Consider the following 252,641-nt stretch of genomic DNA (forward strand, 5'->3'; position numbering starts at 1 on the left):
AATCTTCTCTCACAAAGTGGAGGATACGGGCCCTGAGGGTAAAATTGTCTGGATACATCCCGAAATTCCAGCAGATACAAGACCCAAAACCTTGTAAACCCACCATTTTTAGCGAAGAGACGCACCGTTTAACGGGAAGGCGAAATTCGCCTCACAGAAAACAGACAGTAACCAGCCAAAATTTTGGCTGGATACTTTCGTGAATTGCTCCTCTGGATTGTTAGGTGTGAGTTATTTGAGTTTCCTGGAACTAAAATTCAACATATTTTCCCATTGCGTTTTATGATTCCAGCTAGCTAAGCCATGTATTTTTGAGAGATTTCCTGCTATATGGGGAGGGATTATGTTCAGTGAACAAAACACATGCTCACGAAAAAGGTCATAATCCTGTGAAATCCAACGGTCATTTCTTAGTGCTCTAATACTCACCCCAAATTTGATCCTGTGTGAGGTGTTTGGTGGGTGAGGTAATTGAGTATTTTGAATTTAAACACCTTAACTATTGGATACCTTAAAATATGCATGACCTGTCGTCATTGGATTACCCTTGTTTGCCATCTCATTCATTCATCCCCATCTCCGCGTGGTTCCACTTCCGTATATATGGCTTTTGTATACAATTGGATTTTATGTTCCTGACGCGGAGGCGTCTCATGTGGTTGACAGGGTATTGTCGACTGATATGGGAGGTCAGGATTATAGATGAAATAGGCTGGGGAATTTTGTGGAATATAACACCATTTGGTGGTCATTTTTCTCTTCATTAAAACCCCTTCTCACAACAATATGACTCTCTCATCTCTCTCGCGCGCCAGAAAAACTTTTCAGTCCAGGGGATAATTTCCGTGTTACTGTCCTGTTTCGTAGCCATCGCACTTCCTTCTCATTCTTCTGTTTTACACGTGCACGTGATGGATTTTTAAATCCCCTCATTTGACCCATACATTTTCTCTATATAAGAGTGAAATCCCCCCAACCTGATAGGTATCCCATAGTGCTTTAATCTCCTACACCCGCAAACATAGGAACTTGGACACCTTTTCATATTTATTCCACCCCAAAATGTGTACTCTTAGAATTTCGTGGGCGGGAAATGATGAGAAAAGTGGAAGGTGGTACTTTTCTCCTTTGTTACACGCAATTTTGCTCAGCATCCGCCTTATTATTTATTGAATCAGAAGAGATGAGAGAGTGAAGAAAAGTAAAGGAATCTAATCTACGAAGACAATAAAACCAACCTCCCCAAAGTACCACAGAGAGCGAATGAAGAAAATTATACACATAAGGAAATGCAATGCAAAATATATTTCAAAGTGAAAATCACCAACACAATGGGAATAAAAATAATATACGACAATTGTGGGTGGGTAAAATGGGGGTTAAAGAAAAAGGGGGGTAAATGGGGTCTCATAAATGTGAAGGATGCGAAAGGACCATAGAATGGAGAAAATGCCACAAGAATCCCCACATTTATGGATGGAAAGTGTTGGAAAAGAAGTCAACAGAGGTTGCATACTAATGCTGTTCTGTGTCACTTCCTATTCTATTTTTTGTCATTCTGTTTTTTCTCTCACCTTTTGGGCTTTCTAACAAAAGAGAGAGAGTAAGATGTTTTGAAAATTTTTTAATATAAAATTTTTATAAGTCTTTAAGCTTGAATTTAAGCCGTTAAATGATTAGGAAATCTATTTTGTTGAGACTTTTTTTTAAATATTGTTTTCTAACATTACAGTACGACTCCAGCAATGTAAACGTAACCCATAAAAAATTTAAACTCCTTTAAAAAAAAGTTTGAAAATCCAGGATAAATGCCAAAACTTTTAAATTAATTTTGCTGAAAATTGACAAATCTTTTAACGAGTGAATTAGTAACTATAAAGCGAATAATAACTTAGAGAATTGAAAAATAAGAATCTAACGTATTGACCAATTGGAATTATACTTTAATATTAGATTACCATAAACAAAGATTACAGAAAATTACTTAGAAACACAGATATAATATTTTAATTTCTAATATAATTGATTTTACTTGATTTAATAAATTTATTATAGCCAAACAATGAGAGATTTCGGCATCCAGTTTTCGATGACTCCTTCTAAAGTCGATATTAACTTCTATTTGTCATTCCTTTCACCTTAAGGGGTTAAGTGGGTCACACAAACTAACGCATTTTGGAATATCCCCAAATTTTTTTTTTTTTTTTTTTTTAATAACTCAGCCTCTCTATGGCATCGATCGATCTCAAATTTTAGTATGTTATAGCTGGGCCTACCTAAGAGCTTTTTAACAGTACCAAACTTAAGGTACCACCGAGCTAGTAGAAGGGGTCAAATATTCAATTTTCAGATGGCCATCATGTCTCCGGTTCTATTTATCGGAATATGAAAAAAATTGGTGTTTTGGAAAGCTCTCGTGGAGTACTATAACTCTGGTGTCACAACAATTTCATCCGATTTAACCGAAGGTCCGATTAATCGAAAAATCGATTTTCGTTTAATCGATCTCGAATATTTCGAAAACTAGATGATGCTTTTTCTTTAAATTTTAATATGTTTGTAGCTGAATTCGAGACTTTTCCAACGATGGACCGCACTCCTCCCTCGATATTCCCTGACCCGAGCTATAATCGAAAATGTCTTTACCGGACTGCATTTTCGGTGTTTATGAAGCGAATTCGATGAAATTTTATTATTGTATCTGATATCAAGATCTTTCTAATGATGGGTCCCATCTGTCTCTATATGAACCCACTGTACCCCGACCCTTACTATACCTAAATGGACCGGACTCTATCTCTAATGTTTATTAACGGATTTTAATGAACTTTTTTTTCTTTCGGGCCTTCCCCACTCAGACTATTTAAAAGAGAAAATGACCAGTGATAAGCCCAAATAAGCTTATGGTAGTTGAAATTCTTTACAGATGACCTCGAAATGCGTCTAACTCGGGGTGCTTGCAACTCGGAATACGTGAAAATTCGATTGTGAGTTGAATTTCTTTACCACCAAAATTCAATTCACAATCAAATTCACACATTCCGAGTTGCAAACACTCCGAGTTGCACGCATTAGGGGAAACTGGGGCACCACCAAACACGGGGTAGCACCAAACACTAATTTTATTTCTTAACTACTTGGACTATCTCAACCATTTCTTCAATAGACAGGCATCCCTATAGTCCTATAGATCTTGTCCTTAGATGTCGAATATGTGATTAAAAATCGCAGTGTTTGGTGCTACCCCGTGTTTGGTGGTGCCTCAGTTTCCCCTACGAGGTCACCTGTAAAGAATCTCAGCTACCATAAGTTTATTTGGGCTTATGACTGGTTTTTTAATTTTTTTTTTCAAAAACGGTTCTAAGGATTCTTTTAATTGTCGGACATGTTTTTGAGAGTTCAGATGGACACTCATTTCCGATTTTCTATTTATTTCTTATTTACTGCTTCTGCGCGAAAACTCTGGAAAGTAAAGTTAATTGATAAACGTTAATTTACATTTCACAAATATTGCAATTTATTTTTCGTTTAAAAACACTTAAATGAAGTCAAGAAAAATATTAAAAGTTAACGTTTAGAGGAGAGACACGTGAAGAATCTGGCTTGATAATGTTTATTGCTTTAAAAAGATAATGTTCAGGCAATAAATATTATGTTAAATTTTTATTGCCTTACGTCTTCTACGGTTCTACGTAAATCCAATGTTGATATTTTGTATTTGTATTTTATTATTACCATTCACGATTACTCATATTGAACCCATTATAAATTCTCGGATATCGCCGTCTTAGCTTATATAGATATTCTTGATTTATAATTCATAATTGTGACAGTGATACCGAAAAAAAGAAAATTAATACAACTCATAAAAATACCATCTTAAAATATTATTACTTTATTCATAGGAGTATTACAAAAAATTAGATGAAGAGGCTTTTCCCTTTTTATTACACTAATAAAAAATCATTTGTGGTGAACTTTTGATAAAAAGAAAATGAATGAGATGAACCAGATATTATTGTATAATTTTCATGATATTAATTTTGTCCGTTTAACATAATAGAGGAGGGTAGGACAGTTCCAGGCAGCAGGAGTTTTTTTTTATTTCTAAGTGCCAAACGATTACGCAGCATTTTGAAGTTAATTAAAAATGTAGCTAATAATATCTCTTGGATAGTAACAAATTAAAAATATATATTATTAATTTATTATCCCAAAATTTTATATATTCGATATTTAAATTAATAATTATTATAATACTGAGTATTAACGCGAAAAAATGCGGTTCTCATTAATTTTTCGTGCTAAAATATATTTATGCATTAGATGATTTTAACAAATTTTATTAATTTTAGTACTGGCTAAATTTCTTTTTATTATTCAAAATAATAATTATAAAATAACTGGAGAAATTAATAGCCTACTTGTCATTTTTTTGAAATCTGACCCATATTAAAAATAATGTTTTACGAATACATTATATTCTTTTAAAAATATACTTCTTTTATTTTCAAAAAACATAAAACTCTTCACTTATGGCCTACATACTGAGGAAATCTATTTCTATATTGAAAAGTTCTCCGACACAAGCGTAGAGAATTTGCTTTAATATGGACATATAGGGGAAAGTACTCTCCCTTCGAACGTTCATGCCTTCAAATAATGTGAATTTTCTTTTATTTTTACTCAAAGACTTACAAATTTCTATTAAATATTAGTTAGCTTATTATGAATTATTTATAATTTATGTGATAATTTATGAAAGTCTTTTAGGAAAAATAAAAGAAAATTCACATTATTTGAAGGCATAAACGTTCGAAGGGAGAGTACTTTCCCCTATTTTTCTTGTGTATAGAGGCTATTAGTTTTGTAAATTATCACCGTAAGTCTTCATTATTTCACTATTCCCATTATTTTTGTCCTATCTGAGAAAACATCAAAGAATTTTAATTTTATAAAATATTTACCTCTATTTTTTTGAAAATTCCAAAGGGTTTTATAAATAAATTTGCTTCAAATGAAACTGTGTCACCTGGAAAGGCAATCATCAAACATTTACAAGTTCTAATAAAACCAACGAACTGTAACTTAAAGTAAGTGTCTCCTAAGGGTATGAACCAGAAAAACAGTAAAATGCATCTTGACTTTCAATTACTTTCAATTTGAAGCGAAACATTTTTAGTCTGTATCTGATAATTATAGAGAAATTTAAAAGTTTAATGTAGAACTATTTTTCAAGTGGAAAATTATCCCAAATTATTTCTACTATAGAGATGAATTATGGGAAAAGTTTTTCAACGTTAAAGCACAACCAAAATTCTATATACATATATACTGAATTATATTTACTTTACGTGCAAAATATACTATACATATTTATACGTTATATACGTATATATAGGTATAAAATAAAATTAAAATAATATTTCAAAAATTTGAATAATGAAATTTCAAAACCGTTCTAAAATTGTTTATGAAAGTTCCCAATCATCTCACCTTCGGGCACATGCAGACATTTGCTAATTATGCAAGCAAGACTCTCCAAACATGGAACACGTTTCAATGTTACAACATTCATTGGCTGTTTCTCTCCTTTAGAAAATTAATTTCAGCTAACAATCAAATCCTGTAGATTGAGACGTAAATATACAGCGCATGCAATAACAATCGTCTATGTCTATGAAACATACATATCATCATTCAAATAGCTTCTGGCTCTTGTATTCCAAAAGCCAAACCTATATTTTGCTCTTATCAAACTATTCGAGGACCCCATCAAAATATGCTGTGTTTAACAGGACATGGCTAAATTAGAGTAATTTCTGTATGACTGTTACATGCAAGCGATTGATTGAAATTTCAAAACACGTATTTGTTCACTCGTCATTTGGAAATTATTATAGGATGACCTTATATAATTTCAAATGTGTAACTTGATATGGACTTTTAAAGTAAAAATAAAGAAAAGCTTTGTGGGACACCAACGGGATACTTTAACCTTCGTGATCCATTTTAATCCCTAGAATTTAGTTTAGGTTTCGTGTTTTTCATCAGAACTTTATTAATATAGATAAATGATGAGTATACTTTTGAGCTAAAGGATCTTATATCAAGAGTTTGAACATTTCCCAAAGCTGGAACACTTTACCACCTCTTTTTTATTTATTATTTTTGCTTTTTTATTGTATATGATTCTACTACTTCACTATAGATTCAGATCGGTTTATTAACCCTTTAAGGACGACTGGGTCACCCGCGAGCCATAGAGAAAATAATTTTTCCTGACTACCTAAAGTTATATCTTTCTAATGTTCGTACCTAATCACAAAGTAGAAAGATGTAGGAATCTAGGATATTTTTTGCAAATCTCCAGCTATTTGCTATATAAAAAATATTTAAGCTCAAAAATGACGAATTTTCAAATTTTCACATTGGTGCTTGAATTTTAATATTTTTAATATTTCTAATTTTTTTTAAGCAAAAACTTCTTGGGACTAGAAATTTTAATAACTATATACATAATATTTCTCAACAAAGTAAAAATTATAGTTTATTGGTATTTTCAGGAAAGCTTCATAATTTTCATGGGTCATATATGACCCAAAATCATCCATAAAGGTAAAAAAATACCGATGGATTTTCCATGTTTTGAGGTCAGAATGTTTCATGTTTTTGTTTATGTGTGCGCAAAATAGTCAATTATTCGTGTAATATTGTGTGATAATATCATTTAGCTGAGATTTCCCAGTGAAATACTGACTGAAGCAGGTAATATTTTGATAATTTATAAAATACTTCTACGTAAATGTTGTAAATTCATAACTTTTTACTCTTGTAGATCACTTCAAAAATAGAAAAAAAATTCAAGATCAATGACCACGAAATCAACCACATAATGCCCAGACGACAATTTTATCCTGAACGAAAGCGACAAAATATACTTGGAACAAGACGTGGATGAAGTGGACTTTGAAGTCTTCATTGAAAACGCATCAACTCCGAAAGAACTCCCAGATCCACAGCAATGTGCAACTGTACGTCTTAAATTCCTAGAGACAAATAACATTGCACCTACCCATTACCATCAAACATGTTTCGAAGAAAACTGAGGTGCACATGGTGCTATCAAGAAAAGAGGATTATAAGACCAATTGTATTTGTGAGGCATGCGACATTTATCTCTGTGTTACCAGTACTCGAAATTGTTTCGATTAATATCATAAAAATAAAAAATGAAGTAAACATTAATACATTTTTATGATAAAAATTATTGTTTTTGTGTATCACTCTTCAAAATTCTTTGAGACCAAAAATTGAATGAGATATTTTTTTAAAATTATTTTTTGATCTTTTAATTTTTACTCGTACTCTAAATAACTCTTTTTATTATTCAAGTTATGCCTCCTACAAAAATAACAGAGCAAACGAGTAAACTAGTCGTCTGGAAAATTTTGTGTTTTTTTACCTTTATGGACGATTGGGTCATATATGACCCATAGTTTTGCAGGATTTTTAGGGATAGGAAAATTTCTTTCTAACCTTAAATCTGTTATTTAGGCTAAAATATCGAGGGAAAATTATTTCATTGAATTTCGCTCAGCGGAAAGCTTCTCGTCCTTAAAGGGTTAATCCCTAGAATTTAGTTTAGGTTTCGCGTTTTTCATCAGAACTTTATTAATATAGGTAAATGATGAGTATACTTTTGTGCTAAAGGATCTTATATCAAGAGTTTGAACATTTCCCAAAGCAAAACTTTACCACCTCTTTTTTATTTTTGGTTTTTTTTTATTATATATGAATCTACTACTTCAATAGATTCAGATCGGTTTATTAATCATATGAAAATTCTCTCCCGATTGCATAACAATGATAAATAGTAATATTTCAATTTCAAGTAAAGAATCAATCAATGGTATATTATATTCAATGCAATAACGATTCACAATTGAATACAACTTAATCTGAATCGATTAAGATTTTGGTTCGAGATACATACATCTGGGCATTGTCGTAGCAAAATAGAAGTATTTTTTTAATACTTTTTTGTATAGTATTAGAGTATTAAAAAATCTTTAAAATTATGGTCTTCTTTTGGTTTTCCAGATTTTCAGTTTTGTTTTGTTTCTTGCAAACCACCCTTAGATAATAGAGATAAGTGAAAATTGTTACTTTCCACATTTAATATTTTTTATGTTTGTTATTTAGTATTTTCCCCTATTTTTTCGAGTTATGTATGTGATGAGCAGACAAAGATATATGGTAGATGGAATTTTTCAACAACCATCCGCCTACATCGCGAATTTTACCAGTCTTAAATGAATACGTGTGATAACCCTGTGAAGTGAAATAATTTAGCGGGGAAATCTTTTTTTTTATTGTGCCACGAGACGAGAACTCTGTGTGTGTCAGTGAACTCATAAAAGAAAAGTGCGAAAAAGTCGTCTTCTCTATTATGAGTCTATGTGGAGTTCTTCTTTTGCAACCACGTTCTTTATTATTTATTTAATTTAACTGGCAATTCATAGTGGCATAAATTTCAGCTAGAGTAGAATTTGGGATATGGTAAAATTTTGTAGGGAGTTTTCCCATGAGGTATAGTATGGAGATTAGGGTGAGGGTTTACAATTTAATGGTGAATGGATCCACTTGAAGAATTGATATAGTGAAACAATCTGACCTCTGAACCCCTTTTTCCTGCACTCATCTCCAGACTTTTGGTATAATAAGGAAGATTTTGCCGTGAGGGTTTCAGATTAAAAGACATCATACCCAGGCCCAGTTTTAGAAAGGGATGTTTTTGGGAGGTAAATACAGAAAGGATGGTTGTTGGTGTTAACAATGAATTTTCCCTTAGCTTGAATGTCTAACACATCTCAAAATTGGGAGGGGACCAAAAATCATTAAATGAAAAGAGGAAAATTAAATAGATGGAATTTTGGTCTTTTCACATGGAAACCATGAAATCCAGGAAAGTTCTTCCTATGTTGGTGTATAATTAATGTGATTTTCCATGAAATACCATCCTAAAACTACAAACTACCGTGCCATATTGGACACCTGGTGAAGGTGATGACTATTTTCCTGGTATATAGGGCAGAGGTGTGATCCTAGAAAATATCATCAAATAATTACTCCAGCGAAACTTTTCTCATTGCTTTGCTATACACAGCACCAAATATAGCTTAGGGTGTAAGATTGAATGTTTTCTACTGAAATTTTTGTGCTGTACCATCTAACTTCTTTTTTCCAACTTTTGGATGTGCGGTAGAATGTGTGAAATGGCTTTTTGCTCTTTTCTATTTTATAATTTTTTTTCTCTACCAGCAATATACCATCTAAATTGAAAAGTGAAAAGTCATATCATTCAAGTGTCACCCTTAGAGTGGTGGAATGTGTGGTCTCTCCAAGATACTCTCTGGGAAAAGTATTGCAAGTTTTTCTTTGGTCGCTCATAGCATGGGAGAGGGGAGTTGAGAAAAAAAATTGCAAATAAATACCGAGCTAAATCCACCAGGAGATATAGATTATTCCACGGCGATTGTGGGAAGAAGTTGCCGGAAGTGCGGTGGTTATGGGCATCCATGAGACGGGGACCAAAAAAAAAAAAAAAAACGACACAAGAAAAGGACGCAAAAAAGGCGCAAAAAGAAAGCCAATGCCAGCGTAAAGATTATGAAACAGTGATAAAAATAAGTTTTCCTTATTGATGATGATGGCTCGGCGGGAGCCAAATAGAAGGATGGGGTTCTGACTGACATATGGGAGGGAGTTTGTAGTCAAGATGAAGGAAGAAAAAAGAGTCATTTATCGTCCAGGGACAGCATCAAGAAATATTTTGCCAGTAAAGTGGACGGCTCAGCGTGCGAAGTCGAAGGGAAGTCTAGGCCTGGGTATAGGTAGGATGGGTGTAAAAAAAATACTTATAGGGAGTGCGGTGAGATGTGAAATGAGAAGACAGGCAGAAAGGCGGAAAAATATCAGGGAGAAAAAACATTGCCTCCCGTATCTATCAAAACAGGAAGTTTTGGGGGTAGGTCGGGAAAATCCAAGTCAAATTGGCCACGCGATTAAAAGAGCAATATGTTGAGTATCCTTAGTTCGATACATAAGTTTAGATGAAGGAAAAAAATAGCAAAAAGTCATTGGTGTATAATAGGATAATAGTTCCTCTTTCCACAGGATATTCCAGGAATTTTTCATACTTTACGAAATTTCATTTTCTCAGCCATTGAATGCAGTATTCAGTGAAGATTATATTTAATATATATTTTAATTACACATAGCAAGAGGTTTCAATTTGAGAAGTCTTGAAAACAATTTCATGACCCTTGAGGCTGCAAATGATACTTAGCTCCATTTTTGAACACATCCACTGTACTTAATGAATTTGTCAACTTTAAAATTAATCTTTTAAAATTCTCTCGTAAATCACGGCCTTCATCAACAATTCCGAGATATTTTGTTGCCTTTCATTCTGGCTGATGTATATATGATTTTCTTTTAAAAAGAGTTTTCTGGATTTTTTTATAGACGAGGTGGGGCGGTTAACGAAGGGGTAGTTTCTCAATTTTTCTAAAGTTTTTTTTAAAAATATATTTGAATATTTGAAAGGAATGGAGTAAAATATTTACCGTAGATTCGGGTAACTTTGTTCTCTGTAGGTGACTTTGACCCCGTCTTGTTCGTCATAAGCTTTTCTTTAAATCTAATATTTAAGAACGGTTCTGATCTATCAGACGTGGTAGATCGGATCAGGAGGAGGTCAAAGTCACCCACAGGGGACAAAGTCACTCACACTTTCGGTATATCACTAAAGTGGTACCAAAGCCCTAATGCCTTCTTTTATTCCTCCAATTGAAACTGCTGTCAAAATGAAGCTGTTGCGATGTATGAAGGTTTTTCCTGAGTTAAAAATTAAGTGGTATTCTTAGTTTTTCTTACCGGGTTTAACTTGATTTTTCGTTACATGAATTCAAAAACAGAGTATCATGGAACATACAATATTATTATTTTTGAATGTTTTATCTGAGTAATGACCAGCGCACAATAACTTTTGTTTGTAAATATGTTTTCAAAATTTCTAGTGAGAATAAGCGAGATGACTAGATCTAGATCTCACTCACTCTCATTGAAATCTCAAAAACATGTTTACAAAACAAAAGTTATTGTGCGTCGGGCATAATTTATAGAACAAACAACGCTATTATCGCTAAATTAAACCGAGGACTTGCTTTCAAAAACTAATGCACAAGGGGGCTTCATAGTACACCGCATGTATCTTGCTCAACTTCTTCTTCTCAAATGAATTCCAGAGGCTACAAGTAGTATATTGTAAGATATTTCTGTTGTTCCCTATAAATTCTATATACCCCTGCGCCGGGAAAGGATATGTATCACACCTCAATTAAATTGCTTAACAGGTGGAACGACTGTACCTTAGTCACAGAACCAATATACGACTTACAAATTAAACAATTATAGCTGAAAATTTAACTGTACGAATTTTCTTATCACTAAATATTTACTACTGAATTTATGGAAACGGTGCATTTTGTTTCGAAAGCATTGCATTTTATGAATCACTTTGAATGTTTGAGTGAAATATCGGACGCTGCAACTAAAAAATATGAATTTCACTTCGATTATTCAATAAAAAAATTATTTGTTCAATTTAGAACATATTAACACAAAATCTGTTCAATTGTGAGTCTAATTCAAATTAAAATGGTTTTATTGAAATTTCAGCACGAAAAAGGTTTTTCGAAAATAGTGATAGATCACCTCGTACTGTTAACATCTGCATAACAATGTTACAAATGATTTTCATTGGATGTTTTTAAATATATTCATTAAAGGTTTTCTCAGTTTGTTTTTACAGTGATTGTTTTTTCAATGCTTTTTATATACAATAAGCAGTTTTTCCCATTATTTGGTATACTTTTGGTATGGTTGCTATAGGGGAAATCGCCGAAATTTATTGGATAATGCGAAATATGTATATAGGGTAGAGTGAGTACTTTTTACCACTTTAAACTTTATTAGACTCGTAAATTTTGAAATTCTTGTCAGATTACAATGATATATTGTATAAAATTAGACATCTTGATTACCTCCAAAGCTTATTCGAAAATTAAAAAAAAATGTAGGAACCGTTTTTGATATAAACCAAAAACATGTTTTTGGAGGGGATGGAAGGGAAAAAGAAAAAAAGACAGTCCATGATAGTGTTGATTTATGGGGGGGGGGGGTCATCAAAGACCGTAAGTCGATATCTCTTACCATCTGGCCTCTATAGCCTTGTTGCAAGTTGAAAAATGTGGATTATATAACCATATCCTCTCTTTGAGTTCGAGTAGTAAAAAAAGAGTAGTAAAAACCATTTTCCCAGTTATATGTATTTGTTTTAGTACTTTTTGGAATTTATTTTAAAGTTACAGTAGAGTCTCTTAAATCTGAATCTCTCAAATTCGAACGATATTTGGATTCAAAATGCTAATTTGGAGTTATTTTAAGAAATTCGTATTCTGGGTGAATCAAAATCATATTTATGTGCTTCTTCCTGAATGTTTATATACATTATGATCGTATAAAATGAAAACGAAGTATGTTACCACTAAGACTTGCGAGAAAGTACGGAAATTTAATTAAAAGTACAATTTAATCTCACTTAAATCTCGTTGGTTTTGAAAAAATCGTTCGAATTTGGGAGGTGAGAAATGTCAAAAATACCCCCCGAGCGTTCGAATTTAGGAGACTCTACTGTAATTCTTATTAATCACGAAATGCAGTAGTAACAGTAATTAAATTAGAGCATATAATATAATATCTGTAGCATAAATATGTATATGTAGAGTAGGTACGCTTAATCATAATAAATGTGTTAAAAGTATTTACTTCATTTTAGGTGGAAAAAAGGGATTACGGCAAAAGGGGCTCACTCCACCCTAAGTTTTTCTTTTTTCCAAGTGGATTACATTTCTCGAGAAAAATTGGACATTCTATATCAGTTGTTCACCAGTTACATCGGTATTTTTTTATTTTTCCAACATCTCACAAATTTTTAATTTTATCATCCGCAATACCCAAAGAAGGAGACAAAGCATAGTCTCTACAAAGGATATGTATATGCTGTGGAAAAAGCTTGCGGAAGAGTTTGCAGAAGGAAATTCAGAAGGAAGAGTTTCCAAAAATTTCAAGTAACTTCGTGTCTGGTATTTCATATAAAGTGTCTGAACTGAGTTAATTAAGATATATTTCATAGAAAATAAAAATGATAAGCTATACTTTAGAAAATTTCCAATTCAGACAAAACTCCTTAAAACAAGGGCAACAAATATTTCAATTTGTTGTGAAATTATGGTGCTTTAAAGTCAAAACATTAGGCTCTAGGTGTGTTATATGTATGCAACGGATGCAACCTGTCTGAAATTCTTCCTTGTTTCTCTATGCCTGGCTGATAAAATTCGGTTTTTGGGTTAGACGAAATTTGCTCTTGAAAATCTGTGATGCTCCAAATATATGAATGTAGGGTCGGATGAATGTCTGTTCGACAGGGAACCCCTTTTGACGCTTTTGTCAAAATATTGAAAATTATTGAATGTATCTAGTAAAATATAAGTAATATAACGTTTTTTCTGTAATATACCTTTTACTATAAACAGATATGTTCAAATTTCATATCCCAAATGGTACAGAGTAGGGTGTCAATAGGTGCTGACACGAGTTCTTAAAGTGTCAATAGACGTTACTTTCACCCTATGTGCAAAGTACGTTTTCTTTAAGTTTCTCCTTTCTCTAACTTTATTCAAAATTTTGAGTTTTTTAATAGCTAATAATTTTTTTTTTTTATATTTCTAGGATTTCAAATTTTTGGTAAAATAAATAGATATCGATAAGAATATATCATGGAATTGAAGGGTATATGTAACATTTCAGAAGAAAAATCTCATGAGATCATTTTTCAGAAAGTTGGGATACAAAATGTGAAGGTATTACTCATATATATCGATTTCAGAGGGAAATACCATTTAGTTGATAAAATACAAAGAGTTAGATGTATTTATTGTGTTGTGTCCTTTTTTTTTGTTCTATCCACTTTGAGTAAATAACTTTGGTCGATTGATGAAAGCTTTCTGCCATCAACCGCACATTTCCATATAGAGAAGCTCTGATTTTTCATCGTATTAGATAGTGGAAGAAAGCGTTTCATTTCTATTTTACCCATTGATTTCTAGGAAGATACAAGCAAACGAGAAAAATGTGGGATAGACATATATGTATATATCTGGGGAGAGTATTATGGAGTTTGAACATGGGATTCAGATTCAACTGCGGTGGCTTTATGTGTGGTTTTGATTTTCTGTGCGTGAGTGAAGCATGAATAAATTCCCTTTCTGATCTTTCCCATGCCACATTTCTCTGTTTTTCTGGTGGAAAGTCGTTGTCTGGGTAGTTGGTGATCTTTTTTTTATTCTCTTCACTAAAGTGAATTACATAAACATCAAGTTGGAGAGCTTACAAAAGTATTTCTTAACGTACAAGGAAATGGAACATCTTTTCATGTGTATTCTATTTAGACAAAAGGGGGAAAACCTTTCGTTTTTTTTTTCTAACTCACCTCACCCTTTAGCCACGTGAATGGAATGAGGGTTATGGGCTGAGATGGACTAAGATCTCCTTCAATGTATATTATCAGTACCCTCGGGACTTCTTTTGTGAGTTGAACACTGAACCGCCATCAATTTTTCCAACCCGCGCCTGTTCACATTTTTGCCATGCTATTTGTGCCCTTGTGTCGATAGGCTTGATGGGATGAAAACACAAAGCTCCTCAACTCCTGCCTCAACATGAACAATCCCACCCATCAATAATACTGAGCAACCTACTCATACACGTATTTTCCTTCTACCGTAATTTATCTTTAAATCTCTATTTTTTATATAAATTATATATTACATTTTTACCTCTTGTTTCTTTTTTTTCTGGGGATTTCCTGTTTTCATTCTCATATTTCCTTCTCATTTTGCACTCATTTAGATCTCTTTAGATTTTAGAATCTTTTTTCTTTGGACTAATGAGAGAAATCACCCTTAATTCTCATATTTTTCCTTCCATTTCATTTTGAATTTTTAAAAAGATGTGAAACAATTATCTTCAATTATTTTAAATTGGTCCAACGAAAGGAGAAATAATGTTGTATTATTATTTGCACAATGCTGAACACTTTGTTATGTTAGAATTTTCTTGCCTGCCCCCAGAAGGGATAATGCAAGAAGGTGGTTCCGGACTCAATTTACTCAGCAGGATATCTATACAGCAAAAATACTAATAGCAAACAATTAAAATAATGTCTAAAACATTAAGTATTTTACATTTGTATATATAACAAAAGTAATTTGTCCTGTCATTCATTGTCCTGCCGTTCTCGCAATTTCTAAACGGATGTCTTTCGCGGAGGGACGTACTTCCTGTTTAAATTATTACGAAATTTTCGTGGGGATGAGAATGAAATTCACCTGTCAGGAGAAAGATGAGCCAATTTGTGATGGTACATGGTACAATGGGAAAACTGAATGAAAGAGAATGCAAACTGAGGGTGAGAACTGAGATAAATTTTGTCATTGTCAAAGGAGAAGGTGAAAATTTTTACTACCTGGGATATCACAAGAAGACCCATCAAATATGTCTACGATTATCTTGCTATATTTACTCAATGCTTCTTTCCTAACTATTCTGCTTTGCAATAGTTGAGAAGAATATTAAGTATAAAACTACATTTAACTTTTCTTACTATGATTTTATTTATTTTTTTTAATTTTAACTCGGAATATTATATTGCTTTTTAGATATGGTATTATAAAAGTTTTTTTTTTTTATCAAAATACGGCACAGAATAAGCGTTATTAAAAAACTTTAAAAACATCTATTCAGCAAATGGAATTAAATAGAAGAAATAGGGGATCTCTACCAATCGTTAGATTGCTTGAAAGTATCGATAAACACTTATTGAAATTTCGGACACTACTTCTAACATGAACAAAATTATAAAGTAATTTTTTTTAATGTAATTGAAGAAAACCGACTGTAGTTAATATGAGTTGGAAAAATTCGGTATAGCAGCCAAAAATAAAAACCATCTACGTGGATGGTGAATAATATGTGTTTTCTTGACCAGGGTACCACTTGTGTCGCTCTGTGAGTTAATTTCTTCCGTTTAAAGTTAAAATTGTTTGTCACTTCAAATTTTCTCATCAACGTTTCGTTCTAATTTCTTTGTACAGAGCCTGAGGAAGTGATCAAATAAATCACGAAACATCGCTAGGATGCGTAAAAATTATTGCTATACCGAATTTTTCCAACTCGATTTTTTGAATATTTAGTAAATGGTGTTTTTATTGTGAATATTTCTTCTTTTCACATATTTATTTAACATAAAACACATTCAATTTTTATTTGAATTTGAATTAATTTTTCATTCAAAATGTGGAAAATATTTAATTTGTATTAAAAAAAAGACGCTTCAAAATCAGAACATTGCATTGGTGCTTTATTTGAAATTTGTCCGAATTTTGGTACAGTTCCCTTAATACGATAGTATTATTATTGTGTGAGTTTCTAATTTCAACTAATTTCAATTGCGTACCAATTCGGTTTGGAGATGAAATTGGGGAGTTAGGGTAAGTGCTCATAATTTTGGACAGTTTCTAAATTTGGACACTTTGAGGGTAAAATTGGACACTAAAAATAAATTGATTAAAATGATGGATTTTTATTCCAATATTTGATGAAAAATGAATTCTATCTAAATATTTGTTCTTTTTGGAAGATTTTGACACTAAATACGTTAAATTTTGAATATGATTTGAGTTGAAATTGCTTTGTTGAAAATTCAGTGTGAGCAATTGCCTACGAGAAATGTGACAGAACTTCGTGGCTTACTTCAGTCTTATTTAGTTTTGGTGAAGTACTAACAAAGTTTGTTCGCTGTTTTTGAGTGATATTATTGAATATTCATTGAATATTGTGTTGATTCACGTTACTGATGATTTGTACATTTGACCTGAAGTGAGATTTGCCTTGTGAATTATATTTTTCGTGTGAAAAATGGGAAATTTTTTAAGACATTCACCAGTGAGGTGATGATTCTTATTTTGGACAGGTGTTTTTCTCACGAAATTTCGTGAAGTTTTAGCTTTTGTGATGACTAGGTTGGACAAATGCCTGGAGAAACAAAGGAGCATCATCTTTACGAAAGAGATGTAGCGAGAAATGCCTTGAAAGGCTCCCGGAAAGGTCAGGGAATGAGCGAATCTGCACGTACTTGGAGTATCGAAGTCAACTCACTTTAATGAATGATATGGAAAGTTTCCGGGCTTTTGTGACATACCACGTTTCCCTTACGTGAACAGGAAGAGAACTTGGTAAGATTGGTTCATGAAATAAAGAACAATGGGCATCCTGTTGAGGCGGATTAGCTGTCCAAATTTACAGCCAAGTTGTCCAAATTAATAACCAAGTTGTCCAAAATAAGAGTCAAATTCACCTCTACATATTAATTCATTTTTAAACGTATTAAAACTAATTTTAGTAAAAACAAAGACAATAAACCCTTACCAAGTTTCTAAGCAACCCTTTTGAAAAGAGAGTAACAAAAAAAAACTCAATTAGTATTGAAAATATCGCACTTCAAACGTGGAAAATCGATGCTTATAAGCAGACTGTCCAGAATTATGAGCCCTTACCCTAAATGGTGTTTTTCTTGTGAATATTTCTTCTTTTCATAAATTTATTAACATAAAATACATTCAATTTTGATTTTAATTCAATTTTTTCAATTCAATTCAATTCAATATATAATATTTCTCCTCAATTAATGCCTGGTTGCGGCTGCCGCCGACTTACCACTACCGATCTCATCAGGAATTTGAATTAATGTTTCATTCAAAATGTGGAAAATATTTAATTTATACATATAAAAAATATGACGCTTCAAAATCAGAACATTGGTTCTTTATTTGAAATTTGTCTGAATTTTCGTACAGTTCCCTTATACGATAATATTATTATTGCGTGAGTACAAACTAATTTCAATTGCATACCAATTCGGTTTGGAGATGAAATTGGGGAGTTATAGGTTTTTTTTTCTAATCTGTAATAAATGCAATTTTCACATAAATAAAGAACAGAATCACATTGATAGCCAAAGTATTTACTGGAATTACGTTGTTTATCTTTCCAGAAGAAAACATATTTCTTTTTCAAGTGTATCCTTAGTGGTCAAAATAGTGATTTGTTGGCAATCGTCCCGAACAGCAACCTACTAAGTTAAAGTACCCTCTAGTCGGCCGGTTTTTCAACTCGGCCACTTGAATTATTTAACCAATTTATTGACGTTTTATAGTCAACTTCTGTGAAATTTTCACTGATTTACGTTATATATAATATAATACACCTTATAATGTTAAATCGGTAAGACCATATTATAACAAATCTATGTAAATTGAATAAATAGTCGCACTGGCCGAGTTGAGAAACCGGTCGACGACAGGGTACTTTACCTTACTCCAAATGAAATTGCCTAGGAAATGCATTCCAAAGCGAATATACTTTTCTGAAATTCTATCAAAGAATTTAAGAAGATTTAATACGCAGAATCTTATCAACTTATCAATTACGAATTTAGCAAACTTACGAAACTTCGTAAGTTTACTAAAAACAATAAGGATTTGGCGATTATGTTAAAGCGGACCTAAGACTAAAATTTAATTAAAAATTTAAGTTATCACTACATACTTATAATCCCACATAATTTACCTGAAATACTTGAAATTATAGTTCTCTGTTGACATTCAAGTCGATTTTGCGATTTTAAAGACGACTAATAAAATCCTTTTCAGGCTTCATTTTCAACTTTGTTATACTATCTCTTATTTATTTATAATTTATTTATAATATAAAAACTGTATGTTGTTAAAAAAAATCACGGCGTCATCTTGCAATAAATCATATAAATAAGTGAGCATGAATGATAAACGAAGAGCATTGAGTAAAAATCTTTAGTGTAATACTTGTGGTCAAAATATTGCTTTTCGTTATTCTCTTTATTACACTTTTTATTCATAAAATTTACGCTCTGTTTCTCTGAAAAGCCTTGTGAGGAAGTGCAACTTTCAGAGAAGGATGCTTCTCTGGTCATGTACGTACATTGAACCAATCATTGATTTTTATTTACAGCAAAAACTGAAGAGAAAATCGCAGTTTTTTGCTTATATTTAATTGAAATAAAAAGGCTAAATAAATAGCTAAAAATGCGACTTTAATTTACATCCTTTTGAATAATTATATATCCATGGGTCGCTACGAATGTTGATAATTTCCATTTTTCATTGAGAACTACTAAATCTACACAGAGAAATTTATGTCCATATTTGACATTATTTAAAGAAATTTTGACAGTTTTCTTTACGCAAACTTCAGTTTTATATGTCAAATGTTGACAATTTTTACTGCTCTAACTTCACAGAGAAAGCAGTATTACAATTACTTGATTTTGAGTTATATATTTCGACTCCTTACCCCCTAAGGATTCGTATTTTGGTAGAATTTTGGAAATCTGATGTTTCAAGTTTTCGTATGCGTCTGTCTGTTTATCCATCCAACCGTCCCCAGCTTTAGAAGACAAACGATTAGAGATAGCCACTTGATGTCATGTATGTGTGTGAAGTAATGACATGGAGTACCAGTCGGGTTGCATGTACTGTTAGAGGACTGAATAAAAGCTCCTCCCTAAAAATACTCGTCTTATTATTACACTTTGGACCTTCGGGGGCCAACCCCCTTAAGTTGGTACAATGCAATGGTGCATTTCATGTCCCTCATTTTCCCCCCACTTCTCCTTTCCTCCCAAAGCTAAGCTTTTTGGAATGCTTGAAAACGCATTGTGCGGTATTTTTTTTATTTTTGCATATGTTTTAGAGGTTGTCCAGACGGATATTTCGTCTTTTATGAAAATACCGTTGAATAATACCTGAAATTGATTTTTCAAGGTCAAAGTTAATAAGCTTCTAGAGAATGCAGTTCTCAAATGAATAGGATCATGTTTGGGCTCGTTGGAAATGTCTTGGAATTTCTGATAAGTCTAAATTGATTCTAACCAGTTCCGACTCGGTAATTAAAAGATTCATAATCGATAAGTAATTTTTATCAGAAAATCAAATATATTACTCTTAAGGTATTTCAGGCAATGTTTTGAGTGATTCAATCTATTTAATATATTGGTTCTAAACCGGTAAATGGTAAATGATGCGAAAGTATAACAAATATCACATAGTGTAAAAATAAGAAACTATTTTGGGACTTATTTCCTTGTACAAACTCATTTTCTTGTACAATAACGAGTTCCATGAAATACTCAGTTAAACCCGTTAAAAGATAAATTTCCTGATGAGTACTTTAGAAGTTACACAAGAAATGAACTAACTGTTTTATTGGAGAGTTTATTAATGTTTTGCCAAATGTGTATTAAAATATTCAAATTTCTAAATAGAAATTGACTAATTTTGTGGTACAAATGGGCTGTTGAATGGATAATGGCTAATCAATTCTATTTAAAATTTTAATGAATTTAATTTACAACATCCAATAAAATATCCAATAAATACATAATTGTACATTTAAAATAAAATATAAAAATAATAATAAAATATGAAATACAAAATATAATAAAATTTCTTAAAATAAAAGATGAATTAAAAAAAATTATAAAGGGAAACTATGCTTAATTTGAAACAGGTTGTGGCGTGTAAGCATCATTATGAGACTGAAGCGTCATATTCTAATACAAATTTATTTTTTTTAGCTGAGATACTTTACAATCTCAGCTTTTTGTTACTTCATTTTCAGGAGTGTTGTTTGAACCTTAAAGGGTAGTTTAGTTTTTTGTCTAAAATAATCCTTAATACATTTAAAAATGAATGAAAGTACAGACATTGTGTGTAATATCGGACACTTCTTCATGTTTCATGCCATTCAGGAACTCTTTCAAAGCTTTTCTTATCATCTCGTTCGTTGAGCTTACGCTTTCTGTGTTTTAGGCATAGTACAAACCTTAGAAAGAAAAATGAAAAAGAAAATAAATTGGATGAACTACTGGAAATTTCCCGGACTTTCCGGTATGATAACCAGAAAAACATAATAGTATCCCGAATTGCAAACTGTCCCGAATTTGGTACAGTCTCCCTGTGTGTATTCCTTATGATGGAAAAACTTTATTGAATTTTTCCATTGAGTGTTACTGAAGTCCATTTTATTGATATTTGCCTTGTCTCTTTCTCTTTACTGGTATGACAGAAGTTAGAAATGCGAGAATATGAGTGTCAAGAAAATTGTGGTTCTTACCATTTCAATATGTCACATTATACTATGAGAAGTGTGAAGTGAAATTCAATAAAAACGGTGAATTTGAATCTGAGTGCGCTTTTTCAGTATGTCTTATGATCGTATTACTATACTCATCTTGAGTATGTCAATGATATAAGACTTGAGGGATTCTGTTATCTATAAAAAAAGAGAACAACACAGTAAAGTTTGAGATTGAGGTTTGCAGAAACATAAAAAAGGTGACAAATATCAAGAAAGTCAATTTTCTTTATCCCTCCATATACCATGAAGACACTTTAATTCACAGCAATTAAGTTGTAAGTGAAAAACACTGGAGGGTGTTTTTCTTCCACAAATTGATTTTTCTCTTGTCAGTTTTTGCACCTTTTGCGGTCTCCAGACACTTATTGTGCTCTTGCGAAGAAAAAGAATTACATGTGAAGTTGTTTATTTTTGCCATCACTTAAATCTTTCTTCCGTTAGTTGTATTTTTAGCTGGGTATTATATATATCTTGTAGCTTTTGACCTTTCTTGGCAAATTACTTAACTTTCCAGCAGAAATAGTCATTTGTGTTTGTTTTCATGTGGGCTTAATGAGAACTGAGACGAGCTTTTAAAATTTATTATTAATTGAACATTAAGTTTGCTTGTATGGTGCTTTTTTGGCCTGACCTGCTAGGTCTGTTGTAGCCTCAATGATCATCTTTATTTATTCACGGCTCTCATTGAATACCGATATGTTTGAAAGAGAAACCTAAGACATTTAGGCTATATCATATATTCAGTATTCAAAAAGTTAGCATAAATCATTTGATATATTTTTTTTATTCTAATGTTTTTTTCAATGAGGATATATTGGATATTCTGTGAATAGACAGTGGCAGAGCTGTTAGGATTTATCTTAGAATTTTGGGAGGGTTTACCTAGGAATTCCGGTGAAGAGAGCGCCTATGACGCTCTACAGTCACTGGGGGACAAAATTCTAATAATTAGAGCGCCTTCTTAAAGGCAGCTCTTTCTTAAAAGAACTTGGGAGGATTTCTGCATGAGAAGACTTAGTGAAAAGACAAAGATTTTGCCTTACTTACTTGTCCTTTCCACTACTGCATCACTCTTGTGAGCTTCTATGCACTAGCCGTAGCTAGATTCCATGGAAAAGACGCGACTGATTTATTTTCCCACAAATCAATTATTTATATTACAATACTTTCTTAATTCTAAAGAGGTGGGAGAAAGTACAAATTTTGATGCACGCCTACTGCAACTTGGGGGAAATGTGACAAATTATAATGAGCAAGCAAATTTCTTCCCCTACTTTGCAAGTACATTGTACGTTCTTCCACAATTGCCCTATATTCTTCCAAATATAAACAATGAGAAGTTAGTATGATTTATTAACTTTTTAGAAAGAAATAATAAAAAGAAAAGGATTAAATATATTATAAAAAATTATTCATGTTCACAGTCGTGAACATTCTGAGTACATCTAATCAGAAACAGGAGTAATATAATAGTAATAAATTATTGAACAATAATTACTTATAATAAAAAAATAATTTAGTCTAATCTTAATCAAACGAACTCCCAGAGAGGGAGCATTATAATTACTTGATAATGATTCTTTTTTTTTTTGCTTATTAGAGGTCGACTCGCTTAACAATTGCCGAATATATACCGTATGTGCTATAACTGTATATGTATAGGTTCCGGTCAAAATCCCGAAAACCAAAATCTCGAATGGGCCATATTTATACGGGCTTCAGACCTAAGGCTTAGCTATCTGGCTTAACTCCTGTAATTCCTTATCAGGCACGATTTTTGAGGAAATTATTGTTTAGAATTGTATATTAAGGGCAAATGATTCAATAGATTTTGAAAAATCAATAAAATTGCTTGTTATTTAGATTTTTGAGACCTTCGGGAACTGGGCTAAACCTCCAGTCTGAAGCCGGCATTACGAAAGCCAAAATATCGAAAGCCAAAATCCCGAATTCTTAAAAGTGTCATAGCTACTCCCATGATTCCATCCGCGATTGTTGGAGGCATAGGGAAATTTTCCGTATCTTGGGAAATTATTCTACACATTATCCCTCAATGTAATTTAATCCCTTTCAGGATTTTGAATATACGAGATTTTGGCTTTCGGGATTCTGGCTTTCGGGATTTTAAGTGCCTGCGTAAAAAATGACATGCCAACACTAATACAGATTAATTTACATAATCTTTTACCTAAACTTATATACTATTGGCGTGGTATAACACTAAAGTCAAAAAGAAATCGATTATTGCGGTTCTTGTAAGTTGAATTTATTTTATAAATTTGGCAAAAAGTTTTTTATTTAATAAATTTTCTATCACAAAACAGCAAAATCTCAAAATCGACCAAAATCGAGACACGCCTAATATGTGATATATATTACGACACCTCACCCCAAAGTAGTAAATGGGATTACAAGATTTTGAAAATCTAAAATTTTGCGAATAATTGTAGAAGTCAGTTGTTTTATGAAAATTATAACGGTCATAATTTAAAATTCGCGAGTCGTTTCCTCTCACTAGAAAGGGATCACAAAGACGGTGTTCATATAGAAAGATGACAGTCTGAGGGCAAATTATTGAAATCATACTCGCACCCGTCAGCTTTTTAGAGGCCGAGAGAAATCCACTCGTACACCCGGCAGATTCAAATTCTTTTGTAATTAATTCTTTATAATAATATAAAGTACCTTCTGCACGTACTCAAGAATATGCGGGGTGTGCGAGTGGATTTATCTCGGCCACTAAAGAACTGACGTGTGAGTACGATTTCAATAATTTGCCCTATGATTTGGTTCCGGCAACTGAGAGCGCGAGTCTCCGTGTTCTGGACCATTGAGAGTGGATAATTAGTTGTCCCAGGGCCCAGGGCAACAAAATAACGTCACGCTATATTTATCCGTCTGACCAACTAATCTGTTCCGCTGTCATCAAGCTATCGATAGCTATTGATAGAGATATCGATTTCTGGTTTTCGATGACAATCCAGCCCTCTAATAAAGATTATCCCGGGATGTTTTTAATGTTCCCCCTACTCCCTTCTTTCCTTCCTAAACTGAGCTTTTGTATTCTGAAAACGGTTTTGGTCAAGATTCTTGTATTTTTTTATTTAAAGTCTTTTTGAACTATTCAGACCAATGTTCCGTTCATTACGGAAAAATTCAACAGTTTTAAATTTTAAATTTCAATATGAAAGAATGTCTTAATAAATTTTTACTTTTAATTTTTATATAGATAGATAGATATATAGTTTATTCATCACAATGCTTTAGTAGTATAATTAATGAAGATGCAAGAATGTGTACGGTTCTTTGCGGCCACCGCCGTCTTAGTGTTCATGACCAACCTCCAGAGTGAAAACGGTGGAAAACTCTTTCACAGGTGTAGTGTGTAATAATATTAGTGTAATTAGTCTATGCGCAAAATTGTATGAGATATTGACTTCTGGTGATTGAAGACCCCACCCCCTTCCATCCGAAATAAATAATTTCCTTTGTACAAATAATTCTAAATTAATTTAGAAATATAGGAGAAGATGGAGCTATATTAAGTTGGGTAAAATCGAAAACGAATTTTTCGTATATTTCCTAAAGTAGCTGAACAACCGTATTTAAATTTGATCCACAATTGTTTTTTATATCAAAATTACATTACATTAAAGTACAGCTTCTTGAAAAAATATGCAAAAATAGCGTTAGCAGTGTAATGCTACCTCTCCCAAGCTAAATCACAAATTCGATTTTATCTTAAAGTTAAGACGTTTTACTTCAGTTTTTGTATTATTAAATATTTCCCTCAATATCAAAATATATTTGATATTGTGATCAATTTTTTTTGCAACTTCTAAAATCAACTCAAATCCTTTGAGGAGAAATATTTAAATAAGCAAGGAGGAAGTGGGGTACTTTTGAAGTGAGGCATGTTTAAAACAGAGTTTTTATCTTTTACTTTTAAATGGAAATGAAATTTGGCTTCACAATTTATTTGTAAAGCTAAATTATATCTCAGGTTCAGTTTAATTTAAATATAGGAGAAAACACTCGTGTTTTAAAGGTACCCTATTTCCTAGGTGTCCCACTTCTCCCTATATAAGAAAAGACAATGATAAATAAATAATTAAGATTTGCGGAAGAGTATGTGAAATGTCTTGAAAAGAAACTCACGTCAATCTTCTTACCTGTTTCGTGTAATTCGTATGTATAATTCCTGTTTTTGTCACTTTTATAATTCATATAGCATAAAGTTGTATATTTTTACTTACATTGTGTCACACTCTATACTCACATTCAGATTTTTGTAATGGCAAAAATATTCTTTTACTTTAAGCAAATGTATCCTGAATTAGAAGAACATAATAATAGAAAAAAAACTTAGGATAGGACTTTAAGACTATGAATTTTTAAAACTTTTTTTTAAGAATAAAATTGAGTATTTTAGAAAAGTGATTAAAGAGGGTGAAAAGAGAAAGGAAATATTACATAGATCGTTGATGTTTTTCATTTTCCCTTTAAAATAAATCACACATTGTCCGATTTGTGCTGGCGATAAAACACGTTTTGTATTGCAGAAGGGAATATATATAATGTGAGGATTTTGCGAAGGAGCTAGAAAGGTATTGAGTAAGATACTGATGTGAAAAGTTGCTGGAAAAGAGTACAGGAAAAAAAATGTTTTCACCCAAATGATCACTTTCGCTATTTCACCAACTTCCATTTTATTCCACATATGAGAGGTACAACAATGAAAAACACTCCAAGTTTGGCGGCAATTTATCAAAAAAAAAGAAAAAATAAAATAAAATAAAGGAAAAAAGAAAGAAAAAGGAGCTGTGCAATTTCTCTTAACCACACCCCATAGGAAAAAATATCGTTTTACGCATTCCAACACAGAAATATTGTTAGATGTTGTTTCTGACACCTTCAATATTGAATTTCTCTCATAAGTAATTTATTCACAATAATTTTGCTTTTGTCTCCATATTCTCCATGGAGTATCTATCATTTGGGTCCCATAGGTAAAATAATATAAAAAAAAGCAACGAGTATAGGTCAAAAAGTTTAAATTTAAAGGTTTATTCGTGATTTGATTTTCACATATGTATGTATTTGTTTTCCTCTGTCGTCCTCCTTTTCACAGCAATATTTCTTTCACATCTGTCATTTAAAACTTAAAATCATACAATATATCTTGTTGCATTTTATTTGTAATTTATTTTATATAAATACTTGATTTTATTACAAACAATAAATTTAATTTTTTTTTGTTATAAATATAAATTTAACATCGTATATTAGGAAACATTTGTCAGCGTAATTTTCATCTTTTGAATTTCCTATCAATTGAAATTTAACTAAACAATGATGATGATTTTCATTATTTTCCATTTTGAGTGACGATCTCATTAATCTAATTATGTAGTAATAATGGTAAATCCCATTGTAATCTGATAGACCTTTCCAGTTTATATACAAATCGCTGTATGAATTCCATCACACCTTTCATCGCATTTATTTCTCATTTACTTCTTCAAAATTATCTACATATATTTAATGTAAATTTATGTAATTTAAATACACTCTGGGATCGATGATAATTTGGCACAATTATAATCATTACATATAGTTTTAATTATTCTCCTATCTTGAAAAAATTCACCCTAAATTTGATATCCTAAAAATTATATTTATAATAGTAATTTTGATTATTATTTATTTTATTTACATTTACAATCAATTTTTACTATTTTTTTATACACTCACTTGCCTCCATACTCTGTAGTAAAATTTCTCTCACTGCCAAGATAAATTAGAAATAATTTTCTTTTTTTCTTTCTCGTCTTATATATTTATAACTTATTGGTCTGCTTTTCCTCTCAAACTCTTAAGTTACATTTTATATAAACACATTCTTTCTATGTACATTTAAATTGAAATTGTTTTAATTTTGTTATCTATTTCTAGTACATGCATCTTCTAGTTTCTCCAACACTAAACTCTTTCCACAGTTTTATCTCTATTCCAAAGAGAGTTTTGTTTATACACCCTGTGTAACACACTCATTATGTTCTAATTTGCGCTGAGAGAATACAAAATGAGCAAATGTTGAACAGTATTTTTCAAATGAAAAAAACATCCAAGTAGAATAAACTTTAAACCAAGTATTTTTTTTTGTGTTTAAGTACAAAAATAAGGATGATCTAATTGAAAAGTTACATTTTCGTTGTGACTAATTGCAGTTGATTTCATCTGTATTATATTATATTATCATTTGTGAATTTTGCGACTGAGAAAATCTTGTTCTATAAGATTGAATTAATGTGTCTATGAAAATTAATTACAAGAAAGGAAGCGTGGTGTCTGACAAATTTTCTGTCATTAAAAACTTTATTTCGCGTTTGTCAAAGCTATACGCTTCAAAATCATACAATTGTGTAACCAGAGATTCACCCTTTCTGTAACATCTCCCAGGCCATTATCTTATCCCCACATGTATGTAATAAGATGAATGAACATTACACGGACCATGAAACGTGTCTTCATTAATTTTCAAGATCCAATCCTTGTCTATAGAGAGACTTTAACATGGGGATTTTGCATTTAGAATATTAGGTGAATTATTATGATTTACTGTGTGAATTTCTTATCATTACCCTTAAGTCTTCTTCAAGAATTTAGAACGTTTGTTATAAATTTTCATACAGGACATTTTCTACCATTGTTATCGAGTAATAGCTGACAGATATTTTCTCGACGACCTAAGACATAAATTGTCTCTCATTTTCAGACATAAGTACATTACCATCCACTGTCTGGTAATTTTATACTTTTTTGCATAATAATTTCACGACTGCGAATAATGGTCCAAAACAAATCAAGGTGATTCGAGCAAATAAAAATTTGCATACCTCCTCAAATTATTAGAAAAGCTAAAATTCTAACAAAACAAATAGAAATTTTACATTGGAAATCAAATTGTAAATTTTTTAGCATAGGAGAGACTGGGACAAAAAGTTAGAAATCGAAAATTCTACAGTCCATTGTCTTCCAACACAAAAAAGACAGAGGCTTCAGATTTTTTCCATAGCCTTCGTGAATCTCCTTTAAATATTCAAAATTTTAAGAAATCCTACGAAAGGATAGAAAAGAGAAGTATTGAAATTTTGAGCCCTTTTTTTAGCATATATTTTCTTTACAGAAAATATCAACATTGACCAACTTAATTAAAACACATTTCTCGTTAAGTAAGAGAAACATGGTCTTTGACAAAGTTATACAGAACTACATTTTTTTATCAAAATATATGTCAATTAGATTTTTTTTTAATTTACGAGAACAAAATGCGGCAACTTACCTAATCAGTTTAGAGAATTTCCACAAAATTATCTTTTAGAAAATGATTCAAAAATCACGTTTTTTTCGTGATAAAGCAAATGTTCTCGGTAAAATTGTAGAGCAGTAGGGTCGTAGGCACGTCTGTTCGACAGGGAACCCCTATTGACACTTTTGCCAAAATATTGAAAATTATTTAATGTATCTAGTATAATATAAGTAATATAACGTTTTTTCTGTAATATACCTTTTACTATAAATAGAGATGTTCAAATTTCATGTCCCAAATGGTACAGAGTAGGGTGTCAATAGGTGCTGATACGAGTTCTTAAAGTGTCAATAGACGTTCCTTTCACCCTAAATCTCCTATAGAAAATCTAATCTTACGGTAGTCAGAAATGAGAAAAAAGTATCTGTTTCCTGGTCTTTTGCTTTAGCCTCTCGTAAATGTACCGCGATTACTCGTTTTTCAAAATCGTTAACAGTCACCGAGGGGTAACTCATTTCGGGGAACTCGAGCCAATCTGGCTGGGGAACCCATACATTTTTTTCAGGAAACCCGGGGAACCCATACATTTTTTTGGGAACCCGAGCCAATATGATTGACTATGAATTACCCCTTGACAATCACTCTCAAAAATCAAACTTTTTGTCAGTCAATTTAAATGAAATCCGAAGAACTTGAAACACCAGAAAATCTTTTCTGAATATAATTATACTTTGGTTAATATCAGGTGGATATTTCGAAAATAAAACAAAATTAATTATAAGTTCACAAATTGAGAATATTTACTATAATGTTCATGAAAACGATACAAATTTTAAGAGAAAAACATTTCAGGTTGGTAAAAAATTGAAGTGGTTCATAACTTCTTAATTTTCCTTTTGTCAATAATAATTTCAATACTTACAAATTTTAATTTTAACTGACCATTATTGGGGGATCTCATGGCACAATAGGCAAGACGGGCAAGACCGTTGGCTCTTGGGCGGATAGATTCCCGACTCAACTCACAGTTGTGAGTTCGAGTCCCGCCCAGTGCAAAGATTTGAATGTCTAGAAAAAGATATTATCACTGTGATATGACGTAATAAAATGTACCGCCTCTGCCTAATAATTCTGGGAGCACGGAAGAAGTACCCAAACTGCGGGAAGGCGCTCCTGAGCGCTCTACAATGGACTTAGCAGATTCTTCCATCACGGGATACAACATACAAATACAATAGGATAATTTTGAATGGAATCTAATTTTGATTTTTAAGATCTCTTCACTCCTAGATAGGCAAAGAGAACAAGCTTATGTCATGGACACACTAACGCCTTAAATCGAAAGACAACTTAACATAGTTATAATCAAAATAATGATTAGACTAAATTCCGATCAGTTTTCTAATATCTATAGCGTTTCTCGGCTCAAGCTGAGAGACAGTTTAGATAGAAACTGATGAAAATGTATTTTTATTACTATTTTGATGCTAATTACGTTAAGACGTCTCTCGGCTTAAGTCATAAAGTGTGTCCAGAATATTGGACTTCTTCGTTGTCTTTTTTTTCGTCTATTTATAGCAGCGATTAAATCTCAAAATTCAAAATAAGATTTTGTTCAGAATTACCCCATTATTCCCTATTTGTTCCATTTATAATTTTATGAATTTTACACATTTGACTTCTGACATTGTTGAATTCGGATTAACCAACTCATGCAGTAAAATGTATTGGAACTGATGGCATAAATAAATTGAAACATCATCTCTGATTGATTTTATATAAAAAAAATAAATAAATATTTAAAATTAGAGAAATGAGAGCTTATTCTTTGAAATTTAATGGTCTTTGAAATTGTCAGAAAGCTTCCAGCGAATTTGGTTTCATAAAAAAACCATACTAACTATGAGCATAAAGCTCAATTTACAAAAAAATATATATATTGGGAAATACATATCTATACCAACTAAAATTAATCAATATTCACACCAAAGTAGGGTTACATGAGATATTTCACACACATGGAGATTGTGTGGTAGCTCCCATAATCAAATAATATTCATTCATCATATATTTATAGCAGTACCCTGCTACCAAATTATTTCTTCCGGCCGTCGTATCCGGCCGTACGAAAAATTTTACCCGAGATTTTCCCAGCACTCACTGCAAGGGCTTTTAATAGAGTAATTGTGGGTGAGAGAGAGTGAACAACGTATTCTCGTCACAAATTGCTGATTTTATTGCTCGAACTCGAAGAGAGAACTATATAGGTATAGTCTACAATAAATTTCGCTACACTAACCTATAGTTTACTTGAGTCTCGTACAGAATCCAAACGGTTATCGAGTTGCAATCTTCGGAAATACCATATAAAAACATTTAAGCTTGATTTTCCCTTTGTTAACCATCTAATTTTTCCGGAAAATGTTTTTTGAGTTATTTTCAAAATGATTGCAACTAACATGTACTTTCGGTTCTGACGTCTTTGAATTTATACTTGGGGTTGATCCAGATGAATATTTCTTCTAAATATTGTACATAAATAAATTGAAATCAATTGTTATGAAAAGTAAATGCGTTTTTTTTTACTTAATTGCCATAAATCAACATTAACTGAGTTTTGTGCAGCGTAATGCAAAAATCTGTTCTCTTGTTAATATTTTTATTATCAATTCCGGTAAGCGTCGGGGGATGGGGCAGCTAAGAAAAAGATGATTCTTCCCAGAGCTTTCGGCTCAGACCATGCCTCAATGGTGAAATCTGTTCTCTTCTTGCTTTGTCATAGGTCTCTTTGGTTCACAGGGCATTGGATCTGTGGCACTGAACTTGTTTTTTTTTAACTATTTTCGCAATTTTCTTATTAATTTTGATTTGACCACTGAGGTAGGCTTGGAGTCTGAGCCGAGAGCTTTGGGAAGAATAATTCTTTTCTTAGCTGCCCCATCCGCCGACGCTTACCGTAATTGATAATAATTGAATCAACTTTCGGAAAATTCCAATATTTTAGGGTAATCTTATGAATGTTAAAGAAAAAAGGTTTGGCAAATTTAAGATTGTGAAAAATCCTCAGAACAAATTTTTTGAAGTAAAACCGGATTAGGAAAGTTCATAGAATTCTCTTTCCAGTATAATATTTTAAAAATTGAATAATCCTCAAACGACAATGAAATTGCAGCTGTGCGGTATAACAGAAGGCATATCTATCAACTAATTTGGTCTAGATTATCTTAATTAAAAAAAATGTCCTTAAAATCTCAACAAGTGTCGTCGATTAATAAACAACATGTAGGGGAGACTGGGGTAAAACTTGTCAAAACGCATATTTAATTCTATCACGAGCTCTAAGGAAACTTATACGTTTTATAATGAGCATATTCTTATAGGAAATTTAATGCTCTACAACATTGCAGAAGACTATTTTCCTCTATCTCGAAAGAAATGTGATTTTCGAATTTTTCTAAAAATCGATTTTGTGGGGATTCTCAAAATTGCTGGGGCAAATTTTGTTGGTCTTTGGATAATTTGGAACGTTTTACTCTCGCAAACGTAAAAATATCAGATAGACATATTTTTATAGGAAATTTATTCCTCTACAACTTTGTCGAAGATAATTTTTCTCTATCTTAACGAGAAATGTGCTTAAATTGAGCTATTCAGTATTGATATTTTCTATAAGCCAAATATTCCAATTTTTTTTTTTTACATAATCCTTCCTCGAATCCCTTGAAACTTTGTAAGTTTAAGAAGGTTCATGAAGGCTATCTATAATAAAAATTTCAAGCCTCAGTCTCTTTTATTTTAGAAAATAGTGAATATTGAAATATTCGTTTTGCCAAATTTTGCCCCAGTCTCCCCTAACTGATTCATTCTTCAAGAACTTAAATTTATCATTCCTAGTTTTTTTGGAAAATGTTTGAAATGATTTATTTACTATCCAAAAATTATGTAAGGTAAAGTGCCCTCAAGTCGACCGGTACACTCTTAGAAAAAATTAGTTCGTACAAGCTCATATGCAGTTATTAGAACTATAAAATATAGTAAATATAGACCCAACTATATATTTAGTTTGGGTAACTAAATGAAATAGTTGACCACAGTTAGTTAAAGTATCCTTTTCATTTAGTTATCACAACTAAATCAAAATAGTAATGGGTACTATAACAGATTAGTTCCAATTACTAAATAAATGGGGTTGATACCCATCTTATTGGCTGTAATAACTATATCATATTAGTTGTGGTTACTATATAGCATTCATTGTGATGCATATTTCTTATTAGTTGCTTAAAATTCGAAAGAGCTTCAACGCATTACTAAAATAAAAACCACCCTTTACTATTGGAAAAGTAGTCATAACTTTATGAAAATATAGGCCCATCTATTTACATTGGTTGTGAGAACTAAAAGGAATTAGTGACCAATATTAGTTGGGATAATGATTTCATTTAATTAACACAAGCAAATATAATTGTATGAAAGCATTATGAAATAATTGCCGCAACTTATCCACGTAAATATTGACTTATATTCTCACTACTAATAAATTTATTATGAGTATAATGTTTTAAGAATATAAGAACTATTTTAAATAGATTTTATAATAATCGCCCGAACAACTAATTTTCATCAGTAATCACGTCTAAACTTTTCTAAGAGTGTAGAGTTATTTATTCAATTTATTTATATTTGTTCTAATATTTGGTGTATGATCTAACATTAATATATCAATTATTCAATAAATAAATATGAATCAGTGACAATTTTATAGAAATTCACCATTAAACTTTGAAATATTGTCGAGGAACCGGTCGACTCGAGGGCACTTTACCTTAGGAGACAAATTCGACGATTGCTTGAATTCACATCTTGGCGAGAGAGAGAATTCGAGTATTCGGCGAATTTCTTTTACCATTTCCGATCCAACGTACGACTTCCCTGCCACGGCAAATACAAACACATGAACGCACATAAAAATTGCGGAAAATTGCCAGCAATTCAGTGGTGATTGCTTATGCCTATCGATATTGCAATGTGTAGTAGAAAAATGCTTTTTTTTTTGGAAGTTCGCGGGTGGAAAAGGGAAAGAATACAAAATACAAAAAATATACGTGAGGGTGAGGAAAATTGACTACAGGAGTGGAATATTAAAATTACTGTGTGAAATTGAAGTGAAAGCTGTGGATTTGTGTTTTTGCTAAAAAAAAGTCTATAAATCAATTATATGGATAATTTTAAGTGAGCCAGATTTCTAGTCAACTTTTGTGTGGAAAAGTTTCCAAATTTACTTCTATATTTCTTTTGGCAAAAAATAAGGATAAAAGATGTTGAGTTCTGCCCCTGTAACATTTAATGAGCAATGTATACAATACGAAGTTGAGATTTACTGTGTATTTTTTTTTGGGTTTAATGAGCCAATGCCCAATGATGATTATTTCGCGTGAGATTTTTTTCCATTTAACTAAATGCAAACCCTTGAAAATTCAGTGGATTCTTCAGAACATGGAATACTGGTGAGCGGAAACCCAAGGGGTCGGAAGTCAATTGAATATTCGCAAAGTTCTCTCTTTTTCATTTCGATTCATCTATTCTTCACAGAATCTTTTTCTATTCTCAAATCCTCATTTACTCCAATGAAAGGTGGTGGGATGAAGAAATCTGAGGGTGGATATGGAACGAAAGGAGAGGTAAAAATGAAATGAAGAAAATATAATTGAATATTATTACGATGTCATTATTTTTGGTGTTGGAAAAAAAGGTGATAAATGAAAAGAGCATGATTTTGGTGAAAGTGAGTTTATAATACAATGTTAATATTATTGGGAAAAAAGATTCACGGATTTTGATAAGGGTGCTCTATTGGGGGCGGTTGACTATATATTATATATATTATGTAGTCTCTCTCCTGTGTAGGACATCGCTGGCTATTTGTAAGTGAAAGTCGTAGCAGAAAATCTCGTTTTGGCTATCGTTCAATTAATCTGATGAAACACCCAAGTCAGTAAGCATTCAACATAATAAACTCACATTCACCTTCTCCATGACCAAATATTGACTTCCAGGATCTCCCTGTCCCGGTGTGACACTTTTTTTTTCCTTCAGAAAATGATGATTTATAGATTTTTGAATGAATTTTCGGTTGGTTGGATTTGTAAATGTGCGAATGATGATGGTGAGAATAAATTGTGTGGTTGTACGCTAAGATTCGTGGGATCCATTAAAAAGTTTCAATAATAATTCAACTCACGTGGTATGGGGCAGCGTCTTCTAATTAATTTCCACCATCAAGTCCACCCATAGGATTTCTCACCCATGGAGAATGCAAGAAAGAAGACACCACCAACCCAACGACAGCAGCGTAATTAGATTTAACTTGGTGTTGGGTGCTTACGTTGGGATGCCTGGGTGTGAAGGAAAGCTATGTCGCCTCTGGGGTTTGGAGATGAATCTAAGAATTGGTGTGGCTTTTTAGTAATATTTTCGATTTGACTCCGAGACTATCGTAATTTATGGTGTTGGATATTCTGCACTTTTCACCACATCTCATGGGTCTATCCTTTCAGGAATACCCCACCGGTGGCGCCTTTCCGAGTACACCCTCGTTCCTATTTTCACCAAACGGAGAAACCAAATTTGTGCAGAAATCATGGGGTGTCCCAGAAGGGTAAAAGTAGTGGCACTTGTGGGAATGTCAACAGTAATTTATAAGAAGATTACAGTACTTTATGAGCAAAATATCACTCGATTTGACAGAATGATGGAAAATTTTTCACTTTGCTACCCTTCAAATCCATCCATTTAATTTTATTTAATATCACGCCATTACTCGTGGAACTTTTTTATCATTTATAGAGATCTTTGAAATTGAAATAAGTCATTTGAGTATAAATACGATTCTAATAATTAAATTTTAGAACTGGCTTCAAAACAGTTCATACTAGTATAATAAAAAAAGAGAAGTTATTAAAAGAATACAAAATAGTTAATAAAAAACATTAATTTCTGATCAGATAGGGAAATTCAATTCACACTGCTAACTGTTTCTAAATTTATAGACTGATTCATCTCTTTTTTCCAGTTTTATATTGATCAATTTTTAACAGAAAAAGTTAAATGAAATTAATACTGATCATTGAGATACCGTTTTTATTTGATAGGAAATTGTTTTTTTTTTAAATCAATTCAGTTCAATTTATTCAGGAGATATTTGAATTTTGCGAGGGAAATACAAACATTGAGAGAAAAAATTGTTGGATTTCCATTTAAGACAAACATGTAAATGCTACGTTTCTGAAGAAACGGATGTGGGATGATGATAAAAGTATATTTTCCTTAAACTGTCTTCAGACTAGAGGTTTAGCCCAGTTCCAGAAGGCCTGCAAATACTAAATAGCAGACAGTTTTATTGCTTTTTGAGAGCCTAATAGGTTACTTATACTTAATAATCCAATCCTAAGTTAATTTTTTCCAAAAAATCGTGATTGATAAGAAATTAGAGCAGTTAGACCATATGGCTAAGTCTTAGATCTGAAGCCCATATTACTGTAAGTATACTTGCAAGACCGAGGGGCCTTTGAAAATTGCAAATCAATATTTCTAACGGTTTTGCTTATATACTTAGAACAAACGGCAGAAAAACAGATAGAGTTGTGTCATTTTACTACAAACTTTGGATTAAAAAAATTGTGATAAGGTCAGAACGGAAAATATGTTGTGGATATAGATAAATTTTTAGAAAAATGTGGCAAAAGGAAAATGAAAAATTTTCATGAGGCCCCAGAAGATCAGATTGATTAATTTTACAGAAAATTTGCAATCGAACAACATTGTTGAATTTCATTTTCTCTTCTCAAAAGGAAATATACTCTTCGAACCTATTTTAAAAAGTTGAGTTTGTAAAATGCTGGAGCACATATTGATAAGCTTTAAATTTCATTTTTTTTATTTTCCATATTTATTGTTAGAACCCTTTAAAATAATGAACTCGTAAGAAGGTTCAGGAAGGTTATTTACGAAATATTTGGATATTCAATCTGTTTTAGCCTTGAAGAACTAAAATTTTTATATTCTTCACCTGCTTAATTTTGCTTAAGATTTTTCTATTGAAATTACATAATTTATTTTAGATTGTACGAAGAGGGAAGGTATCCCAACCTAAAATAAAATTAATGAACAATTCTTACTCTTTAGATTATGATATGATTTAAAATAAGCGATAATCAAATAGAATATGAAAATTGTTGTCAAAAGTGGATAAAAGAGTTAGGCAAAGGTAGAGTGTGAATACTGGAAATACTACCCATTAGGAAAATACTTGGAGTAATATTATGAATTATAAATACTTATATCATTTTTACAGACTAATTAATAAGGGTTGACAAAAAGTCCCAAACTTTGCGAAATGCTCGAACTCGACTTATTCGCTATACCTCAAAAGTACTTTCGCATCATTTACTGTTTATCGGTTTTCAACCGATTCATAAATTACTCAAAATATACCCAAAAATGCACATTAAGGGTAGGGGAGACTGGGGCAAAAAGTCACAAATTGAAAATTTGAAAATTCAATATCTTCCAAGATAAAAGAGATAGCGGCTTAAAATTTTTTCCATAGATGGCCTCCATAGACTTTCTTCAAAGTCGTAAGTTTCTTAGAATTCGAACAAGGATTACAAAAAATTAAAAAAAATATTGAAATTTTTAGCCCTATTTTTAAAATGTTTTCCTTACAGCAGATATCAATTTTGACCTACTTATTTTCCAAAATTGATGCACTGGTAAATATTTCCTAAATGATTTGGACTCTTTGAATACGAAACCACTATCTATTTTAGAATTTTACAAAGATTCTTTTCTCCAGATATCCTTTTATTAAAAATGACCACTTGGGGTAAAAACCCAAATAAGCTTTTGGTAACTGAGATTCTGAAAAACTTCAGTATGAGGAAAAATCCTTATACTTATATCTTTTATGTAAAATGAAGCACGTGTTGTAAAGTAGCTTTTTCATTCGTCTCGCGAGAAATATCTCAACCATGTTATTTGCTCTAATTCACAACTACTGCACGAAATTAATTTTCTCATCACAAACAAGAGCCAAGAAACAATTTGACTCTTTCACCTCGTTACACCCACCACCTATTCCAAGGTAAGAAATGTTTCGCAACCACACTACATCACGACTGACGATAAGAATATGAAGAAAATGTATTACAGTTCCTTTGTAACATATTAACAGCACTAGCTTAATCCGCAGCATCAGTGTTGAATACTACACGGAATAGTCCTTCATAGGGAGTGAAATGGGGATGAGTAAAAATTCTGCCATTCAGAAAATTGTGTGATTAATTTGAATTTCATGAGCTGTTTCAGCTTCTTGAGCATTCACGCACCATAAACATGGAAAAATATGAAACAGTTAATTGATGGTATTTTGCAGTTGGGAATCTGATAAAAGTTGCAAAGAGTTTTTATGATTGCTGACTTTTCACTATATAAAAAACCCTCAAAGATCATGGCTAAATTTACCAGGGCACTGTACGGGAATGGGAAATATTGTGTTAAGAAATTGATGGTAAATAAGATGTGCATTATCTGGAATGGTAAACGGGGGATATATATCGTGAAAAATTTAATGCAAGAAATTGGGAAGATTTCTATTGTGGCTATTGTATACCTTTAGTCTTTGGACGGGTGGTTACTGTGTAGTTTATCTGGTGTGATGGTATACAAAACATCATGATGGCAAAGACTGAATTTCATTTCCGTACAAAACAACATTTACATGCTGTGGTGACATCGCTTAATGTTGCTCTGAATTTCTTCTCTTGGATATATACCCGAAAACTCTCACACTTTGAGTTTAGCATAACTTTCCATCCCCAACCCCCAGACACAACGCATTGCCAACAGCCAGCAGTTGTTCTAGCGGCAGTACATATAAAAAGCCACCCTGAGATAAAACAGAATTGTGATTAAAAGGGATCCTCCCCAACATACACATCACCTACACATTAAACACACCAACACAATCCAAATACACGTACCACTGGGCACATGAGGGGCTGCAATAATATGCGATAATAATACGCCATGTTACTCGGCAAATTTACACACAATTCCCAACTTTAATATTTCAATGGACACTCGTGGTGCTGTCTCTATGAGAATCTATTATAAATTAAGCTATGTAGCGTGTACAAATGCACATACACACATATTGCTCAATGAGAGGGAAAAAGCTTTTAAATTTTAATACACATCCCCCCGTAGTGTCATCATCCAAAAATTGATGGTCATGACAACCAACGGGACCCTCATAACCCACAAAGGCCAGAGAAGAACTTTGTACATTGCAAAATATTCAAAATTGGAAATTTTCTCACTTTAGACTCGTAAATTGAAATGACAAATTTCTATGAGTTGAAATTTCATCAATAAATTGCCATGTTGACCATCAAAAGCTCAGGAATAAATCATCAATCTCGCAGTGACGTGCCATTTGTGAAATTCATTTCGCGTGGAAAAGCAAAAAAAAATATACATTCAAAACATTTCTGATAGGAATTGGTATAAACCTCCGTTATTTGCAATACCAAAAAGGGAAACGTCTTGGAGAGGGTGCTACATTTTCGGTAAAATAAAAATTCAAATTAATAAAAAATTATGATAAAATTAATTTTTTTTGCAATTTCAAATCTGAACCTATATTTTTTGGTTTTACAATAATTAGGTAAATAAAGACAATAAGGCTACAAATCAAAAATGTGAAAAATGTTTTTTAGAAGTCTGATTAATCACTTGCGGCATATTTTTTGGATATTTTGCAGCGTCTTATTCTTGTTCATATTCTCGTTTTTCTTATCATATTCTTGTTTTTATTAAGATCAAATTACACATAGGGTGGAGTCATGGCTAATGTACGTTAATCAGTTATAAATTGTTTTCAAACTTTAGACTATAAGTTTAATCCAGTTCCCGAGTAACGCTAATCATGAAACAATGGGAAATTACAAGAATATTTCGACCTCTTATTCATTAAATGCCCTTAAAAGTATTCTTATGTGAAACTTTTTCTTTAAAAATTTAGAACAGTTAATCCATAAACTAAACTTTTAGTGTGAAGAGATAGATCGTATAGATTAGAGATAGATCGTATAGAAATCCTGAATTTTGGCTCAACCTTAAACGACGAGACAGTTATTGCTGACCGAAAATCACCAATAAAAATTAAACCGATTAACAAAACTTATAAAACGTCTTACATCAGGGGTATGACGTTTCCTATGTTTCGCATATGTTTCTAGCGTGCCGAAAATACTGTTGAGTTTATTATCTGTTTTCTGACATTGTAGAATGAATTAGAAAATAATACAAATACAAAGTAAAAGCAAATTTAATATAGAATAGGCAACCGAAAACCTCAAATTCGCAACCTCCGTAGTTTTGGAGATATCTCGTGAAATGTGTAGGAAAACAAGGAAAAATTTACACTAAAACCGGTCGCATTTTTCAGAGCTAATGTCACCCCCATTTCTTACATCTAACCTTCGAAAAGCAAACAGAGTCTGATTTAGTGTATTTTTTGCCTCTATGAACGATAGGGACAAAAATAGCCCAAAAATTTAAGTAATGTTTTTGACGATACCAATGACTGATAATTTTCACTCTAACGAAAAATACTATATTTGAATATTGTAGTTTCCTTTTCCAAAACGGTTTTACTTTAAATAAAACTGGAAGTATAAAAAATAATTAAAATTAATTTTCAATATGAAAATTTAAGAATTCGTAATTTTTTAGCTTAATTATCATATAGCAAATTAGGTGGAGACTTGCAAAAAATATCTTAGATTCCTCCAATCTTCTACATTGCAATTACGTATAAACTTAAGAAAAAAATAACTTTATAGGTATAGTCAGAAAAAAATTATTTTCTTTATGGGACACCGGTGTTCCAATCGTCATTAAAGGGTTAAAGTAAAATATTAAATATTAGTAATAATTTGGTAATTTTAGAAATCTATTTTGGGTAATTATTGAAGATTTCTACGAGCTGTTCATAAGTGTATAATGTCCTGATGTTCTATACAAATTTTCTACTGGTTGTTATAAGATTTGACCATTATTTTGCTGTGTGATGTAAGACCTATGTGCTGAAATTAGCATTTGATTAACATAAATGTTTACACACAGAACATGCCATTTGCTTATGCTACCAGACTTGTATAGCATATCCCAGATATTACCACCTTCTAATATATTGTATAATGGTGATTGTTAGTCATAAGTATACTCATGTGACTTTGATATTTGAATATTTCTGCATTGTACAAATACGTATTACTATAATTTATAGCATCATCCATATATTATACGAATGCAGTAATGACTTCAATTTATATTTACATTCAATAACATCATTACTTTAATGATCATTGATTTAATCAAAATGCAATAAATTCATCTCAAACAAATGCCTGTGGATGGAGACGCCAGGTGGTTGATGTATAATTTTAATATTGGATTGAAGGCACATGCACATCTTTTCCAGTGCTTCAGTCAGACACTGGCTAAAATTTATTCAAAGTCAATAATGGCAAATTTAAATTATTTTGCTCATAAATTATATAATTGTTGTGCTCTTTCCTATTAAAACCATGATAAAATGCAATTCCCATATAAGCCATTTACATTTTCCAGCTGAGAAAATTAATACTCTCGGATTGTGCTCCGATATCTCATTAATTGTGGTTTGTATTTATTATTTGCAATATAAAACAGGGATGACCGAAATGAAAAATACTCCGCAAAATGCTCGAATTCATAAGTTTGGTTGTAATATGTCGAAAATTGTTTTTTTTGTATGAATAAAGTTATTTTTATTACCGGTTCCATTCATGATGTCACTAGTCAAGTTTTCGAGCTTTATGTTTAAGCGGTTTACATTCAATTAAAAACAAATCCATTATTCTTTGCAAAGTTTTTCTGCGGTATTTTTGATGCCATATAATTTAATATCTAATAAAAGAATCAATTACTAATTTTATTAGTACTGTTTAATAATAATTGTCTGGAATCCATTAGAAGCGGGTTGAAATTGTCTCGTATTTAATGACTTTTCAAAGAATTTCAATTGTTTAAGATTCTTTGGGCTTAAAAAGTCAGTATAAAGAATCAGTCAAGACAAGACTGAATTTCCCCTATCACTAGGCAGAGACGTATTTTTTTAAAAAAGGTGTTTTTTACAAAAATGGCTTCTAATAATTTTTAGCTTAGCGATTGTGCTAGGGTTTTGTACACAAAACTTTTAGGGTGATAGAATCTAACCGGAGATATAGAACGGCAAAAATGACATCGCTTGTTTCATGCCCTATTTGCGATATGTAACAAACGGTTTAAAGCCCTTTCGGGAGAAGTGGGGCACCTTTGAATTGGGGTACCTTTCAAATAAGGGTTTTTTTTCCTATTTTTATGGATTTAGAGCTTACAATAATATAACAGACTACTTGTGAAAATAAATAAGGTAAGGTAAGGTAAGGCTCAGATTCATTTAAAAATGGGAAAAATTCCCGAGTTTAAAGGTGCCTCATTTCCTCCTTCCTCGGAATTGGATTTATATTCGTTCTTATTTTTTTAAAATTATTATGTTTTCCATAACATGATGTACTCGATTTTGAATAATGTGTTTAAGTTCTTTTTGTAACACCTCTCTGAATTTCTTTTTGGAAAAATTAAAAACAAAATCAAAATTGCCAAATTTAAAGACTTTGATTTTTTTTACTATTGAACAGTAAAATTCAGCACTACTTTACAGTAGAATTAAACCTTTTATGTGGAAGTTTCTTTATAATATTTAAAATTTTATTTTTTCATAATTTTTATTACAAAGTAGAGATTCTAATCTTCAGTGAAATGTGGTACTATATAGAACTGATCAATAGTACAAATATCAAAGTTATTGAAATAGGAATTTTTATTATATTCCCAAAAAAAAAGAAAAAAATAGCAAAACCTCCCAGCTTTGCGGAGCGCTTGAACTCACGAGGAAGAGCTCTCCGTGTATTATCTTTCCACATGTTTTTTGAGTGTATACCGGTTTACTAACGATTAATTGGTACAAAAATTAAAAAAAAAAACATTCCGAAATAAAAGAAATGCTTAAGATAAGTATTTTCATGTTAGAATGTTTAAGGATGAGTAACAAGCATATGGACAAATAAAAAAGTAAATCCAAAAAATGTACATTATTTACGGGTACATTGCCTATTCATTACCGATTAAATCTGATGAAGCTGAATTGGAAATTTCAAGATTTTTCAAATAAATTCAAATTCTAGCAAATCGGTTGAAAAATAAGCCCAGCAATAAAGTGGTTAACTTTGACCTTTAAAAATTCGATAACGATAATTTTTCTCGATCATAATTTTCTAAGGACGAAATATTCACCTTGACTACCTCCAAATCATATTCGAAAATGAAAAAAGATATAGAAGCCGTTTTCGAAATAAACCCAAAAAAACATTAGCGGCGAAGGATGAGAATAGGGGAAAGAGAAAAAAGACTGTCGTATATAATTATATAATATTTTTTTTTAGTTTTAGTTTTTTTTTTATTGGAATTTTGTGTATTCAAAGAAAAGTTCAAACATGTTTTTTACATGACTGACATATACAACCTGAGAAAGAGCTTTTCCACCGTTTTGCTCTGGAGGTTGGTCACCAACGCTAAGACGGCGATGGACGCTGAAAACTACACGGGATCTTAGTTAAACGAAACTGTACTTCAAAAGCATTGTTGATGAATAAATTTATCTTTTATCTTAAAGAAAAATCTAAATATTAACCTAGGGCGAGAGGGAAGTGGCATCGTCTAAGACCGGAAGTCTATATCTCTCACTGTTTAGCCTTTAGCCATTTCACAAGTTGAAGAAAAAGTGGATTATGTAACTGCTATCACTTATTTGGCAGACGTTCGAAAGTGTTATTGTTTTTTTTTAATATTTGGAAAAAAAAGTGATGAAACTCTGAAATATATTCTAAAATAGAGCACACCTCATTACATCTATCTTTAGCCATTTACGATTTTTGAAACAATATAATCAGACGTACGAACGAATATCGTGTCGGAATATTACGGAAACCTTAAAATTTACCATATGATAATAATGCCCTGGAGGGATATGAAAATTTGTAGATATTGATAAATTGAAGTGTATTGCATAAGTAAATTTCTCTACCAACAGAGTTCGAGCAATAAAATTAATCTTCAACTGCGTTTAATCACAACTTTGGGGCAAAATTACTAAAAGCGTTGAAAATAGTGTTTTGTTCCAAATATTAATTGAAAGATAGGGAGAATTGGGAAAAACAAATGGATCTTTTTGTAGTTATCTCAGCTTCAGTCTTAATTGATTAATTCTTGATGGTTTTCCGGGATACACATTTTCGTCTCTAATTTACTTTGGAATGTCACTTAAACACCATGTAATTGAAATTTATACACACTGCCACACTGGTGAGAGAATGAGAATGATACAAGAAATACATCTGAATTTAATATACAGAATCCCTGGATTTCTCAATCTCTCAAACTCCTTCACTGTTGGGGGTCATGTGTGAATTTCTGGCCAGAGAACTTGTGAGTGGTGATGAAGGACATGCTTTAGAAGAAGTTATTCCAGTATTGGATTAAGTTCGTTCACTATAAGTTCAAACATGGTGTTTTTCCTCTGCGTTATCCCTGGATCCCTCCTCAAGTCCATTTGTTTGAAAGCATATGTGAATAGGATTCTTCACTGAAGGAATGACCATTTCCTGCATATGTATATGGGATAATTGTGTGATTCCAAGATATAACCTTGGATATATGGGAAAGATGTCTGTACTTTTTCAGCCATTCCTTCATATTATGTGACGAAACCGATGCAAATTGTTCATTCGTTAAAATTTGATTGCATTTGAATTATGTATTTCCTCCCGTGTTACATCTGTATGCTTTTGGTGTAGCCTACACTTGGTGACCATGTGGGAGAAAATGGAGTGGATATCAAATGGTTTGGAAGATCGTAAATTTATGGCATACGCATAAAGAGTGGGAATACTTGTCCTGTATATATCAATCGTCTGAATAAATTTCTCACATGAAATTCCCATGCATCGTCCATTTCCATGAACTCCGGTGAAAACATCACGTGCACTTGTCTTATTAATCGCACCCCATCATTTATGTTTCACTTTCACCACTTTATCACCTCACTATTTTGCCGTGAGTGAAAAATTTCAATTCGCTAAATGTACCACGTGGAATGTTATTAAAAATTTGCACAATATATTTTATTTAAATTTAATTCTCCTCTGCTTATCACTTGTGCTGAATCTTATAGATGTATCAGAGTGTTGCCATGGAAAGGTGGATATGTGGGTGAAGTGACTAAGCTGGAAAAATATTCCACAAACAAGATTCAATGTGGCAGAGTGTCTCGGTGGTTTTCTCAATTGACTGCATAAATATTTTTCACCAAAAAATATTTCTTCTCTATATGCGTGACTCAGCGAATGGTTGAGAAAGAACGCGAATCATCATTTTTCCTCCCCAGGATGCATTTCTTCTGCAAAGTCAGGAAGAAAGAGTCACATAGAGAGAGAGAGAGAGAGAGAGAGAGAGAGAGAGAAGAGCATCCTCTTTGCAGAAAATATGCTATTTTTGCAATTATTCATCTCATGGTCGAGATTTCTATGTATATAGTTGGTATTATATGTAAGTGCATGAAGCATGGGAATGATGTGGAAGTCTATTCGGATACTGTTGAGGCCACACATCTTCAAACCTTTATGACATCCCCTGGGTACTGCATCGGTTCGTCTCATCCACCCTCTCGTCACATGAACACATCACCCATAATGGGACCCTTTCGTGGAGTTGTTGGAACACCATGAGGACACTTGGATTCATCCTCAAACGTGACCATCTTCTCTCGCGGTTTCACCAGCAAACTTGCAGGAGGTGGTGGCAAGAGTGTATTAGTGGGTTGTAGGTGGGACACTGGTGATCTTTTGGGCGGAGGCAAAGCCAGGTCACCTACTCCACTTAAATTAAATTCACTTATGCTACGTGGCACAAAGTATTCCATGTGATTCTCCATTACACCCGTTGATCGGCGTGCAGGTGTATTACGCTGGAAGGAGTTACTTGAGCGCCTCGGAAGGGAGCTATAGCTGTTGGCTAGTAGATCATGTTGTCGTTGTCAGGATTTTGGGGTCATTGCCACTGTTACAAGGGCCACTTCTTCATTAATTGGCGATGGCAGTTGATCCTGCACACCAAATTTTCGCAACCATGCTATCAGCTCACTCTGGATGAGACTGAAGCACATGGCCACCACTGCCATACCCACAAGAATATACCCGGACGCAATATACTGCGCCAAGTGGCTTTGTGGAGATAGATCTCCAAAGCCAATTGTGCTGAGGGACGCGAAGCAGAAGTAGAGGCTCTCGAGGACACCCCATTGCTGAATCTTATGGAATAGTACAGCACCCAGACTGATGTAGCAAATGAGTATCATGATGCACACTGATATTGGCACTGTTGGTGATGAATGTGAGGTGCTGTGGTGATGATTGTGACTCTTGAAAGTGTTACCATTGTGAAATGTATGCGGTCGTTTTTCTGTATCTAGGGACGGAAGTCCCTTTCCACCAGTTCCACTTGTACTGCTGCTAGCGCTATTTGTCCCCGAACTACTTGCTGAGGTAGATGGGGAGCGAAATCGACGGAAGATACATCGCATCACACTCGATAGGCCCTCACCCATGGCTGAGAGGTAGAGTAGCATTAGTGGGATGCCGAACAGGGCGTAAATTAAGGCAGCTATCCGGCCCCATTGACTACGTGGTGAGACACCTCCATATCCTGCAATTAAGAGACGGGAAGACACGTTAAAAGGACATAATTTTCATTTTTAGACATAAATTCACCCCTCACCGAACGTGCATAAAGAACATTAGCATTAGAAAAAAATATCTTATTCTACCCTTATATTGGCCTAACATTTTTTTCCAAGACATAAATCTTCAGCCTTGTTTAATAATTACGCACCGTATTAAATTGGAAAAGTCTCATTGTTCCCATCGCCAATATCCCTAGCTGTTTTTTCTTTTCATTCGTTTCCCTTTTGCTTTACCGTCAATTCGACAAATTACACAGACTATGTAAATAAACCTGGATATTTATATTTTAGTATTACCTAAATATAAGAAAAAATGGAGATACCTTCCACCGGGTAATTTAATTCTTGGCTCAGTCATACCTTAAAATAATCTTTTAAAGAGAAAGACGATTTTCAAGTGTTCACTCATATTTTTTCCCCAACTATATACTTTATCATTTAAGTTTTTTGGGGAAAAGAACATTTTCTCAAGATTATGATGTGCAACATTTTACAGCGAGATTGTGAAAATCTCATGAGAGGATTCCAAGAGAGCTATGCTATAAGTAAAACACCGTCCAAGTGAGAAATGCACCTTGGCAAAAACTAGGTTACTTCACTATTAACATTAAATCACTAGTATAGGTATGTTGCCAACGAACAACCCATTCTAGTAGCTTTCTAAATCATGGGGGTACGGCGGGCACGGGGTATGTAATTAGTGTGGAATTTTCTTCTTTTGGTGGATTAGAGTGGAATTTTGTAATATTCTCTTCTCAACACTTCCTCTTATTTAAAAAAAAAAACAGTGCTATCTATATAAACATAAAACATAAAATTGAAGAAGTTTCACCTGACTAGAGGGTCAAGATCCTATACATGGATATAGCCTTTCTAACAGACGCGCTAAATACTTGAAACACGGCATAAATAGGGAAAGTGTACTAAAAGAAATTTAATTACACTCTGAGAGCATCCCACAGAGAATTTATGAGTCTGGGATGCGGTTTATCTTGTGCTGTACCATTTACCTTTTAAATACATCATCTCATGTGTGCAAAATGCTAAAATTGCACTACGGTTCACTGATGTGAAAAAATAACTTTAAGATTTTTCAGCATTTAAATTTTGTTTTGAAGAAAAATTTGCAGTAGTAATTGAAAATAAATGATATATTTATATGAAAAATAATTAATTTCACATTTATTTTTAAAAATATTTAAATAAAATTCTTTTTTTCACATTAGGGGAGACTGGGGCAAAAAGTCACACATCGAAAAATTCAAAATTCAATATCTTCCAAGGTAAAAAAGATAGCGGCTCAATTTTTTTTCTATAGATAGCCTCCATAGACCTTCTTCAATGTCGTAAGTTTCTTATTGTTAGAAATCGAACAAGGAATTTAGATAATAAAAAAATATCGAAATTTTTAGCCCTATTTTTGAAATATTTTCCTTGCAGAAGATATCAATTTTGCCCTACTTATTTTCCAAAATGGATGCACTAGTGAATATTTTCTAAATAATTTGGATTTTTTGAATACGAATCCGCTATCTATTTTAGAATTTCACAAAAGTTCTTTTCTCCAGAAATCCTTTCATTAAAAATGGCCACTTGGGGTAAAAAGTAACAAAAGGTATAGAGCAAAAAGTAACAAAAAGCAAAGCAATTTCTGATGTATCACGGCGAAAAGAAACGTCATTACCATGTCTCGCCGCTTGTTCTTTGCATTGGTCAAACGATTTGCAGTCTTTTGTCTGTTTTTTCTAAATTAGCTTGAAAAGCATTTTTCTCGTTTTCCCACTTTTCTCGCAGAGAAAATGGTGTTTTACAATGGTGTAGTTGAATAAATTTTCTATGAAAATATGTCCTCTAGGTATTTTTTCAAATTTACGGAAGCCCGTAATAAAGCGAATCAAAATATTATAATACTCCATGTCTGATACTATTTGCCCCAGAATTTTTGAGAATGGTCACAAAATTATCTTTTAGAAATCGGCCCGATAAACGTATTTCTTTACAAAATAGAGGAATATTACTTTCACAAAGTTGTAAAACGGTAAATTTCCTATAAAACTGCGCTAATTAGAAATTTTTGAAGCGCTCGAGTAGCTTGTAAAGAAAATAAAATATCCGTTTTGTGACTTTTTGCCCCAGTCTCCCCTACTGTTTCCTCTTCTATAACATTAAAAATGTAGATATGTTTATTGTATTCATTTTAACTGATTTGAAGAGTTTCTGACAAAATTTCTCAAAATTTATAATTATAATTGAAAACTCTGTATAAATTGTAGATGATTGCAATTAAGAAATATTTAAATACACAAAAACTTTGTAAAGGGAACCATAATTATTACCTATCCAAAACTTTATAGAAGAATTTTTAGTTTGCATTAATAAATTTGACTGTAAGGTGTAATGTTATCTTTAATAAGTTACTAGATATTAATACATTACTTTCATAAACGTAAGAGGAAAATTTTAGACAATGACAATTGATTGTTTAAATATAAATTAATTTCATAATTGCAAATATTATGGCAATACAATTTGTTAATTTGATTTTGCACCACAGATATTGATATTCAAGTTGAATGTATTTATGCCAATTAAAATTTAATCATTCGTATTTAATGAGGCAATTTATTAATTAACATGAAAGGTAATTATTTATTTATTTGAATTATTTCATAATTTAGGTAAAGTCAGAAAAACCAAAAAAATAGTAATATTATTTTATTGCATATCTTGTGCGTAATAGAAAGAAAAACTTCGATATTATGATGATGCTGAAAGGTATGTAATTTCCTTGATACATATAATGTTCTATTAATTTGACATGAAACGCATGAAAGTCTAGACACAATTTATTACTAGGGACTTAGAGGAGTCTAGACTTTGACCAAAATATACCTATTTTTGGAATATTGGTATTCTATTTCAGTTTCGTGCCTAAAAATACAAGGTTGTGTGAAGATAACTTTAGCCGGTCAAACCTGCAAGAGATGCTGCGAGATTTATATATTATGGAAAATATTGGAAATTTATTATACCATAAATAATATAATAAACCTATTGATCTTGTGACATGTTGACTATTTTCCCTAATAGCATGTGGAGTTAAGAGTGAAAACGTGGCAAAGGAGGAAACCAAAAGATGAGAAAAAATGGTAAAAAATAAGGATTTTGCTTCAAACAATTTCAACCACATCATGCCGTATCACTGATCTCTCTTCATCTTTCTTGACTTTCCTTGTGGCCTAAAAGCCATATGACTCCCAGTCCCAGGCTCCTGTACGCAATTATGACATGTCATGTACGGTGAGTGCAAAAAACGAAAATTCATTCTATAAATAAATAATCAGTTTTCACAGAACATAACACCAATATTCAGCTTTTGTTTCATAAGAACAGATTCAACACGCCATTCTATGCTCATCCCACTCATTCATATATGTAGGTTGTTTAGATACGGAAAACAAGAATACCTTACATTCCACAAGTGAACTTTATTGAAGGCTAGAATCAAATTAAACAAAGCAGAAGATCTCTTTAGTTTGGGAATGGGTAATATATTGCGACATCATCCAATTTTAATATACATTTTCATTCAATGTATATTCTAGTACATCGTGGTTCCACCCATCATCTATACTTTACTCTGTCATTGTTATTGAATCACTTGAGATCAAAATTTAATTCTTCTGTTTTTCTTGGAGGATTGAAATGGGATAAAAGACTTTTCTACTCAGGCAAGGATTGAAGGATCACACCATTAAATTTATCACACGAAATTGATTGCGTTGTATGTTTCTTATTGTATATTCATTTAGAGGAAAGTGTGTTACCTTCAGGTGCCTCAAACTTCGAACAACTCATTTTTTTCTATATGATTTTTAATGAATTTGATACCTTAATATCTAGTCATTTTTTTTAATATTTAGTAAATTTGTTTTCTTGAAAGAACCATGGATTTACTTCATTAAGAACATAGAAAAAAATTGAGTTGTCCCAAGCTTGAGTCGTCCAAGGTACCGCGCTTTCCCCTACACATCGCAAAATTTTTCTTTGTGTGTAAACATCAACATTTGTAATAAAATCATGAAATATTTCATGAATTACACTTGATGTAGTAATATTCATTTTTTTTTTGCCAGAGAAGAGGGCTCCATTCCATACTATTATAAGATGGCTTTATAGTACCTAAAACTCTTAAGAGATGTGTTTTAAAACATTGTGCTTTTAAGCTTTTCAATTTTGAGATAAAAAAAGCTTAAAAGTAATAGTTTAAAATTTATCTCATATAATTGGAATCTAGCCTAAAACTTTCCAGAAATAAATGTATTAATTTGTTTTTCTTCTGCTTTCTTTTCCGTTTTGCCTGCCAGACTCATTTAGGTCCATAAAGCCAAATTTCAACACTAAAATAACCTTAAAAATCTTTTTAGAATATAAGAAATTTTCGTTAAAATGGAGCATTTTAACATGAATAACTTGGACATGTTCACGTAAATCGCGTCATAATGCTCCATTTTGAAGAAAATTTCTCACAATTTTTAAGGATTCTTTAGAAAAAATTGAGATTTATGTTTCAGATGATATTATTGTGAGGCTGCTTAATTTTAGATTAATCAGACAAATCAGTTTTTAAAAGTCAATTCAAAGATTTTAAGCATAAAGACTCATCTCAGAATAGAGGATATTAATTTCTAAAAATATGTTGATCATCAGGTTATAATAACGAAATTTTCAAGTGTTTTTGAGCATAAATTACATAAACGAAATAGAATAGCCTTGAATGCAACAGTTGAGATATTATATTCGTGCTTGAAGCATTTTATGATATAATAAAAATCCTAACATTACTTGTAATGTTGTAGTTTTATTGAAATAACAATATTTATCCATACAAGAAGTTTACCAAAAGTAATGAAAAGTCAAAATTCAATAGCCAAATGCTCAAAATAGTTTTCTTTTTGCTAAAAGAAAAAAAATTAAAGAAAGAGATTCTTCGAGATGGATAATATTACTTTCTAACAAAATATTTTTATGCAAGTGAAAAATTTTTAATAAATTGCATTGTGCATTGTTGTATTTTGGGGATTTAATAAAAGTACATATAATAGTTGTGAGAAGGAAAAAACGCAGCAATTTTTATTATCATGGAAAACTGAGCAATTTTCAGATTTCGTATTAGTTTCGATGTATAACCTATACTTCTTACATCCACCAAGAATTCCTAAAATTCACTGTATTCTGTATTTTAGAAAATCAAGAAAATCAAGTCAAATTCTCACTTTCCAAAAATATTTTGATCTACTTTATCCTAAAGCTCTTCATACATAATTATTTATCAACCTATTAAAATTCCGGTTTGTGTTCTAATTCAAATGATTAAGACCACCCAGTTTTGTGAATACATTGAATATTTAAGCTTAGTGGTTACGAATTAATTATCTCGTTTATTGTTAATGGTGATATGCTGTGTAATTGACAGGGTGGGCTAAAGTATCAATATAGGTAGCTCGTCAACACATAGAAATTTATAATCACTCTATATAAAATGTATCTATTAAAATCTTAAGACGATTCATATTAATCGTCACTAATATGTGTTATAAAAATAAAAAAAATGTATATCTAATCTTTAATAACAGGAGTAGAAAAAACTTTTATTATTTGACGATAAAAATCTGTATTGGATAGCCACGAAAATTGCTTTCTAAATACCACAAATATGATTATACTCATTAAAATTAAAGGAATCACATTTATTTTAATAAGAAACTGTATTTGTGCTATTTAAATAAATTTAACCCGCATTGTTGACTAAGGTTTGTATTAAAGCAGTTGGACACTTCTGGGATGATCGAATATACCAAGTTTAAAATCAAACAGAAGCTAAAGCCATTTAACGTTGTGGCACATTTTGCTCAGAAACTCATTCAACCAGAAAATATCTGGAAAAGAATTTCAATTCAGATGGTCTTGATGACCCTAAAGATTACTAGCATGATTTACGAAAGAAGAGAAGGGCTTTGCGAAGGTTTGGATTTTGACGATAAATAATCTATCATATTAACGTTCTATATTGAGAAACAAATAAAAACAAAGACTAGTCGAAAAATGCTTTTTTTTAACTCTGTTTTATTCATATTTTTAATTTTCTTATGTATTATTATTTCTGAAACGGATGCGGTATTGTGTTTTTTGCAATGTAGTAATCTCATTAGTGGGCATTCTTGAAACAGCATCAAATTCTAAGCCCATGAAGCCGTTTTCGGAATGTAATATTTTGAAGTTTAATATTTTGAATTTTTTATTAATTTTTAATGTTGACCCACCAAATACATTTTAGTGGTTTAGCATTTTTATGTCTAAATTATATACCTATATTTATTACCCTACGAATATGAGCTTGATCAGATTGTTGTTAACTGAATTATAATAGGGTTGAAGGAACACCTCTTCGACAGGGAACCCCTATTGACATTTTTGTCAAAATGTTGAAATCTATTTAATGCATTCAATAAAACCGAAGTTATGTAACGTTTTTTTCATTAATCTGCGTTCTTCGATAAGAATAAGTGTTCGAATTTCGTATTTCAAATGGAACAGAGTAGGATGTCAATAAGTTCTGACACGAGTTCTTAAAGTGTCAAGAGGTGTTCCTTTCACCCTAATCGGTAGTAGTATCAAGCAGTTATGAAAGAATGAAAACCAATGCTTCGTTGTTTTAATCGATTGAATCAAGGTTATAATTTAAAAATATTTTAAAATTCGTTCAACTACCTCATTGATTTTCTCCAAAAATTTTTCTGAAAAAGCGGAATTTATCAATCTTTTGATTCTATTAAATTTTGAAAATTCCACCTTTCAGGGACCACTCTTCTCAACACATTTTTGCGTTTTAGGTATTTTATAAAAAAATATATATTATATTACACACGGTCCTTTATTCGTTTAATTTATAAGTCAACTGAAGCACTGTTAACATGACCTTCATGAAGATTAGTTACGATTTTGCTTTCAATTTTGAGTGCATTAGAGAGATTGTTTATGTGGTTAATTCCTCCATATAAGAAATTAGAGGAAAAAGCCCATGCTTTCAACGGTCCCAAGCTTTATAATGACTAAATTTTTCCTATGTTTTTCAATAAATATGACTCATCGCACCTATGTTTTAAAAACTAGAGGACAGTGTCCTGTTTTTAAAATATATTGCGAAGTCACATTTATTCAGAAACATAGGAAAAATTTAGTCATTGTAAAGCTTGGGACCGTGCAAAGCATTGACACTTTCCCCTACCTTTGAATAATTCCTAATACCGGGTATTTAAGGTCAGGTTGAAAAGCCTCTGGATAGTATACTTCTTGATTATGCAAGATTGCGTTTCGGTACGTTGAAGAAATGAACTTGGTATTTCTGAAAAGCTTGAACCAGTTCCAATCTATTAAAAACTGATAATGGATCGGTTATGAATCTACTGAATCTATAATTTTTTTTTATCCAAAATGCAATTGTATCTTTTCTAATTTGTTTTGGCAGATTTTTTTGAGATATTTATAAATCGATTCAAATCGGTTGTAAACCAGTAAATTAAAAATAAGTTGGGCAATAAGAAAAACTTTGCAAATGCTCAAAATCATAAAATTAATATAATAATAATTTCGGTCAATTGGATGGACTTTTAAAGAAGTCAATTAATATAGATAAATGATGGAAAATAGTATTCTGGTATACAATCTAAGTCACAAGTTCCAGCATTTTGCAAAGTTGGAATGCTTTGCCATTCCTTATCTATTTATTAAAAATTTCACAGCAAAATGGACAACAGTGATGTAAAATCATACTGTATTAGTCCATAAATATCAATTTTAATACAACATATCATCTGAAAAGTTCAATAAGGGTGGCTGCTCTCAAAGAAGGATAAGTTGACATGATCTTACTCACATCCTAGTGCTACGTGCAGAATACACGCAAGCTAAATTTGCTGTCGTAAAATATTTATCAAACCTTTCCGTGTTCAACAGTTTTATAGTCATTTTGTGGGTAACACTGGCATGTTTCAAGGGTGGTTGCCTCTATACATCTGTACGATATAGATGCGGTTGCAAGATCTGTGGAGCATTTTTTCTGTTGTCTCTCTTTTCTTTCCAAAAACCCTTAGTTTGTGGATTGTGTTTTTTTGTCACGTGTCGACATAACAATTTTTCTTCTCCTGTTGTTGGGTTGCTGTTTTCTTTTTAATAGGTTACACGTTGCTGAATATAAAGCATCATCGTTCTTTTCGTATTCATGAAAATTTAGCAGCAACCAACACTAACCATTTATAAAGAATTTATAAGTAGAATTTGTACAAGTAATACTATTTGTACATTTTGCTCTTATTCACTTGCTATATTATAGTCTTGGCGTGTATAAAATTTCCATTTCTCTCAGGGTGGTTTAGGAATTCTTTTTTTTTTCTCTCTAGCATCATTCTGAATTTCGTATGTGACTTAAGGGATATAAAAATCTTCCTTGGGTTTTTATTCTTCACCAGGTAAAAATTTCATCTTCTACGACTGACGGAAGTAGGAAAGAAATTTCTCCTTGCATCTCTAATGCAATATTATTTTCTATTTTGCATGAGAGTGACTATGAATTGTGCTGAGAGAGATACCACCAGGGTATACATTGTGGAGAGAGTTGTAGGGAATTCTGTATAAGCTCTTGGACGGCAGAAACACGTGTGCAAGGTCGCTGGGGAAATTATTCTTGTTTTTGGTGTGAAAATGTGGAAAACACTATTATAAAATACAAAGCCCCAAAAGCTTATGCATACTGTTTCACATGTTAAACAGTGATCTATAAAAATGTTATAACGCACTTACAATTTTTATATTCTTGGCCATTTTCCACACATTTTCTCACCGTTCTTTAACACACCACCTGCATATAGAAAATTTCTCTTTTATTGCTTTTTGCTTATGTTTTTTAATGCGAAATATGAGAATACACCGAATGCAAATTCTCAGCAGTAGTCAATAAAAATGACTTTAGTCTTTTACACATTGCGAGAAATTTTCGTCAAAAATTTCTTTATTAAAGAAAATTGACTGTACTTGCTGTCGTGGAAAATGTTAAAATTCCGTCAAAGAGAAAAATTTTTGTGAAAATTGCTTTCCATAGGTTAAGGTGTTTAGGAGAATGAAAATTCAAAATTTAAAATTTTAAAATTCTTCAGACCTTTGTATTAATTTACATAATGGCCAAAGAGAGACGAAAATACTGGTTCTTTTAATAATATGTTGTGGAAAAGCCTTATTGGAAGACTTCTAAAGGGCAACGGACTACGGAAATCTGATATGTATATCAGAAAGTATAAGATATTATAAAAAAAATAAATAATAAATAATGCTGGTAGCGCTGGTACAACATTCAATGAAGGAACTATGCCTTCCCGCAAGGGGATTTCTAGACATGCATTATTATTTTTTTTCTTATACGGGATGAGGTTGTTAGTGCCATGTCCGTGGAATAAAGTGCAGTGAAGCTCACTGGATGCAATCCAAACACTTTTAACGCCAGAAAAATTCCTGATGGCCTAAAGGGAATTCGTACCCGGAGCACTTGCATCATAGAGTGAGTGCTCTACCATTTGACCCATTGAGTTCCCTGTGACAGATATTACATTTTCAAATTATCCGCAGTTTAAATCAATTAATAAATATTTTAATTTATTTTTAAATAACTAAAAATGATTAAAAGAAAATGAATAATCACTTTTAAAGATTTCATACAACATTCCTGTGAAAATTTTAACAAAGAATTTTAGTTTCTTTTAAAAATATTGTATTTCGAAATTATGATATAGATGCTTATAGTATGAAACCCGTCCGAAATATTGCCTAGTGTCTCCTAACCTCTAATTTTACATCATAATAAGGTAAGTGAAGCATAACTGTGTTATCACACTTGCACATTAAAATTTTAATATGATTCACATTAATTGTCGCCGGTGAGAGTCCAAATGTGTAATTTGTGTGTTTGAATCATTTTATATTCAAAATTTGATCTATTTGTTGATAAAAAGGTAGACTTGGCCCGCAAAATTTGATATAAATTGATTTATAGCATTAATGCGAGAAATTAATGCGATTTTCTCTTTAATTTTTTTAATGTGAAAAATATTTAAATTTAGGTATATATTTAAATTTTGGGTAAATATTTTAAATTATTAAATTTATTAAATATTAGCCGTACTCACTATGGCGCTGCTATCTTGTAATATCGTTATTTCGTTATCTCGTTATGTTCTCGTAATGTAATTTATAAATGAAAAATTATAACAAGATAACAGATTACGGAGATTACGAGATAACAACGCCATAGTGAGTACGGCTATTAAATAAAATTTATAAAATTTATAAATTTATAAAATATTAAATTTATTAAGGTAAATATCTTAGGTAAATATTTTAATTTTAGGTAAATTTAAACTTATTTTTGCAGGCCAAGTCCACTTCTTTATCAATAAATAGAAAAACCCCAAATATTAAGTGACTCAAAGACACAAATAACATATTTGGACGCTCACAAGCGACAATTAATATGATTCACATTAAAATTTTAATGTGCAAGTGTGATAACGCCGTAATATCGACTATGGAAGTTGAATCGTCATCCTAGTACAAAATGGTATTATTTTAAAATTTTTCATCGCTTTACTAATGGTTTTGTTCGAAATTCCCAGAAATTCCTTACATTTTTAACAAATTCATAGCGAAAAGTTTTAAGGAATCAAGGATCCCTCTATTATCTACGAATTCATATAATTCCCCTAATTAATCTAATTAAAAATATCTGATTTTTTACAACTACACCGTGCTTACTATTGCCATACTTCCCCATATATAAATTTAAATATTTTGTAAGATATTCAAAATATTGGTATGAAGAATATAGTTCGTAGCCTTAAAAATATAATTTGAATATGATTTTGTTGTTAAAAATCAATAAAAGTTTGTTTTCGTAATATCTGACTGACATGAAAAATTTTACATCAATCATTAGAAGGAACGCACAGTTAAATTTTGTTTTATTATTTTAGTAAGATTGACTGGGAGAAAGAATATCCTCAATCATCTCACGTTTACTCTTATGTCCTGGACACACTTACGACTAAAGTCCCGAGACGACTAAGCTGGTTCATAGCCAAGTCAGTTCCTGACATACTACAAACGAGGTTTAACATTTTCTGGCACTCACAAAACATAACTTTCGTGGGTTTTATGCAAATATTTCTACTGAAATGCACTAGTAATCCTTTGAAAATTAAACATCTTGTAAATTTATTTGACAATTCACGTATAACAACAAGAATTATTCACTAGAATCGCCAAAATTGGATTAAGTCTCGAGTTAGCTTCCACCTCACAAATAATTGTAATTAACAATAATTATTGGACGTGTACTGAGACATGATATTACAAATAATTTCATTTTCAGAGGAGTGTTAGTGCATTTCAGTAGAAATATCTGCATAAAAACCCAGGAATGTTATGTTTTGTGGATACCAGTGAGTACTAAGCCTCATTTGTAGTGTGTCAGGAACTGACTTGGCTATGAACTAGCTAAGTCGTCTCTAGACTTTAGTCGTAAGTGTGTCTAGGGCATTACAGACAGTTGCGAAAACGTATTTAAAAGCATATTTAAAAGAAAAATTATTTTATGCTTGGCATTACACATATTGCTGACATCCTCATTATTTAATGATGATATGTTATCCCTAAATAATAGTTTTTATGCAATATTTCATCTTACACATACCGCATAGAGACTAATAGTTCCGAAACTTATTTTTTGGAATAAAAAAAAAATGGCTTCCTTTCATAAATAGTGAATATAAAAGAAGTAGTATGATAATTTACGGATATATGAGTGGGAATTGTGCAAGAAAGTCCTCATTTGTCATGTCATCAAGGATAAATTCAACAATAATTTCCTTGGTATATTTTGGCAGCTACAAATTTTCTAATTTGCATATTTTCCAACTGTGCCAATATTTGCACATTTGCATAGACATGGATGAAAACTCTAGTGATCCTTACACCACCCTTTTCTGTGTTATAAAGGGAAAATGTAACTGCAGATGGATATTATTTTTTTTTTTTTGTGGCAGATGACAATCTTTACGCCATTCCCAATTGAGATAGGGTTAGAAGGTGAAGAGTTGAAGAGAAAATATGGCCAGAAAAAAAATCAATTCAGTCATACAATAAAGGCGCATATGATGTAATATTTATAGCATGTTGGGTATATTTTTTTTAAAAGAAAAATCTACTACGGATAAAAAAAACTGTAGACATATATTGAAGTGGTAAATTATGATTTATTATTTATGGATAGATATTTAGCGAGATAAAAGAAAAGGAAAATGCTCTATGAGAGTGCGTTCAAAAAGGGAAGTGTGTGAAAAATAGGCTGAAAAGAATCAAGGGAGTAATATGGTGAGAAGGGCAAAAAAGCTCAACCCTCATCTTACGATAATAGTGAGTATTCTTGAGCTTTAAAAGGAGAGTGTTCAATTTGAATTGGTCCTATTATAAATTCGGAATTTTCATCGTCTAGCAATAGCTTTTGGAGAATTCCTCTACCCATATACTATATATAGTATATAGTATAATATTATATATGAAATATGGATGTGTGGGTATACAGCTTTTTGGTGCTTTTTCAACAAAAATAAATTCCAGAAAGATAACTCGCTTTTCTGTATTTTATCGCAGAGCCATCCATACTACCATATTTGAATGTTATTTTAAAGTATCTCCTGCATGAAGTATAAGTTCTGTTTATCTGACAAAACGGACTTACCGAGTGGGCGCAGGATACTGAGTATAGGGTACAGAAAAAGTCAGTGAAGGGAGTGTGGGTAAGAGGAAGAGCAAAGGGATACTTTTTTCCGGAAAATGGTATACCAATCCAAATGCACATCTCACGATAATATGATAAAATATTGTAAATGGGAAGGTTCAAAAAATTATTCAACTGTAAAACGGGCTTATTCGAATAAGGGGTGGTAGAGTTGGATGATTCAGATGTGGTGAACCATGCGAAAAAAAGATGGTTGGTAGTTGACAGAATTGGTGATATCGCTGAAGTAGAGGCAGATGAAAATTGTCGTATGATGGAATAAAATTGCATAATAATGATATAAGAAAATGGTAAGGATTTTCTCGGTCTTTACGAAAAAAAAACTCTATTTCCTTCCATTCACTCAATTCACTAAATTATTCACACTAAAGTACACAGTCTCATGAATTCACATCTTATGTTATCATATAAATGTACATTTATATTTGTTTTTTTTTTTCCTGGCTTTGATTCGAATTCAACTTCTTCATCATCCATGCAATATACTGTTTGATGTTGAATTGATGTGGCGCGCCGATATAAAAATACAACAAATCAAATAAATAAAAATGTTGAGAAAATCGAATTTTGATATTGATACGTTTCAATATATCTGTTTATTCTTTGGAATTTTTTTTTGGCCTCAGCAATAACGACGATATTACAATGTTTGGAAAGAGGGCAAAAGATTGCCACACTGCAAAATCCCATAAACCAAATGATAAGGGTTGTCTGTCTTGTATGTCAAGTGTGTAAAAACCCATTTTGATCGGTTGGGCCTCGTTAAGATATCCACTCTCTGTAAATTCACAATCTATTCATACCGCACCCCTTTTCCAGCACTCATTGTGGCCCTTCAAGCATAATATCGCTGAAAAGACACACACACACCAGGCGCCCCCATCGAGTGCGAACGAGGCTAAAATGCGACACTCATTAAAAGTCACACATCCAGGGAAAATATTCTGTAATCTCCATTTGTTGATTTATTGTACGTGAGTCAGCCTAAATAATTACTCATATATCTGTTTACATTCGAATAGGCAATTAGCAGTAATTTTACTACATTATTCATGACATTTAACTCACTCTCATCGTTATGTGTTTTATGTATTGTTTTGAGTGTTTTATAGGCCTGTCGATTGTAGAGTCAACTACACAGAATACCCAATGGTGCAACTTTATTTCTACAACGAAATCTCTTCAAGGAGTTTCCATCAACAAATCATTCCCGTTTTGGGTCACTGTTCACAAGAAGTGACGGGATGTTTTCGCCCCATAACCCCCTTGGCCCTAATAAAGCAATTGCGAGTGGTGCAGAAGACACCAGACAAAAAAATGGTGAGAAGAAAAAAGAATCTTCTCTACAATAAAACACTCTAGTGGAGAACAATAGGGAAGAATATAAATTTATTTGAAAAGTTTTAGTCGAAAAATAAAGTTGAATTTGCTTACCAGGAGAGTCTCTGTGAAAGAATTAGTGAGACTAAAACTTGCATTATGAAGCTTATTTAAAAAAAAAGCTCGTACTACTACACTATAAATGTTTTTTTTAGTACTGGGAGTATAGAGAGTATATAATATATGAGATCTTTTTTTTTACATTTTTGGTTTATTTGCAAGAATGAATAAATAAATTGTAGGTGAAATTCTTAAAGTGAGCAAACTCGGATTGCATGCAAATTCGATTTGGAACTGAAGTTAGGAGTTGCTATGCACTGATGTTGAATAAAATTTCTGAAATAAATGTAAATTTTGTGTTCAGACCAAAATATCTGGGTTTTTGATGAACTTACAGAAAGAAATATAGGTCAGAATACTCTCTATAATTTTGGCCAGTACGACTGTTCGAGAGTCGATAGTCAATTTATTTCTTTTTCAACTCGTTTATTGACCTGAGCGCCGCTTTCGTCCATGTGACGAACTTCAAGAATGTAAGAGAATTGTGATATTTTGTGAAACCTTTATTTTAAATCTAATTTTAAGTAACATATGGTCGAGTTAAAGGGTTCATATAATTTCTTGTATGCTTTCACAGCGTTGTTATTGGAAAAAGACAGTTTTCGACTATAATATAAGAAAAACAGGAGAGATGGCATAGCCTGAGCAAAGAAAAATATGGGGGAAGTAAATGTCCTCTACAATTATATGCCGAAGTAATTATTCAAGTAATCAAACTGATTCACTAATGTGTTGGTTTTACGAAATTCAAATATTCCACAAAGATGGTCAAGAAAGTTTTTTTGTAAGCGGCAAAATGTATTTTGACAAAGTTTGACTGAAATCAGAGAACGTGAGATTTTATGCTGATATTTCTTATCAATCTCAAGTAAATTATCCCGCAAACTATTGTCTATCCCTAATCACTTCTCTATATTTCTGGTAGCATACGAATTCCGGAGTCAAAGAAGAACTGTTCTTTAGATTCAAATCAAGAGTCTACATATTTTTTGGTTTCTTAATGCTGATCATTCAGATTATGGGGATCTCAGTGGTGCAATAGGCAAGACCGTCATGAGTCATCGATCGGAATAAATGGTAATCATATTGATAGGGAATCCCGAAATCGTAGGGAAATGGGATCTCTCAAGGAAAACACATCAACTTTTCCCAAAGCTTTTGGCTCAGGCTGCAAGCCTTCATCCGTGGTCAAGTCTAGCATAGTGACAATAGAAGTAGAATAGTGACAACTGATGAAGGCTCGGAGTCTGAGTAGAAAGCTTTGGGAAAAGTTGATGATTTTTCCTTAAAATATCCCATTTTCCGAAAATTTCAAGTATATAATATTGACAGGGAAGGTAGAGGGTATAAAGAAGTATCCAAAAAGCGAATAAAACGTTTTTTGTAAAAAACCGAGTTGTTCGACTTATATTCGGAGTCGTCGATATTATAAACGAAATGTACGTCTACATCATAGAATTTCAACATACTTCATCAAGGTCTGATCACAGGTTACCGGCCCTTTTTAATGGTTTGCCGAGCTCTTATTATAGTCTTTCTTGATTCATGTTTTGAATATAACAATACTATTGAAACTGTGATATTTCAATACTGTGTACACCGGGCAGGGTTTCATTAAGGGCAGAATCACATTGACAGTAAAATGCTCATCGTTACCGTCAAAGCCTCACCGTATTTCGTTAATTTACGCATTTTCATTGCAATTCTTACGCAAATTTTCAATTACCGTGTTACCTTACATCATACTCGATGGCACTAGGTGAAAATAATATAAGAAAATTGAATAAATAAAACGAAAATGCGATAAACGGTGAGCAAAGAAAACTGTACGAAAAACTGTAGCAAAAAAATCCTACAGTTTTTTTTGCTCACCGTTTATCGCATTATTGTTTTATTTATTAAATTTTATTATATTATTTTCACCTAGTGCCACCGAGTATGAGATAAGGTAATACGGTAATGGAAAATTTGTGTAAGAATTGCAATGAAAATGCGTAAATTAACGAAATACGGTGAGGTTTTGACGGTGACGGTGAGCATTTTATTGTCAATGTGATTCTTCCCTAAGTTGGAACACTGAGAAAAAACGGGGGTGCGATTAACTTTTTTTCCTCATAACTTTAACACTTTTTAGGTGTAAAAATATATCAATTTTTTTAATGTTAATTTTACACCTTTTTAAGGGTAAAATTAACATGCAAAATGGTAATTTTAACCCTTAATACACCTAGAAAGCATAATATATTTACACCGATTTCGGATCAATACTGCAGGGTAAATTAAACATTTCCGGAATGTTATTTTAACTTTTTGGACTTCTCTCAGTAAAAGATTCCAGTTAGGGTTAGTTGAGGATTAGGTTCTCTTAAGGAAACTAGCTATTACATCTTTTACAATCCAGTCAGATTTTTCAAAGTGGCTCCAGTCTAGACTAACGTTTTAAATCGGATTGACTGTGTTTGTCCACTTTCTTATAGATACGAAGACACAGCCCCAGAAGGTAATACTGCAGCAAATAGTAACGTTTATAATAACCAGAATTTTCAAAAATGCATATCGTTCACACAAACAGGAAGAAGTTGCTTCTCAACTCCCAGTCCCTCGGAAACGGAAACGATTGCTGATCCATAAAAAAATTCTTGTCCGCTTAGTAGTTTTCCCTTAGGTTCTTAATGATCCATAAAAAAAATATTTCTTACATGCCAAATGCCAATACTTCGTTCGTTTTTGATACTGAATCTTTTACCATTAACTGATGTTATCTCTTCTGAAAAGTTACCAGTAAATATAGAATACTATCTCTGGTTAGAAATGTTTAGCTTTTACTACTATAAATCAAATTTGAAAGTGATGAAGGACTGTAATCAGATTTTACAACATTATTTCAAATTACAATTCATATCACGTCAGTGAGTTCCTCAGTGCACTGTCTGTCTAAATCTCTATATCCTTCACTGAAAATTTTCTCACAACTTTTCACTCCAAGTATGACTGTTGGTGGCAGAGTGGAACCACAGAGGAGACATCCAAAATAAACCTCACAATCATCATGTGAGGGTTGGTGTTACAGTGGCAATAACACATCGTGAAATTAGTCGTCATGAGATACAGCATTCAATTATAATAAACCCTTATGCGCTACTTATAAATAGTTCGGGATAGATGCATTTGAATAGCATTAATAACAAAATGAAATGTTGGAGGAGTCAGGGTTATATGAGTGGAAGAACAAGGAAGATCATGGCAACGTGTACCATCATGTAATGTCCTTCAGAGTATATGTATGTAACAGCAAATATGTAACATGTATAAATTTAGAGCAATAGAGCACAAAGTGTATTTGAATTTAGTATTGTGGCTAAAGTTAGATGAGCACAAAGAGAAAATTGTATTATGGTTTGTGGTTTGAGGTGGGTTAGGAAATGTTGAAAGTTCGCGGTTCCAAAGCGGTAGGATTGGGTACAATATTGAATATATAGCACATATACTACCACTTGGTGCATGTATAGGCATTTGAAAATGATGGCTTTCAGTAAATTGTGGCATCTCAATTATGCATTATCTAAACATCTAAAGGCAAAATACATGAGGCTAAAATATTAATAGAAATTCACCCCAATAATGCATTTAGGCAATATTGGACAATTGCTACATAGGAAAAGGTTATGTTTAATGTGCATTTTGTTGGAATATCCTATACAAAAATTACTACATACAATGATAATTGCATGTTAAAATTGTATACAAAATTGATTGCAGTAGTTATTTTCAAAATTGGACGTAAAAGCACATTCAAATGATATAACACATATGACGGTCATCAGTGGGTGTATATATAGTGAAACTTTTTACTGTAATGTTGCAGAGAGGTGGAAAATTGGCAAATATATTTCGTTTTGTAATCAGTCACTCCTGTCAACATCCTGTACAATCGAATTAATATCAAATATATCTATACATATACCTCAAATTATAGACTCCCTAAACAAAACCCTTTATTTTGTCCAGAAACTAATTCTGTTCATAATAAAATAATTAAGTTTACCTTAGTAGGAAACATCTTCGCATCCGTATCAATTTTCCATAGTTGATAAACCCACAGGAGTATACATGACCACAATAGCGCAAAACCCCATAAACTTTCGCATGAGAAAATCCCCTTTATGTTTTCTAATGCAAATTCTTGCTAGGTGGAGAATTTAATTGAAACTTTATTATATACGTGGTGTATATTTGAGTTTTTGTCGCTTTCAATAATTTGGTGAATAATACACTTTTTTGCTTCTGTTTTTTTTATAGTTCGAATTGTATCGAGAGAGCTAATTCCTGTAATCCTTGGTATTTGCTAACCCCACAATTTGTTTTGTGTATTTTAGTAAGAAACAACAAAACTTTGTAAATAGATTAACAAATGTAGGTGGAGACAGGGCACCTTTGAATTGGGGCAGTTTTGAACTTGAGTTTTTCCCCCATTTTTAAATGAAATTAAGCCATATCATTATGTAACTTTAGTTTCTCAATTGGTTTATTGAGCTAAATTATATCATAAGGTCCAGTTTTACTTAAAAATAGGAGAAAAAACCCATTTGCAAAACTGCCCAATTCAAAGGTGCTCTCCCAAGAAACAATTTTTTCTTTATATAGTCTTGTAGAATTCCCCAAGTAAGGCATTATAGAACCAAAAATCTTTTTATTTGCTTATAAAGTTCTTGATTCCATCACTGAGTTTACTATAAGTAAAGTGGCGCACTCTTAAGGATCTTAAGAGCTTGTACAGGAATTTCAACAGAAATTTCTCACTTTAAGTCTTTTAAAAGTGCACTAAAAGACTTGTCTAATACTTGGTTTTATAAGGCAGCTATGTTGCTTCTTGGGCTACTCCCCCCTAAAGTTGTGGAGTTTGAAGAAACTAGCGCTACAGCGATCAATACGTGAAGCACAACAACTTGTTAATGAATTTAAGAAGAAGAAGAAGTCACGCGAAGAATCTTAAAATCTAAGTGAATAAAAAATTATAATCCATACAAATGGTGAAATCATTCAAGGTCAATAATTGTTTTATATTTTGTTCTGTGGAAATTACTTTTCGTAGAAAATCAAGAAAGAGTAGGAGAATAAACGTATTTACGGGGAAGTGGATAATTTAGTCATTGAGCCGGATTCTAACCTCATTTCTATTTCGACGACTCAGAATATAAGTCGAACAATTCGATTTTTCACAAAAATCGTTTTATTCTGTAAAGGCCTGATGGGGCTCACTGAAATAATATAACTTATTAAGGGAAATGTGAAACTGAAGGTGCCACCCATCTTTCAACTTCCTCGGAGTGAACCGTCCACGGCGACTGATGCTCACTCACTGAAGTGCAGGGTCAGCTGACATGAACAAAAGTCCCAGCAATCTTCAGCACCCGCCTAGGGATGATGGGTTGGGTGTGTCATAGGAATGAAGGATTGGGATTGGTGGGTTTGGCCGTCGACTGGATTAACAATTGTCGAATGGGCCATATGCTCTACAATTCGCTTTTTGGATAATTCTTTATAGGGTGACGACATTATATTTGTGGCCTCTGTCTTTACTTATATAGCCTTCCCTCATAAAAAACTTTGCAATGTCGGAAAATGATTTCAAAAAGCCTCAAAATTAAAAATATTTGATCTGTTATGATAACAAGTCACATTTTGTTCAGTTTTCGCTATCATTTTCTGACAAAAATAACGACATGGCCATAAGTAAAGACAGGCCACAAGTTATGCCACCACCCTATACTCTCTACTTTCCCTGTGAATATATTACTTGAAAGATAATTATTTTCAAAATTATAGAGATTTTAAATCTCAAAAATCCTATACTCTGCATGTAAAATCTCAGCTTCACGTCGCTCTCCTGTAAAATTTGCTTACTGCGAGTTATTCGTTTTTTATTCTGAGTGATCCATTTTTTAATCAGAAAAATCTGAGTTCGAAAAAAGAAACTTCTTAATTGTAGGTTTCACAGTTTATGGAGCAATTCAAGAACCGTGCATTGGCAAACGGTTACAGATTATGAATAAACAATGAACATTAAGTAAATCTAAACTATGATTTTTTTTTTAATCTAAGCTTATGTAGGATCACCGAGGATCAGAAGTGAATATTTCTTACCGTTTGAGCTCTATACGACGAATTATAAAAGACTTGTATATTTTTCTCCCTTTGAGTTTGAGCAATAAAATAAAAAAATGGTAAAATGTGAAGGGTTTTCTGAAACATAATGCACTTAAGGTAAAGTACCCTTTATTCGACCGGTAGATTTATTTATTCAATTTAATTATATTTGCTATAATATTTTGTGTATGATCTAACATTAATAGGTCAATTATTCTTTAAATAATACGAATCAGTGACAAATTCGTAGAAATTGATGAAATTCACCATCAAATATTCAAAAATTGACCCACCGGTCGAATAGAGGAACCCGGTCGAGTAAGGGTACTTTACCTTATTACTAAATATTTTAAAATATCTAAAATCGACTTTAATCCAGATAAATAATTCAGCACTTCATCTGGTACTTACAAACTTTTGTCTCTGAACTGAAATACTGTGGAGCAAGATTTAACTTTGTAATGTATGATTTTTAAAAATTAGTTTTTTTTTATATAACATGGATTTTCAAAAATATATTTCGTTGTTGTCTAACTTCATAAAAAAAGAACAGTGATAACCTCTAATGAGCTTATAGTATCTGAGATTTTCCACGGGCGACCTCGGAGTGCTAATAAATTTAGGCGCTTGCAACTCGCAATGCATGTAAATTTAATTGTGATTTGAATTTTAATTTGGGTTTAATCTGAAGAGGTCAGATTCCACATCTAACGCCAGAAGCTGAGATTGTAAAGCATTTCAGCCAAAATATACGAAGTAAGTAAACGAACAGCGCGATGCAACTCGTGTATTAGTTAATAACAACACTGAGAAAAAAACGGGTTAAAAAGACTAAAAACAGCACTTTTTCAAAATTTATATTTTCAAAAAAATAAATACAGGTACTTAATTAAAATTTTTAGAGACACATAAAAGTAAACCATATGAAATATATTTTCTGAATTCAAATATTTTCTGTTAGGAGATAAATAATACCAGTCTTTAAACAAAGGATTTTGTGTTACCTTGATCACAACTCATTTTACAGAAGAAAACGTGTCGTAAAATACGTCATAAATGGTGATTTTTTTAAAAAAAACTTTGCTCAAACGTTAGTTTAAACCGTTTAACTCAACTGCTAACACGAATATTTGGTTTTTGATTTTAAATGAATCTACCTTGAGTAATCTTGTCCACCAAAAAGTAAATGTTTCAGAGAGCACTCCGAAAATTATTTCCAACGACTTTGTTGTACTTTTTACGCCTAAGATCTCAAATTTAAATATTTTTGTTGAAAAGATCTAAAGAAAATATCCAGTATTTTAGTCCTTTTGACTCACGTAACCCACTCCTTGAATTCAATAAAAAAAACATAATGTGTTTGAATAATAAAATTAACGTATAGTAATTTATACTGTAGGGGAGACTGGGGCAAAAAGTCACAAATTGAAAATATGAAAATTCAATATCTTCCAAGATAAAAGAGATAGCGGCTTAATTTTTTTTCATAAATAGCCTCTATAGATCTTCCTCAGAGTCGTAAGTTTCTTAGAATTCGAACAAGGATTTCAGAAAATAAAAAATATTGAAATTTTTAGCCCTATTTTTAACATGTTTTCCTTACAGCAGATATCAATTTTGACCTACTTATTTTCCAAAATTGATGCACTTTTAAATATTCAGAAATGATTTGGACTCTTTGAATACGAAACCACTATCTATTTTGGAATTTTACAAAGATACTTTTCTCCAGAAATCCTTTTATTAAAAATGACCACTTGGGGTAAAAAGTAACAAAAGGTATGGAGCAAAAAGTAACAAAAACCGAAGCAATTTCTGATGTCTCACGGCGAGATGAAACGTAATTTCCATGTTTCACCGCTTTTTTTTACATTGGTCAAATGGTTAGCAGTTTCTTATGTGTTTTTTTTTAGGGGGGCCTCAGTGGATCAGTGGATAGAGCAGTGGCTCTGTGACTGTGAGGTCGAGGGTTCGAGACTGGGCAGCTGCAGATTTTTCAGCTGCTGTAATGGTCTCGAATTCGTCCAGTGAATGAATGGAAAAGTAAATGCCAATACATTGACAATGAACCGCCTAAAAGAGAGGTTGGTATAGGAAATAAGTTTCGACATGCAGAGTTCAGTCGAATACAAATACTCATTCACTGCCCAGATCCACAAACCAAGGTTGGTTTACCGTGATATAAAGCGGTACTGTGTGTATCAGAACGCACACAGAGCACTGTGATATGGAGCAGGTTTACTCGCCTTGGGGGTTAAGATAGAACAGGAGAATGGGGAGTGCATAATGGGCCCAAATAAGTGGCCTGGGTGCAGCGGTTCCGCAAGGAATATAACCGACCCATAGACAAATCTTAATCTTCTTATGTGTTTTTTTCTAAAATAATTTGAAAAGCACTTTTCTCGTTCAGATAGAGAAAACTGTAAATTAAAGAGGTGTAGATGAATAAATTTTCTATAAAAATATGTCACCTAGCTATTTTTTTTTTAATTTACGAAAGCTCGTAATAAAGCAAATCAAATTGTGATAATATCCCATACCTGGTAGTATTTTCCCCAGCATTTTTGAGAATGGTCACAAAATTACCTTTTAGAAAACAGCTCGATAAATGTATTTCCTTACACAATAGAGGAAAATGACTTTCACAAAGTTGTAGAGCGGTAAATTTCCTATAAATCTGCGCTAATTAGAAATTTTTGAAGCACTCGAGTAGTTGTAAAAAAATAAAATATCCGTTTTTTGACTTTTTGCCCCAGTCGCCCCTACCAATTAGCATTATTTACAAATGAAAAACCCTTCCAGTTTTCCAGTAGATCATATTCGCGCAATGGCAGAATCACAGAATCACACCTTTGTAATCTTATTATCATATCTTCATAATCTTATCTTATAAGATATGAATATGATGTAGCATTGAACTCTATATAAAATCTTTGCCAAATGTCTCTGCTCTTCCCTACATTTTATGATACCCACAATGGCTGTCTCATCTTTTACAACTATAGTCTATAACAATATTAAATTGATTGATTTAGTACGATTAGGGTATAAAATTTGAAAGTGTCGTCATCTTTTATCCACTGTTAATCCTCTTATGCTGCATGACTGTCATCGATAAACTGGTAAATGACGATGAAGTGCGAAAATTCCTGCTGATACTTTAATCAAAGTCATTGGGGACAACGATTAATAATATTTGTAATATAATATATGAGAATGACGCAGTTCAAGTAAAATTTCAATCGTCTCAATCCATCAAAATCAATATCTCTCTATCGGGCACATCATCCTCAATCTGATGGAATATATACTTCTTAGGAGGTTTTTGGGATAAAACTTTCTCGAGAACTTTCTGAATCTAACACACAAAATCACTCATACCCATTTCACTTGAATACATTTTATAAAAATTTATACTTGAAGAGTGAAATTTTAAAAGCTTCAATAAATCAATTCTGAAAGCTCAACACGCACACCTTTTCATCTTTATTCACTTATCTCTGTTTCACGTTCGACATTTTGCGATTATGTTCCTCTTTCGTTTCACTACCTATTCCTTTTCCTGTGTTGTGTATTCTCTTTCGCTTGAATTGTGAAATAAATATGAGATGAGAAATTGTTGCTGAAATTTCGCTTTGTGGATCCGAGTAGAGTTCCTGAGATGCCAGTAAAATCGTTACAATTGAACATGAGACATTTTCAGTTTTTATCTACAACTTTCAGAGGAAAAATAGAAACAGGGAAACCGCGAAAACAAAACGTGGTTTATTGGTGTTCACTTTGTGAATTTTGCGCAACTTTATTCTTCCATCTTCCTCTTGTAAGAATTTTGCCATTTTTACAGATCGACTCTCTGAGTTATAGAAAACATATCGGAAGTACTATGTGTTGCAAGAGACTTATATCACTTATATTGTCACATTTGTAGAACTTTTCTGCCGTACTTTTCAATACTTCAATTCAATTTTCTTTGACAGCTACAGAACCCTTCACGTTCTCTGTCAAACTAGGTGGCTTAAAAGAAGTTCTTTGTGTCCATTTTACAAATTTATGATTTCATATATTTCGAATTGAAAACATATCAGTCTGAACTATGATTAATTGCATAATCTACGAGAGTCATCCAAACTGAAAACTTGCTGAAAATTTATCACCCTATCGTCCATTCTTGATCGGCCCAGATGTGCTCTAAGGTTGTAGTTTGTACGAGGTTTAATATTTAATGACTCAACATTAACATGTGATGCTCTTCTTAACTTGCATATTTTACTCTTATAATTTTGAATTTGTGCCAACACTAAATAAATTATAAAGCACAAATTTTGGTTACGAAATTGGACGATCCAGCCTTATACTTTCATAAATTTCACCAAAAATGAACCTCAAGGGTTTGAAAACTTTATTTCAAATGGAAAATGTTTCACTTTCAAACATCGTTTCAAATTTATTTTTTATTTAGAATATTTGATCTGGAGCCTACATCGGGGCTTGTGGTTTTGTCAAAAACTTTCCACAACTTGACCTCAAGTACATGATGTTTAATTTATATAGTTTACCAGTCTGTATTATCCTGTACATATTCATTGTTTATTCAAGGTACGCAATCGGTTAAACGGTAAATTAGTCGATCTATGGAGGAAATATTCTGAGTTATCTCTTTTAGGTCATCGGAAATTATCTGGGTTTAGAAGTTTTTCAATGTCATACAGTGAGCTTCACTGCAATTCATTTCACAGGATTAGGAAATGAGAGCCCTAATTTCGTTTCGTTCCCTTTTGAAAAACAGTTCACATGAATCAAATTTTAGGGCAGTCAATGTCGATTTAGGAAGGCGAATACGAAATATTCTCTTCGTAGATCTTTTTGAATTTGATATCTCAAAATACACGAAGAAATAATATGTCCATATTTTAGCTGAGATTCTTTACAATCTCAGCTTTTGTGCTCACAGGTGCAATCCGACGTCTTCAGATTGGACCCAAAATTTTGGATTTATACGTTTACGATTTAATCGATTTTCGTGGACGTCCTGTCCCTCCCGTCCGTCCCGACCGGAGTAGAAACGCTTCTGGGAGAGAACACGGAAAACGGTTTACGGCTAGCGCACTTACTCGACGCCATTCCGAGTTGCAAGTACCCGAGTTGCACGCATTTCGAGGTTACCTGTAAAGAATTTCAGCTACCAAGCTTATCATTGTTTTTTTATTATGGCTGAATTAAAATGCATGGTTTGAGATATAGCAGAGTACCAAAGATGGCATCTCGCACTTCATTTTTTATTACCGATTTATGACAAAAATTTTAAAGGGTCTTGGGAATAGGTTGAAGTTTCGGGTCCCGGTCAAAATTCCGAAAGCCAAAATCCCGAAAGCCAAAATCCCGAACGCCAAAATCCCGAAAGCCAAAATCCCGAATAGGCCAAAATCCCGAAAGCCAAAATCCCGAATTCTTAAAAGTATCATAGCTACTCCCACGATTGCACCCGTGCTTGCTGGAGGCAAAGGGAAATCTTCTGTGCCTTGGGAAATTATTCTAAACATTTTCCTCCATACAATTTCATTCCTATCACGATTTTAAAAATTCGGGATTTTGGCTTTCGGGATTTTGGCCTTTTCGGGATTTTGGCGTTCGGGATTTTGGCTTTCGGGATTTTAACTTTCGGGATTTTGGCTGCTACCGGAAGTTTCTTATTGCCTTTTCTTTATTATCAAGATAATTTTATTCTATTTAAGATGATGAACTGGATTTTTAAACTGAAGAGAAGTGGCTGACTCTGTCCGTCGAGGGAGGACCCTTGTTGTTTGTAAACTTTTGTTTATTAACTAAAACTTAAGGATGGTCTTCACTGATCGGATATGGTAGATCGGATCGGTGAAGGCCTTCCTTAAGTTCAAGACTAAAAGAAAAGCTTACGAGAAGCTGGGGGCTAGTTTGTCCCAGAGGGTAAAGTTATACGCAACTACGGTATCAAGTCTATTTTGCTTTTTTTTGGAAAAAACAAAAAAAAAAACGTCTGAACATTGATAAACCTTTAAGAATGTTTCGTAATTCTTTCGATTTTCATTTTTTTGTTGTTGAAGTACACGGACATCTACACTAGCAATCAAAATAAAAAATTAAAAGAACATCATGATGTTAGTTTCCACTGGATTCAATAAAGTATTGCAAATGACATACACCTAATCTGAATACTACTCATGTTGTAGCAAAAATTCAAAAGCAAATAGAGCAGTAGGGGAAAGTGACCATGCTTGATACGATCCAAGCTTGATAATAACTATTTTTTTCCTATATTAATCAAAAGTTATGACTCATCGCAATATATATATCAATAGCTGGTGCTAAGCCTCACATTTCCTAAAAAAATTAGGATCCTAGCTCTTTTTTCCTAGTTTCAGGAAGCAAAAATCAAAAATAGGCCCAAAACTGTAATTTCGATACATGATATTTCATAAGTATTTCTTAATTAATGCCGCTGTTCAGGAAAACTACTATCATAGGCACATAGAGGGTTCATCAGTGCTAATATATATGTAAAAATATTTTTAATTGGTGGACACTGTTTTTGTGGGTGGTGACAAATTCATAAATTCTACTTGTGTCCATCCTATATTCTAAGAAGGGTCCATGAATGATAATTTTAATGTGGCAACTATATCATTAGATGTGATTATTTCATAATTACACATATTGTAATCCGCCAATTTTATCGACAATTGACATAATCTTCAACCCTGTTGCCTGAATTTTAAGGTTGCAGAATGACATTTTCATGGACTCAAAGTGAATAAATAGTTTTCGCTAGCGCCCTAATGTCATAAAAACATGGCTTAGAAAAATTATATAAAAGTGATTTGAAAACAAATAACCAGTCATATAAACGATTTAAACAGATAGATTAGAGTTCCGTCTAAATATTGATGTGCAATTTTTTGTATCCGGTGAATTTTTTGCAGTGAAAATGGGCCTCCGAATTGTCGAATCAATTATTATACAGGAAGGCCCCGGACCCGACTTGTATAAAAGTCGCTACTGAATTTCCATTTTCTTCTTGAAGAAAATCTAAGGATTTCCAGGAACTATTTGAGGTTGGATTATGAACCTAATAAGTGAGACATTTTTTTGTCATAGTGCAAGAATCGCTTCGGTTTGTGTGTTAATCAGAAAATAATCACAAACCTTGGACATCATTTTACAGTATCAAGCATGGTCACTTTCCCCTATATAGTTATAATTTTGTATATTTCTTATTCACTACCATTTCAAGAGTTAGGTACGTTTTATTTCTTTGGCAGATTTCTGTTAAACTATTTGATGTCTATCTCAAATGCAATATTTGTTCTAAATAACAAACAAGTTTTGATTGGCCATTCATTAAAGTGGATAGGGAAGTGCGGGGTTACTTTGGCCAAAGAATCCTTTAGCAGAGTTGAAAGACATAGTACTAGATACATAAAAGTAATTAAAGGTGTTACTGGATTAGTTTGGTAGAGTTTCGCAGAATTCATATAAGCGTTTCTAAGTTGTAGCTTATTTAATTAAATTTTTGTGAGTAGGCAGTTTGTTTTTAACGAAATTGTTTTTTCGTGAGGAATATTATTATATTTTTAAATAATAGTTGCTATTCCCGTTTTTTCTTTCATAAAAGATGAACTCTAGTATTTTGTGTAGAGCGTATGTAATACATTTTTCCACAAAATGTTCAGATGCTAATATCTTATGACTTCCCAACTAGAGAAATTTATGTTGATTTTGAAGCAAATCCGCTGCACTTGTATAAAAAACTCTTCAAGATGGACATTAATTTCTCTGATATGTAGAGGCCATTACGGAAGTTAACGTTCTAAATAGCTCTGCATTGTCATTTTTTTTTAATTTTTTAAGCACTAAAGTTAATGTTCAAATTATTGCCCAAGATAGCTCCACTGTTCCCGACATTCAGAATTTATTTTATTCTGTGTATTTAACCCGATATGGTAAGGTGCAACTGAAAACTACGCAACACTTGAGACTAATGGATAATTTTCACCAACTTGACCAGAATACTAATGATGTATACGAATTGCAATAAACTAATTTAATTTCTTATCTTTCTCATTAACTGTGTATCACACACGTAGATATCGATTATCACTATAGAACCACTGGAACGATGTGAGGTAATACAAAATTAGTTTAAATGTCATTAGTTTGATTGAAACAGGGCATGTGGCATACTAAATAATCTATTTAAAATATTTTTCACATAATCTGTGCTGGTAATCTTATACAATAGATGCATTAATACCTCCAACATAGATAATTAGGATTAGAGTTAGACAACAATCAACCACTATAAATATATTCAATAGAACTGGTATAAATTTACACATTTACGAGATTAAGTACAAGCCCAATAAATACATATTTATAATTAATTGTTTTTAGAAATTAACAGACAGAATAATCTCAAAATATGTCATTAGAGTATTCTCCCACGCACATATTATGCTATCACTTTATATCCGGAATTTTTCATGGTGGCAGTAAAAGCTTATGTATTCTACTTCATCTAAAAATAAGGACTTCATTGGGTTATTTGCCATTTAGTAGTTATAGTCAGCAATAGATGCAATTAACCCAGATTCTCTATAATCATGAACGCTAGCATCTTCATTGGATGCACAGACAGCGAATTCTAAATAGAATCATTAGCCCATTGAAATTTGCCAAATGAACTCTTGATGTTCTTCATTCGCCTTTGAGAGTTTTGCAATGAATAGCACTTTTCAATTTTCCTCCTATCTATACAGGCACTTCAACTGTATGCCTTTACTTTGAATTCACAGTTTTCTATCACTTTAAAATATTTTTATACAATGAAAGAATTTCTTTTACTTTTAGCTTTATGTTCTCCATAAATACCCTTAAGGAAATAAAAAGAAAATATGTTCAAACTTTATGAAATTTTCTCACTATAATTGTGTTTTGAAAATAAATTTTACTTTAAATCTTCTAGACAAATATAATTTTTAGTATTGGAAATATATGGAGCAAATCATCGTTCTGAAGAGTTCCCAAATTTTGCAAATTTTTTATTGCATAATTTTCTATGGGATTTGGATTTTTGGTTAATGAAATATTTCATTTAGGTCGATGAAAGATTCTATTTGTGATTTCTGGTTGAATATTCCGTAGTGGCCTCTACACACTAAAAAAATTTATGTCCATATTGAAGTAAATTCCTTACGCTTGTGTAGGAAAAATTCTTCAATATTGACATAAATTTCTCTAGTGTGTAGAGGTCATAAGTAAATAATGAAAAAATCGTCCAGAAATCGCCTTGCACCACAACAGAGTTTCCAAAATAATTTTTAGCTTCTAAATGTTTGCTTTTACCAAAAATACTCATTATTTACATTCTTTAATTTTTTGGGATTTAAAAATTTGAAATTTGATTGTATTTAATCATTTTTACCAAATTTTATAAATTTTTATCAATTATTATGAAGATAATGAATATAATCATTAACATTATGAATAATCTCAAAAATCTACTTGAAATAGCGCTAAGAAAATATTAAAGATTATAAATATAAAACAGAATTATAATTAAATATAACTATTAAGAAAATAAAAAATAGATAAAATAAATTCATGATTAGCTTATAATTGAAATCAAATATGTAATCCTAATGAAGACTTTATTAATTTATATACAGTTCCATGTGGTTTACATTTATTTCAGATAGTTACACCTTTAAAATAAAACCATTACTATAGTCATAGTCTCAATTGGTTATAAAATTACCTTTTTCGACATAGTAGAGCTAGAGATTGTAAGATAAAAGAAGTATATATCGGCCATGCATCTTGTTTCGGCCAGCTTGCAGAAGATATCGACCACCAAGATAAAATGAATATTTAAAAATTACTAAGTACGTTTTTCCAATTATCTAATGCAGAATATATTGCTTTTGTTCATATGTAATCTTCTGCATTAAGTTTTCGTCGAATTTTCAAGGAAATATAATTATTCATCTAATTTATTAAATCACTGTACCGGAGTCTTAATCAAAAATCAGCCATTTTTCAAATTCTTATTATTTTATACTAGAATTTCACTGACACAAAATAAGGAATTATACCTTATTTCAATGATTTACGAATCTGTCTGAATCAAAAAAATACTACTCAATTATTCTACTTTTAGTATCAGAACACTTTTTAATTGTCTCACTACACAAAATCAGAATTAATTTGTTAATTGAAAAGAAGTACGTTTTGTTCCAAGAACAGATTTCATCGGCCATTTTTCATCGCATTTCGATGTCATTTTCGAGAGCAGTAGAGGTTATGAAGGTTATGAAAAAGAATTTTCCCAATGTGAATTTTGCATTTTATCAATGTTAAACATCTTGAAGTATGTCTTGGAAACTGCAATCTTCAGGGGAAGGATTGAAAAATGTGCTGGATGCCATGACGGCGTGAATCCTCTCGAAAACGTCTACAAAATAGAGTGCCCAAAATGACCCTGAATGACAAACTTTCCGGAAGACAAATAAAAGGAAAATCACTGGTAAGCCTGTACTAAGTAGGAAAAAGAATAATTTAAGCTCGTAGAGTATCGTGAATCAAGCCGAAACTGGATTTCTTGTCCTTAAGTCCGAGCTCCAGGATTCGATCATTGGATGAAAAATGAGAAGATGCAGAATCCTTCACCAACAATCTCCCTGGAAAGCGGTAAAAAGTGATTCTGATGGTTGGACAATCGTGGGTTTTTAAAAGGAGTGGATGATAAGAAAGTGTTTCTTCGAGTATATCCATAATTGATAACAAAAATCTTTAAATTTGTATTACTTTTAAAGGCACTTATTTATTGGCCGATACCTGCTCTACTCTCGGCCGATATCTTATTCGTCTGAATTCATATGGCCGATGCAATACGCACAGTGCATGGTTGCAATTTTACCAATTTTTTTTACTAATTTCTCTAAATATTAAGAAATTAAATCAAATGTAGAGATATTAGATAGGGGAAACTGGGGCACCACCAAACACGGGGTACCACAAAACATTAATTTTTATTTCTAAACTACCTGGACTATCTCGATTATTCCTTCAGTGGACAAGCATCCCTATAGTGCCTATAAATTCCTATCGGTCTCATCCTCTGATATCCAATATCCGATTAAAAAATCGCAGTGTTTGGTGGTACCTCGTGTTTGGTGGTGCCCCAGTTTCTCCTAAATGGAATACTACAGTTCCAATTGGCATATTTAAAAATGCCAAAAACTGTTTTATAGTTTTTATTTTAAGCAAATTATGGAGTACTTTTTCTTAACTGGCCGATACATACTTCCCTTACCTTACCTCTTAATCTTCAAAACCCATTAGAAAAGATAATTCAACCGATAATGAACTGATTCATAGCCTATAAGTAATTTTATCCAAATTATTTAATGCATGCCAATAGGTTATGACATAAGTTCTTAAAATACCAATTAATGTTCCTTTTACCGTATAGATTTTGAAATATAATTTCTTAAAAAAGATTCTAAAAACCATTATGGGTGTGAAGTGTAATAGTTTATAAAACAACAATAGAAAGTGTTGATTAGGAGTAAACTCCAATGATAAGGATAGACAACGGCTTGTAATTCATAGACATTTCGTGCGTGTGTGATAACGAATGTACATCTATAGCATTATCATTCTATAATTCCGTTGGTAAATATTTGAATAAATCTTTAATGTTATATGTGCAGATGCATACATTATTGCGATTTAGGTTTAACATTTTGGGATTGCAGAGTTTTGTGTTGTTTGTTTATTATACAAATATTGAATGAATTAACTGCAAATTATAAGCGCTGTATGCAGGTTTTTCTTCGTCACAATAAACAATGGATGAATTTCAGCTGTAAATATATTTCCGTTCAATCAGTTTGACGCAAAAAGTTAATTTGAATAAAATATTTTATATTGCAAAATAAAAATTAACTTTTACTTTCCCTCCATTCGTTCATATCTGCTTTAAAAATATTACTTAGGGGAAGTGCTTATAATTTTGGACAGTCTGCTTATAAGCATCGAAGTTCCAAGTTTGAAGTGCGATATTTTCTATACTAATTGACATTTCTTGTTACTCTCTTTTCAGAAGGGTTGTTTAGAATCTTAGCAAGCTATTTATCGTTTTATTTTTATTAAAATTAGTTTTAATACGTTTAAAAATGAATTGATAAGTAGAGGTGACCTTGGCTCTTATTTTGGACAACTTGTTTATTAATTTGGCCAACTTGGCTGTAAATTTGGACAGCTAATCCGCCTCAATAGGATGCCCATTGTTCTTCATTTCATGAACCAATCTTACCAAGTCCTCTTCCTGTTCATGTAAGGGAAACGTAGAATGACACAGAAGCCCGGAAACTTTCCATATCATTCATTAAAGTGAGTTGACTTCGATACTCCAAGTACGTGCGGATTCGCTCATTCCCTGACCTTTCCGGGAGCCTTTCAAGGCATTTCTCGCTACATCTCTTTCGTAGAGATGATGCTCCTTTGTTTCTCCAGGCATTTGTCCAACCTAGTCATCACAAAAGCTAAAACTTCACAAAATTTCGTGAGAAAAACACCTGTCCAAAATAAGAATCATCACCTCACTGGTGAATGTCTTAAAAAATTTCCCATTTTTCACACGAAAAATATAATTCACAAGGCAAATCTCACTTCAGGTCAAATGTACAAATCATCAGTAACGTGAATCAACACAATATTCAATGAATATTCAATAATATCACTCAAAAACAGCGAACAAACTTTGTTAGTACTTCACCAAAACTAAATAAGACTGAAGTAAGCCACGAAGTTCTGTCATATTTCTCGTAAGCAATTGCTCACACTGAATTTTCAACAAAGCAATTTCAACTCAAATCATATTCAAAATTTAACGTATTTAGTGTCTAAATCTTCCAAAAAGAACAAATATTTAGATAGAATTCATTGTTCATCAAATATTGGAATAAAAATCCATCATTTTAATCAATTTATTTTTAGTGTCCAATTTTACCCTCAAAGTGTCCAAATTTAGAAACTGGCCAAAATTATGAGCACTTACCCTATTCAATGAATTTTATTTTAATTTTGTGGATAAGGAAAAATATTTCGTGAAAACGAAAACTTTGCAATATTACTTAGAAATGTTAGTACAATGATACGTACTTTGAGTTTGACATCTAACTTACCCATATTTCTACATTGGAACAATTAATATGAAATTAATTTTTAGAGCCGTAGTATTGAATTTATAAATTCAAGCATTCTGCGCAATGTTTTTCACTTGGTTAATCCTCTTCGTTTAGAACAAATACATTACTAGTTTGAAACTTGTCGTCGTATTCTCTAGTTAAAAACTTTTAATAAGATGGAATATTGAACCGTATGTGTTACATTTTGATGAATCCCCCCTCACCTTTCCATCAAGATTAACACAGACTACACGTTAATATGCATATTTGGCTATGTGCGATACTATGGATGTTGAATGGAAATGAGCCTTTGTTAGTGCAGATTTGTTAACAGAAGTGACATTTCGTCGGAGTTAAAGTCGCCTCGTTCAACGAAGAGGAAGAACATTTGCGGAATTAGTTGTTCTGAACACCAGCCAAACCACATTTGAGAGATAGTTACAGGGCCCTAGTGCTTTTCGTTGTTTTATGTAATCCTGTCCTACTCGCACGCGTGGGAGCCTTCTATACTTGGTAGTATGGTTTGCCTAACTCAGAAAGGATGACTAATTTCCATAATTACAACTGAGAGAATTATTACAACTGAACATTCTCATCATGAGCACTATGTCTCGAGCTTTAGTACTAAGAAATTTATACAGTTTGTATACCATAAACTTTCAGATTTGGTTAATTGTGTGCAAAATAATCTAAACTAATTATTAGTTTGATGAACTCGAATTACCCGTTGCGCAGTAAAATTTGTCGTTTTTTTTTCTCTTTTCAACTGAAAATTCAAGACGAAAACTTGAATAACTTGTTGGGTGTATTCTAGAGCTATGTATTTACCCATATACTACGCAAAAGCTCTATATCTTTGTGTACATTCTCGCAGTAGAAAAGTTATGGAAAACTTTTCGTCTTCAAATCGATAGACTATGCAAATAAAGTGGATTTGTTACAAAGTCGGAATGGGACAAATATCTCAAATAAATGCCGACTTTTTCGCATACCAAATGCGATTAACTTATTAAGGAAGTAAAAAGAATTTGTAACTTATGCGGAAGAAGTAATAAAATGATTAACTCTTCCTTAATTCTTATCCTTTTAACTTTTACAGTTGAAATTATACGGTGTGATCTTGTGTAAATGTACCTGAGTCGAATAAATAAATAATAACTTTTCCGCTCAATCTATTAGTAATTTTTGAGCTTGTTGTGACGCATTTTGTGCATCACAACTCGGTTTTCAAATATTCATGATCGTGCTGGTTCTTTCATGAAATATCAAGAAGAGACATGATAGATCATGTCTAGCGCCGCGAGAGTTTTCTATCCAATTATCCTTACGAAATTTATAGCCCAGAGACAAAGTAACATCTTAATTAAGCCAATAGGCAGGTGTTCGTAAGATCACGATGGGCGAGATATGAGTGACCAAAAAGGGGATGCATTTGTTGGCTTAAGCAAACAAAGGCATCCTCTATTCCTGGAAAACTCGTAAAGTGGGTGATCTATGGTGACAAGCTTTTAAGATTACTTTCTCTTCGAGACGGTCGTAAAATAAGAGCTCGCGCCAAGAAAGATATAAAATCCTGAAAAGAGATAGGGACAAAGATAACAAAGATCGAAAAGGTGTGTGGTCCTCGGTCATCTCAATTAAGCATCCCCTTTCTTAAGGATATAGAAAGTGTTGGAGAAAACTCTAGAGATAGCGAAAGTGGATAGTTGGATATTTTTATAGGCACTTAACGATCGTCTCCAGACGATCGTTATCTAGAGGTTCGTCCTGAATCACTAATTGGACACCTTCCCACGGGAAATAATGTCGAATAGAATTAGGGTGCGAGTGGAGGATTTTAGTATAAAAAGAGTAGCTAGATTCAAGAGGTTGGGTCAGTCACTGTGTAAACGTGGCCCATGTCATTGGGCAGTGTATTCTTCCTTAAATAAAACAGCTCTAAAAAAAGTGAGTTGTGTTTCACTACTGGATCCGGAGACAACAAGGTGAACCCCCCTCCAGTTGGGGTCACCACATTTGGTGTTTTCGCCCGGGAACGAGAATTAATCCTGGAAGAATCAACGCAGCAATTCAGCAGAGGATCCAGAAGATTGACCAGCCATTGTCTCAAGCCGATCACCATCACCAGGAAAACAACCTGAGGTCGGAATTCGCTGGCAGATAGATGTTCAATGAATCTCGAATCCTGGAGCTACGAAACCGGGAGGTTGTGTGTGAGAACACGTCAATTGAGAGAAAAAAACGAGAAATCGTGCCAAGAAACTCCAGAGGAAGAGAGACCGTCGGTACTTCACTCCCCTATTGTCAAAAGGGAGCCAAAAGGAAAATACTCTCCAACATTCCCCGCTGAGGACATAAAAAAGAATGTTTCACACTCTAATCAAACCTTACATTACGAAAATTGATACAGCAGACAACGATAATCATCGATCTGAATCATCTTCGCCGGAAGAAGAAGATATCCTAAACGCACTCCAAAGTTCTGGGGAAGAAACTGAGAGAGATCAACAACATACTCCACGGAAGATAAGTTCTATTCTACACCCACAAGATTTCATAATGAAGATGGAGAACGAAATGGTAACTACCCCTCGAAAACCCCACTTGATCAGCTTGGACCAGAGAGTAGCCTCACTTCCCGAATTGACTTGTAAGTCCATCAAATTATTTTTTACCGTCGCAGATTTAATTTACAATTTATATAAAATTAAGAATGATCCTGAATTAGATGAATATTTTACTTCACTCCTTTTGAGCAAAATAAGTGTTGAAATTTTTGAAAGGATCTGTAACTCTGATGCATTGTCAAATTATAAAAATTTTAAACAATATGTAATGAGTGAAGTGCATAAAAATATTATTGGTGTGGACGAAGCTAGGGAAAATCTTTATACTTGTCAAAAAGAGACAAAAGAGAGTTTTAAAGAATTTGGAAAAAGAATTCAGGAATGTCTTGATTTAGCAACAAAAGCGTATGAATCTGAGTTTGGGCAATATCTTATCCCCGAAAATATTAAGCAATCACTGATTACTATAGCAATTGAATCATTTACCCGTGCGATACCAGACCCAGAAATAAGAGTATTAATTCGCGCCGAAAAACATGAAAATTTGGAAAACGTAATGATTTTAACTGAAAATCGTCTCAGAAGAGCGGGTTATGTGGTAAATGGTTCCGAAATAAATAATATTCCCTATCAAAGATTTTTCACACATAATACAGAAAATATTGCAAAAAACGAATTAAATGACTTTAATGCCATTTTTAATCTAAATAATACTTATTATGCTCGAAATTTCTCGTCAAATCTGTTTAGGAATCCTAATCAATATAATTTTTATCCAAATGTTATAAGCGGCAACCAGAACAATCAGAATTATTCAATCTTTTCCCCAAAACGTTCTTGTAACAATCAATAATATCCCCTATCAAACTCTAACAAAATGACTCGAAAAAACACTCAGAGAAATTTCTTTCAACAATCATTTAATCTTAATGACAATAACTCTGCCATAAAAATAGGAGATGCCTATATGAATTATGAAAACCCGTGCGGGAAAACCTGGTTGTGGACAAATTCACCAGTAATTTTTGAAGACGATTATTTCCATTCATCACTAAATCAAATTAATAAAAATATTCCTTTAAATATGTGCACATGTCAGCTGGGAACATATTATTAATATTAAAGAGTAAAAGAACGACTCAAAAACTTAAAAAAAAAACATTAATAAAAAAAACATTCATAAAATTAATGAAAAATGCGAAAACGGCATCAGTTTTATCAATTTTTATTACACGGATACATAAAACGAATTAGCTCCAAATTTATTAAATTCTATGAATCTCATTTGTCGATCCGTAATAAAAACAAATTCTCTAAATAAAAGTACAAGAACATTTCCACTAAAAAAAAAAAAGATTATTTAATGCGTGTTAGTGCTGTTAATGATCATTTTATAGAAATGAGCATATTTTACTAATTGGATACTATTTATATTATGATAGTAAAACGGGACGTTGTACTTTATTTCAACTAATAGCAATTGTATCCGTGTACGACCAACAATTTCTCTAAAAAAAAAAGGTAAATAAATCAATACTTAAATAAATAAAATAAAATAAAATAAAAATCCGTTAAATTAATTCAAACTCTTGAAACTCTTAAGAGAATCTTTTCAAATATTTTTAGGAAATGAAAAAAAAAGCAAACACATAAAAGTGTATTCGTAAAATATCACAAAAATAAATATTTACAAAAAAAAAGATTAGTGGTAAATTGAAAATAATTGTTTCTAATATTCAGAAACATATCCTAATGAATTGAATACTTTTACAAATACATTTGATAAGAACCTTTTAGAGGAACAAAACTAACTAAGAAGCAATTAAATTCATATTTGATAAAAATAAAATGAAAAATATTTTAAATCAATCAAAAATTTTAATTAAACGACAAACTCCTTCAAATTAATAAAATCTTATAAAAATGTAGTACATGGGTAATGGATAACCTGAAGGAAATTTAGTTTAATTTTGAAAATACTTCCTTTCTACTAAAACCGTTTGATAATCACACACACATTCTTAAACAAAGACAGAAAGAAGTCTCCATCACCTACAAAAAAAAATTAATTTGAAAAACAATTTTGAAATTCGTAAACGGTAATTTCGATGCAAAGAAAATAATACTATATGGATAAAACTCCTAATGATTTAATTAAAAATTCTGAACGAAGGAATCAGTTAAGGAATTCTAAAAGATAATTTATGAAATCTTATAACAAAACAAATTTTCTGAGAATGTCTTTCGCTAAGGACATAATTATATTAACTTTTTTATACAATTCAATCTCTAAAATTTATTGTTCTTCCAAACTATTTGCGTATTTAAGTTTATTATAAACTAGTGCGCATACACTGCCATTTTAATTTGGAACAGTGTGTAATACACACTGCGTAAGATGCGCAGAATAATCCATTAGCGACCAAACTACATATTCATTTCTTATCATTTTCTTTCCTCTATTGCTTTCGCTCTACCGGAAAATAAAATTATTTAGTTCAATCTAAAGTCAATATCGCTATTAAATGATTAACGTCAAAGGATTTAAAAAAATATATATTCAATAAAAAAAAAATAGTTTTATTCTCATCTTTATTCAAAAAGGATTCTGATATTATTATTCGCAGGGTTATCTAAAACCAAATAAATGGAAATACGCAAAATATTGAAAACGATTTTAAATTTAAAACGAATTATTATTTCAGAAAGATTTAATAACTGATCCATCTAAAACTCAATTTTTAAATAACTATCCAATTCAACAAATAGATCAAATACCAATGGTATATTTCGAGAAAATCTCCCACCACTTCAACTATCAGATTGAAAATTCAAGGATATATTTAATGTACCTCGTTCATTAAAAGATTTTAGAAACAAGAACGACAAATATATTAAATTGGTAAAAAGAAAATAAAATTGGAAAATTTATAGTATAATTTAATTACTTCGTATTTTTGGTAACAAAATATTATCAACTTATAACATTTCACATACTACTTAATACACTTTTATTTCCTATACATTAAATTTAAAACTTAATTATTTTTCAAAAAATAACAAATTATCAAAAATTGAAATTATGAGAAGAAATTTCCTGGCAAGTAATAGTAGAGGAATTTTCAAGAAGAAATTAAAAAAAAAATGCAAAATTACGAAATGAATTGAGGCTATAAATCTAAAGAAAACTTGAGGAAATCTTGAAATTACTTGATAAGAATGTCAAAAGACTTTACTGTCAAAATTCGAAGTCGAATATTCCTGCTGAGTACATTCTCCTTGACGATGCGAACTGATAACAGTCAGTTTCAATCGGCATGATAATGTAAAAAACCGCCATTTGACGATTAAGTCAGTGTGAGAAATGGCGTGTTAAAAGGCCCCGTCATTTGACATTTAGTCAGTGTGGAAGTGACGGGATAATATAGAGGGCACCGCCATTTGACTTTTAGTCAGTGTGTGAGGTGGCGAGATAGTATAGTATCGTGTTGCCCGAGGGCTACTATGGAGGTCAAAGGACATTCAGGCCCTCATTTTATATATATGTAATAGATATTTATGAACATAAATATATGCACATATATGCCTAAAAAAAAACTAAGGAGGACAAAACGTGATATATGACACTTTAAGTCTCGTATTGCGTTTTTCCAGAGTTTTCTGTGAGAATAAAAATACCTCACAGACAACAGACAACAAAATGAAAGTGGGAAATTGACAGATGATGACAGGAAACATTCATAATTTTTATAATGAAATTCTGAATTAGAAAATAAGAATTCACAGGACGCTCAATGAATCAAGTAATAGGGCTTCTAGCTCTATAATGAAAGTGTCCGAATTCGGATGTCGATTACGTCACCAAGAATTCTCTGGCGTTACAGGTATTCGAATTAAGCGGTCTTCAGACTAGAGGTTTAGAAAAATTCCCAAAGGTCTCAAGACCTAAATAACGAACAATTGTATTGGTGTTTGAAAACCTAATAGGTCGCTTATCTTTATTAGTCCAATCCTCAGTTACATTTTTCCAAAAAGTCGTGAGTAATAAGAAATTAAACAGTTAAGCCATATATCTAAGCCTTAGGTCTGAAGCTCGTATTACATTCAGTCAACTCTACTGTACTTGATTCTATAGGGTATGGGATTGGCAACCCCATATAAGAAAAGAACATTATTGCTTATTTTCAAAATGCTTTTGCGCAAAAGTCTGCACAGTAGAATCAGAAACAGATTACAACGATAATCGTTAGTTTGTTTTTTCTTTACCACGATTGTTCTTGTAGAGTTACTCGAATATGTATTTCAGTAAAATGCGTAATCTGAAAATTACACAGTTTTCGGTCAAAATGGGTACAAATTACACAGTTTTCAGTCAAATGTGTTCAAATTACGTAAATGTGTTTCAGTACACATGATTACATATTTAATGAAAAAATTTGCAATGAAAGTCATGGTAAAAAGGGTGAACATTTTTTACTGTGTATGGTTCCTTTATGGAATATTGCGTTAGCATTGTTATTATTATTATTTGTTTTTTTTCATTAAGAATCCACTACATACTTAAAGAAGACATTACTAAAAGGTGAAATCACATTGCTCTAACTCAGATACAATACGCACAAGACAAGTAAGAAAAGAAAATAATAACTACACTACGAAAACCTCGAAACTGAAAATGAATTACCATAGAAAAAAATAAAATAAATCAAATATATATTTTAAAATATTTTAAAAGACATAAATAAAAACAATAATTATATTATCTAAAAAAAAAAGTTTTACATAAAAAATAATTACAATAAAACGATGTATACTTTAATAGTATATTTTTAAGAATGAGGATCATTCTTCCATAAGGGGGAAGGAGGTCCTCTGGGACCCTAACATATTATAATGAAAACTTAATACAATTATTAATATCAGCATCATGAAAATCATTACGATAAAAACAATATTGATCTTTACAACCTTATTCAAAAAACTATTTGATTAAAATTATATCCAACAGAGATATATTTTAGATTTAAAAATTCAGTTAGCAGTTAATCACACACCGAGGCTCTTTAGAGTAGTCCTCTTAGTTTTGTCCAACAATCTCAACACCAGCCTTATAGAATTTAATAATTCAATAGTAAATTCAAAAAAATATAAAGACAGGTTAAATATAATCATCCAAATTAGCTTAAGAATAAATTCATGTAAAGCATATACCCAACCTCTAATGTTCACGCAGTCTATCAATATTTCTTGCAAAAGTTGATTAATATTTGCATTTTCAAAAATAAATAATGTAACTTGAAATATATCTTAACATAGAAACAGAATTAAAAAAAAGGATATTCCAGAAAAAAAAACAAATAATACAAAAAAATTGTAAGCTAGTCTTCTTTTCAAAAAACATTGTTAGTATTAAGAATATTACATTACCATTATGTAATCGACATTATTTCCTATCACCCCCATAAGCTTCCTTTTTCTCAGGGGAAAGGAATGTTGTGACGCATTTTGTGCATCACAACTCGGTTTTCAAATATTCATGATCGTGCTGGTTCTTTCATGAAATATCAAGAAGAGACATGATAGATCATGTCTAGCGCCGCGAGAGTTTTCTATCCAATTATCCTTACGAAATTTATAGCCCAGAGACAAAGTAACATCTTAATTAAGCCAATAGGCAGGTGTTCGTAAGATCACGATGGGCGAGATATGAGTGACCAAAAAGGGGATGCATTTGTTGGCTTAAGCAAACAAAGGCATCCTCTATTCCTGGAAAACTCGTAAAGTGGGTGATCTATGGTGACAAGCTTTTAAGATTACTTTCTCTTCGAGACGGTCGTAAAATAAGAGCTCGCGCCAAGAAAGATATAAAATCCTGAAAAGAGATAGGGACAAAGATAACAAAGATCGAAAAGGTGTGTGGTCCTCGGTCATCTCAATTAAGCATCCCCTTTCTTAAGGATATAGAAAGTGTTGGAGAAAACTCTAGAGATAGCGAAAGTGGATAGTTGGATATTTTTATAGGCACTTAACGATCGTCTCCAGACGATCGTTATCTAGAGGTTCGTCCTGAATCACTAATTGGACACCTTCCCACGGGAAATAATGTCGAATAGAATTAGGGTGCGAGTGGAGGATTTTAGTATAAAAAGAGTAGCTAGATTCAAGAGGTTGGTTCAGTCACTGTGTAAACGTAGCCCATGCCATTGGGCAGTGTAATAATCTTCCTTAATAAAAGTGTTTCAACTCAAAAAAATAGTGTATTGAGGAAACATCATCATCTGGATCCGGAGGCAACAAGGTGGCCTCAGTTGGGGTCACCACAAGCTGACCAAATCACGACTGCAGAGAATATGTTCATAAAAAAAAACATCGTAGTTATAAAGAAACTAGTTACATGTTTCAGCTTATATTCTAGAGCTGTGATTCTTTCACTGGTATTCGGGTTGCAAGCTAATTAGAACAAAGTGATTATTTTAATCTTGCGAATTATTTTATTGGTCTACATACACCCAATATTAAAGACGTATTCAGCATAGTTTCGCAGATGTAGAGATAACACCAAAAAATTATTATAAGTACAATTTCGAAGGAGAAAACCTATATGAAATGAACTGAAATTTCCATTGAAATCCAGAGCACCTGTCAACTCAGAAAAAAACTCGTGGTTGAATCAAAATAAATAAGATAAAACCAATATGGTTGTGACATTTTTAGAGGTGGGTATTATATAGTTTCATTCTGGTTTTAAAAAGGATTTTGCGCTTCGTTTACAAAAAAAAAGAAAAACTAAAAATGATAAGCAGAAGTTAATCGTACATCTTGTGAGTTACGGATTTATAGTTTATTGAAAATAGTTAATAAGATTTTTTTTAATATAATTGATTTTTTATGGGGAAAACGATGTTGTCTGTTCGGGGTATGTCATGGCGGGACTTGACCTCATACGCGTGGCCCGGTACGTCGTGGACGACACTGAGTCTCGGAAGAATACATACGCTTTTGTTATCTATTTACTTATTTACTTATTTTATTTTATTTATTTATTTATTTATATTTATTTATTTAGTCGAACTTTGCATGTATTTTGTTCACGTTGTTTACTGGTAAATGCACAAGGATGGAAATGTCCCGGTCCTAGATAAGCTCAACGAGCTTGGGACCTGGGGGTGGAGGTGGGAATAAAAAAAAAAAACGATGTTGTCTGTATAACAGTACGTATGAAATTATTCCAATTCAAGGCAATTTCAGGCAAAGTAGGGGTCATTTCCGAGAGGAAAAAGCCGACCAGAATGAATTTGAAAATTTGAATTGTTTATATTAAGTACGTCTAAGCTCTTCTTTAAACACGGAAGTATATAATTGTTTGAGCAATTTAAAACCCCAAAAAATAAGATTATGACATTAATATTTAATTTATTTAGATATGGTAATTTCTTATTCAAATGAAGGGCTTTTCAACTGTTAAAATCGATTTGAAATATAAAGTGATTTATTATATGAATATAAAATTTGTATTTTTAATTGGATAATTTAAATATTTTAAGATCTGAAATTCTAAAAATGCTTATGAAAACACACATTTTTCTTCTTATATCATTTTTAAAAATTATTTACTATCTTTAGTATTATTATTTGAAGACACTGAAAAACTATATTTTTGATTTTCTTGAAAAAGATCTCGTAGCACTTTTTCTGTATATTTTGAATTCTTTCAAACAAAAAAAAATTATTTAACACAGAAAACTTTTCTGTGAACTTGCTTGAAACTCCCCTTCAATTACTTTCAGAACCTAAAAAATACTCCCTCCGTTCCGAAATAAGTCGTACGTTTGGGAAAAATTCTTGTTCCGAAATAAGTCGTACGTTTGGGAAAAATTGGGATTAAGGGAAAGTTTGCTGGTAAATGTTTTGTGTATCAACAATTATCTCTTGTAAAGAACTATTGCTAATGTCCAGTACTAAAATTGGGGTCCAGTCTTGATGGTATGTTGAGGAACGAATGTCTTAAAAATGTCTTATTTTTGGCGTTTTATTTTCAATCTAAAATAGGTGCAGAATGGTGAGAGATACAGACTTGGGACCTTCGGGGGACCCCCCCATAAGTTGACCTCGGGACCATTAATATGTCCTTTATTTTGCCCCCACCCCTCCCCTTCCCCTCCAAAATCATGTTATTAGGATTGCTCGAAAACACATCGTGCGATTTCTATTTTTCAATTTTGGATATGTTTTAGAGAAACTTATAAATGGTTCCAGGGTCAACTTATGGGGGGGTCTGCTGAAGGTCCCGAGTCCCTATTTCTCACCATTTTGCATCCAGATATTCGAAAACATAAAAAAGGATGTTCTTTTTATTGCTTATTCTGTAAAATTTGAGATATAAAAAATGTCATATCGGTAATAACTGTTGAGTTCTACTTGTGCATACTAAAAATTAAGAACAAATTCTAGCCTGTAATGTTAATCACAGTCCATCTTGCAGTGATTAACTATCTACCGGAGCTCTTTGAAAAAAACGCGAAAAATGGACAACTTCAACATATCGTTTCCTCAACTTACCATCGTGAAAGGATCCCCATATTATCCTTGAACATGGAGGACAGTTCATACATAAGATATTTGCAAATAACAAAAACATTCTCTGAAGCCATTCCTTAATCCCTAATTTTTCGCCAAACGTACGACTTATTTCGGAACGGAGGGAGTATATCATATCTCAGCTAACGAAACAACAACATAACAAAAGCTACATTAAGGGGTTACGTTGATCACAAAGAATTAAAAAAACAGCATATTTTCCCTAAATTCTATTTTTCAACTTAATAAAAAAGTAATTAATTCAAGCTCTTAAGTATTAAAGTACATTTGAACTATGACTTTCTAAATTTTTGTTTAAAAACGTCAAAAAGAATCAGCTGTTACACTGAGAAAAAAAAATGGGTTGTGATTAACTTTTTTTCCTCGTAACTTTGACACTTTTTAGGTATAAAAATATATCAACATTTTTTTAATATTAATTTTACATCTTTTTAAGTGTAAAATTAACATGAAAAAGGGTAACTTTAACCCATAACACACCTAAAAAACATAATATTTACACCGATTTCGGATCAATAATGCAAGGTAAAATTAACATTTCCGGAATGTTATTTTAACTTTTTCGGATTTCTCTCAGTGTATGATCTAGTTTTTGAAGACTTTTCTGAAAAAGTAGTTGAACTCGAATTTGAAAGAACGATTTTGTTCTCGTTTAACAACAAGTTTAAGTCATCTGCTAAAAAAAATACTTTATTGTTTTTTGGTTTAAATGAACGTACTCTGACTGATATTGTCTATCCGAAGATTAGGGTGGAATCACCAGTTCTCGCCAGTGCCCCACATCTCGCCACTTACATTGAAATCGCTATTTTTCGCAATTTATGAAATAAATGAGTCGCAATTTTTTTGTATTGTTTCTGCTTCTACGCATAGAATCGAAAAATAATAATTATTCATTTTGGATTCACGATTTTGATCACTTTTTAGAGCAATATTTTAAGCAAGTGCATCGAATCCAACATCTCTTACCAAAGGTACTAAGTGTCGTCAAATTTTCATCAGGCCAAAAATACCTATTTGGGTAAATAATTTGTCTACTGAATATTTAATTGCACGTGTGGAATACATAAAATTTGTATTTAGTCAATTAATGTTTAATTTTATATTATTTTTGTATAAAAATGAGGCATGGCGAGAAGTGGTAATATTCTGGAATTGATTTTACCACCTGTCGCCATATCTTTTCAATAGGCGACGCTAATTTCACTTCGTACATTCTCAGTTGTCAAATCTGCATTGTTTACTTTCTGCAAAAGCCCCATAATTTGATTTCTCAAATAAAAGTGAAGAAAAATCATTTAAAGAGAGTAATAATAAAGTGATCACAAGGAAAGAGAAATGGTGAATGTATTCTTTTCATAGCATTGCCTAAAATAACCGAGTGTGGTTCTTTTCAAGTGGGTGGCGAGAAGTGGTTACAAATTTTACAAAACTGGCGAAAAGTGGTAAAAAGTGGCGACGAAATGGTTATTTTTGCATTATTAATAAAAATCAGTTTTTTAAGTAGTCCAGCGTTATGTTCTAGGATTATTGTTTTCACGTATCTAGAGCCAATACATCTAAGTAACTTTGTGTCAAATTTGACTTATCTTATAACAAGGATTCAAAAGTTATGATTAAATCAATTTAATTTTTTCCTAAACATGGCGATAGCCGGTTATTCCACCCTAGGTCCCTGCCGCTGAGTTTTTAATTTTGTAAATGATAATATTAGAGAATATAGTTTAATATAGTTTATATGCACATGAATTTAAATAATCTTTTTTGTTGATAGAACTAGAAAAATAAAATATGATTTTTTCCGTCTTCGTAGTAGCAATTTTGTATTTAATCAGGAAAACATTTTTAAATTATTCTAAGTAGAAAATTTAACTTTTCTATCACGAATACAGCTCGACGAAATTTTAGGTTTAAACACGTTTTAATACAGGTTTCAAGTTGATCAAAATCTTTCTTAAAAAGTTATACAGAAATTTTCCAAATAATACATAAACGTATACCATGATAAAACGATTTAATAATAGAGTTAGTCAAAAATTCGCAAGATAAAATCATTCTCCGTAAGTACGAGCTTGAGGGGCAAAGGTTAACAATAAACTACATTATTACTGTAACTACATGTTTAGGTATACATAATTGTAAAAGGATCACAGCTATAAACAGATTGAAATACGTTGTACGTCAACAAAAAATCTCGTAATATAAAATACACAATGTTGTTCTTATTCTTCAACAAGTTTCAACATCCAGGTTGTTCTTTGTCTTTTGTGGTTGTCATCCATTTACCTGATTGTGTTTTTCATTTTTTACATTCACTCTATTTATCTTCTCTACACAACAGTCCTGTGATACCACCAACTGTTTGCATTATTTGGCGCTTCTTTTATAATATGATGTATATCAACAGTGACAGAAGCAGAAGAAAAACAAAAGTCTTTTGTATATAATAAGTTAAGGGCGGTAAAAAAATATATATGCAAGACTGAAAATTACGGGCTTACGCCACTACCCCCAGTGTCAATTTGTAAACAAGTTGGAGTGAGAAAAAACACAAGACGCCATAATATGGAAAAGACAACAAACAACAGGAGCTTATTAAACCCAAAATTTTCAAGAAAATGTTGACCTTATTTCACTATGCACATTCAGTTATAACCAAGGTGAATTGTGGTAAGTTCGTAATCTAATGATTTCATTTAATCTTACCAACAGTTGTGATTAAGGCCAGGGAATATCTGTTGAAGAGAAGGAAGTGGCAATTGATTCGAGTTTGTGCTTGTTGAATATTTGATGGTCTACTTACAAGAAGCCGGAAGCATAATCCCATCTATATGCTTTGATTACGGGCTGTAGTCCAGGCTGCTGCAACTTTGAAGATTGTACAGCTCTCAGCAACGTATCCTGTAAGATATATGAGCATAACCGATCAAAATACTACTGCATAATCTCAAATCGAATCTCGGGATATCCCTGGTGATTGGAATTATGTATTATTAACGTGTACTTTATACTAACAAAGTCGAAGAATCTAATTTAAATGGTTTCGGAGGTGCTCAATAAACACCAACAGTCCTGAACAGTATATATACAAACTTTATAGCAATATATCATCACAAATAAATCGTTTAATCGACTAAAGTTAGGCATGTAAAAAAAGTTCGAGAAACATTCAGATTCTTTTGTCGCAAATAAAACACTTAATTCGAATACTTTTCTAACTTTCAGAGCTTTTGTACTATGCTTTCTCAATAGATTTTTTTGTGTGTTCATCATCGCGTGAAATGGAGAAAATGAAACGCTAGTGGTAGTTATTCATTGTGAATTTCGCTTTATCACTACTAGAAATTGATTTTCTATTGTTTATGTCCATATAGGAAGGAAAACGGAGACGCAGTCGACCAAATTCCGCATTGCTTCAGGACCACTTCCATAAAGTTTCTTTCACATATGAACAGATACATAGCATTACGCAGCTTTGTGCATACTTATTTATTAAAGTTCAAATTACTTATTACAAATCAATAAAATTCAAAAATTTATTGTTACTTTTTTTTTTAATAATCTCAAATCCAAAAGTAATACACATGAAATAAACTGAGAGTGAAATTGAAAAAAGATACTAAGTTTAAGATCTGTTTATTACTTTCTCTATAATATAAGTTGATTAATACAGAAAATTAGATATTTAGCTACTAGGGGAGACTGGGGCAAAATTTGTCAAAACAAAAATTTCAATATTCACTATTTTCTAAAATAAAAGAGACTGAGGCTTGAAATTTTTATTATAGATAGCCTTTATGAACCTTCTTAAACTTACAAAGTTTCAATGGATTCGAGGAAGGATTATGTAAAAAAAAAAATAATGAAATTTTGAGCCTTATTTTTGGAATATTTGGCTTACAGAAAATATCAATACTTATTAGCTCAATTTAAGCAGATAAAATAGAGAAAAATTATCTTCGACAAAGTTGTTAGAGGAATAAATTTCCTATAAAAATATGTCTATTTGATATTTTTAACGTTTGCGAGAGTAAAACGTCACAAATTATCCGAAGACTGACAAAATTTTCCCAAGTAATTTTGAGAATCTCCACAAAATCGACTTTTAGAAAATGATTCGAAAATCACATTTCTTTCGAGATAGAGGAAAATAGTCTTCTGCAATGTTGTGGAGCAGTAAATTTTCTTATAAGAATTTTCTCATTATAAAACGTTTAAGTTTCCTCACAACTCGTGAAAGAATTAAATATGCGTTTTGACAAGTTTTGCCCCAGTCTCCCCTACTGCCACCATAGAGATTCTTGTAAAATCTTCTGATTTTCAACAAAATATCTTCTTAGAACCGCATCCACCGAGTTATTATCCAAGATTCTTCCAAAAGTATTGTCAAAATCTGTTTCTTTTTTTATTAGAATTTCTCAATAGATAGCGCAGGAAAACACATAATTTTCTTATTCACTTTTAAATTTTTTTTGCTAATTTTGTGGAACTGTTAATTACGATTTTTATATCCTTTATTGCCCTTTGTTTTCTGAAGAAAACAGTCAGATAGGACTATAGAGACCATTCCCAAATTAAAAATCGGTATTTCTTATTGAACAGCAAAACGAGTTTGACAATAGTTTTGCAAGATTTTACAAGAATATCTATGATATCAGAGTATTAAAAACTTGTTGCTTTCTTATGTAGGTCAACAAGATTTTTATGTGCAATTTTTTTCAGAATGCTTTAAAAAAGATATCTCGATTTTATCACGCCTTTTCGTTGAAATTCATGAAATTTTATTTATTTTTTTTTACTGATTTTCATTTTCCTGGTATATATACTCTCTTTACTTTGACTTTAAATGAATAACAAAAATGTAATATTGAAATTGTTTCCACAGACCATGTCCATACCGTAAATAAAGGGGAGGTAGAAATAAATGGGCGCAATTGTAATCTATGTGACTTATATGCATTATGAATGCATTTTGTGCTCAAGGATGGGAGTATATAATGGAAAACAATGTTTCACCATATTGGTTTTCCTCTATCTTTTATTCCAGGCAATGACATTTTCGACATCTAAATAATTTTGTTGTTAAAAGTGATACATCAGAGAGGTCACATCACATTGGCAATTTGTTCATGAAACAAACAAAATTTATGTTGACAAAGCGAAAACTCAATGAGTATGTCAAAATATCATAAATCAAGATCAAACGTAAAACTTCAAGTGGTATACCAGACTCTCTCATTTTAACTAAAGTAGAGCAGTTTGATTATTGTACGCTAAATATTAAAATTTATCTATGATATTGGTTGTAGTGGTTGTAGGATTCCAGCGGAATTTGGTTATTCAGACAATGGCAGTAGTATTACGGCTTGCTCGAATACACCCACCTAACTACTCCCAACTAAGTTATTTGAGATTTTTCTCTTTCTACTGTTTTTAATCGTATATACGAGTTTCTCGCTTACACAGAAAAAAATATTTTGTAAAAATGTTCGTAAATGTTTGTGAATTCCTATGGGGAACTTACAAAATGCTCGTAAATCGTATAATCCACAAACAAGTTCGTAAAAGCTTGTATTTTTTTCACAAATATTGTTCGCAAATTCAGCACTTGACGAGCATTTTTTGTACTTTTACAAACATTTGTTCGTAAACACACAAAAAATGTTCGTAAAATTTTGTCATTTGTTCGTAAATGTTTGAAAAATATTCGTCATGAAAACAAAAATTTACGAACAAATGACAAAATTTTACGAACATTTTTTGTGTGTTTACGAACATTTACGAACAAATGTTTGTAAAAGTACAAAAAATGCTCGTCAACTGATTATGTTACGATCAATGTTTGTGAAAAAAGTACAAACTTTTACGAACTTGTTTGTGGGTTATACGATTCACAAGCATTTCGTAACTCCCCCATAGGAATTCACAAACATTTACGAACATTTTTACAAAATATTTGTTTCTGTGTAGTCAAATAGTCTGAAAACCATCCCAGTTCCATATAATACAAATTAATTTCCAAAGTCAGTTCAATTCCCGGATTATTATCGATTATCGATTATAAATTAAATTTTAAGAATTCTAAACAAATGATCATATCTTAAGAAAATCTTAGAACACAAAACTAGTTCCTAAATAAAATACCAATTGTAGATACCAAAAAAAAACAATAAAAGCCAAAAAATAAGGACTAAAAGGCTTGAATTATTTAAAAATAATAATAAATCAAGTTAAAGATTTTTAATGACATTAAAACCAGATAATTTGTATGACATTTTGCCCCTTTTGCCCCATATGTCCGATTGAGGGAGAGTCTACTGCACATCCAAAACATATCCAAAAACAAAAGAAATCGCAGTAGTCATTTTCTAAATAAACCAAAAGAACATGGTTTTAGAAATAAAAATCATAATAATGCCCCTTGCGGCGACCTATGGGGGGATCTGCATAGATCGAAAGTTCGTATCTCTTATCGCTTCGCCTCTAGATGGATAAAAAGTTTATGGAGTTTATTAAAAAAAAAATGGTTTTACGAATACTCAACCGATTCATTACTGATTGCAACCGATGAAATCGGATTGGAAATTTCAAGACCTTTCCAAAAAAACCCGAATTTAACCAAATCAATTAAAAAATAGAGCCTCTAAACACAAATTCAAAATAGCGATTTTTTTAGGTCATAGGTTATTTGGACAAAATGATCGCCTGTATCACCTCCAAACCTTTCCAAAAATAAAAGAAATCTAAGGAGCCGTTTTCGAAATAAACCAAAAAATATGGTGTTGGAGGGTTTGGGGAGGGGTGAGGGGGGGGGAAGAAAGAAACGTCTAGAGATATCGTTTTTTCATGCGGGGTCACCGAAGACCAGAAGTTGATATCTCTTAGCGTTTAAGCTCTAACATAGTGACAAATTGAGAAGAAAATCGATAATATAACTGCTCTCTATTTGAGTTCGAGCAGTAAAATAATTTCATTATACGACCAATAGTGGTGGTAGGTATTTTATAATCTGTTTAAGCCTATAATATAAACTATTTTGTTGTATAAAATAACATCAAAAATACGATTGTGTTCCATATCCAAACAGATGATAAGTGCAGAATAGAGCACTTTGTGCAACTGACATGAAAGGACAATATAATAGCTATATAGTTTGAGTTATATATATTCAGGATATATACACAAATTTTCTTCTTGTCCAAGCTACTAAACGTGCACACCTCACGACATTGAAGAAATCTATCGTCTTCTCAATTTTTCCTATTCACGTACTTTGTTCTCTTAAATCTCTGTAGACGAAGTAAGCTTTTGTCATTTCTGGAAAAGTTTTGTTGTCGCTTAAAAGCAAAACTTTTATTTATGATTTTGCCATGTCCTCTTTTTCATTTTTTTTTACTAACTCTTCATTCTGCCTTTTGTTCGCTATTATTTTCAACACAAGAAGCTACACTGACTGTCATATACAAAACCTACCAATGCCAAAAACTACTCAAAACTTTATAGAGCTTTCAGACTTTATGAAGAAGGTAGACAGAAGATGTGACCACATTTGAGGATTACCTGAAAATGCTGAACTTCTTGAGCAGCTAGTCGTGTCCAATTTTCTTTATACAAAATGTTTAAGTCTTCCGTAATCGACCACAATCGATCCACAGTCCTGCAAGAACATGAAAATTTGCTGTAATTATTATATATAATAACTCTCAATTGAGAATATGCTTTGAAATGTTTATAAATTTTGTAGCCGAAAATTTATTTATTCAATAAAATATTTTTCAAAAATTCTTAATGATTTTTTTAAATACCGTCGTTGCGGGTGACTTTGCACGTTTTTCGCTATTTTTCAACTTTGCTCTCTAAAAGTGGATAGTTAAAGTGAAGGGAGGGGGGTTTTTGAGTAAAATTATTTGTATTCAGTTGTTAATGAATGGATTTTGTGCCACTAGCATTAATTTTATAAAATTTTACTATGTTTAAAAAAATCAAGAAAAAAGGCTTGCACAGGGGATAAGGTGCGGGTGACTTTGCACTTTTTAATAAATACTAAAAAATCAACAATTTCTGATAATAAACGACAATGAAGATCTTTACATCTAAGGGTAATATGCACGAGATCTACAAGATGACATGATCACCATCTTGATTTGACGTTTCTGTCCGCCATTTTGAATAACTGTCAAAACCTAAAACTGGTCCGATTGAGTTGAAATTTTAGTATGTTGTAGCTGATGTCAAGACCTTTTCAGAACGTATCTATGTCCCAGTCTACGTCAAGTATTTACCTAGATACAGAGGCTCAAATTTTAAAATTTTGAAATCATCATATTTTGGCAATCTTTATTTACTAATCCTTAATTTTAAATTCTAAATGAAATGCCTCAGTAACCATTAAAAATGGTTGAGGCTTTTATTTTATATATTTATTTACTCTTACATAATTAAAAAAATAAATGAAAAGTGCATTTATTAATTTTTTTATTTTTTCATTTTTGCAAAAACAGTTTTTCAGATCTTCAAATAATATGCTGTTATAAAGAAAAACATTACTTTTCTTTTTGTTTGTTATTTAGATCTCATCGCCTAACGATAGTACTGTCTTTTTTGTGATGATTTCGATAAAAGAAGCTCTCCGTTGTTCTGTATTCATAAAAATGCCAAAATTTTGAACTTGGAGCTCCTGTATCCAGGCAAGCGCTTGACCTAGGTCAGATGTTATATATGTTCTGAAAAGGTTTTGATATCAGCTAGAACATACTAAAATTTCAGCTCAATCGGACCAGTTTTAGGTTTTAACAGTTATTCAAAATGGCGGACAGAAACGTCAAACCAAGATGGCGACCACACCATCTTGTAGATCTCGGTCACTTTATCTTAAATTATCAAAAAAATTGGATAATTTTTAGCCAAATACTTTTATAATAAAGCTTTAGAAATACCATTACATGCAATTTTATAACATAAATCATGCGTTCATAGAAAGATAATAGGGAAAAAAATATTTTAATAAAAATAATCAATAAAATCGAAGTGGATTATTCTAGCCAGATAAATTTAGAATAGATTTGGGCAATTTACTACTCTGAAATCGATTTTGAAATTGCACCTTCAGATAACTTTTTCACGGAGCCGTTTTTTGACAAAATACCTATATTAGCATTTCATTGACTAATACTGAAACCACAAGAATCCTTTTGAGGATCATTGTACCTTACTTGGTACTTAACATATCCCTATATACTTTGACATGGTAGACCGGATCGTCGAAGACTATCAATAAGTGCTAGAATTGTTCAAAGTCTCACGAACAGCAGAGTGCAAAGTCACCCCCCCCGAGTGCAAAGTCACCCGCAACGACGGTAATGAAAATGACTAGGGGAAACTGGGGCACCACCAAACACGGGGTACCAACAAACAGTAATTTTTATTTATAAACTACTTGGACTATCTCGCCCATTCCTTCAGTGGGCAAACATCCCTATAATATCTATAAATTCCTATCGGTCTTATCCTCTGATATCCAATATCCGATTAAAAAATCGCAGTGTTTGGTGGTACCCCGTGTTTGGTGGTGCCCCAGTTTCCCCTATATAATTTAAATAGAATAACATTTCATCAACTCTGGTGCGAATTAGGGTTTCTTTACTTTATTGAGCTTTTCATTAATAAAAATATGAACAAAATGCTTAATCGATAGTTTAGAAAAGAATATTTCACTCAAAATAAAATTACCATATATTTGAGTGATGTAATATAACAAATCACGCATTTTTACACGTAATTTTTAATAAATATAACGTGATCTTTCGACCTCAAAATTATATGCACAATCGAGTACAACCTTTGTCCCTGGACAAAATGGTCACAAACTTGGACAATTACCCTGTATTATTTTTTCTAGCTTTATTAAGATGGACTTTCCTGTTTTTATATACACCGGAAGAGAAATTATCGCACTGTAAGGGAAAGGGGGCACCTTTGAAATAGGGCAGCTTTAAAATTGAGCCTTATCATTGTATAATTTTGCTTCGTAATTGATTTGTTAAGCTAAGTTATGTCATAATAAGTTCCAGTTTCATAACACATTGGCCCAATTTCAATGCTGTCCCAATACAAAGGTTCCCAACTTCCCTCTAATTGTTTCTGTCATAGATATCGACACACATCTATATGCTTTCAATATATATATACATGCAATAAATAAAATCATTTATTACTAACAATAAATAGAAACCAAACTACTACTGTCTTATTTATCCTTTGACTTGAATGCAACCCGCCCATAAAGCAAAATGTGTACCAAATTGGTCTCATTTCATCACCTTGTACGATATTTGGTTGTGAAAAGGATATTGCTTCTGAGGAACAATGATGTAAGTATAGATAGTAAGCAAATACAACAATAAAGACGATTTGACCTAAGGGCAATAGTAATTAAATTGGGTTCAATTGGATCTCAATGTGTCGACTGCAAACAATGAAATTGTTTTCCTGTGTGATATGGATAAAGTTTTACAAGAAATAATTCAAGACCACTCATACAACTATTGTTGAGTCTATGCGTGAGTATTTGCAAAAAGAGATCCTCATCAAGTGCCATTTGCCCATTTCATAATTTATTGATAACGGTCTGTGTGGGAACCATTCAATTTCCTCGTATACTTTCTTTATGTGTCCTATATACTGATGCGATGTTTGAAGGTAAGCAAAAAACTAAACACTCATTGGTTTTCTTGGATTCTCTGAGATTCAAAACAAACACAATTTTAGGAAAGCTTTGTTGACTAGGCCACAATATGAGTTAGTAACCAAACTTGTGACATTATGTCTCATTTATTTCTATTCTTCGGCAGTAATGTACTGGAATATACATTGTATTCTATAATGTATTTTAAGGGGTCAACTTCTTTTGTGCCACCGCCCTCATTAATATAGGTTACTCAATCACTATAATATATACCAACCTTTAAAATACATAAAGTATCAAAAGTTTTTTAAATTGAATAGTGAATCGTATGAAACAATTTCTTTTTAATTTATTGATTTAAAAATTAAAGGTCAGAGGATGCAAAAAATAACACAAAAAACATCTATTTTCTTTGTCATAGTTAGAGTAAAAAAAATACCGAGCCATTTATTGTGCATCAATAACATATTTTATTCTTTCAAATTAAACTTATGCCGCTTTTTTAATTAAGAAATATTTAAGATTCTAGAAAAAAATGCGCATAAATATCTGTAATACGAAATTGTCCAAAATTTTTGATAAAGCCTAGGGGTAACTAGTACAGCAGTAATCATGCGGCAATTGTAAACTCTGATTTTTATGTCTACACTAATTGGATATATGTCGACCATTTGTTTAGTGAACAAGGTTCTTTATAATTGAAGAAAATGCAGTGTTTATTAACTGCTCTATGTATACTACTGCCCAAGTTTTTTCTACATCATTGTTTTTCACTTGTATAGCAGCAAAAAATTGCACAAAAGTTGTAATATAGGCCTTTAGATATGCTTATGAGTTGAAATTTTACACAATACGAGTACAAACCGATATGCTTGCAACTCAAAGCGCATTCAAAAATGATTGAGAGTTGAATTTTTAGAAAAAAAAAATGCTGAATCAGAATATTTTTAATTGATAAAATTAATTAAATAAATTCGACGTGACTTTATACCTCAAAATTCAACTCACAATCGAATTTCCATGTATTCGATTTAAAAGAGCTCAGAAATTGTAAATGTAAACACTCCAATGTTGCCTGGGGAGAATTTAATTCATCAGTTGACGTTATTGCTAGTTTTTGTATATGAAAAATACAGTGCGTACCATTATCATAAGGTCACTTTACAGAACTCAAATTTTTTTTTCTGCTTTCGTTTTATTTAATTTTTTTTTTCTACAAAATACTTTGAATTGAATTATTTTACGTTTGAACATATTTGCGAGCTTTCCTGGAAATACCAATAAACTATAATTTTTACTTTGTTGAGAAATATTATGTATAGTTATTATAGTTTTTATTCCCAATTTTATGCATTTTATTTTCAATAAATTATTGTGAATAAACGAATTAGGATAGAAAATTTAAACCAAAAAGATATGAAAGAATATTAAATTCTCTAACTTTTAGGCATAATTATTTGACATATAAAATGCTCTATTAAAGTGGGAAAATTACTAGAAGATGGAAAAAACACAGAAAAATGCACCATTTTAGGTGCCCTTTTTCAAAAAATCTTTAAAAAATATACTTCATTGTCATCGTAGATGCCTGATATGTTCACAAGAGTTATAGAGGATGAAATTACGCGTCAGTTTAGCTTTATGTGACTAACACCGGATAATTAGAACCGGAGATATGAATTTTTAAATTTTAGAAAACAACAAAAAACTAAAAATGCTTTACCAAAAAAATCTAGAGGTGACCCGGACAAACGGATTGCAGATTTGAGGTCATTAAGTGACCCTCTAACAAGTTTTGGCACTCTCGTCAAAGACACCCACAACGTGTCGCACAGTGATATTAGTGCAAAAAAACTCATTTCCAATTTCAAGAAAAGTACCGATTTAAAGTTATCTGACTAAAATAAATTTATTTTTTTACTGAAAGATATGTCATTCTACTTTGTATATTTTATTTAAAAAATTTGAAAAAACTAAAAATATGAATTTTAGAGGCAAAAAGAATTTCAAAAAAATTTTATATTTTCTCACCTAGCGCCTAAACTAAAAGAGATAATGAAGAATGGATAGTTTTTCGACTTTATTGGATCATAATTATCCTAGAAAACATTGTTTTAGAATTTTTTTCGCATATTAAAGAAAATACCGTTAGAGGGTTAATAGAAAAATGGGAGAGCCGTTGCAATGTCAAAAAATACAATAATCAGGTGTAAAATAATTCAATTTAAAGTATTTTGCAGAAAAAAAATAAAACAAAAACAGAAAAAAAATTTTGAGTTCTGCAAAGAGACCTTATGGTAATGGTACGCACTGTATTCTTTTCACTAAATTAACAGACACTAATGAATCTTTTAAAATAATTTTTATAGTGTTGATTGAATTATTAATTTACAAGTTGGGGTCCATAAAACTCGTAAAACAAAAGTTTTTTATATGAATATTTTTAAAGTTTAGCAAAGTTCATTGCAATCTAATGTGCTGAATAAGCATATGGCTTAAGCCGAAAAATAACATAACGTAATAATAAATCAAAATAGTTGAGATTGTTAAGAATCTCCCTAATAAAGATTAGATTACTTCACATTAGTTTTCCACTAAGCTGTCACTCGGCTTAAATCAATTGTAAGTCAGCCTAGTCTAAATCATGAGCTTTATACGGTTTTCAGACTTATAAGGTATATCCCAGTTCCTGAGAATCTCTCGAAATTCTCAAAATTCTCAAAATAAAAAGAAGAATCAATGGCTTCCCTGACTTCTTAATCTCCAAAATTAATCATCTGCTATTAACGTCCATAATATATAATCTTAAGTCAATTTTTTTCAAAACTTTACGTAGGATAACACATTAGAAAAGTTAAGCCACATGTCTAAACTTGGTAGCAGCCAAAATTCCAAACGCCAAAATCCCTAAAGCCGAAATACCGAATTGTCAAAATACTGAAAGGGACGAAATTATAAAAATCCGGGATATATATGATGAAAAATAATTTTAAACAAAAACTAAGTTCAGATTCTTTTTATTTGAAGATCACTTCCTTAAAGTTTAATGAATTTCTACAACTTTAGAAGGTTATTTTACGTAGTATTAATATTTGAATTGAATTTGAATTTATTTTCATTTCAGCAATCTAATCAGATTTATGTCAATTTTATTAGGTGAGATTCTTAACAATCTCACCTACTATAATCCTATTTTAACCTACTGACCTAACTTCTTATAAGCACCATCATTTCTGTCCTTCCTAAGATTTTTATTTATTTTTTGTTTCCAATTAGATTTCATTAAAAAATAATAATTATTATTATTTAGAACGATGTAGAATGAAACAGGTGACGTGAAATCTCCGATATTATTAAACATTAAAACAGAGATCCCCAATCAGTGGCGCAATAGGCAAGACCACTGGTCTTGGGCGGACGAGATCTCTGACTCGACTCTCAAGTAGTGAGTTCAAGTTCCGCCCAGTGCAAACAATTGATTGTCAGAAAAAGAAATTTTCACTGTGATGAAACGTAATATAATGCACCGCCTCTGCCCACAAAAACTCTGGGAGAATGGAAGAAGCATCCACACAACGGGGAAGGCGCTCCTGGGCGGTCTACACATGGACTTAGCGGATTCTTCGACCACAGAATGCAACAGCAATACAACATGATTACATTATAACAAAGTATTCCGATACGATTAATAATAATTAAAACATTTGAATAATCGTTGTCTATGTTATTCGTTTTCTTTTCTGCTAAACGTACAACTAAAAAAATTATTAGTTCCGCGTATAATAGAATCTTCAAAATAGTACCATGACCTTCCCTCAAACCATCATTATCTGAACCATCCAAAGGATATGGAAGATGTAGATCAATCTATTTGTGTTTATTTATATACGAATTGGATGCGGGATGAATTTCAATTTTGGAAAGAGCCTCCATAGAAAGCAGATTCTGAAGCTTAATGCTTTCCCAAACAACATACTATAATCTACATCGTACAATAGTTTGTTGAATATTGCAGTGGGGTATGTATATGTATGGGTATTCTCATGCAATGTACAATGGGGTAACTATGAGTAGCAGTTAAGGGAAGAAGAGACCACGGCACCAGAAAACACCACTAACACCCTTTTATGGAGGTTGCCAAGAGGGCGACGGATGGTGAAGAATACAATCAGGGAAAACACAATAGTTTCATTATTGCGCTAGATGGTAAGTGCGGCGTGTGTGTATTACAGCAAAAACAGGAGAAGTTGATCAGTGAAATGGTTATATACCTCGCTTTTCTCATAAAGTTAACTTTTCTTTCTCCTCCTACCTCCTTTTATACGAATTTGTATACACATAACGATGATGATAGCTCGGCTTTTTTTGATCTCTTCCTCCAAGGCTTTTTCTTTCCTATTGTCCCACAGATATATAGTATTTACTTAAATGTGAAAAACCGAGCTCTTTCTATATTGGTGAAATGATGGGAAAACATGAGAGCAGTGGATTCACTACTCTTCTATACTTATCAAGATTTAAAACTAACTAGGGGAAACTGGGGCACCACCAAACACGGGGTAGCACCAAACACTAATTTTTATTTCTTAACTACTTGGACTGTCTCAACCATTTGTTCAGTAGACAAGCGTCCCTATAGAGCCTATAAATTGCTATAGGTCTTGTCCTTAGAAGTCGAATATCTGATTAAAAAATCGAAGTGTTTGGTGCTACCCCGTGTTTGGTGGTGCCCCAGTTTCCCCTATCTAATATCTCTACATTTGATTTGATTTCTTAATATTTAGAGAAATTAGTAAAAAAAATTGGTAAAATTGCAACCATGCACTGTGCGTATTGCATCGGCCATATGAATAGGGGAAACTGGGCCCCTACTAAAATTTTATGCCTAGAATACACATTCTTATTTTCTTTCAATTTTAAACAAAAATATATATTTTTTCAAAATTTTTTTGACGCCATTCTACACTAACGTATCATATCTTTTAGGTCAGTTTTGTTTCGTCCACCAATTTATCGGTTTAGATCTAAAGAAATTTATTTTTATATACAGACAAATGTATAAGAATTATTTATTTGATACTACTTTTTTACGTATATTTAACTCAACAAATAAAACACAACATTAATTAATTTCGGTGTATATTTAAAAATTTATTTTTTAATTGCAAATCATATTTTACCCATTAAGAGGTAGAAAAACCTTTTATATTCGTTTAGCAAATGAGTTTTGAATAAATGTTCAGCTGAGTAAAACCACAACGATCTCCCTGTCTTGATTGATAATCTCTATTCGGCAGATACTCTACTAAAGTACAAATTTAGCTTTCCAGTTTAACCCAATAAGATTTTATTAGCATTTTATAAGTGGAGATATTTATGAATTGATAGTTTTATAGCTTATGTGGTAATATGGAATTCACCAATTTTAACGAGCGAGGGTTGGAGTGGCTGGTTTTATATTTCATTTCCCTATGTACTATCCTTTAAATACATTTATGCCAACAGCAGAACGACGACGTAATGTTCAAAAATATGGAAATTATCTTGCAAATCTTGGTGTTAAATAAGAAGCGTGCTATTTTGTGTTGCATCAATTTTTATTGCAGAGAAATAGCATTTTGCCCCCATTGTGTTAAAGGGTGAAATATCTTGTAGAAAAGTTATATTATTTTATCAAATTTGATGACCATAATTTGATACTTGGCAAACGTTTTACTCAAGTTTAATGCTAGAAAGTAATGTATTAAACTAACTACATAACTTGTGTGCCAAAGAAAATTAAGTTTTTCGTTTTAATGGTGCGCCAATGTAAGTTACTATAGGAACATTTTCAAAAATATAAAGAATTTCTTTGAATATCATATCGTGTGTATAATTTTTTTTTCACTATAATCCGTATATACACTGACACTATTTGCCGCAAGTGAGCAAAATGTGGAAAATATCATCCATGTTTGTCATTTACCATCTTTATTCTGTGACGACGAAGCAACTGTGCTGTGAGTCGTTTTTAGGACTGAGAGCTTTGAGGTAGCTAAAAAGCGTCACAGTTGAAAATTTTGAATATTAAATTGGGGTTATGTTTAATTTGAATTTGTAGCACGAAAGAGCTTATTTCTCTATCCCTCGAGAAAAATTACACTTCATCAACCTTAATAAATTGGAGTGCTGTAGCTTGTTTGTAAAATACATTCAGCTGTAACTTGGTAAGGAAAAAACTTTCACAAAATGTATGAATGTATTTTCAAGGTATGTTAAAGTCATTTGAGGAAGCTCAACAAGCATATCACAGTTAAAATGAGAGAAAAGCTTTTTAGAGATCTGACAGAAATTATTTTGAGCACGTTGAAGGGGAAGAATATCGTAGTTATATATTCGTGGACTAGTAAATTCTCATGTTTAACAGTGTGGAGAATATTAAGCCAATAACCGTTTGTTTTAGTTATACACAAGGATCATCATGCTGAGTGTGTTTTGAAGATGAAACGTGAAGCCACGGAGGAAAAGGAAAGGCTTGTGGTCGAGGTGGTTTCCTGCCACCTTTAGCCAGTATAGCTTCTTTAACTTAAGCTGTCTACACATTATGAGCATTTTTTAAAAAAATTCTTTAAAAAATTTTTTAAAAAATTTTTTAAAAAAAAACTGTTTTTTAAAAATTTTTTTAAAAAAAAATGCCTCCACACTAGACTTAATTTTTGTAAAAAATTTCTGACAGATTACTCTCAGCATTTCGCTTGGGATTATTTTTCATGAAAATTTGTCATTTGAGTGGTGGAAAAAGTGTGAAAAGTGTTTGTTGGAATTCCCTGGGATAGTTGTTAGTGAATGTTCGTGGAAAATTTTCCAAAATTGCAAAAGTGCAGTGTTTTTCTACAGAAGTTGTTCCCAGTGGAATCAATATTCCGGAGTGTGTGAACATAACCTCAAAATGTTGTTTTTCCCTAAAAATTTTGTGTGACTATCGCAGTTATTTATGAACAGAAATTGTTTTTCTTTGCGATAATCTGGAAACCAAAACATGCTCATCAGAAGAACCGCAGAAATTACTCGGAAGGACAAATTTGTTACCAGGAACAATGGGTAGAGTGGAGAAGAAGGTGTGCAGCTCAAAATATCTTATAGATTCCATTGATCAGCAGCTCTTTCTGGAAAAGCTTCAGGACTTCAGGAAAACTTGTGGATACGTTTGGATGAACAGGAGTATTTGTAACCAAGAACATTGACGTAAGTACTATGAATATGCTAAAAAAAAACTCGCTGATTTTATTGCAAAGCTATTCCTGCAAAAAATTCAGGACTACAATTGGAAGAGCATGATAGTGGATGAGGGGAAGGACTTTGAGGAATAATTAGAAAGTGCTTCACCAAAATTCCTGCAAAAATTGATCCAGTGCAACTCTACAAATTTGATTCCGGATACTGGATGACACTGATTTGATTCCGGACACTGGTGATAATTATGATAAATTTTATGAAAAATAAATTCTCATATCTTGCTTTCCAATCCGAAATCTTTTATTGGTTATCCGGTGTACATTAAAGCCTTCTCCCTCTATCCACTACTGTCCAAGCAGGAGTCCCATGGAGGAAGCAAAAGTTTGTAGCCATCTCATCCTTGTGCTTCCGGATGGGAACACTTCCATCGTGGTTGAAAAGGAGGAATGATGGGAGGTGGTTCTGGGGCTTCAAGTGATGGGCTGTGGTAACTACGGATGACTCTTGTATGTACTAGGATCTCCTCAGTGGCTCTGAATAGGTCTATTGTCTTGATTGATTTACCAGGTTCATGTTCCAAAATTCTTCAATTTCCTTCTTTCCATTCATGTTTTAATTTGGTGCACGAGGTTACTGTACCATAACAATCTTAAAAAATACACAGACATCACAACTTTCGGCAACTTCAAAAGAAAAATCAGCGAAAATGTTCCTCCACAACTGGCTTTGATTCCACTGGGAACAACTTCTGTAGAAAAACACTGCACTTTCGCAATTTTGGAAAATTTTCCACGAACATTCACTAACAACTATCCCAGGGAATTCCAACAAATACTTTTCACACTTTTTCCACCACTCAAATGACAAATTTTCATGAAAAATGTCTCGAGTTGCTGTGATTTTTTAAAAAATTCTTTAAAAGCTGTTTTGTAAAAAATTGTCCCAGTGTGTAGAGGCATTTTTTTTAAAGAATTTTTTTAAAGAAAAAACCTTGATTTTTTAAAAAAAATGGGTCGTTTTTTTACAAAATCGCCTACACACTATACAAATTTCTGTAAAAAATCCAGTTTTTTTTAAAAAAATTTCACTAGTCTGGAGGCGATTATTTTAAAGAACTTTTTTTAATGTCATTTTTTACAGAATTTTTTGATAATGTGTAGACAGCTTTAAGGCTAAAGCAAGGCACCATCATCAACATTTCTACGCTTATACACTCACTAAATATTTACACTCTGTCTCATCCGGCCATTGAAATTTCTATACTCTTCTCACTTTAGTCACAATAGTTCTTATATACTTATATAGAGGAACAACACATTTTCCCCATCATAACTTTAAATGATGCTTCAAGTTCTCGCCATTTGCACTGTAGACTCCTATATAGAGGATATCCACACAGAACCCTACAATAAAATTAATTTTACATGCTTGTTTTTTACCAATCATATTATTTCAAGCCTATTCATATCATATTTTAAGTTAAATTCACACATTCTCATCAACAGAAATTTTACAAATTTTAAGCTTCGAATTTCTAAATGTCTAAAATTCAGTGAGGGTATCATAAACATTTTGTTATAATTGAAATTCATTATCATTCGGAAAACAAAGTAGGGCTATCACGGATTTAACATCTTAGTTGATTTTTGGTTTTACTATCGTGATTGACATTATTAAATTATTATTATTTGCGCAAGCACGGAAGACTTTTAAGGAATTTTCTGCAACATTATTTTAAAATCAACTTAATCTAGAGCTTCCTTTAAAAAACTTGAACCTTTCTCACCCCTTGACGCAAGGTACAGAGCTTACAAAAATAAAATTTAAATTTAAATACCACTATTTTAAAAAATCATATGAAATTTCTCGTGAAATGTTACAACTATTCTACACATTATAAATTCATACGATTTTGGCTAGGACGCTCAATTCCCAGTAACTTCTTATATTAGATAAAAAGTTCCCGAAGAATATATATTATATTAGAAATTAGTCCGCGAAGTCTAATAATCGATAACTTTTACCATTTGGTTGCAAGCCTTAGCACAGTAGTATTGAAATGTAGAAATATCCGTACGACATTTTTCTTAAATCTTATAATTCTAATTCTAATTGTAACACCTGTCTCAAAACCAAAATTTGATATCGATCAATATCATAGGGTTAAATTACTGAGAATACAAAATTTGGGGGTATTTTAAAATGGTGGAAGGGGAGGAGTTGGGTGTGAATTTAACCTTCACCGAAAACCGGTGGTCGATATCTCCGTTCTCTTTCCAGAAATTGTTATACGACAGATGTACAAGACATAACGGGATGGCCATCCACGAAAATCGATATTTAGCACATATGATATTTTTGTGATCTATTAGAGTTAAAATGTCTAAATCCAAAACTTAAGCTCGATTTGACGAGATCGTATTTCACCTCGGACCACAAAAACTGAAATTGTAAAGAATCTCAGCTAAACCATATTTCATAAAATGAGGAGTACAGATAATATGTAGGGGAATGTTGGCATGGTTCGAACAGAGTGAACCTTCAAACGCAAATTTTCTCTTTGTTTGTAAAGAGCTAGTTCGTCATTTCTTAGCCATAAGATAGATAATTATTAAGCTCATTAAACGAGATGATAAATGGTAGGTCAGCCCTTTGCAAACAAAGAGAAAATTCACATCGTTTGAAGGTTCACTCTGTGCGAACCATGCCTACATTCCCCTAGACAAAATTAAAGCCATTACAATGAAAAACTACGAAAACTACTATTTTTATATTTCAAATATGGCCAGCCGGGTGGTGAGTACAATCTGACAAAGCCTTTTGTACTCCCAAGAAAATTGGATTTTACTCACATAATTTTTTGTGTGAGCCAACTTTTGGCAAAATTTTTAGGTTTAAGGGACCCACAGCACCTACTTTCAATTGAAAGGCGCCTTTTGCGTGGGTTTCCTTGGCCTGAATTCACGATCACAGTCTTTTGGCGGACGCGGACTTGCTGACAGCCATGATGACAGGCGAAATCAATCTCTCCGGACCGAGCAACTTGCCCAGGGAACAAGGAGAGTCTATGACGTCTAATGAACAATTGACAAAGCGCCCCAGAGGGAGCCCCACTAGAAAGGAAAACCAACCTACGAAGCAGACGAAATTGGACAATTACTTCACCACTGGAGTAAGCACACATAATATGTTTTCAGTGTTAAATGTTGAAGAGCCCCCAGAAGTAAACAATGGGGAAAATGACACATCGGCTGTTCCACAGCCGAGACATGAACCTGCCCCGCCACCCATTGTGGTATATGGTGTGGAACAAATTACCCAGCTGACAAGGATGCTTGACTCTGCTACCACTGACGGGTACCAATTAAAAATATTGCGAGACAACCAAATTAGAATAAAACCTACAACTGTAGAAGGCTATAGAAATATCCTAAAAATACTAAGAGAAAAAAATTTCGAACTTCACTCCTACCAATATAAGGCTGCCAAATCTTTTAGAGTTGTTCTCAAAAACCTTCATTATAGTGCTGATCTCAAAGATGTAAAGGAGGAGCTTGCTTCAAAGGGTCATGAAGTGATCAACATTTGGAATATCAAACACCGGTCAACAAAACGACCCACGTCAATGTTCTATGTAGACCTAGCGCCGAAAGAAAATAACAAAGACATTTATTATATCAGAAGCCTATTACATTGTCTCGTTCAATTTGAGGCACCTCATGTTAAAAAAGAAATCGTTCAGTGCAAAAATTGCCAATATTTTGGTCACACGAAATCTTACTGCAACCGGAAACCCAAATGCGTGAAATGCGCTGGTAACCATCTCACAGAAGCCTGTCTTAAAGTGAGAAACGATGGTGCCGCAAAGTGTTCCAACTGCAATGGCGATCATCCAGCTAGTTATAGAGGTTGTGTTGTACACAAAGAGCTTCAAAAGAAAATGTACCCGGCGCTAAGAAACCGAATAACAACTAGAGCTGAAAATTTTAGTCCCAGGGATATCACTCCTCAAAGCGAGTCATTTCAAGGGCAATCACAACCTGGAAATAATGGTTTAACCTATGCTCAAGCTATACGACAGGGATCTCAATCCCAGCAACATCAGCTGCAAAAATCAGACGATATTGTGGAGCTGAAAGCTATGATGAAGGATCTCATGGCACAAATGACCAACATAATTTCCATTGTGACAGCCCTCGTCGCCAAAATGAAATAATGATGTCTGAGATTTTAAGAATCATCACATGGAACGCCAACGGCCTGTGCCAACATGCACAGGAATTAAAAACCTTCCTACAACTCCAAAATGTCGATATACTCCTCGTCTCAGAGACACATTTCACTGATAGATCCTTTTTTAGAATCCCAAACTATAAAGTTTACCATACTAAACATCCCAGTGGAAAAGCACACGGAGGTTCTGCAGTACTTATAAAAGAAAATATTAAGCACCATGAATTGCAGGCGTTTGCTACAGATTACATTCAAGCAACCAGCATCCAGGTCGACGACATGATTGCTCCAATATGTATCACCGCTTTATACTGTCCACCTAGACATAATATTTCACAAAAAATGTTCCAACACTTTTTTCTGTCTTTGGGTGACCGCTTTATAGCTGGAGGAGATTTCAATGCCAAACATACCGCATGGGCATCCAGACTTATTACACCAAAAGGGCGAGAGTTGCACCGAGCCTTGGAGAGTTTAAATCTGAAGCATATTTCCTCAGGACAACCGACATATTGGCCGACTGATCACTGTAAGACGCCAGATCTTATCGACTTTTTCGTAGTCAGAGGTTTTGACAGTAGAAGATGTCAAGTTGAGGCGATGTGCGATCTGTCCTCGGACCACTCGCCAGTATTACTCTCTGTCCATTCAAGGATAGTTAAAACTAATAAGCCAGTTACCCTATGTAATGGAAGAACAAATTGGATGCAATTTAGAGAAGAGCTAGAAGAGAGTTTATCGGCTGGAGTATCACTGAAAACAGAAATGGAAGTAGAAGAGGCAACGAAAAATCTGATTCAAAAAATTCAAAATGCAGCTTGGAAATCTACCCCCAAACCTAAGGAAACGCCTGATAGCAAAGAATTTATCCCCAAAAATATTAAAACCAAGATCACTGAAAAAAGACGCCTTAGGAAGAGATTCCAAATAACTAAATCCCCTGAAGACAAGAAAAAGCTTAATAAAGCGACGAAGGAATTAAAGGACCTCTTGAAACAAGTAAATAATTCCAACTTCGAGGATTACATTAAGCAATTATCACCAAATCGCGCTTCCGACTATAGTTTGTGGAAAGCTACAAAATCTTTAAAAAGACCAACCACTCAAAATCCTCCTATACAGAGAGAGGATGGATCTTGGAGTAGGAGTGATGAAGACAAGGCCAACCTATTTGCAGATCACTTGGTGAAGACTTTTCAACCATGGACATCTCCAGAATTTACGGATGTACTGAATGACACACCTGGTCATCGAGATGAGTCTTTCGAAAATAAACATATAGAAAATTTCACTGTAAGGGAAATCAAGGACACAATCCTTAAAATGCATCCAAAAAAGGCACCAGGGTTTGACTTGATCAATGCAAAAGTCTTGCGAGAGTTACCATCTAATGCTATTAAGCTGATTAGAGATATTTTCAATGCCTTCTTAAGGCTGGAATATATTCCCTTACACTTTAAAATAGGGAAAATTATTATGTTCCCCAAACCAGGGAAAAAACCTGAAGAAGTAGCCTCCTACAGACCTATCTGCCTATTACCCATTCTAGCAAGAATTTTCGAAAAACTCTTGTTAACCAGGATCAAACCCTTCGTGGAAGAACAGAATCTCATACCTAACTTTCAATTTGGATTTCGTAGTGGACACGCGACAATAGAGCAAGTACACAGGGTCGTTAAGCGGATCAGTGATGATCTGGAATCACAGAGGTTCTGCACGTCGGCGTTCCTTGATGTCAGGCAAGCCTTTGACAAGGTATGGCACAAAGGACTTATTTACAAAATACAGTCCACATTTCCAAAGCAAATAGCCAATCTTCTCCAATCTTATTTGTCGGAGAGATCATTCTACGTATCGCATCGTGATGCAGTAACGGGCCTTCATCCAGTAGCTGCAGGAGTGCCTCAGGGCAGTGTGCTGGCTCCATTGCTTTTTGCCATTTATACAGCAGACATGCCGGTGACCAATGGAGTACACGTTGCCACTTACGCGGACGACACGGTTATCCTAGCCTCTGACGTCAACCCCTCAAATGCGTCGAAGAAACTTCAGAATTCGTTGTCTGCTCTGGAACACTGGTTGAAGAAGTGGAGAATCAGCGTGAACGAGACAAAATCAGTCCAGGTTACCTTCACTTTGAAACGAGATATTTGTCCTCCAGTCACAATCAACAACCAAGAGATTCCCGTGAAAGATGATGTGAAATACCTTGGGCTCCATTTGGACAAGCGCCTTACTTGGAGGAAACATTTATGGACCAAACGCTGTCAGTTAAGCTTAAAATTACGAAAAATGTATTGGTTGCTAGGTCGCAAATCCATTTTATCTGTGGAAAACAAACTACTGTTATATAAGTGTATGATTAGGCCAATCTGGACTTACGGTATAGAGCTTTGGGGAACCGCGTCAATGTCGAACATAAAAATTATCGAAAGATTTGAGAACAAAGTATTAAGACAGATTATTAATGCACCATGGTACATACCAAATGATATTATCAGAAATGACTTAGGTTTTCCCACTATTAAAGACGTAATATATAATCATAGGCGCAAATATGCAGTTAGGTTAATTAACCATCCAAACAAGTTGGCTAGAGACCTTTTGAAGGGTTTCGGCTCTTCCAGACTTAAGCGCATGCGTGCGCCATTACTTTAACTTTTGTATTGTTTGTCTGTAAAGTCCTTATTTAATTTAGTTTAAATGTCGCTCTCAGACTGTGATTCCATGCCAAATAGGCGTATTTTAGAAGAACTTGTCAGTGGACTTGATTCTTACTTTTAAAGCCAAAGCAACCAATTTTAATTAAAAACCTGTTAAAAAAAAATTGCTGAATGTTAATATTAAGACAGATTGCAATAAACGGTTGGTCCAAAAAAAAAAAAAAAATATTTCAAATGTTTCTGTAGTTATATTCATTTTCTATATTTTTATTTTTTTATTTTATTGAAATTGAAATACGTAACCACTGTCCAGTATAGACAAGTATGAAAATGATAGCCAAAGCTCAAATAGGCTCAATGTTTATTAAATTTTAAGTAATTTAGAAAACACGCATGCTAATATAGGTTAAAGCTGTAAAATCCAGCAAGATTTTTAAAAATATTATGACCTTATTTCTAATTTCTAATATACCTTCAAACATCACTCGTATAACTGTTGAAAGTTTCAATTGTCCACACACATCTTTAATCTTAGCCCCTTTTACTCAATTTATTCGCAACAGAGTTAAAAGAGAAATTTCTGATAACATTATTTCTTCAGGACTGTTTCAATTTGTGTCCCAAGATTGTCTTGAATTCCAAGTTATATTTGAGAAAGTTTCTAACATGCTCAAATATCATATTATCTAAACTTTGTATGAATATTCTGTGGAATTGCATGGGAATTAGAGCATGACAAAGAAACTAACCTGGAGCGAATTTCTGAATTCACTAAATCAGTTCTAGGATATGGTTTCGATGCTGCAACAGCTGTTTCTTCTGAATTTCCAGAATCATATGTTTCCAATGTTACAAATAAAACTGAACCAAATGTTGTATACGCCAAGACGAGAATTAAAGCACCTGAAAGATAAATTCGTCAATTAATTTTTGTTCAAACAAACAAAGAACATTATTTTGGAATATTTGTTGTTTATTTTCGAATTGCAGAGTTATAAAAAATCAGTTGAAAGGCAGAGGGGGAAAACTTGAATAATAAGTTTGAGTGAACTGTTCGAATTACATCTATTTTTTCTTCGGTTATCTAACCAAGTCATACCGTATCATTATGTAATATTGTTTGAAATTAATTTCATTTCTGTGTAAATATTATTTATGACACTGAGGCTTTTGTTAACATAAATAAAAATTTTATCAAAACCTATAGCTAAGTAGAATTTAAACGTTTTATTTCCCATCTTCTATTGAACATTTCTTTTTATAAATAATAGATATTACACTGTCCCAATTCTTTTTAATTCAGAATAACAATTACATGCTTCTACAGCAGAGCTAGCAGAGCAATAAATTTTAAAAATGTTATTAAATTCGAAAAATTTGCTTGAGGGCAGTTCGTGAATAATTTAAGTACGGTAATAATCCAGATTTTTTCTAAAGCGTTATAATATTCAGTTCATTCTTATTCTCTGTAATACCATCAATAACATAAAAGGATTCAGGATATTGAAGACAATGTTAACATTTACACACACTCACTTTATGTTTTCTTAGCTTTCAAATTATATTAGTTTTCTAATCATCTAATTAAAATAATTTAAACATTCAGATAAAAATTTAAGGCTGTAAAATATATATCTCAAAATATCCCCATTTTGCCCCATAGTTTGTTGGATATTTGGAGTAATGTATTAAAGTTAAATGATTAAAAAAAGTGTCAAGTATTCCATATAGGGGAAAGTACTCTCCCTTCGAACGTTCATGCCTTCGAATAATGTGAATTTCTTTTGTTTTTCGTAAGAAATTTACACTAAACTATTACGGAATTATCAACAATTGATGATAAGCCAACTAATATTTAATAGAAATGTGTAAGTCTCTTAGGAAAACCTAAAGAAAATTCATATTATTCGAAGGCATGAACGTTCGAAGGGAGAGTACTTTTCCCTACTAATAAAATATACTAAAACATTTTTATCACTAATGCAACGTTCTCGGTAAATTCATGTTATTATTTAGCGTTATTATGTCAAAATTTAATTATATTGTGGTTAAATATCAAGCAATTATATCGAAAAAACGAATGCAAGAGAGAGAGTGTATTAATTGATGAATAACAATTACAACAAAATTTCCATCAATGCCAGGAAATTTAAAACTAATTAAATTTTGCTCGTATGTGTCTATACTGTGGAAAATGTAATGGAGCATTGAAAAGGATGGTCTGCAAGTTTAAATTAATTGTGGTATTGTCTCTTAACTCACCGATAGCCGCCAACATTGGCGATCGTCTCTTGGAGGATCTGCCGCAGAGGCCTGACTTTTCGTTTGACTTCTGCTGCTTTGGTGATGGAAAACACAGCGATGGACTCCGTGGACTTGGTGGTGAGCCAACGAACGCTGGAGGTGGTCTATTATTCATTTTCCCTTTATCTGTAACAATAAAGTATAAGGCAAAAGTTTAACAATTAAACCTCCAACTTTTTTCCCTTATCCACCCTTTTGAGGTGGCAGTTGGGAGAAAACTATGTACGACAAAAATCAAGAGATTGGTACACTATACTAGATTCTTTTTTGTATTTTCTTATCCCTCCAGAATGTTTATATTAGAGGAAAGTTGTGATGTGGATCAGATGGTGATGTATAAAAATATTGTACTTATAGTGAGAAGATGGGAACTTTTCAGCTTCTTCTCAACAATATTGTTTATTTATTTACTTTCTTTCATATATCGAGAAAAAAAATACGTTGAGCAGAGATGAGAACGAGGACACTAAGGGTGGTTTGGTTATAGAGAAAAAAAAGAAGGTGAATAAATGGGTAGAACGTGAGGAAAATCTCTACGAATGCTACAAACTCGTGATCTTTTGTTGACCACATTTTCTTTCCTTTCGTACAAAATGTAACCCTGACATTTTTTGTGTTTACCAAATTGAAATCTCTTTCAACTTGATATTTGAATAAAATACAGAATACTAAAATTTATTAGACTTAACCACGATAGTATACTAACTCTGAAGAATTATTGGGATAGCTTCTCAAATAACATTGATTGACCTGACACCTTTTCACCACAACGCACTTCTATATTGACACTTTGAGATCATTGTGAAGAGGAACGCAACACCCGATAAATTCCAAATGATCTGAAAATGATGTCACATACTGCCATTAAGCTGACCAGAGAATGGGAAAACTAAAAAAATCCAGTGATAAGCTTCTAAAGCTATGGCTCAAGTGTGATTTCTGTTGTTATACCATCTCTAGCGTAGGGGAAAATGGGGTAATGTCACACACAGTTATATTCAAACACAATGATTATTTTTTTCATTTTTTGTTTTTTGAAAGTATCGAGGACTATAATACTGCTCTCTCTCTGTGTATTGCATAATATTGCAATAGTTTTTTTTTACTGAGAAACACACACCCATTAGTTATCATCATCACAGAAAAAAATATTTAGTAAAATTGTTCGTAAATATTTGCGAATTCCTACGGTGGACTTACGAAATGTTCGTAAAGCCTATAACCCAGAAACAAGTTCGTAAGGTTTTGTAATTTTCACAGAACATTGTTCGTAACACGATAACTCGACGGGAATTTTTACAAACATTTGTACGTAAATGTTCGTAAACACTCAAAAAAAATTCTAAAATTTTGTCATTTGTTCCTATTTTTTTGCGAGACAAACAAAAATGTTCAAAAAAAATATTTGTAAATGAACAAAAATGCTCGCTAAGTGTTCATGTTACAAACAAAATTTGTGAAAAGGTACAAAATTTTAGGAATTTTTTAGTTAGTTATTATTATTAATCGTGTCGAGGCTTAAATTTAATTTGTGTTGCCCAAAAACGGACTACGGCAATGGCAAGCGGACTTGGCAGCGTCAAATCCACTGTTCCGCATGAGGCAGGGGACAACGGGCAAACACACAAGTGGGGGTGGGGTGGTTGGATCACCCCATAGTTTTCACTTCCTTTTTGGTTAAGGCAAGGCATTTGCGTGTTCTTTCGACACTCAATTAAGCCTCGTGGTGAAAAGGATCAGTCAGTCTCCGAGGACTGTACAGGAGCCCCGATTTTGTTCCGATGAAAGCCCCAAATTCGCGTGGAGATTACTTCCTTTCTCCCTTTAGTCGGTTCACTGAGAGAAATCCGAAAAAGTTAAAATAACATTCCGCAAATGTTAATTTTACCCTGCCGTATTGATCCGAAATCGGTGTAAATATTATGCTTTTTAGGTGTATTAGAAGTTAAAGTTACCCTTTTTCATGTTATTTTTACCCTTAAAAAGGTGTAAAATTAACATTAAAAAATGTTGATATATTTTTACACTTAAAAAGTGTTAAAGTTATGAGAAAAAAAGTTAATCGCACCCCCGTTTTTTTCTCAGTGTTATACGCTATACGAGATTTTCGCAAATCTCTAGTAGGAATTAATAAACATTTACAAAAATTTTTTAAATAAACATTAACAAACAAATGCACAACACGATTTTCAAGTATGAAAAGGGGTGTATAGATCTCTCTCAGGAAGTGTGCAGATTTTTACGAGATATTTAATGACTAAAAACGCGCGGTGACACAATTACTGATACAAATAAAAAAGTTCATTTTGATATTTTCGTGATTTTTTGAGTAATTGAAATAAGATTAATCATCTTAAAAAGCTCTTTTGACACTTATGAAAGTTCAACAGTGCCTCTCAAAATTTTCTTAAAGAATGTGTAAATTTATTTGATTTTTTTTACAAAAAAAATCGAAAGTGATGAAATAATCTCTGATGGTTCTTTTATTTTACGAATGAGTTTTGTTATACCCAAAAGTAAAGCATAAGCTATGCTATGTGCAAAACTTTCCTAAAATTTACTGTGTTCTTGAAAAATCAAGTCAAATTTGTGCATTTCAAAATTGTGCGGTTTTATTTCAATTTCCCGGAAAGCAGTTTTCAGGCAAAAATATGTATGCAAAAATAATTTTTTTTGACAAAAAAAAACGCATAATAAATCTTTGTAATGTTCAACATTTTAGAGCATATTTTAATTTTGACCACAATGTGCAAAATTATAGAAAATAATAAAATGTAATTCATGTAAAACCAAAATTGCGATGATAATCAAATTTTGAATACAAATTTTATATATCGCATATGTAATTATTTTTAATTAGTTAATTGTATAAAATTAGGATTTGACTGAAAACAAGAGGACCACTTTATTGCTCGTCACTTTATTTTAATTTATTCATAGATGATAAATAAATTTTAAATCAATTTAGAGTAGAGTAAGATGATTACGCTTCCCATGTTTAACTCTACATCTATAATTAAACTATTCATAGTAGATACTTAATAAATTTAGAGCAAAATTAAAAGCTCCCATGTATTAGCATGGTATTGCTGAGAGTGTTGTTGGGTGGTTAATTTCGTTTGTAAAAGGCCAGAAAGGGTGTTGTCATAATGCTACGGTTAATATTTCAGAAATAAGCTCAAACATTTCACATTTCATATTTCACGGGTATTAAATTTTCTTTGTGTAAATGACTTTTGGTTCAAACTCACCAAGGCAGTAGAGTAAGTCATTTGTTTTATGTATTCATTCATACACCCTATGATGAAATACTCTATGATGAAGTACTGCTTAATCTCTGTTGAATATTTACAAGTACACAACTCACTCATAATAGACTTCAATCTCATACATGGCTCCTTATTCGACAATATAACAATTTAGTTGGGAAATTCTGCAGTGGCTCGAGTTTGTATATATATACATATATATATTATTTATAGATTAGAAACATAATAGAGCTACGTATAGTGTCACACGCTGTTAAATATCAATCAACAAATGAGATCTACAGTCAATAATATGCTTATTTCAGCCCAATACAAGATTTCTGCATGAGAAATGCATAGTATTAGTATAATAAGTGAAATTTTCCATAGCCTTTCTCCATTTCTCTAAGTATCGAAATTGACGAAATTTGAGCCTGATATAAAGACAGAAAATTTCGTAATGACCACTATATTGATATTTTTGGGATTTCATAGAGTACCTATTTTAAACAATTAATGGAGGAAATGAAACAAATACCATTGAACACAGAATGATGACAAATGGAAGTTATCAGATTGGAAAAAAATTGCTAAAATTACTGTGGGTGCAAATAATTTATTTTGTGTCACTGGGTTATCCTGGATATTGATTTACATGTATTTGATACGATCTCATTTTTATTAAAATAAAATAACAATTGGAAAATCCATAACCACTCAGTGATTGTAAAACACATAAGTTTTTTTTATTCAATAACCATAATTGTTTTTTTGTATTTAATTTATTAAAATTTTGTTTTAACTTACGCCATTTTTTATATAAATAACACTATGCAATAATAACTTGTGTTTCTGTTCTTATTCTATTTTTTCTATTACTTTGGTCTATTGTTTTGGGAAAATTTCGTACTTAGGGAGAAGGGGGCATTTTTGAATTGGTGTACTTTTGAAAATGCGTTTTTTTCTCATATTTAAAAAAAATAAGATTTATCATAATGAAATTTAACTTCACAATGGGTTTGTAGAGCTAAATTAACACAGTGAGGTCCACTTCCATTCAAAAATAGGAGAAAAAGCTCATTTTTAAAGATACCCCAATTCAAAGGTGCCCCACTTCCTCCTAAGCGAATATAGCTCCGATTTAATAAGTCATAAAGGTAAATTGGATGACTTTTTTTTAACTGATCGATTTTATGTATATAACCGTTCAAATTCATTAAACCGACACGAAAAGCGCTGCTGTCTGCAATCCAGCTAGGGTAAGGGCTCATAATTTTGACCAGTCTGCTTGTATGCATCAATTTTCCAAGTTTGAAATGGGATATTTTCAATGCCAATTTACTTTATTTGTTACGTTCTTTTCAAAAGGGTTGTTTAGAAACTTGGCAAGCTATTTATCGTCCTATTTTTACTAATATTAGTTTTAATACGTTTAAAAATGAATTGATATGTAGAGGTGAATTTAGCTCTTATTTTGGACAACTTGATTATTAATTTGGACAACTTGGTTGTAAATTTGGACAGGTAATCCGCCTCAACAGGATGCCCATTGTTCTTCATTTCATGAACCAATCTTACCAAGTCCTCTTCCTGCTCATGTAAGGGAAACGTAGAATGTCACAAGAAGCCCGGAAACTTTCTATATCATTCATTTAAGTGAGTTAACTTCGATACTCCAAGTACGTGCGGATTCGCTCATTCCCTGACCTTTCCGGAAGCCTTTCAAGGCTTTTCTCGCTACATCTCTTTCTTAGAGATCATGCTCCTTTGTTTCTTCAGGTATTTGTATAAACTTATCATCACAAAAGCTAAAACGTGTAAAAAGCGTGTAAAAAATTTCCATTTTTCACACGAAAAATCTAATTCACAAGACAAATCTCACTTCAGGTCAAATGTACAAATCACCACTAACGTGAATCAACACAATATTCAATAGTATCACTCAAAAAAAGCGAAGAAATATTGTTAGTACTTGACCACAGCTAAATAAGACTGAAGTAAACACGAAGTTCTGTCATATTACTCGTAAGCAATTGCTCACACTGAATTTTCAACAAAGCAATTTTAACTCAAATCATATTCAAAATTTAATGTATTTAGTGTTATAATCTTCCAAAAAGAACAAATATTTAGATAGAATTCATTATTCATCAAATATTGGAATAAAAATCCAACATTTTAATCAATTTATTTTTGGTGTCCAATTTTATCCTCAAAGTGTCCAAAATAAGAAACTGGACAAAATTATGAGCCTTTCCCCTAATACATTTTTTTTTAATTCTGACTTATTTTTTCGAAAAAAAGTTTCTTTCTCCTTTTTGAGAACTAAGTTTCTAGTTTTACTTTTTTCATATTTTAAGGGGTGTCACATTCTCTAAGGGACCCAAACAGCAATTGACTATGCGACTACTCTCTAAATTTCACTCCGCATCTCTGTGCTTTTGCGTTATGTTCCACAAGTTTTGTAAGATTAAGTGAGGCAAATTTATAATTTGTGTTCAACGACATTGCATACAACAAATGCTTATACAACCAGTGAAGAAGCATTTCCGCCGTTTGGCTTTGGAGGCTGGTCACCAACATGGCGGCGGACGCACGGTATAGGGGATTATGCCAAGTTGATTAAAATTATTATTATTATGAAATACGTCAGAAAATGTACAAAATAGCGTTTTTAGCAATTTTAATCAAAGATATCTTGGATTAAAACTTGTGTCTAAAAATCTGTTATGTTGGTTAGACAGAGAATTTTATTAGCTATATTTTGTCCATTTACATACTATTTCTTATTGCATTGTTTTTCAACTCTGATATGAAAGTGATAGTGAAAATTATTTTCATAAATTTTAGGTACCAAGACTTTTCTAAGGCTATTATTTAATACTTGAAGTCTTTAACCTGCAATATTAAATCAACTTTAGGAAATACCAATTCACCTAGTTTTAAATATTAATTTTATTAATTTAGTGACAGTTTTGACTTCTCAGAAGTTTTCAATTGAGTACTGTTTATAGAATATGGGAAAAATATTATTAATCAAACAATTGAAAAACCTTTCCTTAATTGTTTTCACGAGTTAAGTTGAATAAGTAAAAAAAAATATACTTTATATCTAATTCAGCATTTTTTTAACTGAAAAAAAAATAAATGATAAAAAACTTCATAAGAGATGGATTGTATCCCGTATATATACGTAAATCGGCTTAAGCAGTGGACTGTTATTTCGTTTTATTCACGAATATGATTTTTTCCTCCGTGTTTCAACTTTAATATTTTTTCGCCATACATCATACTGAGAGATAAAGTGAAAAATAGAATAATAGGGCGAATACGAATATTTCAATTTGTTTCCTCTGGATGAGCTGAACAGAGCGAGAGAAAGGAAACTAAAATAAGCACAGAAAAAAAAACATAAAACACCAGAGTCGCAGAATAAATAAACAGGAAGTTATAATTTACTACACTAAGGATATTATTTAATAAATATATAATATTTATTGCTGTAATGAAAGAAGTTGCCTGAATTTTAGTTTTAATTCTCGGGTTGATTCTCATAAATTTAAAGATGATGCTCCAAGTTTTTCATGTTACAAAATTTATTATTTTAATTCATGGAGAAAATTTATTCCATTATTTATTTTTCCTAGAGAGGGAAATTTGTTACATCCCGTCCCAACGCGATTATGTTTTTTCGTCGTAAAGAAATGCAAGACGAGGGAATTTAAGTTAAATCTGTTTAAATCCGTATAATATTAGCTCTATAAGTCATTATTAACACTTGATGAAAAGTAGGTCTCTTTTATGCTGTACTTTGATGGCAAAGGTATTATATAACTCACTGTACTATATGTATACAGAATAATTTTGCCAAAGTGCAAATCCCAGCTAAGATTCTTCACCATGAAATTCCATAGCTTTACAATGAGCTTTACTTTGAACCAATTCAAATCATAATGAACTTTTAATAGTAAGAGAAATCAATATTCAGCTCGTCGGGAAACTTGGGCAACAGTAAACATTGGGTAATTGTAAACACTGCAATTTTTCAAATAGATATTAGACTTCAAAGGACGAGACACATGAATTCATGAAGCCTATGCAACTATAGGGATCCTTGTTCACTAAAGAAAAGGTTGACATAAGTTCAAGTTGTACACACAAAATTCAGTGTTTTCAACTACCCCGTGTTTAATATTGCCCCAATTAAGTAAGTAATACTGTAGAAAATTGCGGTGTAGATGATAGATGTGTTATCAGAGAGGGAAACACCGTTCGGATGAGGCATCACTGTTTGTGGAGTTTTCAACCCAAGATCAAAAACTACATCTTCTTAAGAGCTTTCGACGCTAAAAAAAAGCTCTGAAAAAAAAGTATCGAAAGCTCTGAAGAAAAGGTAGTTTTTGATCTTGGGTTGAAAACTTCACAAACAGTGTTACCGCATCCGGATGGAGTTTCCCTCTCCGGTAGCATATCTAAGAAAGTAATATTTGATATAAACGATAGCATACTTTCGTTAGGGGAGAGTCTACATGTTTGAGACGCGATGGATTATTATTTGAATATTTAAATAAATGTGACAAAAACCAGAGGCATGACATTTTCTATGTTTCCCATATGTTTCTAGAGCGCCGAAAAAATGTTTGAATTCATTATTAGTTTTCTGTCATTGTAGAATGTATTAGCAAAAAATACTAATACAAAATAAAAGCCAACTTACTATTGAATAAGCAACCGAAAACCCCAAATTGGCAACCTACGTAGTTTTGGAGATATCTCGTGAAATGTGTACAAAAACAGGAAAAATTTACACTATAACTGGTCGCATTTTTCAGAGCTAATGTCACCCCCTGGATAAAAACACTAATTGAGGTTCTTTAATAATGTCTGTGTCTGTACTGTACTTGTGAGTATAATAAGCGCTATACAAAATTTCTAGATAATTTTGTTTTTAAATTTTGAAAATAATACCTAAAATCATAACACAAAAAACTGTCTGAAACATACCTGCTTTCCCCTATATCAAAAAACTCTTACTTAGAAAGCTTCCCAAACACAGGTAGAGTATTCAAGTACCGTAGAGTCTCTCAAATCTGAATCTCTCAAATTCGAACGACTGACGTTTGGATTCAAAAAGTCAATTGTGGGGTTATTTTATAAAATTCGTATTCTGTATGAATGAAAATCATATTAATGTGCTTCTTCCTGAATGTTTACATACTTTATGATCGTATAAAAAGAAAAGGAATTATGTTACCGCTATGAATTGTGAGGTTTAGGATTAGTGATTAGGATTAGTGGGTTTGGCCGTCGACTGGGTTAACAATTGTCGAATGGGCCATTCGCTCTACAAACTTCTAACTTTGTTAACACTATTAATTCGGGTATATCATCTATGTTACTAATACGAGTAATCTGCAAATCTTAGACGCCTTGAACGTTTTGACAACCTTTGACAACCTGGTTTTTGTCAAGTTGATAAAACTATATCTAATATTTGTTCTAAAGTTTTACCTTTTATTTTCTTGAATATATACATTAGGGCGTTTCAACTAGGAAAAAAAATTTTTGGCACTATTATCACGGTGCTGTATTTGATGAGACAAGAAAGTTTTTCTTCTACGACCATATGACCAGACGCTGTTTAGAGGTGGCTGAACGACCCTCTCTATAGAACAAATTTCTGATTTTACCGGATTTTACACTACAGAGAGGGTCGTTCAGCCACCTCTAAACAGTTTCTGATCATATGGTCTTAGAAGAAAAACTTTCTTGTCTCATCAAATACAGCACCGTAAGAATAGTGCCAAAAAAATTTTTTCCTAGTTGAAACGCCCTAATATACATGTTTTTAAAGTATCACTCGAAAATGTTATACTAAATTGCATAAATTACAGAATTTAAGCTACAAGTGAATTGTGGTTTAAAAGCTTTGCTCATCTTTTGGCTAAAAGTTTTCATTAATACTTGTCACAGAGGTACCATCAGACCATACTCAATGCATATAAACAGAATATACATACACCATGAACTCACATTTTGGACTAGGACAGAAGGACAACATTGAAAATGACAACGATGATGTCTTGGGGAAGATTCTTCTTTACTTGTCTTGTGAGACCGTTGTGAATAAATGGCATCATCTGGTATAACAAAGGATGTACATCAAATCAACAACTCCCTGAATCCCCAATGAAGAACGACGAGAATTCCATACTTTTGTCTCTTGGACAGTTTATCTTTGGCACTGTAATCCCGTGTCAAAGGGCAGGAGATGAGCGAACAGACACGACCAACAACTCTAAGACTTGCTCTTACCAAACAGTGGAGAAGATTCCCTTGGGCCATAAATTGAATCAAATCAAAATCATTCACACAAAATGCCTGTAGCTCTATTTCTCCATACACTTCAGGAGCAATTTTCAGTTAGGATCCATCCGAAATGTATCCCCTTTCAGAACTATCGTGTTTTAGACCAAAGACTGTAAAAGGAAATAATATATATATATATATATATCAGTGGGTGATAAATTTTATAATATCTCAATGTGCCCATTGGAAAAAAAGGGGTAGCAGTTTTCGATGATAAAAGCCCCACTAGTGGGGTGTTAAAAACTAACTTTTTATTCTCTATGCAAAATAAAATGTCCATGTGAACTATTATTGAACAATCTTTGGTGGAAAATGTGACCGAAAACTTTTCCTTCAACCTCTAACATCACGTATTATTCCCCAAATACCATCCAATTTGTACATCACCGAACTTTCACGTTTCCTCAACAGCCATGTGTGGGCTTTGTGTGTCACAATAACCAAATTCAAATTTATATCATGTGACATAAAAATTTATCTTTTAAATTTTACACAAGATTATTTATTTCACACACTCACATTGAAAAAAGGAGTACCCTCGAATCGAAGGGCGTAGAAAAAAAAACGTTCAGAGCATGTATATCATGAATTTTCGGAGTGGTTTTGTAGACATGGATTGGCATAGTCTGGTATATTGACAAATCGGTAGTATGATCACGAACAAAAGCTCGCACCACACATTCAACAAAAAAAAAACACCCTCTAGTCTAGTCTAGTGAAAGATCATTTCATTTGTATGATAAATAGTAGAGTACTGTTTGTTTAAAATCCGTGTACGGAACTTTTATTGAAATTACAATATACATACAGGGTCATATGCATTCAAAGCATAACACATACACTACACAAACATTCTAGTAGCACCACATAGTGACTCAGGATAAATGGGTAAATTCACGAAGAATATTTCATTGCCTCAGGATAAATAACATATCTTGTCAATTGGAAAATATTTGCACTGGGTTTTTTACACACGTCAAGCTATGTAGGTTGAATTGAAAACGTGACTGTAGAGAGACTAAAACCTCTGAATGTAAGGGGTAACAGTTTTTGAATGTCAAATTATATGTAGTGTATATCAGTAGTCGCATAAGTTTACATTTTACAACTGTCTCAAAGATAATTTTTCTCTATCTTAACGAGAAATGTGCTTAAATTGAGCTAATCAGTAATAATATTTTCTGTAAACCAAATATTCCAAAAATAGGGCTCAAAATTTGATTATTTTTTATTTAACATAATCCTTCCTCGAACCCCTTGAAACTTTGTAAGTTTAAGAAGGTTTATGAAGGCTATCTATAATAAAAATTTGAAGCCTCAGTTTATTTTTTTTTTTAGAAAATAGTGAATATTGAAATTTTCGTTTTGACAAATTTTACCCCAGTCTCCCCTAGTTAATCCACTTGTTTTTCAACTTGTGACACGGCTAGAGGCTAAATGGTAAGCGATATCAATTTCCAGTCTTCGATACCCCCCTCTCCCCATAAGTCAAGATTATCTAAGACAGTCTTTTTTCCCCCGCCCCCTCCTACCATCTAAAATCATGTATTTTGGTTTATTTCAAAATCGGCTCTTAGATTTTTTTAAATTTTCGAATGATTATTAAAGTAAACAATAATAAAAAGTTACTTCAAGATTACTTCAAGAGCTGCAACGTTCTAAAAATAGATAATAAATAGTTGAAGACGTTTTCAATATACAGAAAAAATTGAAAAAGAAGAAGGAGGATGAGAGGAAATTTTAAAACATTAATTTAGACGATTTAGAGGGGTATGAAAGTCGATTATCTCTTACCGTTTGATCTTTAGCCGAGTTTCGGAGAAATAAAGAGCTACAGTCGAGAAAGGCATATCAAGTATTTATAGATTTATTTGATTGAGATTGATTGTGTTGGATTAAAAATTTTAGAACCTTACACAAAAAATAGAAATTTGACCGAATTGGTTTTTTGCGTTGTTGGTTTTGAAATATGAATGAAAACACATGGTTTTGGAGAGGCAGGAGAAAGTGAAGAAAAAAAGGAGAAACTCCATCTCTAAATAATTACTCCCTCTGTGCTCTGTCTCAAAAAAAGTCGTGCATTCTTTCACATAAAATGTACCAGCAAATGTACAACTTTTTTCGGGACGGAGGGAGTTTTTTTATTAGAGTCACTAAAAATCTGAAAATGTTATTTTTCACCATTTGACTTATAGCCTGGTAACAAGTTAAAAAGCATTGGATTGTATATCAAAGGTCCTATTCTATACTATTCCAAGTCGATTTCAGAGTTATATCTTGCACCGAAAGATATGCTCGTTGTTGGGTCAAGCCGGTCAAGCTCTACAACATAATGTGAAAATTATATGGTAATCCTATGTTTGAATGGCGACATATTCAGTTCTTCGGCCAATTTCAAATGCCTGTCCTAAAAAGTTGTCGTTTTGAGATGGCCTAGTTTGGATGGAACCATTGATTTATTGCTTACTCTTTGAGTTTTTGTACTGAATTATTTAATACTAATGGCTCGCATATGTTTTAAATACGCAAAATGTAGTTCATATTTTCCCACAATTTTATATACTACGTACAGTAAAAGATTAGTAAAACATTCTATTTTACATACGTGCAAAATTGGTAAAAACAGAATATAAGCGGAGGATAACAAAATAATGATATTTTTTATTTATGCTCAGATTTTAGTTAATATTAAGATTTTATAATGTACCCAAACTTGAACTGTATGTATAAGTATACTGACGATCTCTATAAGCTTCATGCGGAATTCATTTCAACTTTGTCTATTTATCATGTTCACCTCTTTTCTCGTTAAATCCACCAAACTTGGTTGGGTATAAGCTTATCGCATCCCATGATCTGCTATAAGTGTATACTGTATAGGGTATTATATACCAAATAAAACAAAGCTTTTGTCTACTCTCAGTCTAATGAGTTTTATGCGGAAAAGTATAAGTACATGCAAGTGGCCTCCAAATAATATGAATTTTAACTGAGTTGTGCTCAAAATTTTCATTTACATTCAACGGGATTTTGGAAGAGTTTGTTTTAAGGCAAAGTTCAAATTCGAATTTCCTGCTGAATTTAATCAACAATATACTTCTATCTCCTACCCCTAAGATGCGTAGTTGAAAAACAACAGAATGTTGCTTATAAAATGGGTTAGATTGTTAAGAATCTCACTTAATAATACCATTCAAATCACGTTTATTGATATCATACTGTTAAAGTCACTGCTTAACAATCCTTTAATCCTTTAAGACTATTGTCTATACTCAGTGTATTTTAAAACACTGAGAAAGTAAAAATTTACATACAAAAAAGATAATAAATTCATAAATAAACGTAATCAAAAATTTGACTTACGTCCTCTTAATTTGAACTCAAAATCAAATTTATAAGTATTCTGAGCTTAAATTAAGAATCTTTCCTACAATAAATCCAATGCTATTTATGTACTTTATAGTTTCCATTTCATCTACTTTAGTATTGAAGTGAAGATGAAATGCCTTTACTGTATATAAGATTTATCTTCCTGAAAAACTGTTAATAAAATGCTTATATGGTACTAAGTGAAGGAAGCAACAACATTTGATGGTTTTTATTGTCTACTTACGGTTTTGGATTACAGGAAGGCTGAACTTCATCTGTACATATTTTCGAGAAAGCTCTAAATTGCACATTTTATTGCACATAATAGCCTAATTATTTAAACGAAACATAAAATAACTTTGCAACATCCCAAGTAGCACGCCGTGGCACAACTCGAATTTGGATATCCAAACGACTGCCACAAAAAGACCCAAATGCGACTAGAAATAACTTTTTTTTTCTTCATTAAATAAATAGAGTTTCAGTGCTCTATTGTTTCATAGAAACTTCCCTCTGCGCAAAAGAGTGATATTTACATTATTCACGAAAAAAATAATTATTTAAAAATAATTTTTTTTATTATGCCATCTCTTATTGTTCGCTCCTAAATTTTGGATCAAAAGCAGAGTCGTAAACTAGTCGTCAGGGTATCCAAAATTAAGCTGCTACGACCCGAAATTGGTCGTCACATTTTTCCCAATTGTAATGTCGTACGACCACTTTTTGGCATAAATTTTGTATTACATCGCGTACTACAGACGACCAAAATTGTATTACATTACGACTCATCTGTGCTACTTGGGATAGGACATTTATCTACTACAACTGCATTTCATACCATTCTAAGTCAACTTAAAATAATTTTACTCTGAGAGACGTGCTACTGACTTTTAAAACTAGCACAAATCTGACGCTATTCCGGTTAAAAGCTATTCATATTTATATTTAATAAAAATATAAAAGCACACCCGAAATACAAGTTAATAACATTTTAATAACTCTCTTGGAATAATTCCATATTAACAATAGAATAATACGAAATGCAACCGTTATGCTCTGTATAATACTGTCTATTTGAAGTGCATTTCAGACACAGCCTCGCATGGATAAATTTCTATATAATATACGTTTAAACTTTCTTTAATTATAAATTTGAATTTTGCAAGATACAGTCATTCAAAACTTTTAGCTCAGTGATTTTCTTTAAATATTGTTTTCCTATTCACATTCACTCTCATATTTTAATAAATCCAATAGAAAAAAATAGTAAGGTAAAGTGCTCTCACTCGACCGGTGTCCTTGACTCGACCGGTGGATCAATTTTTAAATGTTTGATGGTCAATTTTTATGAAATTGTCACTGATTTGTATTAATTTATGGAATAAATTAACCTAATGTTATATAATACGCTAAATGTTATAGTAAGTAATAGCAAATATAAATAAATTGAATAAATAATTCTGCCGGTCGAGCGAGGCCACTTGACCTTAGTCAGGGTAGACCTAAGAAGAATTAGCTAGCAAATTGAATTTTTCTTGGCCTATTATTTGTCAAAAACTTGACTTCTAGGGGAGACCGGGGAGATTTGGGACACTTTTTCATGTTTTGACTTTGAGACAGTATTCCAAAAAACCACAATAGTGTATTACAATTTTATGAGGTCTATAGGATACTTATGGGTATTGACTTTATAAAAAGTACTCGATAGAACTTGGAAAACAACTGAGTTTTCTTCGAGAAGATAAAACATTTTACTTGTCGCTTTGTCCCAAACCTCCCCGATGTGGGGCAGTATGGGACGCAAAAGGGGATGTTTGGGACGCGCGATTACTTCTCGCCTTGCCTTTTCTGGAAAAATTGTTCGAGAAATTTTCGAAAAAAAATAGTTTTTAACGAGATTGGGCAAAGATCGAATATCCTCTGAGAAGAAATTATTGATTCCCAAGACATTGATGGTTTAATTGTCCCTGTAGTTAGAGAAATCTGCTCCACTGATAAACTTTGCACAAGAAGGAGATTTCCAGTAGAAACTGGGCATTACTCTTCATTTTGACAATAAAAAATTGCACACCACTTACAATCTTGTCGAAAATCAACGTCCCATTCATCCCCTTTCAGGTGTCCCAAACATCTCCACGTATAGTTTTGGTATTTAAAATCTTTATGTAAAAAACAAGAGCGTATAATCTCTGAAACTTTTATAAAAATATGTTCACAGATTACACTGCTACCTAATGAGATATAAAAGTTTTGATTATATATCGCTGATATAAAATACAAAGAGGAAAACTGAGACGTCAGAATATATGATTTTTATCAATTTTTAAAAAAATGTTCATAGAATTAAAACAATAAAACTGAGGATATCCATTCTTTTAGTCAAGATACATTTTAATATTGCCTACGATACAGTAATAGTTAAATCCCATATATTTCAAAAATTAATTGAAAAAATCGCCTTGTCCCACACTACCCCTGTCCCAAACCTCCCCGGTCTCCCCTACTTACGCGAACTACTACTTAAATAGTAGCATATCGCTCAATATTCTTACTAAGAAAGAATAAAACACCCCACTGCCCTGACTAATTCTGCCCCGGTCTCCCCAATAAGTACTTTCAATTTAAAATTTCTACGAACAATTTACTTCCTGTAATTCGGAAAATTAATTATTTTTTCTATAATTCTTAAAATCATGCTGTTAATCTATCAGCGAAAAATTAAAAAAGATTTGATAAATTATATAAATCAATAATTACAAAATTATTTTCCAATTGAAGATACAAATAATATATACCTATTATATATTTTATTTTAACGTGATTTGTGTAATATTTTAATTTATTTAAGATAACTATTTTAAACTACTTTATACCCTTTTTGGAAAAAAAAAATTAAAATGAATTGTTTTAATGACGTAGTAGTAAACTTTCCCCCTCACTAACTCTAATTAATGTATGTAGCTTAATTTTATTTTATCTGCGGTGGGATGACGGGCAATGAAAACTGAATATATAGTTTCACTATCCATTTTAGATGCATTATTATTGTATATAGAGAAGCGCAAAGGCCAAAGCTAATAGAAACTTTCTGTGAAAAGCTTCACTGACAGACAATTAAGTTGAGTGCTAATCTTTCAGTCTTATTATTTCAAACTTCCAAGTAAAATTTATATAACTTGCAAAATGTTATGCTTATGTAGTTCCTCAATTTAAGTCTTATATACGTCATGCTATTGGAAATTTATATGTCGCAAATTTATGCCTTACTTTTACTCACTTTAATAATTGTACTGCAAGAACATAATATTTTGTATAAATACGTGATATATATTTGTAAACTTCCGGATTTTCCTCGATTTTCTCGCATTTTATGTCATTGTATTTTATCCTTTCAATCCTGACTGTGCAATTTAACCAGAAACCAAGAGTACCACCATTCACACACACGATGTTAGTACTGTGGCACCCCATTTATTTGGTAGTTTCGTTCTGTATATTTCTCTCTATATGAAGTTATGTCAAGATCTCTTATATGTCATTTCTGAGAGTTTATTTCTACCCGCGAATCATCTTGCATCTCACACAGATATACTAACACGATTATATTGTATACATAAATCTGTGAGTTTATACATTTACCAAAAGTTCAATTTCTAGAAAACTGTTGAAGTAAAATATACAAACTTAAAGTTAGCTTTTATAAAAGATATTAGTTTCTGAATTTTTTAACACAAATTGAAATAATTTAGTATACACAGTTAGGTTCATGAAATAGTTATAAAATACCATTTATTCTCAATATATATTTTATCCCATCAAATAAAAATGAAAATGATCCTTTTCCTTGTAGATAAAAGGACACGTAAGCAACATTTATAAGTGTCTGATAGAGAGATACAAGGGGTAGGCGTGAGAGTAAGTGCAGAAAAAAAAGGAAGGAATTTCAGAGAGCTTTCGCACAATAGCACAAAGAAGATTCTTAAACGTATGTGAATCAATGAAAACGTCGGTATGCGGAAAGCTTTCTATTATCAATAGTAATGCCCATAGATCCTGTCAATAAATTACTCCTTTGTGCAGTCAGCATATTTCCATCTTGAGACTTATATAGCTGTATGATTTATAAGTTATGCTAACTCCACAATATAATACACACTATAAGAAGATCTCTCTTAATATGGAATTATATTTGAAATGACAATTTTCTATCTATGTGATATATTGCTAACGGAAAAGTTAAAGTTTGAACCCGGCTGCCAAATTGATTATATCAATTTAGAGAGACAGAAAATTTGTCTTTTTTTAAATATATGTGTTTGATTTTATGAGATACTTATAAAATCACGTATCAAATGAGCATCGGTAAATTGTTTTATCAGTAAATAATAAATTATAAATTTAATTATAATAATAATTATGAATTATATTTCCACAAATTGAACAATTTTGGTTAATTAATTTTACCGCAATTCATATTTGAAAAGCTGCCGATGAAGAATGTTTTAATTAATTTAATCCTTCAATAATATAGAAAAAAAATTGCTTGTACAAATAAATCTTTATGCTCTTTTAGTTCTTAATTCACGAAAAGTTATGGTTACATGAAGTTTCATACGGAAAGTTTGATATCGTGTCGATTTTGATAATATTTCACTTCATTATTTTTCTGATTTAAATTCTAGTAGGCTAATCTTTTCTAAGATAGTTAGGGGAAACTGGGACACCATCGAATACGGGGTAGTACCAAACACTACGATTTTTTAATTATGTATTAGACTTCAGAGGACGAGATCTGTTTGAATAGGGATGCTTGTACACTGAAGAAATTTTCCTTGTAATCCAAGTAGTTTAGAAATTAAAATTATTGTTCGGTATTACCCCACATTCGGTAGTGTCTCAGTCTCCCCTATACGATATTAACAAATGACCTTTGTAATGATTTAATGTAAATAATTCCCAACGCACAATAACTTTTGTTTAGTAAACATGTTTGGACATTTCAATTAGAGTGAGTGAGATCTAGATCTAGTCATCTCACTCATTCTCATGGGAAATTTTGAAAACATGTTTATAAACAAAAATTAATATTTCAAATAATATTTCAAAAAATATTTCAATCATCTTTGTAAATATTATGCGACTAAAATATTTATTTAAATTCAAATGTCTAGCCCAGTAAAGGGAGGTGGGGCTACATTGAAAGCGCTACTTTTCCCATATTTATAAAGGAAACTGGTTTTAGTCGCAATTTAATTTAAATTTGTACCAAAACCCACATTTGTTTTATCTAAATTACATTACGTTAAAGCAAAGATTCTATTAGACATATATGAAAAATAGTGTTTTCTATGTAGCCTAGCTTTAATGTAGCCCCTCCTTACCCTAATAAAAATGTGATAAAGCAAATACCTTGTAGTAAATATGAAAAGAATACTCACAAAAGCATTAAAAGTCATTTCCTCCAAAAGAAGTTACGATGAAAAGTGATTTTCAAAAACAGTTTCTGATTAGAATATATTCATCGTAAGTCGTGATATTTTGCAATGTAAATATACTCTAAGTATATGGGCTACAAATAAGACAGTTATAATTGAGATAGTGTCAAAGAAACACTGCAAACTCAAACCGATGTCAAACTTCCCAGATGAAGGAAAACTGCTAATGACAGGTAGATAAATCTACCATTACTATATATCTACTTAAATCCTCCTTTATGGAAATGGAAACTTCGAAGCCATATACTGATTGAAAAGGGCTTATGAGATAATACGAATTAAACCTAAAGTGCTAATTTTATGGAAATATCTAAAAGATTGATAGAGTCTTTGTGTGATTTTCATTAATTGAACAATTTAATGATTGATTATCCTTTTTTCTTCAAATCACCATGTATTTTTTATCACAGTCGAATAATTATTCAATTTCGCAAGTGTTTTGCTCAGTCCGTTTTTTATATTTTGAAATTCAAACATATTCACATTTCCACTTAGAATTTCTTGAAAAAAACCTCAATGAAGATACTTTATTTTTCTAAAGAAGATATTCTTCTGTAATCAACAGTGAAATTATAAATAACCACATATAAATAAAAAATCACAAAATTTTACATTGTGAGATTAAAATAACCGAGATCTTGGAAAGCGGGCAGAGAAGCACAACTGGTGGTGGTGGCCCGACAAGATTACTCTTGTTAAGGGTGTGTTGATGAACTCGTAGCTCAGGATCGACTGACGTTCTGTTGAGAGCGCACCATCTAAGGCACATAAGCTTAAAGATGCACACCCTTCACCTCCCACTCAGAGGGCTAACCCTAAGGGACAAGGCACATTACGTACCCAATGAGTCTTTGGGAATTCAAAATAACGGCAGGGTCTTTAGCCGCGGAACCGATTAGTCTTACATTCGGCCATCCTGACTGGATCAATGACCTCATTGATTTTTGGTAGTTAATATAGAAATTTGAACAGAGGCCATGATCTTGGAGAAATAATAAACGGAAATGGAATGCCTATCGGTTCCTTATAGTGAATAAGCGACGCTATAATTTCATTCTCTTTTGTGTTTGGTCTTTGACCATTTTTACCTCAAACATTGCATTTCATTCCATTGTGAGGATTTCATATCAGATTTTGGAATTTCATTCGAGTCGATTAATTCATTTCGATCAATGTATATCATTCAAAATCGACCAAGTCATTACCATTGCAAGGCTTAGACAATTTAATTTCACAATCCAATACCATTTAAGGTGCAGAAATTTAAGTTGCTCATATCAATACCAGCTAAGGTATAACAGTTATAGTTGCTCAATTTAATACCAGATTAAGGTATAACAGTTAAAGTTGCTCAATTCAATACCAGCTGAGGTATAAAAGTTCAGGTTACTCAGTGCGATGTCATCATAAGACATATGTTAAAGTTGCGCAGTTTGATACCATCAAAGGTATATGTTAAAGTTGACAGGTGCAATACCATCTAAGGTATATGTTAAAGTTGGCAGGTTCGATACCATCAAAGGTATATGTTAAAGTTGACAGGTGCAATACCATCAAGGTATATCTTAAAGTTTACAGGTTCGATACCATCAAAGGTATATGTTAAAGTTGACAGGTGCAATACCATCAAAGGTATATCTTAAAGTTTACAGGTTCGATACCAGCAAAGGTATATGTTAAAGTTGACAGGTACAATACCATCAAAGGTATATCTTAAAGTTTACAGGTTCGATACCAGCAAAGGTATATGTTAAAGTTGACAGGTACAATACCATCTAAGGTATATGTTAAAGTTGGCAGGTTCGATACCATCAAAGGTATATCTTAAAGTTTACAGGTTCGGTATAATCAGCTTCTAATCAATTCAATTCAATGTAACTCAACTTCAATTAGGTCAATTCAATTCAATTCAAATCAATTCAACTCAGTTCGATTCAAACACACTTCAACAGAAAGACTCAATTCGCTTTATCTCATGTCAGTAGTGAGCTGAGAAACCTTTCCTGTCATAAATAATCTTCCCCAACAGTCAGTTCTGTCAAGTCGTAGTTGCGTCAATTACTCAATGATACCTTATTTATACTAAATCTCACAGCATCTGATAGCTAAATTATTGGAGACTCAAATCATTTAACCGGTGTCTTATAAGACTAATATACGGACTCAATCAGTAGACTTGTATTCAAAGAATTGGATTCACATAGAACATTTTTTTTATCATCTTATCATTTTTTTTTTTAGCATACAGCTAGACAACATCAACATTTTCTTTAACTTTTCTTTGAGTACTAAGTACGTGATTCACGAATTTTACTCAACCATGTTTAAAATATTTCCATACATATCATTAGCAGATATCCTTCAATATACATATCACTAATCCAAACATTCATTTAGATTTTTTTTTCATTTCAAAGTAAACTTGTGCAGATTTCATCTCTTCCCATATTACTTGCATTCATACATCAACCGCATAATAGACCATATTAAATCTCATCCTAGATCATCAATATTCGTTTCGTCTACGTCTGAATTTGATCGCTAATCTTAGAAATATTTCTTGTCTCTTAATAATTTTTCTTTTTATGATCATTCAATTTCATTTATTGTATAGGTGATCCCTTACGTAGTTTCTCCCCTTAATTTTAAGTAGAATCAGTTCTTTTTTTTTTAATTTTACTTAGGCGTAACTACCTTTAATTCCCATTGTCGTGTGTTTTCTCTTCACTTTCCGTGATTTCATAGACATCTTCAATTAACTTCTAGATCATCTACTATTTTTCGGAATCACGGTTTTCCTTTTTTCCATTAGGCGTTGTTGAGAAATAAGTAATTCGAGCACTTTTATACAGATATTCCTAGATTCAAATGAGGTTTTCTTTTGTGTGATTTTAATTGCGATTTTTATTCCAGCCGGTTCAACGGCCACTTTGGTGAAAAGACGTTGATATTCTCGAAAGTCCTTAGTTATCAAAAACTATTTTTTTAATTTAGTTTGATCATTCGTTATTGGTATCTACTTTCATGATTTTTTTTTTAATTAATTGGAATTATTATGTATTGCAAGCAATTTCTTAAATAACGAATCTAAATCAACAGATCTTTTCTCTTTTCCGCTATCTCCTTTTATAATTCTGTTGCTATTCAATCTCAAAATTTATGTTCTGATGGCTAACGTGATATTCAAGTGTTATCAACAATTATAATTTAAATCATTATATAACTGAGCTACATTTCCTTGGCTGTTAACGTAGAATTTTATAACAATTTTTTTTTTTTGTATCTTACAGTCATTTTTTTTTTTTACATTAGCAGACTATGCATCTGGAAACCCCTTTTTTTTTTGCTAAATTACCGTTTAATAGTTACGAATGAATCTGTGAAGTATCATTTGAATTCATTTTTGTGTCTTCAGTACCATTTTAAGATTTTGTTTTTTTACCATCTGAATTGTCGGTCTGTTTAACAAATGCGCAATATACCTACTGTATTATTATTCATCGAAATTCGTGTATTATCGTATATCAAGATCAACTAAAGTATTATCCTTGTTAGATTCTATTTTTTTAATTTTTTTTTCATTACTTCAAGATGATGTTTATTTATAGCACAATTGGTTAACCCTTTGTCCTCATGCAATTTTTTTTTATTGAAAATATATCTCTTTTATTTCATTTTATATTAATTGAGACCAAGATATTTTCGTGGAACATTTTATGAAGTGAAGACATGAAGCTTATGATTTCAATTTGATTAGAAATCGTTAAATTTGTTTTTTCTTTCAATTCTACTAGACTTTTTTTTTTAAATAATAATAATTCATTCGGTAAGACAGCATGAAGGTTTTGATCTTCTTCGTTTTGTTCAATATTGTCCGTTTTCTATTCATTAAAATTCGAAATTTAGTTTTAGTATGGATATTTCAATTTCATGTTTCATGGTTATTCAAATTGCTTTCGCGCCCGATTAATCCACTTCCAGGCATTGATTTGCAACGTTTTCTGATTTTTTTTTAAAGTTACCAATGCGTCATGTATTATGCCTTGAATGCTGGAACTAAGCGATATGAATTAAAATATATGAAATATGTGCTTTAATTATAATATTAATTATTCGGATTTACTTCCAATATTTGACTTACGTTATTCTTCAACATCATAATACATTCTGAGTGAATCTCAGTTTAACTCCTTCAGATTTCGTCGTTTTTAATTTTCCATTTCCTGACGATACCGCTTCGCGTTTCCCTTCAGCATGTGAAGCCCCTTTTCTTAGTTCTTTTCACAAATATAAGCCGGACCGTAATAAACAGTTTTCTCCTTTAGGTAATTTTCTTTCCATATCGTTTCCTCAATGTGGCAAACCTTCTTTTCGAACGAAATTCATTACTAATTTCTTTACCTCCCTTTTCTGTTATTTCCATATAGTTGACAATCATTCAAATTTATCAATTTAATATTTTTCCCTGACATCTAAGGCCGTTGCCTTTTTCCAAAAACCGTCTTATTACTTTTCGGTACTGGACTTTTTGATTTAATTCCCTATACCACTGCAATTTTGATAGTTTTCAATTCAATTATTTCATTTGTTTTGGTTAGATTTTAGTTTTATATAAAGCTGAACCGAATTTCCTTGATCATCATTTCTGACATTATCCTTTTATAATCTAATCATTGCACTCGTAATTATTTCATGGATAATTGCAATTCTGAACTTCTAACAATTCAGTGATCTAATTCAACTTTAATTTCCAAATTGATCATTTTCTTCGTACTCGAATAGTTTGAACAATTCTGACTTGTCGATGATCTTTCTTTATTTCTTTGAAATCACAGATCATTTAAGAATTTTCATCTTTATCTCCCAAACACTACATACTTGCTTTATTTAACAATCTTTCTATATACATGTACTTCAGAATTTATGTTGGGAATGCTCATATGAGAAGATCTGCTTTGCAAGTATTCAGCACCACTGACCAAATAATTTTCATGTATATTAATCCTGTCTTCTTGTTAATGTTCAGACTTCTATCACCGTGGAACATGTAAAATTTGTTATGCAGAATTATCCTATCTTTTTTTTCGCGCAGTAATTATGTTTTTATTTTAGCAATTTGCTGACAAGATTTTCAAGTTGAAATCAATAAATCGTTACTTATTAAATCGTTCGTTATTGAAATTGTTTAAAATTTCTTGAATCAATTTGTAGAAGCTACTCTTAAGTTCTTCAAAAATCTACTCTCAAAATCTGCAGATTTACTGAAATTCTTTTATTACCAATTTCCTTTCAACTATTTTCTGAACGCGTCCTTCTTTTTTTTTGAGTTCATTTATTACCTTATGTTTTGCCGCTCCTAATGGGAATTTTTTTTTTTATAGACCTTTCTTCTATCTTTTAAATCCAAACCATCTGGAGTCTCAAAACAATTGTTAAGGATTGTAAAACCTCTTTCCTGTGTAAATATGTTGCTACTCTTCAAAGCTGTAAAATTTTTTTTTTTTTTTTGGACATTTGTTGGAAATCCCCATTTTTCAACCCCTAATGAGCTCCGACCTCTTAATTTTTATCATGTTACTAATACAATTCTTCGTGAATATGAATATCCTGCATTTTTAGTTTTAGCTTACGCCGTGGAATATTGTAGATCTTCTTTCTCATAGACAAAATTCATCATTCAAGAATTACTTCATTCATTTCTTCTTTATGCTTCCTCTTCCCAAAATGCTTTTAGCGAGGAAAACTGAAAAATATCTATGCATTCTCATTTTTCAAGCAACTTTCCATTCACCTTCAAGCAGTGGCGCCACTTACATTCATTCAATCACACATTATTTTCGCACATTTTTCCAGTTTTAACCACACATGGCTCTTAATTATTCGTTTCCTAATCTTTTTTTTTCAAGCTGTAAAATAAGAGTCTTTTGGAATACCAAAATTTTGGTCGGTTTATTTGCCCATGCATTAGGAATGTTTCCTTTTTTTTTATTGCACTGGTAAAGAAAATGTGCATTTTTCATTTCACTCTACTTGCGGCCCTATCATAAACTGCCAAAAATTAGGGTCTTTGCTCATTAGATCATTTGCATACATTTTTTGCATTTTTGAACATATTGGGTGTATTTTATCACCTCTCGAAAATACATTTTTTTCTTTGGGAATTTTCCTACTCTTTCAACTTTCTGTACATAAATTTATAATGATCATGGAGTGATGCTAATAAATAGTGTTTTCGCGATCCTATCCTGAAGTTTCCACAATCAAATATTTGACACATTCCTGGGCATGTCGATTTTTTTTTAACTTCTTTTTTTTTATTACAATTCTATTCCATTTCCGCGAAGTTAATAGTTCTGAATTATATTCGCTTAAATTGAAAGCACTTGGATTTATTCTTAATTTAGCTACTTGTTGAAGAATCTTTTATTATTCTCGTAAAAAATCTTGTAAAGATCACCGAAGGATTCCCAGGGCAAATAATTCATGTTCTACACCAGTTTAGAATCTTCCCGAAGTTTAAATTTCTTTAAGATCATTCATGCTTTCTATTTTCTGCATTTGAACCCTTTAAACTGAAATTATTTAAATTCAATGTCTTATTTTATTTCCCAAATGAAATACTTGTAAAGATCATCCAAAACATAACACTCTAAAACTAATCGATCTTTGTTTCTGAAATTGTTCATTTAGCGACTTTTTTTTTTCAAGGAGAGACTATTAAATAATTCTATTCTCCTATTAATGATTGGGAAATTCCTTGGAATGAATTCTGTACATATCTGCCAATAAATAGAGGGTTTCACTTATCTTGTTGCAATCTGCTCTACTTCGATGGACATTTTCGGCACGATCGTGTCAGCGGCATTCCTCCTTTCTGCATCCCCCTCAGAATGTTTCTTTTGGAGCTTCTCTCGATCTATGATCCTCCAAAGTCCCAAACGATCACATCTTCATGACTAATACTCGAAATCACAACTCAACACTTTTTTTTTTAAATTAATTTTACTTAATCGTATTTATCAATTTTATTCGCGCTACTGAGGGCGTATAATTCTGATTCCACTTCTGAATATGTGAGATTAAAATAACCGAGATCTTGGAAAGCGGGCAGAGAAGCACAACTGGTGGTGGTGGCCCGACAAGATTACTCTTGTTAAGGGTGTGTTGATGAACTCGTAGCTCAGGATCGACTGACGTTCTGTTGAGAGCGCACCATCTAAGGCACATAAGCTTAAAGATGCACACCCTTCACCTCCCACTCAGAGGGCTAACCCTAAGGGACAAGGCACATTACGTACCCAATGAGTCTTTGGGAATTCAAAATAACGGCAGGGTCTTTAGCCGCGGAACCGATTAGTCTTACAACATATGATTTTCCAAATATAATTTTGCGTTTTTTCATTGTTTGCTTTTCAAAAGAAATTGTTCGTGACTATTTGAATGCAGTGTACATTAACCCTTAGTTTGGATCCTTGAAGAATAATTAAGTTATCTTTGTACTGACACCATCATTTAAGGCTAAAGCAGCATGGATATGCATTTACAAGATGAGTGAGATTTTCAGTATTAATGAATGGGGATTTCTTGGTTGGGAAGTTACACAATCATCAACATTGTTGTGCAGTATAATGTGTTGTTGTTTGTGGTATTGCCGCTATAATTAATTAATATCACAATCTGAAAATCAACTTACAGCTTCGCATATTACCTCTTCAATACTATAAGCATATTCACCATCGTTGTTCAACTCTGTGTATCTTACAGTGTTGTTAGCATATTGAAGTGAACATGGATGTCAACATTTGTGCTCAACATTATACCGTAAGTCACGATGGCAGAGACATGATGCTGTATGAAGTTTAGAAAACTATTATCAAATTTTCTGTAATTAAAATCTCATCACACCACAGGGGATCGTGGGATGCTCCATATTTTGGACACGTCATTCATAATCTGGCATCTCTATTTAATCCTTATTAATATTTAAAGCATATTCCCGTTATACTTCGAGTTAAATGTAACACCATATAGAGGGGTATTTTCACGATTATACCATATGCGATATTTATATTAAACACACCATACATAAATATATACAAAGTATTTCCGTTACGTAGTGTCACCCTCTGTCCTGTGCTTTCTTTTAGTGCCTGCGAAATATGATTATGAATATAGCTCAGTACAACATTAATACGATATTATTTATTCCCATTATACTTCATCATTTTCCCCACATTTCACTTGTCATACTCCACGTCTCTTGGCTAAGATGACGATGTTGACGTTCTTATTATATAAATAATAAGACGACTTGAATACTCATGATTTATTTCACTGTGAATTGTTCATCTCCGTCATCTCCTTTCCATGGGTATGTAAAACGTTCATGTGGTTTTAACACCATGAAAATTTATGATGATTTTCTTATATAGAAAATAGCTAATTTTACAGAAATTTATATTTTAATATAAATATACAGTATAAATACAAATTTGTTATTTGAAATTCCATTCAATGTAATAGACATTTTTTGCAAAAGAATTCCATGAAAAAGACTGTATATTGCAAGGTTTCTTTCTTCACCCTCAGTCACACTCATAATATTGAGGAATGGATTTTTACTCAGTGATTCTTTCATAAAATCACAACTATAGTTATGCTGCAGTTCACGGAAACCATCTGCAAATGATCTTATCGGAGTATATGAATTGAATAACTTTGTAATTTTGAAAATTACTAGTCGCCAAAACCAGATCCAACCGGCAGGATGTCCATAGTCCAGAATATCTCCGGTTTAGATTAGGATAACTTAAGAAAGTCTGTTGAATTTAATAACTATGCAGATTTTAGTTTCATAACTTGAAAAATTAGTTTAACTTGTTTTTTACTGCTCAAACCACTCAAACTCTACAGTGCATAAAATCCCCCGATTTCTTCACCCCCAAAAATTTCTGCGTTCTACCCTTTTCACTTCTCGGAAACTACTTTTCTTAACAAATCTTCGTGTTGCATACGATTTCTGAGAAATGACGTCATGCTGTTGTCCGTCTGTCCGTTCATCTGTTAATTACCAACTCTACAGGCAAAATGGTTAGAGCTAGATACTTGTGTCCTTCGAAGGACCCCCACATAAGACGACCCAAGAACCATTAACATGCCCCTTACTATCCCCCACCACTCTCTTTCCAAACGAAACTATGTTTATTTTAAGACTGCTCGAAAAGAGTCGTACCGAAAGGGGACTATTTGGGATCATTAGAAAGATTCTGTTAATTCTAATAAGTTGAAACCGTTTCCAATCGGTTAAGAACTTAAAATAAACATGATATTGAGCGATAACTACTTTTTGCGCAACTTTTTGAGTGCTTAATAAATTGGTTCAAATCGATTTGGAGCCAAAGAATGATGCGAGGGTACTTCCGAGATATAGCATCGAAATCACGGGTTTGAGCATTTCGCAAAGCATGGGACTCTTCGCCATCCCTTTTTTAATTTTATTCTAACATGATTTTTTGATATATTGTACCAGGCATTGTTCAAAATCATCTTAAGATATCTTATTCAGATTTTGAGGAGTTTTGTAACTTCATCTGACCGTATCACACGTAATACAGTGGCGACAAGATAAATAGCACACCTTCAGGGATTTTCCTATTTTGATGTTTATGATACAATATCAATCTTTATACCTGATCATGCTTTATTTTTTAGAAAATACAATGCCTATTATAAATAAAAATGATAATTATTTAATATTTGTATGTGTTCGAACCATCTATTTTTGTCATTTTATGATTCTAGGTATTATTCGTGTGGACTGACCTTCTGGAATGGCCGGGACGGTCTAAGAACCTCAATCCTGTTGAATTTAAAGGACAAGATTGACCACAAGATAAATCTCTTGAATGTGACTAATTTGGAATAGTTTTAAGTAGATATCCATACTACATGAAATACAGTCACATTAGAATAGTGTCAAATCCTGATTTCTGTAATGATCTTTCGTTGCCAAACGTTAATTTTTTGCAAAAGTTACTTAAGTATGTACTAATTATTGCAAATTTAATTTTCAAATAGAATTCGTAAGTTGTTAATTGCAGTAGAAGCCGAAAACTATCACTTCTTATAGGGTCTGCTCTATTTATGTTGTCCCCTTAATATGTGCCATTTCAAGATTTTTTTGACCGTACTGAATTTCTTGATGGAACTTTCAGGTTTTTTATTCATATTCAAAATAGATTTATATACAAGTTCATTTTTTATTATTACTTTTATCATTTAATAGCAGAATTTTTGGAAAAACAAAACATATATTACAGTGTCCGAAACTGTGCTATTTATATTGTTGCCACTGTATGTTCCATTTTTATAAAGAGAAATTGTGAATAAAACCTTTTTTCATGTTAGTTTGCTTTTATGAAGCGTTTTGTATTAATATATTAATAAAAGACTTCATTTTTCAACTTTTAGATATTTTTTTTGGAAGTCTGACTTTTTTCAAATGGAATATCAATGGAAATATGATCAAAATCCTTATAAATAAAAAAAGAATTATAAGCAGATTTATTTATTTTTCACAAATTTCTAGCAAATTTGCAGTAATTCGATTTTAACAAAGGAAAAATCACAGCTACCATAAGCTTAGACAAGCTTAACACTAGGTTTTACGATTAAAAGTGAAAAAATATACCTTTGATGTGCTTCTCCAGTCAATTTTCATGTAAGTTGATGACGAACTGGAATTCATTGATCTTTCGAATGAGTTTACCAGTGGATGTAGAAAATTCAAATCTAATTTTCACAGCAACTAATAAATATATACACCGCATATCATAACACTTTTGCCAGTCTTGATGCCTAACGTACAAGTGGGCATGGGAAGCTCAATTTCTCTTCCCTGCCGCGTGTCAGTATGCTTGAAATCATTAATTGTAGATGAAAGCTCCATATTTTTGCCAGAAGCACATTCAAACTCACATGTTCTCAGTCTCAAGAACAAATATAATTAATTTTGCGAATAACTTTGGTGGTAAGGGTATTGTAGGATTTTTGAATTGTGCAAAAGTATATTGAACTTTCTACACAACTTCTATATTCAATCTTAATCCATATAGCATTTCGCATCATACCATGGAAATAAAAGGTATACTCATGTACTACGAAAAGCAATACAAAAACTACAGCTAAACTTTTCTATGGAGCAACAATTAAGAGCATAATGTGTGCAGCTCAAATTTTGCAAAATTACTTATCGAAAGCGCCTGATTCAGAAACTAGGAGATTATATGATTTGAAAATTAAAGACGCTTAATAATGACTTAATGAAGATATTTAATTTGTATTCGGAACCAAATATCTAGTTTATTTTCGCAAGACTCAAGTACTTTACAAAATTTCTATCGCTATTATTTTATAATTATGAATATAGGGGAATATGGGGCACTTTTCAATGGGGGTACATTCAAAATTAAAAAAAAAATCTTTTGTTTTTAAAAGATGTTCAGTCTTATCATAATGTAATTTAGCTTCACAATTGGTTTATCGATTAAAATTGCTTCATGGTATAATCCAAATTCGTTTAAAAATAAAAAAAGGAAGTCCATTACAAAAGTGCCCCAATTCAAAGGTGCTGCACTTCCCCCTATCGGTTTATATGAGTAGCGAACACTGGAACATAACCAGATATTAATTTGAAAATGTAACAGAATATTGAATTTTGGGGATTAAAAAAAGGTTTTTGTCAGTAAAATTCAAAAATTTTTAAGCACATATTTTTTGTGCATAAAGTTGAAATGTTCAAAACTGCCATAAAATAGTTTCACTGTAGTACCGATAAAATTTGTATTTTATTCTTTCAAAATTCAATTTAGAAAATTTTTGTTATAAGTACAGTTCCAAGTGCTTTGAAAAAATTCTTCCATATAATATTTTAAAAATATTTATTAAAAACTCAAATAAAATGCTAAAATGCTAAGTATCATCTCGGAAAAACTTTAAATTGTAAAGTATTTCACATTGATCAGAAAGAATGCAAAAAATAATATATTTATAATATTTTATTTGAAATCTAAAACATCAAAATAAAAGAAATTAAAAGCATTCTAACATTGATGTCCAAAAGGTCGAACTTCTGATACTACGTGAAAATTAAATTCGCATTATTTTTCTAAATAAAGTAAAATCAGTAAAATTGTTTAGTGGTTATATCGTTTAAAACTAATATGCAGTGATTTATGAATCTCTTAAAAGATTTTCCAAATTAGCGTATAGGGGGAAGTGGGGCACCTTTGAAAGTGGGGTACCTTTGGAATTGGGATTTTTCACCTATTTTTAAACAAAATTGAGCGTTATTGTGAAATAATTTAGCTGCACAAACAGATTGAGAAGCTAAATTACATTAAGATATGGCTCAGTTCCACTTAAACATAGGAGAAAAATCTCAGTTTCAAAGGTACCCCACTTTCAAATGTGCCCCACTTCCCCCTATAGGAGTACTACAATATAATTTGAGAATAATTTTTTATTTATTCACTGTAATGCGCGAGACACACTGACGACTTAAGTCGAGATAGGGGGAAGTGGGGCACTTTTGAAAGTGGGGCACCTTTGAAATTGGGATTTTTCTTCTATGTTTAAATGGAACTAGGCCATATCATAATGTTATTTAGCTTCTCAATCTGTTTGTGCAGCTAAATTATATCACAATAAGGCTCAATTTTATTTAAAAGTAGGTGAAAAATCCCAATTTCAAAGGTACCCCACTTTCGAAGGTGCCCCACTTCCCCCTACGACTTAACGTAAATATAATAAAAATAATGATTTGAATAAATTCCCATCTTTTTCCCAATAACTATGCCGTTTTTCGACTCAAGCTGAGAGACGGATTTGTCAGAAACTGATGGAAAAGTAATCTGACCATTATATTGATTAAGTTCCGGTTAAAAACTAACAAAAAAAACCAAATCCCGGGATTTTGGCGTTCGGGATTTTGGCATTCGGGATTTTGGTTTTCGGGAATTTGGCTGCCTCCCTTTTGATTATAATTACGTTAAAGCCTCTTTCGGCTTTGTAAGTGTGTCTACTCCCTCCGGGTGCGTCAGCAGTGTTTATCTCTTCAGGACAGGAACACACGAATATTTTTGCCAAAGCTTTCGACGCTGAAACGCGCCTTCCTCAGTGGGGAAAATCGTGAAATGTCTCTGAAATTTGTCTCTCTCAATTGCTCTACTTCTAATGAGGATGCATCGGGGAAACTTTGGATTTTGCTGGTGGAACACTTCTCTGGACATCGGATTGGTCGGTGCATCCTCATTAGGAGTAGAGCAATTGAGAGAGACAAATTTTAGAGACATTTCACGATTTTCACCACTGAGGAAGGCGCGTTTTAGCGTCGAAAGCTTTGGCAAAAATATTCGTGTTTTCTTGTACTGAAAGGATAAGTACCCCTGACGCACCCAGAGGGAATTTATTTCCTTGATTCACAACAAAATTAATCTAATTTAATTTTTTATTTTATTAAAATAATATAGATTACGAGAAATTTGAAAAGCATTGTTGCTCGTTGTTTTATAATCTGTCAAATAAAACTATACTGTACGATGTAGCCCTACTTTCTCCTTGCTTATATCGTTTATAAGAAGTGAATTCGTACCTATTTGGGCATAGCGCATATCTCATCAAAGATATATACACATCAAGACAATTTGCCAAATGACAAATTAGTCTGCAATACATCTTCACCCCATCCATTTAACATTCAGCAATATAAACACATTTGGCATCACTAATTTCACTCACGAGCTTCATCCGTGGCTATATGACATCATCAGGCGGATTCAACAAATTTAGCAAAAGAGAAAATTCTAGGGAGCAAAGGGAAGCACAACATGTAAACTTTTGGAAGGAAGAAGAGCAGTTAATCTCCATTTATGCTCGCGGTAAAATATAAGACAAAGAAAGTAGTAAATCGTAACGTGAAAAGGTGTTCCTTTTGCTTATCTACATATAGCATTACACGGAGCTTTTACCTGACGTGCCGTTGAACATAGCTGGAGGAGTTAAAGTGTATGTGAAGAGAAGACCTAAAAGAGTCAGTCGACATGTGTGGAATTCAGTTTATTTGCCAAATTAACAGGCGCTTCTAAATTTATGTGCAGGCCTTCCCATGGTGTTTCAATTGAGTTGGGGTTTAATTTGTTCCACAAGAAAACATTTATCCATCCCTTTGGGCGAGAAGAAAGCTTTTCTGGCAATTATACCACACACAAAAATTAATTATCTCAATTACATTAGAAAACCAATGAGTGAAAATTTTCAAAGTTAAGAAATCATTTTAAATTCCTTACACATACTTGTCGTTATAATCTAATCCAAAGTATTTGCAAATCACTTGGATGGAAACTCCTGAATTTTTGATGAATATACCCCACATTGGTTAAATGTTAATTGATGAAGTTTCACACTACATATATCAGTAGGGGAAAGTGCCCATGCTAGATACTATTGGAAGCTTCGTAATGACTAAATTTTCTATGTTTCACAATATATATGTGACTCATCGCAATCATATTTTAAAAACTATTGGAAAGTGGCCAGTTTTTAAAATATATTGTGGAGTCACGTTTATTGAGAAACATAGGAAAAATTTAGTCATTACGAAGCTTCCAATGGTATCAAGCATGGGCAGTTTCCCCTATGTAGATTGACTAAATTGTTTTTATGTAGACATTGGAAAAAGAAAATAAGAGTCACTGGTGAAATCGGTACAGAAAATACTTGAAGGAATTTTATTAGAACGAATGCAACAGAGAAAGTGAAATAATACCTCTCAAGAAGAAAGTTAGTCATGTTTTCGAGAAAATAGCCAATTAGGGATCGAAACAATCTCTTCTCCTAGTCAGGATTCACGTAGAAGCATGGAAGTAAAAGCTCATGAGGCAATTTATCTGCACTGTGCACTTTTCTTTCATTATCCCCTATATACACACGCTCTCAATATTCTAAGTCATTTTTCATCTCTCACTCTTCCCGCAATCCCATCTTGTTCTTCTACCGTCGACGGAAAATCTCACCAAAGCAAATCTTCTCATGCTACTGAAGCTTAAGGGATTTCAAAATTGTTTCTACATTTCAAATTGATTTAAAGTGATCCTCTGGTAGCTTTTATTGCTATCTTTTTTCTCTATTTGTCCAATTAAATCACTTTTGTGGTCTTGACTGTGATTGGATGTTTTCTCAGACGCTATTATACAAAATTGTTTGACAAATCCACAACAAGACACAATGACAGTTTTTAGCTGATATTTTTTATCACTTATAACTGACAGCATTACCAGCATCTGAAACTTTGCCAAGATTCTAAACATATTTTTCATATACTAACATTATGTACGTATCCGTGAATTGATACTTCCACTTTTCCTAAGTCAAATATTGGGCAAAAATGTAGTATTCAACAGTGGCTTGGGCAAGGGCACTCAATGTGTCGAGTGGTAAAGTACTCGTAATATAATGCAAGTGCCCTGGTTCGAATCCTATTTAAGGGCCTCGACAGACCTGAGAATTAGCCGAGAGACGGCTTAGCGTAATTATATTCGAAATAATGATTAAAGTACATTTCCACCATTTTCCACTAAGTCGTCTCTCGGCTTAAGTCGTAAGTGTGTCTAGGGCATAAGTCACTGGGAATGTTTCTGGCAATTAAGGTCTTCGAAGTGCATCCCAGGAGCCTCACACTACATTCGTTTCCATGGCGTAATTTAAATTTTTATTTCTTTTTTCTCTCTTTAATTGTTAAATTTTTATCAAATTGATATCCAATTACTTAAGACCCACCGAAAAATCGGTAAAGATATCCTCTTCCTTTTGCGGAAGAACATTTATGTTTTATGGTGAAACTCAGTGGTTGGACATCAAAAAATAAATTTTGAGAGGTACTCACTAAACGAAATTCTCAGTTTGAAGTTCTCAGTGACTGCAGTGCATTTCATAACTGAACACTATTCACACCAGTAATTGGCCAAAACGCTCATCATGGCCTTAAGAATTATTCACCAAACTTTATTCGTACTGTGAAGAACAATTAAAAAACACATGAACTGAGGAAACTCGATTTCAATTCGATTTTTGAAGTTGCTTCATTTTCCTCTTAAAAATGTTTTATGCATCCTCTCCGATTACTCTGAGTTTTCTAGAAATTCCAAACTCCTTTTTCAAATTAAAATGAATAAATTTAAATTAGTCACCTCCTGAAAATTTACTATAATGACAATGGTAGGGTGAAGTGGGGCAGTTTTGAATAGGGACACTTTTAAAATTGGACTTTTTCACCTGATTTGAAATAAAACTGAACCTTATCTTAATGTAGCTTCACTGAGAGAAATCCGAAAAAATTAAAATAACATTCCGGAAATGTTAATTTTACCCTGAAGTATTGATCCAAAATCGGTGTATATATTACTCTTTTTAGGTGTATTTGGGTTAATGTTACCCTTTTTCGTGTTAATTTTACCCTTGAAAGGTGTAAAATTAACATTAAAAATGTTGATATATTTTTACACCTAAAAAGTGTTAAAGTTATGAGGAAAAAAAGTTAATCGCACCCTCTTTTTTCTCAGTGTTAGCAGTTGATTTGTGAAGCTAAATTATATCATGGTATTGTACAGTTCAATTTAAAAATAGGGGAAACAGTTCAATTCAAAAGTGCCCCAGTTCAAAGGTGCCCTATTTGCCCCTACCCAAATGATGTACGTGAAACTGGTGATATTTCACTTCGTATTTCGAATTATTAGGGGAGACTGGGGCAAAAAGTCACAAAACGGATATTTTATTTTTTTACAAGCTACTCGAGCGCTTCAAAAATTTCTAATTAGCGCAGATTCAAAGGAAATTTACCGCTCTATAACTTTGTGAAAGTAATATTCCTCTATTTTGTAAGAAAATACGTTTATCGAGCCGTTTTCTAAAAGGTAATTTTGTGACTATTCCCAATGGGTGACATATTTTGTGCCATTGGGTATTATCATACTTTGATTCGCTTCATTACGGGCTTCCGTAAATTTGATAAAATACCTAGAGGACATATTTTCATAGAAAATTTATTCATCTACACCTTTGTAAAACACTGTTTTCTCTGCGAGAAAAGTGAGAAAACGAGGAAACCGCTTTTCAAGCTATTTTAGAAAAAAAAAACACACACAAAAGACTGCAAATCGTTTGACCAATGTAAACAACAAGCGGCGAGACATGGTAATGACGTTTCTTTTCGCCGTGAGACATCAGAAATTGCTTCGCTTTTTGTTACTTTTTGCTCTATACCTTTTGTTACTTTTTACCTCAAGTGACCATTTTTAATAAAAAGATTTCTGAAGAAAAGAACCTTTGTGAAATTTAATATAGATAGCGGATTTGTATTCAAAGAATCCAAATTATTTAGAAAATATTCACCAGTGCATCAATTTTGGAAAATAAGTAGGGTAAAATTGATATCTTCTGCAAGGAAAATATTTCATAAATAGGACTAAAAATTTAGATATTTTTTTTATTTTCTAAATTCCTTGCTCAAATTCTAACAAACTTACGACATTAAAGAAGTCCTATGGATGAGGCTATCTATAGAAAAAAAATTGAGCCGCTATCTTTTTTACCTTGGAAGATATATAGAATTTTGAATTTTTCGATTTGTGACTTTTGCCCCAGTCTCCCCTACTGTACCTAAATTGATTTGACCACAATGTTCATTCAATTCCTTATTTAAAGCTTGTTATAATGCATGTTCATATGGCTTTTAGTTTTCAAAATAATAGAACAATAAGAAGAAATTTGTTCCTAATAATGGAGAATTATACAACTACACCTCCAAAATGAAATCAGTTTACAACAATAGTTTCCCCATCGTTATATGCCAAATTCCAACCCATATAAACACATATTCCACTTTCTTACAACATAAACTCACATATAGCACACATTATAACATAGAAACTACATAATAATGTCTATCCTTTCAGAGAAGCTTTATACGAAGGAGGAACTCTATCCAATGTGAGAATTTGGGTCCAATATTGTGTTGTAATGATGATTGGACAAGCGGAAGTGGAACAATGAAAGTAATGGCGGAAACGGAGATCAGTTAATTAAATCAGGCTATTGCCTTTCATTGTAATATGTGTCACTGTTAGGTAATTATGTGGTAAAGGGAACTAGAAGAAAATTAAAAAGTCAATATAAGCACTCTCAGAGGCAAAATACCGAGATTGATAGCAGCATCAATAGAATATCTCGAAACTTTGACATCTAGTTAGTGTTTAATTTGTATACAGAAATTTTCTGTGAACTCTGAGATATGAATTCCACAGCTAATCAGTCACGCTTGTCTCCTGTCAACATCAACATCACTCCCAATTTACAGGAATTGCAATGATCATTAATCCGATTGGCGCCACCTACGCATTCCAATTTGTTTCAGTCGCTCAGCGAAAATATCATTCAATCATCAGGGCCAGGGTGTTGCAATGAATTATCAATTCTACGAAATTAGAGCACTCACCATGAAAGTACTATTTGCAATTACCCTAATTTGTAACAGTAAAAGCCAAAAACCAGATTATTTATTATATTTAGTTCGTATAGTGAAAATCTTTTCTTCTTTGAACCAATAATTATTTGAAGTCGCGAAAGGTTATTAAAATATTTCAGTTTTGCAGAATGCTCAAATTTATGGTTTTATGCAATATTTTAAAATATAGGGAAGGGTTTTTAGGCTTCGCACACATTCTGGTTTTGAAGTCTTCGCAGTTTTTCCCATATATATTTTTTTTTCAATTAGTCTGATCTACTGCAATACATTTTAATAACCAGGCTGTCACACATTTCCTTAAAAAAATAGGTCAGATACGTTAAAGAAATATGGGAAAGATATGAAGTGTTCGAAGCCAGAGTATATGCGAAGCCTGAAAACCTTCCCCTATATCAATTGCTTCTAAGAAGATACTAAGATTCTAAGATTAGGCCGGTGATTGTTCTACAAGTCAATCGGTTAGAGATATTAACTAGCCATGTTTTTGGAATTGCTCAAAAGCGCGGCGTGCGATATTTAATTTTTTTTATTGTGCTTTAGAAATCTATTGAATATTTGGAGAATTGGAGAAAACTATATGGATATATCTTCCATATAATAAACTACAATTAAATCATTCCTAAGGTAAAGTGCCCTCGAATCGACCGGTTCCTCGACTCGACCGGTGGTCAATATTTGAATGTTTGATGGTGAATTTCCGTAAAATTGTAACTGATATAATTGACCTATTAATGTTAGATGATACGCCAAATATTAGTGCAAATATAAATAAATTGAATAAATAACTCTACCGGTCAACTTGAGGGCACTTTACCTTATATAGATTTTAAAAGTCGAATATTATTTTAATTTTAGAGAAATAATAAGAAAAAGTAGAAACCTACATTTCAGTTTTTTGTCAGTCAATATAAAATTTCAGGCATTTTAATCCAAATAACTAATATTACAAAAGTTGTTTTTATTCATAAATTTGACTTAATGTTTAATTAAATGATAGGAGAAACCAGGCTAAAGTTAGCCAGGGTTATAATTAAATAGTGGTTTTTTTCCTAGTTTTCCAAAAAATGTACATTTAGCAAAGAATATTTTTTAATGAAAGTAGGAACATAGGTATCCCTATATTCTCAGAAATATTTATAAGTCTGATTCTGTTATCCTACAATTTAAAAGAATTTTTAAATGATGAGTTTATTATTGTAATTTTGATGCTACAGTTTTTGGCCAAGTACTTGGATTTCTGAGTTCCTAGTCCAGATATTATAGTTTGACTTTATCTATAGTTTAATAAAGTTAATTATGAAATATTTTTGACTTGGACTCGGGGCAAATATAGCCAGCAATCTGTGGCAAGCTAAAACAATCACAGATTTTCCACTAACATCTGGATAATTGCTAGATGAAAAACTACTATTGATATTCCTAGTTACCCTAGTAAGCAACGTTAGAATTTGGAAGTGATATTGATGAAATGAATTTTTAAGAATGTTAATAACGTCGGCTAAAAGTTTTTTTCTTTAAATTTAAGTGACATATTTAGCATTAGTGGGACTTCAATATATCAAGTAAAATAATATTTGTCCATTTTAAAATTTAGACTATGGATATACCCCAAAACTGATTATACCTACCAAGCCTACCAATGCTGAAGCACATGTAGCTAATGTGTCATACTTTTTCATTATAGTCTCTAGCAAGGATCAAGAATTTTAGACTGCACTGTTTCAAACAGCCAATATCCTAATGTTACTTATAAAACATGAAAACATTAGACGAACCTTAGCATTGCACAAATAATGTGCGAAGGAAAAGCTTCATTTGCTGGCTAAATGTACCCTTAAATATCTAGCAACATAACATACTCCAAAATCAGCTCTATATCGAATTTGTGGATACTCCTTTTTTAAAAATCTCGCCTATAACCCATTGTAGTTTGAACTTGCTATTAATTTTAATTATTCATTTTTTTTTAAATAAACTAAATTTTATTGTTTTAATAATTTTAATTCACAATATTTGGTCTTGCTTTAAAATCCACCGTTATTATATGTAAGTCATTTAAAATGGAAGAATATTAGGAAAGATTCTTAATTTTATTGCTTTGAAAGAAACCACAAAAATTCTATAAAACGTTAAAGGTGAATGTATAGAACATCTGCCAATTTCAGCATTGCAAAAATCAAGAAGATAATTTTGACCAAAACTTTTTCTTTACGAAGGCAAGTAAAATGTGTTTGAAGTGAAACTTCATTGAAATCATTTCTCATTAACTCAAAAGTTGAAGAATTCATGAAATGTATAGAAAAAAAGGAATAATTTCCTTTAGACATTCAGGCAGAGAATTCATACTATGAGCAAATTGCCATCATTTTAATTTCCTTTTCAGTTTCAGAGTATAATTATTTTTAAATTAAACAATTATCAATTAAACCTTATTAAATCTTTTATGGCGAATATTGTAAAGAAAATTAAAGATGTGGAAAAGTGGATTATCTTTGCGAAATGCTCGAATTCGAGAGCTAAATTCCATACCCCAAAAGCAGGTTCACATCCTTAAAAAAGCTTTAGGTTTAATTAATAAGGAAAAACATAATGTGCACGATTTATAGGATTTCACAAAGTTCTTTTTGCTATTCTAATTGCGGAGTATACTCCGCAATTAAATTTTAAGTTCATCCGATCCATAGCAGTTTTGGAGCAATGAGCAATTTGTAAATTACTCAATTAATCGCTCAAAATAGCTTAGGAGTAAAGTAATTGATTTCCAGATAAAAAATATTTATCGGTTCATAACCGGTTAATGAACGGTTCATAACTGATTCAGACCAGACTCATCAGAGATTCAAAAATCTTTTCAACAAGCCCAAACATTTGACCCCATTCGATTGAGAAACGCTCGTTTTAGAGATTTGTTAAAAATTGAACCTTGAAAAACTATGTTAAACTCCAAAGTTCTTAACTCGCTATCTTTCACCGTTTGACCTCGAAGTTTGGTAATACCTGGACGGATGGGCGAAAGAATGAACGGACGGACGGGTAAATTGCGTGATATCATTTCTCAGAATTTATCTACTGTTCTAGACACACATTTCACTTAAACCGAGAGACTGCTTTACGTAATTATGATTAAAATAATGATCAGTAGCCGAATTTTACAATATCAAATATGAGAATGAGATTTTCAAAGGTGAGAATCCTATTCTCAAACTTACACTACTCACATTGATTTGAGAACGTTTTGTTAGAAAAATCGCATGCAACTTGCACAATAAGATGCTCAGCTCAATCATATTGCAATATTCATAAAAAATAATAAATAGTATCATTTTAGATGTTTTTTGGACATATTTGTTTTTAGTAAATGTGAAAGATGAAAATGTTGAGTTTACTCAATTATCAAACTCAAATTTTTTTGCTCAAACTCACACAATTTTACTCACATTGAGTTGAAACTCAACTCACATTGGAGACGCTCAGAGCAAGAGTGGTCTCCATTGTATGCATTTCCCAATTAAAACGGTCCACTTTTGCTCTGAGCATCTCATTGTGCAAGTTGCATGTGATTATTCGAATAAAATATTCTCAAATCAATGTGAGTAGTGTGAGTTTGAGAATAGGATTCTCACATTCGAAAATCTCATTCTCATATTTGATATTGTAAAATTCGGCTACTGATGAGAAATTAGAGAAGTTAACCTTTATGGCTAATGCCGGCTTCAGACTGAAGGTTTAGCCCAGTTCCAGAAGATCTCAAAAATCTAATTAATAAGCCATTTTATTGATTTTTTTTTAAATCTGTAGCCGAATTTTACAATATCAAATTTGTGAATGAGATTTTCAAATTTGAGAATCCTATTCTCAAACTCACACTACTCAGAATACTCACATTGATTTGAGAACGTTTTGTTCGAAAAATCGCACGCAAATCGCACAATAAGATGCTCAATCATATTTCAATATTCAAAAAAAAAAAAATAAATAGTATCATTTTAGATGTTTTTGAACATATTTGTTTTTAGTAAATGTGGAAGATGAAAAGGTTGAGTTTACTCAATTATCAAACTCAAACTTTTTTGCTCAAACTCACACAATTTTACTCACATTGAGTTGAAACTCAACTCACATTGGAGACGCTCAGAGCAAGAGTGGTCTCCATTGTATGACATTCCCTATTAAAACGGTCCACTTTTGCTCTGAGCACCTCATTGTGCAAGTTGCATGCGATTTTTGAATAAAACTTTCTCAAATGAATGTGAGTAGTGTGAGTTTGAGAATAGGATTCTCACATTTGAAAATCTCATTCTCATATTTGATATTGTAAAATTCGGCTACAGATTGCATTTTATCAGTTTTTGACTAATCCATTTCTTGGCTTAATCCGAAAAACAACCTAGTTAGTAGGAAACTGATGGAAATTTAGTCAAATCATTGTTTTGATTATAATTAGGTTAAGCCGTCTCCAGGCTTAAGTTGTAAGTGTGTCTAAGGCATATAACATGAAAAGATTTTGAAAAAGGCGGTTCCTAGAGGGCTCCAGGTGTGAAAGAAACCTAGGGATTCTAAGGAACTTCTCTCTCGGTGTTCTAGCTGTAAAGGCACCTACACATTTGGAGTATTTTTTTGTCAAAAATTGTTTTTTTTTAAGGAAATTGCAATGCAGTGCTGTAGGAGGAAATGTCAAAATTCTGTCAAAAGTGAAATTTTTGATGAAGATTGCTCGTAGGGTGTAGATGTAGAGGCCTTAAAAGGGAATGTTAGTGATTAGATAATGAGAAAATACTGTTTTAAAAATTTTTGTACAAAAGACATTTCCTTTATATTTGAAAAAGCTTGAATATTGTGGAAATCTTAGTAAAGTCTTTGCACAAAGAGATGATTTAATATGATAATTTTTGTTGTGTGGCATACTGTGTGGTAGTTGGAGATAGTGAAAATTTCATAAAATTATGTGGGTTGTGCAGTATACTTATGCATCATTGTGTGATGCTGATGCTGACGAAGGCGACGTAAGAAGGGTATTTTAAATTACATTTTGTCATTTCTGATGGTACACCAAGAGTAATGCATATATAGAAGTTGTGAATGATGGAGATGTTATGTATTGGGTGGTGTCACAATGGAGATGTTGGTTACAGAACATGATAAAATGAAATCATATTAAAATCTATTTTGTAAGAAGGATGAAAGGATTACATTCCTGGAGATTCTTCTCTCCCAAGTACTTTCAATCGTGCATCGTCTAATATGTCAAAATTTAATTTCAACTCTTCTTGCACAGTAACAACCCATAGCACTCAGTTTCCTGTGAATTTTTCATATAATCCCTTAAACTTTTGCCTCTTTAAAACCTTGACTGAATATAACCATTCTTTGACACAATCGTGCAAAAGAAGTTTTCTTTGCATCTTTTCCTGTTCATTGTATAGCACTGCAAAAATGGTGAAGGAAGTTCGGGGAGTTCTGGATATTATGGAAGAATTTTTTTCAGATGCGAAAGCATGAAAGATATGCTACGAAATTACAAATGTCGATAATTCTTGCTATTAATCTAAGACATGAACAACAGGCAAAGACTGGGATTTTTTCAAAATTTTAAATTACTAAGATTGTACCAAAATTATCTTCTAAAGATAAAAGGATTCGCTATATAAAAATATACAGTGGTACACATCTAAATAAGGACAATATCTCTAAATCCGTTTATTAAGATGATGAGAACTTATATTTGCTATATAGATATAAGGGAAACTGGGATACCACTGAACATGGGGTAGCCCCGAACATTGCGATTTTTTAATTAGTTATTAGACCTCAGAGCACGACACTTATATGAATTCATACACTGAGAAAAAAAGAGGGTGCGATTAACATTTTTTCCTCATAACTCTAAACTTTTTAGGTGTAAAAATATATCAACATTTTTTAATGTTAATTTTATACCTTTTTAAGAGTAAAATTAACATAAAAAAGGGTAACTTTAACTCCTAATACACCTAAAAAAAGGGTAATAATTACACCGATTTTAGATCAATACTGCAGGGTAAAATTAACATTTTCGGAATGTTATTTTAACTTTTTCGGATTTCTCTCAGTGTAGATACTATAGGGACGCTTGTACACTGAAGAAATGTTCGTCATACTCCAAATTTAGAAATAAAAAACAGTGTTCAGTGCTGCCCCATGTTTGTTGGTGCCCCAGTTTCACCTATGTTTTCTTCTTTAATAAAATTGTAGATACTAATATACATCATATACATTTATTTTAGAGAATAAGCGTTTTCAAAATCCATAGTATTTTTATTCGAAAATTTTTCACATTTTATTCGTGATGCAAACCACATTTTAATAGGGACAGGGTAAATTTCGATCAACAGCGCAAGATTTTAAATACTAATATTCAAAATATTAAGGTTATTTGATATTAAATATCTATCATTGATAAATTTAGTGTTTGCTCGCGAATAGTTTCAATTTTGATAAATGATAGGGTAAGTGTACCAAATTTCGGCATAGTTGCATGCAAGCAACAAAGTCTCAAGTTTGAAATGTAATATTTTTAATAAAAATTGAATATTTTTGTTACACTTTTTTTATAAAGAGTGTTGCTTGAAACTTTGCAGACAGTTTATCATCTTTATTTTCTTTAAAATCATTATTAATACATTTTAAAATGAATAAAAATGTAGACATAGCATTGGTGGCCTATTTCGGCCACCTTCATTCTCATAGTGCCTTGCCCTTCCAGAATTCTTTCAATGTGTTTTTCAGATCATCTTGCTCGTCGAAGCGACATTTTTTGTTATTTTTTTTGCATTGTACAATCTCAAGAGAATGCAAAAACTAAAAATTCATGGAAATTAAAGGAACAAAAAATATGGTCGAAATTGCAAGCTGGCCGGAATTTGGCACACTTACCCTATCTTTATTAATTTATTTTAAAGAACGTTTTTTTTAAAAGGCCCTAATTAAGTTTATTTTGAATAAATAAAGTAGTGCTAAGCCCAAAATAAGGTGATGCTCGCTCAGATTCTTTATAAGCGACTATATAGTACTTGTAAAACGAAAATGAGATTCTCGAAATTCGATTCTGGGTCAAATCTTAGACAAAATTCAAAGTTCAACTAATAAATTGTTGTTTTAATTGAGAGTTATATTACTATCTGATTTGACTTATTCAAGTTTGAGAGGGTTACCTCAAAAGATTTTAAGTTAAATTTAGTGACAAAAATTAAAGATTTACGATTCTGAGTCAATGGTTAATGGTGCTCCATATATTCCATTCTTGTCTCGAAATTTTTAAAGGTTTCAAGATCTTCCGGACTTTCCGGACCAGCTATAAAATTAAATAGATCTTAAAAGTGTAGAACATTTCCACTTCGATTTCTTTATAGTGGAATTTTTTTTAATATTTCAGCTTGAAGTAATTTAACCTTTTAGAATCAAAGATTTTTATCGGAGAAAATAAATCAGCCATTAAGGTCTGATTTAAAAATTAAACACTTTCAGATTAATCTCAAAATTTAGAAGAAAATCGCCTAACGAAAGGACGGGCATATAGACTTTATCGTAAAACGCCAAATTCGCAAAATTGTCTAAAAATAAATCTTCCTGTGCGGATGGGGACTGATATTCCGAGATATCAAAAAAATGTAGGGATTATACAAAATGCTCTCTCCATGAAGTTCGAGCGAGAATATAAGCTAAGCTGCACAAAAACAAGATTACACGGATGGAAAATCCAATATTGGATTATGTCCCGTGAAAAATCAACTCAGTATTTTCTTGTGTCCTGATGGTAAACTCAAATTTCCAATTGTATAACGTTAGCGTTAAACTTGACAATATACACCAGCGCGCTGAAATTATGGGGGTAGATTCTTAGTGGGAATGTTTGTGCGAATTGGAAGGTGAAATGAAAATTTCCAAATGTACATAACTTCTATCTGCTCTTCGGTAGGATGGCGGGAATAAAGATTAGAAATATTTTTACGGTCTGCACTATTTTCTTTCACTCAATTTCTTTATGCAATCTCATATATTTACAAATTACTTATATACATATTTTATAATTCTGACTTACAAATTATGCTATTTATGAATGCTATCCATTCAATTTAATAAATTTAATGATCAAATAGAAATTTTACTATCTTCCAGCCCACAAAAGCAAACAAAAAAGCCGGTACTACAAGAACTGTAAGTAATATCAATTCTTATCATCTAAAAGAGTTTAATTAAAATTGCATTACAAAATTAAATAACTATAAGGTAAAGTGCCCTCAAGTCTACCGGTTCCTCAATTCGACCGGTAGAGATATTTATTCAATTTATTTATATTTGCACTAATATTTGGCCTATGATCTAATATTAATAGGTCAATTATACCATAAATAAATACGAATCAGTGACAATTTTATAGAAATTCACCATTAAAACATTCAAATATTGACCACCGATCGAGTCGAGGAACCGGTCGACTCGAGGGCACTTTACCTTAAGTTATATCAAAACATTTCATGAAATTTTCTTTAATTATGTCTATTTGTTAAATTCTTAAGTTTTAACATCAGTTGAAAAGATAAAGTTATTTCATACTCTATAAATAAGTCTTGAACTGAAACTTATTTAGTTTGCTCAAACTTAATAGGCATAGCAATGTACTTTTTGGAAATACAATGAGCACTCTCTTTGACATGATTGAAGATATTGATGGTCAACTCTTTGGATATATTGAATGTGCACCATTTGGCAAGAGGATGGAATGTACAATTTAAAAGGACACACTAGACTCATTCTCAGTGAAAAGAGCTTAAATATCTACGAGTGGTTTTGTGGTAAACCAACGGGCATTCGTATATTCACATTCAACCGTCATTTCTCTGTAATATTGCTCGAAATCAAAAAGAGAACAGTATAGTCACTTGTTTATCATCAATATTTACGCCCCTGGACTTAAAAAATTTACATACTTGTATACGAGTCTAATCTAAAGTATTTCTAAAAATCAGATTTCGTTGTTTACCTATCAATTAGTTTAAGGCACTTTAAGGTAATTTCAGTCAGAATCTTTTTTTTTATTTTAAAATTTTCTCACTGTTTCAGTTGGGCAAAGAGAAAAAAAGACCACGAAAACGAAAAAAAAGAATAGCATTTTTCTGATCTTTTTCTGTTTCCCATTTTCTGGGTTATTAATTGTTTGTTCAAGCAGGAATTCCAGGATTTATTAAAAATAATTCAATTGAACTTTTCGTATTCAAATTCAGAGATTTTCTAGACAAACACCTCACTCGTAAATACAAATAATCATTAATTATCCCTCTTAAAATTTTTCAAAGTCAAAAATTAATCCTGTTTGTTGGTTATATAAATATACTTCCCTCAAAATATTGTTATAAATTAATTTATTTAGGTATAGGTTTTCGTAAATCGATTTAGGTTGGTCATGAAAATAGATAGTGAAAAAAGGAAAGACTTCGTGTAACGCTTGAGATTCTACTTAACCAAATATACTATCTTATCAGAAGGTCTCGTAAAAAAATACTATTATTCCCTATAGGATGCAGAAAAAACACAGCATCGCACATGTCACATTTACGAGTTCGAGCACTCAGTAAAGTCTGTTTCAGTTCGTCATCCCTTTTATTAAATACAAAACGTGTATTTTCTGCAGAAAAGCCACATACACACAAATATACACCATAAACTTTAAAAGCTCTGAATTACTCGTGAGTGTTTTCCGGAAATGGATATTTGGAGTGCTCAACATTTTACGTTATAAAATGTATATGGTAAAGGATACGCAGCAATGTATGATGAAAGCCCTATTGAAGAATGGAGAGGAAATTTATAAAAGTAACAAATCCCCTGGAGCACGTATAAACATATACATTTCTCTAAAAAAGTTATACACTATATATACAGGAGTTTTGTGCCGAAAGGGAAAAATTCACAGTTTCATCCCCCACACTTTGATTCTCTCAAAGTACACACGCATTTTTGGGAGAATGGCATGCAAATGGGATAGGCCATCAGAGCGAAAGCAAAGGAGGTCAAAATGATAAATGACGGTTCAACCGAAATCTCAAATAATATTAACATACGAAGCAAATGACAAAATGGTTCATTTAATTTATATTTATTTACAGAAAATGTAAGTGTTTGTGTTTGTATGGCATGATATTTTTGCAAATTGGAAAAATAGCCTGATGAAGAAAAATATCAGATTGAGTAACAAAAGATTCGTAAAGTAGAACGACCTAATATGGAGTGATAAAAAATGAGTGAATAAAAGTGATAAATTCAGATATGTCTTCTCTTGCCTTCGAGATGTTGTCTTTTGGATGAAAATTTAATTAAATATGACTGGTGGAGAAAAATACAACCCTTTGGTGCCTTTTGCATCTCAATGGCGTTGAGTATCTCATCAGGAAATCCTTCTACACGCAGTTTAAAGTTTTCATCTTTGTGTCCCTTCTAAGACTTCCACCATATCTGTTTTGTAAACCCAATGAAGAACTGACCACCAAAACCCCCTTCTCACTCCAATCTTAACACTTTTCACGCTTACTCTCAAGCTACATAGTCACAACAGTCCATTTCCAACCAAAGACCCTAATTTCAAACTTTATGCATACCTATACATATTTCATTAGAAACATCTATGGAGAGGCACGTAGAAAGAAAGTATCTTATCTGCCAAAATTAGAATTTAATCACATTATTTCAACTTTTAATTAATTATTTTTAATTTCTTCCCAAATACGACAAGCACACGAAACCTCACTTTCTTCCACACCCACCACACCGCACCACATCTCGTATTGTTGGTGTTAGGCTGCGAGCAGAGAAATTAAAAATCACTTTGTTTTTCTTTCGTAATATCAAAGAGGACATTACATAATTGGATCCTCTAATGCGTTTTCTTTCCTGGGTTCTTCTTCGGTGTATTAAGAAGAGCGACTTTGCTTGGTGCTCTTAAGCCAATTACAATCGACCCGAGAAAGAAGATGTCATGTACCCTCCATTGACATATACATATAGACTGAGAGGGGTTAATGCTATTTTAATCCAATGTGAACATCAATTCCGGATTAAGATTGAATTTCCAGACAATACTGTAGAGATTTTCATGGAATACAATATAAGTATTTAATTTTAGAAATGTGTCTAAGTTACTTGTCATTAACAAATTTACTCTGAAAGCTACATATTAAAAAAAGAAATGTCCTAAAAAATCATTACTCTCAATAGAATCATAATGTATGCATATGCATACATAAGTTAAATGACAATAATAATAGGGGAATTGTACCAAATTTCGCCCAGATTACAATTTCGGCCAGCTTTCAATTTGGGCCACTTCTTTTCTTCCTCAAATTTCAATGATTTTTTAGTTTTTGAACACTCTTAAAGAGATTACACAATGCAGAAAAAGTCACTTCGGCAAACGAAAATGATGTGAATGAGACTTTGGAAAAATTTCGGAAGAGCAAGGACCAGTGAGAATTGAGAATCAAAGTGGCGAATATATTACCCAAAAAGCTTTGTCTACATTTCTATTAATTTTAAAACGTATTAAGATAGATTTCAGAGAAAACAAAGACGATAAACTATCTACAAGATTCCCAGCAATACTCCTTAAAAGGGAAGTTTTTCTTTCAAATCTGTTCTTTACCAACAACTAATTGCCCTTTTCAACACAGAAAATCTTCTTTCTCCAAATATTTAACTTTCCATTCATTTGATTTGTTTTACTCCAAAGGAGTTTATTTAATCTCTAGATTTTTCGCCTCCCAAAATTTCCACCTTCCACCACTCGCGAACTCAACAAATCTTCGTGTTTTAGGCGAATTTTGAGAAAAGATATTCCACTGTTTGTCCGTCCATCCATCAATCGGTTTGTCCGTCTTTTTGTCCGGCTGTTGACAGTTCTAAAGGCCAAACGGTTATAGATAGAGTTTGGAATCGGAGGACGTCTATAAGTCGACCTTAGAACCGTTAAAATGTCCCTAATTTTTCCCCGCCTCTTTCCTTCCTCTCTAAAATCCAAAAAAATGATATCCCTCTTTAAATGAGGTCACGTTGTGTGTGATGGCTGTTTGTCTATTTTTTCATCTAGCCGTCGCCAGACCTAGAGGTCAAAAGGTTACAGATAGCGCTTTTAGTAGTCAGAAGACTACCATAGGTCGATTCAAAAATCTTTAGCATTTATTTTTGCTACACTCACTAATTCAAACACACACACAAGGCAAAAGACCTTAATAAAAAGCTAGCTAGATAGATATAATTAACTACATACAGTGGCGGCCATAATAATAGAATCAGCTCCGCAAAGACCACTATTTTACCTGTTGCATTTTTGTTTATTCCAATTCGTTAAAATAATTTTAACAAAGAAATGTTCAAATAATTACCTTACGTCAAATAAGTGTTGTTTTAGGCGCTACAGATCTCCATTTTTCACAGAATACATCAATAGTTAAATTTAGCTTAAACAACACAATAGAACCACTTTTATTTAAATTAAAAAATGTGATCTATAAATCAAATTATGTTAAATAAAGCCATATTTAGAAACCATAATGACAGTTTTCCAGTTTTTTTGGCCGAACTGAATTTCACTTTTAACATATTCTGTGTAAAATAGAGACCTCTAGCGGCCAAAAGAACCCTTGTTCTACGATTCTAATAATTTGAAGATTTCTACTACAGAATTATATCAACGAGTTGGGAAAATATACAAGAGTTAAAAAATATAAGCTTTGCAAAATGATTCTATTATTTTGGCCGCCACTATATATATAGAAAATTTTTTTTTGTAAAATAATTCGTAAATGTTTGTGAGTTGCTACTGGGGACTTAGGTAATGCTCATACATCATACAACCCAGTAAAAAGTTCACAAATATTTGTATTTTTTCACAAATATTGTTCAAAACATGATCACTTGACGAACATTTTTTGTAATCTTACAAACATTTGTTCGTAACTGTTTGTAAAGATATAGAAAATATATTCATAAAATTTTGTCCTTTGTTCGTAAAGTTTTGCCACAGAAACAAAAATGTATGAACAAATGTTTGTAAAAAACAAACAAAAAATGTTTGTGAAAAAAATACGAATGTAGAGCTTAAATTTCCCGCCTTATAGCAATAAATGTTCTGCTGAGGCAACCCTAAATATTCGAGACGCAATGTTTCCTTTCTAGGCCAGCGCCTCTGATGATGGTGGAGACGACTGTATTAGTTTAGTCGATCGTACGATCTCAGTGAGTACGGACGTGAGTTCGTCATGAGTCGCACAAGAGGACATAGTGCAGAGAGCTCGCGACAGTCTGGAGCCCACACCAGTCGATTGCATAAGCAGGTCACCTCCTAAGTATATTAGATTTAAGAGTAGATATTTTTTTGCCCCCTATACGAACTTTTACCAACTTTTTAACGAATTATAGTATTTTCGAGCATGTTGTAAGTCCGCAGTAGAAATTCACAAAATTTATGATGAATTTTACGAAATATTTTTTTCTGTGTATTCTTACTTTAATAGGATAAGGTACTCTTCCTACTCGTATTACCAGAATTAAATAGCAAACATCATTTAGACATATAGTTTGAGTTAGCTTTAAGAATCTCTCTTTCTCTAAGCCCTATTTTCTTCCTTCTTCCTTTACTACCTGAGTGCAATTACATCCTGTGCATTTGGTAGATTTATTTTGTCATCTTATCACCATATCATTTTTCAAAGTGCAGAACTTTCGAGTTCCAGAGCATACCACTTGCCAAATAATGCATCTTCTTTCCATCGAATTTATATCCTGTTATTCTCACTCACATTGCCATTTGTCTCTTCGTGTGCACTAACACCTCGGTTTATCCTGGATTCTAGTCATGGTATGAAGAGCAAAAGGGACTTATGTTCGCTTCATCACAGGAATAGGTGATACCTTGAGGGGATACGATAGTGAACGCAACAAACGGTTCTGATTTGACAGAGTTTGAGAGTATATATAGCATTAAAATTTGGAGAAATAGGATACAGAACTTCAATCATCCAAATGGAAAGTAATAAAAACCAACGACGCGGTTTTTGCTTTATATTATCTGAATTGTACATTTCCGCTTTTATATAGAACCATCGTCGTAATCTTATGCAGAGGACAATGATTTGAAATAATTTCTCATACTCCAAAATGTTGCTTCAGGAAGTCTCTTTGGGAGAAATCAACGTTGGAGTGTGGAAAATGGCCAATTACTCACAGTTATTTATTACCTAACTTTTCAGAATTTCCCTTCACTCATTTCATGAAGTATATTTGTCAAAAGAAAAATTTAACATGACACGCTTAAGCTTAAAAGCTACCCAATAATCTTTTGAATCAGTTGTAGATGGAAAGTGCAAAGTGTTTTCTTAGAACATTGTATAATGAAGAAAAAAGAGGTGTAAGACAATTCTCATGTTTCACTGAAACAGGAAATATCTAAGGGAAACTTAATGTGAATGATGGTGAAAAGTGGAAAAATCGCTCAACAATATAAGATTCTGTCATTATTCTCCATCTGCTTCAAGTGTGTAAAATAGAATTATTCTCGATTCTCTCGACAAAATGACAAATTTATGTATAAGATTGTTGACAGGGGGAACATTTAATTTCCCTAGAAATACGATGGAGGATGAGGTAGGGGGCACATGAGAAAGAAAAGCTTATACTTTCGTGAAATAGCTTCAAGAGCTTTCTATACCTCCTCTCTGAAGCGTAGTTCTTTTTGTCTTTTTACTTCCTTGAAGGTTTTTTTTCTTCTTTTTTTTATGTATTTCCTGTGTATTAAACTCTCTTATTTAAGCTTTGGCGAGGATGTAAGGAGACATAAGAAAAAAAAGGGAGTGAGAGGAAACAAAATTAAATTTGTGGTGTGGAATTATTTTTCATTTCCTTTTCGTGTTAAGAAAAAAGTATATGGTATGATGAAGGAAAAGACAGAATAGAAATGTTAATGTAAGATTGGACCAAGTTCAGGGATGTCGTACATTTTCCACCCCTCTAAACACATGAGACGATCTCGGTGATACATTTTCATGACTCTGTATGTTGTGTGAGGTGGCTGTCAGTATTTGTCAGGCAATTCCACATGATAAATAGTGAAGAAGAGAACACGAGGATTTTATGGCGCATCGTGTAAATTGTAACAAGATGGTCCTCTCATATTATTATCTGTTCTTCCTCTCCAACACTAATGCTTCATTGTGCCACTTTCGTAGTATATTGCTTCGAGGTCATATGTGGATTTTGTTGTAATAAAAAATATGTAATATTTATGCCAAACACCCCCTATCAACGGCACTGTGCCGAGAATGATGGATTTTGAAAGTGGCTCAATTATAACCTCTTAGTGTCACCCACAAACCTTTATAGGTCACATATTGCTAAAGTAATACACCACTATACATCATGTTCTCGTACTACTATTTAATTGAATATTATAGACTAATGAAGTCGGCGGTTGGAGTTGTTGGTTGATGTGGAAAATTCACTTACATTTAATCATCTCTGTAAATTTATATACCATTAACTTAAAAATTTTCCTCCAGTAAATTATCAATTAAGTGAATTTTATTAGGGCATCTAATGCAAAATGTAGACCCATTAATTATTCATGAGTGATTTAATCGGAAGACGTGTCACTTGGTATTTTATTTAAATATTCATTAATTTATTTTGTCACTTCTCCTTTTCACTTCATTAAAGTTTTAAAACACGACAAATACATTAAATAATACTAAAAGAATCTTAGTTAATTTATTTAAATGGATGAATTCAAGAAATCCACCAAGTCTTAAGATACAAATATTTGCCTTCAGTGTGATTTATAACAGAACTTTCCTAAGTTAAAAAAAATGTTTGCGAAACAAAAAATGGTAAAACTTTAATGGACTTTACTTATGTTTTATTTTTTGCATAGAGATAGTTATTTGATACTTTAATTAAGCTTTGCACTCATAAACAATTATAAGTCACAGTCACTTCAAGAGCTATAAAAAATACAACTTCCGAATTTTCAGGCAACGAAATAATATTTGGATTTCCCGTGAGATCAATAAATAGTCCCTGTTTTTAAATATTATTTGTGAACTCTATTATGCGCCCATCCAGCGCTCCGGGTATATTCAAACTCATAACGTTCCATAACCATAACGCAAATCGCATATTCGTACGTAGAATAAGTCCTTGTTGTAGAGATTACCTTATCCAAAGATCATTGCAAGTTTTCATCACGGTCTCGCTTTTTATGGGAAAGGTAAGCCTTCACCTCACCCAATACTCTCTAGGACAAGATTCCTTGTTCTTTGGCTTCAGGATTGTGATTACTCATTAGAATTGGTTGCCAAATCATCAATCATTCATCTAAGTGCAACAAGGCCCCCGGAGCCTATTAAAAACTATTCGTCTTGGAGATTAACATGGAAAGTAAGAAGTAGAGCTTATAAACCAACATTATTCCTGTATTTAGACTTATTTATACGTCCATTTAGACCTTTCGACCGGTCTAAATGAGACATAATGCGTATGGTTGTCGAGAACGACAATCTCAGTCAGTGTCGCAGCTTTAGGTGGGCATTTTAAGTACTAAGTACTTTTCCGTCCCTAGAACGTCAACAGAATCTTCTCTGTCACAAAGAAAAAGAGACTAAGAATCAACTAGGACCATCTCAAATTTTTATGCATAAGTATTAATACTACTAAAAAAAAAGTGAAGCATGTGGCGACCATGAAGGTTGTATCGTTATCCAAAAGATTTTTTTTTTGAAAATGAATCATTGCTTTTAACTAATTTATCTTATATAACACAATCCATTAGTAATAATGCAAGACATTTTGCAAAAAAACAATATCTAAAAAATAACGAATAATTTCCAGAAGAGTTGACAATCCAAACATCGATCGAGACATGCTTTAAATAGCTTAGTGATTATGTTTAAAAATAAACTATACAATGCAAGATTTTTTATCATCTCTTGAGAATTACCCCTAGGTAGATTTGTGTCACACACAAGTATAAAAGGAAAATTGCACAAAAATAACTCAATTACTCCATCCTTCGATAGGCTAGAAACATACACCACGCATTAGTGTATTTGCTGATGGCTTTTCTTGTTGATTTATACTCATCGACAGATTGAATCAGTCGCTGAATGACTCCCAAGCCACCATTTTTGCAGCCCCCAATGTGTCTTTTTCTCCTTAGTCTATGTACATTCTCCCTAACGAATTTCATATAGTGACGATTATAGTAAAATGTATGTGTAAGGTTTATGGCACAAGATAATCCACTCATCTCATGGAATATTTCGGTAACTTTTCTTTCACCACATCCACTTAAGGATGTATTAAGTCATTAAGGAGATGAAGTAGAAAATACGAGCAGTGGTCATATAAAAAAGAAGAAAAATGTGCTGCGTATTTGTGGATCATTTCATTGGTGTTTTTGTGGGAAAACTCTACAGAAGTCATAGTGTGAAAGTTCGCGAAAAAGTGCCCAAATACTCCATAATGTCCATTTACGTCTCTTTACAGTTAATCCTTATTAATTTTACTGTTGTTAGTGTTTAGGTTCAGGCAGGAATTTAGTTTTTCTTTCGACACGAACGTCACAGAAAATTAATAAGGGACTTAGCTAAGAATATATTATGTATAATATTGAATAATTGCAAAATTATTGTCCCTTATGGGAGGATAAAGTTTTGGGTGACATATCACAGCATCTGTTGAAGATAATTGGGTATTTAAGCTGTGGTTGGAATGATTAGCTCATTAGCTCTCCGAATTTGGTCTATTTGTACGATTTGTACCGTTCAGCTCAAAACGTGGTCATCCAGAAACATTTGTGTCGAAGATAGCACTTTTCGCTATACCATTTTTGGTCATCTGTTTCTTGGACCAGCATGAATTGAATAGATCACAAAGCTAGACATGGATAGATAGAAGAAGATTTTTTAGAACCTTTTTCAATTCTCTCATATATTCAGTAATTTTGTCTTTTTCTGCACAAACTTATGAAGATATGAATATGATATATATATATATATATATATATATATATATATATATATATATATATACATATATATATAAATATATATATAGATATATAATAGATATATAAATAGATATATAAGATATGGGGTCGTCTGACTGTTCCCTACAAGTGAATCTAAAATTATTAATGCCAATATCATTTTCTTCACCGAGAAAAATTTGGATGGTATTTTCTACAAATCGTGTCTTTAAATTCTACTGCCTCAAAAGATAGTAGAAAATACCATCCTCCATAGATACTTTCCTTTAGAATCTACCATCTTGACATTTTAAAATTTACTATCCTATGGATAATAAATTCTAACAGCCGGATGGTAAAATCTACTATCCTCCTTTAGATTTTACATTGACCTCTCTTAGATTCTAATATCCGGGAAGTAAATTTTACTGGCCGCATATTTGATGTTAAAATTTAACTGGAAGACAGTAAATTTTAACGGAGGATAGTAATTTGGATTGAAATTACTATCCAAGCCAATAAAATTTGCCATCCTGCTGTTAGAATGTCATTTTGGAATATCGTGGGTGCTGATGCAACGGTTCCCGATATGCTTTGAATACATTATAGCAATTCGTGGCGCAGCTGGAAGATGCTGGACTGTCATCACAAAGGTCGCGTGTTCAAATCTCGGCTGAGTCGTCAATGTTGGAAAAAGATTTTCACGCATCAAAATGGCTTGAAATACAGAGAATGTCATCCAGGAAGGGCCCCAAGCCCTCAAACAATGGCCAAAAATCAATGAAAATAAGGAAAAATAAATTTTTCCGACATTTTTCATTCTAATATCCGGCTAGTAAAATTTACTATCCTGCCAGTAAAATTTACCATCCGGATAGTAAAATCTAATATCCGGGGATATTAGAATTTACCATCCGGCTATTAGAATTTACTATCCATACAATAGATTCTACAATTTTTGACAGTCCAATTTAATATCGCGTTTGCTGGGTGACTTTTTTACTATCCTGCCATTAGAATTTTGTATGGAGGATGGTAAATTTTACCATCCACATTTTTCTCGGTGTTCCTTATTCTTATTTATAATTACTCTTCCCGGCTAATTTTTTTTTTATTTTTTGGGAATAGTTACTTTATGGACGGATATATCATCACTTGAAATAATATAAATTGCGAAGGTTTTCAATAATTCATTATCACAAAATTTTAAATGAATTATAACTTTTGTATGTACGAGGTTTAAGGTGTGACGTTATGAAAGAGCCAAAAGTAACATCAATGCTAAACTTTGTAAAAAATAAGTCACAAATATTCATTTAAAAGTTAGGTATAAAAAATTTCCTTAAAAATCTTTTCAACTGATATTCTTGCAAGTGATGATAGTCTCCAATCCTGTCTTCTTCCTATCATAAAGCAAAAATCCTCAGAGATTCTAAAAGAAAACTTAGTTTAAATCGATTAGTGAAGTTCGTCCACATCCAGGATCGAAAGTTCTGGATTAAGAAATGTTTTTCTTCTCGATGTGCCTTAATATTTATCCATTAATTAAATTATTAAAGTTCTCTATAAAGATATATCACGATAGTTCTTCATCCAATTAAGTGAACCCAACTTATGAATGAGGTTGTCTACCGTTTTGCTCTGGAGGTTTAGACCCAATGCTAAGACAACGATGAATGCGAATACACAATTCCTTCTCTAGGGGAAAGTGTCCTATCCATGCTTCATAGAACCCCAAGCTTTGCAATGACTAAATTTTTTCCTATATTTCTCAATAAGTATGACTCGTCGCACCCATAATTTAAAGGCTACGAAAAGTTCCCAATTTTTAAAATATATTGCGGAATCACATTTATTCAGAAACATAGAAAAATTTAGTCATTATGAAGCTTGAGATCGTACGAAACTTGGGCATTGTCACCTACTGCAAAACTGTATCTAATATAGTCATTCGAGGAGAGTTGGAACAGTGGGAGAGATGGACCACTTCGCCTCCTGCCTACATCCTATGCACGATCTCCAACCTCATTTGGTCTATTTGTGCCCTTCAACATTTTAATGAAAACCCCAAAGTTACAGCTTTATACCTTTAAAATTGTACGAGAAAATTGAAATTGAATTTTTTGGATGTCTGAAAAATGGCCAAAAATTTTTATTTCGCCATAAGAATACGTGTATTTGGAGGCAGAGGAGAGATGGAACTTAATAGTTTTGGCAACACTTCCGGTGTGAATTTTGGTAAATGTTCTTCAAAATATTTTCAAGTAAATCTTAGAAATTATTTTCCCTAAATTTGTGGTAAGACTGACTTGATACATTGGGCGAAATTGCCATCGAAGTATATGAGCCACATATTCCACAAAATAAATCATTTATACTGAAAAAATATAATAAACTCCAATAAATTCAATGAAATAGAGTTCATGTCTAAAATCACTTCCCTCCTATTCTAAATAAATAAAATAAACTATAAATATTTTGCTAAAATTAGGGGTGTTCCATCACATCCGTAATTTTTTTTGAGTGCCTCAAAATGCAATTTTTTTTAAATCCTATTTTTCGAAGTGACTATTTTCATCTAGGAATATCTCATATTGATATCTTAAATTTAGAGTCTTCAAATGATAAACCAGTGAGATTCGTCTTTGTCTCGCAGTCAAAACGTATCCGGAATATTGAATATAAAAAAGGTGTTCCATCTCTCCTCGAATGACTATATGTATCTTTGATGAATATATTATCTATGTATCTAATCATCAAGTTTCGATAATTATAATGAGAGTTATTGTCAATGTATCTTAATAGCCATTGTAAGAAACTCAAGTCAGGGCTCTCCGTGAAGGGTGATCAGGCTTTCCTTTGTCCGATGTATTTTATATTACCTTTAGCGAAAACAAAAAAAATAGATATAGCAGATAGTTTTCAAGTTTTTAAGCTAAAACTTCCATTCAAGAAGGTTATTATACTCCATTTTATTCATTGCCTTGAATTACTAGAAGCATTTGGCAACACCTGAGTGTGATACTTAAAATTTTATGAGAATTGTAATTGACGAGATTATTAAGAATGTCACCTAAGGAAAGAAATAGCTCATAAAAGGAACGAAAGTTCACTTATCTGCCTTAGGAAAGCTCCGTGGAAATACTTTTACCAAATCTTATTGCTCATTCTCCTGGTAATCCTATCATCTTATTTCTATATCCATATGTTGTCTAAACAATTCCACATAACGACTCTGAAGCAGAATTTTATGGGTTGTTTTTCATAAAATTTCAATGAAACACAATTAGATGCTTTTTGCTATAATCCCCTTGTGTACACACCATTGAGACGCATCTACTTCAATTCACATGGTCAGTGAGTGTGGATGAGTTCCTCAGAGTGAAATATACCTCAGGTGAACTCTTCAACCTTTTTAAAGCATCTGCTTCCCGTCGACGGTCGTTGTAAGCTAAACAAGATTTATTGCGACTCCCATCCACACCCAAATCGACCGGATGAAAAACAAAACCCTTCTCTTATACTCACACCATTCTCCCCAACTACCCCTGGGACCACGGTGTGTTGGTGATGAATTCCAACTAGCATTTTTAGTTTCCTCCCATGGCTTTTTTCTACACAATTTCATGAACTTTTCTCACTTTGCCCGGGAAATACAATAAAACAGATGAATATACGCCTGATAAATGATTCTATTCACAGTATCAGGAATCTATGTACCATCTCAATTTGTGTGGGCACAATAAACCCAAATAAAAATGTTCCAGTGTACAGAAACAAGAAAATAAAATCTGAAAAAAATCAATTCATTCGTATCTATTATATATACGATAGTATATTCGTACAATCATTAAATTGTAAACGAAAATGGGAAGCAAAATTGTAACATTTTCAGCTATAAAACATTTCTAAAATTATTATTCTCTTTTCATCGCTGGAAATGGTCTCGGTTTTGTACTTTCTATTGCTTCCTTTTTTTCTCAATTATTACTCCACTTCATAATTTTCGAGTGCTTCAGCTTTAAAAGTGGAAAAAAAAGGACAAAAATCCATATCCCAGTGAAATAACATCAAAAGAACATTTGTGCGAGTTTTTGCTAAAGTCAATAATTACTTTGTAAGATATTTCACATAAATATCATATATATCTATGAAAACAAAAATTTTAAAAAAAAATCAGAATATGAAGTATTTTGTATTCAAATGTCGAAATCAATACACAAAGTGCCACAATATGTGTAAAATGTTGCATGGATATTGGTCGTTTTTTTTACAAGCACGCAAATGTGGATAATCTTAATAAAATCGTGTATATCCCAAAGCTTATTTTGGAGGGTGGTGGTTGATTGCTACTAAAGTGGGCGTAAAGGTGGTTAAGAATACAGAATAAGGAAGAGAAGGCAAAAGAAATTCGGAACGAGACACCTTTATTGATGGTAAAACAATTTCCCAGCTCAAAAAATCAATTTTATGCTAGACTTATTGGACAACGGTGATAGATGAGTGTATTTTCATATCGATTTCACTGACAAAATTTAACTCAATCAACATGGGTGAATGAAGTGAAGGTAAGTTTTGCAAGATTTTGCTAAACTTGCAAGATACATGTACGGGTAAAAGTGGTGAAAATTGAAATTTCACTCAACTACAGTCGCGGAAATCCACAAATTGTGCACTGAAAAGTTTTCACTCAAAAAAAAAAAAAGAAAAAGAAGTGTAGATCACGTTCAAAAACACCCTGCAACTCTAACCACCATCAGAGATTTTATGTTGTTTGAGGGAGATCGGATAAAAAAAAGAATCCAACAGCAGTCCATTGAAATTGATAAATCAAATATTGAGGCGGTTCGTTATGGCTTTACCATGGAAATTCATAGTGCACCATTGGGATGATATAAGTGGGATTTTGATGATGGGATACATCGAATACAAAATCACTAAATCGATGCCGTTCCACTACACCAAGCATGTCAGCAAAGTCTTTTCTCCTGGTCTCCGTTCACTCCTTCTTGTCCTCCCCAATACCCTCATCCAATCTTCTCAATATACTGAATATTGAAAATACACTCCTATATAGCTCGAGGACAGCAGTTGAGCTTTTTTATTATTATGTAGCGGTGACTTCGAGTCGTCGAATGAAGAAGAAGCAATTCCGGTTTTTTTTGCAACGGAAATAAATGTAGAGATATTCACATTACTTGAAGTTAAGCACAATTTTATTGGTTAACAGAATAAATTGAGAGGGTAGAAAATCTGGCCTCTCAGCAAAAATTATCCAGAGAATAAGCATAAAATTAAATCATACATCAATTGATAATTGAATCAATATAATAAAAGCTTTCAATGCTTACTTCAACAACTTTTAGGTCATTTTAATTACTTCTTCTTCAACTTCAATTGAGGTAGGGTAAGTGTGCCAAATTCCGGCCAGCTTGCAATTTCGGCCACCTTTTTTGTTTCTCAAATTTCCATGAATTTTTAGTTTTTACATACTCTGGAGATAATACAAGCAAAAGAATAAAAAAAATGTAGCTTCGACAAACGAGATGACGTGAAAAAGATATTGGAAGAATTCCCGAAGGGCAAGGAACTATGAGAATGAAGGTGGCCGAAATAGGGCACCAATTTTATGTCTACATTTTTATTCATTTTAAAATGTATTAACAATAATTTTAGAGTAAATAAAGACGATAAACTGTCTACAAGGTTCTAAGCAACACTCCTTAAGTAAAAGGAATAAAAAAAATCAATTTCTATTCAAGATATTACATTTCAAACTTGAGACTTTGGCGCTTGCATGCAACTATGCCGAAATTTGGCACACTTACCCTATATAAAATACAATTTAAAAAAAAACGTATTTAAGAAAAGTGAATAAATTCTTGGGTAAAAGATTCTCCAATATATACCAATTGCCTAGAAACTTTCTGGAAAATTTACTTATTCACTCCATCTGTACATAGGAAATTATTTGCATTGAAAAATAAGTTCGATGCAAATCGTGAGACATTTTATATAGATGCATACACTTGAATTGGAAAGTTTTGTACAATTGGCTTTCAGAGTTTGAGGAAACTGTAAGATATGAAGCAAGTTATATGTATGAATATACAGTAGTAAGAAAAATAATAGAGACGTAGTCTTTTTGTTCAATGGAAAAAATAGTCTATATATACGATATTGAGAAAGAAAAAATCGTCAGATTTAGTAAGGTGGGGTAACTGGATCATTTTCCGAAGACTGCTACTTAAACGCTTATTTTTGGACTGATGAAATTCATTTTTACTTCTTCTAAATCCATAGAATTATTCACTGTTTCATTCAGAAACAAAATATAAAAAAGTTATCAAAAATATTAACGAAAATTTATAAAATAATGATAATACTGAAATAAGTCAGCATGCACTAACTGGGTCGCCTTTTCGCTAATTCACTTTTAATTAAACTTTTGGATTTAAAATACTTTTTTTTTCACAAGGAAAAAACAATAAATGTTTTCAATCAACCAGCTGTCATTAGCGAAAATATCACTGCTAGAAAATTTTTAGTGAAGAACCCAGCTGGTACAAGACTAAAATGAGTCGATTACACTCAAGTGTGCTAATCCGGGCACTCACTTATTTTATGGATAAAAATATTATTTTTGCTTTTTCTCAAACTTAAATAGTTATATTATGTTACTGTAGTGACTAGAAGCTTATATGGACTACAAGACTTATATAGAGCTATTTGAAGCCAATTCATAAATTGATCTCGGACTCAGCTCACACTGCTCCAAGGAAAAAATTTATTTAAACAAAAATTTAGTATATTTTTATCCCTCCATACGGAAAGGTATCTTATAATACGGAAAAACTTCTCACTTTTTAAATATTTAGCATAACGATCACGAATGCAGAAAAATTCCCATACGCATTTGTATGTGAAAGTAAGAAATTGGCTTCAACTTTGAAGGTCACTCGCCGGGGACTAGAGTGACTATATTACGGAAATAAAAATAAAAATATTATTTTAAGTGGATTAGTCATAAACTATCCAGATAGCGAAGCGCCCGGATTAGCACACTTGACTATAAATGATTAAGAAACTAATTATTTTGAAAAAAAAACAGATTTTTTCTTTCAATCACCATCAAAATTTCTAACTCCTATTGAGTTTTTAAAAATATTTTTTGAACGTTTGTTGTCTTTACAATCTGAAAATTAAGTGGAAATCTTGTATTTTTTTTTAAATTTGAAGGAAAAATAAAAAAGTCCATGAGAAATGTTTAAATCCCATTATAACTTCCAAAGTAAGATAATTGAATTTTGTAAAAAAAATGTGTAGAAAAATAATTTTTAAATAAATATAAAGAGGAACATTAAGTTATTTAAAATGCTGCTTAGAACGATTTTATTATATTTTCCCAGGGATTTCTTTTTTACCCATGAAATATCAAATTAGAACAATAATTATGTCATAAGATTTTAATCTCTTGGTAGAGTGTTTTATATTGTGCATTATGATTTTATCTCCAAATGTAAATGCTTGAGTGTTACGGCGTTATCACATTAAAAAATTAAAGAGAACATCGCATTAATTTTTCGCATTAATGCTATAAATCAATTTATATCAAATTTTGCGGGCCAAGTCTACCTTTTTATCAACAAATAGATCAAATTTTGAATATAAAATGATTCAAATACACAAATTACACATTTGGACTCTCACCAGCAACAATTAATGTGAATCATATTAAAATTTTAATGTGCAAGTCTGATAACACAGATAGTCTTTGTGAAAGAATAAAATTCAGAAAAGTTTCAAAATATATAACTGCATGTCATTCTTTACTTAAGTGATACTTTAAAGAAGAAGCATTTTCATTTTGATGCATTTTGACGCAAAAGATGTAAAGCATCCTTTTAGAATATGATTTTTTCATGAGGTCACTAATCCCTGTATTTTACAAGAGTAGCAAATATTTCACTGGATCTAATTGGGCAACTCTTCTAGTTAAAATCGTTAAATCTCTAGCTTTCCTTATCTCATTTATAAAATACAGTCAACTATTTCTTACGACTTTTCTTATTAAGACAAAGATCCATAATCCGACCACAATTTAAGCCAATAAATTTGATATTTATACCACTTATTTAGGATATGGTTTGTGCTATGAAAAAATCCTTAACTAAAAAAGCAGAGTGACAGTATTATTTTTACCACCACTGTATATGAAAATATATGAAGCAAAAAAGGCAAACTGATAAGTTGCACTTTTGACTTGAATCCCATTTCAAGCCAATCTACAATTGCGGGTGGGTATATATGCATATGTATGAATTGTAAGCGAAGCTCTTGCAGTAGGTAGAAAGCTTTTGGAATAACAAACAAAGTCCAAAATGTTAAATGCAAAATTGCTTCCAGAATTTATTGATCTTATTTTGAAAATACTCGGTGTGGGATGAATTGAAAAGTACTCTGCACAATTTCACAATTGAAAATGGATTAGTGTTAGCACATAAAAATTGAATGTGTATCATCATCATCGGATGAAAAATAAAAGATCAATCCATATAGGAGAAAAGTTCTATACAGAAATTTTTCTATTGGAGGAAAAAAATGAGAAAAATTGAGAACTTCCGGATGAACAGTCAATGAAACTTAAAAGCTTCTTGAAAATAACAGAAAAGAAAGAAAAGTTTCATTTTATGAAGACGCATAACTCTCAATATCTGTATATATATTGCAGGATGCTTCTAAAGTTTTTGCTTCTATTCATGATAGTTATTTCCTTTAATGTGTTTTCATATTTGACATTTTCACCCGATTTTTCCTTTTCATTGCACATTTCCTCAGTTGCACATTCATACACATATACACATACACAATATTCTATTGAGTGGAAAATTCTTATGAGAACGTACCTTTTCAATTGAAATCGAAAATCCATTCAGAGATATCTGTAAACAGAAAAGAAAGAGAAATTTATTGCACAGTTATGGATAGACTAAAGAAAATTTAACAGCATGAGATTAAAGAGAAACCAACTTAAAATTTTAGAAAATTGAATATAGAACAATTCATATCGTCAGTATTCATAACGAGAAGGAAGCAGACATTATCATTTAAAATAATGTTCTAACTCCGCATCCGCTTCTCTTTATTATAGTTTTAATTTCTAACTCTTTAGCTTGAAAAATTACGTCAATAAAGGCTTAATGAACATTTCACACATTTAATCATATTGAGTATAATTTAGATGTTATGGATTATATATAAATTTTAGTAATTAAACACATTCTCAATAGAAGTATTGGTATGTTGGTTTGCAAATTTGCGTTAGTGGGTACGATTTAGTTATATACTATTCATGGAAAACAATGTTATTAACAAAACACTCATTTTCATGTCAAAGCCTTTGTATATTCCGGAATTTATTTGACTATACATTAATTAAAAATTAAAATAATGCTTTATACCAGAAAAATTTTATTAAAATACATTTACATTTACATTTCTTTCTAAAACATTTTGCATATGTATCCCATTATTGAGTCGAACTAAGTTGAATTTGTTATGATGTCCAATCTAAGATAAAGGTTCAAAAGACTGGGATAGACATAGGGTAAATTAAGCTAATTCAAAAACTGCTCCAAATGGAAATTTTTCGCTACTCCAAATGGAAACGTCATTCTTTTCATGATAAATATAATACTAAATTATTATATTTATATATTTTCTATACCACAATTTCATTATTTAGTTAATTAAGCGAAAATCCATTCATAATCACATATTTTAATTTGTAACTTTTAATTTAAGAAAAAAATTAAAAGTGTACCTTTTCACCTTCGAATTTGTCGTCGATAGACCATGTTTTCCAACACCGAGAAAAATGTGGATGGTAAAATTTACCATCCTCCATACAAAATTCTAATGGCCGGATAGTAAAAAAGTCACCCAGCAAACGCGATATTAAATTGGACTGTCAAAAATTGTAGAATCTATTGTATGGATAGTAAATTCTAATAGCCGGATGGTAAATTCTAATATCTTCGGATATTAGATTTTACTGGCAGGATAGTAAATTTTACTAGCCGGATATTAGAATGAAAAATGTCGGAAAAATTTATTTTTCCTTATTTTCATTGATTTTTGGCCATTTTTTGAGGGCTTGGGGCCCTTCTTGGTTGATATTCTCTGTATTTCAAGCCATTTTGGAGCGTGAAAATTGACGACTGCGCCGAGATTTGAACACGCGACCTTTATGATGACAGTCCAGTATCTTCCAGCTGCGCCACGAATTGCTATAATGTATTCAAAGCATATCGGGAACCGTTGCATCGGCACCCACGATATTCCAAAATGACATTCTAACAGCAGGATGGCAAATTATACTGTCTTGGATAGTAATTTCAATCCAAATTACTATCCTCCGTTAAAATTTACTGTCTTCCAGTTAAATTTTAACATCTAATATGCGGGCTGTAAAATTTACTTCCCAGATATTAGAATCTAAGAGAGGTCAAGGTAAAATCTAAATGAGGATAGTAGATTTTACCATCCGGCTGTTAGAATTTACTATCCATAGGATAGTAAATTTTAAAATGTCAAGATGGTAGATTCTAAAGGAAAGTTTCTATGGAGGATGGTATTTTCTACTATCTTTTGAGGCAGTAGAATTTAAAGACACGATTTGTAGAAAATACCATCGAAATTTTTCTCGGTGAATGAAAAAAAAATGAGGTGACTGTTGTTTATTCGTTTTGTTTAACATTTATGTAATATTTCGGGCTAATTTTAGTTAAAATAAGTGCTAATCTTTATTGTTAACATTGCGTGAAGTTTTAAAATGAAATAATTACCCATTTCGCGAACAAAAAGGGTTTTCCTAAAGTGTCTGCAAATGCTTCAATAGAAAACCCCGGAAATATGATTTTTTGGAGAGATTTTCTTATTGTTTTAGATGGGAAAAGAGAAAAGACCAGGAATAAAAACAAATCCTGCACTCAGGAGCAACTCAACAAGGTTTTGGAAGCCTTTCGTCGCGGTTTCAGTTACACTGTTTGTCTCCAATTAGAAAATTTCCCTTGTCTCCATTTGGCTTAATATGTTTCCAATAAGAAGCATTTTACGCTCGCGTATTTTTCTTGTATTTAAGAAGTTTTCAAATTATATCTAAAGAATTTTCACTAAACAGTATCATTTTAGAAGAGACAAGGAGCAAATTTATGTCTTTAGAAAAAATATGAACTTAATGTGTCGAATCTTCTCTCAAAGTTAAAGCGTCTGGAAATGGTTTTGAATTAGCACATTTACCCTAATGCAAAACACCTTAAAAAGATAAGGATGTGAATTTCGATTCCATGAAAATATTCTGATCTGGAAAGATCACCAGGAAAACATAAAGAATTTAGTGTATCATGTAAACAATATTAAATTGTAAACTTCTGGTAGAGATCTCATAGGATCCTGGTCAAAATCCCGAAAGCCAATATCCAAAGTTCTTAAAAGTGTCATAGCTACTTCCGCGATTGCACCTGCGCTTGCTAGAGTTAAAGGGAAATTTTCCGTGTCTTGAGAAATTATTCTACATATAATGCTCCATATAATTTCACCCCTTTAAGGATTTTGAACATTCGGGATTTTGGCTGCCTACGACTATCATATTGCCTACGAAGATCATATTGGGTTGCGGCATTACTTAGACTGTTCTACACCTATGACCCTCTAGCACAAGTCTTCATTTTTTGTCGTTAAATGATTTCGAAGAAGCACAGAATATTTTTTGTATTATGATAGATCATAACAATTTTTTGGTCCTTCCAAATCATTTTGTAAAAAATATTGATGAGGCCATAAGTAATGCTGCAGCCTTATTTTTCCTTCTAATATTCTAGATCAGACTCATTCTGTCAGATCTGTAATTGACAGATGTGATGTCAGAAAGTCCAAGAAGGTAAATAGTCGCAAAGACCGAGCGGTCCAGACAAAATGAAAAATAACGTTATTTACGGGAAACTGGGGCACCACCAAACACGGGGTACCACCAAACACTAATTTTTATTTCTAAACTACTTGGACAATCTCGACCATTCCTTCATTGCACGAGTATCCCTATAGTGCCTATAAATTCCTATAGGTCTTATCCTCTGAAGTCGAATATCCAATTAAAAAATCGCAGTGTTTGGTGGTACCCCGTGTTTGGTGGTGCCCCAGTTTCCCCTATATTTAACTCAACAAATAAAACACAACATTAATTAATTTCGGTGTATATTTAAAAATTTATTTTCCAATTGCAAATCATATTTTACCCATTAAGAGGTAGAAAAACCTTTTATATCCGTTTAGCAAATGAGTTTTGAATAAATGTTCAGCTGAGTAAAACCACAACTGAAGTCGAATATCCGATTACAAAATCGCAGTGTTTGGTAGTACCCCGTGTTTGGTGGTGCCCCAGTTTCCCATAAAGCAAAATTTTGGCTATAGCGTAACCATTCCTTAGCAATGGGTTTACAGATTTTAGGGCAAAATCACATTGACAGTAAAATGCTCACCGTATTTCGTTAATTTACGCATTTTCATTCCAATTCTTATGAAAATTCTCTATTACTGTATTACCTTATCTCATATTCGGTGGCACTTGTTGAAAATAAGAAAATTGAAGAAATAAAACGAAAATTCGATAAACGGTGAGCAAAAAAACTACAATTAATTTCTCGTACAGCTTTTTTTGCTCACCGTTTATCGAATTTTCGTTTTATTTCTTCAATTTTTTATATTATTTTCACCTAGTGCCACCGAATATGAGATAAAGTAATACGGTAATGGAAAATTTGCGTAAAAATTGCAATGAAAATGCGTAAATTAACGAAATACGGCGAGGCTATGGCGAGCATTTTACTGTTAATGTAATTCTGCTCTTAAATAATAATTTTATTTATTTTCTATAATACAACATAACCAAACAATCGGTTGGAGTTTATTTCAAAATGATATGTATAAAACATCAGGAATTGTGGAAAAAACCACACAATAAGTCACAATTTCATTTCAAACAGCAGCATGATATAATTTTTGCGTCGTTTGCATGTTGCTCCGGGTCATAATGTGTCTAAATCTCATTGGTTAGGCTGACAGACGGGGCGTGAAAAGAGGGTGTGAAATAAGTGAATTAAATAAAAGAAAACGACTTGTCTGCAATTAAATTATTTTCAGTTCTTGAGCACAGTATCACACTTTCAAAGTTGAATTTATATGAAAAAGCTTCAATTCTTGACTTGAATACTTGAAAATATTTTCGTTTTTGAAAAATTTGTTATTTTCAATACAATTTTCCTAATTTACTAATTTTCAATTGAAAATTTGTTTTGAAATTCAACAATGTTCATATTCAAACTACCATAAAACTACAAAATTACAATACTGCACATCCCATTAAAAATCCCACGCGAGCTGAAAACAATAACAGGCGTCCAGGAAATTTAATATTTTTGCTTTTGCACAATGATTTTCATTGCATCAAAATTTAGGTTTATATTCAAAATTTTCACACTGCCTTTTCAACCCATTCCAACACCCTGGTACAATTTTTTTTTCATGACTTCCATCGTTCACTTTCAGCATCAATGTCACATTCACAATAGAATATTTCATTTTATAAATATTGTTTAGAGCTTTGGAATGGAACGCAAAAAAGTAGGAACTTCAAAAATTTGCGCATTTGATGAAGCACACATCTAAAATTTTACATGTGCTGAAAAGTGTCGTGTTTGTGATTTGATATTTTGTACAATATTTTACAATCATCCTTTTCGTATCTTCTTCACGCCTTTTTACCCATTTCATCACTGAAAAATTATCCGTGACATTTGCACACTGAATTTATTCTCCAAAACTGGTAATTTACATACAAGAAAAAAAACCGCGATGTATTGTAAGAAATTTGCAAAGAAACCGATAAAATATTAGTGGGTGGGTTATAAAAATCTCTGAAGGGAATGAAAGTGGAAATCACGCATTTCGTGAGGCAATGGAGTGAGCCGAAAAAGAGCTATAATTCCGCAATAAAAAATGCATATGAATTTCATGTGATTTATTGCACATTTTATTAGAATTTATTTCCGCACACAATGTCGCGCATTTTCCCATTTCCGCATGGTGTTCTGCTCACAAGTGGGTTGGATGATTAAAATTGACATTCAACGACGCACGGTTGGGGAGAAAATACATTCTACTGTATCGATGGTTCCATTCCACACTACTCTAAGTCAATTTGGCAATCCACTTTACCATATCGTCTACCACTTCAAAACGGCCTACAACATCACAGAGAGTATGAAACTTTAACAAGCCATACAAACGTTCTATGTATCTTGAACAAATTGATTAGATTATCTAGTTTAGTCTAATTCCCAGATTTGTCAACTGTTAAACCCGGTGCGCTTTTATTCTGAGAAATGAATGTTAACACTAGGATGACCGTAACTGATGTAAGGAGTAAAGTCGATATGAAAGGATCCCTATCATGTGAGTTTTGTGTTCGAATTAAACGACCTGAGACAGAGATATGGACTTTCATATCAACGGATCCATTCCATACTATTCTAAATCAACTTAGACATTAGGGGACTCCGGGGCACCACCAAACACGGGGTAGCACCAAACACTGCGATTTTTTAATCAGATATTCGTCTTCAGAGGACAAGACTTACAGAAATTTATAGGTATTATAGGGATGCTTGTCCACTGAAGAAATAGTCAAGACAGTCCAAGTAGTTTAAAAATAAAAATTAGTGTTTGGTGCTACCCCGTGTTTGGTGGTGCCCCAGTTTCCCCTATGTTATACTTCGAGACATGTTGTTATTTAGGACCGAGAACTACAACTTCTAGTACGACTGTTTAGCCAAGAGGAGTCGGAGGGAGAAAGCCCGTCCTAGCGAAGTCTCTTATAAGCTAACGGTACTAATCACTGATCAGTTGGGATGGTGACTTGGAGGGGTGCTATAACGGCTAACTTCAGAGGCATTGTATTGCTAGTCTTCGCGGATCGATGAAGTGGTGAGCGACCGACGGAAGATCCTAGAATATCCCGAAAGCACACAAAAATGAATTTCCTAAGTCGGCCTGCACCAGTGAAACTTATAGAGGAAGGCGGATTCGTGAGCTCTCGAGAAAGGCCAATAGAAGCTCTATTCTGGAAGCTGTGATGAAAGGCGCTCCAGCATGTTTTGGTATTAAGTCTGAAGTCTGAAGCCTTCGTGCTACAAACTGCCGGTAATTTGATAGTCATCCGACATCGAGGGGATGAGATATTCATTTTTTCCAAAATAATTTGCATGGGCAGCAGAAAGAAGTCACCAATTTTAAATGGCCCTTCCAAAAAATTGTTATTCTGAGATTGCATAGCATGGAGTGAAAGCTTCGATATATTTTCTACAATATGGCATTGGTTAAAGCAATTTGTAAACCCTTCGTAAGCATGAGGAAGTTCATACTGTTCATACTCAATAAATTTACATAAACAACATCTAGCTTTTTCTGATCTTATTGACCAGTCCAAGATTCTTTGGATTTGATCAAGCAAAGTAATGGATGCGCTAACTCCAACTATGTACATCTACGAAAATATCAAATAAGCTAGTTTTTCTAACTAAGAGAATTGACGAATTTGATGTTTTGGAATCTCTCGTGTAATGTATTTTGGAACTACCATCACGGTAGTTAACAAAATCTCAATTAAACAGCAATTGAAAACCTACAAAATTTAACATGATCACAAATCTCTTACTGTAAATGATTATGATCTTACCAGAAGGGGAATTCTGTAACAGTATGACAATGTCATCAAATTTGTATAGTAAAATTCGGGAGTAGGACAACATAAAAGCCCAACGAGGATCGAATGGCATTTCAAGGAACTCTACGAAGCTTTTAGTAACTAGTATATGTGGGATTTATGATTAGTTCTTCCGGATTTACCATATAAAAAAATTTAAATTTTGTCACATGACATTGTCATACTGATACAGAATTCTCCTACAGGTCGAATATTTTTATCTGAAATAAACCCTTATGGCCTCTACACACTAGAGAAATTTATGTCCATATTGCAGTAAATTGCATACGTTTCCGTAAGAAAAATTGTTAATTATGGACATAAATTTCTCAATAGTGTGTAGAGACCATTAGTAAACAATATGTCAATAATTTCATGAATTGTAAACTCTTGGTTGTTTGAAAACTCAGCTAAAAATCAATTCGTTTATAGCATCCACTTCCTTCGTGATCTTGCATTACTTTTCCGTCAGGTGCTACTTGCTTCTGTCGCGGTGACTTGGTCATTTGGTTCGCAAGGCTAAGAATGACCCAGCCTGGAAAGTCTTTTGGGATCAGATTCTATCCTTCAAGATAACGAGAACGAGACCGACACAGTCTCCGATTGACGAACGGCGTGAACTAGGATATCAGCTCATTAGGTGTGAGGCGTGTGAGGTGGTGCGCAAATCGAAAGTGGTGCGCAAATGGCTCGAATGGTGACGGAATTCTAAGTGGGTAGTTGAAAAGATCAGAAAGGCGCTCTTGATTGATACCCGTAGTGAGGAACAGTAATATGGAAACAAGTGTGGGGTGTTCTTGTGGAGTAAGGAATCGTTTGCCCCGCTGCTTTGGAAGTTGCTTTCTTTGGAGTTTAGACCTACAATTGCGTTTTATAAAAAGATTGTATGAAAGATTTTTGGTTACCAACCGAACTTCTGTTATAGTGTCAGCGTGAATCAGAATGCTAGCTCAGAAGAAGTTCGAAATTCGGCAATTGTTGTTAGTAGTATGCTTCAATTTAGTGAAATTATTTTTTATTGACTGTACAAAATTTTCCAAAACTAGGAAGCTGACTATCACTTCAGGGAAGCTAAAAGGAATCCAGATTCGTGGCTTTTTCAGAATGAGCAGCGATGGCCCTATTCCGAAAAGCTATTGATGAAAGGTACTTCAGCAAATTTCCGACGCAAGGAATGCTGCTTACTGCTACATAATATATAACATATGAGTACTCCCAACTTCAAATAGCAATCCTGAAATATTATCATTTTTAGATAGAATAGTATGGAATGTAACCATCCGATATATTCCACCTGTATGGAATTTTAACTTCATGGGATACTGTGAGTTATAAGGTTAGCAATTTGTTACATAAAGTATACTGAACAAACGCGGCAACAAAATTATTTATACCAGCACTAGATATACAAAATGTAACTCTCACATTGTCAATTGAATGGCTCTTTGATGGTTATTTAGATCGTGGGTGGATGACACATAAAAGTGTGGAGAGAGTGTCAAAAAGGATATTTACATGTCAGGAATGGACAATGCGAACGTAGCAATAACCCTATAAAATACTGTATTTTATTTCCTACATAAATTTATGGTTTGCATGAGAATCACGAACTGAGAAAAGGGACTCTTGTTACCCTTATATAAGTGATATTTAAATAGATACCTTCATTTTCATATCTGTCGACCTAGAAAACTCACCCAGTCTACGACTTACTTGAGATTTGACAAATTTTTAATCATTCGTCATCATATGACCCAGAAGCCCCAGAAGGCATTTCATTTGCAAAGCTTACAACACAGGGCACTGAAAAATAGCCTTTGGGTTCATTAGAAGGAAGTGGGGTAGTTTGTGTTTCAGAAATATGAAACTTGGTGATTCCCTGAAACAGAGAAAATTAATTCCTCGACTCCCATCCAAAACACAGCATATATTAGAGCATAGAGGTCAAGTTAAATAAATTGAAAGCGTTTGATACTATGTCAATTTATCAATATGTATATGTACATACAAATGAGTATTTTCATAATTTATGAAGGCCTTCATTATTTGTCAGAAATGAAATGTTATTAGTAGTTTGAGTAAAATATAAGGCTTTAAAGTTCATATCAATTATTCCATTTGATACTAGTGATAACTCGTCAGGAGTTTCATTTAAACATCAAATTCTTTTACTGATCTGTGTATTTTTTAGCTAAGATTTTTTACAGCTGTTACAGACTTTGTCAGATCAGATCCAAATTTTGTCCAGAGCTCATAACCCTCAAACCACTTGTGACAATGGGTACATATTTTGCATAATTTATTGCTCATTATATTGGTTAAAATCTCATGAACCATTTCCGAAAATATTTTGTGAAACTTCTTAAATCTGTAATGGAACTCAAACGTTATAATTTGATGACGTTATATTTAACTGAAAAGTTGGAAGTAGCTACCCGGCCGGAACAAATGTTATACAATATTAGATAAATATTATATACGAATAGGGAGAGTAGGCCTACTATAGTCGGGATAGTAGGGCGATTTTAGGCCTACTCTCCATATAAAACACTCTGTCGTTTTACTAGTGGAAGAGACTTTTTGGCAGCATTAGTATTAGTGAGACTGCCATGTCCGTGTGAATCACAAATATTATATTTTTGCACCTGATGAGACAATTTTCGTACATGAAACGTATATCTCAAGCTTCCTTGACTACTTTAATAACTATTTTCGTAAAATTCTTTGCAAAAGAATGAAAAATTTGCACATTTATTGCTACCTGTGGAATATATCAAAGACACTGTAGAACGAATGGTACTTATCTCGGACAATTTCAAGAAACGAATATCTTATATTTATATATGACACATATAATACAAATCGGACTCAGATTTTTGTCAGACTAGTATCATATAAACATGTTATAACTCCGATTTTGTTCCGGCCGGGTATTGTTAGTGTTCTTCAAAACCTGAATGTAATAAAACTTTCCAATTTTTCAAACATATCTTAATATACAAGGATAATTGTAGCATTTTGAAACGCTTTAACGGAGCTCTATAAAAAATTACTTCATCGCTTCATCGTCCTGAAGATAGAGAAATAAATTGAACGAATTTTACGTCTTTACGCCTGAAGCTGTGGGTATACAAAAATTTCTCATACGAAATCTGTGGGCATACAAAAAACAAAAAGATTTTGCAAGTTCGAGACTAGCCACCGTCGCAGAAATTACGTGCCTAACACGATTGGCTAAAAATATCGTTTCGTTTTTTCAACTTTGGAATACAGACCTCGAAGATTCCCAGATACAAAACCGCTTGACTTCTCCAAAAGAGGCATGCTGTTACTCAAGGATAGGATTAAAAAATAGCGAAGTATCGATGAGCTGAAGACAGCCCTTCGTCGTAAATGGGAGGGCATTCGGAAGGCTGTCATTCGTGGAAACTACAATTCATTTTCTCACAGACTTAAGACCATAGATAAATCAGAATTTGATCGTATTGAACAAAACCGATCTTGATGTATTTATTACCATTTTGTCTTTACTTCAAAGCAGTTTAACAAAAAATGAGAATAATATCGATTCTTTGTTGATTTTTTTCCGGCCATCCTGTATATTTTATTAAGTTTCACCAATATCATTCTATACAAAAATCATAAAAATATAGAAATGGAGACAGGGACTTCTTACGGTAACTGAGATATTATTGGTTAGTACTTTAATAAGAAAGAATAAATAAAGGGACAGATAATCCTAACCGGCTTATGTAGGTGAGATTCTTAACGTGAGCTAACTCGGAGTGCATGCAAATTCGATTTAGAGCTGAAGTTGGGAGACGCCATTCAGTTATCTTGAATAAAATTCGTGAAATTATACAAATTTTGTATTTAAACCAAAATATCAAGGATTGGGATGAACTGGCACAAAAGTGATATATGGGTGAAATGTAGACCAGAATGTACTCTATAATTTTCCTATAGAACATTATCTCATCGATTACTCAGAAGCCAAGATAAGCGAGGTTTTTTGTTTCTTAACTCGTTTTTTCATCCAGAGTGCCCCAAGTAGTCATTTGTTGAACTTCAACTATATCACAGAATTGTTGTCTTTTGTGGGACTTTCCATTCAAAACCCTATTTTAAGTGTCTTGGTGGAGTAGAGGCAGTCAAATTGGCATCTGAGTGATTTCAAAGCGTTATTATGGGAAAAATCAATTTTTTCACACTTAAACGGCAAAATCTGAGTGATAGCTTAGTCTGAGTGGAAAATGATGTATGGACGAAATGTAGAGACAAATGTGCTCTACAATTATGTCGAAGTAATCATCAAAATCGGTTCAGCGACAGTCGAGATAATTGAGGTTATGTGATATTGAAATTGGTTTTTCGACTGTGGCGCCCCTGGTGTTGGTCCCACGAAGTTCAAATGTTCTAGAAAGTTGTAGTATTTGGTGAGATCTTTCGTTTAAGCCCTCATTCATCAAAATCGGTCACATAAAACCGGAGATATGATTTTTTAAATTTTGTGAACTTTGACCCCTCATATCTCCGGTTCTATTGAAACCACAGCGCACATACGCACCATTTTGGAAACGTCCTAGACTGGACTACAACATACTAAAATTTCATTAACTTGCACAATGCCGTTTTTGAGAAAAGTGACTTTGAATTTCGATGAATTTTGACGCTATCACAGCGCCACCTATGGTGACTTTTTGAACTTCCATCTGAAAGTGCTCATCGAGACGAAACCAAAAAGGTAAAATTTAGGCCGGTATGTTAATTAGAACCGGAGATAGAGGCCGGTCAATGTTCGAACTTTGACCCCTTATAGCTCGGGTCAGGGGTTATGGATCGACTTAAGGTTTTTTTTGTTTGATAGGTATAATCAACGGCTACAGCATACTAAAATTTCAGCCCGATTGCATAAGGAATTTTTGAGTTATTTAACTTTTAAGATTTAAAAATTTTCTTTTTAAAAAAAGCGCCCCTAGCGGTGGTTTTATGAACTTGCGATGTTAGAAGGAAAAGTGGCATTTCACGAGAGCTTTCCAAAAAGCCCTCATTTTTTAAATTCTGACAATTAGAACCGGAGTTATGGCCATTTTAAGAAAAATTTTTTGGACCCTTATAGCTCGGGTCAGGGGGGTCGGGGGACCTTAAGTTTGGTATTGATGGAAAGCCCTAAGGCCCAGCTATAACATACTAAAATTTGAGCCCGCTCGATGCCATAGGGCCGGAGCTATTGAGAAAACAAAAAAAGGGGGGTCTTCAAAATGGCGGAAGGAGGGGTGGGGGGTGGGGGGTCAATGCACCATGTTGCAATTTTCATACGATATTTAACCTTTGCCGAAAACCGCAAGTCGATATCTTTTTTAGTTTAGGAGCTATTAAGCTCCAAAGAGCGGCCGGACGGCCGGCCGGCCGGCCGGGAACGTAACTTAGCCCCCCATATATTCGTGATCAGGAAGTGGCGAAACACATTTTGGCCAAGTTTGAGCGCGATCGGAGGACATGAAATTTTGTTAGGATTATAGGTGAGATTGTTAAGAATCTCACCTAATAAATAATGTGAATAATTATTGCCACCAACAACTCTGATCAAACATCAAAATTCTGCTTAACATTAACAGGTAGGCGAAATAATTCGTGGACCTTTTCCATCTTGGTTTTACGTAGAAAAGCTCCGATATTTGAGAAAGAGCAAAGTAATACGATGCTATTCTTGGCAATTTGCCACAGAATTTCTTTCAATATTTGATCTCAGATTTTTTTTTTCTAAAAATTCACTTCCGCTTTAAAGTATTTCTATTCAAAGGAAAGTGCTTTGTGTGTACCTTTTTACATCTAACAAACCCCTCAATAAGGGTATAAGGTTTTTTGTAATACCTTTTGAACATATTTGAGTGAAAAAGTGGGATAGGATTATATTTTCATCTTAGATGCATTAATGAGAGATCAAAGAACTTTTATAAAAACAGAAAGTGAAGATTATTCGTGTTAAAAGAAGGAGCCTTTAATTTTATATTCAAATTAATTCCTCTATATGGAATTTTTGATGGTATTCATTGACTACCATCTATTCACTGTGGCTGTTCATTGAAACGATAAACTTTCTGATGATCCACCAGCCGCAAAATTGAGAAACCTACGTTGAAAGCTCAAATCGATAATGGTGTTGAATTATTTAGCGGAAGAGAGAAGTTTACGCCCTTTTGTGTGAAACCTGGAACTACTATAGCAAACTTCTCATTTAATCCGTGTTTAGTAGTTGTTAGTTTAAGGTGTGAAGTGGTTCATTAGGTTAACTTTTAAAGTCTTTTAATTGATGCTTAATTCACTGAATAATCAAAATCTATAAATTGTGAACATAAATTCGTTAGCTTCTTGATTTTCCAACACGCGATTAAGGGTTGTAATGTTTTTCGCAGCAAACGTGCCAACATTTTACGTGTCAACTACACCAATATGTTCACATAAAACGATGAAACTTTCCTCTATTGTATTATACGGTGAAATTGTCTAGTTTATCCCATACGGAAACTGAAATAGACTATGTATCTGAATATCATAAACCAGGCTAAATGGAATATTGGACATCAATCACAATTCTTGCACTAAAATACATTGCATTCATGAGCAAATGGAATAGCAAACAAATACAAGTGTCAAATAAATAAATCTCTCACACACCTCTATGCTTTCCATGGATTTAATGTTAGAGCGCGAAAGCTCTTGCTGGAAGTTTATGCTAGTTTCCTCCACCAATATTCGCAATTGCAAAGTCTATTGGATTTCCTTATGCCCGGAAATTATGTACACATGATTCAATCCTATAATACGGTTTTGCCACTCAGTTAATGGATTCAAGAGGCATATTGTGACGATTTTACAAACAGGAAATTGCATTCCAGAACATCCATAGGATCCACTAATCTCATTACACCTTAATTACTCAACACATAGAAGACATACAAATATTGTGATCATCACATTCTATTTTATTATTTTATTAAACACCATCCTCAATACGTAAATAACAAAACTGAATTATTACAAAAGTCAAGAATAATTTATAATATACATAACATTACCTGAACTAACATTACATGAACTAAGCATACGAAAATAAAATTTAGCAAAAAAAACAAATAAACGTTAAAAAATTTAATTTGGTCAGCGAAATTACTTGAATCTTTAGAAAAATGTGTCTAATTTATTAAACTAATATCTTAGATATAAATTCTAAGATATATTTAGATATAAATTCTAAGATAGTTCTAAAAATGTTGCTGCAAGTTCTGAATGTACAAGAGGGGCAGTTTCATGTAGGCTCGTGGGGAAGTTTTCTGCAGTCAATAATTTTTTTTTAATAAAAACAAAAACAACTTCAAACGTTCATTGTAAAGATTTTGCTAGGCGTTTTAGTCGATTAAGTTCGATCAAAATTTAAAAAGAAATAAAAACTATGAATACTTTTCAATTTTAAAAATTATTTTAGTAATATTTTTTCCAACTATTTTCTTTAAAATATTCTGTACTTTTAATGAGGATTTATGGTTATAATATATTATTAAAAAAAACTCTTCTCTTATAAGAAGAAATATAAATTATGACACGTTATAATTATTTTTCGATGTTCAGAACTAGTGTAAGAACTGCAAAAGGCCTTGTATTTACAAATTAAATTATCAAAATTGGGCTTTTAATAACAAATAATGACATTTTTTCTGTTTTCGGATTTATAAAAAAAATTGTCATAAAATTCTGTAAAGAAATACTTGCTCGATGAAATTTTTGTGTGTTTAAAGTCTTAAAAAGTTTTAAATTCTAATTTAAATCCATTCAAGAATCTCAAGTTTTAAATAAAAGTAAAATTTTACTTTTCATGAAATTACACCATTTCGGAGGAATTTCACGCATTCAGCCATTCAGGTGAAATCGACTTCCACACAATAGACTAATAAAATTAAAGGATAATCGTTCCTATTTTACTGCTCGAACACAAAGAGAGAGCAGTTAATCGACTTTTTTTCAACTCGTCACTATTCTGGAGCTTAAACGGTAAGAGATATCGACTTCCAGTCTTCGATGACCCCCAATAAAAAAACAAACAAACTCGACGTTTGTTTTTCTCTATCCCCTCCAAAAACATGTTTTTTTGCTTTTTCAAAAAAAAACTTTTTCAATGATTTTTGGATATGTTTTAGGGCTAGTCCAGGCGAGCATTTCGCCCAAACATACCTATGACTGGAAAATTCGCCATTTTGAATTATTGATTTGGTTAAATTTGGATTCTTTGGAAAGGTATTATAATTTCGGACCCTGCTGCATCGGTCTTCTTCGGTAGTGAACCGGTTAAGTACTGATTTTTTTAATAATTTTACATTCAAAATAAACGATATTCCCTAAAAATAAGGTTTTTTCGGTGTTTCTCAAAATTGGCCCAATGTTTTTCAATGATTTTTGGATATATTTTAGAGCTAGATCAGGCGAAAATTTCGCCTAAACAAACCTATGACCGGAAAATTCGCCATTTTGAATTATTGAAGGTTAAAAATGTCAACCACTTTGTAAGGCTCATTTTTCAACCGATTTGGTTAAATTTGATTTTTTTTCGAAAGTTATTGCAATTTCTAACCCGGCTGCATCGGTCTTCATCGGTAATGAACCGGTTAAGTACCGATTTTTTAATAATTTATATCCCCAATAATCAATATTCCCTAAAAATAATGTTTTTTTGGTTTTTCTCAAAATTGGCCCAAGCTTTCTCAATGACTTTTGGATATGTTTTAGAGCTAGTGACATTTTCACTGTGATATAACGTAATAAAAATGCCCATAATAAAATCAAAATCATTTAAAAGTTGATACTTAATTTAAACACACTACAAATGTGCATTTTTAATAAAACTTATCAATATGAATAGATTTTCGGTTTACTCGTATCTGGATCGCAAGGAATGTTATATTAAGATTGTGACATAGATAATACAAATAAAAAATTAATAATATGTTTATTACGGAAAAGTTCGATATTTTCATTAGGTATATACCAAATCACTATTATTCGACATTTACTCTCCAAATGGTTTTATAAACGGTCAAATAGACGCACAAATACCCCGACTCGCGACTGGTTTTACCATAATTGGCAAAATTACATCAAAATATGATTCCCTATCGCTTCAACATATTTGAGCTATATATACACGGATTACTAAATTAATTTAATTCTAAACCATTGAATAGTTCTGTTTATATTTTTTTGAATTATGGAACTAATATAACGGAGTGGGAAAATCGATACGATTTGAAGATATATCGCATCAATAATATTGCACACAGACAATTCCTGAATTTTATATAAATTTACCCTATTGATCGTTCAATTTTATTGGAGTTACTCGTAATGATTTTCTCAAGAAGGATAAAAGCATAAAAGAAGAAAGTGGATAAGATCGTAAAAGCTCATGTTGGCTCATATAATATTTCCCCTGAGGTCAGGTAAATGCAGTTTAACACTCTATCCGCATTCACACTCCAGTCATGTATCATTATTACAGAATTCTGGACTGCAGGGTATCCCATAAATGGGGTGAAAATTCAAGGGGAGGAATGCACAACATACCACGATTAGGAAATTGTGTGAGACTTTGCGTGTTTTATTGGCACACCATTTATTATTGGTTCAGCAACCCAGATGCATCCTATTGATGCAAGAACTTCCAAAGTATGGTGATGATGATTTTATGGAAATTTTCAAAGTTTTGCATAACGTGTGCGATGAGTAAAGTTCACAATAAATTTGTATTCATTTCGTATAACTCATACCGGTGCTAGCTCTACATCTTGCATTTCTTAAACTCAAGCACTATGTAAACCATAAAGCATAATGTTGAAGGTTAGAGAAGTCTTTATTCATGTTCTTCCTGATGTCGTGATCAAAGAGCCTAATGTCACGAAAATCAGTCTCTTATGGAGAAGGAAATATTTCCATCTATACAGAATAATGAGGGATAATGAAAACTACAGAGCTTATATAGTTGAAGTAGAAAAAGAAAGAAATCACATTGTTTGTGACATGAATAAATGAATAGCATTAAGAATGAGAAGAAATATTATATTTTCGGATAAATTTAGGATAATTTAAAATGAAGTATGTAGTTATGCTAAATCTACAAAAATGTATATTTATTCCAAACAGACTCATGAAAAAATTATTCTAACTAGCAACAGTCAATTTTCAAGTGAACCTACAACATTTTGAGCAATACTCCTCAGACTTGTCACTATATTCTACTTTAAACATTTGCACACTTCAGGGCAGAGGAGGGTGTGCAGTGAGTCGGGAAAAGTGTTTGCAAATTGAATTTATATTTCATTAAGTGCACCAGACTCTGAAAACTTCATTTTGACTCTTGCTTCATGTTTTTCACCAACCAACACTTCTAGTGGAATTTTTTATTATTCAAATTTCAAAACAGTCAGTGACTTAACTGCCAAGAAATACCTCTATATAGCCCCTCCAGTCACTATGCATACCATAAGAGTAATAATAGTTATTTTATACGAGACGATTTTATTGTGCATACTCAGCACTGGTTGACGATTTTAAGCACATCTGCACCCAAAATAAGTCTTAAAGAATACGTACTTGGGAGACACAAAAGGATCAGCTCAGCATAATCTTAGACTATTAGTACATGCATGAAATTTTAAAAGATACTGTAAAATTTTAAGCACATAGACTAATATGCCTCCGAGGCAGAGATTTTAACACCAAATGTTACTCGACCATTTAATCGTGCCGGGTATTATACGTGTGGCCTGCGGACGAAAGCTTTTGCCTCCGTATAAAATGGATGAGCGATTTCCATCACTTTTCTAATAAGTTTAACGTTCTTTGCGAGCAGATGCTTCTAATGGACGTCGATCTATATCCATTTCCCCACTAACTAGACACCACCACACTCTTGAGCGAATTCTGTGATTTTGGCAAAGTAACCGAATGAAGCCAATGCGCCGGAAATTTATCGCCACAGGACATTACTGCTAATGGATATTTCCTTCGTCTTATGCTTCCAGACCACCCATTCCGACCCAGAGGCACCAAATTCGATAAACTAATCCAAAAAAATATCATTTTTAAAAGTTTCTATTTAGAAAAGTTTGTCTATCCCATGCCCATTTACCAACAAAATACTTTCTGCAAAAGTACTTTTCGATACAATAAACACTCTTGTGGGAAAATCTTATTTGTCTGTTTGCACTTGTGTCACATTTCGCTGCGAGTTTATTTAAATTAAAAAAAGAACCTCAATTATTTTTCTTATTTTACGTATAATTCTTTAATTATATTAATTATTGGTGTTTTCTGCCTTGGATGGTCTATTTTTGATGGATGTAATGTCAAAAAAAAATTGCTACTCTTGTATAGGACATACTGTCAAATATAGACATAAATTTATCTGGTGTGTAGCGGCCATAAGTTAACACTAATGCATTTAACACTATTCAGGAATGGTCAAAATTCTGAAAGGATTGAAATCATACGCGGAGGTTATTGTGTGAAATAATTTCCCAAAACACAGAAAATTTCTCTTTGCCTTTAGCACGTACAGGTGCAATCGCAAGAGTAGCTTACCAATTTGGGATTTTGGCTTTTAAAGTTTGACCAATACCCAAATAAAAATCATTAAAAATTGTACAACACTCAATGAAAAATTCTCAAATAAAAATTAAAATATAGTGTAAAGCACACCAAATACAAGATTTGACACCACATCAAAAGTTTAAAAATTTGGTAATATTTCAAAGTATTTGATTTTAGAATGTCGAATTCGCTGGAAAACACTGAAAGATTTCAAGTACGTTAAGAGAACTTCCTAATTTCTTGTTCTGCTGCTTATAATAAAATAAATCTTTAAATAATATAATATAAGTAATAAAATTACTTTTTAAATCTGGAAATTTATAATAAAATTAAAAAAATCTTTATTACAAATTTATTTCCTAAAGAGATAATTAAATTTTGTATCTTAATTATAAATAGATACAAATATGTAAAACTCTCTCAAAAACTTTTTTAAAACTATTATTATTTTAAATAACAAATTTTATTAACAAATGTAGAGAAAGTTATAAATTATGTTAAGTACGAAAGACACCGGCGTTATGAATATTACTTTTCACTTAGGGGAAATGCTCATAATTTTGTCCAGTTTCTTATTTTGGACACTTTGAGGATAAAATTGGACACTAAAAATAAATTGATTAAAATGATGGATTTTTATTCCAATATTTGGTGAATAATGAATTCTATCTAAATATTTGTTCTTTTTGAAAGATTTTGACACTAAATACGTTAAATTTTGAATATGATTTGAGTTGAAATTGCTTTGTTGAAAATTCAGTGTGAGCAATTGCTTACGAGAAATATGACAGAACTTCGTGGCTTACTTCAGTCTTATTTAGTTTTGGTGAAGTACTAACAAAGTTTGTTCGCTGTTTTTGAGTGATATTATTGAATATTCATTGAATATTGTGTTGAATCACGTTACTGGTGATTTATACATTTGACCTGAAGTGAGATTTGCCTTGTGAATTATATTTTTCGTGTGAAAAACGGGAAATTTTTTAAGACATTCACCAGTGAGGTGATGATTCTTATTTTGGACAGGTGTTTTTCTCACGAAATTTCGTGAAGTTTTAGCTTTTGTGATGACTAGGTTGGACAAATGCCTGGAGAAACAAAGAAGCATCATCTCTACGAAAGAGATGTAGCGAGAAATGCCTTGAAATGCGTCCAGAAAGGGTCAAGGAATGCGCGAATCCGCACGTACTTGGAGTACCGAAATCAACTCACTTTAATGAATGATATGGAAAGTTTCCGGGCTTCTGTGACATTCTACGTTTCCCTTACATGACCAGGAAGAGGACTTGGTAAGATTGGTTCATCAAATGAAGAACAATGGGCATCCTATTGAGGCGGATTAGCTGTCCAAATTTACAGCCAAGTTGGACAAATTAATAACCAAGTTGTCCAAAATAAGAGCCAAGGTCACCTCTACATATCAATTTATTTTTAAACGTATTAAAACTAATTTTAATAAAAATAAGACGATAAATAGCTTGCTAAGTTTCTAAACAACCCTTCTGAAAAGAGAGTAACAAGAAATGTCAATTAGTATAGAAAATATCGCACTTCAAACTTGGAACTTCGATGCTTATAAGCAGACTGTCCAAAATTATAAGCACTTCCCCTAGTTAGACAAATGCGACAAATGTTAAAGGTCCCTAAAATTGGAAAGAGGTTTATGCATATTTTTCAAATTTTTTCGGTCTCAAAATTAGACTGTACTAAATTTAATTTGGTCTGATATTCAAAAGAAGATGAATAGTGCTAAAGAGTATGATAGACAAGTTGAAAGCTTTTAAGAAAGATAGGGATGTGAATTTTAACTTTATTAAATTTTCTCGATCTGAAACTTGTGCCACAGCCTATATATAATGCCTCCAACGCACCTTTTACTTTTAGGCCACGAAAATTTAACAAAATCCAAATTTTCATCCCCCTATTTCTTAAACGTATTGCTTATGTCTAGCTCTCCTTTTCACATCTTAAATTGGACTGTGTACTAAATCGAATTTGTCGTGATGTTAAAAAGAAGAGTACTGCAGTGTGAGATAGACACGTGAAAATTGTCTGAAAAAAAAGATGTGAAAATATGAAGGACATAAAAAACACATTTTACTTTTACATTTTGAAAAAGAATGTTTTGCACAATTTCTAAGTCATCAATATTGTCAAAAGGCTTTGCTTATAAGCTATACCTGAATAGACTGAACAAAAATCCTAAACTTTAAGAATATCAGAATTTAAAAGATTAAAAATTACAGTGTTTTCATTTTAAATAACTTCTGCTAAGGATAATATCTGTGAATCCAGTAAATTAAATGTTTTGGAAGTGAAAAAGATACTTTTGGTTAACACCATTCACATACAAGTCTGTAATCAAAAGCTATAGGCATATTCGTTGCTCACCAATTCCATTTCAAATTCTCTGTAAAATACCAAACTCAAATTTTGCTACATGATAATACAAAACAAAACAATTTCAGGCATTTGAGGTCTGACATTAAACACAAGCAGCAGTATGATAATATTTATCAAGGAAAAGAATGCGAAGAGATATTTCAGGCCAAGGAATGAACAATTCTACATGAGATACAATATGGAAATTTATATACAATAATACAATTCCGATTACTAAGTGGCAAAAGATTGGTGAGTTGGTGAGATGAAGAGGCACATAGGCCGCACAGCGGGAGTTGGGGTGAATGAAATGTGACTGGGAGTAAAAAGAACCCAAGTGAATGTGAAGACGATGAGCAACGTGATATTGGGAAATCGATTTCCCTTCAACTTTGGTCTAATCCCACCAGTCTGAGTCCAATGTGAAGCGATAATGTGTGTGAGGTTAAATAGGGAACACTGGGGATATTAAAGACATGGACGGTATCATCATTGTGCCTTTTACAAAAATCTATGATCAAAAACTTTTTCAACTGTCATTAAAACTAGAGTTTAGTTTAAAGACAATGCAAATCTTTGCATTTAAAGAGATGTGAGAAATAAACGTAATCCGAGGTATTGCACTCGGAGTTTCCCCAAGACAAACATTCGGAAAATATGATTCGAAATCCAAAGCTGTAGTGTTTGCAATTCGAATTTCAGAGTCTATTTGTGAATAAAAATCGGTCATTATTTTATTGAGGGGAAAATCAATTTGCTTTTCTTTCAACTTTTCACCATCCTAGAGCTTAAACGGTAAAAGATATCAACCTCCAGTCTTCAATGACCCCAAAACCTAAAAAATAAACATTATCTTTTTTCTCAGTCCAAATCGGTTACAGTTCAGTTTCTAGGACCGGTAATGGATATAGGGACATTTGATCAATTAGTGAGAACTATAAATTTGTAAATCTTTATTAAAATGTAACTGTTTAAATGGGTTACCTGCAGACAAATCCAATATAATATTAATGGTGCTATTATAATCCAGTTTGGAGTTTGGAACACCCGGTGATTAGTTCAGAAACATTACATTTGTGTAGTATAAATATTTATTTTCGGTAGTGATTTACCATTCCTCAAGGTAACAATCCTATTTAATTTTCAACTTAAATATTTTAATAAACTTGTTTCTCTCTTGCCTCAAAGCTAACTGAAACATGATTTCATTTTATATTTTTTTTATGATTACTATTTTTATCACTAAACTGCAACAGTAACCTCTAGAGATGAAAGTTGAAATAAATATAATGAAAACTATGAATATTTCTCTATATGTATGTGCACGATAAAGGACGAGAAAATTAATGTGTCGAAAATATCCTGTCTCTCCCTTATGTGAGGCTGGTCCATAAGATATAAAAATATACATTCCAGACAAATCGGTCACAATTTATGCATTGTGCCCAAACCCTTAGTGACATTTTCTTTCTCCCCTTATCAATTTATATGTATATATGGTACTCCTTTTTGCTCAAGAATAATATTCACTCGCCTGCCTCCCATTTCCATCCATTCCTAACAGATATATATATGGACTTTTTATTCACATAAATTTGACCATTAGGATGAGCCCTGAGTTAGAAAGTCAACAAAAAAAATATTATAATTTTTCCTATATATTCACATGCTATGACAAGGAGAAAAAATGTTTGTATTAAGTTGTGAAAAACAGTAAAAGTAAAAAATTGGTTTGCAAATGTAGCAGATGGAAAATTGTTGAAATTGCCATAACACAAAATCAGAGATACATGCCACAACAAAAATGACAAACATTTTTTGTCCTGTTCCAAATTGAACACAAGGACACACATGAGTTACATGATATTGAAATAATTTTTCATCAAATGACATGTAAAGAGATGGGAAAAATATTCTGATATAAACAAAAATTGTCAATTTTCTAGAATGCTTGCTTATTACGGAATGACCTTGATACAAATTAAATATAACACACTCAAGTACTTAATTAATCGATTATGGTAAAACAAACACGTTTGTCAATTCACTAGACTTTATACTTTACACACACCTGTAAACTGTAAAGGTGTGTAAACTGAAATGGTAGGTAATTGAGAAAATACAGACTAACTCAGAAATCATATGTAAATCCAAAACCTTTTGCAATCTGATTTTAGTTTTATGTGAGATGAATGTATGTCTTCCTAGATTCGAGTTTTAGAGAAACTTCAATTTGAAAATAAAGACAATCAAACTTTAATTCCCATCAGACTTAACCTAAAATCCTATCATGTAGAGCTCAAATCATCCAAAATTTCCGAATCGATCGATATTCACCACGAATTTATTGCAAACCGAAGCACGATAAGAAAATAACTCATCACAAAAAGGACAGATAATCCTAACCGGCTTATATAGGTGAGATTCTTAACGTGAGCTAACTCGGAGTGCATGCAAATTCGATTTAGAGCTGAAATTGTGAGTCGCCATTCAGTTATCTTGAATCAAATTCGTGAAATTATACAAATTTTGTATTTAAATCAAAATATCAAGGATTTGGATGAACTGGCACAAAAGTGTTATATGGGTGAAATGTAGACCAGAATGTTCTCTATAATTTTGCCGTAGAACTTGAACTCATCGATTACTCAGAAGCCAAGATAAGCGAGGTTTTTTGTTTCTTAACTTTTTTTTTCATCCAGAGTGTCCCAAGTGTTCATTTGTTGAACTTCAACTATATCAAAGAATTGTTGTCTTTTGTGGGACTTTCCATTTAAAACCATATTTTAAGTGTCTTTGTGGAGTAGAGGCAGTCAAATTGGCATCTGAGTGATTTCAAAGCGTTATTATGGGAAAAATCAATTTTTTCACACTTAAACGGCAAAATCGGAGTGATAGCGTAGTCTGAGCGGAAAATGATGTATGGACGAAATGTAGAGACAAATGTCCTCTATAATTATGTTGAAGTAATCATCAAAATCGGTTCAGCGACAGTCGAGATAATTGAGGTTATGTGATATTGAAATTGGTTTTTTGACTGTGGCGCCCCTGGTGTTGGTCCCACGAAGTTCAAATATTCTAGAAAGTTGTAGCATTTGGTGAGATCTTTCGTTTAAGCCCTCACCCATCAAAATCGGTCACATAGAACCGGAGATATGATTTTTTGAATTTTGTGAACTTTGACCCCTCATATCTCCGGTTCTGTTTTAACCACAGCGCGCATACGCACTATTTTGGAAACGTCCTAGACTGGACTACAACATACTAAAATTTCATTAACTTGCACAAAGGAATTTTTGAGAAAAATGATTTTGAATATCGATGAATTTTGACGCTATCGCAGCGCCACCTATGGGGACTTTTTGAACTTCCATCTGAAAGTGCTCATCGAGACGAAACCAAAAAGGTAAAATTTAGGTCGCTATGTTAATTAGAACCGGAGATAGAGGCCGGTCAATGTTCGAACTTTGACCCCTTATAGCTCGGGTCAGGGGTTACGGATCGACTTAAGGTTTTTTTGTTTGATAGGTATAATCAACGGCTACAACATACTAAAATTTCAGCCCGATTGCATAAGGAATTTTTGAGTTATTTAACTTTTAAGATTTAAAAATTTTCTTTTTAATAATAGCGCCCCTAGCGGTAGTTTTACGAACTTGCGATGTTAGAAGGGGAAGTGGCATTTCACGAGAGCTTTCCAAAAAGCCCCCATTTTTTTAAATTCTGACAATTAGAACCGGAGTTATGGCCATTTTAAGAAATTTTTTTTGGACCCTTATAGCTCGGGTCAGGGGGGTCGGGGGACCTTAAGTTTGGTATTGATGGAAAGCCCTAAGGCCCAGCTATAACATTCTAAAATTTGAGCCCGATCGATACCTTAGGGGCGGAGCCATTAAGAAAACAAAAAAAGGGGGGTCTTCAAAATGGCGGAAGGAGGGGTGGGGGGTGGGGGGTCAATGCACCAAGTTGCAATTTTCATACAATATATAACCTTTGCCGAAAACCGAAAGTCGATATCTCTTTTATTTTAGGAGCTATTAAGCTCCAAAGAGCGGCCGGACGGACGGACGGACGGACGGACGGACGGGAACGGTTTTTAGCCATCCATATATTCGTGATCAGGAAGTGTCAAAACACATTCTGGCAAAGTTTGGGGCCAATCGGAGGACATGAGATTTTGTTAGGATTATAGTAGGTGAGATTGTTAAGAATCTCACCTAATCTCACGAGAAATTCAACATATGGTTTAATTTGTAATTTATTGATTTATTCCAAATAATTATAATTTCAAAAAATATATATATTTGGCATTATTTTAGGAATTCTGTTTTGTTATACCACACAAAGATTTTATAAAGACGTTCTTGTATGGGTCTTGATTTTTAAATCATTACATAAAATGAATATAGAGACTTAAAAACACGATATTATAAAGACAGAGTTGAGTTAGTGGCAATTGGTTTTTCGCAAGTTTTTTTAATTTAATTCAGAGCTCTTACAGCATTAGGATGTCATAAAAACAATTCATGTTATACTCATAAACAGAGATTAGTTCCTTATAGCTAATTCGCAAACATTCCGAGTCGGAAGCATCCCAGGATATTCTTAAAGAATTCCAGCTTATCTGATCTTCTCATTGAGTTTTCTAATACAAGAATAGGGTAATCAAGTTCATGTTCATGGAAGAAATCGCAGTGAAATTATCTAAATTCGAACATATTTAATTAGGGAAAATTTCTGACGAATTAAAAGGGTATCAAATATAATTTCAGGTATTTTAGGAAATATTTCAGGAAGTATTTCAGGAAATAACACCAAAATTTCAATTCATTGTTAATAATTACCTGACACGACTGTAATGCCCTAGACACAAGTATAACTGATTTGACTAAATTCCCATCAGTTTCCCATTAACTAAAAGCCTCGGCTTAAACCGAGAGACCTATTAGTCAGTAGTTCCCAGATCGCCAGTAATTTCTGAATAGCAATGGGAAATGCCGAATGTCTAAATATTAAATTAAAATTACTTGTTGCATAACTTTTGTCTCAAAATAACGAGGTAATTCTCCCTCATTTAAAATCATTGCAATTCCGTAATTTCAAAAAGGTTTTGCATATTACTCCTTTTGAGTATAGAAGCTTTACACAACGTATTATGCCACGTAAAATCTTCAAAGAGATTCCATATACTCCGAGCAAGCATTGTTGTTATATTACGGAATTTTGTGATATTCTAAATGGTAAAAGTCTTCTTTTATAAGGAAATAGAAATTAACAATCAGAAATCCATGTGCAAAAATTAACCCTTTTAACTCCATTTTACATTGCTCGCTTGTTATGTTACATAAAGTATAATAAATTTTCCTATATACACATGCTTCTTGCTTGAATTTATCCCAATTTAAATGAACAATAAAGTTAATAACTACAGTTTCTAGAGTTTTTGTCCATAGAGAACTTCATTAACTTTATAATAACTATCAATTAAATTGACGACTTCAATATACTACTTTAAAGATTGTATCATAATACATAATATTGCTGAAATTTTAATTACTTTTGGAACTTCATGGAAAAATACTTTTCTGCAAAAATCAATACAGTTTCGATTAGTAAAATTATTTGTTACTATATTATCAACTTTTATTAAACACAAACGAAACAAAAACATAGCATTAACACAGCGAGATTTTTCTGAAAAGACTGTTAGGGTAAACTGGGGCACCACTAAACATGGGGTAGCACCAAACACTGCGATTTTTTAATCAGATATTTGACTTCTAAGGACAAGACCTATAGGAATTTATAGGGATGCTTATCTATTGAAAAAATGGTTGAGATAGTCCAAGTAGTTAAGAAATAAAAATTAGTGTTTGGTGCTACCCCGTGTTTGGTGGTGCTCCAGTTTCCCCTAAGTCGATTTTAGTTTTATCTTTCCCAATATAATATTTTAAAAAAATCCTAAGTCTGTTTCTAACGATTTGACCTCTAGGTTATATAACATGTGGACCATATGAACAGCAATATTTTATAACTATCAATACTATTAGAAGCGCTGAATTATACCAAATTAAGTAGCCCTTAAATTTTATGGTATATATAGGGGAAAGTGGTCTGCCTTTGAATGCGGTAGCCTTTGAACATTTATTTTTTCTATTATTTTCCAAAGCAAAAACCCTAGCCACACTACCCAAGAGTCCACTATTACCAATTGCACTACGGACCCCCTCGAATAAATGTTTATTATTATTATACATTTTGGAAGAAATGCAAGTTCTTGTTCCTAAAATACTTTCAGTTCAAAAATGCAGCGTTCTGTATAATTCTGCACCTTGTTAGGTTATTGCAATTTCGCCTGATCATGGATAGGAATGATAGACACGAAACTGGTCTGGAATTATTTCAAATAAGGCAAATCGGTGACTAAAAATAAGTTTATGGTAATTCAGGTTATTTACAGAAGATCTCGTTTTGATTGTTACCCGAAATGCTAAAAATTAATATTTGCAAGTCAAATTATGAAGACAAAGAAATGGGTCTACCCAATTTGCATTTTTTGACGAAAATTGTTCCTAGAGACCTTAAAACACGGATTTTAACCTGAGTTTGAATTCACGAGCGTAACAAAATAAGATTTTAACTGGTTACTGGTTAATATGTTTTATAAAGATAATTTTTCCTGACTGACTTCACAGCTTAAAAGGACGGAAAGTGTTTCGGATTAATACAAAATGAAAGGTTGTGCGAGATTATTGGTTTTGGTATTGGCTAAACTTCCGATTAACCAGGCACGTTCAAGATTTCAAGAATTTGACCTCTGGTTATGATATATTCCTTTTCACTCATTATGATATTTCAGGGATTTTTTGTTCCCATCTTCAGATCTATAAATTTAACAAAATTATTTTTGGAAAATATAATGAAATTTAAAAACATGTAGATATGAGGAAGTGGGCAAAAAATTCTCTAAAAGTTTTAAAGGGTGAAAAGGAATAAATCCTAATCACGTCAAAACCCGTGTTTTAGAAATCCCATTTACGTTTACGAATCACACCCACTACGATATCATTTGAAAAGAATCTCGCCTACCATAAACCTGCCTAGTCTTATTATTCCATTTTTTTGTAGTCTCTCAAATGAATACGAAGCACAAATTTTACTCAAACATTTTATTAACTTACTTTTTGGAAAAATTACGGAAATTCTTTGTCAAATTTTACTTCAGTTTGTTTCATCTCATCAAGATTCGTTAACAAAAAAAAGTTTTACTCCTTTTTCCCTAAATTAATAATCTAGCTTTATATCTTCTGGAGATACATCATTAATGCGGCGTAACTTACTTAAAAGAGGAAGAGCGTTTTAATGTTATTAAAAAAAATTGTGTCTTCGGAGACATTCCCTGAAGACTAACGTGTTTTCCCGAGAGGAAATAATGACAGAAGCGTTACATATACCGCCTACATATTTTTAGTAAACAAATCCCTAAGAATGAATGGTGTCATAATCCCGAAGCCACTCAAAAGCAGGTAAGTTAATAAACGGTAAAATTAATGAACTATACCAGGAGAAATGACGACAATAATTGTAAAAGGTATGGATGGTTAGCCGAGCTCTATAAGCAAAGGAGAGATGTTCCAAAAGTTTGAAACTTTGTAGAAGTTCCACATTAATTTTCTTGTGGTATGTGCAAAGGAGTAGATAGGAAGGATTAAGGCAGTTTCACACAAAATCCTTGTTTTTTGTGTAATGAAGAGGAGATTCCCAATTACTTCCATTCTTTAATTTCTTATTGTTATATTAGACAAATGAAGAATTTTCCAAAAAAAGGCCAGAAAACAAATCAAAAATAATAATTTATCCGGGAAATGCCAAATATTCCAATAGAAATAATCCTTAATTATTTACGGTCTTATAAGCCACGAACTTTTTCTAGTTCCTATATTATACTCTTTGATGAAGAATTTATATAATAAATGTTAAATGGTGAATGGTGTTGAAAAAAGTTTCTTCACCACTTTTTCCTCCAGCAGATATGGCTTGTGGATATTCAGCTGTCGGGTTTTCTTTTCTCTACGGCAAGGAAAAGGCGGAAGAAAGGAAGCTGTAGAGTATGTCGACAAATGGCTGTGTGAATTTTTACACACAACTTTGCTGTTTGCACCCCGAGTGATGGCATAAAAAAGGGATGCCACCCTCTACTTACATAAAATATGTACAACATAGAAATTACGAACCAAAAGAAAAAGTTTATCTCTTTTCTGCAAGGGATAAAACTTTTGAGAATCTCCTGTACAGGATAATTTTTATGAATTTCTTAGTACGATTATTTTATGCATTTTACTACAACCACTTATACTCTTTTCCTGGCCTACAAGACCCTCGGGGATTCACTGTGTTTTTTTAATGATTCTCTTTGACTCTCTAAACTGTTAATTTAAACATTATGCCACAGAAACAGGGAAGAAAAGTTCTCAACTTTGACTTTAGCACGCAAACACCACAAGAATTTCAAGCCGTAACCTTGTTGGTTTCAAACATTTGCCCTAAAATACGCTATCCATTTCTCTAATACTTTCCATCATTCCTATGTAGCTTTGTGTAATTTATATTGTAATCGTGGAACAATTTAAGTGCCTCCAAACATTACGCATTTTGGCATTATATCCTGGAATGATGCATAATCCTAAAAACGAGAAACTCTATAATCATAATTATCATAATACATCAGTAGGATTGCACCGGTTGCACCCGTTGAACCCAATTGGGCAATATTTTGGTAAAAGTTGTCAGTAAAAATAATATAATTGGCAAGTAGGGTAAAGTGATATAATTTGGAATTAGTGTTACAAGTTGGACAATTCGCCGGTACAAGTTGGACATGGCTTTTTCTTGATAAATACAGTACAAAATTTGTTTTTAAGCACAAGAAACCAAATTATAAAACTAAAGCATTAAAAATATACAAATAAAAATGAAGTAGGGGAAAATCGTCTGCCTTTAAATGCAGCAGCCTTCAAATGTTGCGATTTTTTCGTTGTTCTCAAAAGCATAAATTATATTCTATTAACTATTAGGTAGCTATCCATCATCCTCACAAATCATCAAAAAATGGAGAACCTAGCTCATATTTCCTAGATGCTAAATCAAAAAAAAATGAAAATGAGCTCTAAACTGTAATTTTGATGTTCCACAAATCATGTGATTTTTCATAGTAAAAATCATTTTACAAATAAATCTTCCATTGTGACACATGGAAGGTTAATCAGGCTTAATATTTCTGTTAATACATTTTGGTTCAGATGACACAATTTTTGTGGGTGGCAAAAATTTGCAAATATCACCCTGCAGCAGCCTTTAAATGCTAATGTCGTGTGCCTTTAAATCCTATCTTTCCATACATCAAAACATGTGAAATCGAACTCCTACTTTTCTCTGACGAACGTCATACAAATACTTATAACCTGCTATCTTGCTCCGGCCGGGATGTTTCAAGTTGACAATTGTCAACTTCAATGGCTTTTTCTTCCAAATTTTCATGTGCAAGACAGTGCATCAGAAAAATGTGAAGAAAAGTTATTGTTTAATGTCTTTTGACTGCAGTGATGATTTTAGTGAGTGCGTTAGGCTTCAATCTAATCATTTATAGCCCATTTAGTTTTATTTCTCATTGAAAAAAAAAACATTTAAAGGCAGCTGCGTCGCGTTTGAAGGCAGACTATGCCAGCTGCCTTCATACAAATCGACATCACTTTTTTAATTTCCTCCGAATGAAAAACTGAGGACTTGCGAGTGCTAAATGAGGTAATCATATACGTCGAATGAACAAGAGAATTTTTTGGTGTAGTAGAAAATAAAATCCATTTTGTGAATTCTTCAGAAAAAAATCTTAAATTTGGAACTCCATTTTTCGTTTGAAGGCAGACGACTTTCCCCTACTTATCAAGATAAAAAGCCCTGTCCAAATTGTACCATTCTCCAACTTGTACCACTGTCCAACTTGTACCACTTTACCCTAGTGAAATTTTATTGGCGAATGAAAAATTAAGAAGTTATGAATCATTTTAATTTTTTATTAACCGACATGGATTTTTATACTTATAGTTATTGAAAAAATAAAAATTGGTAGGGTTTCTCAAAAGAAAATTGGGAATAGGGGATGGATTTTACATCACCATTTGTTAACAACGATACGATTTTTAGGCTTTGCCGGAAGTCACTTGCCGTGCCGATATTTCTTTCCCTTCTATCTTCAGAAGCGTTTCTCATTAGGTACAGAAAAATGTACGGAAACACATTTTTATCGAATATTATTGATCTAATGAGTGTGAAACTGGGAACATACATTTGCGTCCGATATAGGGTAAAGTGATATAATTTGGAATTAGTGTTACAAGTTTGACAATTCGCCGGTACAAGTTGGACATGGCTTTTTTCTTGATAAATACAGTACAAAATTTGTTTTTAAGCACAAGGCACCAAATTTTAAAACTAAGGCATTAAAAATATACAAATAAAAATGGAGTACTAAATTTATCAAGACAAAAAGCCCTCCCCAAATTGTACCATTGTCCAACTTGTACCACTTTACCCTACATATACATTTGCGTCCGATCTAACGAGGTTGCATTTCATCTCGGACCAGCTAAGATTATAAATAATTTCAATTTAAAAAATCTTCTTATACATGAAACAAGACATATTACTCTTGATTTATTTACTGTTAAAACTACTGTACTTAAATGTCTTCACATATTTGGAAATAACATTCACCACTATTATCTAGAAAATAAGAAGCATTACTATATATAGCATGTTGTCACTTTTCGTATGGCTGCAATCGCGTGAAAATAACACATCGTAAAAATATTGAACGTATTTTCCACCTAAAGTCAAATATAAGTAATACTATACATGTGTTACAAGTGTTGCCTAGCGAAGATGAAATGCTATTTCTAACATCATAAAGCCATAGCAAATAATTCTCAAACACAAATATCATCATAGAAAAATTGATAAAAATAAACGATTTATTTTTTTTACACAAAAGTAAATTTATTCATAGTTCTATTTATATTTGGTATTAGTAGAAACTTCATAGAGGTTCCTCACAATCAAATTGTTCGTCATCATAGTATAAATTAAAAGTATTTAAGTATACACTTGAGAATACCCTTTTTATTTATAATGACCTAAATACTTGACTAAAGTTGAAAAGTCAAATGAAACAATTAAGTGAAGCTGATGCATTCATATGAATTTGCATCTTTTAATTAAATTTTTCCATATTTAAAGTGAACGCAATCCGTACCACTATAAAGTTTATTTCTATTCTCTTCAAACAAAAAACTCTTTCTTTAATTTAAATGGATTTTCAGTATAAACCGTGAGTTTTTCTGAATTTTCCAGTGCTGACTAATATGAATTTTTATATTATATAATCCAAATTCCAAAGAAAAATAGTACTAGACGAGTTTTATTTATTCATATGAAACTATTATACATAAATGCAGTTGAGAGCTACCAGATGAGTTGAATGAAATATGAATTGAAAGAGTAGCACCCAAGAAGGATGAGAAATATTCAAATATCTTTCTTGAAATTTCATTCATCATTCTCCTTGTCAGACTTTAACGTACATTTCAAGATTTTAATTTACAACTTTACCTTCTACTCTTTTATCATTACATATAATACAGACTTTTCGATTTAAGACTCAAAACTGTCAGGAAACGAAGGAAATTATGAAATTAAAATACTTGAGAAATTTCAGCAATACTAATTAGGAATTAAACTGAAAATGGATTCTAAAGCTGATGACTCCATTGAATTTTCCAACTATAATTGCGCAACTTGTATTTGTGTGAAAAAGCAAAACTAACAAATTCAAGACTTACAAATATTGTAGCAAAACAAAGGTTTGGAAAAGCGTCCCAGCTGTGCACAAACTCAGGACTTAGATGCTATATCCCAAAAATATAGCTTATCCGCATTATTTTTCTAAATCAATAAATTTATTGATTTAACACAAGCTTTCAAACATTCTACAGTTTTTCTTTTAAATATCCTTATTTTTTTTTAATTGTTCATCGGTTCACTATCGATTTTAACCAATTTCTAAATCACCTTAAAGATTTCTTTAAAATAACTTGAAAATTTTACTTTAAATAGAAAAGATTGAGGCAGTTTAAGGCATACATGGACTTTATAATATAAAATGCTGAGACGATAAATTAATGCTATGAAATAAGCACTGTATATATTTTAAGGCTGTGACAGATTGAGCAAATGATTCATAACTTGGACATTACACATCAAAAGTTTCGAATCATTTACCGTTTACCGATTTACAACTGATTAATTGAAGAGATTGAATCACTTAAGATTGCCTAAAATAGCTTTAGGAGCAATACAGGTAATTTTCTGATAAAAATTAGTCATCGGTTGTGAGCAGATTCAGACTTATCAGAAATTGCAAGACCTTTCCAACGAGCCCAAATATGATCCCATGCGGTTGAAAAATACGCTATCTAGACCCTTTTCAACGTTTGACCGTAAAATATCGTTATTAGGAATGATTCAATTTTCGTGGACGAAATATTCGCCTAGGTAACCGCTAAAAAGTCTAAAACATATCCAAAAATGAAAAAAAATAACACGACACGTTTTCAAGCAATCACAAAAAACATGGTTTTAGCCAGAAAGAGGGCATGTTAACGATCCTTGGGTAAACTTATAGAACGGTCAGCCGAAAATTCCAAGTCTCAATCTCTAACCGAGATTTCGAGACCTTTCCAGCGAACACCAACTTGAATTAAACGATTAAGAAGATCAGACTTCGTTAGACCGTTCATTAGTCCAATGAAACACTTTAAGACTTTTGCTTTTTTTTTAGTTTGAGAAATAAAAGATTTAATTTAGTGTAACACAAAAAATGCCAGAAATCTTAGAATTCCAATTTTATGGATTTCAGGGATTTATCCAAATCAAAAAGTACTTTTAGGTGTAATGGAGTATCTATTAAGATTAGATAATGCAACATTAAAATAATTTTATTTAAATTCAAGAATCATATCAAAATCAAATTAAGAATTTCAAATAACATCTTCTTAAAATAATAAAATTACACAAGTTTTATGTGAAGAGCTGAAGATGGAAAATCTAACAGTACTAAATGTAAAGTACACAAAAGTATAATTTGTTCAAAATTGCAAATTTGGACTCATAGTATGACTCTGATTCCATCTAGAAACCTTTCAAGTTCATATAAGTATGTAAGTTAAAACCCGGCTGGGAAACTTCCTCTACATTTCATTATCAATTTATAAAATAGTTTGAGCAACACCCTTTTAGAAAGTTAATGTGCAATGTACATAATTTAAAACTTGAGAAAATTATCCTCCTAAGAGCTTTTGAGATTTTTCCTCAAGTAATTTGCCCTTACACTGCAAGCTCTGCAGTATCTTTTATTCTATGAAAAATAAAGCAAGAGCTATGAATAACAATATCTAAGATAACCTATAAAGATATAAAGAAAAACATTTACATGTGAAATTACACTTCGGATCCTCTCAAGAAGAAAACACAAGGATCAAGAGAATCTAGTTTCTTGGTAATCAGTAAAACCAATTTAATCTAATCTATTCGGTAGGAATTAAATAATTTTCACCTGTCGCTGAAGGATTTTCTTATAAATAAACCAATCTAAAATCTATAACGTTCAACAGTTAAGATTTTTGTCTACCATAAACTTTATAAAAACCTATAAATAAATTTTATTGTTTTGAATATTCTGAACAAACTCAGTATAGAATATCATCAAATAATTCAATTATTTCACAATATGAGTACATAAAATGCTGAACCATATTATTTTTATAATTTAAAAAAAAATGAAATCTAATATATCATAACTATATGGTACTCAAAATCCTCAAAAAGTGAAATAAAATACGGATTGCGATATATTTTCCAAGTATATTGAAAAGTTTTTCGTTTCATTCGATTTTTATTATTATTATTTTTTTTGGAGAAGGCATTAACCCTCCTACTGCTCTGCTATTGGCATGTTAAAAGATACTATACGAATTTTACATCACACAGCATTTCTCTTTCGCACAGTATTTGTGTTATGTGTATTTTAGCGGCCTAAAAGTTGTGAGTTGTTCATCCACCCACGAAAATGCAAAATACTTGAATTCTTTTACTCTGTGTGGTATACAATATAATCCCTTCATATTCAATGAATTTTCCCTCCTCGTGCAAAAATTTCATTGAAACATTTTAGAGGGGTTAATATCATCCCATAAATATTCTGCATAATATTTTCATTACTTTAGACTTGGGTTTCTGTATATCCAGGCACTATGGAAATTTGCAAATAGAAGCTGAGAAAAAAATCTAGCACCAGACAGATATAGACACAAGTAGTGGCAGAATAATTATCAAAATTTGTATTTCTTCTTAATGTCCTCCACAGTTCTCAAAGTGTAATGAAGGCAGATTAAAATTTAATTTTATATTCAAGTCAAAAGACATTCAATTTATATTGTAATGGTGATTACGGTGATAATTTGTGAGAGAATAGAAAATTAAAAACAATTAAAAGTTTGAAATTACTTTGTTCATGAGAAGGAAAAAGACGTGAAAGAGATTTCCAGACCACCTTTCTTTCACAAACACAAGATTTTCACGAAATAAGAAGGTGGATTCTATATCTCGAATAGCAAACCATACTACTGTGAGATATAACTGGGAATCAAGTAAAGAACTTTTGTGCTTCTAGAAGTCACACAATTTTGAGATGAATCTTCCTCGCATTCTCGAAGTCATCATCAAGATGTACTCATACAGTGTAAATCGACACAATTTCCCTTCTCTCCACGTTGAAGTTCTTATTCACCGAGAATTTAGAAGAATTAAAAGAATCCACTTAAATATGGTGAGTCAATGAGATGGAAGTTCAGCACAAAAATGTCTAGAGCATTATGTCTATGATGAGAGAAATAAAACGCTGTAGTATTACATATTTGGTTTTATTTCTTTTAAAAAATCCTCATATTTTTCTGGCTGCCACCATAACTTCCACTAATTTGCCATATCTTTTTATGGTGATCATTTGCACGATTTTAATTAGTTCAGTCTGAACATTTATCCACAATTTTTCTTTTAATTGCATCAACTTTCGAGACGGAAAATTCTTTTTAAGTACTCGCAAACTTCATAGAAGCCGAAGAGTTAAAATTATTAAGAGAGTAGATTAGTATATTGCTTGCATATACTTATATTATATATAGACGTGGAACGTCTTGGAAAATGGGAAAACCCTTTGCTCATTACTCACTGCCCACCACTGTTTTTTTTCATGTGGAGAGGCTTAAAAAGTGCTGAAGTATTATAAACTCAATATTGTCTTATTACTTTTACGCTTCACTAGTATCATTGAATTTCTCCTTCAGAAATCAATTCTTTTTCTTCACAGGAAAAACAATCAGTAGCGAATGAAAACAAGAAAAGATTGGGGTACTCATAAATATGAAATAAAGATTGATATGTGACGTAATTCGCAGAGTCGTGTTAAAACGCGCACAGCTCCTTTTAAACAAACTTTTAAAAAAGATCGATTTAATTTTCCACTCAAAATTGCATTTTTTAAAATTTATGTCTAATCATTTTTATTTAGCTTCAGAGCATTTCGTAACATTTTTATAAATTTCATTGCTAAACTCGAGTATGTATTAAAATAAGAATGGGCTTTGACGCACAGTAGAGTAGGTTGAGTATCTCAAATCTGAATTTCACAAATTCGAGCATCGAACGGTTGAATTCAAAATGTGAAACATAAAGGTATGTCAAAAATCGTTTTTTTTTTTTTTGAGTTGAGAGCCACATTTCTCTGCTGATTCCTGCATAATTATACACATTATTTTCTTCTATAAATAAAATTTAAAAAAACAAACAATACATCACCACAAAGATTTATGAAAAAACACAAACCAAAAGTTCGAATTAAAAGTGAGAATTGTCATCCATTTATCACCTTCCCAAATGTTCGAATTTAAGAGCCCTATTATATGTTTTGTTCTACAAAGTAATAAACAAAAAAACGTTAATGCGATTAACTTTCCATCTAATTTCGAATTGAGCTTAGGATACTGATCAACAAATTTTTTATCAAATTTTAAAATAGTGCACAAAAGTTCCATTTAAATAATTGTAGCGTAAAACAAGTAATTTCTTCAAAATTTTAGAAACAAATTCAATTATGGAATAAAAGTTATCAAAAACTAAAAAAATTGCTATCAGATACAAGAATTATATAGCAAAATGCTTGCAATCATGTTATACCACTTCTATTGCAATATGCGATATGAATTTTCCCATATTTTCTGCGTTTCTTCATAATTGATTTTGATGATTTTTTTTCATACATGAACTCGTGACAGCGTAAATTTAGTCGATTTAAGTTAAGGTCTAATTTTGACATTATTATATTAAATTTGTAAACTTATTGCTAATGAATTGTAAAAATTACAAAAATCCTGGCTGTTATAACTGTTACTATTTAAATCCGTACTAGGGCCGCTTCTAAGCCTGTAATTGCCTTCTGGGTATTTATTACCACTGAGAGAAATCCGAAAAAGTTAAAATAACATTCCGGAAATGTTTATCTTACCCTGCAGTATTGATCCGAAATCGGTGTAAATATTATTCTTTTTAGGTGTATTAGGGGTTAAAGTTACCCTTTTTCGTGTTAATTTTACCCTTAAAAAAGCGTAAAATTAACAATAAAAAATGTTGATATATTTTTACACCTAAAAGGTGTTAAAATTATGAGGAAAAAAAGTTAATCGCACCCCCATTTTTCTCAGTGACTGTATCTGTTGGAGAGCCGAGAGAGTCAGTCCGGTCTAGAACGTCAGAGAAGAAGGACCTGTGGACATGAATCTCTTGGGGGAATCTAGCTGGGTGATAAGTTGCCTTAGGAGCATTCTCTCTCAATCCTTCCAGTCTTAGAATCCAACCGGTAGTTTACAAATTGAAGTTTTAAAATACCTAATTTACTATTTTTCCAATTAGTGGAATGCAGCCATGATTCGAACACAGTAAACTTTAAAAATATTCAAATTTTCTCTTTGTTTGCAAATAGCTATCATTTTTCATCTCGTCTAATGAGGTTAAAAATTATCTATATTATGAATAAGAAGAAATGGCAACCTAGCTCTTTGCAACCAAAAAGAAAATCGCATCGTTTGAAGGTTCACTGTGTCCGAAACATGCCTACATTCCCCTATATTTTATCATCCATATACTGATCTATAGAATAAACGGTTAGAGATATCGAACTTGTAACATTGAATATGATTTATACACCATATCTGTAGCAAACTTATATTCTCCTAAAATCATTAGTTGATACGGAAAATTCATCGAATGATCTTCTTCATAAGTTTTTATATTTTATAATTGTAGTACGCAAACTTAAAAATATGGTTTATTTTTGATTGTGATAAACATGCAAAAATTTGGAAAAACGACAAGCTTTTGATGACGATGGTAAGCATTTGACGAACAATCTCGCTTGACAAGTGAGGCATGAATTAAAGCTTAAATTAAGCCCTTTCTGTCATATCAACTTTTACAAAGTTTTCATAGAATATACTCTTTCCTATACGTGAAGAACAGTTTTGCATTTGTAACGAAGACCATCGGAACTAGAAATGCTATTGCTCAGCTGTCACTAACAACATTATATATTTTCCATGACACTTTTTTATTTCCATATTTATGCAATGATTTTTAGTTATTTCAGTAATATGAATTATGCGACGTTGTGGTATGTATGGAGAAAAGTACAGTGATAACATAAAACAAATTGCATACTTTAAACTTGAGTTTTTATTTAATATTCGTGGGTATTTTCCGGGAAACTATTTTCTCACACGATGCTTATTGCTTATCTTAAATATTAAGGAATTATTGCAGGTTAAATAACACATTACACTGCTCTTGTAACTGTTTTTAATATTCATAAGTAAGAACAAGAGGTGTACACTGAGAAAAAACGGGGGTTCGAATAACTTTTATTCCTCATAACTTTGACACTTTTTAGGTTTAAAAATATATCAACATTTTTTAATGTTAATTTTACACCCTTTTAAGATAAAAACAATGAAAAAGGGTAACTTTAACCCCTAATTCACCTAAAAACATAATATTTACACCGATTTCGGATCAATAATGCAGGGTAAAATTAACATTTCCGGAATGTTATTTTAACTTTTTCGGATTTCTCTCAGTGTATGAGACAATTTCATTCACCTATCATTTATGTAGTACGTGAAAGAAACCTCCGAAAATAAGATTTACTGTTCAAATCTTAATGTTAAGCTCTTAATTTTTTTTTATGTCTAGGTGTTAAGTAAAGTCTTAACACGTAAACCGTGTTTTAGACGGGATGTGGTGTTTTAAGTTTTAATTAACAATTTTAAGAATATACAGCGGCGGCAGAAAAAAAGCGTATTCATATTTGTAGCCACTCACTGTAGATTATATTAATAGCACTCCCAAGTATGAGATCAGTATAATACTATATTTGAAAGGACAGAACTATAGTTCTCTCACCATCTATATGCACCAAGTTGAAGCGTTTTGAAAAGTACAAGATGAACAAAATGATCAACTTTATACCTCTAGGGGGTATTTCCCACTATAACTTACTTCTGTGCTGCTTGGGTGGGAAAAATTGCTTGGTATTAGAGTGTCGTGGAAAGTGAAGAAAGTCGGAAAATGAAAATGATTAAGAATGGAAAGAACGTTCAATGTCTCGTCTTCATTCAAGCATAAAATAAATTGAATATAGTTTCTCAAGAGAAATATATCAGTCATATCTGTGTGACCCCACACAAAATACCCGTGTGAATGATTTGTGCTGTTAAATGGTAGCCTCATTTGATATTGTTCCATGGGAAAAGGGGGATGTTTGAAAATGAACAATTATTTCACGCTCGTCTCATTTCGTGAATCGCGTTATTATTAATTCATTTGTCCACCCTCCATGCCATAAAATGTGTTTAATAGCCAATTACTGCCTTTTTAAACATCACTCGACCCAACATTAAACGACCATTCTCTCTCATTATTAATGGGTATCTATGCTTACCTCCCTAGTACTATATTAAACTAATAACTTCTTCGGCAAACTTTAGATTTATTATGCAAGATATAAATTAAACTAATAAAAATTAAATTAAAAGTTAGTTCACTGTAGTTTAACACAGAAAATAAAGTTTAGCCTTATCATTTAATAGTTTAGATTGTATATTCGCTGTTCGACAATGTATAATGCTATAATTTCTTAAATAAACATCCATAAAAAAACGATATTTTCTAAAATCATGGTTACGATAAATTGCCCAAAACTTCTCTATGATGATTCAACCCTTAACAGTTAGATAATGCACTGAACCAGTCTAGGGAAAAGCTTTGAAGCTACGAATGATGGAAGTTTCGTACCACTTGATATTTCCTATTAGGGGAATGTAGGTATGATTCGCACAGAGTGAACCTTCAAACGATGCGAATTTTCTCTCTGTTTGCAAAGAGCTAACTTACTATTTCTCATCTCGTCTCATGAACTTAATAATTATCTATCTTATGGCTAAGAAATTACGAACTAGCTCTTTTCAAACAAAGAGAAAATTCGCATCGTTTGAAGGTTCACTCCGTGCGAACCATGCCAACATTCCCCTATTTAATGAATTTGCCCTATGTCAAAATATATTTCAATAACTATTTCTATAAGTAACATTTCTCAAAAAGGTTCATAGCTAAAATTCAGAAGGAAATATTAAAAAAAAAAATTGAGTGGTACGAAACTTCCATTATCCGAAGCTTCAAAGCCTTACTTATAAGGTAAGGGTCTTATGTCGACCACTTAAGGAAAGGTTTTATGAAAAACTAACGTAAAAGTAATTTGACTTTTTTTATGAGGTTTTCTTTTCAAGTTGCAATATGTAAAGCCTTATGTATATAATTGTAAACTTTATTCAGAGATAGGGGAAAGTGCCCATGCTTCGTATGATCCCAAAATTCGTAATGACTAAATTTTTCCAATGTTTTTGAATAAATATGACTCCGCAATATATTATTTTAAAAACTGAGCACTTTCCCCTAGTTTATAAAATATAAGTGCGTTGAGTCACATTTATTGAGAAATATATAAGAAGAATTCAGTAAATACGAAGCTAGGGCACTTTCTCCTAAAGTACTTTTGAATTAGGGTTGGAGAAGCATTTCTTCGACAGACAACCCCTTTTGATACTTTTTAAAATGTTGATATTTATTTAATGTTTGTAATAAAATGTACGTAATGTGTCGTTTTTTCTGCAATTTACCTTTTCCTATAAAGAAATATATTAAAATTTCACGTTCCAAATGGTACCGAAAATTTTCAATAGATATATATTCGTATCTCTCTTATAAAGATGACTTAAAATGTCTTGAAAATGTTTAATTCGGTTTAATTTAAAATGTTTTTTCGCTCTCTTCAATACTAAGGTTTCTCTTTCGGCAACTTAAGGTTCCTCATGTCTGTTGCCTCTGGTTAATTGCTGTGAAGCTTGTCTTGTAACATTCTAAAGTACTTCTATAATGCTATTGATGCTTTTCTATTAGAGTAAGTGCCATAATTTCACTGATCAACTTCAAGAATCTATTGTGGCCGACTTTTGGAATGACTGAATTGAGGCTTGAGGTTAAGGATAGTTCACCTTCATCAAAATAGTTAATGTGCAAAAAATTTTCAGTGCATAGCATCAACGTCTAAAATAAAGTCAAATTTCAGCATTTCGCGAAGTATTTTTTACTTGACCTCCGATTTTCTAACATAAAGTTTAATATCGAATAATATAAGAGGACACGTAAAAACTACTGAAAGCACCGTAGAACGTCACAAATGCATAGAAATATGATAATCGACAAGTTTTATTCTCATTTCTTTCCCATTTCTCTTATCAAAATTCTGCATGACAAGGACAAGTGCTGAGAAGTATTCTATCTATAAATACATATCTTCTAGCCACGTTGCACACTTTCTCTGTCAGAGGAAATGGATTTACATATGGGTGTGGAATTAATGTGAAATTGATGTCTTTTGCTTTTATTCACCTGTCTTGTATATCTCAAAAGATTTTTCCATAAAATACTCTTCAATTTGCACAATAAAATTGCTTTAGATATATTGGAAGAGAAATCATTCTAGAAACATAAAATATTATTATGGAAAAGGCATTCACGACAAATTTTTGATGTCTTTTTAAATTCATCTCAATCTGATATTTATGCGGTTGAAAGGGAAATAAAGAAGAACACTTAAGTGGATACAAATAGATCTAGCAGAATTAATAAATTGAATGAAGAATTTATTCAATTAAATGAAAACTTCAATCAATTCCAGTCATTTTTTCATGAGAATTTTTCATCAATAAGAGCCTTATATTTCATCTCACGATAGAATTTAAATAATGGGCAATTTGTCAAAGTACCAGAACAGAGCGTGCACTCTTGTTTTTTTTTGAATAAATTTCACAGTATTGATGAATAAAAACGTGTGGCACATTTTACTCCTTTCTTTGAAACTCCAATTTTCCTTCTTATCGCTCAATTTCTCAAATAATTCTTTTATTTGAATAAATATGGATTTTAAACGGAGAAACGTTCGCTTTCTTGTGGTAAATTTGAATTGGAAAATAAGATGAAAGCACAAAAGAACTTTTTCGTTCTGTATGACTGAGTATGATCAACGAATTGAATACCAGATTTTCTGTTAGTTTTCCCACAAAATTGAAAATATTGAAATTAATTTATCATCTTTTGGAAAATATCTCCTGCAATAATACTGCAAATTGGAATTAAATAAAATTACTAAAAATATTTTCAGTTTCTTATTCATCTTTTATTTGAAATAAGAATAAATGATTTTTGGTGAAAATCTTTCATTTTTCTACGTGAATCAGTTAATATGAAGGACATTGTATTGATGATGTTGCACTCTTTTATTAAAAATATTGTATTCGATATTACTGTATCACCTAATTTATGATATGCTAATAATGAATATAAAAAACTCATAGTAAAAAGACAAATATCATTGAACTCTCCACGATTACTGAAAACGTATATAATGGAAATTGACGAATCAAAACAATCATGATTCATCTATTAATAACGTAAAGAGAGATTTTATATTAGGGTAAGAGTGCCGAATTTCGGCATAGTTGCAAATAGCACCAAAGTACTAAATTTCAAATCTAATATTTTGATAACATTTTGAAATTTCTTGTTACTTATTTTTCAGAGGTGTTCTTTTGAGTTTTGTAAAGTATTTAATCATCTTGGTTTTCTTTAAATAAATTCATAACATAATGAAAAAAAAAATAAATGTAAGCATTGCTGTGAGTAATATTCCGGCCACATTGAATGGAATTTCGGCCGCCTTGTTTGTGGCCATGTTATGTAAAAGAACAGATAGAAAATTTCAAAGCGTCATTCGGAATGAATTTAATATGTAACTTAATACATTTATATGATCCACAAGCCCTGAGATCTTCCATTAAATTTAATCTGAAGCCCCGAAGATTTAGGGAGCCACCTTGATTCCTCAAATTTACGTGGAGATTCTTGTAGCGACTTGCCCTTCCTGAAGTTTTCCAAAGCCTTGTCCACATCGCTGTTTTCATAGAGACGATGCATTTTTATTTCCTTAGACATTTTATAACCATAAATTGAAAAAAAACTAAAATATATAAGAAATTTAAGAAAACAAGAGATGTGGCCGAATTAGCAAACAGTACCTCACTAAAACGAAGCTCATAAAATGTATATTTCTTACACGAAATACTTGATTCAACTGGGAAATTTTACTTGGAATTTTAAGAAGGGTACGCTAAAACAAAACAATCTTTAATGAACATAATTTTTAATAAAAACCTCGGAGGAAAATCATTTGTGCTTCACCACAAACCATAAAGCTGTTAGAAACACAAACGATCTGTCACATTTTTTGTAAGGCACTTTCCACACCGAATTTCTGTAACATCATTTTTGATTAATTCAAACTGTATCAATGTTTTAGCGATTTTTGTTTTATTAGGTTCTAAAAGGATAAAAAATTATAATTTCATTAACTATTCGAAGATGAATTCCACAATTTTAATGAATTTACTTCCTTGACCGAAGTTATACTCAAAGTGGCCGAAATTTGAAGCTGGCCGAAATTTGGCACACTTACCCTAAATCAGCGAATTTTAAACTCTGCTCTCATAATTTAATATACGATGATATTGTAAAACTCAACTGATTATATACGAATGCTCTCATTTATTATTTGCGTGAATGATACTATATATATGTAAATTCAACATTTAAGATTGAATTTTAATAAAACTTTAGAGTGAAATTTGGGATTTAATCATCCTTTCGGTTAAATGTTCCAGAAGACCATTTCACGTCACTTATTTTAAGAGTATTAGACTGCATAATACAAGTATATGCAGACGGGTATATTGTCTGGAAAACACTAACGAGGGGTATGGAGCTTAAGCAATTACTATACAACTCCAGAAAATGCTAGAATTTAATTTTATTGGAATCAAAATACAAATTAGTACAAAGAGTTACAACTGATCCAAATTATATAACGAGAAAATCAATTCCTAATTAATTTCATCATTGGAACAAAACCGATAAAACTTTTCCTTCGTTCTCTCGTTATCTCTTTTCACCCATTCGCATGGAATTGGACTTTTGCTGGGTGGAATTGGATTTTGCTATGAGGACCCAAACATACATAATACAATCCCCATAGTGTAATGGCATAAGACGAGAAAGTACATAAGAAATCACAAAAACCAACGCAGTAAGAATGTATATTATGGATGTCCACAGCATCAAGAATAAAGTACTCTCTCTCCTCCTGCATTCCCCAAAAGCTCATACCATACACGGAAACCAAAGAGTCATACATATTTCCGCCCTTAACAAAGTCAACTTCACAACTATGTTGGGTGCTAAAATGGGGCAAAATCAAGCAAACAAATATCCAATAAAAATGGAATAAAGAAATAAACAAAGAAGAAAAACCGGAACATACATTTTCCTAACTGTGTTGCGGAGTGCTACGGTAGATGGAGATGAGGGAGAAATTCACCCAAAATGAAATTCAAAACGGAACAAAGAAAGACTGGATGGTTTCTAAGCAGCTGCTTCATATACGGTTAACGCTGCTTTTTCAAACCTACCCTCAATCTATGTATACAAACACGCACACGTTATGGAATTACGCTATATACACAATGGAGCATTATGTAAACACGCCGTAAACCATAATTAATCGAAAGAAAGGTGAGAGACGAGACAAACCAGAATCTTCAAGAAATATGGAAAATGTTCTCCATGAATTTTCTCCAGATATACTTTAAATGGCAAGCCAAAGTTGCCTCAGATAACGAAAAATAATGTACAAGAAATGATTTTTCTCTTCTACTGTTCTTATTCATGCTTGAGGTAGCAGATGTCGGTGTAGAATATTGAATTATACTGAGATTTTAATAAAAGTGTCAGGATTATGGACGCGATAGTGTGTATTTGTTCCACGTAAAATGGGTGGTAAGGTGGAAAACTGTCTCGTATATTTTATCATTGATACTTTAATAGTGTAATATTCTATACTGCATCCTTAAAACTATTATCAATTGCAGGAAATAATTTAAATTTTTGAATGTCAAATAATATGTCATATGTAATTAATTTAAATAGTCAACATTGACAATAGGAAGAGAATAATAAAATAATAAAATATTAAAAGCAATAAAATAAAAAGTATTAAAATTAATTAATATTAAATCATAATTGTACAATTTTAACGTTGTGATTAAATATTTTATTTTCAAATGAGCTATAAAAATGATTTTTCAAAATCACATAGAATTGCCACATCAATTTTAGCGCAATAAATCAAAAAAATAAAATCCAGGTGTTTTTTTATTTTAATTTAATCATGCATAAAAACTGCCTTTTAACAATACAAATAATTAAAAAAAAAAACAAAAAATCACAAAAAATATTTAAAAACAACAATTCAGAGGACAATACAGAATTCAGAAATGGATATTGAGTTTGTTTGTCAATAATGGTGAATTATGCAAATTTTTTGTTTATTATGCATGAACAAAACTTCATTAAGATATGGACTCAACTATAAAATACCTCTAAAATCGCTAGAAATTTCCAATTTGGTGTAATGTCTAGCAACCCTTTTACCATTTCAAATACCCATATTTTATACTTGGAAAATTTCAAGTCTAAAGCCGGGTCTGAAAAAATACTAGAACCCTCAAACCATCTAGAACCAAACCAAAGAAAGACAGAAAAAAATCTTTAAATGTCCAATATCCGTAAAGTATAAAAATTTTTCAAAATTTAATTTCTTCTTCTATAGACATTACGAGTATGCAAAATTAGGGGAGGGCAGGACAGATTAATCCTTTAAGGACAAGTAGTACATCGGTGTCCCAAAAACAAAAAAAATCAAAAAATGCTTTTTGTTTTTGGGATATCCGTTTTCCACTCGTCCTTAAAGAGCGAAGGGGGTTCTCCTAATTATAAGGTCAAAAGAGCTCCATGTTTTTTATTACTTAAATAGATAAACAAAATATCTAAAAATATACCTTGAACATTGCAGAAGTTAATTTGAAGTATTTTTGAAGATGCATAGACGAAAGTAAAGGAATGCATCAACACTTCTAAATTTTACGATTTTGTCGAATTGGCGGGAAATATTAAGAAAAAACTCATGAAGCTATTTCAATGAATAAAGACTTACGAAATTCAAAATGTCATATCTCTAGGTCTATTAGATAAAATTCAATGATTTTATAAAGCAAAAATAGGGGTCCATAAAATACTAGGGAAAGCTAAACGATTTAAGCTTCGAACAATTCATTCTTTTCAATGTTTTTTAAATTAATTTGGCCTATTGTACTATTGTATTTTAATAGCTAGTCCAATGTCTCAAATTTTCAGAAAAGAACTATGGGTGAAATCCATAAGGAACATAGATAAAAATTAAATTGTTCGAAGCTTGTGACATCCGAATTTAGTGAGCTTTCCCCTAAATAGATTATTTTAGTTGATTAATAAAAAATCATTCGAAAATGTTCAACATTGACGAAATCCAGTTTAAACAAAATAATATATAGAGGTATTCTATATCAGAGCTCAAGTCAATCAAAACACTCAAATAAATTTTACTATTAAATAAAAAATATGAATTTTATAATTCTTTTTTCTTTTAATTAGTATTAATATTAATATTGTTTTCTCAGCACGGAATGTTTTTTTATAAAAAAGGACTCAAAATTTCACAATTTCATTTTTATACTCCTTGTTAGAAACTTAGAAAAATGTCCACATTTTGAGAATTTATGAGGACTATCTGTAGTAAAAATTCACAGCCTTGGTCTCTTTATTCTTGGAAGATACTGAATTTTAAAATTTTCAATTTGTGACATTTGAAATAGAGTCATTTTAAATAGAGTTATTATATTAAAATTCTTAACGATCAGCTGAATTTTAAAATAACATTTTTTAATGCTCAATTAACCAATTCCAGAAACAATTATCTACAAATTAAAGAAAAAAATACTTTATTGATCATATCCGAAATTTAAAATCCCTATAAGGACCGGTAATCACTAGAGAAAATATATTTTTTCTGACTACTGTGGAAAAATATCCCAAAGTAAAAAATTATAAGAATCTAGGATATTTTAGCAAGTCTCCAGTTATTTACTATATAGTAAATTTTTGAATTCAAATATGTTTTTTTAATTCTCGCATTATTGATTATGTTTTCATAAATATTTCTTTTTTATAATTATTCCAACTTTATTAAAGCAAAACCTTGATATTTGGCTTAAGTCTAAAAACTACAATAGTTAATATTTTTACTACACCGAAAAAAATACTTCGTAAAATTGTTAGTAAATGTTTGTGGAATATTCGTAAACACATAGAAAATTTATTCGTAAAATTTTATCACTTATTCGTAAATTTTTGCCACATAAACCAAAATCTAAGAACAAATCTTTGCAAAAGAACATAAAATGCTCGTCAAATGATTATGTTACGAACAATTGTGAAAAGTACAAACATTTACAAACTTTTTACTGAGTAATACTATTTACGTGCATTTAGTAAGTCCCCAGTAAGAATTGACAAATATTCACGAACAATTTTATGAATAATTTTTTTCTGTGTATAGCTAAAAAGGGACAGATAATCCTAACCGGCTTATGTAGGTGAGATTCTTAACGTGAGCTAACTCGGAGTGCATGCAAATTCGATTTGGAGCTGAAGTTGGGAGACGCCATTCAGTTATCTTGAATCAAATTCGTGAAATTATACAAATTTTGTATTTAAACCAAAATATCAAGGATTTGGATGAACTGACAGAAAAGTGTTATATGGGTGAAATGTAGACCAGAATGTTCTCTATAATTTTCCCATAGAACATGATCTCATCGATTACTCAGAAGCCAAGATAAGCGAGGTTTTTTGTTTCTTAAATCGTTTTTTCATCCAGAGTTCCCCAAGTAGTCATTTGTTGAACTTCAACTATATCAAGGAATTGTTGTATTTTGTGGGACTTTCCATTTAAAACCCTATTTTAAGTGTCTTGCTGGAGTAGAGGCAGTCAAATTGGCATCTGAGTGATTTCAAAGCGTTATTATGGGAAAAATCAATTTTTTCACACTTAAACGGCAAAATCGAAGTGATAGCGTAGTCTGAGTGGAAAATGATGTATGGACGAAATGTAGAGACAAATGTGCTCTACAATTATGTCGAAGTAATCATCAAAATTGGTTCAGCGACAGTCGAGATAATTGAGGTTATGTGATATTGAAATTGGTTTTTCGACTGTGGCGCCCCTGGTGTTGTTTCCACAAAGTTCAAATGTTCTAGAAAGTTGTAGCATTTGGTGAGATCTTTCGTTTAAGCCCTCATTCATCAAAATCGGTCACATAGAACCGGAGATATGATTTTTTGAATTTTGTGAACTTTGACCCCTCATATCTCCGGTTCTATTGAAACCACAGCGCGCATACGCACCATTTTGGAAACGTCCTAGACTGGACTATAACATACTAAAATTTCATTAACTTGCACAATGCCGTTTTTGAGAAAAGTGACTTTGAATTTCGATGAATTTTGACGCTATCACAGCGCCACCTGTGGTGACTTTTTGAACTTCCATCTGAAAGTGCTCATCGAGACGAAACCAAAAAGGTAAAATTTAGGTCGCTATGTTAATTAAAACCGGAGATAGAGGCCGGTCAATGTTCGAACTTTGACCCCTTATAGCTCGGGTCAGGGGTTATGGATCGACTTAAGGTTTTTTTTTGTTTGATAGGTATAATCAACGGCTACAACATACTAAAATTTCAGCCCGATGCACAATGGAATTTTTGAGTTATTTAACTTATAAGATTTAAAAATTTTCTTTTTAATAATAGCGCCCCTAGCGGTGGTTTTATGAACTTGCGATGTTAGAAGGGGAAGTGGTATTTCACGAGAGCTTTCCAAAAAGCCCTCACTTTTTAAATTCTGACAATTAGAACCGGAGTTATGGCCATTTTAAGAAATTTTTTTTGGACCCTTATAGCTCGGGTCTGGGGGGTCAGGGCACCTTAAGTTTGGTATTGATGGAAAGCTCTAAGGCCCAGCTATAACATACTAAAATTTGAGCCCGCTCGATGCCATAGGGGCGGAGCTATTGAGAAAACAAAAAAAGGGGGGTCTTCAAAATGGCGGAAGGAGGGGTGGGGGGTGGGGGGCCAATGCACCAAGTTGCAATTTTCACCCGATATATAACCTTTGCCGAAAACCGCAAGTCGATATCTTTTTTAGTTTAGGAGCTATTAAGCTCCAAAGAGCGGCCGGCCGGCCGGGAACGTAAATTAGCCACATATATATTCGTGATCAGGAAGTGCTGAAACACATTTTGGCCAAATTTGAGGTCGATCGGACGACATGAAATTTTGTTAGGATTATAGTAGGTGAGATTGTTAAGAATCTCACCTAATACACCCTTCGTAAGCTTAAAGGGACAGATAATCCTAACCGGCTTATGTAGGTGAGATTCTTAACGTGAGCTAACTCGGAGTGCATGCAAATTCGATTTAGAGCTGAAATTGTGAGTCGCCATTCAGTTATCTTGAATCAAATTCGTGAAATTATACAAATTTTGTATTTAAACCAAAATATCAAGGATTGGGATGAACTGGCACAAAAGTGATATATGGGTGAAATGTAGACCAGAATGTACTCTATAATTTTTCTATAGAACATGATCTCATCGATTACTCAGAAGCCAAGATAAGCGAGGTTTTTTGTTTCTTAACTCGTTTTTTTCATCCAGAGTGCCCCAAGTAGTCATTTGTTGAACTTCAACTATATCAAAGAATTGTTGTATTTTGTGAGACTCTTCATTTAAAACCCTATTTTAAGTGTCTTGGTGGAGTAGAGGCAGTCAAATTGGCATCTGAGTGATTTCAAAGCGTTAATATGGGAAAAATCAATTTTTTCACACTTAAACGGCAAAATCGGAGTGATAGCGTAGTCTGAGTGGAAAATGATGTATGGACGAAATGTAGAGACAAATGTCCTCTACAATTATGTCGAAGTAATCATCAAAATCGGTTCAGCGACAGTCGAGATAATTGAGGTTATGTGATATTGAAATTGGTTTTTCGACTGTGGCGCCCCTGGTGTTGGTCCCACGAAGTTCAAATATTTTAGAAAGTTGTAGCATTTGGTGAGATCTTTCGTTTAAGCCCTCATTCATCAAAATCGGTCACATAGAACCGGAGATATGATTTTTTGAATTTTGTGAACTTTGACCCCTCATATCTCCGGTTCTGTTTTAACCACAGCGCGCATTTGCACCATTTTGGAAACGTCCTAGACTGGACTACAACATACTAAAATTTCATTAACTTGCACAATGCCGTTTTTGAGAAAAGTGACTTTGAATTTCGATGAATTTTGACGCTATCACAGCGCCACCTGTGGTGACTTTTTGAACTTCCATCTGAAAGTGCTCATCGAGACGAAACCAAAAAGGTAAAATTTAGGTCGCTATGTTAGTTAGAACCGGAGATAGAGGCCGGTCAATGTTCGAACTTTGACCCCTTATAGCTCGGGTCAGGGGTTATGGATCGACTTAAGGTTTTTTTTGTTTGATAGGTATAATCAACGGCTACAACATACTAAAATTTCAGCCCGATGCACAATGGAATTTTTGAGTTATTTAACTTTTAAGATTTAAAAATTTTCTTTTTAATAATAGCGCCCCTAGCGGTGGTTTTATGAACTTGCGATGTTAGAAGGGGAAGTGGCATTTCACGAGAGCTTTCCAAAAAGCCCTCACTTTTTAAATTCTGACAATTATAACCGGAGTTATGGCAATTTTAAGAAATATTTTTTGGACCCTTATAGCTCGGGTCAGGGGGGTCGGGGGACCTTAAGTTTGGTATTGATGGAAAGCCCTAAGGCCCAGCTATAACATACTAAAATTTGAGCCCGCTCGATGCCATAGGGGCTGAGCTATTGAGAAAACAAAAAAAGGGTGGTCTTCAAAATGGCGGAAGGAGGGGTGGGGGGTGGGGGGTCAATGCACCAAGTTGCAATTTTCACCCGATATATAACCTTTGCCGAAAACCGCAAGTCGATATCTTTTTTAGTTTAGGAGCTATTAAGCTCCAAAGAGCGGCCGGCCGGCCGGCCGGCCGGCCGGCCAGCCGGCCGGCCGGGAACGTAAAATAGCCACATATATATTCGTGATCAGGAAGTGCTGAAACACATTTTGGCCAAGTTTGAGGTCGATCGGACGACATGAAATTTTGTTAGGATTATAGTAGGTGAGATTGTTAAGAATCTCACCTAATATTATTCATTCATTAGTATTTTCGAAAAATTACTAAAATTTTATGGAATTATATACTCTTTAATTTACTGAATGTATTTAATTTAATCCCTAATTTACTGAAAACTTTTACTAATAATTATTGTCATACCTTTTACTCTTTTTCTAAAATAATACTCCCTCCGTTCCGAAATAAGTCGTACGTTTGGGAAAAATTCTTGTTCCGAAATAAGTCATACGTTTGGGAAAAAATGCGATTAAGGTAAAGTTTGTTGGTAAATGTTTTATGTATCAACAATTATCTCTTGTAAGGAACTATTGCTAATGTCCAGAACTAAAATTGGGGTCCAGTCTTGATGGTATGTTGAGGAACGATTGTCTTAAAAATATATTATTTTTTTGGCGTTTTATTTCCAATCTAAAATAGGTGCAGAACGGTGAGAGATACTGACTTGGGACCTTCGGGGGACCCCCCATAAGTTGACCCTGGGAACATTAATATGTCCTTTATTTTGCCCCCACTCCTTGCCTTCCCCTCCAAAATCATGTTTTTTGGGATTGCTCGAAAACACGTCGTGCGATTTTTTTCTTCAATTCTGGATAAGTTTTAGAGAAACATATAAATTATCCCAGGGTCAACTTATGGGGGGTCCGCTGAAGGTCCCAAGTCCCTATCTCTCACCATTTTGCATCCAGATATTCGAATACATAAAAAAGGATGTTCTTTTTACTGCTCATTCTGCATAATTTGAGATACAAAAAATGTCATATCGGTAATAACTGTTGAGTTGTACTGGTGCATACTAAAAATTTAGAACAAATTCTAGCCTGTAATGTTAATCACAGTCCATTTTTTAGTAATTAACTATCTACCGGAGCTCTTTGAAAAAAAACGCGAAAAATGGACAACTTCAACATATCGATTCCTCAACTTACCATCGTGATAGGATCCTCATATTATCCCTGAACATGAAGGAAAGTTCATACACAAGATATTTGCAAATAACGAAAACATTTTCTGAAACCACTCCTTAATCCCTAATTTTTCGCCAAACGTACGACTTATTTCGGAACGGAGGGAGTATATAAAATGTATAAAATAATGATAGGAGTAATTCTTCTCAAGTTATGGCATCTACAAAGTAGAAGCAATTTTCGTTAAAAGCAGTTTTTTAAAAATAAATGAAAAATTTTCTTTAAAAATCCATTTTTTAATTAAATTGCTCCTAGTATGTAAAGATCTTTAAAGGATAAATAGTAATATAGCAATTTTTCTCCTACTATTATAAAGAAGTGACAATAAAATTGTTCAAATAGTGATTTCTTTTGTTTCACATAGGCTTAGGGGAATTATCATGAGAGGTGAAAGCACTCAATCAACTTTGTGGCAATAAATTTCATTATGCGAGTCTTTTCTCTGCCACCTGTCTCACACATGGATGTACAAAATGTGAAGTAAGTGCCTTTTCCTGAAGCTATTCGACCCACCGGGCGCCCCCGCAGCTTCGTTATGATTCAATTGTATACACTGTGCAAATTATTTATCTTGTGTTTCATCGCAATTTATTCTATAAGAAAAATTCCAGTATTTGTTCTAGATCCCCTCTTCTTGACTTGAAGCCCCTCTAATTTGAACAGAAACGAAAGCAGTGAAAGCCGTAAATAATATTATAACGAGATACAAATCGACAGATTCTATTGCCATATAGTCTCTGGGCTTACCTTATATCTATGTAGAATGTATTGATGGTTCTGTATCGTAATGCTGTATGCTTCTTTTTCTATAACAGAAGGGTGAGTGTTATCCAATATTAGAACGCATGTGTTTCTATTTTCCAATTAATTTCAACCGGATACTTTTGTCATATTGAGCAGGTCAGTACATTTGTATGGCTGTTGCTCTCGCAATTACAGTGCTATTATTTTATTAATATTACTATTGTTATTGAAGTGTGCAGATAATTTATGTTTTAATTATGATGTTGCCTTTTTGGTCACACGTCCACAAAGAACTGATATATTACTCTATCGCATTAAATGCGTTCATATTAATCATCAACCACAAAATCACTAAGGGGAAAACAGAGCTTCTGGTACATATAATTTTAATTGCCTCTCTGTGCAATTTCTTTTCTTTTTTTTTTGGCACAAAAATTTCAAAGGATGTTTTCATCCACAAACACACGCAAACCTTTTTTTTTGTCACAGCTCACCGATATGGAAAATTCATTCACCACTTTTGGTTCACTTGGTGAAAAAAAAACTTTTGATAACTCGATATGACACCGACAACTGCTGAATGGATGGGTGGAGGATCAAATAAACGTACCAGCCGGCAAAGTCACTGTGGAAAAGATTTATTTATCGTACGGTTGATTTTTCAAATGTATGTCATCTCCGCACTTGCCATCCATCATTCATTCGACGTGAATGTCAGAAATATGTGAAATATTTTTATTCAAAATTCACCAATATCCATATACTTTTCACCTAAATCACTATACCTTCACCCACTCATATATTCACCTTAAGTAGAGTGTGTCAAACCTGATAAATCCACTATAAGAACAATTGCTTGAGGGTGTCTCAGGCAATTTTGTGAATATGCTCCTTTCGGCAATCTTCCACATTCAACCCCTTTTTGGATGAGATCCGGAAATTGATGAGATTCTCATGCAATGTTCAATCAATTGATTCAACGTTAGTGCGTGTGTCTCTCTCTCTCCTCTCATCCAAATAAATAGCAACTTTTGGAACAGTTCTCGTGAGATATTTCTAGGAGGGTGCTCTTCCTTTTTCTTAGTATCCGTTTTATTGTGGCTGAACCACTTTCAGGTGGTGCTAAACAGGAGAGTGCTCCAGTGTGAAATTGCAATAGGAATTTTTGAAGAAAGTGAACAATCAAATTCAGTACGATGTGTGATCTTTTTAAAGTGCGATGTGATAAATTGAGTTATTTTACTGTGGAGAATGCCCGATTAAACCGATGGGGAGTCTCGCGATGAACTGAGTGAAAATTCCCAATTTTCCCTCTATCGTCCACGGATTGTCTCTCCACTAGGTTCTTTTGCACATTCGCGATAGGATGATTGTGTTGGTGCGACGTGGTCAGAGGGATACGGCGCTGCTTACCCCGCCAAAAGGATGTTGGGTTGACACAGCCGAAGTGGCGGCAATTCCGTCAGGGGTGAAAGCTCGGGTGGGGCGCACTTGATGCGCATGACTCCAGCATACATCCCAGAGTTGTTTCATACAAGAATTGTGGCAAATGTACCGAGTTCCGATGTTGAGCTTGATGTATGATTTTCATCTCCAATGCTGCTCTCCTTGCTGCTCTCTCTCAAATTCTCACCAAATATGGAGCTTTCATCGGAGAGTATATGTGGTTATAGTGAAATCTCTCTCAAATACATGGAGCATAGATGTGACGTGAATGATGGGTGGAAAAGATGGGAGATGCGGAGAGTTTTTAATCATTTGCCGGATTAAATTCACTTCATCGCACCCATGTAGTAATTCAGTGAGGTTTTCTCTCTGACACACTCTGCAATTGTTTCATTTCCATTCACCACAAATTTGAGTGGAGACTCAAATACGCCATCAAACTGACCCACTATTCTGCATGGGACATTGTTTGTTTGCTTTGGAAATATCTCAATTATCATCCCCCATCTTCCTACATACACATTTGTGTAAATAATATATATTTATATATAATTACATAAATACATTATAGTCAAGTGTGCTAATCCGGGCGCTTCGCTATCTGGATAGTTTATGACTAATCCACTAAAAATAATATTTTTATTTTTATTTCCGTAATATAGTCACTACAGTAACATAATATAACTACTCAAGTTTTAGAAAAATCAAAAATAATATTTTTATCCACTGAATAAGTGAGTGTAATCGACTCATTTCAAACTTGTGCCAGCTGGGTTCTTCACTAAAAATTTTCTAGCAGTGATATTTTCGCTAATAACAGCTGGTTGATTGAAAACATTTATTGTTTTTTCCTTGTGAAAAAAGTATTTTAAATGCAAAGGTTTAATTAAAAGTGAATTAGCGAAAAGGCGACCCAGTCAGTGCATGCTGACTTATTTCAGTATTATCATTATTTTTTCAAAAATTTTCTTTAATATTTTTGATATGTTTTTTATTTTATGTTTCTGAATGAAACAGTGAATAATTCTATGGATTTAGAAGAAGTAAAAATGAATTTCATCAGTCCAAAAATAAGCGTTTAAGTAGCACTCTTCGGAAAGTGATCCAGTTACCTCACCTTACTATATTCAACTATAATAAGGGACATGATTTCGCATCTTATTGATTATCGCTGCAACATATGAAAATTTGTTTATTATAATATTTAAGGTAGAATCATATTAACTGTCAAATTTTTCCCAGACCGTTGCTATATAAAACTTTGCATTTTGATACCAAAAGTCTAGGTATTTTCATAATAAGGCTTTCCTGTCAATACATTGTGATCAGTATACATTGTACATACATAACAGTTGTACATACATAACATTGTACATACACGGTAAAAACTTTTAAACACTGACCAAAATATTGGAACAAGTTTTCCTTGGAACAAATTTCTTTGGAATCAATTTGTACCTAGAAAAGATATTTGTTTGTTCCAAAAAGTTTTCTTTACAGTTTCGTTACAAAATACAGTTACAATTTTGTTATGGTAGTTTTTGGAACCATTTTGATACAGTGGAATGTCTACAAATTTGAGTTGATTTCGTTTTATACAAGGTTGTTCCCGAAATTTGAAACAGAATTTGTTGCATTCGGCTGTTTTGTTCCCAATGTCAGGAACAAATTGGTACATTTTTTTTAAAACAATATTATTCCTACATCTGTAACATATTTTTTCCAAAAATTTTCGATGTCCATGGACGAGGAAATTTTTGGAACGAAATTGTTACTCATATGGGGAATCTTTTTGTTCCCATTGTCGGGAACAAATCCGTGTAAGTGATTTCGCCTTACAATTAAGGCCTATACTTCAGTCGAGATGGATTTCGGTGGCGAAAGTTCATAAGGAACATCAAATAAGAATCAACTTAAGAGTGTTTTATACAGACGCGTGCATGACGAAATCATATGCGAGTGCTGGCAGCTGGAGGGGAAAGGAATCTCGAATTTAAAAAGTGAAACCATGTAGCACGAAAATTGCCACAGATTTGGCGTCCTCTTCCCTTCGGTGACGGGTGAATGAGTGTGAGAGGAGGGATACGCTTTTATACTAGACGAGCCATTTATTGGAACAAATTCGTTACTAATATTGGGTATCTTTTTGTTCCTCCTACAAGGTACAAATTTGTTCCAAAAATTATGGTGCCCGTGGACGAGCTACAATTTGGAACAAATTCATTACTAATATTGGATATCTTTTTGAGTCTCATAAAATGAACAAGATTATGCCAAAAATTATGGTGTCCGTGGACGAGCTAATTTTTGGAACAAATACGTGCCGAAATTTTTTACCGTGTACATAACAGTATACATACATAACAGTATACAATACAATACATTGTGATCAGAGGTGTGCAAGAACCAGGGGCATGACATATCCTATGTTTCCCATATCGTCGGTTCCGAAGAAGACTATTGTAAGTCCAAAATGTAAACTTTACAGGAAAGAGGTTTAAAGTTTGACAGCTAAAATTTATTTTCATTAATTTCACTGCAATTAGTATACTTTCAGCTTTTGAAACTATTTTATCATACTTACGCATTGAATATCTTCTAGTTAACACTACTTTTAAATTAATTATAGCAAAATTGTGGGCAAAAATCTCAATAATTGGGCACGCTGATTTTAAGTTTTTTTCTTGTAACTTTTGCAGGAATATCTTATTCAACATAAAATTTTGTGGGGATATAGATCTAAGGTTTCTGCATCCAATGATACAATCTTTTCATACTATTGTAAGTAGACTTACAATAGTCTTCTTCGGAACCGACGATATGTTTCTAGCGAGCCGAGAAAACTTTTTAGTTTATTAGCTGTTTTCCGTGATTGTAGAATGAATTAGCAAAAAATTCTGATACAAAATAAAAGCCAATTTAATAACGAAGAGGCAACCGAAAACCCTTGGAAACCTACGTAGTTTTGGAGATATCTCGTGAAATGTGTACGAAAACAGGGAAAAAATACACTAAAACCGGACGCATTTTTCAGAGCTAATGTCACCCCCCTGGCAAGAACCATTTGAAACCGAACAAACGTCAAATAAAACTTGTACGTCAATGATCAAAACACAACCTGAACAAATTTATTTTTACGTTTATTCGATTTCAAACGGTTCTTGCACACCCCTGATTTAGATTAAGATTATATATCATTGTTAGAAAGAGATGGCAAATCGATCTATGCTCTGCGAAATCCTCAAATTCATGATCTTGATGCTGTTCCTCAAAAATACTTTCGCATCATTTACCGTTTATCAGAGTAGATCTGAAAGTGGCTCCATACGCGGTCGAAGAGAAAATTGTCACACGGAACACAGGGAAAAAGGTCATCACCAGTACCATGCCCTGCATGCACTTTACTGACTGAAAAAAAAACATTGAAAAATAGTCACTTTCATTAGCTTTAGCTTATTCTTTTCAGAAAAAACATGTGGTACCCATGGATTGAGCTTGGAGGGTCATATTTGGGCTCGTTAGAAAAGCCTTGGAATTTCTGATAAAACTGAACCGGGATAGTAATTTTTATCAGACAATTACTTGTATTACTCCTAAGCTACTTTAGACGATCTTTGTGATTCAATCTGTTCCAATCTGTTCAATAAGTCAGTTGTGAATCGGTAAACGGTAAATGATTCGAAACTTTTGAGGTGTAACTTTAAAGTCACGGATTCGAGCATTCCGTAAAGATAGGACGCTTTGCCCCCTTTTTTGGATCACTCACACCAACACTTACCGAAAGACATTCTGTCCTAAAAAAAAAATAAGATACAATTTACCGAGAAACAAATTTTAGCATGGTTTATCATTTTTTTTAAATTTATTTTCAATTTTATTAATATTTTGACATAAAAATATTTCGAAAATTTGTCTAAAAATCTCGAAAGTTTTACAATTGTGGGTGTATGATGTCCATTTCCCATTAGATTATTTTATAAAGCGATTTGGCTCTTCCAATTAAGGTCCCTATACATTGGGAACAAATATTGTAAAAACAATCGCATTTTTGACTAGAATTACTCCTAATGTATAAAGGCCTTTATATGATGAGATCATATATTCTGTCAGTAGAAGAGGTAAAAAGTTTGGAGTGGTATATCTCAGCTCCCGATGAACATAATTGGATGAGTGAACTATTGTTGGAAAGCTTGGTTCATTAGCTTTCAGAATCTGGTATATGTAGTCTGCTATGAGTAAATCATGGTCATCCAGAACCATTTATGTCGAAGAAGACACTTTTTGCAACGTCTTTTTTGACCATTCACTGCTGGGACCAGGAGTGACCCATAATTCTCGCACTTGGACTGTTCGTTAGAGGAACTTAAAGGGTATAATTTGTAGAAGAAACTTTTTTTTTGGACATCTTACTTTTTTTTATTCATCGACTTTTGCAAGAATTTTAACATTTTACACGCAAGGAAAAAATTACAAAAATCCTAAAAGAGTGGTTTCTGGAGGGGAAGGATAGACGTGGGGATGAAATTGATATGATATTTGGATTCCTTGGATCAACTTATGGGGGAGTACTTAGAACATTCCAAGTCGATATCTTCATTAGTTTGTCCAGAAAATGAGATAGAAGGATTTCTGTCATTTTTTTCTATGCGTGTAAAATGTTAAAATTCTTGCAAAAGTCGATGAATAAAAAAAAGTAAGATGTCCAAAAAAAAAGTTTCTTCCACAAATTATACCCTTTGAGTTCCTCTAACGAGCAGTCCAAGTGCGAGAATTATGGGTCACTCCCGGTCCCAGCAGTGAATGGTCAAAAAAGACGTTGCAAAAAGTGTCTTCTTCGACATAAATGGTTCTGGATGACCATGATTTACTCATAGCAGACTACATATACCAGATTCTGAAAGCTAATGAACCAAGCTTTCCAACAATAGTTCACTCATCCAATTATGTTCATCAGGAGCTGAGATATACCACTCCAAACTTTTTACCTCTTCTACTGACAGAATATATGATCTCATCTAATATAATGCGAAAACAAAAATTTTCATAAATGAAAATCACAAAATCTCAAATAAGACTTTTCTATTTCCAAGTGCTACAATTTAATTAATTAGAAACATAGGAATTTAGACCTTTAAGATATTTACAATTGCACTGAAAAGCTTCGTGCGCAGCCCATTTGATGGAACACACACAAGAAATCATACCGCACGTACTGGTCTTGTTGTGTGTTCTCCTACTAATCGTACCCTCTGGGTCGAAGGGAAATATAGTACATACATAACATCACCCAGTACAAGTAATGCTCAGTGGAGCCTTTTCCTCAAGAGTTTGAACTGGTTGGTTTGTAGGGGAAAAAAATTGTGAAACAATTTTCGAAGTCATCAAAAACTCGTCTATACACGGTCTATTAATTTTCCTCTTGTGGCTATAAGGTTCGAGCATTTCGAGCGTATGCGGAAGGAGGTGATACAGTTTAGAGAAATAGGGTTGGCACAAAAAAAAAGGAGCTAGGGATAATTTGTGAAGACAAGAAAGTGAGAAAGCCTACCCGCATGAAATGTTGACTGAGAATATTGTTGCTCAAATTTAATGTTGCTGACGTTTGCAATCTCATGATCGGCCTAGAAAAGACACTGTGAGAGAATGTGTCCTTAAAAACACACATCTACATACTCTCACTTGACTTCAACCTCTCCCACATAAAGCTCAGAACGTCTCTCACACGGAGGACAAAAGGAAGAAAAGCTCTAGCTATTTGTGTAGGTCTTCATACCAGTGCATAAAGGCAAAATGGAGAAAAACATGTAGGTTCCATTAAATATTTAAATTTAATTTACATTGTTTCCCACCCATAGCCATACATAAATGTTCATGGTGATCCTGAGGGTGGTATAAAAGAGGTCTATGTTAGGTGTCGCATAAAAACTTTTTTTTTCTCACCATATGCCCCTATACCTATACCAACGGTTATAATTGTAAATATTTTGATGGGACATATCCGCATATAAAATTTTCAAGGATTTTCTTACAATATCAACATGCAACATCCTCAGTCCAAATCTTATCCATTCTCTCTTTCATTTTCATATTTCTTTCAACACACAAAAGTGTACTAGACACTCTCATCTTCAGGACATGAAAATTGAACAAGAAGACAAGATGATGGTTGCAACTTTCACAAGATACGACACGCTATGTCAATAGAAACCACAAAGAAAGTGCATTACCGTAATACGTAAATTAATTTGCTTTTCATCCCCTGCATCTAAAGCTTACTTCGAATTTTATCACTCTCAAGGAAGTCTGACTCTTACTCTATGCACCTCTCTCTGGTATGTGTTAACAATATAAATAATTTTTTATTGACTATTTAATTTCTAGACTCTTGGAACCTCATCCATATTCATTTTCAACTTGAGTTTTCCTCAAGGGGGTAGCCTGAATTGCAAGTTAAAAAAAACAATTTTCCGTTGCTGAAATGGGTAAGCTATAGAGAAGACTGGGACAAAAAGTCACAAAACGGATATTTTATTTTTTTACAAGCTACCCTAGTGCCACAGAAATTTCTAATTAGTGCAGTTTTATAGGAAATTTACCGCTCTACAACTTTGTGAAATTCATTTTCCTCTATTTTATAAGGAAATACATTTATCGAGCTGTTTTCTTAAAGGTAATTTTGTGACCATTTTCAGAAATGCTGGGGCAAATAGTACCAGGTATGAGATATTATCATATTTTGATTTGCTTTATTGCGGGCTTTCATAAATTTAAAAAAAAATAGGTAGGTGACATATTTTCATAGGAAATTTATTCTTCTACCTTTTCAAACAGCGTTTTCTCTATCTAAACGAGAAAACCGCTTTTCAATCTATTTTAGAAAAAACACATAAGAGACGGCTAATCGTTTGACCAATGCAAACGAAAAGCGGCGAGTCATAGAAATGACGTTTTTTCTCGCCGTGAGACATCAGAAATTGCTTCGATCTTTGTCACTTTTTGCTCCATACCTTTTGTTACTTTTTACCCCAAGTGGTCGTTTTTAATAAATGGATTTCTGGAGAAAAGAATCTTTGTAAAATTCTAAAATAGATATAGTGGTTTCATATTCAAAGAGTCCAAATCATTTAGGAAATATTTACCAGTGCATCAATTTTGGAAAATAAGTAGGTCAAAATTGATATCTGTTGTAAGGAAAACATTTTAAAAATAGGACTAAAAATTTCAATATTTTTTTATATTCTAAATTCCTTGTTCCAAATTTAAGAAACTTATGACTTTGAAGAAGGTATATAGAGCCCATTTATGGAAAAAAATTTAAGCCGCTATCTCTTTTATCTTGGAAGATATTGAATTTTCAAATTCTCAATTTGTGACTTTTTGCCCCAGTCTCCCCCACCTAAGAATATACCAAAAAAAAAAAACAAAAACCAATTTGAAGCAGCTTTGCAAGCGTTCGGGTGGACACCCAGAATTTTGAATTTGAAACGCATTTTTTCCTCTTCTCATTTTTACAATACATTTTATAAAATTCGCCGAATAGATAGCTCAAAATCATATGTAGCGATAAAAATAAAAAATGGGTTTATCCTCTTCAGAATTAAATTTTCTTTTCGTTAAAAATAAATGGATTTTGCGAATTGTTTTTTTTTAAGTTTTTACAGAATATTAAAGTCAATATTTAATTTCGGGTTTCACGTCTTTGATTTTCTTTAGATTTAATTACGAAATACAGCTATTAAAACAGATTTTTTAAATTTTATTTTAAACACAAGAATTATAACTTATTTTATTTCTTTTTATTTTCCGGTAAATAATAATTATCGTGAAATGCAATAATTATTAATAATTTATTTCGAAAAAAATTAAGCACTTTGAATATGTATAAACATATATCAAAAATTTTATCAAGTTTGGTCATTTTCTAATCCTCCAAAAAATATTGTGAAAACAGTTCTTTTTGACTCCCAATTTAGGTTCCCCCCTTAAATCATCATGAGGTACATATCACATTTTCTATGAACAGAGCGTGAAGAAGGGATCGAAATGGGAAGAAGGTTAAACAAACAGTGACTGAGGCCAAACTAAGAAAATGTTCTTGTGAAATGAATTTCGAGACAAGTGGAAAAGAACATATATTCTCAGCAATGCCCCTAAGTTTTAGGGGATGGGCAAAAATGTTTGTGAGGGACGCGCACACATTCGAGAGATTCGAGAATGACACTGGACTGTTTGCCTAAGCTTCTGATGAAGTTGGCAAACAATTTTGTGAATCTGTTTAACCCACTATGGCAAACTCATACCGTTCCCCATTCCATCCTTAATTTTCGAAATATGTGGTACAGCTACAATACAAGTTATTTTTTTTAGAAAAAGCTTGCAAATCTCACAGCAAATTATTATACACGACTACGTTTTAATTGCTCGTACTACACAGAGGACAACACATATAACTAATCTATTAGTTTTCACAATTGAATTCGTCACCCCTTCTGAAGTTTAGAGAAATTTGTCATAATATTGTTAGTCCGCACATCAGTCTATCTACTTGTCAGTCCGTTATGAAATATTACCCCAATTTCTGGGTTATATAATTTAAGTCTTACATCTTCCAATCGGGTTTAAAGGATTATTCGTATTCTCTAATAAAATTTTTAATAGGCACCAAATTTCTTTCATTCTTTTACCTAAAAAGTGTAAAATTTCACAGTGACGAGGCTGAAATGGAAATTCTCTTAATGCTGATCTCGATAGCATTTTAAACTTCTAACTAAATACTGAAAATTATTACTTGAGGTCGTGATATGCAATGCGTCATTATGCTTTTACTCAGAAACGACAATCTCTACTTTTAGCAATAAAAATTTAACTTATTTAGACTTCGTTTTTCACAGAATTGAAAGGATTGAGACTAAACGGTTTGAGATATTGGCTTGAAAGCATTGAGAAACACCCCATTAGTTGAACTCTAAGGTAAACTTAAATTGGCCAATCTCAATTCTTAATTTTTAGATATGTTTTTAATTTTGTCCAGATTATTAATTCCGCAGGGAGAAGTTCACCGGTTAAAGTAGGTTCATCCACCTTATATCGAGTAATAGCGTCGAATCATTTAAACAACTGTTTCTTTTTCAAAGTCTATGTTTTTTAGAAAACACTAAAATTGGGTTGAAATAAATTCTGAAAATTTTGGATCTGTGCCAACTAATAAATAATCGGAAATAAATCGGTTATAAAACAGCAATTTCTTTTCATTTGAAATTAAGTTCTTTGATTACTTTTACATTTGAAATATATATTTGATATAATGTATCGGTTCAGTTTAATTGTAAATCGACGTATAAAATAAAGTCACACAATGCAATTTGTTTTGTAAAATCCTTAAATTAATGTACATGATTTTTCGGAAACCCAAACAACTGTATTTAATCAAAATAGATAATTTTAGATCATACCATTAAAATCTTGAATAGCAGCATTCCCCAAAGGTAAAAGGCATTATAAGGTAAAGTATCCTATGTCGACCACTTAAGGATACATTTTGTGAAAAACTTATGAAGAAACAGTTATAATTTGTTTTTTTGATAGGGTTTTTACCGAAAACTACAGAATAGATCCTTATCTATCTAATTGTGAACTTCATTTAGTCATAATATAATTTTAAATTATAAAAAAAATTAAAATGTTTCAAAAATGCGAAGTGTTCCTCTACTCGACCACTTCAATATCAGTGTACCTTCACTCGACCGCCTGGGGTTCCTCTACTCGACCACCCATTTTTTCTTAAAATTAAACAAATCACAAAACTAAAAAGTCACGGATTCAACTTTGGCTTGTTTAACACATCATGAATAGCACTTAAAATTTAGTTATTCAATAAAATAAATAGGGAAACTCATTTTTATGAATTTATTCAGAAGTAGAACAACATTCAAGTGAAAAAGCTTCACTTGCTATGATTCGTCGACCGATCGAATTGAGCGAATTGAGGAACAATTTATCTGAAATGCACTTTCAATTTTAATACATAAAATTAATCTTTAACTTAGTCATGGTACTAAAATTTTTGCACAAGTAATAAAGATTAGGTCCTCAACTTGCGATTAGACTCAAAATTTAAATTCTCAAGTAATCTCTGAGGGTAATAATTGAAATAATTCCTTAAGAAAAAAGTCAAGAATATCAAAAAGTATGCCATAATTTAATGAAAAATTGCGAATTTTTATTTAAGAAATACCTTAACGCTCCGTTTTTTTATGACTTTTCAGTGTTTTATGGTCAATTTCTATGATATTTTCACTGATTTGGATTAATTAAGAAGTAATTGATCCTATGATGTTAAACCATTCGTTAAATATTATTGTAAATGTAAATAAATTAAATAAATATTATATTTTAACCGGTCGACTTGAGGAACCCAGGGTGGTCGACTCGAGAGGCGGTCGACTCGAGGATACCTTACCTTATTAAAACTTCTTTTCAATAAAGTACAAAAATTCTGGTCTTTACTCGCCACATAATCCACAACATCCTTATTGAGATAATAAAATATATAAATCGGAAACTTTTTTATAATCAAACACAGAAAAAATTGTTTTGCAAAATTGTTCGTAAATGTTTGTCAATTCCTATTGGGGACTTACGAAAGGCTAGTTAAACGTATTACTCACAAAAAAGTTCGTAAAAGTTTGTACATTTTCACAAATTTACTTCATAACATGATCATTTGACGAGCATTTTTGTTTGTTTACAAACATTTGTTCGTATATTTTTGTTTTTCTGACGAAACTTTACGAATAAATGACACAATTTTACGAACATTTTTATGTATTTACGAACATTTACAAAAACTGTTTGTAAAAGAACAGAACATGCTCTTCGAATGATTATATTACGTACAAAGTATTTGAAAAGAGTACGAACTTTTACAAACTTGTTTGTGAGTCATACGATTTACGAACATTTCGTAAGTCCCCAGTAAGAATTCACAATCATTTACAAACTATTTTACTAAATATTTTTTTTTATAGCTAGAAAGCTAGTAACTAAAATAATATTCCAGCTACTATACAGTACATATTCATTTAGATAAAAAAAATATTGGCAAAAATTATTATTAATGCGAAATTGTCACACTCTTCTCTAATATACAAATAATAATTTTGATGCTCAGTAAATTATCCGTTTAATCAGTTAAAAATTAGTCATCTGAAGTCGTTACAAAACGGAAAGTTGTTTGGAGAATAATTCTGAAGAATTATCCGAAATTTAAATTATTACTCAAATTTCACTTTTAAAAGAATATTTGAGTAATTTTAAACATTGTAATTTTCATTTTACTTATCAACTTACCAAATTTGATTTTTATTAACCATTTTCACCTAAGTTGTGCCCAATTCTGTTCAATCAGAGTATGAAAATGGCTTAAAATTATATATAAACTGAATAAATACTTGTACTCGTTGAATCTACTAACTTTAGGCGATTTCCCTAAATTGCCAAAATCGATCATAATTTTCAAGAAGGATTTACCCTTATTCTGAATCTCATTCTACTTTCTCTATCTTAGTGTGGATCCATCCACTCTAAACTTTCAATCATCAGCTCAGGGCAAAACGACATCTGCCCCCTTTCGCATATTCTCTCTTAGTTTTTGGGTATACTTTTACGAGTGGGCGTAACAGAAGACAACATTGAAAATAATAAGGGGGCTTCTCACGATTTTACAATATAATTTATTGAAGGTTTGCCTGTGTTGCTGGGTGAATGGATGAAGATCAAGCAAGGGGTTGTAATATCAACTGCCACATATATATTTATATGAGATTCTTATCGAAGGTGACTCTACATCTCCGTGTAAAGATACTCCACCCCTACTCTCAAAAATTGAGCTAAAACGTATGTATTATAGATAGAATCTTAGAAGAGATTGAAATCAATGTGAAAAAGAACACAGAATCCCATCTCACAGTTGCTCTCATTCATATTATGTGCAAATTTTATACAATGCCAGAAGCCAAGTCAGTAAAATCTTTTTTTGTACACTCAAACATTTTTCTGCAATATTACCAAGAATAAACATTTTATTTCACCATAGAATAGTGTTGAAATGCATGATAGTTAAATAAAATAAAATATAATGTCAACGAGAAAATTTATGAGATGGCATTCCTCTTCATAGAATTCTATTGTGTGAAAATTGTTGGATAAATGCGTACAATAATTTAATTACAAAAGCATAGAATTAAGGAAAGTTGACATTATAGGAGAGAACGTGGGGTTGCAAAATGATAAATTCAATATCACAACGTAAATAGATTTTTTACTGAGAAAAAGAGCCAAGATTTGATACTGAAATTTGCTTATTTTGGCATCTTCATATGCCTCTCGAGAACTCCAAATCCAGAATTAAATCTAATAGAAAAGCATATTATAAATAAAAAGAAATACAGAGTGTCAATTTAAAGCTAATCTTCATGGAAATCAGAAGAAAACAAGTTTTAAGATCAAGATGATAAAAATATTGCCATAAACTACACGGTATTGCAAAATAATTAATATGGACTGGAAGAAAGATCTCTAATTATGTTCGATTGAAAATTAATTCAATTAGGTTTGGGAAGAGTCGGGCAGATAACAAAAGTTGAAAGGACATGTGACATGGAAAATAGAGATTGTGATATTGAGCAAAAAGGCGACACAACAACGGAAATTTCATGAAAATTTCATTAAAACGGATTACTCCTAAGTCTGTTTAATCTCATGTTTTCTCCATCTTCCGCCCTTTCTCTTACACAATCCGCTAGTCTCTATACAGTTTATTATAACACGAAAGTTATTCAAGTGATAACTTCCACGACTTTTAACTCCTCCCTCTGTCTACAGTACATCTTCTCAAAATCAATTATTTCAAGTCACTATACCGTTCTATTTTAACATTATGTAAATATACAAGGCACGGGCAAGCAGATATAATATCAATATCCGTGTTTGAAGCTTGCTTTTGTTATTTAATTATTACAGTAATTTAATTGTCCATCTACACTTAAATATCCCTAATCCCACAATTTTACATATATTTCACTCCAAGGCGAATACTCCGTCTAGTGATTAATGACCGCGGAATGTGTGGAAAATAAGCAAATGCAAACATGACCTTGCCACATAATTACAATAATCACCCAGATTAAGCATCCACCCACTATAAATGCTCTACAGTAAACTGATAACGCAGTTACTTTCATTAGAATCGCCATAGTACTAACATAAATCTTATTTCATTCGTCCTTAATTGCGCCTCCTCTTCGTCCAGTTCACATAAATATCCAACAAACAGAACTGGAGGCTCATACCACACTGCTTGAATTCTCTCTGTGTCTGACTTGATTCTGGGTACACATCTTGCAAGGTCCGGATGGTTCAGTTTAGCTCAAGGCACTTTTGGATTGTGATCAAGTGGCACCATTTGGGTGGAGCCAATGGCTAAAATATATTGGAGAAGTTGAAGTTTTGCAAATAATTTATGCTTCTCTAAATAAGCTTGCTTATATGTATATAACAAAACAAAAGCATTGGAATGACACAATTTTACTCTGAAAAATCTCTAACAAATTAATCTCGGAAAATTTTCCCTTCTATTCATCCCTAATTATCTTCACATCTCATACATATTCATTTTCATAATTTAAATTATTGTCCCACAAATTCCCAATGCTCTTAATATTCTTCGTATAATGATTTGTTCCCTTAATAAACATTTCAGTCACAAAGCACTGTATTTTCTAAAATAAAAATTCAAGATCAACAATATTCTAAGCCAAAGAAATCTTTAAACATAAATGTATTGGTCCTTTCTTAACAAATATATCAAAAAAAGGAACGTTTTTCAAACCATTATTATGGTTATCTCTTTAACTTTACTTTTCAAATTACAAGCCTTGCAATAGGTAAATTAGTAGAGCTGGGTAGAGCGCTCCTTAAATTATGTAAGTGTTTTGGATTCAAATTCCCATTAGGGATAAGGAAATTTCTGTCATGAAAACATCACTGAACTTAATAAAAAATAAGGATTAAAAATTTTTGACCAACAAAATAGCATTTTAGTCAGTAATAAAAATAATATAGATATTATCAGTAAAAAATATCGGTTCATAACCGATAGCTCATTTTTATTTGAAATTCAATTATCCCGTCTAACCAGATAAGCGTGGATTATACTCTGAATTAACCCCTACCTTTCATACCTTACTTTTAAGACGGTCCCATACAAAATACCCCTTACCAAATATACATGAAGGACACTGTTTTGCGTTCATTGTGGTGAAAAACGGAACTACGAAAATTATGTTGCCGACCGTGTTGCTCAGTTGACAGTGACAAGATGGAATATATTCCAAAACATTTAATTTTTTTTAATACTCACAAAGATTCTCAGTGTTTTTAGTGTATTTTTAATAATATTGAATGTGCGTGAGTGCGTTTCGTGTAGAGAAAAGTGTCGTGGTAACTATAAACAAATTTCCAACCTTGAAATACGTGTTTTTATTTCGTTTCGGAGGTATTTTTTGGGAGACAATCTTTTTCAGAATAGTTTTTATATTTCTAATGTTAAATCGCTCATACTGGTTAATTAAAATATATCACTATCTTTGTAGCTACAATCATTTGTATAGAATTCGAAAGTAAAATCAGGATGTGCAATTGTCAGTTTCATTCCACCGCCATTGATGTACGTAGCAAAATCAAGTCCTTAATTCGGGCCTACCACTCGGATTTTGCCGATGAGGGCCAAAATAGTTTCTAAAGCTGGGTGTTAATTAATGGCTCAACGATGGGCCCCTTTACCCTGTGTCAGACGGGATATTACTCCTGTCCTGAGGTGTATTTTGGGTAAT

The 252,641-nt window shown here is 32.4% G+C and overlaps 1 protein-coding gene across 1 annotated transcript; it reads right to left on the reverse strand.

Annotated features, from left to right (window-relative positions):
• Window positions 1-45,572: 45,572 nt before the first annotated feature.
• Window positions 45,573-237,563, reverse strand: LOC129799963 (TWiK family of potassium channels protein 18). The gene is given in 8 exon segments (XM_055844285.1): window positions 45,573-46,639; window positions 94,265-94,293; window positions 94,362-94,459; window positions 99,119-99,215; window positions 117,103-117,256; window positions 118,616-118,783; window positions 182,668-182,703; window positions 236,308-237,563. Coding segments are annotated over 6 exon segments (1,569 nt in total). The 5' UTR covers window positions 118,773-118,783; window positions 182,668-182,703; window positions 236,308-237,563; the 3' UTR covers window positions 45,573-45,605.
• Window positions 237,564-252,641: the final 15,078 nt, after the last annotated feature.

The sequence above is a fragment of the Phlebotomus papatasi genome, chromosome 1 (genome assembly GCF_024763615.1).
Source record: "Phlebotomus papatasi isolate M1 chromosome 1, Ppap_2.1, whole genome shotgun sequence".
NCBI classification, from domain to species: Eukaryota; Metazoa; Arthropoda; class Insecta; order Diptera; family Psychodidae; genus Phlebotomus; species Phlebotomus papatasi.